The 263,924-nt window shown below is 41.1% G+C and overlaps 5 protein-coding genes and 4 long non-coding RNA genes across 16 annotated transcripts; 5 read left to right on the forward strand and 4 right to left on the reverse strand.

Moving 5' to 3' along the window:
- Positions 1 to 226: 226 nt before the first annotated feature.
- LOC104148525 (uncharacterized) lies at positions 227 to 8,311 on the reverse strand. 3 transcript variants are annotated; one of them, XR_011139511.1, is made up of 5 exons: positions 6,160 to 8,311; positions 4,723 to 5,096; positions 3,700 to 3,940; positions 1,722 to 2,692; positions 227 to 1,608 (listed from the first exon to the last, which is right to left on the reverse strand). It is a non-coding gene; the product is annotated as an uncharacterized lncRNA (long non-coding RNA). The 3 variants fall into 3 exon arrangements; XR_695136.2 differs by having other exon boundaries at positions 2,419 to 2,692; positions 6,160 to 7,748; XR_011139512.1 differs by lacking the exons at positions 4,723 to 5,096; positions 6,160 to 8,311 and adding an exon at positions 4,042 to 4,181 and having other exon boundaries at positions 233 to 1,608; positions 2,419 to 2,692.
- A 2,242-nt stretch (positions 8,312 to 10,553) lies between these two features.
- Positions 10,554 to 40,896, forward strand: LOC138066267 (uncharacterized). Of its 2 annotated transcripts, XR_011139509.1 has the most exons (8): positions 10,554 to 17,492; positions 28,812 to 28,839; positions 29,952 to 30,104; positions 31,124 to 31,337; positions 33,132 to 33,347; positions 36,601 to 36,904; positions 37,750 to 38,084; positions 40,238 to 40,896. It is a non-coding gene; the product is annotated as an uncharacterized lncRNA (long non-coding RNA). The 2 variants fall into 2 exon arrangements; XR_011139510.1 differs by lacking the exons at positions 28,812 to 28,839; positions 29,952 to 30,104; positions 40,238 to 40,896 and having other exon boundaries at positions 37,750 to 39,178.
- Positions 17,485 to 24,928, reverse strand: LOC104148530 (uncharacterized). Its single transcript, XR_695138.2, has 5 exons — positions 24,632 to 24,928; positions 21,710 to 21,843; positions 19,585 to 19,787; positions 18,115 to 18,462; positions 17,485 to 17,687 (listed from the first exon to the last, which is right to left on the reverse strand). It is a non-coding gene; the product is annotated as an uncharacterized lncRNA (long non-coding RNA).
- Positions 40,897 to 44,361: 3,465 nt separating the features above from the next.
- On the forward strand, positions 44,362 to 59,231 carry CSRNP1 (cysteine and serine rich nuclear protein 1). Of its 2 annotated transcripts, none has more exons than XM_068934171.1 (5): positions 44,362 to 44,561; positions 52,509 to 52,707; positions 55,056 to 55,315; positions 55,784 to 56,080; positions 57,179 to 59,231. In XM_068934171.1, the coding sequence occupies exons 2-5, from the start codon at positions 52,533 to 52,535 to the stop codon at positions 58,193 to 58,195; spliced, it is 1,749 nt and encodes a 582-aa protein (XP_068790272.1). In that variant the 5' UTR covers positions 44,362 to 44,561; positions 52,509 to 52,532; the 3' UTR covers positions 58,196 to 59,231. The 2 variants fall into 2 exon arrangements, with proteins under 2 accessions (XP_068790272.1, XP_068790271.1); XM_068934170.1 differs by lacking the exon at positions 44,362 to 44,561 and adding an exon at positions 48,791 to 48,886.
- A 29,723-nt stretch (positions 59,232 to 88,954) lies between these two features.
- TTC21A (tetratricopeptide repeat domain 21A) lies at positions 88,955 to 131,751 on the reverse strand. Its single transcript, XM_068934175.1, has 29 exons — positions 131,592 to 131,751; positions 130,626 to 130,755; positions 127,693 to 127,806; positions 126,453 to 126,619; positions 122,751 to 122,873; positions 122,099 to 122,256; positions 118,753 to 118,837; positions 117,711 to 117,809; positions 116,609 to 116,804; positions 114,591 to 114,688; positions 113,451 to 113,651; positions 113,054 to 113,183; positions 112,360 to 112,517; positions 111,279 to 111,494; positions 109,475 to 109,713; positions 107,973 to 108,045; positions 107,670 to 107,780; positions 104,371 to 104,509; positions 103,940 to 104,043; positions 102,125 to 102,313; positions 101,000 to 101,110; positions 100,284 to 100,365; positions 99,662 to 99,812; positions 98,475 to 98,617; positions 92,858 to 93,069; positions 91,102 to 91,326; positions 90,302 to 90,422; positions 89,164 to 89,231; positions 88,955 to 89,077 (listed from the first exon to the last, which is right to left on the reverse strand). Exons 1-29 carry the CDS (start codon positions 131,661 to 131,663, stop codon positions 89,000 to 89,002), a joined length of 3,993 nt encoding a protein of 1,330 aa, XP_068790276.1. The 5' UTR covers positions 131,664 to 131,751; the 3' UTR covers positions 88,955 to 88,999.
- A 58-nt stretch (positions 131,752 to 131,809) lies between these two features.
- On the forward strand, positions 131,810 to 143,951 carry GORASP1 (golgi reassembly stacking protein 1). 2 transcript variants are annotated; one of them, XM_068934173.1, is made up of 9 exons: positions 131,810 to 132,082; positions 135,764 to 135,844; positions 136,907 to 137,110; positions 138,254 to 138,340; positions 138,714 to 138,844; positions 139,447 to 139,591; positions 140,249 to 140,393; positions 140,780 to 140,929; positions 141,649 to 143,951. In XM_068934173.1, the coding sequence occupies exons 1-9, from the start codon at positions 132,020 to 132,022 to the stop codon at positions 141,921 to 141,923; spliced, it is 1,281 nt and encodes a 426-aa protein (XP_068790274.1). In that variant the 5' UTR covers positions 131,810 to 132,019; the 3' UTR covers positions 141,924 to 143,951. The 2 variants fall into 2 exon arrangements, with proteins under 2 accessions (XP_068790274.1, XP_068790275.1); XM_068934174.1 differs by lacking the exon at positions 131,810 to 132,082 and adding an exon at positions 132,167 to 132,519.
- A 4,325-nt stretch (positions 143,952 to 148,276) lies between these two features.
- Positions 148,277 to 175,724, reverse strand: WDR48 (WD repeat domain 48). Its single transcript, XM_068934172.1, has 19 exons — positions 175,644 to 175,724; positions 167,242 to 167,382; positions 166,124 to 166,202; positions 165,768 to 165,850; positions 165,520 to 165,649; positions 163,084 to 163,172; positions 162,038 to 162,139; positions 161,426 to 161,650; positions 159,590 to 159,664; positions 159,214 to 159,316; positions 158,798 to 158,895; positions 158,042 to 158,149; positions 157,559 to 157,655; positions 156,907 to 157,002; positions 154,680 to 154,785; positions 153,056 to 153,143; positions 152,415 to 152,491; positions 151,342 to 151,534; positions 148,277 to 150,276 (listed from the first exon to the last, which is right to left on the reverse strand). The coding sequence occupies exons 1-19, from the start codon at positions 175,689 to 175,691 to the stop codon at positions 150,181 to 150,183; spliced, it is 2,034 nt and encodes a 677-aa protein (XP_068790273.1). The 5' UTR covers positions 175,692 to 175,724; the 3' UTR covers positions 148,277 to 150,180.
- A 168-nt stretch (positions 175,725 to 175,892) lies between these two features.
- LOC138066268 (uncharacterized) lies at positions 175,893 to 191,181 on the forward strand. 3 transcript variants are annotated; one of them, XR_011139514.1, is made up of 4 exons: positions 175,893 to 176,080; positions 184,469 to 184,511; positions 185,675 to 185,753; positions 187,765 to 191,181. It is a non-coding gene; the product is annotated as an uncharacterized lncRNA (long non-coding RNA). The 3 variants fall into 3 exon arrangements; XR_011139515.1 differs by lacking the exon at positions 175,893 to 176,080 and having other exon boundaries at positions 183,756 to 184,511; positions 187,765 to 187,896; positions 189,341 to 191,181; XR_011139513.1 differs by lacking the exon at positions 175,893 to 176,080 and having other exon boundaries at positions 183,756 to 184,511.
- A 2,593-nt stretch (positions 191,182 to 193,774) lies between these two features.
- LOC104148832 (sodium channel protein type 5 subunit alpha-like) lies at positions 193,775 to 233,960 on the forward strand. The gene is made up of 24 exons (XM_068934176.1): positions 193,775 to 193,859; positions 194,961 to 195,089; positions 198,704 to 198,795; positions 200,658 to 200,864; positions 201,520 to 201,583; positions 202,232 to 202,376; positions 203,925 to 204,119; positions 205,645 to 205,836; positions 208,243 to 208,345; positions 210,226 to 210,464; positions 210,577 to 210,729; positions 212,025 to 212,378; positions 213,651 to 214,100; positions 215,586 to 215,708; positions 217,489 to 217,600; positions 218,674 to 218,828; positions 220,716 to 220,889; positions 222,322 to 222,459; positions 225,366 to 225,620; positions 226,430 to 226,483; positions 227,518 to 227,659; positions 229,545 to 229,645; positions 230,224 to 230,488; positions 231,985 to 233,960. The coding sequence occupies exons 1-24, from the start codon at positions 193,819 to 193,821 to the stop codon at positions 233,133 to 233,135; spliced, it is 5,034 nt and encodes a 1,677-aa protein (XP_068790277.1). The 5' UTR covers positions 193,775 to 193,818; the 3' UTR covers positions 233,136 to 233,960.
- The last annotated feature ends 29,964 nt before the right edge of the window (positions 233,961 to 263,924 follow it).

The following is a 263,924-nucleotide window of genomic DNA, read 5'->3' on the forward strand; positions in this document are numbered from 1 at the left end:
TCATATCTGTTAGTGGCTCTCTAACAGATATTAATTACTATTATTAGCCATTAATATCTGTTAGTTGGATGAGGAACCATCCAAGTTGGTTGTACGAAGCTGTCACAACCGTCCCGTTGGTTGTACCAAGGTGGAACAGCCGCCAGCGCAGCAGAGCTTCGTGTAGCTAGGAAATGGTGCAGGCCTGGGGTGGTAATACTAGTCCTAGGTATAACAAAATCTGAATACAGTGACAATCTCTTTATTGTTCCTAATGTCGTTTGTCTTTCTGAAACACAGAACTGGGTACAGGAAAAGCAGTTTGAGATGCCGTATCTGTAGAGCTTTTGCCTCAGTGAGTGAACAGTGATCTTTGCAGATAAGGGGCAAGGCAAACATTGCACTCTTGTGAACTGTCTCTGCAGACAAGTATTCTTAGGCTCACAAGCTGTTAATTACCAGATGTTAGAAATTATTTATTTTTTCCTGAAAAGAATTCTGAAAGTGCAGAGTCCTTAAGAAAAAAAAAATCTGCTCATTTAAAAATTCCTCTTCACTCTCCAGTTCTTTAAATGTTGTTGGATTGCTGAGCTGTGAAATACAATGTCTTTTTAAGAGTTCCAAGATTTTTGCCTAGAAGGAAGAAAACGCTGTTCAGGTTTGTCTCTTGAGGATTTAATGATCACATCATAAATTTCTCCAGAGAAATGTAATAGCAGCCAGTGGGTAATATCCCATCTAATGTTTTTTTTTTTTTCCTCTTTTCTTCCTCAAAGGCCCAACTTGCCTCTTCAAAACTCTCACATATTCTGTGAACGGGAGGATGAAGAAATGAGGGTGAGCAGGCTCTAAGATGTGTCCTTCATAAAACGGTTTGACACATTCAAATATTGTTCCTGCTCCAACTTAAATCTTCCTGCTTTATCTAAACCCCTCTGTGCCATAAAAATAACTGTTTGGTGCCACCAAAGGCAGAGCATTTGAAATACGGGAATGGTCCTACGTAATCGGTGCACGATAACGTGTGTGTGTCTACGGAAGGTGTGGTGACGCAGGGGGCTAGTGGGACTCTTTCTGCATCCCAGTGTACTTCAGAGGGTTTATGTTGGATGAAATACTGAAAGGACACTGATATTAGGGCACAAATATTTTCCATTTTCTCTTTCCTCTGTGTGAGGCAGATGAAACCAGCCTGCCTCTTCGCTCAGAGGAGCCCCCAAAGAAATCCGCAAAAGGAAGAGATGAGGGGGAAAAGGTTGTTGCTTTCTGAAAGATTAGCCAGGAGGCAAGCTGCTCAGCCTCATTACTGGAGCCAGACATAGCAATAGCAATCATTTTTTCTATGGAAAAATAACAGGATGGACAGTCCTTGTAATGGAGATGCCATGTTTCCAGAGGCATATAAGGAGCAGAAGGAGAAACAGTCTGTGGGACAGAGAGAGCTGTCACAAGGCTGAGGTCAAAATGGGAATATTGGTGGTGTCCTCCAGGCCTTCCCCACCTAATTAAACCCCTTCTGTTGGAGAGCAGAGTCTTCAGGGTTAGAGCTCCTGGTTCGGGCACCCTCTTTTCTGCGTGATGCTGTGCCATGTCTTTTAACCGCTGTGCAACCACGTTTCCTCAAGAATACTACAAGATAAGGAGGAAAGATTCATTATTTACAAAAGCATCAGTAACCCCAAGCTGAGGTCTCTCCCCACAGGTGCCGTGTAAGCATTTATGCGTTATTTCTTTTTTCTAACCTAAGGAAAATCCTCTGGTGGTTGGACCTTGAAGGCAGAGATCAAACATCTTGAAACAACTGCAAGGATTGCTGAAGCCGCTTCCACAACCAGGATTTGAGTCTGAACCCTTCAGCGTCCAGGCTGCTGAGTGTGCACAGAGATTTGGTGTGCACCACTTCCCAGCTCGGGGCAGTGCTCTGCTGAACCAGCGCAAAGCTCCCTTGATATCTGGTTTCTGCCTTACAGCCCAAATCAGCTTCAGGAGAAGCTAAGCTGTGCCCTGCCTGACCTGGCAGGCAGTGTTTTTAAGTCACATCTCACCTTGTTTGCTTGTTTTCATGCTGGCCAGGGGTTATTTCTATGTGTAAACAGGATGACTGGGCTATTCTGAGCACCTGCACAAGTGGAAATGGTAGAAACAGCACGACAGCTCTCCACACCTACCCTAGAAACCTGCACTGAGCTGGAGGTGATCGTCTCTGGTAGGTCTGTCTGGATAGCCCATGTTTGTGAGCGTGCTTTCAGCAGCAGGATGGCTGGATCTAAAGCACATGGGGATCAAAGCTTTCTGCTTCTGCCCACGCACATGCTGTGCTTCAGTTTGCAAAACAGCAGAAATGAGCCGTTTCGGTATCTTTAGGCAGATCTCATCTTTATTCTCTATATTTCGCACTGCTTTGTTAATCACAAACCCAGTTGTGCAAAGGGCACGCACAGAAGCCGTGGTGGATCCCCTCTGCAGCCTGCCCGCAGCCAGATCGGACTGAGAGCTGAGGTCAATGTAGGGCTTCCCAGGGTCGATTCCCTCTGCAGGGAGCCTGCTTTCCTTCTCCTAGCCTGGGAGGAGCCGAAGCACTCCTTCACACACCAAATCTTGTACCAGATTTCTTCAGGAACCACAAGGTGCCAGTTCTGTGTCCCGCTCCGAATCTTCTAAATCACCCATTTCCTTCAGTGGGTAAGTGCATGTTAAAGGACCTGTTGAATACCTGACAGGAGAGACACAAAGGATTGGCAAAGGATTGGATACTGGCTCTTGATTGCTGTCTCTATCTGCATCTTAATGGAGAAAAAGAAGAGAGACTTTACGGTACATTTGGAGTAGGACTCAAGCCACAAATTCAAATATGAATGAAGATAGAAGGTGTTTGGCTCCAGGTTTTGGTTCTAGTTCTTAAGTAAAGCCACTTAATTTACAGGGTGCTTGGCCCAGAGGAGTTTGTAAGATGGAATGAAAATGCTCCACCAGAAGTTACAGGTTTCATACGAAAATCAGGGGATGAGAGTCCTGCAGCCTCTATTATGAAGACATTGGGTCAAATCATCAGCACAGAGCTTTGCCATTTAAATCACTGCTACAGCATGCTTCCACTTGACATTGGCACACACTGTCTGAGCACACCTGCATAGCGGTATTATAAATAAACTTTGACCTGGCAGAATGCAATCCCAAAGAGTAAGCTAATAACAAAGCATATGTACATACAAGCAGTGTCCAGAATTACATAATAGTTTCAGACAAGAATAATCCATGTAAAGTTGGGCAAAAGTATTTTGTTCCAGATCTTATGTCACTGGACACATTCCCGTTTTATACTGCTAATGTTTGTGGGATTTAAGGTCGTATTGATGGCACATGACTCACAATAAAATGGGCAGAAGCTGCCTGACCTAGAAGAATTCCATTTAGTGCCTTGAAAATGCACTGAATTGGCAGTTTCCTCCCACCTTTGTTCAGAGAGATGTTTGCATGAAACATCCTTAAGGGTGTAGGGTGTATTCCCTGTCTCGGTCCTTTTGTTTTTTCATCTTTATGGCACGGGCATAATTCTTTTCATGATTTTGCTGCGGTTTTCACAGACAATAAGCGTCAGAGCATCCTGACAGACTGACAGAGAAGAAAGATTAGATTTCAAGGCTGCATCCAAAACCTGCTCCCTCTACTACGAGTCGGATGAGACCAAACATGTTTCAGACCAAATCAATGGTCACTCACAGCTTCAGGGGTTTCCGTCGGGGGTTCCCACTGCGAGCCCATGACATTCTCCTCCTTTCTCAGGCACTGAGCATTGCGCTGTGGCAGCAGCAGCTGAGGGGTTGAGACCAGATTAACTCACGTCACTGTAGGTGCCCCCGGGCGCTCCTGCAAGGGCCAGGCAAACACAGCACAGGAGAACCAGGAGTCCCCGTCCTTCAGAAATGTCCCAGTTTAAGCACTCAAAACCTAAAAAAATTCCCTGAAAAACAACCACTCCAATGAGGCCAGTCTCAGAAAGGTTGGCCAGAGTTTTTCAACACAAAGAGAGCAGCAGATGTTGCCTCTAAACAATAATGTTACCTTCTTCTCTTGTTTCCTCTGAATAAATGCCTGAAGTCTATCAAAGCCAGGGGCTCTCCTTTTTTGGCAACGTCTGTTTTCCTCCTTTTTGCTCCCACCCCATCTGAACGGAAAGGGCTCAAGATAGAGAAAGCAGCACATGCTGCAAATTTGGCTGTTTGGAGAGCAGAGACAGGGCGGCTGCAAAGTTCCCACAAAGCAGAGGCTCCCTTCAGCCGGGGCCGATGACAGCTTCTGCTTGGCACAGCCCCAAGTGCAAGGCCCTGTGGGTGGAAAGGCTGCAACAGCCAAAAGCGGCTTCAGTCTCCTCTGCTAGGGCAAGAGAGGAGACAGTATGAGGTCTGCAGAGACACAGGGCTTTAGTCAAGCCCTTCAGAATCAGGGAGGATCTTTCTTTGAAGTGTTTTTAGCTATTGCTAGTAGAAAAACCTCATGCTCATGTGGCCTCATCCTGTGCACATGTGCCTGACCTGCTCCATGCTGTGCCCTGTTTCTGCAGATGTCCCCAGCTGAGATGTCAGGGGCTGAAGTGACCTACTTAGGAAGCACCTGAGGAGCAGGGATATGAGATGTGGTCCCCTCAGCCTTCATATCTGACTTAATCTCTCCTCCTTCCGCAGGGCTAGCCTCCACACCTTGCTGCTGCCATGATCTCTAAATGGTCCCCATGGTCACACCAACCTGTTTCAGTCCTGGTTTTAATCAATTTTAGGATGTTCTGTGCCCATACTACTCCTGGACACAGCCATTAGCTTCAGTCAAGACAGGTGTTAGATTCCCTGCTTCTCTCCAGCACTTCAGGATGGGTCTCATTTGCAATTCCTGAACATGCCCAACAGATGGTCCGAGAAGACAGTTCATACTTGCTGGCAAGCAGTGTGTCTTAGAACCCCCTTTCAATGACTCCTGCCCCCATCTTCCACCAAGGGAAAATAGGGTACCGAATTCAGTTGTGCTTCTTGCACTTGGTTCCAGACCAGACGCTCCCAAACAGTAGCTGGGGTGAGATAAACGCCAGTTTGGACATGGCCAGTGAGGTCTGCATCTGGAATAACCTGAAAATCACCAGAAGGATACATATAGTCAGAGCTCTCTTCAGCACCGAACGAAAAAAAAAAAACCACATCTTGGCTAAAAACCAAGTCAGGGCATTGGCAGCCTGTTGCTACTGATGTCAAACGAGCCAGTTTCCTGACTGGCAAAAACTGTCTGTGTTCACATCCAGAAAGCCAAGCTAGCACCCGTGAATCAGAGCAAGGGTGCAGGCAGAGCCCCGGCAGACTAAAAGCAGCAAGGTGGGGGCTGGCCTGAAATCTCACTTGCACCATGGCAAACTCAAGCTATTTAAATCTATTTCTTCCAAGTATCTGCGAATATAATTAAAATTATAATCTGGCCTCCTGCCCTGGCCCGGACAACCAAACACGTTGTTTGGTTTCAGGGCCATGAGAATACTTTCTGCTAGCTGCTGGGTAAACCAGCCTTGCTGTGCCTATAATTCTTTTTTTTTTTTCTTTTTTTCATTGCAGCAGCACTCAAGAGAGGGAGGTAGACATAAAAGAAAAATCACAGCCGTTACCAGAAAGCCAGTTCTTTTCTGTGATTTTTATCATGAGCAGAGAGCTAGCCCATACAGCTGGGTACTCTGCACAGCCTGGGGAAGGGCTGATTTGGCCGGGGTGCCTACCTGTGCTAGTCAGCTAGGGGAGCACAGCAAGACAGTGCAGGCTCTGGCAGGGCCCTGCAAGCCATATGCAAGCAGCAGGCCCTTGAGAGCTTGCATGGTGGTTGGTAGCATGTTTCTAAGTCAAACTCCCTGTGCCAGCTGGATCAGTCCAGCCTCAGTACCCATGGGATGGAGCTATAGCATCAAGGCTGCGCAGTGGGATGTGTTATGTGTGGAACTGGACAGAATTAATGGGAGGTGTGTGTTCCTTTTCCTTGCCCTTAATGCACAGATAAGTCCATGCTAGCAGTCACTCTGTCTGTGCGCTTCTTCTGCAGCGTTGTATCGCACGGGTAGCCTGGCCTTAACCTCTCCGTGCCCTGAGCCCCATTGCAGAGGGGAGCATGTCCCCCTCTCCCTGAGCTGGAGGGCTCGGGCTCAGGCTCACATACATGTGCCGACTCCAGACATCCAGCTGGTTGCAGTTCGTCTTGCTGCGGGCTGTTTCCTCTGGTCCTCAGACTTGATGTCCCTGCTAGTGGCAAATCTCCTCTTGGCCATTGGTGCTAGGTAAATCTGCCTTTCGGCCCGGCAGCGCCTGGCTTGGGCGAGCTGTCGTGCTGCTCCAGAGCCACCTCCTCCAAAGGCTTCCTCTTGATCATTTTACTAACACACTGACTATGCACGTCAGGACAGGTTTGGTAAGTGTAGGACCATCCTCAAAGTCTGTCGAAATGCCACGGCTTGCGATGGAATCAGGATCCTCACCAGGGAAGTGAGCTCTGAGTAGAGGTGGGGTGGGGTTAGGACACTGTGAGTGCCATGCAGTGAGTCCTGTACGTGCTCAGCAGCACAGACGGTTTTCCAAAATACAAGACGACCCCATCAGCTGGTGATCAAGAGGAAATATGAGGTGCCATGGCAAAAGTAGGAGCTTGGGGTCCTTAATGTCTCCTCACAAAAAAAGCTGACCAAACAGTGACCTGTTTGCTGTTCAGTGCAGTGACAAGGTACCAATAAGAGGAGGAAAGCAGAGAAGAGTATAAGAGCAACGTGTTCCTCAACATGTCCCTCCACTTGTTGACCTCCACTCATCCATTTGATTTCCACACAGCAACCCGCAGGCTCCTGGATGCAGGCTATGTCTCTGCTGGTATAAGAGCAGCCTTGCTCCACTGAGGTGGTGAAAGCATGCCAGATCTGTCCATTGAGAATCCCAGTCTGCGTTCATATAAGGAGTTATTCGTTCCGTCACACTGCCTGCAAACCTAGAGCAAACTGTGTCCTTTGCTATAGATGTCTTCCATTTAAGACTAAGGGAAACCTCAGAAGACAAATGTGAAGAGCTGATAGAGAGAGTGCAATAAGACACTCTGCAACATACTGCTCTGAAGAGGAACATGAAATAGCCTAGGGAGATCCCATCTGTAAGTCACTCCACTAAACACTCTGCACGCTTGCTATTCCCCTGTGGCATTGCTGAGATGGGAACCCCCGGTCATTTTGCAGCAGCTACTTGACACAATTTGCAGAGCAGAGAAACAGCTGCGGAAGGCAGTTTGGGATGAATAAAAAACCTGGTTGGAAATTTCACTACCAATATCCAGGAGGCAGAGCGGAAGGCCCAACTCACACCAGGCAATTAGGATTTGGCAATAAAAATTCCTTTCAGCTCCTTCATGAGAGTGGCAAGGAACCTCATCTGGTTTCGCTCCAAAGGCGTGACTCTAGTCATCTTGAACGATACCCAGTTTCCACGTGTCTTTGCTCATGTTTGCAAACTTTTGAGAATTGCATAACTTCCCCTTTCTATGTCGCACTGAAGAGGGTGGACACTAGTATTCTTCCAGCCCCAGGGTCAGATTGCTCAGGCTTTGAAGATATTTCCTTGGAGTCCTTGATCCTGATTTTCTTGGCCTCTTTGAAGTTTTCCCTTGATGTTAGCGCATATCTGCGTGACTCAGTTCCCTCCCTCTCAAAGTGAGATCAGATCTTGTTTGCCGACTTTGTCTTACAGCCCCCTGTTTAGATAACTGTCAGACTGCCGCGTGCAGTCTCAAGCCGCTGGATCCAAGGGCTTTAAACTTCTGTGGGACTCTACTGGTCTCAGCATTGTCTCATTCTTTTTTTTTAGCGGTGCATTTCCCCGCATGGTGGTCTTTGAGACACCTCTTTTTCTGGAAGTAAAATCTTACAGCCAGGATTAATGCCAAACTCCCAGAATATCGTGCAGCTCACCTCTGTCATCTGCCCACACCTGCTTGGGACATTATGAGCCATTTTTCCTCCCCAGAAGAAGGTGACTGATGGCCCATGCGCTAGATGTAGCCCATTTTGCACAGGATTCCCAAATGCTATTTTGTTCTTTACCCGACAGCACAGGAAGAAGAACAAGCAGTGCCCGTTTCCCTGCTTCCATTTCTCCAGGACGGCTCTGCGGGTTGGGATTGTCCCCTGCAGCTTGTACACAGAGCTCAGGCTGCCCTGTCTCAGCTGGCAGCCAGGCCACCCCCCCACCCTCCAAAACAGGGTGCTGCTGCCTCTTTCTGTCCCAGATTTGCAGCAGGGGGCAGAAATTAGGCTGAAAGAGCTGAAACACCTCCCCCAGGTTCATGAGAAAAGTCCTTTCGACCTCTTTTTTCCTCCTTCAGGAATTTCCCTTGTCCAGATCTTTTCCAGAGAGCTGGGAAATAACTTTTTGCCTGAGCTGTCTCCTGCGGGCACTCATGCTTGCTGGAAACAGGGCTGTCGTGGTAACCTTCAGCAGCAGGAATCAGCTTGGAACACTTAGCGTCGCCCAAGGCTGGCCAAGATAGCCTCCTGGGCCAAGCGCTGGACTTTCACGGCTGACTCAAAGCCACTGCTAGAATGTAGCCTTACAGTAGACTTCATTGCCATGCAGGGCCAGATTCAGACACAGAAGTAGAGAGGAGCGGCGCTTATCTGCCATCCTCTAGGCCTGATTTAGGCCTTTAGTCTGAGAAGGAACAGAAAGACAGTGGATAAATCAGGATTCCTAGTTCCTCCCCATGTCCCAGCCCTGAGACTCAGGTCTCTGGGGCACACGTTTCATAAACTCAGATATTCATGTACTTCTGGCCAGGGAAACTGATTCCCCGTCTTCTCCTTGCACCTACCGACCTCTAAGACTTGGAATTCTTTGGAAAGGGTGAAAACCTAAACGCTAAAAGCTGGTGAGTAGAAATGAGAACCCACCCTTAGCTCTGCTGGCGCTGCTGTAATTAGGTGCTGCAGAGTGAGAAGGATGAGACGGGGAAACCCAAGATAAACAGACTCGTATTAGTGCTGGCATCTCAAGCCAGCAATGACTCTGCTCCGCTACAAGAATAAACCCAGTGAGCCAGTGAGCTGGGATGTTTGCTGAGTTATAACAAAGAATTTGAACGTGTTTCCTCTTGGAACAGGATGAAGTGAACTATCTGCAACCCAATCCATCAGGCAGGTTTTCAGCCCCCCTCTCTACCCCATCTAGAGGCTCTGCTTCTTGTCCGCATCCACCCTCCCCTTTGAAAGCAAAGCCTTCACTGGTGCTTCCTGCTCCAGGCTATTTCTGACCTCCTGAGCCTGCTGCCAAGCTCCCAAGGATGGGCTCGCCGAGGCTGGCCGTAAGGTAAGGCAGGGGAGCACAAAAAGAGGGCAACCATGGTGCCGAGGTTGCATCTCTTTTTTCTTTGAAAGGAGGTGGGATGTTTCTCTAGTCAGCCTGATCTGAGTGGAAGACGCTTCACTCCCCCACTTTGAGAGCCAAGCAAGACGTTGCTGTTGTCGGGCCCCCGTCTTCAGACATTCTGGTACTTCTGTGTGCGCATTTCTTCCCTCCTATTCACACGGATGTATAACTAGGCAACAACTGTAATGTAATACCAGAGTCCTGTATATAACTCTGAAAACACCACTGGAGCAGGCCTATTATCGTGAGACCAATCTGAGCAGGAAATATTATCATTACCAGGGGGCATTATTTTTTCCAATCACACTTCATATCAGTTGTCATCAAACCCTGTGTTTTATATAGTGTTACAATAGCCACAGTTGCCATGAATTGTCTCTGGATGGACTGTAAGTATTAAAAACAAAATAAGAAGCATATGTTGGAATGTCTGAAACTAGCAGACGAAACTCAAGGCTTTGACAATGTTACGGGTTTTTTGGAGGGAGCCAGATTTTAGCAATAACATTCCACTTTTGTTAGTCTACCCACCAGCATCTAACCTGTGCTATAACATCTCACTTCAGTTTACAATTTCCTTCACCTCCTGTTCCTCTCTAATATAAACTCTCTGGCTTTTCTCGAAAGTGTGGCTTGGAAAAGGAATAACGGAGGCTCTAGCCTCTCAAGTGCCAAGTGGAAATCTTCCTTTGTAGCGGACGGGCAAGAACAAATGTATGATCTAAGGAAACTGCCTGTCCATAGCTTTTTTTTCCCCCTCATGTTCAAGCTGTACCAAAATGTCAAAGGCATGATGCACACATTCCTTTGAAGCCATTCCCTTGCCTGATGATCCTTTTTGCTTATGAAAGGAATGTACATTCAGTGCTGTGATTTTTGTTGGAGGCCTAAACAGCAATGCAATAACCACAAGGAAGACTGCCAGGTTTCCCCCCTTCCCTATGCATTCCAAAACTTCCATTCAGTGAGTAATAAATAGCAAAAAAAATTAATTACCCAAAGGAAGAATTCTCTCCTGAACAAATATTGGCTTTGCAATGAGAAGGAGTTTGTGAAACGTGTGTTTGCCTACAAAAGCCCACTCAGTCTGTTTCTGATTCCTGAAGAATATAATGACCTGTGTGCCAGATTTTTTTTTTTTTTTTTTTTGCATGACCAGCAAGAAATGTGACAAACATTCAGGAAGGAAAACACTCTATTGTTGCTGTTGGTCTTTTGATGGTTTTTATGTTTTTAACTCTGCTTCACTTTGGGAGCTGCACAAAAAAAAAAAAGTTCTTTAACCTATTCACCAGTTCTCCCAGCTTTTGCCTGACTTTTTCACAACTTGAAAATATGTCCAGTAAATAAGCTTAGGATAAATCACTTTTTAAGCTTGAAGTTGTATGCCCCATGCATATGCACACCCACACTTGCATACGGATATACACACAGCTCTACACAAGCAGGAACTTGACCCTGGAGCCCCATGGGTTAATATCTGAAGGCCTCCAATCCCCTCTCCAAAGATCGTTGCGAAATTGATGGTCTCAATCCTGTGCAAGGTGCTGTGCACATGGAGGTCAATCTCTGTCTGAAGAATTTGATCTAAATGAAGGTGAATGACCAACGCTTCAGGTCCCCTGGCAAACACTGTCCACCTTCACCTCAATGACCTCCCTCCATAGCACATTGTCCCCCTATCTGCCCTCCCAGCTCCCTCCCTCCTCCACTTCCCACACTGACCAGTGTGCTGTGAAGGGCGGTGGCCAGGATGAAGGGGATTTTCGCTGTCATCTGGGCCATGGAGAACTGCCATGGACTCCATTCCCCTTTCTTAGTCAGAGAAGACAAGACATGAGGTTTGTTCCCCTTTGCAGAGCAATATTTGGTGCTTTCACTTTTTTTCATTCATCTGCATCTCTGCGTTCTCCAGCTAGGAGCTGAGCTTGGAGCTGCGCTGCTGGAGACTTGCAAGCAACAGTCACTGTGAAATGGCGTGGCTAAACTAGACCGCAGGAAACAACCAGCTAGCCTGGTATCCTAGCCTAGCAGCAACCAAACGCAGGTGCCATGGGAGGAATACAAGAAGTGGGAAAGGCCAAGATGATACTTCCTCCAAGAACTCCCCCAGTCTCCAGTCATTCGCAGCTCACGGACTTCCTGAGCTGCACATGGGTTCCTTTCCCAGGAACTTCTCCAATCTGCTCTTGAACCCATAAACTCAGAGGAGACGGCCCAGAGAAGATGTGCCTGAGGATTCCCACAAGCAACGAATCTTACATCTTGCACTATCCCTTGTCTGAGTTGCCCAATGCAGGGCGAGATCTTTTCATCGGCTGGGCACTACCCTGCTGCTGGGAGTGAGTTGCACTGCAAAAACAGTCAGCAGTTAAGAACATAGAATTATTTACCCACATAGAGACCTTTTCATGAAAAAAAAAATAGCAAATCTTTTCATTCAATAATTTTTAGACAAGAGCTATTTGTTAATACAGCATTTTTTCGTCAGCATCAGTGCAAACATCCATCCATTTAGTTTTTCATACACAGAGAACTTCTTTCTTTCTGCTACCAAAAAAGAGGGGGAGGATGAATGAAAAGCAGATTTTTGTTGTTGTTGTTTCGGCTGTATTTTGCTGGAAAAAAAATGTCAAAAGAAGTTGTTGCTCTGAGTCTTTGATTTAGGGGAAAAGCCATTTTTAACCATCCAAAATCACTTGATTCAATAAATGTTGCCTGGCTCTAGTGTCATGCTTTGCTAATCAGATTTCAGGAGACATGCAGCACAGTAGATCATGCTGCCATGTCTTATTAGCTAAACTAAATGTGGTGGTTATACCATGCAGTAATATCATAAAAAGAATACGTGGTCTTCACTGAGATCTCTGTAGGACGCTAAACACTGTTGCTGGTCCTCTGCATATCCTTAAACCCAGTTTCACCCCTGTTAGGATCAAAAAGACAGGGTGGGACTGGGAGGAGGATTGCAATGGTCAAGAGTATCTTTTGAGATGTGTAGGGGCAGAGTCCCATTGGGCCTTAGCTCCCTGTCCTTGTCTTTTCTGTGGCTGAGGCTGTCGAATGCATGAAGGATGCAGTTCTCTCTTCTGGCTTGTCGTGTTTATTCTACCCTTTTGTCTGTGAAGTTACAATTTCTGCTCATTGCTTTTTTTTTTTTTTATGCTTGTCTACTCTTTCAACAAGATTCCTTCTCCCTTGGCCAGCAGATGTGAGAATGGATTACAAAGAGATTCATCTGGAAAACCTGCCAATAAATTAAACAAATAATCTACTAAATTGTTTTCTGCAGAAAATTCCAAATTCTGATTTAAGTTTTTGAAGCTGGAATACCTCCCTGGGGACTATTTACAGTTATCTCCAGCCTCTGGGTATTCATCTTTTCTCCTAATGTGTTCCCCTGACCATCGCTTGGGTCTTAGCAGAAGATAAATCTCTTTCAGACTGATGTTATTCCCAGGGCTTTTTTGGCACTCCCGTTTAAAACTTCAGTTGTGATAAACTGCTTGAAAATTACTCCAAGTAAAGAAGTAAACTGATTTGATAAGCGCCACTCACTGCACTAAAATAAGAACAGACTTGATTTCTATCATGCAAAATCAGGTTTGGTGTCAGTATTCGAATACCAAATAACAGGGTTCCTGAGAAAGTGTGCTTGTTTGCAGCTAGCAGGATGCTTTTGAATATTTCAGGTGGAACTCATTTGATAAAAGCAGACACTTAAATTGCTCATCTGAGCAAGTTCCCCAGTCTCCCTTTGCAGTCAATGGAGATCTAATCAATAAAGTCCAGGATTCGTCTCCTCCTAGAGCAAACAGCTAAACCTGGCCTGATGACCTATGCTCTCTAATGATGATGATCACGATGATTTGTCATGTTCCCATAATTTAAGAGGTTGCACCTTAGGTAGCTCAGGCTAAGTGCAAGGCCTCATCTTTGCAAAGAGGAGTTGGTCAACATCTGACTATTCTCTGTTGAAACAGTTGCGTTGGTAGCTGGTATCTTCCGAGGTGCTGCCAGAGAGAATATCTCCCTAACTGTTTCTGGTGGCCAGCAGTGCAGGGGATTGGAGGTGGACAGGGCATGATGCCACGAGATGACTCCAGTCAATGCACCTCTCTGCTGAGCATGTTTGGGAGCTACTTGCCAGCTGCCTTGGGCACTGGTTTTGGGACAGACCTCCCAAAACTTCCACTGAAGGATTAATTCCCGTATTCCCCAGAGTGTCCCTGCTGCAAAGGGAGAAAGCTTCCGCCTGCCATCGAGGAAATGGGTCTTCTGGGCCAACGTATTCCCTTTAAAGTCTCAGGTGAGACGCACGAGGAAGAATAGGTCTAGTTTGGCTGAAGGACAAATCACAGTTTCCAACTGGCACGTAACGCTTTCAATATTCTGAACACACCTGTACGTTTCCAATTGAAAGATCTAATTTGCATCAATGCACTACCTGGAAATCCATTAAAATGTATGTATTATTTTTGCCTCGTGGTCTTGTCAGGCATTGATGACCTGTATTTGAGCTAAGCACAGACGTAAGACATGGCACATAATTTTTCCTGGAAAGAGAGCGAAAGCCTGTCTTATCCCTATGCCCTGCACCCTCTAACACAATGCAGAGTCGGTTACAAATGAGTGTGAAATTCATGTAGCATCAGACTTTCCAAAATCCAATCTTGACCTAGCCTCACATTCTGAATAGGTTAGTGGTTATTCCGGTTAAAAAAACCTTACCCAGTGAAAAATGTTAAAGGGAAATTGCAAATGTTATGCTTGTCTGAACAGGAGTCACTCTGGGAAACGCTACAGACATATTAATTTCTGAGACACCTTTTTTTTCCCTTTATCCCGTATACACTCAGATGAGGAATGCTCTGTTTTGGCTTACTCCCATTTTCTAATAGCCATGCTGCTTATCAGAGATGCACTAGTTAAGGTGGAGGAAATTAAGGCGACCTCTACTAGTTCAGCTCTTTATGCAATTTGAGATGGTCATTAGTCACATATTTTGGCATGCCGTGAATTAAACAGAGCCTCAGTCTTTCAGAATATTTTAGACCTATTATTTTATATGTCATTCTCCTTTGTAAGGCTGAACACCCAGGAAGGCCTGGTGGTTTTATTCAGCTGACTCTTGAAATTGATGAATTTATAAAATTTAAAACAATTTTGCAGGTTTTCCCTGGCTTTCTTGGCTAATACCGTGTGGAAAGTCTTTCCAGAGTCCACAGGAAAAAGTTTTCCAGCTATTAATCAAGCCATTGACCTGGGAATTTTGCTCAGGGAAAGAACTTAGCTCTCACACAGGGAAAGATCCATAAATTTGTAAAAGGAAAAACTTCTGGAGCTAAGTTACTCATCCTCTTCCTGCTTGTGTGAATAGATTTACTTGTGCAGACCAGATGCCAGAGTCAGCACCACAAGAGCAGCAGGGAAATCCCCCTTTCCCTCTCAGCCTGGAGGAACCACATATTGAACATGTTCAGAGTCAAAGAGGCAGAGGTGCAAAACACGGGAAGAAACACCCCTGGGCCTTGCACTTTGTGCTGACACGTAATCACCACTGGACAGTGTAAAGTGCTGCCATTTGGACACCCGCACCCATGCACGGGCTCAGCTTGTGCACAGAAATGCCATTGAAAGCAGTGAGATGCCACCAAACTTCCCTTCAAAATATACCTGGGTCCAGCGCAGCTTCCTAACCCCGGGCACTCGGTAGAGACAGCCAAATTCGGGGCAGAAAAAGCCCATATTGGTGGCTGCATCCCCTGAAGGTGCCTGTTTCCCTCCTGGTGCAGTGCCCACCAGTGCCCCAGGGAAGAGGTGAAAATTCAGGCCCAGGGAGCAATTTGCTTCCTGGGTTTTCCAGGCCCATCCTCAAGTGCAGACGAGAGCTGCAGGTGTTTATTTCCTGAGACAGCTTGAGCACCCCGGTGGCAAGGGGAGCTTCTTCTCAATCCGCCTTCTCCAGCTCTACCCCAGTCACTGCTTTTAACAAGGCTTTTAGCAATCCCCAAGGGAAAAAGCCTGGTGGCTGCAGACAGGGACCAGCCAGCGTTGGGGAGAAGCACCTCCCCTACGTGCCTTCATAGCCAAACAGGGCTGCACATGACTGATTTGAATAAGTTACGTCACTGTTAAACACGTCGTCCTGTTAGGGAAAACATTGCTTAAGACTGAAAGAATTGCTTTTTTAAGTTGTCTTTGTGTGCAGGCCAATGCACTTCAGCCTCTGTCCTAAATAGCGCAAACGCCCACTGACTTAGTAGAAATATCATCAATTAATGCGGTGAGCTAATGACTCAATTTCTAAGAATAATTGTGGGTCACTCTATTTATAGCTTAAGCTCACAAGTGTTGGCACCCCCCTGATCCTCCATTCCTCATCATGCTTTGATATCACACTGGAATACTCCAGAAATCAACGCTTTCCACTGTTCCTTGTTTCTGGGTAACTGCCCTTTCCAACCCAGATAGCTGGGAGCACTTGATTTCTCAGGAAGGGACATCAGCCATCAACTATTTTCAGGAAGTGTCTGGAAGTTCAGTTTAAAATAGAAGTGGAGATGCTGGAGGGCAGATGCAAACTTGTCCTTTGGTGGCGGATTCCTCACATATTCAAAAGCTCTTCGGAAGGACGACTGGTTAGCTGGACTTGTCACTGTCAGAAATGATGTGTGCGAAGGCAGTACTGTTTTGGGGCAGGGGGCAGCGAGGTAGAGGATAGAGAAGCACGGCATGGAGAGTCAGGGCAAGGAGAAGCAGACTTCCAGCTAGTTCATCCTGTGGTGACTGGAGGACCTTCAAACTTCCCCAGACCTGGATGATCAGACCTCAGACCACTTTTGTTTGCCCTTTTTAGAGGTAGCCTGGGCTCTTCAGAGGACAGATGCTCCCTGGACATCAGAAATCTGAGGCGAGAAAGTCACTCTTGGGAGTTTATGTCAAAGAAATCAGGGGTAAGATCCTGGGCAGTGTGCTCTAGGTGACCCTGCTTGAGCAGGAGTGTTGTACCAGGTGATCTCCAGAGGTCCATCCTAACCCCAACCGTCCTGTGATTCTGTGAGGGGTTTATGTCTGTAGCCAATAATGAAAATAAATAACTACGCAATTTAAAAACCCTGCAGAAAGTGTGGAAATAGCTATTGGTTACAGCAATCTGCAGGATCACTAGGTGTCCTCCTTTGGGACTGTAGTCTACCTTTTGCTTTAAGGAAAAAACATCTGAATGTTTGTGTTTACTCTTTAGGGAAGAGGAGCAATGGCATCGTGAAGGCGCTAGCCTAGGATCCGAGAGAGAGGGGCTGTATTTGCTTCTCTGCCGGGGACTTCCTCTATGGCGCTCAGCCTCGCTGCCCTGGCTCCCTGGCTGCAAAGTGGAGATAACAGCACTTCCTTGCTGCCCAGGGTGCGTGCCGATATTCGCACTTACAAAGCACGTCAATACGGTGGTGGCGGTGGTTGCTTCAGCCCCTAGGTAGGTTAGTCTCTTGTTCGGAAATTCCCTGCTAAACACCCTCTGTGTCCACCCGCGGGCTCGGCCCTCGTCACTCTCAGCCCCCGGCCGGAGAGGCAGGATGTCAGCGAGGCCAGGATGCGTGACTCATCAGCTGGGAAACTGAAAATGATGTAGCTTTCCGAAGAAAGACCGCAGGAGTAAGGATTTGGTTCGCTTTCTTTCATCTTTTCTGAGGAAACTCAGCCATGCAGGATAGCGGCGTGTGGATGCAGGTTGCGTCAGATGCCCCTTCGTGCGGCTACCGGCAAAGAGGGGCATCACGAGAGCCTCTGCATTTCCTCCCTGCACAGAGGCTGCAGAGCTCCCTGGCGTGGTGCAGGAAATATTGCTTTAACGGGTTACAAAAGCGCAATTTGGCAGTGAGCAAGGAGAAATGGTCTTAAATAAAATGCCTCTCCTAACAGCTACAGCTTACTGCTGGTAGTTGTTTCACAAAAGTTGTTGCCCTTCCTGAAATGGTGGTTTTGCACAATTTTATTTTAATCAAATATTCAGCTGTTGTAGGTATTGTAAGGAAGCTGGGATACACGTGGATCAAAACATTTGGAATGGCAGCATTTTCCTTTGCAAAACCAGAGGTATGTCTTTCTAGGAGATTTTTCTTTTCTTTTCTCTTTTCTTTTCTTTTCTTTTCTTTTCTTTTCTTTTCTTTTCTTTTCTTTTGTTTTGTTTTGTTTTGTTTTGTTTTCCCCTTCCCTTCCCTTCTCTTCTCTTCTCTTCTCTTCTCTTCTCTTTCCACCAGTTCTGTTCATTCACTGCCTCACATAGCAGCTCTGATTTTTAGGAGAGATGAAATAAGCCTTTTAGTTGCAGCACCTCCTTGCCACATGAGATGTTGCAAACCTCCCATTATTAAGAATTATTGGGCACGTAGATGCCGCAGTAACATTTACACCCACTCCTGGCTGCACTACCCTTTTCTTCAGAAATTCTCTGTTAAACAGGCTCTCCATGCCCCGGAGGTCACATGCTGGCTCATGTGCTCTCATGCTGCTGTCTTTGAGGCAGAGGCCGGATGTCGACCAGGCAAAAATGCCTCCTCCCCACCAGCAAAATCTACCTGGAAGGGAGAGAAAGTGCCTTCCCTCGCCGCTGTCACCTACCCCATGAAATGTCCTCCTCCTGCTGGCTAGCAGACACGGCTCTGGTGGTTGGTCTTTCAGCCAATGTGACACGGGTTAGCACCGATCTACTACTTACCCGGTTTGAGCTAGCTCATTTCGGCTAATGGACGGCGCAAGCGTGCAAGCCAGAAGCACCAGGGAGGGGAGGGAGATGCCTTTAAGACGATAGGTGACCCAGGGATGGCTGATGGGACCCAACATCTTCTGCTAGCACAAAGGGTCTCGGAGAGGACACGAGCTGGCAGCCTCATCTGCGGTGAGCTGGGATCTTCCTGAAGAACACACCCAAGTGGCCTGGAGCGGCACCCAGAGCTGGTCAGCAGCTTTCATGAGAGAGGTGATCCCACCAGCTGCTATTTCTGGCTGGCATGTCGATAGTTAAGGTTAATGCAGGTGTTTCTCGGCAGTAGACACTGTTAGATACCTTTGCAGCATTGATGAACATCTGGTTACTATAAAGAACGGTTTATGGAATCTCATCCTGTTTTTTGACTACTATAACATAAGTATTGAGAGCCCATAAGTTATAGCTTCATAAAAATAACAGTTTAATAATGAGAGTGACTTTCTCCTTACAGACCACTAGACATGCAGGTGTATTTTGCCCCCCTTAGGAATGTAAAATGAGACAAAGGAGACCTTGACATATCAAAAAAATAGCCTCTCTCAGGCCTTTGTTTTAGAGCAGTACATGAGTATAGCTCAAAGCTATTCACAGGGGAGCTCTGAATCCCTGCCTCCATTTTACAGAGGGGGAAACTGAGGCACCGAGCTATGAAATGGCTTGAAGAGCATCATTCAGACAGCTGGTGGTCAAAGTGTCCCAGGCTAGAGCTCTGACCACACACTGCATTGCTGTAATTAATGATACTAGAGCAGCTACGCAAGAGTTGTCCCCCTTTATCACAGCTATATTTAGGCAATGACTTTGCGCTTCAAACTCCTTTTGCATTTTCAGAAGGCAATAACCCTCTTTAGACCCAATTTCTCCCTGTTCTATAGGTTAGGAAGGTGGTATGTAAACATACGACTTGCTCCTTTGAAGAAGTGGCTGCTAGATCTGTCCCAAAATTGTTTGTTTTCTTTTACACAACCGTAAGGGTAGTGGGGGAGGGTAGGAGAGGGAGATAGGGAATGGTTTCCTGCTGTACATTTCTTTAGGACACAGGAATCTTGGAGACATGTAAAATCAATGGTTTTGAGGTTTTTCTTTGGTTTCCCATCCATCATCTCCAAAACATTCTCTAAATTTGTCCTTGCAAGAACAGCTTTTCACTCAGCTATTTGAATGAATGATTGCAACCAGTTCAGCAGCTGAATTTCAGTGGGGTGTCAGAAGAGTGTATAATGCTTCCCACTCGAAATTAAACTCTATATCTCTGCCCTGCTGCAGTCCCACACTGACATGATCTCCAGATACATGCACAGAGCTTGCAAACGCATTAAAGCCCTTTGCAATCTTTTAGGGACAATGAGATTACTCTAGAAGTAAATCAGTAGATACCTACTTTCTTAAATGTCAGGAAAAAATGACTGCTTTATTTACCTTAGTGCTGCGTGTGTGAAACGCTCTGCAACTTTGCAGGCTAATACTGCAGACAAGTACAGCGTGGAGCACGCAGGGGACACAGGAGGAAGGATGAACACATTCAATATGTTGGCCTGTGTCTTGGAAGACACACTTTTCATTTCTGCTCTTCGTATAACTTCGTATAACCACCTGCAGAAAGTCACATTGTCCCTCCGTTCCTGTAAAAGGGAGCTGCTGTGAGGGTTAACCTGCTTGAGACAGTGGGGTTGAGGGGTACCCTGGTGAGAGAAGGCACTTTGAGAGGGAGTCATCTGCCCTGATTTTAAATTTCTACATCTGAGTCAGTCACCCTTTACAGGTGACTGCACTCGGGGCCCAGCGACACCACGTCCCCAGAGAAAGGGAGCAGGCATCACAACTTCCATCATTCGTTTGCAAGCGCAAACTCCCTCTATTTTTTTTTTTTAAAGACCAGCCAGTTCATGATGTCATGAAAGAGGCTGTGGGAGCTTGGGAGAGGGACGGGGCTTCAGAGACCATTGGCTGCACGTCTGGGAGGAGGCGGGGTGGGATTATCTTTCTTCTGCCTCCAATTTGACCTCTTTGCCAGCAGATTGTTCTGATTTTCCACATGGAGGGATCTAGGGACCCTCTCGAAAGTTCAAACTCTTGGCATCTTCCCGAGCGCAGGCAGGAGAGCTCCGTGCCCTGCGAAGGGCTGTGTGCGAAGCCCTCTGCTTCATGTGCAGGTGAACCGCAGAATATCGATCATGAACCCTACTTGTGTCATGTACAAATTTGGGCATTTAAAGTTGCTCTCGTAGTGGACCATGTGTTTTTTGATAGTCAAAAATTCCCATGGAAAACTGGGAATTTGGGGTTGCATTTTCTGCTGATTTACCACCCCAGCAAAAGACGTGGGGGAAATTGCTCAGATGACTTCAAGCCAAAATGCTTCCTTTTTTTTTTTTTTTTTTTTGCAACGGGATTTTATTTCAAAATTTGTCTGCAGTTAGCAACCAAAAAAGCTTAAAAACAAAACAGAAGAAACAGGGTGGTTTCTACCAGGTTTTCATTTAGCTCCAAAAAGCAAAATATTTCCATCTTTAGTCAAACTGAATTCTTACAATTTTTTCCAACTTTCGCGTTTCGGCCAGCAAACCCGAAAGAGCAGCTATTTGCACAGCTTCATCTGGCAGCGTCACTGACTTTCGGCCGGTTGGTGCGAGAATTTGGACTTGGGTTAACCAAATATTGTCCATCAGTAAAATGCAGTGCAATATGAAACAACAGTTGAGTAGATCATGTATTGTCCATCTGCCCTTTCTGGCTCTAGGAAGCATCAGGGCATCTAAACCCAGAATTTCCCAGCCCGCGACTAGGGCACAGAGGCGCTACACTCTCCTATCTTAATAACAAGTCTTACCCAGCACAGGAGCGCTCCACGACACGCACGGTATTGCTCCATCTGCCCTGCTTGCAAACATTTATTATTCTCTTTGACACATGCTATAAAATCGCACTGAGGTAACTATGTAGCAATTTCCATTCAGATGAGCTGAAGGAATTAATGAATTTGGACGATCTCAGATCTTTGAAGATAGGGACAGGCGATGGCACGCTTTAAAATAATCACTCTCAACTGTGCACAAGCTTGCAGCCACCCAACTAATCATAGGCAATCGAAGGGCTTATCAGGGCAGAGGGAGAGCTCAAGCACCATTCAAACTCTCTAATAATGGTAAATGATTCCACAAATGCACGTGTCCAGGACTCGGACTGCTTCCAAAGCTAAGTGCTTATGAAAACTTGAAGTGCTCCACTGGTTTTAAATCACTATGCAGGGCTGACTGATTTAAACTATCGGAGCACTTTTCTTTTTCTTGCATTTTCTTCCCCCCCTCTGCCCTTTCCTTTTTTATGAACACTTCAATTTGGAAGCAAGTCAAACGCTTTAGTTTAGTGGTTCAAGACATACTGAACTGATTTAGAAATATGTCAAAAAAAGAAACAGTAAATTATGTTTTAAAACCCTTTTGTTTCAGAGCGTTTAAGCAGCAAGGATTGCTGCTAGAACTGGGATATATTAGCAAGGGCTGGAAGACAGCACTACTATGCAGGCATGAACGCTTATACCTACTGCCTGGACAGATCTGTCCATGCGCTGCTCCATACCCCATGCCTCCGATGTGCTGACATTTCCCTCTGATAGGAAGCGGCCTTTTGCTGCAACTGGAAAAAATCCCCATCCTGTAGGTGCCGTGCCAGAAATGACTTGGAATTTCAAAGTTGTGCATGGAAAGGAAAAAAAAAAAATGCAATACTGAACAGCAAGAGAAAGGATTCCTCCCCCCCCCCCCCCAACAGCCCTACCTCAGCTTTTAAATGCACTTTATTGCTATCTTGGCAGCCTCAAACACTGACCGTGTCACAAGTCGAAAGTGAAACTTTCTGGTGAATTCATGCTACTCTAGAGACGGGATAAAACTGAAGCAAACAGCATAAATAATGGAAAAATGAATTAGACTTTAAAAATTCTGTCTTGTTTAATAATTCAGAACGATTATAACATGCAGAAAGCAACTTTTTTTTTTTAATTACTTCTAGCCTGGCAATTTCCCGTTAGTGCACGCACATCTCCATCGAAAACCATCAGCTGACGGTACCTGCGTTAGCATGAGACAAGTGGCAGATTATGTCCTTTGGATGTTTACTTGCACGAAAGAGCCGCTCGGCCTCCCTGCCCCTCCGGGCTGCGCTGGGGACGGAGGAGGTGCTGCGGCCCCAGAGAGCAGCTCCTGCCCCTCGCTGCAGCTCTGCTCTGGCTTGCATAAACCATTCAAAATAAAACTCCCTCAGAGCGAGTAAATTGAAGCTTCTTGTCACCCTCGCTGGGAAATGAGCTCAGTATTAAGGAAACCAAGCTTACGGTCTCAGATAGGAGCTGAGGTTTCCCTCTCATGTAATGTGGCTAGGTTGAGGGACTGATACAGCCACAGCAAATGGGGGAAATGAGGACATCAGAGTATGCCAGGCTGAGTTATAAAGACAATATTAGCTGGATTGTTCAGCAGAGCCTAAATGATAAGTCTTGCCTTCCTAAAACAGTGGCAATCTGTGTTTAGCAACTCAGCTGTGGCAAGCTGTGCCTACTACCGATGCCCTCCCGTAAGATGCTTCAGATACAGAGATGTGTCACCTACTGCTGGCCATGAATTGCTTGGGAAGGCTAAGACTCGGTTAGGCTGTTAGCATTGCCTTCCTCTAGAGTCACATCTCCCACCTGCAGGAGCAACAGGCTTCTGCACTGGTAGTGAGGAGGCATTTCCCTGGTACTGCCTTTCATGAGATGTGCAATGAAGTGGCAAGTGGGTGAAGAGTGAAGCTCTGGAGATGTCAGAAAAGGAGACGACCAGATGGCAGAAGAGTAGTAGGTGTCTTGACTGATGGCTAAGAGCTCTGGGTAGCTGCAAGCAAGTCTAGTTGAGTCAAAAGCATCATCATACCCAGGAGTGATGAGGCTAAGATACGGACCAGGAAAAGGCGTGAGACCGTGGAGCCCCAGGTGGGTAGCTGAGAAGTGCACAGCTTGGGAGGAGCATGAGAACCTGCACAAAGGGCTCTTTTGTAGCTGTGAGGTGAGTGCAGCACCACTAACGAGACTCAAACCTGTGGTCACAGGAGCCGGGCTGTGCTCTGAGGTTGCGGCCAGACTCATTTAGCATTTTGCGGGCCATAATTTACAAGCAAATATAAATACTGGCCACCCACAGAATATGCACAACTCCCGTAGCGAAGCTTGTAGGTGGGGGGACACGGCCACCCCTCACCCACTACCTTCACTGTGCCATCTGGCTTGCTGTTGCCAAGCCTATGATGGCCATCTGCCTTGTGGCTGCTGAGGAGAAAGTTAATTATATTTTTGTGGAGACACAACGGCAGCCGGAGATGCTAGCCAAGCATAAGTGAATAAATTAGGCCCAAAGTCACATTGCCAGAACTCAAAGAAAAAGTTGTTTCTGGGTTAGCCACACTTCAACTCAGCCACACCAGAATGGACAAGACTCTCCCAGGACAGGAGCCACTACTTCATGCTCACGTGTTGTCCCGATGCCTCGTATATAATGGAAGCTCTCATCTAACAGAGGGTTCATGGTGGGGAACTCTGCTCTAAACTCTGCCTGGACTTGCTGAGGGACAGGAGGAAACACCCCTTCACCTGATCATCCCATTCCCACATCCATCAAACGAGTGCAGCAGTTCCCATTTCCTTTGCAAAACGCCTCAAGCAGGAAAAAATAGTGTCAGAACAAAGTATGAGAAAACCGTAGCTTTCTTTGGCCCTGTTAAAACTCCTGTGAGAAAATGCAGCTGTTTGTTTAGAAGTATTCAATAAATTACATTCTTTCCAAAAACCTCATATTTGTGTACCAGCTAACATTCACTAGCCACCTTCAGCTACCGCCACTCGCTAGACACTCTCACTGGTCCACCGCTCCAGTACAGCCAGGTGAGCACAGCCCTGAGCCCAAACTAAGCTCCTTTCCCTTTGGGTCCAGGCTCCAGGGGAGGCGAGGAGGGACAGGGGCAGTGCTGTACGCCTGCACTGTTGCTGGTTGACATCCCCATACGCTGCCATCCTACGCCATGTTGATGCATCTTTGTATTTTGCTCCCCCAGGGATTAAACGAGCGTCTCATCTTCCTCTTCTATGACTATCCGGACCTCAGATATATTCTGGTGGATACTCAACAATGCCAGTCTCTTTTAGGTTTGGAGGAAGCAGTTGTTTACGTGCCCTCATTCCTCACCCAAAAGAAGCACCAGGGCGTAGATTGAACCCTCCTGAAAGATGGGAGTTTTCCAAACTGCTTCGTAAAAGGAGCAGTATTTTGTGAGGAGAGAAACCTCCTTTGTTTTGGATAGCAGCTGTAATCTCTACATCAAGCACATGTTGGAATTCTTAAGTGGTCATTTAGCCATATTCTGACAGCAGAATGAACAACCTCAGAAAGGCAGCCAGGCCTATTTATAGAGAGGAGGTTTGAGGTAATATCCTTACCTTGGATGCACTGTCTCCATTTAAGAGCAAGCTTACAAGAGAAAGTGGTGCCAGATACGCAGAAAGAAAGAAAATAAAAAAACACGTCGTGGCTCACTCTGCCTGGCTTACTTTGCATAGGAGTGAATTAAGTTTTAAAGCAACAGTAGAAAGCTCTGAAAACTCATTTTCTTCCTGAATCTGATGAGAAAAGAACTGCTGGAAGACAAATAGCTGTAGAGGTTCCTCATGCCAAACTTGCACAAACATATCAAGTTAATATATCACTGCCTTCGCAGTACCAGAGCGTTAGGCAATCATGAGCTACCCAAGAGGTCAGAACTTAGTCTACAAAGTTTGCTGACCTTTTTGTTGACATTACTTTTAGAACTCAAAGGCTTAGGAGAGCTCTCGGACACTCATTGAATGTTATCATGAATCGAGGCCTTCCTCCTATATTGCGTCAAATATCGATGCTTGAGTCTGCTGGGGCCAAGGTATTTGGCAAAACTGGGGCAGTGTCTGCTTAGGTGTCCAAAATAGGCAGGCTGGGATCCAACTCTGGCTGAAATCAGAGGGTTATGGAGCTGGTTTGGGACACCTGAGAAATGTGGAGCTTCCCAAAACAAACAAGAATCAGGAAGCCATGGAAAGGATGAGAAGGGGAGAGGACGCCTTGGTCTTGGTGGTAAGACCCCTGCACATATATCAGTTAGCAGTGGTGTTTAAAGTGTTGCACTTAGAATAAGATTGGCCATGACTTGTAGAGATGATAGTCTAAGGGTAAACTGTGGCTTGGAAAAGGGCACAGAGGGATGAGATTCAGCTCACAGATAAAACATCTAAATTTAGCCCTTTCGTGTAAATGTACTGTCTACACGACATGTAGGTTGGTCAGATTGGCCAGGCACCTTAGCTGCCATAGCCATCAGCGGAGATCCAGTTAACTGGTGCCTTGAGAAGGACCTTACTGACCAAATGTGGATGTTTACCTTTGCGTAAACTGAATAGATTAGGACTTTATTAAAGAGTTGGTATGAATAGCCCCAGGCCCATGCTTTTTACCAAAAGAGCCCTTCCTTGTGCTATACAGAAGAGGGAATACGCATGACTGCTCCTGGAGGCCCAGGAGGAGAAGTAACACTGCTCAGAGCAGTTTTAACAGCAGCCGAGGGCTATGGTTCAGAGTAGGCTGTTTCATCACCTTAGCTCACAGTGGATGAAAACCACCCACTTTCCTCAGAGAGGAGCTTATACTGCTTCTGGTGCATTGGTTAGTACAACTGCCTTCATGATCTGTCTCCCAAAATCTTCCTAGGACCAAGAGCCACAAGGCTCATGTACCTCAGGGAGCAGACAAGATGGAGAGCTCCAGGAATAGGCCAACAGCAAAAGGTGACAACAGCTTTCAAGGTTTTCCGTGGCACCTTTGGAGATGGACTGGGTGTGTAGCTGGGTAATCCAGCAGCGTGGGCTTTACTAACCCATAGTCACGTCACAACACATCAGAGGTTGTGTTATACAATAGGACAATCTGACTGCTGGCCTTGGGGCTCACGCACGCATCCTAAGAGCCACATGCTGGCTACCCCAGCACTGATTCTTCTGAAGGAAGGATGCTCCCTTACATTGCGTATTGATTTTGTTTTACCTCTTGAGTGTGAGAAACCATGCCAACCCACCCAGAACCTTTAAATCTTGCCTGCAATTAACATGGCCTTCTCCTGAAGCTCCTCCTCCACCGATGTACAACGTTCATCAAGTTAGGGGACTCTGAACAAATATTTTCTTTGTGTAGTAGGAAGAAGGGCAGTTACAGGCATCTTACTTCTAACACGGAGCTGCTCTGAGAAGCTTCCCTGCAGTTCCCACCACCACGTAAGAGTGGGGAAAATACCCCTCCAAAACACGTCTAAGCCCTTCTCCCCTTCTCCGAGTAACTGTTGCTACTGTTGTTGCTGCAGGGACAGCTGAAAAAATCCTGGTGTGTGAGGGAAGGAGAACCTGGAAGGTATCCAGCAGTAGCTTCTGCCGCAGGGAGAAGAGTCCTGCTTTCAAACAGATGCTTGGCTTTTACAGCTCCCGGAGCCCTCTTCTCTTATCTTCCAAAGATATCTCTAGCTACTTCTTTACTGACCGAATAAACAGCAGCAGCAATTGAACCAGGAATACATATATTATATAATACGCACATAAAAGTCAGCAGACTAAGAAGAAAATCATAGTGTGTGTGTGTGCGTACACATATACGTGTGCATATATACGCATACTGAGTCACTTAAAACGGCCAAGTTTCCTCAGGCTGAAAACAGTTACAAGCCAAAAAAGTTGAAAGAAAGCATTTAAATAAAAAAAGGGAGTGATAATTACTAATTCAGTGGAGCACATTTTGCTCTTGGCCCAAAAACGGCTGAAACACTGGTTAAAAAGCAACCTAGCTGAGGAGAGAAAACGCACTGTCTATGGGGTATGTGCCAGGGTGTCCACACACACTCAAGCGAGACACAGAGGAAAGAGAATGCTGATAGTAACAAGCATATCTGAGAAGTCGGGAATTATAGCATATTGGCAAGGGAAGCAAAAGGACAGAGGGAAGAACCGTTCAGCAAATGTTTCTGTACTATATTGGAGCAAAAAAAAAAAAAAACCCATTAATACAGTCTTATTATGCAATGAAGAGGAAATACTTACATTCCACTAAGACTTGCAGTGATCATTAAGCAGCACATGACTAAAGCTAAACATATCACTTGAACCCCAGGATTTTCACAAAGCTGCCGAAGAGCTATTAACATTGACTTTTATTATGTCCAGGGTGGCTGTGACTTAGAATTAGAGACTGTATCAGTCCCAGGCACAATAATAAAGCACGGATAACTACATCAGTTTAAATTTGCTAGATTAATAAAGACACGAATATAACCAATACCAACCAGAACAGGTTCATGGAAAAGAGACCTTGTCAAAGTGAACTTATCTTTTCGCTGTTGATGGGGATAACAGTGCTAATGGAGTTGGCACTTTATAAAGGCATCAGTAGCATGGAGTATTTAAACTTGATTAAATCCACTTGGCATACATAAAAACTGTTAAGAACTGGACATTTGATAGATCTTAAACCCCAAATGCAATGGAGGACTGATCACTGAGCTGCCAGTGAGACTTGGGCAGAGCTCAGTTCTTGGCCTTACACTTAAACTTCTTAATGAGTATCCTGGAGAGAAACATACCGTCACTAACATTTGCAAAGGATGAGTCTGGGGAAGAGCCAAATAAAGAAGCGATCAGGGGTGCTGGGCACCCTTGACTGCTTCCTAAGCTCATTGCAGGCAAACAGTATTCATTCCACTGCAACCAAATATGCATTCATCCTTTGAGGAATTAAGACTTTCAGTGCACACTTACAGTGCAGGACCCTGCCTGAGGAAGCAGGGACTTAGGATCTTATTGCCCACTGTTTCAGAGGTATCCTGAGGGAATAAACTGAGCAGAAGTAGGGAGGCTGTGCTCTGCATTTGGCACATATCTGATTGTTGCATGTATTGACTCAGTTGTACTTCTGCAGTTAAAGAATGCTGTTAATAAATGGGAGAGAGTCACAGCACTGAAGTATACATATGCTTTATACTGAAGGGCTTGAAGGCGCCTCAATATGTCCAGCAAAGAAAAGAAAAAGCTAAGGAATAACTTCAGTCTGCTCAGGAGGTCCTCAGAGAGACAGAAGATGACAGGAGGGTATTCAGCATATGTAACATGGGTATAACAAGGTCAGACACCAGTAAATTTTAGCTGCGCAAGTTCAGGTTAGAATAAAGATGCTTGTCCTGAGCAATGAGAACTATCAGCTACAGGAACCGTTTGCTAAGGTTAGTAGCTGATTCTTCATCCATGGAAAGTTTTTAAATGGTATCCAATATCTTTTTTCAAAAATAAAAAAATATATTTGAAAGATATAAACATTAATGAATCCCTATGGGCCTCACAATGTGTACAAATCTATTAGCTTTATATTAGCCCAGGATCTGGAGATACGTAAAGGACCACGAAGCGATATACTCTGCCTCCTAGAAATGGGATAGTGGGCTAGGATCAAAGCAATCAGCTTGAAAATTCACAGCTAAATCAGTTTTTCTGCAGATCAGTCTTGATCTGCCAGGTCATGGAAATTGTCTCCACTGTGTTTTGTCATTTTGCCTTTCAGGTCCTGCCAGGAAGACTCAGATTCTGCGGTATGCCATTATCCCCAGAAGGGCTCATCAAAAAGGAGTAGTGAAAATAAAACTGGAGTAGTTCTGTAGTGTCCTCCAGTCTATTATGAATCATCAATTAACGACATTCTTAATCGCATTACTGTTTTCTTTAGTCCTGACCAAACTTGCTTACTTAACTTAACACTTAACTTTACTTTACACTTTAACATATTTTTATATTTATTTATATATAATTTTATAATCTACTTTAGCATATTATTTTAGGTGAATCAGGTATAAATGAACTTCCCATAGAGCTCAGATACTTTTATCTACTAACGCTCTAACAGTTACTCTGTCACAAGCAAGAGTAGAACTCAATTGCTGGATTTTTTAATTAGTTTGTCAAGCTTATTTTAAAAAGGAGGAACTTGAGCCTAAGTTTGCCTGTCAAGTAAAAATACTGTGGCTAGATAGATTTTCCAAAGTATGAAATTCAAGAGGAGTTAGGTTTCCTTTTGTGCATTTAATGAGCTTCATATCTAAGAGCTTTTTCTTGGCTAACATTCTCTAGGCATTTACCCACAGTCAGCCCCAAGACTTTTTACTCTGATCCTAAGAAGCACTATGATGAACAGAAAACTGAGGGCTCCCACGCTGCCACAAAGACGCTCACCAGCCCAGCAATTACAGCATGTCTAAGGTTCACTACCTTTTTTCATGTATGTAAAGATGCAGTCGCAAAAAAGCTTTTGGCTGCACACTGAAATTCAGATCACAGCCTGATGGCTCTGATGTATTTCTGCACACACGTTGCTGAACCTTGACAGATTATGGCTGTGCAGGGTGATGTGGATCTGCAGCCCATCCATCTTCAAGATGCCATGTTGGCTGGTAAAAATAGGTGCCGCTCCGTTAAAATCACTGCAGCTAAGCTAGTTTACTTCAGCTGAGGATCTGGCAGGGTATTGTTCACCTTCAAAATTCAGCTAAGGAACCACTAGGAAACAATCCAAAGGGGTATGCTGGAGTGACTGGCATACATGAGCACGATGGGGATGAACACAATGTCCTTTCAGGCTGGGCCATGATGGGAGGGGAGTTTTTTGTTCATTAAAACCAGTTTTTGTTCAGCATGTCGGTCTGCCTAGGCTCCCTTTGTGGTCAGCAGAGGGAGGGGTTCTTCCAGGATGCAATTCAGAGTGGATCAGTGCGTCTTCTTCTCCAAATCCATTGACTAGCAACGAAACCTCTGCAGCGCTTTCTGAAGAGCCTTGCAGTTCTCCAGCCTGCTGGGCTCTGAGGTACGTAGAGGACATTGAGAGGGGCCTTTCTAGACTCATCATCAGACCCCAAGGAAGCTGTGAATACAGCCCGCTGGGTCATCCATTAGGTAAGCAGGATCTGGAGGGGTTGCATGTGATGTCCACGTAAAGTGTCATACTTCGTCGTTCTCAGCATTAATTCCAACAGAGCTGCTTTGCTTTGAAACAAAAGGGAAATTCTCCACATGATTAGGCCACTGCAGGCCAAAGGAGGAAAGGGAAACCTCTTGTAATGCAAAACCAGATTCAGTGCATTTCAGCTGACTGGAAGAAAACTTCGATTTATTAGTAAGAAGAGCTTTATCAAATGAGTGACTGATTGTGGGCAAGTGATGGAAGCACATTCACATGAAAGCATTAAGTCAGACTTAAGACAGAGTCCCTTCTAAGGGACTTACTACCATCCTTCTCCTTTCTTCGTTTTAGGTTCTTCATCTTATAGTGGGGAGGACTCCGATCCGCTTTTGCAATCTCAACAAGCTTTGCCTTGTAGATGCGTCTGAAACCCTTTTATTGTCCTTCTGAGAGGACACCCCCAGCATGAACCCTCTTTATAGAGTGAATACTGAAGCATTAAAAACAGTCTGCCTACACGATGACTCCAGATTCTCATCACGTATCATGTCCTCTCTGACATGTTTCCCTTAGCCTTTTTCTCTCTTACGTCTAGTGTCCTTTGCCCTTACAGAAATTCACGTGCTGAATCAAGCCTTGTAGTGTAAGAGCCAGGTTTCGCCATCTTGCTTAAACGAAATCACTTTTCCCTCTTCAAAGAGTGCAGCCAGTTTCAGTGAAGCAATGTGAGGACCAAGATACACCAACAAGTTGGACCTTCCAGGGCAACCTCAGAACATTAAGGACTTGGGGGCACGGTTCATATGCCAAGGACTTTCTAGCCAGGACAGAGAGAGAGGAAGAAGGGAGACAAAATGCAGCAAAGGCACTTCATTCAGTGAATATTGATGTCTAATGCATATTTTATTATTCCCACTTTGCAGAACTCTCACAGGATTTCCTGGAAAAAAAAATATGTGCACATGAATATCCTGGACTTGTCAGACTGCTGCAAATGTGCTATATAGATGGGCTGCTCACACAGAACGGATGTGCCTGGAGCAGGCTGAAATCCCAGGCAAATGTCTGACATCTTAAACTCCACATAGCCGTGATCGCCACGCAGAGGCACAAGGCCTATCTAAGGAAGAAACCTGGGTAGATGCTAACGCTCTCCATTCTTGCTTTTTGGTTTTTTCCCTTACCTTGAGGTTTTATAAGGAAACAAGACTTTGCAGAAAACATTAGTTTTACGAAGGATTTTTAGGTGGGAAAGGGAGTGTGAGATGCTTAACGCTCTAGGCCTTAGGAGCCATGTCTGAACTGGTATTTGGGTAAAGATGATACTTACCATTTAACTGTCCATTTAACCATTCCCCTCTAACATGGTATTTGTCATCTAACGGTCCTCTTTGGCTCCAAAATGCTTGGCAGGCCACGTTGGCTCTGCTTATACTAGCAAGCCAAGCAAGGCCAGGTTGCTGCAGATTATTTTCTGGTCCTAAGGACGAGCACCATGACTTAGCTCCTATCCATATAATTATTCCTCCTTCCCTCCTTCCAGAAACCCCATCCAGAGTGGCCTTGCCTGCACGGCCACATACCCTCACCCATGCAATGTCCTGAACCATGTTTGGACACCCTCTGGAAGAGTGCTAGTTGCATGGGCCAAAAATCATGCCAGGGAATGCGTTAACTTCTGGGTGATCACGGACTAGCGTATGATCCTGCGCCCTGGTTCTGACTAGCTAGTACAGACACGAGTATTCAAACCACCTACTACAGAGCCTAATTCAAGTGTTGCCATCACGTCCCTCCATGGGCTTGACAGGGAACCAGGAACCACTCTGCCAGCCTGGGATATCAGACAGCCTCTTTGACGTCTGCAACTCAGATGCTGCAGTGACTATATCAGTAGGCAGCCTAAACATGACCTGAGTTCAGCTGAGATGTGACTGAGCTCTCCTAATAAGCCACATCTGAAGTAGGGAAGCATTACAGTCCTGTTTATACCTGGTGGAGATCTCACAGGCAAAGCCAATCTACACATCTCTCTGGTGCTCTACCATCTCCTCCCCCAACACTCCTTGCGTTGCACGAGATGGGCTCAGTCCTGCTTTGCAGATTAATCTGGGGTTGCATATCAGTGATTTTTTTTCCCCTGCCAAGACAATAGAAATATTCTGCTTTGGGCTCAGCCTACTATTTCTTTATAATCTAGAGAAGATATTTATTAGCACTGCCTCTATTGTATTTTGGAGTGGGGAGACGTGGCTGTTGTGTTTGAATGTTCAGTTAAACATGAAGAACCAGCATAAAAAGCTCCAAACTTCTCATCTCTGATGCCAGAGGAGCATGGAGGGCTACTTTTCAGAGCCAGCCTGGCTAAGGAGCCTTGCGAATACATGAAGCTATTTCATTCCTCAGTCAAGTAATTTTCAGATGTTAAAGAGAACTTCTTTACCAGATCTTAAACTAAATTTTCCATCTGACCTCTACTTCTAAAGAAAATTTCACCCTTTTCTTTTTAGGTTTCAAGTTCCACGTTCGTAAGGACTCTGCTCAGTGGGACATTCAATGCAGAAATAGCTTGCACAGTTTCTAACATGGCGATATTATATGAAACGTTTTAGGGGCCTTCCTTTCTTCTTTTTTTTAATGAAAAAATAGAGGCTTAATCCCAGTTGTGGAGTCTGATTGCCCACCTCTTACGTAGTTCGGGCAATTTTGGTGATTCCGGTCTTTTTTTTTTTTTTACATTTCCCAAGATCTTGGGAACTTTCTTCTTATGTTTTATTGAAGACATTTTTGCCTTTCTGGGGGTAGAGGAAAGCTCCCTAACCTAGCAGAAAGTGATCAGCAGACTCAAAAACCAGGAGGCAGAAAAAGAACTTCTAGTTGATTATTATCCTTGCAAGTCTTGTGATTCTTAAGACAATCTTTTGCTTTCAGAAGGGCCTAAAAGGCTTGGATCAGACAAAACCACAAGTGGATGCTACCTTCAGCAAAGAAGACATAAGATATAAAATAACTCTATTTGGAAGGAGAGGAAGCTGAGTTCCTGCAGAGGGGTGATCTACTCCCAACTCTCCCAGCCACACCGTGCCGAGAAAAGGGACGGGATAACTTTCAGTTCCGGCTCATTACAGACTTGATGTTATCTCCTTTGTAAGTTACTAAACCCATTTTGTTCATTTTGCAACACATCAATTTTATGGCTGAGGCTGAAGTATTTACTTGTCCTTGGGGTTTGCAATTGTTGAGATACAGGATGTAAAAGCTTGCATGTAAAATGTGGCTGAACTCTGCTATCCATTCAACAGAGAGTCAATAGTTCAGGAGTTAATTCATGAGAAGAAGGGAGTAAAAACACACCAAGGTCAGGATCTCATGACCCACAGTCTGCCTATTACTCTATCTGAAAGACCTTGTAATAGATAGGTATGTGGCTTGAAAAATACATAATATTGTGGTTAAGCAAGGCATTTCATGAGTTCTGTAACATCACACTACCAGCAAACTTTCTCTAGCACATACTATATTCAGATCAGAGTTCTTTGTGGGATGGAAAACGTTAGAGCGATGAAGGTTTTAAATCTCCTGACACACAAATTGATATGCCAAAGAATATTTACAAGCTGGTGAGCGTCCCATAAACTCCCGCCAAAGATTTTTCTCGTCAGACACCAAAGGAGATGTGCTGATTTACACCAAAGCTCAGACCCTTTACTTACCATCTCCCAACAGTCAGTGAATGCCAAGCTCAGGAAGTCCCTTTTGGTTACCTGTTTGGTATTCCTCCCTGCAGTGCCACGAGATTTGTGTAGTTTCAGGATTAACAGCCAGTTTTCCTGATTTCCTGTCAGATCATTGCATCCTGGACAAGCAGGTGTGATACACATAGGATTCAGGTGTCCAGTTGCCCAACCTCAGGGTGCAGGAGGCCTGTCTTGAAGGACAGGTGTGCCATTTCTAGGCATCTTTGCGCAGCCTCAAAGAAAAGGCTGCAGAAAGCCACCACCTTTATAGTGCAACGCAGACCTCATGAGGCATGGGAGCAAACCTGAGTTCACCAGCCCCACTCCAGGCCATCAGATGGGATCTGGAAGGGACTGGACCACGGTCTTCCCCACCAGAGGGGCCGAAGCACCTCTGAGGACCTGCCACTCTGCAGTGAGGACACTGGGGTTAGTCTCTGAAGGATCGAGCGATGGTTTCCAAGGTGGTCACGTGGCCAGATGCTCTCTCCAGTCTCTGCACCGAAGCCATTCTTCAAATAGGAACAGGGAGGTGACCAAGTTCAAAAAAGAAAAAGAAGGGAAGGGAGATGGGGTCTCCTAAATGCAGACAAGGCTCTCCAGAGCAGCAGCACCACGGGGTGCCGTGGCAGGGAGGTGGCAGGGAGTGGGGTGGGAGCCAGCACCGGGAGACGTGTTGGAGGCCACTGTCAGTCAGCATTGCCTCGTAGTCCCCTCGTGTGAAACCGTAGTCCCAGCACTGCTGGCTCACACGTGCGCAGGTGGCAAGCAGAAGCTTTTTTGGCCAAGTCATCAGCCTGGGGAAGCAAAGTCCTGCATTCAGTTCCTGAGTCTGCTGCCAGCTTCTCATGTGACCTGGGGTAAAATCACTTACTTTCCATTCCTTGTGTGCAAAATGGGACTGTTTATACTTCCCTGCAGACCTCTCTTGTTTGTTTATAGCATCGGAGGGTTGTGACGGAGCTGGGCTCCTGCCGTGTGCAGCTCCGAGCACTGCAGGCTTTACTCCGGACCTGGAGGCATTACTAGGATATTAGCTCAGAGGAATATTTGTACCTCGGCCCTCGGGGGGGCCCAGGGAGGGCCCCCTCCCTTTTCACTTCCAGGATTTTCTTGCAGTGACTTGAAAAAACGAAGGGCAGGAGGAGGGAGGGAAGGAGAGAGAAAGCATTAATGGAACAAATGCTCCAAACTCGCTTCCAAAAACATTTCTATCTTCCGTCAGCCTAGCAGCTGCAGCATGTCCAATGCTGTGTTCAGAGTAATGGTCACCAGCTGCGAGGAACTGTTTTTTTATTGACCGGAGCGTTTCCTCGGGGCTGCAATGGATACCGAACACCTCCGCTTCCAAGTTTCGCAGGTGCCCGGAGCTGGCTGCACCTCCGGTCGGCAGCCCTGCCAAGGACCTCCTGTGACCGAGTGTCCCCCAGCCTCTCCGCTCCCCGTGCTGCCCTCCAGCCTCCTACCAGCAGCACATTCGTTTGCTCTCCTTGCAGGCCTGAAGCCCAGTGCACACCAGTCCTACAGCCATGCTAATTAAAAGACAGTTAAAGGGGTCATCTCAAAGATAACGCACACAGCAGGAGTAATTAAGATATAATAAAACTACAGCTTTTATTTAAGGGAGATCTTTGGAAGAGGGGGGCTGGATATAACATTTCTGAGTGCTCTATTATAAGCCTTGAGTTATGAATAAATCCATATTTTAACATCTGGGATTCATAACGTCTTGCTGACAGTCAAATCTCATAAAAGATGTGGTGAATTCTACAGATGTGGGAAACCTCATTCAATGAGCTGCATAACAAAGGAAATCAAGGCTTTTTTCGTTATTTCTCGTCAACTTGGTGTCTCTCTGGCAACTGGCAAAAGCAGCTGGTGACAGTGGGCCTCAGGCCAGAGAAGGAGCTGAAACGCAGGGTCGCCCCTGCTGAAATGCCTCAGAAATTCCCCTCGGCGTCATTACCTTAAAAACATGGGCGAAACAAGTCATCCGCACACCATGGGTTGTCCCGGAGTATAGGGTTTCGGTCCCTCCCTGACACTCACGGCTGTACGTTCATGCAATAAAAAGCAATTCCCACCTGGGGAAGCTTAAAAAAATAGAGGGGGACAAGGAAAGCACTGCCCGGGGTAGCAAGACGAAGTGAGGTTAAGGGACGCGCCTAAGCTTTGCATAAACGCCTCTTAAATCCCAGATCTGGGTTTTAGCGTGATAAGAGAGAGGGAAGGAAGGGGGATGAAGAGAAAAGGCTGGACAGGGGCATCAGCCCGTCTCCCTGCTCTCACAAATTCTGGCGGGCCTCCACCACCCCTCCAGTGAGCACCTGCCTAACGGAGTCCCTACTAACATTTTCCAATGAGCTGTTTTACTTCTCCAAGAAAGGGAAGGAGAAGGAGACGGCAGTGAAGAATTTTCTAGCAAAAACAACAGCAACCGTATTATCTGCAAACTAGACCCAACACTTGCACTGTCACAGGCGTTGCAGCACACTGGAAGCTACTTTCATTCGGGCAAAACCAAGAAAAGCAAACAGCGCATTATGGTCGCGTTTAATTGGGGCTTATATAAAGTTGGAGCACCGAAGTCTGTGTTTAATGCGTTTGTGGTGGTTGGGATTTTTTCTCCCCAAATAGCTTGCCATTGATTTTCTTCTTAACAGGCGCTCCCGTCCTGACAGTCCATCTCACTCGCCGTGTTCAGACTAAGAGGTTGTAATCTTCCCGTTGGTGATAGCTGAATCCTTCAGCCGTGCACACAGCTACGTTTTCACTAAAAGAGGATTGTGATCTATTAATCAATACAGATGAAGTGGGCTAGCCGAGCCTTAACAAGGCCGTGGTTATCACGCGCAGCCCCACAGAAATGAGCAGGTCGGACAGGCACAAAATCAGGAAGCATCTCAAGAGCATCGTCCTCAGCGCTGGGTTTCCTGGGATTGAAAGAAACGGGTGGTGTGAAAAAAGGTAATGCAAAGAGCCACTGTTGGTATTTGAATGTTCAGTCCGCTGTTTTGTCGGGGCCAAACCTCTCGCATCAAGAAATTACAGTGTTTAGGTGAAAATGCAAATGCCAGTATAGGTAGCTGGAAGCCCGGCTCAGAAGCTCAGGAAGCTGGGCCAGTCACATTCGCACATATGGAGGGACAAGAAGAGTTGGAAAAGGTACGGTTGATCAGGGCACTAATTGCAGAAGTGTCCTGAAATCTCTTAAAATGGATTGGTTGGGGCGCACACAGAAGAAGGGAGGTGAGACACTGTCCTTCAGCTCCCTCCATCACCATGCCCCTCACCACGGAGGCCAGAATTACCTGCATTTGACAGTGGGGGAAACTGAGGCACATAAGGGAGGTGGGATTTCTTTGGGAGGCTGCAGGAAATCAGAGCCAGGGCTGGATGACAGAAAATGGGATTCCCGAGCTCAGTGAGTCCAGCCCAGCTGGCTGTGTTGCGTGACTTGCGCTCAGTGGCTGGCAGGCCTCGAGAGGAGAGCTAAAGCGCTGGAGCTCTGAATTTCCCAGCTCTCAAATATTTGGATAGTCTATAAATATAATTTTAAGCTCCTAATCCCCCTCTGTCAAACGACGTCAGTTTCTTTTTTTTTTCAGTTTCGACCTTCCCTCTTTGTAAAGGTTTTGCTAAAACAGCCTCAGCTATGACATCATCTGAGAATTTCACTTAGCAAAATGCTTTGAATCATTCGTGCCGGTTTTGACGACTCTGCCAATGGAAATATCTCCTGCAGCAAGTGCGACTTTAAACCCTGAATGTGCTTTTTTTTTGTTCTTTTTTTTTTTTTTTCCTTTCTCCAGTAGTCGCACTTGGAGCGAAATTGTCCCCTGGACTCCCGGCCAGCTGTCCCAGAGGAAAGGGCTGCTCCATGACGGCAGGAGAAGATGATCTGAAGCCCCAGGAAGAGCCCATCTGCAGAGAGGGCAGCCTCCTCCATGGCCATGCCCTAGCAGTCCCTGTGGCTGGTGAAGAGGAGGAGGAGGACGGGTTCGGGGTCTCCTGCTGCATGCCTGGGCTTTGAATGTGGTGCTGTGGCTGTATCGCAGGTCAGGAAAGCAATGGGGAAGGTCCCTCGCTGATGATGAGAGCGGATAGTGCTGCGAATGGAAGAGCAGATCACACGATATGCTCACAGGTATTTTTTTCCCTGGGAACCTGTGTTGCCTCCTGCTTGCCAGCATTGCTCTAGAAATGAATGTCCTCGTCTCCTCCACGCTCTTCTTTACGGTTACATTGAAGGAGGAACATCATCTCCTGAACCCAAACTAGGCAGAAATGGGAGAATCCTAGCCCCTGAAGTCATGTTTCATGTCCAACAGCCTTTGTGTCCCCAAAACAAGCAAACAAGTAAGGTGGCCCTCAGCTATCCCTAATGGACTACTGCCAGATGTCTTCTTCCTCATGACCTCCACACATGTGGATAGCAGCAGTTCGGTGCTCAAAGTGGCCTTGATGAAGCGGGAACGTCCTTTGCAAATACTTGACCCTCGGTGACGTGTCTCTGACCTAACCACCCCCCAAAACATGCATTAAGAGTCTCTTCCTAACAATAGGGCCCAGGGTTATGATGTTAGAGGCTACTTCAAACCAAAATGGTCCCTGACTTCTCCTTCCTGCCACAAGCCCCCCGTGAAACCACATCGAAACGCCTCTGTCCCTACAGCAAAAAGCCTCCAGAAGGGAACGCATCTGAGATTTTATGGCTCTACTGATATTATTTGAAGCAAACGTAAACACACTCAGGCTTATAATAAGAGGGTGTAAGAGATAGTAAGTGCAAATGACTCATTCACTGAGCTTTTCCAGGATTAGGCAGCAGCAGAAGGGCAACGGCTGTGTAAAACGGACTTTAAAAAATAATCTTCTAATAAGATTTTAATAAAACCTGTTAATAAATTACACTGCTTGACTTCAAGAACTATTTCTCCCCTGCAGTATTTTTCTGTAGAGTTAAAACCAGGATCCTCCTCGGGTGCGTGGCACCACCTCGACCGCACCGCAGGCAGTGCCGGGCTGGGAAGGGATCGCTCGGGTCCAGAGATGAACTGAAAATCACACCTGCGGGGAGAGGTTCAGTCCTTAAAAAAAATGTGTTTTAGGCCTCATGCAACATTTCTTTTCAGATTAAGCTCAACCACCTTTTTTTTTTTTTACACAGCTCTTGTTGCCTTTTTCTTTTTTTTGCCCTCAGTAGATTGATTTCAAAATGAAAATAAATGCCATTTTTTTGAAACCAAAGGCCTCTTCATTTCATCGCCCCTCCAAAATTTATGCAGAAATGTTGACTTACCAAAGCCTCGCTCTAATTCTAGCGTGCGGACGTGCACTAGCATACCGCCAGTGCAGGGCCACCGCCACGTTTTTGGTACTTTCCTTGGGAGCCTGTCTCCTAGCATCGAGTCATTACATGATAATCTTGTCTCTCGTTTGAAGGAGAAAAATTGATTTTTGCAGCTCCCACAGGTGAGGAGGAAAGCTTGTGCATGCAAATGTTTAGGAGCTCAAAAACCAGCATGCAAAGCAGGAGGACCTAGGTTTATTGCCCTTTTGGACACCTCTCCTTCCAGACGTTTTTGGCCCCAGTGGGGCGATGCTCATCCCCATCTCTCCCACTTTGCTTCTTGTTAAATTGGAGCCACTCTCTTCGGGGAAGGCTGTGAAGAAAGGGGCAGAAGCCTAAAAACAGCTCCTCCGTTGTATTGCTGTCCTACAAAATGAGTAGGGAAAATATCCTTCGTGCAGGGGGGAGACGCACCAAAGCCCAAGCGGCCCCAAGCGGGGCGGCGAACTCCTCGTAGGGGCAGCCACCTCCCGAACGCCCTTGTACGCCGAACGCGCTGCCACGTGCGTCAGAAGGGCTTGTCCTCCCGCACCGTTAGGCCTGTAAATTTTGGGAGGAATGCATATTTTTGATGGCAAGCGGCCCAGAACAGCAAGCTTTCGCTTTTGCAACTGCCCAGTGCTGCAACCCGGCTACTTGGCTGAGCCGCGCCGGGGTAACCAGCTTTCCGCGGGCGGCGCGGCGGCGTTCCCAGAGAAACGACCTGCTGCCTTCGCTCACCGGTGACTATCGCTGTCGGAGAAAACTCCGGAGACGTTCGCTCTCGGCCACACGGAGGAGAGCAGCGTTTTTTTGGTGTGAGCTTTGCCCTGAAGTCGTTCGGCCCGGTTAAATATAGATATACACGTAGCTGTGTAAAATATATGCATGGAATATGCGACGTATGTGATTAGATATCTGTTTATCTTAGTGTGTATTTATCTATTTTTTTTTTTTATCTATTTCAGCACTTATTTACCGATTTCATCCGTTTCACCGCTCTTTCGGTCCAGGGAAAGCGTCGCCGGCGCTGCCGACGCCGTGGGCTGGCTAAGGCCTCCTTCGGCCCGGAAGCAGAGCTTTTCGGCCAGCCTTTCTGCCCGCGACGCGAGCTGCGGCCCGGAGCCTGGCGTCGTCCTTTTCACAAGCGACGCTTTCCGACAAATAAGGCCGGCGAGGCCCGGTAACGTCTCTCACCTCGCCGTCGCTAGGGCCGCAGCGCACCTGGGGCGAGTCGGGCGTAGGGCGCAGAGCGAGGCAGGCCTTCGTCCGCCCGAGACGACAAACAACGGCGCGGCGGCGAGGTTTTTCGGCGGGGGGAACATCACCGTTTGCCAACCAGCCCGGCCGCCGAGAAGCCGGGCCGTAGCTGCCGCCGGAGAGGCGGGAGGCCCCGGCGCCGCCTTTGCCGCCCCCTGGGTGTTGGGGTCAGCGCTTCACGGGCGCCATGTTGCTGCTTCTTTGCCTTTGCTGCCGCTCACAGCTCCCTCCTCTTTTTTGGGGGGCTTTTTTGAGGTTTTGTCGTCCCCCCCCCAAACCCAGGAGCAGCACCAGAGCGCCATATATATAAAATGATATATTAAGAAAGGACTGTGCCGTCCCAGTACAGACCCATCGTTTCCCAGTTGAGGTGAACAGCCCGGAGCCCGCAGCTGAACCGAAGCCTTCGCCTTGTCGCTTTGATGTCCGCCTTTCGGGGGAGAAAACCCAACTCGGAGCCCTTTTTTCACCTCGCCTCCCGGCTGCTGCCGCCGCCGCCGCCAGGTTAAACAGAAAATTTTTGTTGTTGCTGTTGTTTTTCTCTCCGAAATCCACTGGTTGGGAGGAAGGAGGAAGGAGTCGCAACAGCAAAACCCGCGTTGAGTCAAACTGAGAACAACTTCACGCAACCTACGCAGGAAAAACGTCTTACATCGTTGGAGGGTTATTTATCCTGGGGTGTAAGCGTTTACTTCTTGGGCCGTGCCGTGCCTTTAGGCTGCTTTTTTAAAGGAAAAGCAGTGCTTCGGAAGGAAAAGCCCGAAAGTTTTGCTTCAAAATGCCTTTCTCACACTCGGACACGTCTGAGGTCAGAACCGCTCGTCCCGACTGTTGGCCCTGAGTTGCTAAAGGGTTTTTGTCTTGCCCGGGACTTAGGTCACAGCAGCTTTACTACTGTTGGAACAAATAAACGCAAAGGAGAAAACAAGGCCGGCGACGGGCCGCGCCGCTGCGACTAAAGGACGCTGCAAGCAACCCGCCGCCCTCCGCGAGCCGCCGGTGTTGCAATTTCTCTCCGCCAGCAGAGCGGGCGGCTCGGGCTCGCGTGCGGGGCGGAAGCTGCCGCCTGATGCACCTCCAGCGCACACAACAACAACAACAACAAAATAAATAAAATAAAATAAAAGAAATAAAGCCTTTTATTTCTCGTCGTTAGCCAGTAAGTCGTGAAACCCCAACACGTCCACGAGCCTGCCCGTCATTCGGCCCGACCGTGGCGGCGCGCTGGCATACCTCATCTGCCCGGCACCAGAGGTTCAACGCCGGGTTGCTTTAGCTCAGCGTTGCATAAAGGGAATATTATGGTGCGGAAAAGGGGGGGGTGGCTAAAGAAAGGCTCTGTGTGCGCCGCCAGGACACCGGGGCCCGCGGCGCTCGCGGTCGCTGCCGGGCGTCTTTTATTAAAACCGTCTTCCTTCCCCTCTCGCGCGGAGCCGCTCGCCCACTCCGCTGCCCTGCCGAGGGCGGTGGCGGGGGGGGGGGGGTGTTCGCGTTTCCTACCGTCCCCCGGATGCTGAGCCACGGCGGCTTTAGCAGTCATCGTTTTTGCACCTGATAAAGCATCTCGCGTTTTAATTTCATCCTAAAAGCCTCGCGCCCCCCCGCCCCCGCCTGTTTTCAGGGGCCATTATGGGATCCAAACCCCTTTTGGGGACCAGCTCCAGCTTATGGAGCCCAAACCCCGTTTCAGGACCCAGATATTTTTGGGGAACCCAGAGCTCTTTCGGGAGCCAAGATTTGCTTATGGGGTCCAAGCCCCTTTTGGGGACCCAGACCCCTTTTGGGCATCCAGATGCCTTTGGGGGGCCAACCTTTGCTTGTGGAGCCCAAATCTCTGTTGGGGACTCAAACCTGTTTCAGGGGTCAACATTTGCTTATGGGATCCAAATCCCGTTCTGGGGACCCAGACCCCTTCTGGGAACCCAGACCCCTTTTGGGGCTCAAAATCCCTTTTGATGACCCAGACCCCTTTTGAGGGCCAACCTCTGCTTATGGGATGTAAACCCATTTTGGGGGCTCAGACCCCTTTTGGGGACCAGTCTATGTTCATAGGATCCAGCCCCCTTTCGGGGACCCAACCCCCCTTTGGGAACCCAGACCCCTTTTGAGGACCCATCCCTTTGGGCATGGCATCCAAATCCCTTTTGGGGACCCAGACCTCTTTTGGGGACCCAAACTCCTTTTGGCAACCCACCCCCCTTTTGGGCACACAGACCCCTTTCAGGGATCCAGATCTCTTTTGGTGACCCAAGCCCCTTTTGGGGATCCAGACCTCTTTTGGGGACCTAATCCCCCTTTGGGGAACCCAGACCCCTTTTGATGACCCAAATCCCTTTTGGGCACCCAAACCCCTTTTGGTGACCTATCTCCCTTTTGGGGACCCAGACCCCCTTTTGGGGAACCCAGACCCCTTTTGGTGACCCAAAGTCCTTTTGGGGACCCAACCCCCTTTTGGGGACCCAGACCTCTTTTGGGCACCCAGACCTCTTTTGGGGACCCAACGCCCCCCTTTGGGAACCCATCTCCCTTTTGGAGAACCCAGACCCCTTTTGGGCATGCAAACCCCTTCTGGGGACCCAGACCCCTTTTGGGCACTCAGACCCCTTTTGGTGACCCAGACCTCTTTTGGGGACCCAACCCCCCCCCTTTCAGAATCCAGACCCCTTTTGGAGAACCCTGACCCCTTTTGGTGATCCCAGATCCCTTTTGGGGAACCCAGACCCCTTTTGGGCATGCAAACCCCTTCTGGGGACCTAGACCCCTTTTGAGGACCCAGACCTCTTTTGGGGACCCAACACCCCCCTTTGGGAACCCAGACCCCTTTTGGGCACGCAAACGCCTTCTGGGGACCCAGACCCCTTTTGGGAACCCAGACCCCTTTTGGAGAACCCTGACCCCTTATGGTGATCCAGATCCGGTTTGGGGAACCCAGACCCCTTTTGGGCATGCAAACCCCTTCTGGGGACCCATCCCCCTTTTGAGGACCCAGACCCCTTTTGGGGAACCCGGACCCCTTTTGGTGATCCAGATCCGGTTTGGGGAACCCAGACCCCTTTTGGGCACGCAAACCCCTTCTGGGGACCCATCCCCCTTTTGGGTACCCATCTCCCTTTTGGGGAACCCAGACCCCTTTTGGGCACGCAAACCCCTTCTGGGGACCCATCCCCCTTTTGAGGACCCAGACCCCTTTTGGTGACCCAAACCTCTTTTGGGGACCCAACACCCCCCCCTTTTGGGTACCTGGACCCCTTTTGGAGAACCCTGACCCCTTTTGGGCACGCAAACCCCTTCTGGGGCCCCATCTCCCTTTTGGGTACCTGGACCCCTTTTGAGGAACCTGGACCCCTTTTGGTGATCCAGATCCCTTTTGGGTACCCAGACCCCTTTTGGGGAACCCAGACCCCTTTTGGGCACACAAACCCCTTCTGGGTACCCAGACCCCTTTTGGGGAACCCAGACCCCTTTTGGGCACGCAAACCCCTTCTGGGGCCCCATCTCCCTTTTGGGGACCCAGACCCCCTTTTGGGGAACTCAGACCCCTTTGAAGCCCACCCCGTTGTGTGCCCCCCCCGCTCCTCCACTGGCGGCACCCAGCCCCGCCGCCGCCACCCCCGCGGGGCGACGATGTAGGGGGGCGGCGGCGGCGGGGGGGGGGGAGGCAGCAGCCCGTCGCCCGCGGCGGCTCCGCGCCCCCCGCCGGGGCGGTCGGCGCCCGGGCAGCGCCGCGGCGGCTGGAGGCTCCCGCCTGCCGGGCCGGCGTTGGGGTTGGGGTGGCGGGGAGGGGGGTGGTGGTGGAGGGACGGGGCGGGAAGGACGGGGAAGGAGCCGGGGGGGGGGGGGGCAGGAAGCCGGGCGGGCAGGCCGGGCCGCGCCGTCTCCTCGCCCTGTCACCGCCTGCGTCAGAGCCCCGGAGTTTTCCACTGACGAAAAAGGGCAGCGCAGCGCGGCGCGGCGCAGCCCCGGCAGCGGCAGCGGCAGCAGCGGGAGGCGCCGCGCCAGGCACCGCCGCCGCCGAGCCGCGCCGAGCCGCAGGTAGGGCTGCGGGTGCCCTGGGCTGGGGGGAGACGTGGAGGAGGGGGCGTCCTCGGGGATGCGGCTCCGTGCTCCGCCGTTGCGGGGTCGAGATCGGTGCCCGGAGCGGTGCCCCTCGGTCGGAGGTCCCCTACTCGGTGCCCCTCGGTCGGGGGCGCCCGCTCGATGCCCCGCGGTCGGGGGTCCCCGTCTCTGTTCCCCTCGGTCGGGGGTCCCCGTCTCTGTTCCCCTCGGTCGGGGGTCCCCTACTCGGTGCCTCTCGGTCGGGGGCGCCCGCTCGATGCCCCGCGGTCGGGGGTCCTCGGCTCGGTGCCTCTTGGTCGGGGGTCCCCTACTCGGTGCCCCTCGGTCGGGGGTCCCCTACTCGGTGCCCCTCGGTCGGGGGCGCCCGCTCGATGCCCCGTGGTCGGGGGTCCTTTGCTCGGTGCCCCTTGGTCGAGGGTCCCTATCTCGGTGCCCCTCCGTCGGGGGTCCCCGGCTCGATGCCCCTCGGTCGGGGGTGCTCGCCTCGGTGCCCCTCGGTCGGGGTGCCGGGCTCGGTTCCCTTCGGTCGAAGGTCCGCATCTCGGTGCCCCTCGGTCGAGGGTCTCTATGTCGGTGCCCCTCCGTCCGGGTGCCGGGCTCGGTTCCCCTCGGTCGAGGGTCCCCGTCTCGGTTCCCCTCGGTCGAGGGTCCGCGTCTCGGTTCCCCTCGGTCGAGGGTCTCTATGTCGGTGCCCCTCGGTCGGGTGTCCTCGGCTCGGTTCCCCTCGGTCGAGGGTCCCAGGCTCGGTGACCCTCCGTCGGGGGTCCCCGTCTCAATTCCCCTCGGTTGGGGGGGGGGTCCTCTGCTCGATGCCCCTCGGCCGGGGGCGCCCTCTCGGTTCCCCTCGGTGGGGGTCCGCGGCCCGGTGCCCCTCGGTCCGGCTCGGTGCCGGGCTCGGTGCCCGGCCGCGGGGGCCCGGACGGGAGCGCCGCGGCGGGGCCGGGGGCGGCGGGGCAGAAGCGGAGGACACGGACGGGAGGGCCCCGACGGGGGGCTCCAAACCCTGCCGCCGAGGGGGGCCCGCTGCCCCTGCCCGACGGCCGTGTCGGAGCGGCAAGGTGGAAACGCTGCGCTATATATATGTGTATACACACGCATATATATATGTATATATGTATGTATTTTTTTTTTTCCGAGTTGCACTCAATTTTCCCCTTGTCAGTTAAGTCAGGAGCCTGCTCCATCTTTAAGGCTGCGGTTCCAATTTTCTGATGTTGAAAGAACCGGCGGGGGGGGTGGGAGGGGGGGGAAGGAAAAGGGGGGGGGGAGGCGGCTTGACGGCTCTCTCTTCCCCAAATTTGCCCGGCTGGGGATGTTTTCCCGTCGCTACAGCAACACCTACCGGCGTGGCCCGGCGGCTCCGGCAGCCTCCCCGCGCCCGGCCCGCCGGCCCCGGCCTCCTTTGCTCCTCGAAATAACCAATTTGGGCTTTAGCTTGCACCTGAGAAAATATCTAGTAAAGTTTCCTCAATGTGTATTTTTTGCTTCCCCCTCCCTCCCCTCCCCGCAAGGATCTGTCACCTACGAGTTACATAATCTCGCTTTAGGAAGAGGCTGACACATGCCACAACCCTTCTCTAAAGCAGTCCCGGCTTACTAACGCGCCTAATTACAAAGCATCGGTGGGACGGGAGAGAAAACGCTCGGAGCCATTTGCAAACCTAAAAGTCAAGTCGTTTGTTACAGCAAATTATCAAGTCACCAGCAAGTGGAGGTTTTGTTGTTGTTTGTTGTTGTTGTTTTTCTGGTTTTCCACGAGAGTTTTTTTGCTAAGCGCTTTGCGGATGAGGCCCGTCAAGGTTCAGAGGTTTATTTTCGGGATAGCGCGTTTGTTCTCCGCTCGGCGAGGCTCTGCAGCTCCTGGCAAGCCTTTAATAATTTAGTGCAGGAAATGTGTGCGTCTATATAGAAGGCAAGGTAATGCACAGTGTGTACCTACAGGAGGACAAATATGGAAACCTGGCGTGAATTATTCATAAGGTGTAATCAAATAGAGGATTTTCCTAGACAAAGCGCACTTTGCTGTTTTCATATTTATTACAGTACAATCTGGGCTGAGTGTATTTGAACCTCATTTCGTTTGGGCCGTGTCAGATAACCTTTAATGCATTTGCTAATGTTTCTTATTTACCTTTCAAGTTGCCAGCAAGAAATAATGGCTTGACAGAAAATATCACAGCTGGGGGCTTGCTGAGCTTTTTTTTTATTATTATTTTTGGATTTTTCCCCGTGCTTTTGAAAATTATTCGGTCAAGTAAGCACTTCTTATATTCTTCCCGGGGAAGGTGTTTTGCTTTTTCAGTCTCTGGCATGAGAATAAACTCGTGGTACTACGAACTGATTCATGCTGCTATTCTGTGGCACCGAGTAGTTTGGGTTTTACTGTTGCATAGTAGGCAGAGTCTATTTTTAACCAGAGTAAGGTTATGAAACCTTAGACCCAGCTGAGTGAAAATAATCTGGTTGGAAGTGGAAAGCACGGCTCCCGCGCCTGGGAATACTTGCGGGGAGACGGACCAGCTCCCGCTCTCTCCCTCGGAGGGTCTCGCCGGGCTGAGCCGCCGCTTGGCGCTCGCCGAAAGCAGCCCGGGCGCTCGCCGAAATTGGGAAGCGTCAGAGCGGAGGCTGCGACAGCGGCACGAGGGAAACCGCTTAAGTAAATATGCAGAGAATTAAAATAGTTAAATGAATGAGCCATGAATCAGGGCTGATAGCAGGCTGATTATTAAGTAACCCAGAGGCGTTGCTGGAAGCACCGCCGTGGTTAGATGTCAAGTGTGTCAGAGAGCTAAAGGAAAAGCTCAGCTTCGCACCAGTTTTTAGTAATACTCACCCCAAGGTCATCTGAGCTGCCGAGAGCGGCGGCATGCGGACGAACACCCAGCGCCTCGCCGGGAAAGAGGGCAGAAATTCCCCCCCGGTGACTCCAGCGTGGCTCCCTGAGCGTATCCAGAGTCATACCTGACCGAAATACGTGGTGGGGTTTTTAAAACTAGTATGTACTCCGGCTAGACCTGCGCAGCCACTGCAGGTCTGGGGGAGGGAGCTGGATGCGATGTGACTCATGCCTCGGCAGAATGGTTCGCCCGCTTCCAGCGCCGGATCGTGATCCGTGCTGTGCCGGCGAGAGTCCGCCTCGACTTCCAGGGCTCGTTGCGCCGGTGAAGTCAGGAGATGGGCTCAAAAAGTGAAAAATAGATACCTCTAGTGCGTTGCACAGGAGAGGTTTCATCCTTAAGTTTTTGAGTTTTGTTTTTTTTTAAACCACATTGCTTTGCAGAGGAAAGTTGGCTTCAAACTATTCCTGCACAGATTTGGGATGCTTTGATGCTTTGGGATGCTCCACAGGCAGAAGACCACCAGTTGAAAGCATCCTTGCTCATAGAGGTCCTCCAGCAACCCTGGAGGAGCTGGAGTGGGGAAAACTGGGCTGCCAGCGAACACCGACGCTGCAAACGCTGGCCTGACTCGGAGAAGTTCATTTGCCTCACTTGCCTTGTTGCATCCCGCAAAGTGTGTAGAAAGCCCAAAAATAAAACTCAGAAACTTCTTATCCACATACTTGTGCACAAAACCATAATGTCTCTTTGTGCAGTTTGTTATAAATAGACCAACTGGACACTGATACGGGTTTTGGTTGCCTTCCTCTCTGCTTGGCTAAACAAATGCCAAACCTTCTTAAATCTAAATGACTCGAAATATTTACAGCTGATATGTCGTCCAAGAGTAGGATAGTTAAAACATTAATTCCTTGCATTCCAGTGTATTAGGGCTTTACCCTGCAACTTGCTGAGCGCCAGAAATAGGACTTAGCAGATTCAGTTCCCTTCCCCCCAGCTAGACAGCCACCCCCACCCACTCCCCCCACCTCAACTTTAATGCTCAAAAAAAAAAAAAAAAGGAGGGAGAGAGAGAAAAAGAAAGGAATGCACATCTGGGCTAAATATTTGTTAGAAAGTATTCCCAGGATAGTGGGAGTTCTGGTGCCAGAGAGGAATTCCTGCGGGTTTGATCCATTGCATTATGTACTTGTTCCAAAAGCTGTTTTCAGTAAAATAGATGAGTAAGAAGTCTTAGCCAAGAACAGAATGTCTTTTTTGGCAACTAAAAGGAAGATAGGATTATTTTATTTCAGGTTATGTAAAAAAAAAAAAAAAAAAAAAAGAGGAGGGGAGAGAGAGAGAGAGAGAGAAGGTGGTAAAATCCTCCTGCACTCCGTGGTGCTTGGAGAGATTTGCGACTGCAAGCACAGGAGATCTTTTTCCCTTGCATGCTGCTATGCACATTCTTGTGACTTCTATGTAAGTGTATGGCTATAAATGTGGATTTGAGGTCAAGACTTGTGGAATTACCGCAATTAAAATATCCTCACTGCGTCTGAATTGTCCTCTGGGGTTTTTTGGCTGAATGTCCAGCAGTTTCGGCGACATTGGTTTCAAGGCGCCGCTCGAGTCGCTGGCGTGAGTTCTGCTCCCAAAGGCTGGGGTCAGGAGGGGAAAGCGGTGGCTTTGCCTTGACAATGCTGTAGGATTTTTTGGGGGGGACGGGACATGGATGTATGTAGACAGTGATGGCTGCAGCCTCACTGTATCTATAGCTCATGAGACAGATCTGAAAATTTGACCTGGAAAATGTTCCAGCCTAAAATCAGGGAACTGGAAGAGTGGGAAGGCGTGATAGGAGAACATGAATGTGTTTTGGTTGGTGGGCAACAGGTTCTCCAGCAGCTTTCTCCCGTTAGTTGAGAATCATGTTTGCGTGATACTTACCTTGTGCTGACAAAACAACAGGTATTTTGAATACTACAGTATGCCAGAGTTTTTTATTTTCTGTATACTTGTCTTATTCTTATAGATGGGAGAGATGCGTGCACCTTCTTTCTTTCTTCTGTTCGACACGCCTAATCAAGGATGATCATTTTTTATGGGGGAAAAAAAAAACCTTGCACTATCCAAAACACAGCTTCCTTGGCTCTGGCTTTGTGTTTGTGTTAGTCTGGATGGTTTACTTGAGACAATACTTGGTTTTTCTGCTGCGTGGTTTGCAGGGAGGCGATGTCGCTCACGATAAGTGACGGATGCTATTGTGTTAGCAACTCGAGTCATGCAGACCAGTTAAACTATGTAAAAACGGGTGCCATCCTTTGTTCTGCTGTTCCCTTTGCCTTGGGTGTTTCTAACCCTAGTTTTTTTGGCTCGGCGTTGGAAAGGTCTTGATGCTCCTCAACGGTGGCAGCAGCCTTTCCCTCCTCCCAGCCAGATACGTCACTGGAGGCAGGACCTGGGGCCGCGCCGAGTAAGCAGGGAGACGGGTATCTGCACTTGGGGAGAGGCGATCCCTTGAGGGGAGGTTTCAGCCCTTGGATGGGCTACACTCGGGAGGTGGTTGTGGCCAGTGGCACCGCAGGTGGTCCGGGAGCAGAAATCACGAGGGTAGTAAGTCTTACGAAGCAGCCATTCGCATTGGCGTGGTGGGGGGAAGAGGGGGTCCTGCAGCGAGTGAGCTTGGCCAGTCCGACGTTATTTCCCTGGGACTTATCTTCATTTTAGCTGCGTGACCTTGACTACTCTACCAGCCTCCTGCATCTCCTGGAAAGCTTGGATGTAGTCAAAATTATACCCACGCCCATTCGTGTTTTGGTTTTTGCTACTTTTTGCAAATCCTTCTGCACAAGGGCGCTCGTCTTTGCTGTTCGCTGCCTGCTCTGCTTGCGCAGGGACTTCTCAGAGGGCTTCTTTCTCCCTCCAGTGGCTCTGAGGTGGCATCGGTGGCTGGTGACGGAGCTGCTGTTCTGGAGGCTGGGGCTTCGCAGGGAGCCGCCACCAGCCAGGAAGCCTGGAGGAGCAGAGAGGCATTGTTCTGCCACTTGCCCTTGCTTGCAAAGTTTTCGGCTGCTCCTTGTCTTCAGCTGTGGAAGTGGGAGAACCGGGCTGAGAGGTCTTCCAGCCTCTGCCGGGGCTTCTTCCAAGCACTTGCTGCCTGCAGGTAGACCGGTTTGGAGGGTTTCTGCGCTCCCGTTCATTCCTTAGAGCAAGTGGGTGCCTTACACCCCCCCCCCCCCAAAAAAAAAAAAAAAAAGAGATTTGAGGTTTCTTGTTTTGCCTTGCGTGGGCCAAGGCAGCAACGGGTTAATCCAGGTGTCAGGTAGGACACCCAGTGGCGGTGCTGATGGACACCAGCCAAATCCACCTTCTCCACCCATCTGTTTTGGATTAAGGCCAAAACACCAAGCCGTGGCCAAACCACCTGCAGCTGCAGGTCCGTGGAGAGGGACGAAGGGGGTCCGCGGGGGGCCTGTCCCGGCCCCGGGAGCGGAGCGCCGCCGCCCGGGCCCCCCTCGGCACATGCTCCAGTTAATGGTTAACTTTTTGGAACCGCAGGAACTGATTTCGTCCAGCAATTTTTAACCTTTGAGGGGCCCGCTGTCTCTCTGTTTGTAAACACGGTTAGTTAGCGCTTAGGCCGGGCTTTGGAGGCACCAAGCGCGCTTCTGTAGCGCCAGGTATTATTGTGCGGGCTGCTGAGATACTGCAAACGCCGTCGCTGGTGGGTTTTGACGTCCGGCGCGGGGCGACGTCAGGAGGGTGGGTGCTTTGGAGAGCTGCTCGCACGGGCAGGCGTGCAAAAGAGAGGGCGAGAAAGCGGGGGCGCTTCCGGTTGCGACGAGCGGATTTGGCCCCCTGGCAGAGCCGAGCGTGTTCGCAGTTTGCCTCGCGGCACTTCCAGCGGCTCGGCCCGAAGGGGTTTGCCGTACGTCTCCGAGGCGTCCCCGGCCGCAGCGCGGATTTCAGGGATGCCTCTGGTTTTTTGGGCGTTATTTCCTCTTTGCTTTACGTCGCGGCGCGGCCGGTAGCGTGCGTGCTGGCTTTGCTCCCGAGACACGTTTTGCCTTTGCTCGCCCTTGGCGGTGCTTGCGGGGCGCGGGGGGCCGCTGCTTGCCCGAGCGCCGGGCTGGCCGCAGGCTGCCGAAATCGCTCGCCGAGGAAGAGGAGCGGCGGAGGCGGTGACGCGCTGCCCGGCTGCGGCACAACCCGCCAGGGATTTCTGCAAGAAGCAGGAGCGGGGCTCTTGCCGAGCGCGTCCCACGTTGGGCGGCCTGTGGGCGCCCGGCGGCGTGCTCCGTCCGCCGTGTCGTGGGCAAAGCGCGTAGCTTTCCGGTCGATGTCAGGAGAAGAGGAACCTTTAGGGAAGCGAAGGTTAAAACACACGGCAAATTTGGAGGTTTTTTTTTTTTTTTTTTTTTTGGCTTGCTTGAGGTGAGCCACGCAAAAGCACGGAGGAGATTTAGAAATCGAGGCCAGTGCCCAACTACTTTGTTTTCAATTAGCTACGTTGTTTTGAATTGCTACTATGCTTGATACATAACCCAGCCTAAGCAGGAACAGCTTATTGAATGGGGGGGCTGGCTATGAAAGGCAGCAGGAGGAGAAGGGCCGTTCTTCGCAGCTGATATATTTGTATTTCAGTGCTGCATTTAATAAGTCTGTTTCCCCAGGGGGCTATAGCAAGTAAATCATGCCAACAGATTGTTCTCTGCAAACGGGCTTATTTTTGTAATTAGCAAGACGTTAAAGCTGTAACTGCATCGAAAGTGAGCTGGGTGAGAAGTTAACATAAAAGAATTAGTAAGCAAAACGTAATACTTACGGTTTGGTAACGTTTGCATTGATTGAATTTGCTTCCGGGCAGCTTGTTGTACGCAGCGGTTGGTTTTTCTGCGGGAAAAATGGGAAATTCGGCCGAGGTAGGCAGAGACCCTTCGTAAGGTCCGCTTATGCGGCGGTACCTGGTGGGAATTGCACCCGGGGCTGAGCCGTGCTGACTTGGTGCCTTGCCGGGGGCTGACACCATTGTGGCCCGTCACTGGGAGCTGTCATCATTTCCCTCGCTTTATTTTGCCTTTCTTTCTCCCTCGTTTTTCAGGTATATGAAAGATACGGCGCCACCATGAGCGGGGTATTGAAAAGGAAGTACGAAGAGCTGGGGGACGACAGCACCTACTGCTCCTCCTCCTCCTGCTCCCCGCTGTCCTCCTCCTCGGCTTCCTCTGGCTGGGAATCGGACGAGGAGAGCTCCCGCGGAGACATCAAGCCCGGCTCGGCCTTAACGCCCAATTTCACCCGTGAGTACCTCATATCACCACTGGCAACGAGCCTCCCAGGTGCCTGGGGTCGGGCAGGCCCCCAGCGTGTTTCTGTACCTCTTGGAGCACACCTTCATGAGTGGAAGTGTCCATGACACCTGCTTCGTGTCGTTAAGCCAAACGATTTAAGTTGTTTTTTTACATCAGCTTGCGTTTTCAGGGTGGTCTTCCTCAGCCGTTCTGCCCTTCCTCATAATATTTGTTATTGATTGTTAGCTTTTTTGCAGAAGTCCAAATTTCCAAAAATAGAAACCCTATAGGACCTGAGCCTGCTGAGCCAGACAGGTGCCTTGAAGCCAGTACTGTGGGTCCATCCCCAAATCCCTAAACTCATGGTCAAACTGTTAAAAAGACAACTATTAAGCAGACAGGGAAGGCCCATAATGTTAGTTTTAAAAAATGATTAACCAGTAGCTTCATTGCCATTTCAGAGCCCGTCTCTTCAGTGAGTTGGGTGCTCTGCCAGAGACCATGACACGTTTGACATTGCCTCCGCTGCTAGTGCAGATAAATGCAACTTTGTTTTCTCAGCAAAATCAGTTAGGAGAGCCTTTAGGAAAACACGTCGAAGACAAGATTGTAAAAATCCTTATCTGCCAGGCAAAGAATGAGAAGACAATAGGAGACCATCTTCAATGAGGAGAAATAGTCCAACCTAGTAAATTATACTGCACGCCCACTGTATATAGCAGTTAAGGTCCACTTAGCAGACATACACAAACATGCAGTGGTCTGAAAAGGCTTTAGAAGTCTTGTAATAATAAAGAATCTCATTCTTGCTTGTCTTCTTAGGTTTTGGGGCAAAACAATGAACTTTTTGTATTCCCTGGCTCAATTGGAGAAGGGTCAGGAATGGAAAGAACAGTTTTGGGGGGAGGTGAGGGAGAAGCGAATGCCAAAGTGTTACAGCTCCCTCGGTAAGTGATCGCGGTGGTTAACTCGCCTTTTGATAAAGAGCTAATGTTGTGGCAGATCGAACCGAGGCTGTGATGAAAATGTGAGGCACAGTGCAGAGATAGCATCGAAGCGAGCGCGGGGCCCAGTTTGAAACCTGGCGCCAGTTAGCAGAAGCTGCTGACACAGCTGGGTAAACGCTTTTTGCAGATGCAACTGAAATGCTATATTTTGGCGAGTGAGAGCGGCGAAACGTGGACGCACCTCGCTGCCCGGTCCCGCGCTTCCCCAGCCTGCGGGGCCGGCCGAGCCCAGCGAGCCGCCGGGGTTTTGGGTTCGATCTCTGCAGCGATGGCCCGTGGCTCCGGCTCCGCAATGAGTGTGGCTGGCTCCCGGCTCTGCCACCCCCAGGACCGCGCTGGGGCCTTACTGAGCTTTTCCGAATTTTTTTTTTCCATACCGTCCACGGTGGCAACTGAGACATCCGTGCGCCTCCTGTGAGGGATTAGCAGTGAATGGGACTGAAAACCCTCCAACGCTGAATTTGTGCTTAGCTTTTGTTGCTGCCATGCTCATATTGCAGAAAAAGCAGTTCTGTAACCCAATATTACTACGATTGGCATTCCTTTTTTTGCGGCCAGGTAGGTTCGTGGAGACTCACTGGCTCTGAGGTTGCCCCTGCCTATTAGTCCGCCTCCATCTGTTGCGTTCGCGCCAGCAAATGTGCAGAGCCAGGTATCCCTGGAGAGGCTCTGCTTTAAATGGGGTGTAGCGTGTTTCAGCAGCTTAAGATAAACCAGAGTCGTGTTTTGCCATGTTTACCCCGGGATCACCTGCATGGAGATTAACATCTTTGCAGCTGCTCTCAAATGAGCCTCTTGAGAATAAACTATAGATTCGTAGTTCCTCCCAGAGGATGGTGAAAGGAAGTACCAGAAAAACAGCCGTTTCGGCTATGTTGTGCTCGGTTACAAAAGCCCCAACTGCGTGCCGCCGCAGCGTCTGCGCTCGGGCATCCCGGGAGCGGACCTCGCCATCCCAAACGCGGGACAGGCAGGGTGCTCCGCTTTGAAGCAAGACGAGCCCGTAGGATGGTTTTTTGCTTGTTCGTTATGCGCTGCTGCACTTGAAGAATAAGCAAATGTGTGTTTCCTGGAGGAGATCATGCGGGAAGGAGAAGCAGCAGCCGTTTCTTAGGGTGAATCTGCTCAGCGATTCTGCAGCATCAGGACTTGGCTTAGCTCCTCTCCATCCATTTGCCCTCTTTGGGGAGTTAGATCCTACAGCACAAGGAGCCTTCAGCTAATCCTGTGACCTTTCCCTGCCACGTTGCTCTGGAGAGAGTAATTGCGAGTCCTGCCTTTGCGTAATACTTACAGCCCTCTGTTTCCGAGGGTGGCCCTACTGACTTCATGTGCTTTTTCCATTTTTAGCCACGTCTATCCTGAAGAAATCCAAGCGACTAAAGAAGAACAATGTGGAGTTTGACCGGGTCACTGTGTTTTACTTCCCGCGCTGCCAGGGGTTCACGAGCGTGCCTAGTCGCGGTGGCTGCACCCTGGGGATGGTGAGCAAGCACAGCGCCTCCAGGCAGTTCACTCTAGCAGAGTTCTCAAAGGAGCAGGAAAATGTCCGTCGGGAGAAACTCGAAGAGAAATTAAAAGAAGAGAAGTTGGAAGCGTTGAAATGGAAAGTGAGTAAGAGCGGGAGCGGGTGACTATTCGTAGTTAATAGTCGTTTTTTATTCGAGGCCTCTCTGGGAACTCAAGGCGGAAGTCCTTGACCTTGCTTTGATCTCCAAAAAACATAGGCTCCAACATGGGATTTTCAGCTCTATTCTCCACCCTTGGAAGGTGGCAAAAAAGATGCTGAATTCCATATGTTGGGTGTCTGCCAGGTCTTTAGGTGAGACCTTAAGGAGGGGCCTGTGCCCTCCGTGGCCTTTGGGTTCTCTGGGAAAAGTCAGGTTTGTCCTGGGGTCCGAGCCCCAGAGGTTGATCCTGGAGGCTGCCACCATTGGAGCAGCTCTTCCCTTTCTAGTTTCTCCCGACCCTGGGTGTTGGCAACCGCTGATTTGGTCCCTTTTCCACAATTTTCCCGGCTGTGCGGAGCTTGGTGGTCACAGCGGGTCCCTAACGCTCTGCCCATGCTTTGCTCCCAGCTGACCATGAACGGCACAAAGGAGTCAGAAGAGGCCAACCAGCTCACCATCGAAGACATCTCTGACGACGACATTGACGTGAGCAACGTGGACCTGGAAGACGGCTTCTTTCTCCAGCCCTACCCAGCCAAGAAGAGGCGGGCGCTGCTCAAAGCCATGGGGGTGAAGAAGATCGACAAGGAGGAGAAGCGGGAGCTGCACAACATCCGCCTGTCGCGGGAAGACTGCGGCTGCGACTGCCAGGAGTTTTGCGATCCGGAGACCTGCAGCTGCAGCTTGGCGGGCATCAAGTGTCAGGTAGGGCGCTTCGCCGCAGCTCCCAGGCAGCGTGCCATCACGCGTCCTGCCTGACGGAGAAGGAAAGGGGAGGGCACTGGATGGGGGACCCGAGCGAGAGCGAAACGTGAGACTGCACGCAGCAAGTGAGTGCACGGGCAGCAGTGCCAGAGGGAAAAGCCGAGGCTCCAGCTGGCTCATGGGTATTAAAAGCAGGCTGGTTTTGAGCAAGAAGGACAGAGCTAAGCCACCCTGTAAAACGCATTCATTCTAACCAGCGCTTAGAAGAAAGCCGGCAAGAAATGCTTCCGGAGACCTCATCCACGTTGCTGGAAACATCAGCCAAGCGTCAGCCCATAGCTAGTTGTAGAGACCACCAGCAAACCAAGCTGGTGGAGTAATTCCTATGTTTTCAGTTAGGGAATTTATTTATTTTTCCTCTGATGGCTACCTGCCCACCTGTGTTCGGGGAGGCATATTCCATATTTTGGGGGCCGCTTACACACTAGGTGCTGTGGTTAGAGGATGGGTTTGTGCGGGGAGGGTATGCACAGGCTGGTGCTCTGTACATGTGTCACAGCCCCCCTCTAGTGGCTGGTCATAATTCGCATGTGACGGTACCACAGCTGCCAGGTAGACAATTTGTTCTCCCACTCAGAAAAGGGTAAAAGCTCATGGTGTACATATATATTAAATACCATGATGCATATCTGTTAAACCTCATATTTGCCCTCTGTTCTCCACATATATTTCCTTTCTAAGGGTTAATACTTTCCATTTCTTTTTCCCTGTTAACTTTCTTTCAAGTGCACGGTCTTAAGTTGTTCAATTCATCGTTTTTTTATGACGATCCTCCAAAAGAGCAGAGTGCCTTCTTCTATTCTTCTTTTTTTTTTTTTCCTAATCTTCCTCTTAGCTATTATTTTGCGCTGCAAAGGTGGTTTCTCAGTCAGTGAGTAAAGGGCGGTTTCAGTTTTACTAAGCCGTGCTTTGCATGATTTCACGTCGTGTTTTCCTTGCTGCAGTAGCTCTTGCAGCGTCTAGGCAAAGAGAGGCCAGGGGTAGGGCACCATCAGGCATGCATTGGTCTAACCCTATGTTTGCTTGTTCCCACGACAGATGGATCACACGTCGTTCCCTTGCGGCTGCACCAAGGATGGCTGCGGAAACACTGAAGGGCGAATCGAGTTCAACCAGGCCCGCGTGCAGACCCACTTCATCCACACCATTATGAAGCTGGAGCTGGAGAAGAAGCAGCAGAGCAGCGAGAAAACGGCCGAAGGCGCCGAGTCTTCCTTCCGGGAGAGGCTCCATCAGTTCGGGTGTTCGGTAGGGAAAACAGTCTTCGAGGAGAGAGCGGTGCCCCTGACGCCGGCCTTCCAGTTCAACATGGACCTGGAGACCATCGGGGAGAACAGCTGCAGCAGCGACATGACGGACTCCTCCATCTCCTCCAACCCCAGCGAGGACCTGGAGGAGCCCTATGAGAACGGCCCCTCCGACAAGTCCCAGTCGGACGTCGACGACGACGGCCTGGCGAGGATCCTCCACTTCAACGACTCCGACGTCGAAGAAAACAGCAATAACTGCCAGGACAACTTGAGTTGCTTCCACCCTGCCGATTTCTTCAGCACCAGCATCGAAGAGCAGTGCGGCCCCGGCACGGAAAAGGCCAGCGCGGCGGGGACGGGCTCCGGGCATCTTTCCCACCTCTCCGAGTGCCTGGATGAGAACGCCAACCAGGACGCGAGCTGTTTTCTGGACGAGGCCGCCCACGCGCACTGCGATGGGCTTTCTTGCTGCGCTTCGTCCTCGGCAGAGCAGTGCTCCAAGAGCTACACGGATCTCAGCCTGTCCTCTGACTCCTTGGATTTCTTTCAGTCCTTCTCAGACTATAACTTGGGACCTCTGTATAACTCCTTAAAGGAATACGAAAACCTCGATAACTTCTCAGCGTTACAGTTTCAGTTGCCTAATTTCCCTGGCTTCCCGCAAGCTGGAGATCAGGGCTCCTGCTTCTTGGAGTCTCTCATCGGCTTGTCTGAATCTGTCCCAGAAACCCCGGCCCCTTTCACAGACAATCAGCTTTTGGAAGATGCCATTAAGTCATCGCTAATGGAAACGGTGAAAGTTTAAAAAGTGCACGTCTGGGGGGAGGGAGGGCAGGAAAGAAAGACAGCTTTGGAGCCCTGAAACTAAAACTGAAGAACAGTTGAACGGACACACTTTCACCAAGAGGACAATGTGCTACGAAGAAAGAACTTTCTAAGCAAACAAACTATTTTTGGTCTTTATAGAACATGGACGTTTTGACATACTGCAGCTACAATCAGTTCTCTTGCTGTTTGTGCAAAATTTATAAACTTTCATGGTGGGGTGGGGGTCAGGGGAGGGAAAAAGCCTTTCCAGTATGAATTTCCTTGTGTTTTGTATGAAAAGACCTGTTGAGAAATACTCCTTGTTAACATTGCCAGTCGTACACACAGCCCCTTCGAGAAACTTTTCAGTGTTGCAGAAACTTTTTAAGACAACTTTTGGAGTTGTATTTATTGTGAAAAATTGTGATTTGCATAAGAGTTAACCCAACGTGCTCTTATGTTTAAATCAGACAAGGTTTACAGAAGAGATCCGTACACTATATGCATAATCATTCTTCCTCTATTTATTGCAAATTCCAGAATTTTAAATAGCCACCGAAGCTTGAACTAGCATGAAACCTTATTTAAATTGGTAATACCTCAGATGTATTATGTGTACAATCATATTTTTTGCATAATATATCTGTATTTATTTATTTTTTACCTGTAGGACATGAATAGCACTGTGGTTTATCGATGACCTGGAAGGGCAATAAGGTCTTTAGCAGCACACATCCTAAAGACGACACTGTTTTTCGAGTCTGAAAGGTGTTGACTTTATCTGACGCCTGTCTGGTCTTCACTTAACATTTCTGAAAGAGCCTAACACGAGTGGGTGGGAGGGGAGGGAGAGGGGAAACGTTCATAACAGCATCCTTTGGTAATTAACAGTCCTTTAATAGACGTGGTAACACGAAGGTGTGTGATATCCCTAATTCTGCTATGGAAAGCAAAAGAGCAAAAACCTAAACTATTCAAGGAATACTATGAACTAGCTATATTTAAACTAAACGAAAAAAAAAAAAAGGAAACCCTCTTCATAAATTATTTTATAGCTTATTTAATTTCCTAAGGATTTGGCCATGAGATCTTTAACGGTCAGTTATGGTGCCTGAATCTGCAGAGGAACCGTGAGCAGCAGGAGGTGAAAGGACCTTCTCAGCCCGCAGGACTCCGGGAGAGCCAAGCGAGCGGCAGCGGCGCTGCGCTCTCGCTCTGGATCAAAGTCCTCCGTAGTACTCCGAAACATTCGCGATATAACAGCTCTCAGACCTAGCGGGCCAGACTGTTTATAATTGTTTTGTAGGTAAATCGAGTAGGAAAGATGGAAATGAAGGTTACGGGGTTATTTGTTATTCCAGTACGGTTTTAGAGGGAAGGAAAAAATAACACCTAAAAAGAAAGCTGAACACTTTGAAGGCTTTATTTTAAAAACAAAAAAACAAAAAAGAAATCACAGTGTTTAAGAAAGGTATTAGAGGCCTTCTTGGGCTCGTAGTATTTAAATCAGTCCAAGAACGTGACACTGTTTGGCCGTTACATCTAATCGGACATAAAATCTGCATGTCCGTGATACACTAAGTGCCTACACCAGCAGTACGGACGCGTTGGTCCGGTTGGTATATCCGGATACCGCGCCAGCAACCTGCCAGCTTTCTGTTCGGTTTTCCAAGGTGAAATAGTTTGTGCTGCATGAGCCGAGCGGCAGCCGGGGAGGGCCGAGGGACACGCGTTGCCCTCGAAAGCCCCGTGTCCCCCCCCCGCCCCGCAGCGAGACGCCCGGCACGCGGCGCCCGAAACGCCCGACCCGGGGCTGGGCGAGAAGGGACAGGAGCGTGGGGTTTGACGATCTTTGGCCGAACTCTTTATATGCCAGAGGGCAGAGACTGCGCTGTTGGGTACCGGCTAGTCGGCAGCTGATCCCTGCAGACTGGTTGGCGCGGAGACGCCCTTCGCCACCCTGCCAGCGATTTAGGAAATTTTGGCGTACGAATCTAGCAAAGACTGTTTTTTTCTTTTTCTTTTTCTTTTTTTAATTATTATTATTATTTAATTGTGCATCTTCTCTTGCGTTGAGCCGGTCCACTTTTTAAGGCGGATACGTATAGAAACGAAGCGGGGCTGCCGCGGTGGTGCCGGCGAGCGCCGACCCTCCCGGGAGCCAGCCCCTCGCTCGCCATCGCCCCGGGGGACCGACCCCGCGCGGCGGGAGGGCAGCTGTAGGAATACTACTGGCAGATGGAGGATTTCCTGGATAAATATATATATATACACACTAATATATATATATAATTTTTTTTTTTTCTCGAGACAGAAAATTCCCTTTGGTTATCTTCTAGGTGGTAGTTTCTATCCTTCAGACTGCATCAAAAATACTGACAGTTAAAAGTCTGGTACCATTCTGTATTTATTGGCACTAATATATTTTATAACATTCCTAGGTTTCTCTGCATATATATATTTATATATATAAAATATATACATATATTTTATATATATATACACACACACACACACTTTTTTTTAATGAATGATGGGGATAGACTCCTGCCTTTGTGGATTTTTTTTTTCTATAATTTATTCATTTTATTTGTGTTGGTGCCAAAAAAAAAGATTTTTTTTCTTTTTTTTTCCAAGGCACTGAATTGTAAATATATTTTTTTTTCTTCTCAGTATCTGTGTAAAAAGTTGCCTGTTAAACAGTTTAAAAACTGGGTATTTATTGACACAATCTGTAATTATCTAATGTATTGATTGAAACGCTTTGGTTTCAACATAGCTTTATTTTAGCTTTCTTTGTGTATATATTGTGATTATGTTGCTTAAAGGTACAAGTTAAAAAAAAATGCTTTATTTTTACCTTATCCATTTTCATTTGTTTAAAGAAAGCATATTTGTCTACAGCTGCTGTCTCTCATTTCATCAAAGCAATATGAAGAAATTTCCATTACACTTTCAATAAAAGAATTTTGTTTGGATACGGGACTGCCTTCGCCTCCTTCCTGGCTATTTCAGCACAGACGTTTGCTAATAGTTATTTCTCACTCTAGCTCAAAAATTTGCTGGATCATTGGCGTGGAAGCTATAATAGGTGCTGTAGGTGTTTTGAGCGAGTCCAGCTCAGGGAAGCCAGTGCTGGGCTCTGCGAGGCTGGCAGAGCGGGTGGGTGCCTTGGTGGCAGATGTGTCCCCCCTCAAGGGCCAAACTTGCATTGGTGCCTGGCAGCAGGAGCCCACCACGGTCAGTGACCCTCTGTGCTCATCCCCTCACTGACATCGACCCCCCAAGAAAGCACAGGGAAAGCCATAGGGTCCAAAAGCCCTCGGAAGTGGCATAGAAGAAGATCTTGGAGATGCCCACCAGGCATTCTGGTGTCCTCCAGGGAAGCATCTCCTAGTCGAGGGCTTACCACCACCTCGGTGAGCCCTAGCACCAGGTTGGGAGAGCGGAGGTGGAGGGCACATGGCCTTGGCCCCGTAGTAGCCCAGGGAGGGGACGCTGCACCCGCTCAGCCTGTGCAGGGCTATGGGGCGATCTGGCCCAGGAGATGGTGGCAGTAGCTTCGCGCTGCGAGGGCACGTCCTCTGAGCTGCCGCTCTGCCTGAGCCTTGCCTCCAAAAATATAAGTGCTCGGCAAAGTGTAGGGAGAGCACCTTGGCAAGGAAACAAGTTGCTGCAGCTGTATCGAAGCCCAGCAAAGTCCTGACCCAGGGGGCTGGGTTGTCTGTCCGCATTCTTCATCGCTGGCCAAAAGGTCACCAAGACCCAGCAGGAGCTGGCAAGACCCTGAAGACATTTCCTGTGCCTACAAAGCCTAGCTGGAGCCTTCTTGAAGTCCTAAGAAAAAATAGTTTAATTGCCTGTGGAAGCCAGCACCATGAAGCGGTTTTGAATGGATTTATGTGTCCCCTTGGCCTGGAGAAATATCAAAGAGGAGCCTTCAGCCTGTCCTGGTTCTGGCTTCACCTAACGAGGGAGATTTTGGGATCTCCTTCTTCCGTATTTCATGCAGACAAGAGGGCAGCTTCTTGAAAGCAGTCCAGTTGCTGTAATTAATTCTGGGTGGCCAGGCCCAGAGAACAAGCGTTCCCGCTAACAAAGCTTTTTATGTATTAACTTCCTGGCACCTTCTGACAACTCGCAGAAATGGGGCATTCAGGTCCCCCGCGGATTGATGACACGAAGCAACCCCAGGGCGGCCCATTGACGGCAGTGGGAAGGCAAGGATGCTCGTCCCCTTGCATGCTTGTCCGGAGGAGGATGCACAACGGGACTCCACCTTGCAAACCCACCACCTGTGGCACGTGTAAAATCAGCCCGTTGCCTCTGCATGTCTGCAGAAGCGCAGGGCGTGGGGTGAAATTTTGGATTGGTTGCACCCCCAGTTTGTAAGCCGGTGGTGGGTTAGCCGTGCTGGAGTTGCAGCATCCACGAGGCCGGGGCAGAGGGCGGCAGGAGGCGCCGGCCGCCGAGTTTGACAGTTGTGCTCTGCGACGCGTGACCGCCCGAGGGAAAAAGAGCGCTGCAGAAAAAAGTGAGTGAATGCTAATCAGAGAAGTTCACACAGACCGCAAGCTATTTTTCAGAAATACCAGTCTTTCACAGGTTTGACAGTGGTGTTTAAACACCTCAAAACCAAGTCCAGGTGGGAACGAAAGAAAAGGTCTGTTGCAGAGGTGTTTTCCACTACCATCAAAGTGATGCTAACGCATGAAAATAATACACGTGCCCTTGTGTTGAACAGGTACCTTTTTAGTTCAGCAGCAGCTCGGCAGTCTCGACTGACGAGGGGAAAAAAAAAAGGATTTTACTGCTTTTTAGTCCTGCAATAAGCCTTTTTGTGTAGGGGTGGATCAATCCTTTCCTTTCATGGTCAGGAGAAATGGTGGCTAAGTGTTTACAGCTGCACCTTTCCTCCAAGTCAGCCAGTTTCTCTGCCTGTGACACAGTGTCCTCAGGGCTTGTGCTGGGGAGCCACAGGTTACCCGCTGGTCCCACGCCAGGGACCAGATGGGAACGGATCCTTGGGGTGATTTGATGAATTAATTTGAGATAAAACTGTCGTGCACCTGTGGCTTGGCAGAGCAAGGACTTTGTCCTGAAGAGCATCTCCTGAAGCTGTCTGCTGGGACACCCGCAGCGCTCGCCTTTCAGCTGTGTCACTGCAGTTTTCCCAGTGCAGCTACTTGCAGTGGACCACGACAATTGTTCTTTGAAAGTTGCTTCCTGCTCCATCAGTGTCAGTCCATGCTGAGAAGAAGGAATCAAAAGGGGTATTCAGTCTCTCTTTGACCTCCTTCTGAAATAGCCTTCAGACTTAGCAGTAGCAGTGACTTTTTTTTTTTTTAGAGGAGGTAGAAATCAGTGCATCAGGACTGTGGTCTGGCTGCACTGTTTCCAGAGCCTGCCTGGCAAGACCACAATGTCCAGAGGGCTTTTCGGGTGGTGGGCGCATTGTAGAGCAGACCCTATTTCCTGGGATGACTGATCCCTGGAACTGATTTGGGCACACTGCACATTTCTAGTGGCCAGGTCTTGTATCTTATCTGGTCGAGGCTGAGCACCCCTGGGAGATCCTGCGTACTCATATTTCCCTGTGGCTTCTTTGGGAACCGATCACGAGGTTGGGTGGAGCTCCTTAATGCATAACTGGTTGTGAATGAAGCAAGCCTAGCTTGCTTTGTGGCTATTTGTGCGGACACATCAATCCTTGGGACTGCCTGCAGCAAACACACTGGCTTGCAACCATTCCCTGTCACCTAAAGGACCACTGTCTATGAGCAGTAATGCAAACAAGGCAGGCATCTCCATCTGGATGGCAACAAAGCACGTGCAACTGGATAGAGCACAGATTTACGAAGATGAACTGCTCCCCTGAGTCCTTTGACTCAAAAGGGAGCCCAGGGTGAGCAGCTCAGATGCAGTCAAACGCACTGGTGTCAAATGTACTCAAGTGCACCACTCTGATGAATCCTGTCCCCCCTGATATCTGCCCCAGGTCACACGGGATGTTTGTGGTGCAGCTCAGCATCAGCTGCATCCTGTCGCTCAGCCTTAGCCCTCTTCTGCCTCTCTCGGCTACCCACGTGGCATGGAAGTCAGCCCAAACCAACGCACCCTGCCAGGCGGATGGGTTCAGGCTGAGCTGAAACGGTGCTGGAAAACGTTTTTCAGAATCTGTTAACAATAACTGCCTGCTGGTATCTGAGGGCTTGTCTACACGGTCGACCGCCTGGAGCACTTCTTGTGTAAGAAGTTGCTCGACAACAGTTATTGCAGAACAGCCCCGGTAGAGACAGCCAGCTCTGGAATAACTGTCTCTCCTATTCCAGGATAATTAGTGTGTTTCTGACGTGGGGTTGTTGTTTTCATGGTAAGTATTACCTCAGGGAGGTATTCTGGCCAGCGTGGTCAGGGAGCCGAGGAGCCAGGTGCTTCTCAGCGCCTCGGACCTCAGCTGACCTCCAGGTCGGTGCTCACGAACAGTGGCCATCTCTCTTGATGGGCCAAAACCAAAGAGAGCGGTGGCGGCGTGCCAGGAAGCTCCTCGTCTTAGCCGGGGTTGCGAAGTGGGACGCTCCTGGACGCCGAACGGCACTTTCCGCTCTTAGGGGAACCGGGAGAGCGCAAGCACGCCGGAGAGCTGCGCACGTCGCCGAGCGCACGGCTTAACCCTTTCCTGGACGTGCTGCGTAAGCACGTCTTTGGTTTCATAACCATAGGAAGGAGCTCTATTTGCTGATAGCGTTGCCCTGGCGAAACGCTGGCCAGATCCCAGCAGCGCTCTAAGCGCACCCGGACCTTCTGTCGTAAGGATCGGTAAAGGCTTTTTGTTTCTAGTGACGTCCTGGGAAGAAAGCCACTAAACCACTAGCAGATGTGCCTTTTATCTGGCTGCTGCTCTCCAAATAGGTCCCGAGGAAGAAAAGCCGCACGCTGGAGCTCGCCTCGCCCCGCAGCAGGTTACGGGCACGTTGCAACCGCGCCAGGATCTGGGGCCTCGGTGAGAAACCGGGAGCTCCATCAGCTCATTTCTTTGGCTACTTCTCCTCTGCCATGTGTCAAGAGATTAGCATTGCTGTTAGGCTCCCCAGGTGCGTGCCGCTACTGCCAAAGGAGATCTCCACTCCCGCGGCGGAGGCGACGGTGTGATTTTAAAGCGGCTCTTGCATTGCTGCGGTCTGCAGCTGCGTGGAGCAAAGGTCCGCTCTCCAGCAGCCGGAGGTGGGCACCAGGTGGCAAAAAGATTCATTTGGGGGCTGTCGGCGGCTGCAGTTTTCTATGCGTGTCCTCCTTTCCCACGCACACACGGACGGGTCGCGGGCCGTCTCTCTGCCGCTTGGGGCATTTCAGGCAAGAAGGCTGCACAAAAATAACTTCAATATGCACATGACTGTCGGGTCCAGAAATGAGGGTTTCTGGGGACCACCTGGGTCCACCTGGCCCGCTCTGCCAGGCGATCGCAGAGGAGCCGTTAGGAGCGATCGTGGGAACCCTTATCCCTCGCGCGCCCCGGGAGCGAGGGCCACAAGCCACTCCTTGCTACCCCACAGCACACCCACGGTCTGGAAGAAAGCCACAAAAAAAGAAAAATCACAACTATAATGGGCCACGGGGACAAAGCAGAGCAAATTCCCTTGGTCCTGGCGACAGCGGGGAAATTGTGGGTGGGTGAGAGCCAGCCCTGCATTGCAAAGGAAAGCTAAATAAATCCCAGAATGAGCACAGCCCACGGTCTGGAAACGGCTTTGCCCAAAGATGCGGGAGCAGGAGGCAGCCAGCAAGCACCTGGGCCTGACTGTTGCGCAGGACTGAGCCCTTGGGCACAAAGGAAATGAAGAATTCGCGCTCAGCGAGGCAACCACTGCTTTTTCACTCTTCCCCCTGACGAGCACAAACTTCAGTCCTGCACCATCCGAATGTGCTCTTCGGCGCAGTAACCTGAACTAGGAATTGCGCACCCATCTTCATGGGTTTGCGCTGTGCAGCAGAGCCCTGAATCGTAACTGCTGGGTATTGAATTGCAAGTAAAGGAAATAAATACACCCAAGAATCCCACTGTCTCGTTTTCCAGCGGGAATCTGTTTTGAAAGATTGTGATCTGCCCCCAGAGCAGAGAAACTCAATTAATTGAATAAACTATTTGCGACAAATTATTTGCTGGGCTGTAAAAGCGGCAATAATTAAAAAAAAAAAAAAAACACGGGCCCTCTTTAACGACTATTATGTAACGCGCTGTGAAGACCGCCTGCGTTTCCCCCACACAGAAGGGTCTGTTTAGTCATCTTTCTAATTTATGGGATCTATGCATATAATTTCCTGCTATGTTAATTGTACTCCACTTGAGAGAAGAATAGACCCCATTGTATTGATTCAGCAGCCACAAGAGCCGCCAGGCCTGAGCCTCTCGTCCCAGAGGGGCCGTGCAGAAGAGGCACGAAGGAGTAGCATCCCCTCCGCTACCGGCTGCCGCGCCGGGGGCCGCCAGGGTCGGCCGGCAGCGGGCATCGGCGGCGCTGGCGCAGCCGCCTTGCCCTTCGCCTCGGCGTCTTCGCGGGCCGCTGGCAGCCGGGGAGCAAAGCAGACTTGGTAACAGCCTCTTTGTGCCAAGAGGAGTTTATGTTTGATTTGAATAGCATGCAAGAGAAACCCTGGAGGAGTTTCCCTCGGTGCTTCAGCGTGGTGCCTCTGCAAGGCTGTAACTGTAAAGCGACAGATGCTTTGCCTCCGCGGGGCAGGATTTTAGCAGGCCGCAGAGCTATTTGCTTCTAGTTCTCGTTTTTATTTTCGCTGCCCCGCAAAGGCGACACCGGTTTCGTTGCAGTCCTCCTGCTTTTTCATCCCAGCCGAAGCAGCCGGCCAGTGCTTGTCTCTCGCTGTCGATTAGGAGCTGCTGCCGACTCTGCCAAGCCGTTACTGCTGGATCTCACCTTACGTATTCGTTGGGCCAGATCCTGACGTAAGGCAGCCCGGGCTGAGCAGAGAGCAGCCACCCTGGAAATCAGGTGCACCTCTTCCTGATTTGGTTTGCTCCTTGCCAAAGGAGGGCTGAGGCCAGCTGATTTTTGGCAAACCCGGCGGCGCACACGCATGCAATTTATGCGTCATTCGACAGCAGGAGGTGGTGCTCCTTCCCGCTGCCTGGGATCGGTGGTGGGGTGTGAAACGGATGCAATTCGACCTGTCACTTGCAGAGTAGATGGTTTGCTTTGCTGGTGGCCGTTGCTCCTTCCACCTTCTGCTCCGTTCTCGGTGGTATGCTCCCTGCCTCGCTCTTCCTTGCCCAGGGCTTTCATCACCCTCTTGCTCTTCTTTTTCTTCATACGGCCATCGCGTAGGCCTTGCTGTCAGCATTCAGAGGCACGGAATTACTCATCTCCCTGTTTTGATTCATATTCTGATTGTGCCAGTGTCTAAAACAAGAGCTGAACCATGCATTTAGCCAACAGACTAGAAAGCGTTTCTCTTCTGGGTCGCAGAGCAGCGTTCAGAAAACGGGTGAGTCATTTTATGACCGACAACAAGCGGACACGGGTCGCAACGCAAAGCTTGGCGCATGGGGCATTTGCATCACCCAGCGTGGCCTGGGAACAGGAGCTGCTGTGGATGAAGCACCAGCAGCTGTGACCCACCACATCTCCCACAGCTCACGGGGGTGGTGCTGGTTCGAAGTACAGGACATGGCTCAGACCTAGGTTGGCCGGCAATGGATGTTTCTCATATGTCCCCATCCCTAGGTCTCTCTTCACTGGCTGGAGGAGCCCAGCCAGCCCCTAATCCAGCGCCAGCAATTTCTTTTGTAGCAGAGCCAAGGCATATTTTAGCTGGTAGGAAAATGCAATTGTGCTCATACAGCCCTGGAGCCACGCAGGGAATGAGACACGTTAGGACTTTTCTCTGCGGGAACAGCTATAAAATACTGCGTACGGCGGACTTTACCTTCGGCAGGGAAAAAGTAACCCAGGCAGCTGCAGAGCAAGGTCTCTGGGCGAGGGCAGGGGGGTTTACCCGGCGCTGGCAGCAGCGAGAGGGCTCTGCCAGCCGGTTGTGCAGCCAGCTGGGGAATTTCTGCCCTTGCAAACACCCAGGGAACAAGCCTGAGCAGAGGAAGGTGTGTGCAGTGCGTGACCTGAAGGGCCAGCTCCCAGCACGCGGCAGACTTATGTTTACTGTGAAGGAAGGCAGGTTTAAAAAAGTACCAAGGTGCTTTTCTCGCTGATAAAAGGAAGAGGGAGATTTACAGCACATGGCTGAGCAACGTGACGCTGGGTGGATGCAAGGAGTCGCCAGACCTGCTATGCAGGCAATAGAAAGCATCTTTTTTGGTATCTCCACTAGGATGTTACAGCTCCACCAGCTTCAAAACCTCTGTCACTGTAAGAGGCACCAGCCCTCTCTCTGTAGCCTGCTGCACCCCTTCTTCCAGGCACACGTTTTCCATTGAGCAGAACTTGTGCAGAAAAGTTTGCAGGGGCAGAGATTTAACTCAGACCCAGTGATCTGCCTGAATGTCCGATAAAAAGTGCACTGCAGAATTTGCAATTATTGACACCTTCTTGTGGAACTTTATAGTTTTACTCTCTCAACACTATGGGATGGGAAGAAAAAAAAGAAAGAAAACATTCAGCTGTTAGTTCTTCTCCTTTTGGTTACTGATGTTCAGTATTCCAGTGTCACAGAAATCGTGACCACACCAGCAAGTTCAGCAATGAGGGGATAAACCCCTATAAACACCCTCGCTGCCTAAATCAAGCAAAATTAGGAATCTAATTAAGAATAGTTTAATTTCCTTAGCATGTGTAGGGCCCTGCATAGTTCTCTGTCGCTGGAGAAGCTATGAGTCTTCAGCATTTTGGGAAATGGGTGTTGCTAAATGTAGATTTAGTGAACAAATGTAAGTATTCTGGCTTCATTGCTTTCTCTCCAGAAAATTGTGACATTTCTCGTTCTGTCAGAGCACTGGCTAAAGTGAGAATTCAGATAAGCCACTAATAAAGAGAACTAAACTTTGTCCTTCACAGCTGTGACTATGGGGAGTTTTTACTATAGATTAGCACATACCTTTTCATCAGATTATTTTGTACCTCTAAAACTCCTGCTAAGTGAATAGCAGCATTGCCACCTACCGGGCAGCAGTTCCAAGGTTCAGCTGCTTCCTTGTCCCATTTTCTCTGTCATCCAAATTGCTCTTGGGCAACAGTTGTCCTCCTCCACAGGACCAAAGAAACCCTGTTTCTTTACTGAGTTACTGTATTTAAAAGTCTACAGTATGGCTTAAATGGAGGTGAAACACCTGAACTGGCTGCCGGTGACCCTGCTCAGACCTGGATGAGGTACCATGACATCCCTCGGCTTGGCACTGGAGCCACACTTGTGTGCCTGGCCTGGTATATGGGCCCACACCTGGGAAGAACCTACACCCACAAGGTAAATGCTCAAAACCCTGCTCTGCTAATCATGGAGGCACCCCCATTTTGCCCAGAGAAGCTGGGCAAGGTACCAAAACACTTGTGGTGGGACATGCCTTGACTCCCTGTGTTTCAACAGTGCTTAGGGGACTAAGTTATCTCCAAGGCTTGCTTGCTCTGCGGGTTGTTCACCTCACCTCGGGCGCTCCGAATGGCTCACTGGAGGCCTCTTCCCCGCTCCGCTGACTATAGTTGGAATGCAGGTGCCTAATTTTAGGTACTCTGAAACACTCTGAGGTGGGATGCCTCCAGCAGCCACCTTTAAGTCAGTCCAAAAATTGCTCTACAGGCACAGCCTTGATAAACCAACAAAAGCCGCTGCGACAGGTTAGCAGCTCTGCAGGCATCCGGCTGGTAACACGGCTGCCAGCAAGGACCCAGCAGGTTCAGCATCAGCCTGGAAGCAGCCTGCATGTCTCCATATCACATCAGGAGCACACGAAACCTGCCATGTCAGAGTTGAAGGGGAAAACCTGGGACCAACAGAGCTGAAACGTTTCAGCGTGAGTGTGGAGGCCACAGAGACTTTCAAAACTACCCAGACGGTGAGGATCTGACTCATCTGCACTGCAGCCAGCTCTGGTCCCCCAGCTGGCCTGGGGACCTGATTCCCCAGGGACTTATCTGGCCGCATATTAGGAGCTAAAATGTTACAAGAGAAACCTGCCGTGATGATGAATAAAATAGGAAGGCCTCCCTCAAACATAAACCTGCTGCACCAAGATGTGCTGCACTGCAAACTATTACCTATTACACTTCCATGGAAATAAATACTTGGATACTACTTTGTAGTAAATAGAGTCAAGAACTTAATGATCCTTAAGTGCTTTTCATATTCAAAGCATCCCAAAGTGCTTTCTGGTAATTAAGACTCAATAGCTATCAGGAAACAATGGAGCCCGTTGTATTCATACCCATCATTTTTACCTGCAAGTAAGTGAGCAAGGGAACAGTTTGGTGAAGGAGTGATACAAATTTGACTAGAGATTTGGGGGCTACATCTGATAAAGGATAACAGCTTCAGAGCAGGATTTGGATGGGAAGATGTTCATAACCAAAACATTTCTATGCAGTTGTAGCATGATTGAGGGCTCTTGTTCAAGTGTATCTCTGCGTGACCTAAAAGCTCCCCAGACCACCAGAGGAGGGAGAAGGATTCTGTTGCATTTTGAGCTGGTTCAGATGCTCGAGGGTATCTGAAACATCCCCATGGGCCTGGCAGAGATGACATGGGACCTCAGGAGACTTGCACCCCTTTGAAGAAGCAGTGGGATGGGGTGGGATGTCCTCAAGTGTCCCGAGTGGCACTAGACACCTATGTTTGATCCCTGCATCTCCAGAGCTATTTCACAGCATCTACAGTATTACCTCCCCCAAATAGCTCAATGGGTGCCTAGCCAGTTCTGCACCTCAAAGGAACACCCTACACCTGGTGGGACCAGTCCCAGGAGATGATCTTCTGCAGCCATGGTTGTCTCCTTTTTCTGCTCCATGTAAGGAAACAGGGAGCATAGACTTTCCAAAATCTAGTTGGATCCCTATTTTAGCTCCATCCCCACCATCTAGCTTTGGAGAAAAGGGTGACAGCACCGTATGTGAACCTTACATTACTGTGCCCAGCAGTGTTGTCCCAATACTATTGGATATGATATTACTGTGACACCTTCACACAGTAAAACTGGAGGGGAACTTGACTGGCATTTTCCATAGGCTTCCTGAGGTGTGCTCATGGGATTTCAGCTTTGCCTGTCAATGCTGAGTAATAAGACTCTTGGATACTGAGAGGTAAATCGAGCATTTAGGAAGAACATGCACTTTGTATGCGTGCTGCCAGGCTATCACATTATCAAAGCGTTCCTCTTATTCTATGCAATAAATCACGGCTGAGCAGCACAAGCTGTTCCTGTCATAGAAACCCGGAAAGAAAAGCGCCTCTTTGTACTGGTGACATGATAATGACCCTGAATTAGAGCTTTATGTCTCCTAACACCTGATTCTCTGCTACTGATGGTACAGTGTGACATTTCTCCTTCTGGCTGTTCCAGAGACAGGTTCAGGTCTCGCTCACGTGCAGGCAGGGCTTATAGGAACAACTTCTAGCCCAGCTTGCAGAGCAGCTTGTGATAATAGGTTTCAAGCACCCACTGGCCAGGGTTGCCGCTTGGAGAACAGTGGCCGTTGTGCAGCCGCAGGAGGTTTGGCATGGGGAATCGTTCCTTCATGCTCGTGGCACTCTCATAGAAAATCATTCTCGGAAAAAAAGAAAAGTGTTCAGGGTGCACTGGTCAGACCCCCAGTTCTGACCTTCTCCATGTTCATTTGTTTCTCATGTAGGTGTCTCTCCAGGTGACCTAGACAAGCCTGGGGAGCACCCATCTGTCTAGCTTTGGATGATCTCAGCACGGGCAAGCTGCAGTCCCACTCATCATGACAGGATACCAAAGGGAGTCCTGACCCTCACACAAGTCGGACAAAGGCTACTTGCTTTCTTACTGTCTGGCCTGCATAACACAGGATGCTATTGTCACTCTTTCTGCCCTCCTACTGATGGAGGGTCCAAAATGCATTTGTAATAAAGGCTTCCCTCACTGGAAATCCTGGGGTTGTAAGAGGTCTTTTCTCGTCAAAAGGGACAAAGAAAGATAGTTACTGTGCTGGGCTTTTTTCTGCAGTTTTGGCCAGGACCTAAACAGCAGTGGTGTGGGCAAATCAGCAATCTGCTGATTTGGGTGGATTGGCCTCAACTTCTCAGTGCCTGGTTCAGCTTCAAATGCAGGGAGAACCATTCACAGCAGTCATGTCGGGGGCAGGCAGGCAGGCTGGAACCATGGGACAGCTGCGATATTTCAGGCTATGTCTTTTATAGTCATTTAAGAGCTGCCAGGTAATGTTCCTGAGCACTGGAAGTTGGTCATCTGTAGGGTTAAATTGCTAACGCGGTGCCTGAAATGTTTTTGTCCCAGCCAACACTACGCTCCAAGGCAGTTCCCGAGTCTGCTTGGCCCAGGCCAGGGACCTTTCCAGCAGGCAGTCTGCATGAAGCCAGTCTGTTTTGCAAGCTGAGCAAGTTTGAATGTGTGAATGCAGACCGCTCTGTGCAAGCTGGCCATGGTGCCCAAGAATGATCCTTGCTTCATCAATTTATCACAGTACGCACATAATATAGCTCCAAAAACTTCAGTCCAGAATACCCCTCCTAAGGCCATCTGAGATTGGTGACACCTGAGCTCCATGCTGCAGGTAAGCCCTTCTCTACAGCACTATGAGCATGGCCTGTTTGAGGCAGAGCCCTGTCCTTAGTGTTTCCTGTGATTTCCCAAGAGAGGCTGATGAGAGTTCGGGACCCCACGTGAGATCCCCAAATCTCCCCATGGCCCACTCACAGAGCATGCAGAGTTAGTCCTCACTCCAGGCATCAGGCACCTCAAAAACCAGGCACTGTAATACTTCATTTTTCAGCATCTGAGTAAATTTTGGAATTGATCTCATTCCCAAAAGCCTTTGATCTCTGTCTTTTAAATTTCTTTTAAAATTTAAAGGAAAATATTTAAATATCATCAGTGCAAGGATCTCAGATGTCAGTGTGTTTATGTCACTTGCCTCCTAAGTGGGCTTTTAAGAGATGTTACTCCATCACCAAGTGTTTTGAACAAATCTAGACTCTTCTGGGAGAAGTTAAATATTTGAACATGATACTGCAGCAGAATCATACATACTGTCTTAAAAGGAGTAAGAACTATTCAGTAATACAAAAAGTCAGGAAAGTTGAGATGTATTCTTTCTTCTTTGCCAGAAGAGGAGAAGTTGCTAAATTACTGGGTATAAATGTCACATTGTCAAGTGCAGTCCAATAAAGTAAAGAGCTAAAAATAAAGCTGGTACTTCAGGCCTCTTACAAGCCTTGTAGAAAGCTCTGCTGGTTTCGTTTTCGTTTGTGCTTGCTGTAACAAGCAGGATTTATCTGTTTGCAAATCAGACCCCTTGATAATGGTATCTAAAAGCAGCTCCCATTTGCTTATCAGTCTGTCTGAAGGCAAACATAAAGTACAGAGTGCAAGGCTGTATACCTGCCATTTTATCATTTCCAGCCCACAAAACTTCTTTAAGAGCTGGCGACAGCCACAGTGGGTATTTCCCTGGTTTACCAATGCCCTCTAGTGGCTTTTGACAAGCAGACCTGTGTGCTCCCGGGCACAGAGAGGGTTTAGTAAAAATCTTGTCATGTCGTTGGTGTGTGCCTGCAGCTGCTCTAAGACAGGTGGGAGCACAGAGACATGAATGGATTGAAATGAAAAAGAGCTAAATTAAAACCCTCCAGTCTTACATATTTATCCTCCTACACAGCAGAAGGGGTAGACGGAAGGCTGTGGGATTCCCTGTGTACTCCTGGAAGATGGTATTGTAGTTCACCAATAGATGAATATTACATTATTGTGCAAGTGCAAAAAGAAAAGCACCCTCCAGAAATGCCATGTTTTATGCATTTAGTCTTAGAAAATGAATTTAAAAAAATCCTGTGCAGAGTGAATTTAAGAATAATGTAAAAAGATTGTGCTTTCAGCTGCTTCAATTAACCAATATAGCTGAGGCAAGAGCAGTCCTTTGTATGTCTACACCTGGCCTTTTGGCCACGCAGATAGGAATTATGCCCTGTATGTGCAGCACTGCACAACACAGCTTTTGATTAGGAATAAAAAGAAAATCAAGTTGTGGAAGCAAAACATCTGCTGGCCGCTGTGCAGACTGATGTTAGTGTCACCACTTGTTTCCTCCTGTCTACCTGCAAACATACAGCCAACCTTCTTTACCGCTTACAGGGTTATCACTAAGGAACCTCTCAGGGAGAAAACCTGTCATGCTCATTTTATGCAATGCGTTTGTAGATGGTGCCAGAATGACAGCCCTGAAGAGCTGTGTTCACTGTCCGCTCAGGTGTGTGGGGACTCTGCAGCCCAGCCCCAGCAAAAGGACATGTTCATCGGCCTCTCCGCGGAAAGGTGACCTCCAGCGCCGGTGTGTAAGACCTGCAATGTACCTAAGGCGTACAAAGGCACATACAAAGCCATACATAGCTACTAACATAAGAAAGAGCCCAGAGATGCATGGAGGACTCAGTACTTGGCATCCCTTGTCCTTCGTGTCACTGTGAAGACTCATGGGCAGACAGACCTGCGTTTTGGTACGCGATGGTTGGGCAGATTACGTGGACACATGCATCTCAGTACTTCTCAGTTTCCGGTAATGAGGGTGTGAGTGAATTTAGTTTTAGGACAAAATCGCTTTCCTCTGCTATAAGGTCTCATTGAGCTTTGTTGCATTGTTGGTACAATGCTGCAACATTTCCTATGTATGTACAAAAGATACTAAAATATGTTTTCCTGCTGTGGCTGGAATGTTAGGTGCTGGATGTCCTGCTCAGCATAGACATGGCTTCCTCAGCTCACCCAGTCCTTAATCCCTCTGCAAGCAGAAGGCTCACGGGGACCACATTTGCTGAGAAATGGGCTAAGACTGAATTCAATTCAACGCACAAAGATAACACTGGATTCTCCTTTGCTGTTGACTGGATCTGAACTGGTGTTCAAAGAATCTCCCGATCTCAGGCCAGGCAGAAACATCCTGTACTTGACTCCACCTCAGCAATGGGAAACGCTCTGTGCTGCTGGTATTTTGTGTTAATCTCTTTTAAAACACACAGCAATGGGGTTGAAGTCCCTGGGTGATGTCATCGATACTTTATTATAATTTTAGCCAAACCTTGCTATTAATAACCCAAAAAGATGTAAAGAGGATGAGAGGAGACTTAATTAACAGATACACTGTGTTCTAACTCTTCTTCTTGTGCTTATGCACAAGTCCATCCTTCTCTAGTAACTCCCGTTATTCTCCATAATCTAGAAAACAAGAAGTGAATTCAGTACAGAACCAGAATAACACGTCTCCATCCTGCCTTAGTCCTCTGAAGAAGGGCCTGTTCTCACCTGGGCCAGGCTACTGCTCTACTTACTATTTCCACCCGCAAACATTCATGGACCACAGCACTTTACACATACTTGCCCTGCAGGTCAGGGGAAGCCAGATGCCAGTGGCATGCAGCTGGCTCCAGCAGCTTTAGATCAGCAAGCGGCTCTCCCTCATCAGGGATTCTCAACAGGCTTGATCCAGCAGCTGCTGCTGGACAGACTGACACCCCACAAACAAGCAGGAATGACAGTATGACTTCAACTTGCATTTCCCAGTTTGCAGCCTGAAAACCACAGGGTATTATTCCAGTTACTCAAAGGCAGACCAGGGACCACTTTGAAATTTTCCTCCTGATGAGTAAATAACTTTGAATTGTTCTGTTGAAATGTACTTCCTTCCAATTGTTTCTGTTGGACACTCAAGAGCAAAGGCTGCTTTTAATGCTTTAAAAGTCATTCCCACTGTGCCCGTTTGCAGGAGGTGAAGAACACACTGTCAGGGCAGCCATCTCACGGATTAGATAGTTCTCTCTCTCTTCCTTGCTGTGATTTAGAACACCTCTCCTTGCATTTCTTTCCATGGATGCTTAGTAGGCAGCATGTCTTAAGCAGCAGTTAAACAAAAGCACTACGCTGTGCCTGGGAATCAGATGCTGCTTGTGCCAGACTCTGCTTCTGACAGCAAAGGCCTCTTTGGTCATTCCAAAATGTGAGGCCGAGATTGCATAGTGCAGCGCTGCAGGACTTGCATTTATAGATATATTTTATATTTGGCACATCTCCCATTCAGGCTGCATCATACACAGGACAGATAATTCCTTCAGTGTTCTCCTGCAGTATGTTTTGTCTGGGTGAATGAAAATGATCATTTTCATGATCATGATTTTCCCACCACTATCACCACTAGAAATATAGTGACTTTAAGCAACTACTTCAGAGCACATTGCATCACATGACAGTTCTTCCCATGAAGGTCTACCTGCACAGCATCTCTCATGAAAATGCATTGCACTCTCCAGCTACAAGGAGCCAGATGGGAGGGAAACGCTGATCCCCTTGTACTTAGCAACAAGTATATTCTAAAGGTCTCTGGAAGTAGAGCCAATGGAAAGAGAGCAACACGAGTTAAAGTGTATGTGAAGATAAAGACTCTTGCTGTGGCTTAGAATCCAGTTAGCGACTAGGTTCTGTCATAATTAACTCACACTGAAAAATACAGTAAACATTTATGTATTTATAACTATAGATTTATACAACGTACCATTATATAATATATATTATTTCTATATGTTTATATATTATATTCATATACTTATACAAGAAATGTGTTGTATATTGTTGCTTACTTTTAAGGGCTCTGCATGGCTGCTCAGTTAACTACATAGAAAGAGCAGCTGGCGAGGAGCAGAAAGCTGAAGAGCAAGGCTAAAGTGCAGGGGTGCATGCCTCCTTCTGCTGGATGCTTTGCCTAGGTGGTGGAAGATGGCAGCAACACTGAAAGAGTGGCAGGACTTCCTACAGCCTCATCCTTTGAATAAGGGCAGAAGAGAGCGCCAAAGTCTCAACCGTAAGGTCCCCAGGACCCCAGGATCAATGGAACATGGTCCTGGAAGAAAGGGCAAATCTTCCTCCCAAAATCAGTGGGGTGAGATACATCCTGATAACTTGGAGAGTTCCTCTCTACTGGGGGGGAATGAAGAAATTTGGAGCAGTCTGATTTAGAAGATTATATTTAGATAAAAGCAGTGAAAGGGCCAGGATCTGCACCTGAAAGCTACTGCAGGATGAGCAAATGACAAAACCAGTTCCCAACTGAAGGCATAGCACGGTCAAATAGGAAAGAAGGAGAGAGAAAGGCTTAAAAATTCTCTGATAATAATGGATCTTACACTGCATCCAGCTGCCACGCCATCCCCGCCTGCACAGATCATAGTAACTTTTGCCTCAGTTCCCCACCAGTCTGCCTGGGAACAGATTGCATGGTCGACTACCGGCAGCATCACTTCTTGAAGTCTGGCAGGGGCATTGCCATCAACTAGCAGAGAAAGGATGATATTTTATTTTTTTTTAAATACCTTACCTGCGTGGCTGGTCCTGCTGAAATCAGGATGGCCACTGGCTGGGTAAAGCGTTGTTTACTGTGACCACACCAGGACAGAGGCCATTCTCATGTGTACAAAGAAATCTTAACAGGAAGATGTTTCCCTGGCAGAGGTGCCAAGATAAATTGTGGCCAGATTTCCAGAAGTCAGTCTTTGCATTTCATAAAATATTTGCTCATATCAACAGCCCTCACATGCAAAAGGTTGTATTTTGTCTGGGATCTTGGTCCATCTTTCTAGAATAAGGAACACTGCTTCTCCTCAACCCACACATACTTACCACTATTCAGCCCCCATCCAGTAATATAACAGGGATAGTTACTAGGCAAAATGTCTCCTTCAGGTGGAAGCAATCCTATTTCAACAAACCCATTGTCATAGGCAGGAGAAGAAAGGCTCAGCAAGGCAATGTCATTGCTGAAATAGGATACAGGTAGAAGAGTGTTTACTGAAAATCCTGGATTAAGCATAAACCAAATGTGACGTCCTCAATGCCACTTCCTCACTTAGACAGGTATTTAGCCTCTAAGCATGGTGAGAGCATAAACCAAATGTGACGTCCTCACTCCCACTTCCTCACTTAGACAGGTATTTAGCCTCTAAGCATGGTGAGAGCCAAGTACCTGGGAAACATGATGAGTTAATACTTGCAGCTATCCCAGGATATAGGAAAATATGAGCAATTGACAGCGAGGCCAAGATATGGACAGATAAAGGGCTAAATCCCCTGAAAGGACTGGCTGAGTTGCTGTCCAACTCTAGAGACACTTGAACTCCACTCCGCTTTTGACTTTAATATTTTGCAGGACTTGGAAGAGACCTACGTTTGGACATGTGCAGAAATGTCCACGGTTTTTGCAAGGCCTAAGCAATTCAGCACGTAGATCTCATCTCAGTCTGATCAGATCTGGAGACTAAACATTCCTCCACTGAAGCCTGTAAGAGGGTAGGTTTCTTAAAACATGCCTAAAACACTTCAGAGCCACAGTGCTCCTCCTGAAATGCAGCTGTAGCTTGTCACTTTCTCTTAAAGCCTGCAGACAATGGTTGCACCCATGCCTTTTTTTACCAATTACTGCACCCTGGGGAAGACGTGGGAGGGTTTTAGTGGAAGCTCCTACTCTTTTAGAGGCATCCAACCTCAGAGTGAATTTCAGGGAATCGTGGATACATGCCTCTAAGACGGGATTTAAAACAGTCCCTTAGCATTTCCCTGTTGGTTTCCCCTCATTAGATGCAAACTGACTGGTGTGGCTTCTGGCCCCTGAATTTGCCGAATGATGTTCTGGATCCCGCTATGAGGCCTTTCCCGATATCTGTTCTGGGAAAGGCCAAGTGCCCCAAAGTTAGACAAAACAGCAATGAGGTTATCCAAGTAGACACTGTGTAACACCTCTAAGGGAGGAGGTTATTTAGGAAATCTCTGCTGCATCATCTTCCACCGCTTCCCACAAATCCATTCCTGACCTCATTGAGAACTGGACTGAATATACATATAACAGCAGGTCTGGGTGCTAAGTACCATTCAGCTCTATGGTAATAATCAAAACAAATTACCCATTTCCAACATCCCAGGGATTCCAGTCATTGTGAATGAAGACCCTCTCCACATCAATATAATACTCAGTGCCATCCACCTCCAAGAGATTGTGTTCACCCAGAGCCGCTCGGTATTTTGCTCCTAACAGCCTGAAAATGAACCACAGGATAATTAAGGTAAAGACCAGTCCCCACTTGTAGCTTTACTCTATAATTCCTGCACCACTGAGATCTTCCACCAATATAATCATTTCTAAAGCATCTTCCACCAGAGGATTTTCAATGAGCTTCAACTAAATGATCTTACGAATTAGGAAACTACTGATTGCAGTTTGCTGGTGAAGAAACTGAAGGTGCAATATCAGCTAACCACACTGCTCAGATCATTTTTAAACAAGGATGTCCATCTTGCATCTCTGCATATGTCTAAAAGTGTGAAGGAGGAGCTTCTTACACTTCATTGTAAGTACATTCACTAAAGGCGTAAGTAATTAAAGATGAGTGTTTGCTTATTGGTGTTGCATGTATCGTTCATGTGGTGCATGTTAGACGTGCTGCAGAGCAAACTGTAGAACGCAGCCTAAGATCATCAATCAATCAGTTTGATTTTCACTTCCAGAAAAATCAACAATTAAACATAAAATCATGGTTGAAGTTATCAGAGCTTTCCAGTTCTCTAGATTAAGTGCACAGTGAGTTGGCAGATGTCCAGCTGTGCAAGAAATGGGCACAGCTGGAGAGCTCTGAGGGTGAGAATGGTTTAGCACCCATCTGCAGAGAGAATGAGGAACAGAATAAGAATTTCAACTTCTTATTCTACTCACATGCTGAGGCAATGGGCTGCAGTCATGACCCAGTTATTGGTGATAAGGGTTCCACCACAGATGTGGCTATAATATCCAGGGTGATCTTCACAGGCAATCTGAAGGGATATCTGTATCAAATGACAAAATATACTACACCTAAGCCATGCTTCTGCAGAAATTGTGTGTGTTACTTTGGTCAGCGGAATGTGTTAGTGCAAGTGCCTTACAGGACGGAGGTATTAAATAGCTCCCTTATAAGAAGACTGAAAAAGGGACAATGTAGCTTGAAACAACGGTACACAATATTCTCTGTCCAGTCATCTACTGGCCTTCTCCAAATCGAGGTGGCAAGGAATATGGTAGTCTTCAAGGACTTGCATAAATGAAGAAATAAAATTTTTTTTTCAATTCAAGTGCATGGGACATTACAACTTTCCCTGCACTTTCACGGTACCACTGAAGATTAGTGGTGGCACCTGAGTGTGAAAAAAGTTAGCCATCTCTGTACATATTTTAAATAAAAAGATGCATCTTTTTATGCATAAGCAGTGGATATCCATATTTTCTTTTGTAAAGGTTTATCCACATTACCTCAGAAGATCTTTTTTCAGCAGTGGTCGTCATCTTCTATAGTAGATAGGTTTGCTCTTTGCGGTATTAAGATACCTGTAGTTTAAGTATGCCCAGAAAGGGTTATGAATTGGCTTAACAACGGATTTCGAAACAGTGGAACATTTTTGTGTAGTCAAGGCCAGGCATGTCACATCCTTTTACTGCAAGTAAACCTGCTCACCGTTCAAGTGGAAAGGAAGGTTATTAAAGTACAGATCTGCTTTGAAAATTACTTTATAAAATTGTCATTAGGAGTTTTCTCTCTCTTTGCTTCCTGTTAGCTTGTATGTTAAATTGCTTGGTTAGTAATTATTTCTTCATGAACTCTGGGATTAATTCAAGTCAGAATCAGAAAATGAGGCAGGCATTCTTCTGATTTACAAATCCCAGTGGACACATCTGGTTACAAAAAAGAACCTAACTCTTAACTCACGTTAGTTAATACATGTCTGTACTAAGTTCTCAGAGCAAGCTGAGGTTTTAACACGCACTGGCTTGAGAAGGTAAATTGCAGAAGCGAGAGCTTTTCCTCCTCCAGCCAGCACATGTAAAACTACAGTTTACCTTTAATGGAGTAAGATTTTCACCTGCACTTGGAGCTGGGAGGTAAAAACACACCTTTCCAAGTACAGACAAAGTACAAGAGGAACAAGTAGTGCTGAAACTCAGTCACCTGTTCTGCTAACAGGACAGAAATCCAGAATAAAATCTGCTCATGATTCCATGGCACCAGATTGTTAATAGAGCTAGTAGAATCAAAACCACACATCCTTTCCCTTACCCTACAGCCCCCTCAGCCCTCCCCCTAAAGGAAAAAAAAAGAGAAAAGAGGAACAAAGAAATAAAAAAGTAGCAAAAGCATATTTCTGGAGTTAGCAGGAATGACCTCTGTGACAAATAAGAGCTATTAAAAGGCACCATTTTAAATGTAACTGTTGCATTCGTAACAATCATTCATTAACATACAAAAATCTCAGAAACTCAGCATGGTTGACATTGGAAGAGCCCTCTGGAGATCATCTAGTCCAACCCCACTGCTCAAGCAGGGTCTTTCAGAGTACATTATCCAGGAATGTGTCCAGACGGCTTCTGAATATCTTCAGGGAAGGAGACTCCACTCTACAACCTCTCTCGGCAACCTCTTCCAGTGCTCAGTCACCCTCACAGCAAAGAAGTTTTTCCTCATGTTCAGACGGAATTTCCTGTGCTTCAGTTTGTGCCTGTTGCCTCTTGTCCTGTCACTGGGCACCACGGAGAAGAGTCTGGCCCCATTCTCTTGACACCCTCCCTTCAGATATTTACACTCATTGATCAGATCCCTCCTCAGTCTTCTCTGCTCCAGGCTGAACAGGCCCAGCTCCCTCAGCCTTTCCTCACGTGAGAGATGCTCCAGTCCCCTCAGCATCTTAGCAACCCTTCACTGGACTCGATCCAGCAGCTCCATGCCTCTCTTGTGTTGCGGAGTCCAGACCTGGACACGGTACTCCAGGTGAGGCCTCACCAGGGCTGAGGAGAGGGGCACGATCACCTCCCTCGACCTGCTGGCAGTGTTCTTCCTAATGCACCCCAGGATACCATTGGCCTTCTTGGCCACAAGGATACACTTCTGGCTCATGGTCAACTTGTTGTCCACCAGCACTCCCACGTCCTTCTCCGCAGAGCTGCTCTCCAGCAGGTCAGCCCCCAGCTTATCCTGGTGCCTGGGGTTATTCCTCCCTAGGTGCAGGACCTTGCACTTGCCCTTTGTTGAACTTCAGGGGGTTCCTCTCCACCCACCTCTCCAGCCTGTCCAGGTCCCTCTGAATGGCAGCACAGCCTTCTGGTGTGTCAGCCACTCCCCCCAGTTTTGGATCATCAGCAAACTTGCTGAGGGTGCACTCTGTCCCTTCCTCCAGGTCATTGATGAATAAGTTGAACAAGATTGGAGTCAGTATTGACCTCTGGGGGACATCGCTAGATACAGGCCTCCAACTAGACTTTGTGTCACAGATCACAACACTCTGAGCTCTGCCATCCAACCAGTTCTCAATCCACCTCACTGTCCACTCATCCAGCCTGCACTTTCTCAGCTTGCCTAGGAGATATTATGGGAGACAGTGTCAAAAGCTTTGCTGAAGTCCAGGGAGACAACATCCACTGCTGCTCTCCCCTCATCTATCCAGCCAGTTGTCCCATCACAGAAGGCTATCAGGTTGGTCAAGCATGATTTCCCTTTGGTGAATCCATGCTGACTACTCCTGATCACCTTCTTGTCCTCCACATACTTAGAAATAGCCTCCAAGATGAGCTGTTCCATCACCTTTCCAGGGACTGAGGTGAGGCTGACTGGCCTGTAGTTCCTTGGGTTCTCCTTCTTGCCCTTTTTGAAGACTGGGTGACACTGGCTTTCTTCCAGTCCTCAGGCACCTCTCCTGATCTCCAGGACCTTTCAAAGACGATGGAGAGTGGCCTAGCAATGATGTCTACCAGCTCCCTCAGCACACGTGGGTGCATCCCATCAGGGCCCATGGATTTGTGGGTGTCAAGTTTGCCTAAATGATCTCTAACCTGATCCTCCTCGACCAAGGGAGAGTCATCCTTTCTTCAGACCTTCTCCTTGGTTTCCTGGGTCAAGGATTCCTGAGGGCTGGCCTTAGCAGTGAAGACTGAAGCAAAGAAGGAATTCAGTAACTCTGCCTTCTCTATATCCTTTGTTACCAGGGCACCCGCCCCATTCAGTAGTGGGCCCACATTTTCTCTAGTTTTCCTTTTGTTAATGATGTATTTGAAGAATGCCTCCTTTTGTCTTTGACATCCCTTGCCAGATTTAATTCCAAGTAGGTCTTGGCCTTCCTTGTCGCATTTCTGCATACTCTGACAATGTCCCTATATTTCTCCCAAGTGGCCTGTCCTTGCTTCCACCTCCTGTATACTTCCTGTTTCTTTGTTCATCCATGAGGCTCTCCTGCCCCCTTTGCTCGACTTATTGCTCCATTCTGGAGCCTAGAGGAAGTGATCCTTGAATATTAACCAGCTTTCTTGGACCTCTCTTCCTTCTAGGGCCTGATCCCATGGGATTCCTCCAAGTAGGTCCCTGAAGAGGCCAAAGTTAGCTCTCCTGAAGTCCAGCGTTGCAATCCTACTTATTGCTCTTCTTCCTCCTGGCAGGATCCTGAACTCCACCATCTCATGGTCACTGCAGCCAAGGCTGCCCCCAACCAGCAGCAAGGCTGCTTCACATCTCCAGCCAGTACTTCCTTGTTTGTTAGTACAAGGTCCAGCAGTGCACCTCTCCTTGTTGGCTCCTCCACTACCTGTGTCAGTTATCATCACTGCTTTCCAAGAACCTCCTGGAGTGTTTGTGCCTGGCTGTGTTGTTCCTCCAGCAGATGTCAGGGTGGTTGGAGTCCCCCATGAGAACCTGGGCCTGTGATTGTAAGGCTACTTCCAGCTCTCTGTAGAAGGCCTCATTGCCTTCCTCCTCCTGAGCAGGTGGCCTGTAGCAAACATCCACAACAGTGTCACCCTTGTTAGCCTGTCTTTCAGTCCTTACCTACAAACTCTGGATCTGCCCATAATCCACCCCGAGGCATAGCTCCATACATTCCAGGTGTTCTCTCACATAAAGGGCAACTCCACCACCTCACCTTCCTGGTCTGTCTTTCCTAAAAAGCATGTAGTCATTCATGACAACATTCCAGTCATGCAAGCTATCCCACCATGTCTCTATAACTGCAATGAGATCAAAGCTCTGCGACTGCACACAGATTTCTAACTCTTCCTGTTTACTCTTCCTGTTTAGATATACCATCGGAAACTGCATCTAAGTCCAAGCAAAGCTGAGCTTTGTTATTTACTGTTAGGTGGCACGGGTCACCTGTTTTTGTAAATTTTCAGCACTGAACCACCTCAGGCAAAGATACTTGAGTGAGAGGATACTGCTCATTTGTGAATGCTGGCTTCAGTTTCTTATTCATGTCCTGGGCTGACATCAAATTTTAGATGAAGTTGTAACTTCACATTGACTGAACACAGAACAAATTCAGCTATATCAAAAATTCTAACTTTTTAAATTTGCTGTCATTTCCTCATTGCTTTTTTCTAAGTATAAGACTTAAAACTAGCATTACCTGCCACTTCCAGCTGTTTGGCTGAGCATCATGGCCTCCAATTACTCGCCCCGATAGCACATCCTTGAGAAGAGCATAGCCTGGGGGATTCCAGAAATCGCCCCTTACCACAAAGAAAAAGGAATGCAGTTTGTCATGTGGATTGCTAATGAATGTCAGTTATCTGAGGTTTACTGTCAGTGACAAATTTGTGCTGCATGAGACAGCTAGCTAAGCAAGATCAACAAATTTTCCCCATGAGAAAAGAAGTGGTGGTTAAACGCGCTGACACAGAGAGTTCTCATCTGTTTTCCTGATAATTTTTTCCAGGTCGAAATGGAGATTGTAAAAGTTGGATGGATATCACTGCACTGTGCAGCCCTCTTTCAACCACACCTCTCTAAAACATACAAGTATGTAAACATAAACCAAAGAAAATAGCCATTTTGGAACATCTTTATAGCACATTGTGAAACTGATTGCTCTCCACACTAGCGGCTGTCTTTAAAGCTTCCATGGCTGAAAAATACTGAACTATAAACAGATATCAACATGCAAACCTCCTTATTATATAAAGTTAAATTTACTTCTATTTCCAGTAGTCCTCACAATCCTCCTGTGGTTGACAAAAGGGTAGGGCATGTTCCTATTAGCCTAAAAGGAATTTCCTTCCTTTCTCTTTAGCTATTTCAATTGATTTATGCTGAAGTACGCATTGTAAATGCATCATCTCCTTTTCTCATTCTGAAAACATGCCTGTGTGCTGAAAAATATTTCTTGTACAGCACAGGTACAAGGGATTGGTACAAAGGATACAAGGGTATCCTTGGGGTACCAAAGGGTACAAGGACCATTGTCCATCCCATCCCAACTAAAAGGATGTTAAGAAGCAAAGTACAACTCCCAATTATGGAGAAACAATAGATATGCTCTAATCTCCACCACTTATTCAGAGGTTGAGAGGTTCACCCTTTCCTAGCTCAAAGACTCTAATTACAACTTACCCAGGCAACCAAGAAGAACCAGGTATTGAAGCATTTTTAATGGAATGGTAAAAATTTTTCCATAGAGATGCTTTTTATACTAACATATCTGATAAGAGGCTCTACATTTAATATATCTATATTTAGAACTTACTAAATTGATTAGAAATGTTCTACCTACGGGAAAAAAGGAGGTGTAGTAACCTGCTAAAGATACAATCCAAGGTTGCATAAACACCTCCGCACTGCATAGTTCCCACAGTACCCTGAAGCAGAAAAAAAAAAAGATAAACACGGAGTACTGTCAGATCAAGTTTAAAACACAACAATACAAGTCCAGGTTCAATAAGTCAAACCTTCAGACTAATAGTTGTTGAAGTATATTTTGTAGTCCCTCCTTAGAAATTGCCAAGTCTACGTCTCTGCTGCTCCATGTGACATGAACTGGTCTTTGTCATCTAGGTGGTAAAAGAACCGCAATCAGGGAGAAACGTAACAGTTAAGGGTGGTCCAACCTTGGCTGGACAGGCCAAACCCTGTTTTAGGATACTGTACTGCTGATTTTTCTCCTCCCTTCTCCCTGCTGGATGCGTTTTCTTCCGGCTGCCCCAGTATGCAGGACCTCGTGGCTAGAGGGGAGGAGGTAGGGAGCTGGACTGTTGTCAGAGGGGGAAAAAAGGGAATGCTATGAATGGCAAGACATGGGCTATCTCTGAAGAACAGGACAGGTCTCATGAACAGCAGCCCAGATGTGACAGGCAGTGGTAAATACAGGAGGAAAGAGCGTTATTTCTTCAAGCAGTAGGCTTGCATATGTGACAGAGGCAAGTGAGATGAAAGCATCATCTGGCTAGATCAAGCCTGCAGGTTTCCAGCTGGACCACACAACAGCATATAGGAAAAGTCAGTAGGTAAGAAAGAGACGTATCATGCAATTATAGCCAGGGCCCAGATCCCATCTTCCATAATGGCCCTGACATAGCACCTCAGAAGAAAATCAAGAACTCTTCATAATGGAACAACCCCGTTATAGGGGAAGTATGTTGATTTGTTTGTTTTTTAAATACCCATTAACCATAATCCCCATAAGTATTTCATACTGTGGAACATGATTTATATCCCTTTAATGATTTAACCCAAGGTAAAGTGTGTTGTTGTTTTCACAGAAAAGTGTTATTTTCAGAGAAGGGAAAATCATCTGTCCAAAGTTTTTAACAAAGAGGGATTTCCCAGTTTTATTGACTGGCAGGACTACTCATATCTCATTTTATTAAATTGCATTTTTTTCTACTTCTCCTTCAGAAATTAATTAAATTTCAGAACGGCCCTCCTTATAAGATTCTAACTGAAGAAAATATCTCACAAACTTTTATTTGTGAAGAGTGAGATCTTGCAAAATCATCCAATCTCATGTTAGATATGCCTTGGAGCCACCTCAGTTACATTCAGCCAGACATTGTCCTGACATTCAGAATAAAGATAAACCACTCTAAGCAGTTGCTGGCATGTGTAAGGCACCAATCTGGGAAAAAAGCAGAAGCAAAGGGCCCTTCTTTCCACCTCCCACAAAGAAGAAAACAAGAAACCTGGATACACAGACCAAGAGCTGGCCTTGAACTTCATCAGCAGCCAGGGACTAGTTCCAAACCTTAGAAACAGCTGGCATAATTCTCTGCATGGGGCAGATCTTCATTTTCCCTCTTGGCCAACTGTACCCTACTTTCTACTGATGAGTCTCTTTGTAAAAGTAGATCCAGGGTTAACTGAGCACCTTCCTATTGAACTCAGCAGACTATGAGCTACACATAATGAAGTAAATAAGGAAAAGTTAAGAAAACAACTGTGGAGAGCAAGGCTCATCTATCTAAGTGTGCTAATGGGCTCCAGCATCCTCAGAATGGGCATCTTCTCCATATCATTCCACTAGTCCTCTTCAACAAATTCTTTTTATTTTACTAGAATCCCTAAAAAGCTTGGTGCATTATTTCAGCATGAGAGCTTCTATAAGTCATTGAACACTTTTTTCCCTTACGTCATAGAACATTTTTAGCTTTCAGTTAGTTTTGGCTACGAGGTAATAGAGTGGCCTCCTAGCCAAACAGTCTCTTCACTCATTTTCACTATATTCATCATTCGTGTTAGACCTGGCAAGCTCATAGTTTCTATTGCTAATTTGTTATTCCAAAGACTTTGTGTGTTTCCTGCATCAAATTTTATTGAAAAACATTGTCTATTTGTTCCCCTTTTGAACATGATGCCATTTAGCTTGAGTAACTGTTTGTCCATAATCTGTACTCTATAGCAACACACATAGTATCATCTCCTTTTTGCAGGTGGGTGGCTTTGATGTTGGGTTATGTTATAATCACAGAATCGTTTAGGCTGGAAGGGACCTCTGGAGATCATCTAGTCCAATAATGCCCAAAGGGGAAATAAATTACTACACAGCTGCTACTACAGCTGTCAACTACAGCTGCTTTCAGCATTCCTCCACTTTAGGCATTGTTTTACCGTAGAGCTCTTGAGGGACTGCCTATGTCTTCCTCTGTGCCGTACGTATAGGCTTTGTGAAAGAGGTGAACCTACAGGACATATGTCAATGGAGAGACAGGAGTTTGAGCACTGGGATCAGGAATCTTGTCAGGGTGAAAAACCGTGAATTTGTGAGTTATAAATTTAACTACACGGGAAATAAATTTTAAAAAAAACATGGAGACTGGTGTTAATGGTAATGAGGAGGCTGATTAACTATTAGTATTATAGCAGCACCTTGGAGATCCAATTAAGAAACTTGTCTTGAGATACCTAAGTCTACATTTGCCATCCAAAATGCCACATCTCACCTACTGCTAAATCTCAGAGGCACATAACTCACTAGGTGTGATGAATTCTGTTCCAGAACATGCATAGAACTGTCCCAGTTTGAGTATCTCAAGCCTTCTCCAACAGTGACCCAGACAGTAAGGTACTCCTCTGCCTATCTTCATAGAGGAGCTGTGGGTAGACATACTAAAAGGACACATCACATCCACTGAAAAAATCAGTCTCCTTATAAAATGGTGACTAACATTAAAAATAGCATGGATTGATAGTGCAATCGGGGGGGGGGGGGGGGGGGGACCGAAGTTTGATTAGATTTCCAGCAAGTCTAAAATGCATTATATTTATTTAACAAATGTTTTTATTTCTAGTGTTTACTGATATGACTAATGGCTAAACATTTTGTATTAAGATCTTATTTTTAGGGTCTGATTGCTGCTTGTGCCTTTTCCAAAATCTCTTCTTGAATCTTTGGATAACTTGGACAGAGCTTCAAAACCTAGTTTAAAAAAAAAAAAAAAGACAGTTAATAATTTAAATACTATTTGTCTCATGATGTAATTACCAGTTTTGTGAATGACTTACATCATGACAAACTTCTATTGCCTCCACATAACTCTTATTTTTTAGGTAGTTGAAAGCAAGTTTGAAACCTTCAAGAGATACAGAAACAATAGTGTTTTACCACCCATAATAACTTCTTAATATGAGATTAAACAGCACTTCAGACCAATAATCACAACAAATTTAGAGTTAAAATGGGATACAGCAGAAAATATTAAGGCAATGAACATGTAACCCGCGGTACAACCTTTTTCTATAGGGACATTTTAATTGGATTAACGTGTACGTTGTGTTAGCAACCTCTCAAAAATGAGAACTTTTAAAGGAAAAAAAACCTGATAGTTAATAAGGTTTTATGCACCTTGGATCCTAATCCAGTTTGCTAGTAAGGTGCTAAACAGATGATGGGATCACACTGTCACAGAAGTATGAAAAGCAGTGTAAAATCCAGATTTTAGGTCTTAGGAAATGAGAGAACACATTCTCAGCCATCGTAGTCAAGGAAAGTTTAATTGTTCTCTCGTAGTGCTTTTATGAGCCCAAATGCTGACACAGTTCACTGGGACTGCATACTACTGTTTTAGTACACGTTGTATTTTGAGGGTAAACCAATACATAATGACCAATGAACTGAAATAAGAGCAACAATGACTATTACCCACTTCTAATTTTATTCTATTCTAATTTTATTTTCAGCAGTCCGGGGCTAGTAATAGGCTTCCAAATCAAGACTCAGTTCCAAATCATTGCATTCAGCCTTTCAGTCTATAATAAACTATTTTCCCCAATTTGTCAATACTCCCTTCTCTGCCTAGGACTCTTTCAGATTCTTCATCTGTATGTAACCATTCTAGCCCTTTATAAGCATTAATTTTTCATAAAAATTATGTTTAGCTGTTAAACTCCTAGTAAATTGTAAATGTAAATTGACCATTCGGAACTAAATGCTGTCCTTTGTTACAACTTTTTTTTATCAAGATTGACTTTATCTTAGTTGCATGGCCATGACGTAAACATTTATTATAGCTTTTAGGATTGGCAAAATAAAGTTATAAGGCATTTATCTGGCTCAAATCTTTCGTACTCATGCTTTCAAGAGTAAAAAATATTTAATAATCCTCAATCTGAACTGAAGATATAGAACATTTTCTTAACTCACCAACAGCAGGATTTGCTTTGTTACTATATTTCCAAGCAAATTCATAATTTTTTGCAGCATCTATAGATGCCAGTCCTTTCTCCATGATAAAGCCCAAGTATTCATAAGCTTTTGAACAAGACTAAAAACAACAATGAATTAACATACATTAATACACCAAAATATATTAATTTCAAATGATAAGTCAATGTATAATTTACTGAATATGTATGCTTAGCCCATCTGCCATATCATACAGAATATAAATCACCTCTAGCATTGCAAATTGGAGGTCTACATTATATTTTTTATTTCAAGATAAACTAAATAATAAATAACGATAAGATCTCTTATTATTTACATTTTTTTACAGGCTACATTTTTTTGATTGTGTAGCCTGACATTTTACTTTTTAGAGCACAGGAGATACTAAAAACACATATTAAAATGTACAATGACTACTGAACATTCCTGTTTGCACATTTTAAAATGGCACAACCTTTAAAAATATAGAAGAGAAGATTACAAAGATTTTTTGTATATTTACCCCAAAAATAAGTTGAGACTCATGAAACAAAAGGTTGCAAAATCCTGGCACCAATCGTCATAACAATCAATCACAATTACTTTCTCCCACTGCCTAATTTTATCATAGTTCAGGCTTAGACATCCACTGCACCTTTAAGCTTCTGCTTTGAAGGTTTATTTTAACTGGCCAGTAATGAAAAAATTACAACATCCAAGCAGTGTTATGTTCAGATACCTAAAGGGTCATAACGGTTTTCTAATATTCAGGGATTCCCTTTACCTTTTTCTCTCACCTTATTGTATTGTAAGCAGCGTTTCAGTTGCTCAGTTGCACGATCGTATTTTCCACTTTTACAGTATACATCAGACAATAATATCCAGCTTTTTTCTAACTCCTCAGCATCTGACAAAGTCCAGTTTACTTTTGCTAATCGTTTTAGTTGAATTCTGGCCTTAGGAGTCTGTTTCAGTATCATATGGGCTTGGGCCACTGCCAAAATAACTTGAACATTTTCCTTCTGAGAAAATATAAATCACACAAATTACAGCAGTCTCCTTTCATATGTTAGTGGCTGTATCATATCTTGTACTGTCATGTTACGAAAATGAGTAATATCGCAAAAGGATAATGAAAAATTGAAAAGGGCATTATCAGATTGTGAAATAAACCTCTGTATTTCCAGTTACACTAAACACCCAGTATAGCTTAAAAAGAACACTGAATATATACCAGTACCTTTATCTATACCTATATCTTTATCTTGCAACGAGATTCATGTAGATAGGTTCTTAGGATCTCATAATATGAATGAGTTTACAGGTGAAAGCTTTATATAAGATCAAGATATTATTGACAAACAGGCAATGCATGGAATATAATGGATCAAAATTTGTTATAATTAAAACACCTTTAAAGGTCTTTACGTTTTTCTTAGCCTTGAGCACAGAAGATATGAAAGGAAAACCATTTGCTGTTTTAGAGGTCTTGAAAGCGAAGATACAATCTGAATGACAAAATCTTTTACAACTTGGTGCTGCCAATGTAGACAGCATGTTTCTTAAGTGCAGTATGAAGATTTTGCACTATTCAATTTTTAATTACTCAAAATACTGCTAACCAAACGAAGGTCAAAGGGCTCTTATAACTTTTAGGTAGCCAAACACGTTACTTGCTTTAGTAGGTTTAATGATCAATTTTAAGCGTTCCTTTCGTTCTATGAAAGCCCTTAAATGTACTGATGTACACATGGGTAAGCAAAAAAAGGCAAATATGTAAATAAATACTCTCCTGGATCAGGACCAGAGCGCTCAGCTAGTTGTAGCACCATGCCCCTGTTCCTCAGTATTGACTTGACTATAATGAAAATTCTGGGAAATGACCAAAAGTTCAGTAATTCAAATGACTTCTGCATACCACAGAACTGGAAGAGTAAGATGTGAGAAATTATTACCCTATTTATTTACCTTTTAGGGGATAGTAGCTTGATCATGTCTCCAGAATCTACAAAATATTCAATATATAATTTAACCTCTTATTTCTTTTTTTTAAATAACTGCGGTGCTAGTAAGCACAGTTCACCGAAACCCACAATTTTCTTAACTCTTAAGAGTTACGAGTGTGTTTTTCTACAAGCAGACAAACTGTGGCCTAACTGTGGTTAATCCTGCCACCACCGAAATCAATGGAAGAACACTGTGTTAACGACATCAGAATCTCACCCAGTGTGTTTACAAGAAAAGTCCACTTTGACCTTAAGTAAAGAGGAAAAAGTACAAGATAAAAGCTACATCCATAGTCTACATCCTTTCTTCTCTAGACATTTTTAACAAGGAAAAAGCAGCAAACACATTCATACAGAAGTCCTTTAATATTTTAATTTAATTTAATTTCAAATTTCATTTTAATTTAATTTCAAAGCTTTTAGTTTAAAGTTAGGGAGAAAATGCTATCTATTGTGAAAAAAATCAGCCAGAAAAACAATGCATGAGTCAATATGCATTTCATAATGGGAAGTCATGTGTATTAAAAATATCTGAAGAATTTCTTACCTCATTTTGGGCCATTTCTATAAATACATTGAGAGCTTTTTCCACATTACTTTTGTCTTTAGTAGCCATTAAACAGTAGTTCCGTAACATCTTTAGCTGATTTTGGCCCTCTTGTGAACAAGGACAAAACTCCATTAATAATTTTTCCGCTGTTCTTATGCCATGTTGCGCAGCTTCCTGCTTGTCGTCTAAATTACTGTTAATATTAAACTCTGCATGATATTTCAATACTTATCAAACAGTGACTAACATAAAGCAATATGCACCTCCATCTTTGAATTCTCATTACTCTATATGTAACACAGTGGTTATGCATTTGTTTTTCTAAATATATCATAAATCATGCTGTTGTCTGGACGAGGAACAAATCAGCTTAAACTGCCACTTTTTGTATGCCTGTTCTATAGTTCTGTCTACTCCAGGTCTTGCAAGGACGGTATTTTTCAGAAGTGCTAAATTTTCCTTTTTTTAAAAAAAGGAAATGGCAAATAATTAAAAAAAAAGGCTAGGTATAAATATTCTTTCGATATTTAGGTTATGTTGCCAATATGTATATTTACGCTGTGGACATACAAATATTCAGGCAATCAAGCCTGACAAATTTTTATCTCAGTAGTTTGCACAAAAGACACACATAAGGCTCCCCCTATATTTTCCCTCACTACTTCTCTCTCGTATCATTCATGCTGGTATAACAAGAAAGGCATATGCTCTACAATATCTGTTTCTCTCAACCACAGAATGTCTAGAAAAATATTTATGGCCTCAAAGCAAGAGTTGTAGAAGTATACATAAAAAAAAGGTATCTCAAATAATAAAATAATCAACCTCAGGAAACTTAATATAGATAGACAGTTAACTGTGCTTACATGGCCTGGTATTAGCCAAACTGATAAAAGTATAAAACATGATGCAGCTGCAAATCTTGTGCACTCAGGTGCTTAGTGGAACTCCTCTTACTAAGTATCCGAATTTCCATTCCTGAGAGTTAGCCAGCTGTGCTCTCATCCACACAGACAACCAGTACACTGCTAAATAGGGACAACAGAGACTGTGACAGTGAAAATCGGACCAGCATTAGGTACAAGAAGATCTAGAAAGAAGGGCAAGGTTCATAGACTCTGTCATGTGGCACAGGATGCTCTAAAAACAGAACTTCCTTGGCTGGACTGGGATCAGCACAATCAGTACTGGCAAATACTGCTTGTCAGAGTCCCGAGTGCACCGGTAGGTGCTGTAATCTCTTCCTCACTCCCCCCACCGATGTGTAGCTGCCTGTGTTCACGGTCAGCTCCAATACAGCACAGCTGTAACCTTGGATCAGACTTCTGTGAAAACAACCCAGTTGTGAGAAAGAGCTACGTGAGAAAGAACTGTGAGAAGCCTTATCTGGAGCCTGTCCATTGGGCCTGCTTCTCAGGCCCTTGCTCTTGCTCCTTGCCTGAACTATGTTGTAGGTATGGCTGAGCCCAGTCTTATATCCTGCTGATTCTGACCCTGCCTTGCTGATCTGACTTCCTGGCTTGATCCTGGACCTCCCTCATCACTACAGACTTGTCTGGTAACCAGTGGATTGCTGGCTGACCCTGTCACCAGATCTGCTCTGCTCCTCTTGTTCATATAGTGCATCCCTTACCAGTGAGGTCATCGCCCCTGCTTGCCTTGCTGTCACCCTCAGCTTCTGGCTTGCCTTCCCTTGAGAATAGTCCACTCTTGCCACTCCCTAACACTTCTTTACCTTTCTGATGAATTGCAAAGAGCCATTGGACAGGCATGTATCAACCTTCCTGAGTACATCAGAAACACGTCTGACAAAGATCTGGAGCAATCCATCTTATAGAGAAATTCCTTACTTTTAGTCTCTGGGATGACTTAAATGTTGGTATTAATTCTTAGGTCACAGATTCCTCCCCCTTCTTCCCACACTCCCTTTCACAGTCACCAGTTTTAAATAGCTTACGCCTTTCACTAGTACACTGGAAGCTCTGGGCAAATAAGGCAGTCACTGATAAACTTGATGCTTAATGTTGCCTGTTGGTAAAGAAGATGGGAACTTTCCAGCACCTAACTGATACCACGGCAGTAATATTGCCTGTTATTATCTATTGTTGATGAATCTTTATCATGTTGAGTTTCAGGATATTCCTAAGCACCACAAAATTTAAGCTCTCAGATCACTAGGATGAACATTCCAACTGAGCAAAGAGGCAACCATAACTATTAACTTGGGTAACAAAGACAATTTGAAAGGCATTCTGATACATCTCTTCTCCATGTTTGCCACTGACTAAAAAAATCCCAGACTTTTTACAGAAGTGACATCTTCATGTGGATCAAGTGATCAGGAGAGTATACTGACCCACTCCATGCTCTGCAGCTTCACTATCACCTAAGTACATATAGCTATATAGCCCAGAATGAGAAAGCAAACAGTCATATGAGACTTGGCGTACAGATGAAGTTGTCTTTGGGGCCCCAACATAATTTAAATCAAACTTATGAAAGGCCAGTCTAACTAGAAGCTAAAACTCCAGACGTTGAGTTGGCTCAAAGGGAACGTTTCTATGCTTATCTTGAGACCCAAAGCTCCTTCTGCACCAATGAACTAAACAGCACCAGAAACAGGGCTTGGCACTTTCCTTCTGTTGTCTATTTTGTGTACATCCTCAGCACAATTTAGAGTATAGTATGACCCCGGAAAAAGTCAAATAGGCAGTTTGGATGTACACGCTCTGTTTTAGAGAGTGAGAAAGTCTAACCATATGGATGTGAGCAGTGTTGTGCCAGTTGGACTCAGGAACATTGTATTTACTAGTACAGATGCAGTTCGAAGGCTAATAGGCTCAGAGTGGTTTTTTTGTCATCTCCAACTCTATCCAAACACCTCCTTCGTAAGCCTGCTGCTGACATAAAATTAAGCAGTTATTTTTGCCCTCAAGTACATGCTAAGTAGTATCACCTTTTTGAATACTGTGGAAGCTGCAGAGAAACTGAGCAGCAGAACTCTCTAATGGATGGACAGTGTTCTGCCCCATGGTAAACAAAGATAATGCTGATGAGATAACCTGACTGAGATGAGAAAATAGTAAGCCACCCCTCTGTTAAGGTGATAGTATTACCAATGAGAAACTTCAGTACGAGTTTCTGAAGCAATATGTTCAATTTTCTTAAATACTCAATTTCCAGCTTCCTCTATTCTTTAATACTATCAAAGAGCTAGTATGAAGCTTGCCCTTGAAATATTTTCAAATCAGTTCTGTAACTTCCAGGTAAGTTGTTCACCTCTAGCAGAAGTAGGTTCTAATTGAAATCTCCCTCCTGCCCTGAGAAACTCAAAAAAATGGACTGCAGGACAACAGAGGCTGGACTGCAGGACAACAGAGGTTCAAACTGAATGAGGTAACTTCAGGATATGATGCTAAGTATCATCTTGTCTAGAGTAGCAATGCTCACATAGCATGAACATGTGTCGATGCACAATGATGGAAACAGAAAGGAAAGAGAAAACGGCTTTCACGTCTGGAAAAAGATCTCAAAATGCTTGTTCTGGTGCTAAGGCCTACGGCAAAGTCCTGACTCAAGCACAAAGCACGGTGCTAGCGTCAGTACTGCCATCCTCTAACAGATTCCTGATGCACCTGAAGAACTTGGGATGTTTAAAGGCAATAGAGCATCATGAGCTTTAAAGTTGCTGAGACAATGGTGGTACAGCGTTCTCCCTCTGGTGAATAACGGGTAACTCTCTGAAAGCCTGTGACGGTGCACCCCATCCCCCACCCCAATGTGCTGCTTTTCCTCCTCAGCCTAAACATTACCTTGAGATGGTGCTCTCCTTCCCCCTCAGCCTAAACATCGTCTCCTCGTAAACAGCACCTGGACAAGGGCTAACTGAGCATACACCAACTAAAACCCATCTAGTATGCAAATGCACCCTGACAGGGGCTAATGGAGCACCGTCTAGTATGCTAATATGACTATGAGTCAATCGTCTTACCCCCATAAATAGGGGGCAGTCCAGAGCCCATTGAGCTTTCCCGCATGGTAGCAGGCTGCACTGCAGAATCTCCTCTTGAGCAGGGATGCCTCTCAAGGTTACTCCTCAAGGTCAAGAGATTCCCCAGTGACAAATCCTTGGTAAGTGACACTGACAGCACGCTAAAACTTTGTAACCTTGTTAAGTTACCTCTCTGACTGATCGTGCACACAAACCTTAGACATAATCCATAGGCACAAACCTTAGGCTAAGTCTGGGACTCCCTGACATCTGCTTTGCAAGCTTTGCTAGGTTACATCTCTGAGTGATTGTGTGACTGTGTATATAATCCTTGACTGTGTATATAATCCTTAGACATAAACCGTTGACCAAGCCTGGGACTAGGATGGGATCCCCTGGGTCCATTCTGAACCTTGTGACTCAGTGGGAGGGCTTCCTTGACACTTTCACCTGACTCTGTCCTCCATGCAGTAAGTAACCTGGGTGAACTATGCCATTTGACCCTTGTTAAGTTGCTGACCCTTGTCATTCATGACTGCACTCTGTTAAATCAATAAAACATATTGCTGCTTTTTTCTACTGAGTGAAGCGTATCACTCCTCCTCACTGCATCCATGACAAAGTGGTGAATCATGTAAGTCTTTTGCAGAGTGTAGGACTTGGTTTAGGACTAGGACCCTACAAAAGGATACTGAACTTACCAATTAAATGAAAATGTACAGGAAAACCTGAAGACAGAAGCCAACAGCAACTTGTAGACACTCCCTCAGTATTCAGCAAAGCTTAGAGAATTATGTAAAAAATAGCTGACCCTCTTTCAATAGTGCATCAAAATCCTGACAAAAGTTGTGCAGTACTGCTTCACAAACTTTACTAGTTTATCTGCTGGAAGTTGGAAGAGATGACCTCCTGAGTTCCCTTCCAGCCTGAATTATCCTATGAATGATTTTGACTGAGTATTCATAAACATAATGCTGTCATTTTCTACAGGTAGAAGTATAGGATTTGAAACCAAGAAAGCATTGCTCAGTAGTATATTTTTAACCCAAACAGGAATGGCTAAGTCCCTCAGAGTAGAAAAATTGTTTCCATGGGTTACAGTCTGTCAGATAAGTTGCGGTCACATGGCACATAAAGAGCCTAAGTCCAAGAAGAGGACTGCACAATTTTAGAATGTGAACCGCTATTCTTCTGCTAGGTAGAGACCAGATGATGCAGTTCAAAAACCAAACGAAGAACAGATAGGTTCAATTCACTTGCCAGTTAAGAAGATGAACACAGAGCACGTACCATTGCCTTTATACCAGCACAACAGCATGCAGAGTCTCGTGCTGTGTACGCTACATTGCACAGCTTGCTAAGGCAAAAATAATGCAGTCTCAGGTATCTGGGTAGAAGGGCAACACTGAGTATTTGTACTGCTTGTTGACAGATAAGAATTTAACTGTATTTTCTGTTAGTCCTAACATCATGCCTAATCTTGCTTTAGGTGGAGAGGAAAAATGCCTAGACCTTAACATTAATACTCAACATATTAAATTGATTTTTATAAAGCTAACTCGTGACTTTTCTCTTTTACTAACTGCTAACAAAAGTGCTTTTACCTTTCTTCTTCATCAAGACTTTCAAACACTTCTCCTCCTATTACCTCGTTATCAGGATTTAGGCAAATCTGAATCATATTGGTGATTGCTCTCTGGCCCCAGTCACTGTCTTTTCTAGCTTTGTTAAAGTATTTCAGAGCTTGATTGGACTGTCCCATGTGCCTATTTGAACAGAATAGAGGGTAATCAATCTTATCAAGTTCCCCTATTTGCCTGTATAAAGCACTAAGGGAAAGAAAAATTTTCAGCAAAAGACAATTTTGAAATATTTGCAGTAAGTATACATCTGTACACAAGATAAGTTTACACAGGAAGTGCATGAACTTCTTTAGATAGATGTTAACTTATTTCGTAACATATTGATGCATGTACAGCTGTTCTCACACACATGACGGCCTTTCAGTCACAGCTTCAGTTTTTAGTTTTACAGGTCATATGTTTGCCCATTCTGATGCATATATCAATGCAAAAATCAAACGGTTAAAGAGGAGAAATTCAGGCTCCAACCATGTTGACCCTGTTAAGGAAGGAGTAAGTTGTCCTCAGAGGTGAATGAGTTTGGCTGTTTACCCTTCTAGTACCACAAGTCTTGCATTGAATCACGACTCCTTAAGTACCTAGCTTCTGCTTATGTGCTCAAAGAGAGCTTCTTCACCTAATCTAAGTACTTTTGCTTAAGTGCTGATTGAATTTAAACACCACCAAGGTTATGTGCGGCTGGAAACCTGTCACTTCAAATCCCTCTCTGGAACACAGGTGCTTACATTTCTCCAAACTTCTATCTTAAATATCAAAGCTGATGAGGCCGGGCCAGGATTTCTCTCCTAATTTTTTGAGATGGAGGACTATTTCCAATCCAATCTCAAGGCTCTTGTACTATGCATTTGAATCGCATACTCGAATCAACAAACTTCTCTTCCATTTGGAGCCCCATACTTCACTATATTCATATGGCTTTCCCCATCTTCATGCTCCAGTATTTTCCTGTCCTTCCAAAAAAAGTCTCAAACATATTAATAAGTTTGTTTGTACCAGCTCTAACTTACAAGCAAATCTGAAAACACTAGTCTTGTTTTTGTGCACATGAAGCAATAACCTGCATCAGTTAACAGATTGAACCTTAAAGCCATCACGTGAACTACACAGAGGTTCTGCAGCACTGTTCTGAAAATCTAACATTCACAAATATTACTTGGCATGCTTTACCAGCAGTAGAGTCCTTTGCAGTAGTTATACCCAGGTTCCAAAAATAATCGAGTGGACTGTTTCTTCACCATTTTAAAGAAAAATGTAGTTTTATCAAGGTTACCAGTTCTTCTTAGCAAATCAACTAATCTTTCCAGGACCAAAAAGTTATCTAAAAATTACAAAGTAATAAAGTACATTTAATCTCTATATTACAATCATTCAGATTCCTTCAAATCTTGTTAAACTTAAATATTGATTGAAACTGTGGAGAATTTTTTGTTATTGTTTTGGAGGCTGTAATTAGTGAAATACAGCAATACTGCTTCATTGACTGGGAAGAGGCTAAGGGTTTTAAAAGAAAAAATGGCAGAGCCAGAGAGACAAAAGAGAATTTAGACGTTACTGTTTTCAGCTTCCTGGAGTAGAAAGCTCTTTTAGAAAGCTTCAGAACTATCCATATTTTTACATATGGCATTAGGGAAAATCATGAGAATATAGATTTTACTCAGAAGGGGACTCATAAATATTGTAGATGAAATTAATAAAATAGAGCTTTTGGATTTTCATGAACTAGCTTTTAAAAATTAGAGTGGAAATTTGAACAAACAGACAAATCCCAAGCTTAATTAATGTTATATACCTGGTGATTTTTCCAAAACATTCTGGTAAAGACTTACTGCTTGTTCATACTTCTGTTTTCTGAACCAGATATCTGCCATCATCTAACAAAGAAGAAAAATATTGCAGAAAAGGCATCTAGTTAAATTTCTAATTATAGAAACAGAAATGCAAAACTATTTTACCTTTCTGTAAAACAGAAAAGCCTAAAACATGTAAAAATAAAAGGCAGATGCACTAATAAGAACCCCTACATACGAACTGGCATTAAAGAATATTCCAAATGTATTTATTCTAAACATTATCAGAAAACATAATAAAAGAAGTAACAATTACTATGTAGAAAAGTAAATGGAACACTTCCGCTTTTTAGGCAGAGAGAGGTCGAAATCCATCGTTAGGTGTCATACTCTAATGAATGGATCGGCATCATCACTTTGGCATACAATTACCAACAAAAGGCAAACATTTCTTCACCACTTACAAGTATATACAAAGTTAATACATTTTTCTGTCCTACCTACACTATATTTTGGGGATACAGACCTCTAATTTTCACCATTCAATCACCTCCCTCCTTTTCTATGACTTCTTCTGGAAAAAATTTAGTGAAGCCAACCTATCACGCCAGCAATTTCATTATTATTACTTTTACATAAAAGTAATATGCTCATGTGTAGACTGAGAAAACAGTTACTGGATCTTGACCATCAATTATTAAATAATATCAGTTCATACCATTGTTGTAACTTCATTGCTCTTGTCATCTTGAAGAAGTAGGGCACACTGATACTCACATGAATCAAGATCTTCTTCTTCCAAATAAAGATGAGCCAATTTCAGTATTATCTGAGAAAGTCAGAATTAAAAAGTGAAGTATTTTGGTAACAATTTTAATGAGTATCAAGAGCCTCTTACTTTCCTTTATTGAGTTCTATTGTAATAAATAAATACAGCGTAGATCAAGTATTTCTAAGGCAACTCCAATCTAACTTTATAGTTACTTCAAGGATAGATTCCTCCATTAGAATATTTATCTTAGGATCCGAGTAATTATGAATATTCAGTAAAAGAGACTTTTTATTGATTTTTCTTGCATAGCATTAATTATCTGAAGTGATAGGGCTAACATTATTTCTATTAGGAAAAAACAAGTAGAGGAAATGTGGAAGAAATCAAATACAAACAAGCAGAAGATGGCCACTCTTTGAAAATAAGTGTAATTCAGGAAATCATTAATAGCATTGTTATTTAAATGAAGTTGCATGTGTCTGCCAGACTTTAAAGCTTGTAACATGTTGCATATCATTAGTTCCCAGGAAAAGCACAGGTGGAATTCATATCTAACTCAATGCTATTTCTTGCTATTTAATTGACCTGAGAATCAAGCATTCCAAAATGTAAACGGGAGTTCTTCCAAACCAATATTCTATGCGCTTTATAATCTAGCTTTTACTGCCAGCAGGAAAACATTCTTCAGGATTTTCTTTCGTTTTAAGTGTGACCCGGTGTCTACATTTGTAATACGAGACTCTCTTCTGAAAATTTATTACATTACGTATGTATTTTTAAACATTTTTCAATTCTATATATTCTACTGGGTGATTAAATAAGTAGAAAAATGGCTAACATGAATGTATTTCCTTTTTGCTTTCATGTTTCTTTTGGGCTGTTTTTTCATTCAAATGTCAGAAATATGATTTAATAGTTCACCTATGGCAAATCTTTGTTTTTGAAAGATCAGTAAATATTTCCTTTTTACATTTTTTAAGGACACTACACTAATATAACAATTTTTCTTACTTAATGTGTATAAAAAATACTATTAATTAGATGTTGATACGCATTTAAAATATTGTTTACTTTACTGTCTCCTGGAGTATAGGTTAATGCATTTTTATAGCTTTTAGCAGCTTGCACGTAGTCCTTCTGACTCAGGTAGTGCTCAGCAAACTGGACGTTAATCAGTGCTGCCAGCTGCTTCTGAGAAGGGACTGATTCAGGCTGTTCCAGAGGGATACGTTTCAATATTCTCTGTTGCACTTCAAAAGCCTGTAGAAATGAAGAACAGAGTAAGAACGATTCATGAAAAGAAAATAATAAAAACTTTCAAAACATTTTGATAGTTTTTCAGAGCAGCTCTATGTGTGTTCAGACAGTTGTGTTCGTGTATGGTTTGGACATCCACATGAAGAGTGGACATCTGCCTTTAAATTGCCCTTTCTTGTTCTGAAACAGAGAATTGAAATTTAACTTTCCTACCACCAGATTAACACCAGACTACTGGTATTACAGGATAAATCTCTTTCAGTCACTCTCCACCGAAACTGTTCCACTTTGCATAAATATCAACTAGAGTAGAGATACAAATCTGACTTGTGCTTTGTGGGGAGTGCATGATCACTGGACTACAGTGTTAATCTCTCTTTTTTTGTCTTCTAAGCATGTTTCATATTTACATAAAAGTGCACATAAAAGGCTAGCCCTTTCTCCCTGTGGTCTTCCACGAGAAAGAGATGATCTGGCTTATAAGCCTAATTTCAAACAAGGGCACATGACTTAGAATCACAGTTAGAGAGAGATGCCTAACTACCACTGAAATATCATGGCTTTTCCTAGTAGATAGTTTAGATCACTCTCCCTATCTCCTTGCATGACTCTCTCCTCTTAGGTGCACTTCAACAAACTCTTCTGTCAGAATGCTTAACTTCCAATCCAATATGCGGGGAGACTTATAGGGGCAAATGTGGCTGTGAATTCCACCACTGCAGCAAATAAGTACTGATTTTAGCCCTGCTTTTCAGTTACCGAGGGATAATTCTCAATATATAGAACTTATCCCTTTTCAGTATGGCACCTCAAGGCTTATGGACCTTAAATGGTGTCTAGGATGGTAATGTCCCTGTAGGTAGGTGAACACAGATTCACAAATATCTTTCTGATATGAAATGAAGTAAATAATCTTTAAAGAAAATTACTGCAAAAATTCTCCTTAGAGACCCAGCTCCTCAAAGCAACAGACACTCAAGGCACTCGCTGTCAAATAGTTCACAACTTTTTAAAAATAATAAATGTACCTGAGCATCCTAAGAAAATTTATAAAGGGATCCATACGAAGAAATAACATTTATAAATATGGATAAATAAATAAAAAATTATACATTCATATAAATGTATATAACTGGAGGAAAACATTGGGACAAATTCTTTGCTTGTGTTACTTCAAGTTGAAGTAATAATCAGTCGAATTTTTTTTTCTATTACCCAATTTTTTAAAAGTAAAGAGAGTCAAAAAGAATGAGTTTTACTTGCTGGCACCTACGATATCAATGTTAGAGTTGTTTGTCTATCTCAGAAGAAAGAGAGAATTCCTCAGCATAAATTAGTACATGAAACAAGGCTGAAAAAAGAAGCCATAAACGTGCCCCAAATTTACAATGTTCTATATTCACTGAGGTGCACTGTAAATTTTTGGAGCTACAAAACAATGGCTTAATTTTCAAAATCAGATACCTACAATCCGGTTAAACTAACAGAAGTTGAAGACGCCAAGAACTCTGGAAAAAATAAGTTGCAACTTAGAAGCTATTGACACTGAAATTATTGGGTAATATATTCAAGGCCATATAGTTAAAGATATCCAAAACCATACAGATCATATGCCACCTTAGCAATTACCTTATTCAAAGTTGTAATAACTTCTTCTTTTTTAATGTTCTCATAAACCTTCGCAAGTAAAATCAGGCTCCTGACATCCTTTATCATAGAAGTCAAGTCATTAACTGCAAGATTAAAACTGGCAGTGTAATATAATTTCTATCTCTATATCATATTTACCAACCACCAGTAAAAAGTACTGATATTTGAGGATAATGAAATATTTTTATTATTCCACTCCCTTGTGAAAAAAGGTAATGATGGACTTTGTAGAGACCATCCTGCAAATAATGCAAATATTTACTGAAATACTGTGAATGCATATAGCCTATAGTAATGATTTGTGAAGAAATTAACATATTGCATTCTAAATGGTTCAAGACTTATTGTACATCATTCAAGACTTTAATATTACACATAGCAAACTTTGCAGAAATGATGAACAGTAGTACCAAAGTCATGGTCGAGAGCTTGATTCAGAACTCTTTCTGCCTTTTTAAACTTCTTAAGTTTGAGGAGGAGTTCAGCAAGGTCATGGCACAAGAAATCTTGTTCATTCATCTTTAGAGCTACTTCATAATAATTAATAGCCTATAAAATGAAAAAGTTTCAAAAGATGGAATTCTCCTGGGTCATAATGTAACACTAATGAAACGTTAGGTTGTGATTTCTGCCATCAAAAAAGTTACTAACCATTAATCAGAATACTTCAAAATATTTTGTATACATGTCCAGTCATATTGTACTTAGCCATTTAATGCTAAATAAAATTCTATCCCAGGGATGTCCAAGGAGGCACTCCCTACTACGATTTTCATTCTGCTTTTCCGTGTTTTCTTACGGTAAAAATTACCTGACACCATTCTCCGTTCTCTTCCAATTGCAGAATCATGATGTATATGATCAGTAAATTTCACATGTCAAGGACCGTTCTCTGACATTGAAATCAGGAAAGGCAGGGAGAAGCCTGTCTCCACAATATTAAACACTCTTACCCTCAAACACAGGTGTGCCAAGAACCTTCAGGGACTGGTCTTTGGTCTCCTATCATGCCTGGAAATTGTATAGTAGACTGCCACTTTGTGTGGGGCCATGGACCCCTGTAACAATTTCATAGGATAGATAACAGAATTCCAGTGCTGAGGCCTAGCACTGGTTCATTTATTAGCATAATTTTTCAAAGACAGGAAAAGTAGGGCTGGAAATTAATGTGCACAAAACAACAAATCTCAAAGATCTCCATTTACTACTAATCTTCTGATCTTTGAACTAGTTGCACGTTCACACTTCGGGAGACCTTAAGAAGTAAACTCCCAAACATTCACCACGAAACATATTTTGATGATCTATATCTATCTATATCTGTATTGTGAATTGGAGCATAAATAAGGCCCCGCAATTCTGTCCTTGTTGTGTCAGAAAAAGGGTCAGTCCTGGGTTCTTCTGTGATGAACAAGGAAGTTCCTTAAACCTAAACTGCTAAGGCCACAACAAACAAAAAAACTTGCATGTCCTCTTTTATTTTGAGCTAAATTGTTAAAATCAAGACTAACTAGAAGACAAGTCATCAGTTTTCTGGTCTGTGGAAACAGGAATGAGTACCAGTAAAAAAGTACAATATTTTCTGTTTGCATCTGAGGCAGAGATTTCCCTTATAACATCCTCAGACTGTAAAAATCTCCCTCAGGACACTACACTGAATTTTCTGCCACCATGAAGACCTTTGTAGGAACAAATCTTTGAAAGACGAGATGGAGGTTTGCAAGGAAGTACTAACACGAATTTGATGAAATAATCTCTCTGGGTTAACTTCCAAGACCCAAGGCCAATGTGATTTGTAACCATGCTCATGATACTGAGTATGACTAGAAAGACAGAGAGCAGCAAAGGATGTTGCAGGGACTAAAGAAGTAATACTTGACTTTCCAGTTACAATGAGGGCACTGACACAAGTCAGAATCCTGAACTAGTAGACATCCTATGGCAGCAGAAGACGCATCTTTTCTTGTGCTGTTCGGGCTGGTCCTGAGACTGAACTGACACGCAGGTTGATACCTCTGCAGAAAAAAAGGAACAGAACTATCTTTTCCTCTTGGTGAATGACAGAAGTGGTCCTGAAATGATTTTCAGGAGGAATATCCCTCCACTCCAGTGTAAAATACAGAAAAAAAAGTAACAGCCAAGAATTTGCAAGAGGCACATTCATTGAAATATGGTCTGCCAAAAGGAACTGATAACCAGTGCAGTTACCTGGCAGTGAGCTGTGACAGATAAATGGCAATAAGTTCCCAGTCACACTCCTTATGACAATCAGAGACAGAAAATGGTCAGGATATCTAGAACCAGCACCAGGTGCACAGGTCACCAAGTACTGCATTCTAATGCAGTTAATAGGGGAACTGCCAGTTCCCACACATCCTCCTCAGTAGCGAACACAGAAATGGTACAAACTGCTGTGCTGGTATCAAGGGATCACTTAGCATCGAGGATAGAGAAGGTGGACAAATCTAGGCCAGTGTCAGCGGAGTGAACAAACTCAACTAAAAACCCAGTGGCTATACTTAAACTTTAAGCTAGCTAGTTCCAGGGTACAGGCTCAGGCCCGGTCCTACAAACTGTTAGTACAGTTTCTGGAACAGTTTTGGCCCATGCAAACAGACGCTCTCCTAAGTAATTCCTGGGCATGGTTTGGGGGTTAGCACAGACTAAAGACCATTCGCAACAGGCAGTTGGGAAGCAGCCTCCCTGTTTCTGAGGATAAGAAGAGGAGATTAGACTTGTGGATCTGAACTGGCATGTTGTGTTAGTAAACCACAAGGTCTAAATGGGCTCTAGCCTAAATTATTCACTAATGCAGAGGCAGGCAGAGATGTTAGAAAAGACTGAAAATTTTTGTACTATTTTTCGTTGAATCTCCTACGACTATTGCTGGGAAAGTCTGCTTAATTCACTCTCAAGCCTCCATAGTACCTATAATAGGCTAGGAGATCTTGGCACAGCTGTTACAGAAAAAAGTGAGGATTAAAAGCATCTTCTGGTACTTGATTTTCTAAGGAGGTGTGCCCTATGGTTGGATCTAAAGCGTTTTTTCTCTGGCCCAAAGTTAGGGCAGTGCATTCTGAATAAGACAGGCCAACTCCTGATGTCCACAATAAATAGGATCTGAAGATGATATCATTACCTTAGGATTGGGATTCCCTCATCATACTGGTATGAAATGAAAATGAGTACTTCCCTAGTATATGCTTCTTTTTCATATAATACAAGCACACTAAGTGAGAACAGATTTACAGCATTTGCTTTTCTTAGGTAGTATGCCGTCAAGGCTTCTCTTTTCAGAGAAGCTTTTTGGAGAAAGTCCTAACATATGGAGGCCAGGAATACAGTAACACTGGGACAAATTAAACTTCAAAAGACTGAAGAAAATTAAGACCATGCAGGCATAAATTTACCTCACAGGGAAAGGGTCTCTGACTATAAAGCAATATATCTTCCAAGAAACTTTAGAAGAAATAAGGTGACTGCAGGCACGCTCGTCCTAATGCATAAAGCAAGAGGAGGCAGGTAGAACATGAATGTATCTTGTAGAGATTACACTGGTGAAACATTCACTGGTCACAACGGCAAGGATATACCTTGGGTGAATTCCTTCAAAGATGTAATTCATTATTGCACTTTTTTTGCACTTATGATAAATTAAGGCACTCAAGAAATATCAGAAAAACAAAACAGAAATCTTGATGTCTAAGACCTTGCTGTACTGATGCGTTTTCACATATGCATGTACAATTTTTCTGACCAGTACTGAGTCCAAAGAATTCTTCCTCTGGGCTTCTTCATATATTTTCACAGCTTCCTCTGGCTAAGAGTAAATGACAGAAATGAGAGTTATTCCTATGATTAATCTTGGAATTTAAATAGATTTTAACACCGATTGCTACATTTTTTTCAGATTATAAAACGGCTAGATTTTACTACAATTTTCACTTAATCCAGATCAGCTGTGAAATGCTAGTTTAAATACAGTATAATTACTGAATAAATTTGAACTAACCTGTTGAATATTCATGAAAGCATCCCCCAAGAGGAGACTAGTATGAGGACCTGGAAACTGTTCACATATTTCACTAAAAAAGAATTAAGAAAAACACTTAGAATCATGAAAGAAATTTAAAAGTTACAATCAAAAATATGAAAAGTATTTTTAGAACTTAATGTACTCTCTTGGAAATCAAGTAATGTCTGTCAATAAAATAAAGAGTAAGAATTTCAGCAGATATAAATCCAGGTAGCTCCACCGACTCCAGTTCACTCCAATCCATAACATTTAAAAGTCTGAATACGCTCATGTTGCAATATAAGGGCATGTCTTACACCCGGGGTAGGAAGCTGGACATACTAGCATAATTGTAGAATATGCCTATCGGTCAGAAGAACAGAAGGAACAGATTTTTAACTAACGCTTGCATTTTAACCATTCCTGGGGACAATTAGGCCACTGCTGTTCAAGATACTCTACAAATACATAGCAAGTGGCAGCTCTTTGCTGAAAGAACTGATAGTCCAAGAGGCAGACGTACCAAAGGAATGAAAAAATCTAAACAGATCAGGAGATGACCAGAGGTAAAATAAGACAAGTAGCAGGGTGTAGACAGTTTTTGACTGATCAGAAATAATGATCAATGTTTCTCAATTGCTTACCTATATAAGTAACAGGAAGATGTGAGGCAGTGGAAAATACAGGAGAGAAATAAAACAAAAGGTTTTAAGCCAGAAAACCTTGATGGTACCTTATCCGAGGAAAAGCTAATTACAGAATAATTTATATAACTGTATTTATTGGTGTGAAATCAGAAACCAAATGCCAATTTTTAGTTCCAAATACACAGGAAAAATAATATTCGTAATGTTAGTTAGGGTATTACTCACACTTAGAACTTATGTGGATAATTATTTCATTAAAACTGCATCTGCCTGTCTAATTTATCATTCATTTTATTGTTGGTGTGGAATACTGAGATAATCTATCTGTTTCTAAAGAACGTTACCAAATTGCTGAAACACATTTCTATTTATTTTATTTAACGTAGAAATGCTTTTATATTATACAAAAAGGCCAGATAGGCTTGAACGAAAACCAGGATTGTGAACCAAGAAATCTTCGCTTTGTTTAAATCTCTGCAAACTTTTCTGTGAGCACATCACTTATTTTAGAATCATTTATGATAATCACTAATATTTTATTTAAATAAAACTTCTAAATATTGTATCTTCCCTTCTTATCCTGAGTACTGCTAACTTTATCGGTAACACTACTGAAAGCAAAAGGACTATTTATAGGGTAAGTTCTCTCTTTTAAATAAGAATATTAGCACTTTTTTTTTCCAGTCTCAAGGAGAAAAAAAAAATAACACATTAATAAATCATTGAAGTTGATGTTGCTTATAAAATAGATGTATCTAACATTTTAGAACTGTGTTAGAGAGGAAAAATATTCCTCTGACCAGTAGCTGAAAATTAAAACAGTTCAGTTGCATTGATTTTAAACAATTTTACCAATAACATGCAATGTATAGTTTCTTATCCTTTCGCATATGAAGGTATATCTGAGCCATCTTTTCTTTAGCTTCAATATAATATGGTTGGGTTGGTTTGACATGTCTCAGCATGCTGAGCGCTGTTTCCACTTCTCCTTTATGGACAGCCAAATCTGCATTACCAATAGTGATGCGGATTTCCTCTGAAGTTCCACTAAATTGATTAGTAGCATCCTGCATGATCTTAGTGGCTTCATGCTCAAATAGTACAGAAAGAAAAAAAAAGTACATTAAAAATCATTTTAATGAAACAAATTTGGTGGAAAGTATAGCTGCAATTTTAAGTAAATAGGCTTCATTAAATATTTTCAGATAACATGAAATTGCATGTTAAACTAAAGCCTTAACAAACTAAATAAGGTGTGTGATCTTGCTTCTCACTCACATCTGTGTTTTTGCTAGCTATTTATTTATCTACTATCGTATCTACTTATTCTGTTTATCTCTTGACTTTTTTAAGCTAAAAGCTCCTTGAGATATGTTCTAACTTTTGGGTTTTGTTTCTACTTAAGAGCAAGGGGGCTCAGTCCCTATGCATCAGCCCAAACAACTGCATTTCAGGCAGGCTTGTGTCTGGAGTTACAACCCCTTCTTTGGAAATTACTATTCGGCAGCTTGACAACAGGCAGTATAATCTCTGGCAATTGGAAGAAGTTAGCATTTGAAGATGTGCACTTCATTAGTGAAATAAAAAAGAATCATTATAAAATGTAGATTTTATTTCAGCAATTTTCTAACAATATAATTGTGATTTAATCTATTGTTAATCGTATATAAGGAACATTTTATCCTATACATCCATGATACACTTTTCAGAACTTTTCTGCTACCTACTCTGAACAACATTATTTAGTCATTTCAATATTTTAATTTGAACTAAGTGACTTTGATAAATCATTTAGTCAATGGAAAATACAGCTTTAAGGCAGTCAAGTCATTTGAAAATTTCATAATTCATTTCAATTAGCAAAAATAATTTTGAGTTTTATTACTGACATCTGGAAAAGGTAAGAAATTCTACTATTCTTGTGCACTAAAAACTAAAGAAAAAAATTATAAGAGGAGAAAAATGGACATGAAAAACAAGTGAAATATATTAAACAGAATGAGGAAAGTTAAATTGGACCAAGATATGAAAAGATATGTCCAAAAAAAAAAAAAAAAAAAAGGCACTTCTGGCAGGGACTCAAGTAGAATTGCATAAGGAGACAGAAAAATAACCACTGCAGATTGTCGATATAATGATTGAAGAAAACAGATAACAACAAATCATTAATATTTCTCCAGTGATTATATTTCTGACTAAAAAGGTTTGGAAAATATACTTCTATTAGGATTGATCATAACTACCACATAAACTTATTTTTTTCCCCACTGATCTCTAGTTTTAACATACATAATTCAATGATTATCACATCACAAAATGGAAATACGAATACTACTAAAGGAGTTTTGGAATCATTTTCATTGTATTGCTAAGAGGACCACTGTCATTGATGGATGAGAAGTTGCTAGGGGTGAACTGTCAAAAACTTTCAAATCAGGAGTACTATCTCTGATGTAGGAATTTCACAATACCCTAATAATCTGGAAAGGGTTTATATAGTAAAAATCATTCTTGTTATTTTTCATCAATTTTTATTTCAGTTTTTCTTAGTTAATTTAGTCACTGGAGACGTCTCTAACCAATTTGTCTCTCAATTTTAATTAAAGTTTTTTAATCAGGAAAAAAAAAATAACTAGCTGCATATTCAACTTCTCACCAGTTCTCCGTTTAGTTGAAGAGCTTCTGCAAGTTCTAAGTATATGGATGCCCATTCACTGGTTGTTGATCTGGTGCCACAGACTCTTTTAATATCACCTTTCTTCACATGTGGTGAACTGACAGTCTCCCTCAAAATTTTTATGGCTTCTGGATAGTCTCCTGCCTTACTCATCACTCTAGCCTTGATGTAGTGATACAGTGGATAATCACGAACCTAGTGAAAGTGGTAAACGTACACTGGATGGTAATGATAGAAATGCAGTTACTGTAATACCAAAACATCATTCATGAATTTACTCAAAGTCTCCTCTCAGCATATACACAGAATTTACTATGGAATCACTGAAGTTCACAGAAACTCCTTGGACATGAAAGCCTAAAGAGACATAGATGAACTTATTTTTATTCATGAATATTCATCTGAAAACGAAACTAAAAGAAGTGTCCCAGTACCTTAATTGTTGGAAACTTACTATTAGAGTGGCTTCAGTTTCCAAAAAAAAAAAAAAAAAACAACCCAGAACATGAAACTGGCATCCCTACTTAATTCTGGAATGGCATTCATCTCATCTAAAGATGGCTGTCTAAAAAGCAGATTTCTAGTGTGGCCCAAGCTCTGTGTAAACTGAGTGGAGAATGACAAAAACTTACAGGGTACCTAAAGCACCTACACCTAAACCAATGCCTAAAACAAGTGGGATAGATCTTGCCCAGACAGTGCTTACCTCTCTTCACTGATTAATGAGAAAACCTAAACTACACATTTAAACTAGACATATTTTAGTGACTTAAATTAGGCAAGATGAATCTCACCTCTGTTGCTGTGACGTTGCACTCCCACAAAAAATATCGCTTCTTCAGATACATTCAGAAGTAAACAAATGGGTATACAGACCTATTAATACTAAAACTAGTACCAGCTCATCTGTATTTTTTTACTCTGATACACGCAAGTTATTTGAGGACAGTGTCCTGTACAGTGTTCTGGTACAATGTACAACAGATTAAAGTATGAAAAACACTACATATTGAATCATGAACAAATATTTTCAGCATTAAGATTCTGTAATCACTCTCACCTGAAAATGATGACTAACCCCCAGCTCCAGTGAATGGGAACATTCTTTTAAGTTTCCTTGAGACAGATAGATCTGGGCCAATAAAAGGTGGACATCGGCTGATGTAGGGTCCAACTCTATGCAGTGCTGCAATATACCTTGCGCATTTTCTAATTCGCCTGAAAAGGAACTGACTGTTAATTCAGTCATAGGCTGCTTCCCTTCATAGAGCAAACTAAGCATTTGTGTAATGTAATCTCAAATACGTGTTGTGCTACTGTGCCTGATATGTGAATGGCTTAACTAAAAAAGTATAAAATCATCCTAAGAATAATTAAAATATATTAACAGAACAGAACACCTTCCAACTTCAATCTCATCAAGTTATTTATTTATGGTAATAATGTTTAGTGACTAAGAGAGAAGCATGGATGATTTTTACTGTGATGTCTTGACATTCTTGAAATCTGTTTTATTTCACCTTGCTGTCATTGTACTTATTTTAAAATATTTATCATTTAATTATTACGGGCATTGGTTACATACATTTAGAAATTAACTAAATCAACAGAGAAAGAATACAGAGAATACAAGGCTTTTTTAACAAAACCATGAAGTCAGTCTCAAAGATTATTAATTTAATTGAAAATTTTAGAGAGCAGTTAATCCTGAAAGTTTTTTCCTCTTTGGATGTGAAAATATGATCTTGACTTACCTGATAAATATTTCAGCTGTGCCACTAAATAAAGCGGTTCCAACATCCCAGGAGCAGCTTTAACTATTGGATACAAAACTAGGGCTACTTGTTTAAAAAGAGGGGAAATGAGCTGGCCAGGTGACACAGGCTGTGAAAAATTAAAATAAGATTTTTTTCATTACATTACCACACATTTTCCACAACTGTACTGCACGACATACACTTTCAAAAGCAATAGCTACTTCAAGCGGTAATTAATTTTCCTTCTTCGCATACAGTTTTTATTAGTACAGACAAAATTTATGCAAATATCGGAGGTGATAAACTAGTTCTAGACTGTCTCGTTCTGACAACTTGAATATATACAAAATGGTAACAAATTTATATTTAATATTTCATTTAAAATATTCCTCACCAGTCTGGGACAGAAGACTAAATATTCTTTCACAACATTGATCAGGAACACAGGATTTAGTTTTTCATAATATTCCATGCTCAGAGGTAGGCCCTTCAAAGCAAGAGAATGAAGTTCTACCGCTTCGTTCAATAGGGTGGTGATAATCTTTTCATTTTTTCTTTTTCTTGAAGCAATAACTGCCTGAAGATAGATTAGAATCTATAAGAGAAAATAAATCCGTGTTTACCTTAATGAACAAATAAATATTCTGCTTCAGAAAAACAGCAAATGGCTTTAATAGATTTCAAAGCAAATACGCATCACATGAAGACAGCATCTTAACAATTCTATTTTGTTTACACAAGAGCTCTCACCCCTCATCTATCTGTTGTGCATTTATTGCACATTTTATTGTACAAATCTTAAGACTACCCTTCATATTGTTATTTGCTCTTATTTAAGTAATTATAATGAAAATATAAGACAACTAAATCAGGAGTTAAGCATCTGCTTAAGTGCTTAGATAGAACAATGCCTTGAACACTCAATATTTTGACTGTCAACATGATTCCACTTAAAATCATTCGGAACCCGCTTCAAGAAACTGCAGTGCTCTTGCCAAACACTATTTTTTCATGTCATAACATGTGTTTCTGTTTCATGAGCTACACTCGCTGGCAGCTGATTTTCCATTGAAGATAGATACTTATTTTGACTAAGAGAGGCCAACATTGTGACTGTTTTTTTTGCCTAGGACTCTGTGCAAAGTACAAGACAATAACCGCCGGTTCAAAAGGGAGAGAATAATATTTTCACTACAAAATCTCTAATCTGGAGCATCTATTTTATATTCAATTCCAGAATCTAAATCTGGCAATTTTGAGAATATCCTGAGCGATTCAACAACTCTTTCCTTCAGGGAGACAAACTAACTACACGGAGAAAAAGAAGGAGGAGAACACTGAGAAGTTTTATTCTGTAGATTAGACTTTAGTGTATTTTATGTTTTAGGTACACAGACTGCCATTTAAAGTTTTCAGTTTTTGCTCAGTTTGCACAAACGGACCAAAATTTGCCGGCACATTTTGAATGTGTGTAGTACACCTATTGCAGGTATAGAAAAGAGAATAAAAAAGAGCTTATGTTTGCATATCTCACTGGAGATTTTCCACTAGACTGATGAACTTCTTTGAAGAATTCCAGTTGGTGCTCTGCTTCTTCTAGCTTCCCTTCCAGCACCTGGCACCAGATAATGCCTACGATAAAAAGAAACCATCACAAGTAGCGCATGTCAAGTGCTCAGAACTACAGCAGAAAGTGCATTTAATCGATTAATATTTATTTTGCACAATTGATGATCCTTTAGTATGGTTCCTTTACATGGATCATGTTCTGGGCATAGCCTGCTCTCTGAAAGAAAACCAAGGAATGTGTCTGCTGGAACAACACACATACTCCACAGGTCTTTAAATCCCTCAGTTCTCAGCCTCAAAACAGAGAAACCTCACTCCCCACTTATTTCTTTCCCCACTACAGACTCACAATCGTACACAACATTGCCTTTGTGAAAGAAGACTGGTCATGCAATTTGCACAGATCAAACATCTTAAGTAAACATGACTCTTCAAGATAACCAGTTAATTTATCCAATTCAAAATAAATCTTAATATAATCTGATACTCATTTTGAAATTGTTTATGTTTAAACAGATTGGTCTCCATCACTTTCAGTAAGAAACATAAACCATATTGCTCGTTGTGAAGTATGTCTATCTTAGAGATTTCTGCAAATACACAAAAAACAGAGACCACTCGTGGAAAAGATGGAAGTTTTGTAGAAAAAGAACATTGGTAAACATCGCCATAATGTTTACTAACGTTCTCTGCAAGTTGTCTCCTGGGAAGTCTAAAACCTCTTTGGACAGAAATATGGCATTAAGATGAAAAATAATTTTATCGTTATGAAAAGTGACATTTTCAGCAATAGCTAGATTGTACAGATTCTGCAAAAAATAAGTGAAGGCTGCCAAGAAGGCCATCAGAAAGTAAAATATAAGACAATAAAAGTTCAAACAGAAGTTCCATCAAAAAAACTGAAGAACTACATTGAAGTACAAGAAGAGGAAGTACCTTGACAAATGCAAACGCTTGTACTAGTCCTGTTTTTAAAAAGTTACTCTAAGATGGAAGAGGAGGAAAAGAAAATGGTTAACCATGTGCAAGAAGTTAAAAGGAATTCTAAGTTAAAAGGCGCTCTAAGTGTTGCAAAGAAAACAAACTGCCCATCTAGAGATATACATTTTTTACAACTGAAGTTCCCAAACTATTTACTCAAGCATCACTAAAGAAAGAACTACACTGTGCAAAATAATACTGACAGCAGCAGCAGGAGCAACTGCTACCAGCTCTGGTACAGGTGTGCATATGCTACAAAGCCAACACTCTTCCAGCTCTTCGTTTCCTTCTCATGTAATGGTGAAAGTGACAGTGATAGCAGGTCTCACTTCTGTGATGAAGCAGGCATTGTCTCAGGAGAAGGTTTTCAGCTGGTCAGAAGAGACACATTCTTACTGCTTCTGGGAAAAATGGCAATTTTCTTTTTTTTTGTATAGCACTTGAAAGTAGTTTGAATACCAACAATAGAACATGTGTAAACATTCTAGAACTCTTTCATAGACAAAAATAATAAGCAGCTCATACCTAAGAAATGCTTTATTTTTGTATACATGTAAACTTGCTGATTGCTTTACTGTACTGTAGGGCAGAGGTTCCAAAAATGTGACTTACGTGCCATTTAGTAGAAATAAGTAGTTTCCAATTCTATTGTCAACATGATATTAGGCTCCCTAGTCACTTTTTCAGGGCACCTAGAAACCCCTTCTGTGGCATTCAAGGAGTATAAAAGGGTTTTGAGTCCAGGCCAAGCATTTAACAAAGGATGCATGTGAAAATACAAATGCTAATATAAAAAAAAGAAAGATTAAGATTACTGTCTAAACCTAAATGTACTCATCTAGTAATGGCTTTAAGTATGAACTGGTGGAGAAGCCTGTGTATTAGAATGCTATATGTTTTCAGCAGCATCCACGATATATTAGCGCTTTGCAAACAAAGAGAGAGCTTCAGTTCTAACGAGCTTAAAATAACCACAGTTTGGGGGGGGAGCGGGCAGACTACCTGTCATTGCATCAATGCTACTTTCATCTATCTCCATGGCTCTTCTATACCATATAGAAGCATCTTTCCACTTCTCCTGAAGAATTAGTTGATATCCCAGCTCATTAGCAAAACATGCATCTGGTGATGCCATCTCAGCGTATGAATACTCAATAAATCCATATATTTGCTGCAAGATTTGCTGATTCTTTCCACACTAAAAACAAAGTTCATAATACAATGTCTACTGAAAAGTGGATGGAAAAAATCAAGTAATATACAATAATGAAATTTCTCAGAAAATGCTTGTCACGGGAGGCCTGGGAGGAGCAGCTGAGCCAACCACAGAGCATCTGTTTGCAGACAGCTGTGTACACTCGCCTTCCTTCTGGAATATTCTGCCTGACTGATTGGCATGGGCTTCTAGGTTACATATTAGCCCTCCACTAATGATCTTAGATTGTGGCAGTGGGAGATTTCTGCAGGCTAACTGGGGTTACAAAAAGGATACAGTGATTGCCACCTTTGCTCCGTAAAACCCATTTTCTTAACTTTTCCCCTAAACCAAACCTCTCCATGACAATGCTAAATTTAAAACAAAGAATGTAAACACACATGTAAACATACTCAAATTAGAATTTGTTAAGAATTTCAACATCAAGTAAAAACATAACACATTTAAAATTAGTGGGAATGTTACTACTGACTTCAACAGTGCCATCACTTTTTTCTTGAAAATCCACAATGAATAGCCAAACACATCAGTCAACCTGTCTAGGCATTTATTCCAATACAAAGGGTAAAATCAACTTAAGTCATAAAATCTAGGGTAATCAAACTCTAGCTATTGGTAAGAGATAAATAAAAATGCTCTTCTACTGCTGTACGAATGACAAATTATTTTATGACTGAAAATGGTACAGACTAGAGATACCTGTTGTTTAATACTAATTATACTTTGTCTTAGAGGCTGGTATTTTCGACACAGAAGACTGACATTTCTTTGCCAATACATATGTACCTAGCACCATTTGAGATGTCTTGGTGTAATGCCTCTGCCTCTGTTTAGGCAGACGAATCACACCCAAAACTATTAACAGTTTTCAAACAAAAATATACTTACCAATCTACTAACTACCCGTGCTTTTTTAAGATGAATTTCTGCATTTCGAGGTTCCTTGGTCTTCAGAGAATGAATAAAATCTCTAATTTGAAGTGAAGCCTGAAGAATAAATTTTAACATGATACTTGCATCAGAGTATACTCTGATAATACTTCAGATAATATTGCTACACAATTTTCTGTTGATACCCCTTCTATTTGACACATAGAGTTCAATTTTTGATTACTGAAATAAATTGAACAGTTTTGTGCTGGCAATTATGTAGGCAAAGGCAAGATGTTCCATCAGCCAGTTACAAGACAAGGTGTACAAGCCTTTATAGTTTTTGTTGAGCAGCTCAGGACTTCATAGTAATAAATAAGCTATGTGAGTAGGAACGTTCACAGTAACATTCACAAGTCTCTTCAAGGTTCATCACAATTTCGACACCATCATAGTTTAACCAAGTTATGTTATATGGTATGCAAACTCTGTATATATTATCTAGAATAAAACGCTGAAAGTTTACAATACTTAAATATTTGATCACAAACTGCTGATAGCTGCAGGGATCATTTCTTCAAGGAAAATAGTATCGTGACTGACAGTATACACTGGTCCTTGTTTAGGACACTAACTTGTACTATAAGAGGAGTAGTACTAATAATAATGCATTTGACACAAAAGATAAAATATACTTCATTTTATTGACATTAAAATGATGGCATCTCTTGCACTAGAACAGACCTTTAGATGGCCACCTAAGCTTTTCCTTGCATTTTAGTAATCAAAAGGAAAAGTGAAGCTGAAGCTGAAACAGGTGAACTTTATTCTCAGGCTTTATTCCAGTGCAAATTATTAAAACAGAATGACCCTGACACTGTAGAATACAAGTATACACACATACTTTTGAAATTTCATGACATTTTAGATGCTATCTGTGGTTAGATGCATTTAATACTGCTTTGTAAAAAGAAAATATGTTGAAAATTTTAACAAACATAAAAACTTAGTGTCTCAGCTTCTTATTTCATATACTGGCAAAATGTTCAGTCACACTTACAGAATCCAACTTGCCAAGCCTTGAAAGGTAATTCACAGTAAGTGTTTGATGTCCATCTATATTGGCCCCATCTTTACCTAAGATTCTAAGAAAACAGTTATATGTTAGTGACAAGTTTTGTATAGCCAGAATACAGTGCCTGTAAATTTTGTATAGTTCTATGGTTTTTTTAAGCTTTAACTTGTTTCTAAGTTTTCCTCTTTGAGAAACAAAGGATGGCCACATTTGGGTCCCTAAAGCAGCAGACAGTTTGAATTATCAGAGACAAATGCTAAGCACCACTGACCCACTGCCATGAAAGTAGGCTTAAATGTCAAGAAAAAGATTAGTTTTGACATACTATCTGAGAAAATTACTTATGATAAGTTAAGGTGCTCTAAAGTAATGAGATTGAAAAAATAGTAATCTATAAAGGGCAAAAGGAGTCCAGGACAGCTGCTTGATCTTCAAGCTGGTTGCTTCTTCAAAGCACAAGAACAGTCCATTCCAACAAGCAGAAATTTGAGCAAGTCTGCCAGAGGGCCAGCATGGATGTGCAGGGAATTCCTGACTGAGCTCAAAAACAAAAACAAGGAAGCACATAGAAGATAAAAGCAGAGATGGCTACTCAGGAGAAATTCTAGTGGTATTGCTTGGGCATGTAAGGAGGGAGTTGCGAAAGCCAAAGCTCAGCTGTAGTTGAAACTAAAGGGATATGAAGAGCAATAAGACGGGCTATTATAAGTACATTGGCAGCAAAGGGAGGAAAGGCTAAGAAAAACGTGGGCCCACTGGGGGAGAGGATCTAGTGACAAAGGACACACAAAAGGCTGAGGTACTCACTGCTGCTTCTGCCTCAGACTAGTAAGGTCTGAGCTCTTGCTTCCTAGTTCCCTGAGCCTACTAACAGAGTCTGTGGGAATGTTCACTATCTACTGTAGAAGAAGATACACTTGGGGAGTACTTAGGCCAATTGGACATAAGTTCCTAGGACCAGAGAAGATGTGTGCAGGGATGAGGAGGGAGCCAGCCAATGTCATTTCAAGGTTGCTCTCTGTAAGGGTTGCAGGCAAATGACTACGCTGTTGACTAGGCCCTGGCCTGCGGTTAAGCTTGTTAGAGGCAGCCAAATCTGGTAGCCCAAAAGAGGTGAAGCTGCTGCAGCTCCACGCCCCCAGGTCCTGCCAATAGCAAGGCTGAGTGTGTATTCCCGACAGGCACACAAACACACATATACAATACACACATACACCCAGCTGGCCACACAGATCAACACAGGCAGAAACCACAGCACTCATGCCAACACAAACAGTACCGATGGCCTTATCTTGTTCCCCTCTCTGAAGAGTGTTAGTGTGAAACATGTGCATATGTACAATATAGAACCCTCCAGAACCTGGACTTAGACACACAGCCCATCCAGTAAACGGCCCTGGATCCTCAGTCTCTCCAGCTGCTGGCACCTGGACAAATGAACTCCTAAGACCACAGCTGGTGGTACAGACCCCTCCTTCACACACACACATACACCCCTAACCACAGGCACACCATGGATATCTCTAGAAACCAGCCTTAAGCACAGTCTATCCAGTAACTGATGCTGAATCCTTGATCCCCTCAGCTGCTGGCAGCTGGGTACGCAAGTCCCCGAGGCCCACAGCCTCACTCCAGCTGCTAGTACAGACCTCCCATATACACACCAACACACACACAAACACACACTATGGGTCCCTACAGGGACCCGTAACTGGCCTTACTCACTCAGTTCGGCCAGGAACTGAACTTTGGCTCATCTTGTCTCCGGTTGCTTCTCACATACAGACACATGCAAATACAAACTGGTCTCTCAGTTGATCCCACAGTCTCTCCAGCAGCTGGCCTAGACCTCTTGGTCCCTCCAGTAGCCAGCTCCTCCAGTTCTCTCACTCAGACACACACACTTAAACCTGGGTCTTACGTTACTTATCCTACTCACCAACTAGTCTGGCTGCTAGAAAACACACACTGATACATGTGCCATCACTAGTTCCTGGCACTATGGATACAGAAGCCCTTATGACCCACGGTCCCCACTCCAGTTGCTGGTGCTTAAGATCCTCGTTCGCTCCAGTTGCTGGCAGCACAGACACGTGGGCCCCATGACCTGTGATCCCACTCCTGTTGCTGGCGCTTAGGTCTCCATACACACACATGCACACAGCATAGAGAGCCCCCTCACACAGGAAAATAGTTTGAGAAGGAGTTCATAAGAAGACATGATAGACTGCGCTGATCAGGCACGTGGCATGGCCAGACAAGCATACTGATTAGTAACCTGTTTACACAAGACTGGACACTTTTGCTTCCTTATCTGTCTACTTTCCCACATTTGTTCCTCCCTAATCCGCCTTGATCTCTCCCTGCCCTGACTTTGGTTCCTCCTTTAAACATCCCACAATAAATCCTGTACAGACCCCAAATACTTTTCTCCTGCATCCTACAGGCTGTGCCATAGCCCCTAGGCAGTTATCCCCTCAGTGTGAAAGAGGTACCAGAGAGCATTTCTCACTGACTTAACGATGATGGTGCCAACACTAGCCTATGGGGCTGATGGCTCTCCTGTGAATGTCCTGGGAGCAGGCAGGGTGTCCCTTTTTCTGACCGAGTTACTGGGGTTCCCCCACCTGCCACTGTGCCTCTGTGCTCCTTTTTGTTTACGAGATGAGCCTTCTATTGGTTGATTGTTCTGCTACGATGGCCCTTGGGTGAGGGCCAATTCCCCAGATCAGGGTATTATTCGGGTTCCCCCACCTACCATTGTTTCGTTTCTCTGTGCTGCTTTGTGTGTGTAAAGACAAACTTTTTATCACATAACCTAACATGGCTAACTGAACGGGACAGGGAAGACTCCTGGACACGATACAAAAATTTAACAGATATGATCTGGAACAGTGCGAGATGCTGACAGAAAATTCAAATGATGCCATTTCAAAAGGAGTTCATGAGGAGTTATGTGAGAAACTGCTGAACGTCACAAACAATTGGAGAGAACTGTGGAGTAGAATCTTGCAAGGCCAACAGAACTGAGGTAACTACATCGACAAATACACACAAGGCTGAGATTATGTAGGTAATGACATCAGAAATGCCAAATTAGGTTACAGATATAGCAAGACTAGCACCAGGGAAAACAGGGGAAAAAGTAACCTGCTCTAGGTGGATGTGCTTTGAGCAGAAGGTTGGACTGGATGATGTTCGGAGGTCCCTTCCAACCTACATAACTCTAAAAATAAGAGTAGAATACATCTCTAGAAATAAAAGTAACAGTTCAACACAATTATGCAACATGTTTAAAAGAAAGTGATATTTCTGTTAAGTCATCTCCTACCTTTCAGCAGTTTCTAAAGTTTGTTCCCAGTCTTGCTGAGCCAAGAACAGCCTCATTTTGAGAATGAGTGCTGGTATGAAATCAGTGAAAGTGACTATTATTTGATTAACAGCTTCTAGAGCAGCTGAATAATTTTGTTGCATCATAAAATATCTTGCCTGTAGAAGAAACAGATAACATCCCATTAAACTCCAAAATTAGTAATTTTAATCAAGGCATCAAAAAAGAACTACTAAACTGCTAGCTCATTATCATCTGCTTTGTTATTTGAACTGGCAAATAATTGGCGAGGAATAACGTTAAACGCTAGGCTTTTGAACTTTCCGCAAAGACTATTATAATGACTGAAGCTCAGGTAGATGACAGAGGCTCTTGTAGCTTATGCCATCTGTCCACTTTCATGGTTGAGGCAAGGAAAGGAGAAATTTGTAATTAATAGAATTTCATCCCGCTTATTAGGCGTTTACTTTGTTTTTATATTTTTAAAACATTATTACAAATCTAGTCTTACACCCCTAAAGAAAAGAACTCTACAGTGCTATGAATTGTCATCTGAGGAGGAATATTCTCTGCTCCGCCAGTCACACATGAAATGCCACAACTATGAATTAAAAAATAGAAAAAAAATGAAGTCACACAAAAACAGCTCTACCTTTCCCATAATCCCAAATATGTCGCTAGTATCTTGTATCCCTTCATCAAGGTATTTTATAGATTTCTTAATAGCATTCTGTTTGTTGGATGTAAAATATATCCATCCTTTAAGCACAAGACCCTAGAATGGAAAAAAAGATCAGATGAATTGGATTAACAGGCCTCACAATATATGCTAAAATACTTGGCCTCAAATACTTTTTGAAGTGCCACTTAAACTGATGAAATAGTCCTCTGGTATGTCACCTGGATTCTAAGAAAAGACTAAAACATTTCCAAATAACATTATAGCAAATATTTGAAGGAAGCTATCACTGCATTCAAACTCTGTTGTTTGTAGAGTCAATATAAGACAGAATGTTAAAAGCATAAAACTTTGTACAATGACAGAAGTACATATCCTACCTACAGTGTGTAGTACAATGTCATACTTAGCTAATGGCATGAAGAATAACTATTGCAGACACTGAAGTTCTAGTGCACAGACTATCATTTAAAACTGAAAAGATTTATCAACTGTATTAACTAAAAATAATGAACAACTTCTGAAAGTTCCTACGGATATTTTAAACTTCAGATGTTTACTTTTAAAACAATTTAGTGCACTGGCTTATGCCATTTTTTAGTATCTTGTATTATAAAACAAATATAAACCCGTTGGTTATTATACTAATTGTTTATTAATAATTATAAAATATTAAGCAAGGTCTTGTCTCCCCTTTCCCTTGGGAGCTGCTTTTAAACTGAGCCTTTACCACTGGTCCCCATCATAGCTCTCTAGCAGCTTTGTCTGGGCCCAGTCTCGAACCTCCTTGATTCTGATCTGGACCTGTCAGCATGTGTTGCTGGCTTGACCTTGAACCTGCCTTGTCACTACAGACTTGCTGCTTGATCAGACTGTGTCTGACCTTGACCGCTGTCTTTGGACCCAGTCCTGGCCCGGACTTGCCACTCCACATCATACGGCGTCCTTGCTGGTGAGGTCACTGCTCCCACCTGCACTGTTATTGTCCTCTGCTTCTGGCTCACTTTGGCTTGCAGTAGCAGCCTGCCGTTGCTGCTCCCTGACTGTTGGAGGGGCAGGCCCAAGCTTCTAGCTTCTTCAAAACAGTTCTTAACAGCAAAGGAGCTGACCTTCGACTCAGCCAGGTAAACTCCTGGAAGCAGAATGCACTCAGGCCCTGATACCGTGCTAGTGGCTGACACTAGCGTATCACAACAGTTGCCCAGTTCAGACAGCTGAACCAAGTTCTAGCCAATTCAGTCAGTCAACAATGCTACTCATCTGACTAAATGTAGGTCAATTTCTAGATCTAGAACATTCTAGATCTCCATCGACTGTAATAGCAGCTTTGACACGTAAGGCTCAAGCTGTTTACCAAAACATAGCTGTCTACCATTGCAAATACCATGTAGCATACCAGCTAGCTTGCAGATACTACTTCGAAAGAGCACTAGCACCCTGTCATTCTTGTGTAACAACCAAAAGCCTTCTTCAGATTTCTCAGATACCATAAGGCATCTCAGCTGGCACTGAAAACCTGTATTTAGGCAAATGAATGCAGATCCTAGGCATTACATAGAGACTTTAATCTTGAATTGACTACCACTCTAATAAGCACTATTCCACCAAGGACAATAATACTGGCGTCAAGTCATTTCCAATTCAATGTCAAAAGTTCACATTTTTCCAAAATAGATCAAGTAATATAATTTATCTTTTGAAGTAAGCTCGGCATCTTTAAGAGATGGATGATAACACTCTTTTTGAGGACAATACAGGTCCTGTAAATCACCTGCACTATTTTGACAAGAAATTAATCTCCTTGAGAAAACACAGCTTAACACTTAGACGATCTTCATCTTATTTTTGAATAATGAACAATTCATTTCTATAATTTGTCCTTGATAATGATTAGCTTCCATTCCTAAACATTTAGACCAAAACATTATTGCATTGCCCACAGAAGGGTCCACTTCTGCGATCATCTTAAAAGTTATTATACAAATATTTTGTACTGAGAACGACCAAAGAATTAACCTTCCACAAATATTTTTCATCATTCTTCATTTTCTAATTCTCTTTCACAGCATTTCCTCTGAACAGTAAGCTTGCTTGTGAAGCTTACTGAGTTCAGATGGTAAACATTTGAAAACATCTAGTCCTTTGAAATGTTACTTTCAGAATTTCTGATGAGTTCTACAGTCTACAGTTCTGAAATAAGTCAAAGACCTTCATTCACACTGCATAATTTTTCTGACATACTGAACAATTACTTGTACAATGAGGGTGAGAAATCCTTAACTATAAGAACTATACGCTAGAAGTGTCTGTTTTTCTTCACGGACTAAAAAAAGGAACCTAGCGTGATTAACTCAGCTGCAGCTGTGTATATTTTATCTACATATCCGAACATTTTTAGAACAGTTGGCACTCATTTCACCTATCAATTTTCCTATACATTGAAATCTGTAAAAAAGATTGATATTGCAAGCAAGTTGCAACTGCTAAGCATACAAAGAGCTTTGAAAAACAAACATCTAAATTTTACGCTGCTGTGTAAAATTTACTATTATCATAATTATCATAATATTCTGTTTTAGTTCCGTTACCATGAACAATAAATGATATTTGTTTCAAAACTCAATTTCTGCAAAAGCGAAGACCTCACATAGATATTATTGTGTGAAAATTATGTAAAACTGCATTGTTTCAAATGGCTTAACACCTTATAACAATTAGAATATATTTCTAATGATGTATATTTCTAATGATCTGCTAATTGGACATGTTTTTAACCTATTATCATCAATTAGCTGCTTTTTATCACATACCCATGTTATTATAAGCGGAAAATCCTCTTTTGACAAAGTATTCTGGAGAAAACCAAAAATATAACTCTTGGCCATTTACTGACAATAATATTATTTTCAGTGTATTCCACACAACTAGAAAAATTAGAAAAAAAAAGTAAGATTTCAAAAAGTAGCAACTTGGAAACTTTTCAAAGATTTTCATCTACCAGTTATGGCGTAGCAAACTGGACTACATCAATGTGCAGGTAGACAACCATTGTATAATGTCACAGACGTGACCAGACAGTCCATTCCAGTATTTGCAGGAACTCTTTTAAATGCAGACTGTTTCCTATATAACACAATCCATGAGGGAAGATGAATCATGGAAAGATTCATGGAAAGAAAAGTCTTGCAGCTTCTTAACACTCCCCACACTTTTCTCTCATTAGATCAGGCTTTGCCTCTCGGTGGAGTAGTCTGTAAAACCTGTTCAGAAAGCTTTTTAATTCTAAATTTCTTGCATACAGTTATATCAAAGAGACTCCAACATTACAACTAAATGTAAGCAGATTTGATGAAACAGTTTTACCACCTGACTACTATTGTTGCATTTGCTTTTTACAGAAAATATATCAGTCACTTTTTTTTTCTAAGATAAAAAAATTAAACATTCTTCCTCATCAAACCATTGGTGAGGAAAGACTAATATCCATTAAAAAGAAATCAATTGATTTTCCCAGATTTTATAGTAAACAAGACATATAATCTAGGTAGAGTATACATTATAAATTTGCATATTTATATTTTACTGTATTTGACTAAAAGTCAGATGATCTCATTTTACTTGTTAAATTGTGAGAAATCCTGTTTTCTTATGGGTAAAATACCTTGTATACACTACCTCTCTAGATCCAGAAGATATTTTCAGCATTCTGTCAATGTATTCAAGTGCTTTATCATTTTTACTTATTAACCACAAAAACATTCCTGCGTAATATAATTCATTAGTTCTTCCATTCTTCTTTGCTTCCTTTAATTTGTTTTTCAACTCTAAAACAGCTTCAAGATCTAAAAACAAATATTCAAACAACAAAGGTGTTAAATGTGTTAAATATTAAAAAAGAATGATAAAAACAGTCAAATTAAACAAAAATCCTAATCCTTGGAACACCCACACATATAGGTAACGTTGCAGATTGTTAGCATTACTGAAATCAAAATTGTTCAACGCTATTGGCATTTGCCAAATTGGAAAGTAAATTAGTAAGCTTTTCTCCTTTAGAAGTTGTATCTTTAAAAATTGAATTATTTTTGCAGAAACGTACATTGAAAAATAACACACGATTCTCCATTGATATAGAATGCAAATCTCCTATTATCTTGTATGCAACTTCAGCTCAGTCTTAACTGCCGCTGATTTGCGGTCACTCTAGTTTGAGCTGTAACTGCTCTGTCTTTCAGGATTTTTCCGTACCTAAAATTTATTACCTCTAATACAAGAAAACAGTTACTGCTACTAGTTAGCTTTCTTCTAGTGTCTGGATATTCTGCAAACACCCATATAGCTGGTCGAAACAAATCTTTAGCATAGTGCAAAGTCTATCTCAGGTACCGACACGAAAAAAATTTTTATTTCTCTTCGTGATTTCTCTTCATGAGAATTTCATAATGGGATCACTATGAATTATCTTATGTAATGCCTGTTCTTTAGTAATGTATTAGTGTCTTAGTTCCTTAAAATCCTTAAATATAAGTCTCTTAGTTCCTTAAAAGCTGGCAAATTGAACATGTAAGCATTGCATTAAGTGTTCAACAAACATGAACTAAGTTATTTTCTAAAGAAAAAAAATATGCGGCAGAAGAGTGGTCCAGGGCAGACTATTTTTTTTCGGCAATTTTACAGACAACAATACTATTTTTGGTGCTATTCTATTGAGCAAATCAGGTAACTTAGTCACAATTGTTAAACAGTACTTACAACATACCCATATTTATAAAATTAACTCTATATTTCTTTCGTTCTACAAGTCTTAATTTAACCTGGATAAACGGATGAAATACTGGACTAATCCATTGCCAGGTTCCTGACTGTTGAAGCCTGTGACAGGTAATGCCTAAAAGTGTGGAAAAAAAACCCTTACCTATATTTTTACACCTCTTGTGTGCATAAATGAGCGCCAAAAGACAGCACAATGACACATCAGAATGGCTCTTTCTAACATTTTCTAACTGCAGGATAGCATCTTGTATTTGACCTGCAAAGACATCGCAGATGTTTCGTTGATTCAGATGTTATTAGCAATTCCTTAAAAAAAGAATTAGTTGTATAGATGAGCTCTGAGGCACAGCCTAACCAGGCAGTTTATTTCACTTGTACACTGTAAGGGAATAAGCTATTATTGTATCAGTACATGCATGTTTGCATGAGAGCTTGGTAAACTACAGGGAGCTGTGAATGATATGAAGTACTCAAGGAGTAATAAGCTATGAGCACTGAAATAAGAGCCACTGTGCTGGGTCAGACCAAAGATTCACCTAGCTCACCTTGCCTGCAACACCAGCTCTGAGCAAGTGCTTTGTGAAGGCTAAGACGGAGAGAAAGTACAAATGATACTTCCCTCAAATACTCCCCCGGCCTTCAGCTAGTTTCAGCCCAGAAAATTTCTTCTTAGTGTCTATGTGTTTAGTGACCCACCCTAAATTCTTCTTCAACTAACTTTTCAAATCTCTTCTTGGGTCAACACTAACTCTTAGCATCACAGCTTCTTGTGCCAGGGAGCTGCAGAGCACAATTACTTGTTATATGAAGAATTATCTCCTCTTGCTTATTTTGAACCTGTATCCTTGCAGTTTTATCCAATGCTCCCCTGCTCTTAAATTGAAAGAGAGCAAACACTCAATTCCTGACTACCCTCTCCATGCCGCTAATGGTTTTATAGCACATCGTCTCTTCAATTGTTTTTTTTTTCCAAATGAGAAAATAAACTTGTTTACTTAATCATTCTATATATAGTAACTAATGACATGATACCTTCATTCATTCTTGCTGCCCTTTTGCAGTCTTTCTGATTTCTACTATTTATTTTTTTGAAATGGGAGGACAAGATTTGGAAAAACTACAAGTTTATAGAGTAATTTAATGAAGCCCTCTCCATGTATTGGTCTCCATTCTTTTCCTGACAGTTCTTAACACTGGCTTTGCTTTTTTGGTAATTAACGATTTCTGAACTGACACTTTCTAAATCCAACATCTCATTGCAGACTGTTGATGAACAGAGCCCAACATTCCATATGTGGAATTGGTTAGGATTTTTCCCCATATGTGTTATTTTATGTTTATTTGCACTTAATTTCATCTGTGGTTTTATTGTCCACTTAATTGTCTAAGAGCCTTCTGCAATTCTTCAGTTGTTCCTTATTTTTTACTATTTGGAATAAGTGCATATCGTCAGGACATGTTGTCATCTCACTGCTCATCTCTTTTACACGTTGTTTAGAATATGATGAAGAGCAGAGTCTAACCATATTCTTGCAGAAGACCATGGATGAGCTCTTTCCAAAAACTGGTAATTTATTTCTGTTTCTTATCTTTTAACCACTTACCTAAATAAAAACCGTCCTTTTCTCATTCTATGGCTGCTTAGTTTCTTCAAAATCCTTTGATGAAGGGCTTTTGGAAATCTAAGCAACCAGGATCACTCCTTTCTGTATGTTTGTTAAATCCTTTAGGAATTCCAAAAGATCTGTGACACGGGACATCCCTTTATAAAAACCATGTTGATTCTTCCCAAGAATAAAAATACTTACTCTAGTATCTGCTAAAAGTATAATTTATTGCAGTTTCTATTACTTTGTTGACAGAGGCTTGAAGGCCTCCCCTTCCAGACCTCCAGTACAATCCTTTTTAATAAATAAGATCATATTTGCTACTTTCTAGTTCCCTGGGGCCTACGTACTTTTAAGAAAGAAGCTAAATATAACTGTTAGTAGGTGTGCTATCTCATTCCTGAGTTCCTTTAAAACGATTGGGTAAATACCATCTAACTATTTGCATCCTTAACATCATTATTTACCATCTAATTTATTTTTCTTATTTTTCATCTTGTCTATTCCACAGTCCCTTTGACCTTCACCTCAGTTTAAGACCGGCCCTCTGATGAGCCCCCTACAAAGAAAAGACTGGGCATGTGAACCTCCTCACTACCTTCCACATTGACCATAAATGCATATAATTCCTATAGCCTTTTTTGCTACGGTCTTACATTTCCTAGGTACTTCTTTTAAACTGTGATCAGACTCTCTTCTCTGGCATCTACTTTTGTTATGGTTGAAGAAAGATTTACTATTTCTGTTATTTACATAACAATGAACACTACTGTTCTTCATTGATCCACCTGTTATAAAAGATGCTCTGAAGAATCTCCAAGGAATTTAAGAAAAGCTGTAATTATGCGATCAGGTCCCCAAATATATGTAACAGGAAACACAAAAAAAATTTAACAATATATTTTCTGAACCCTTTGATGCCCTTCTACCATACACTCAATGAAAATGAGGCACAGATGTGTAATCTCATCTTAGAGATAACACTGAAAAACGTTATTTAAAAAGGCTCTTGAGATTCTCATATTTCTTTGGAGAAAGATCAGCCAGCGCGTATGGTTTTCAGGCACAGATAACTCTTGAAACAGCAGGGAATTTAAGAGTTTCACTTGGAAGCAATGGCACAGGACAGAGAAAGCACCTTTTTGCCCTCTTTTGTCTTTATTCATCACCCTTGAACCACAGAAATTACGTGGACAAAACCATATTTTTTCCTCCTTTGAAAAAAATCACAGGTCAGACGCTAAAGCAGTAACTACCAATTAGTTTTACTAAAATGGACGTTTTGTCTCTTTAACTATGTTACTATAATACTTCAAAGTATTATTGCTATTCCAAAAACTGATAGAACTTTTCCCACTAAGAATAAAAGGCAGAGACAGAAGAATTCATCTCAAGGAAAAGAAAACAAAGGGTGGAAAACAAATGAAATCTGAGGTGAATGTAAATATCACTGCTTCTTAATAATTACCTAAACACAAGGTTCCATATGCCTTGAAAAACAGCAACACCGGATCACTGGTTTGTTTCTTGAGCTCTAAATCTGCAAATTGTCTCAGCTGGTGGAAATATTTTTCTTGAGCATAATATACAATATATGCCTAGATGGAGGAACAGAGGAGAAACGCTTTCTAAAATGTGCTAAATATATATGGTTAAAAAGAATAACCTCATCCTATAATACATTAAAGGCTGTTAGAAAGACAACAGGAGCCAACTATTTTTTTCAGAGATTTGGTGAGAGCATACATTGAAGAAATCGATTTGATTTACAAAAAAAAAAGGTTTTTTTTTCCTGCCAAAAAGAAAAAATGATCTAAGACTCTAAAAACATAGTGCGATTCAGCTGTACCTTTACTAAGGATAAAGCATCCTGACTTTGAAACGCAAGCAGTTTTGGGCTTTTCAAGCGATAATACCTGAGAAAGCAGGTCCCTAGCGCTCCCCCTTGAAAACCTCCCCAGGATTCAGAAACTAGAAAAAGTAGTAGCCCAAGTACAGTGGGGCGGAGGCTGGCGAAGGACGACTGTGCTAGTACAGACACTTCAAGACCCCACTTTACCCACCCGACTAGGATCACGGCTCCCACACAAAGGACGTTCAGAGCTGCTTCCCTGAAGATCAGGGGGAACGCGAGGGACCACCGCACTGCCTCCCAAAACGCAGGGGCAGCCCTGCGAAGCAGATATCAGAGCTCAGGAAGCCCCCCGCTCCGTATTTGAGCCTTCCTTCCTTCCCGGGCCACTCGGGGTTGGGTCACCGCGGAGTGAGGCGAGAGCTGGCCTCTTCCCCGCTCCGAGGAGCAAAGGGGAGCCCCAGCCCTCCTCAAGCCTTTCACAGCCCCTCTACGGCTCAACCAAGTCCTGACAAGACTCAAGAGGCGCCCGCCTGCCTCTCCCCGGAAACAGCGTCTGTCAGTCCCTTCCTCTCCGCTCACCATGACCCTCCCCGCAGCCGCTCGGCCGTTTCCCGCTGTGCGTCCCAGCGGCTGGGAGGCGGGGGCGGCCATGGCGGCAGCGCCTCACGGCCCGCGACTCTCCCGCGCCCCCCTGCCGACCGTTGGGCGCCCCAACGGCTTCCGCGCGCGCGTCCCGAGCAACGGCTCGCCCCCGCCCCCGTCGCTAAGGGCGTCACGCGCCCGCATAGGCTGGTAGCCGCAGCCAGGCAGCCAAGCGGCACATCCACCTCTCCGCTCCGTGCGCCGAGGCGGGCGCGTCGCTCGGTGCTCGCTTGCTTAGGCCTGCGGCAGCGGAGGGATCCGGGTTGGGGGTGGGGGGTGCTCGTTGCCGCCTGACCCGTCGCGGGGACCGGTCGGGTCGGGTCGGGTCGGGTCCGGCCGGGCCTCCCGGCGCCGCGCTGCTGGGCATGGGGCTGGGCTCGAGCTCCGAGGTCCCCGACGGCGGCGCCGAGGGCTTCCACGTCCACGGGGTGAGGCGGCTGCCGGCGGATCTGGGGGGGGGGGGACTTCACCGGGCCCCGGGCGGCTTGGGGGCGGGCGGCGGTGAGGGGAGGGAGGGAGGGAGGTGGCGGCGGCGGCTTCGCGAGGCCGCGCGGGCGGGTCGGGTCCCTCTTTCCTTCGGGGCCCGCGGTGGCTCGGGCAGGCCGAGCCCCTCGCCCGGGACGAGGCAGGACGCCCGGCTCGGGGCCGCCGGGCCTGCCCGCCCCGGCCGCCCTCGCGGCTCGCACCTGCTCGTTGCCTGCAGCCGGCTGCCACGATGGCAGGGGAGGAGCGGCCGGGCTGCCCGAGGCCGGCAGGCAGCCGCGTACCGCCGCCGGCTGCGTTCACCGGGCTGCGGTGTCTTGGCTCTCGGACAGCCAACAGGAGCTTTTGTGCCCCTTTTTGAAAGTCTTCAAGTAGTTCAAAGGTATCCTTACCCTTCTTTTTCCTCCCCCTGCCCCCCTCCCCCCCACCAAATTCCTTGGACTTGAAGCTTTGACTTATTTTTCTCTGGAAAATATGCTGGCTGGGGATTAATTCCTGCTCCAGCCAGTGTTTTCCTGAGAGGCTTCTTTTCACAGTTGTTGCATGGAGATGCAAACTTGGCATATCTCATCTCTCTGTACACGTGTTGGTTTAAACATGTGTCTTGTAGCTTAGAAGATAAGTAGAGGTATTGCTGATAAGTTACAGTTATTACATAAATCACCTTGTCGTTTATTTGGTTGTTTTCTTCTCTGAAACGCGAATGGGAATGTTGCCATATGCTGCTTTCTGATTCATCAGCAGTTCATATTTCTCAACATCACAAAATCACAAAATAGCTGGGGTTGGAAGGGACCTCCGGAGATCAGCTGGTCTGACCCCCATTCCTCGAGAAGGCTACCTAAGACCACGTCCAGGCAGGTTTTGAATGTCTCTGAGGATGGAGACTTCACAACCTCTTTGTGCAAACCGTTCCCCAGTTCAACCCCCCTTTCACAGTGAAAACGTGTATTCTTATGTGGAATATTCGGTATTTCAATTTGTGTGTATTGCTCCCTGTCATTGTGGGCATCACTGCAAAGAGTCTCGCTCCATCTTCTTCATACCTTCTCATAAGATACTTATAAGCACTGATAAGATGCCCCCAAGCCTTTTCTTCTCCAGGCGAAACAGTCCCAGCTCTCTCAGCTTCTCCTTGTAAGACAGATGCTCCAGTCCCTTAATGATCTTTGGGGCCCTTTACTGGGCTCGCTCCAGTATATACACATCTTTCTTGTACTGCGGAGCCCAGCACTGGACTCCGCAGCCCAGCACTGGCCACTCTAGGTGTGGCCTTGCCAATGCTGAGTAGAGGGGAAGGATCACACCCTTTGACCTGCCGGCACTGCTTTTCCTAATGCAGCCCTGGATATCGCTGATGGCCTTTGCCACAAGGGCACGTTGCTGGCTCGTGGTCAACTTGTCCAATAGGACTCCCAGGTCCTTCTCTGCAAAGCTACTCTACTACAGGTCAGCCCACAGTCTGTGCTGGTGCATGGGGTTGTTCCTTCCCTGTGCTGAACTTCAAGAGGTTCCTCTCTGTCCATCTCTGTGCAGGTCCCTTTGAATGGCAGCATAAGCATCTGGTGTGTCAGCCACTACTCTCAGTTTTGTATCATCAGCAAACCTGCTAAGGGTGCACTCATCTCATCACCCAAGTTATGAATGGAGAGGCTGAACAGTATTGACCCCTGGGGGGCACCACTAGTGACTGGCCTCCTGCTGGGCTTTGTGCCCCTGATCACAGCCCTTTGAGCCTAGCAGGTTAGCTAGTTTTCAGTCCAGCTCATTCACTGCTTATCCAGCCCACACTTCCTCGGCTTGCCTACAAGGATGTTACGGGAGACAGGGTCAAAAAGCTTACTAACCTCAGCAACATCCACTGCTTTCCCCTGATTCAGTCAGATGTGTTAAGGCTACTCTCAAGCCAGTAGTATTTAGGGTACCAGTATTCTTATGTAGTCTGCTTCATCTGTCCCCTCAACCGAGTTATTCAATCAGGAGAATCCATAGGTCATGAAACACTTCCTTCTTTTATGCTAAGTGTAACATACTGCTTAGCTGTCTGTACTGGAAGGTGATTGAAGATTTTTGTGACCTACGGTATACAGGAAATAAAGTCAGTTTTTTCTCCAGGGAACGCATGCAACAAAACTTTTAATATGGTGTCATTCTGACACTGAATACTGCAGTTCTTTGCTGCTGGCAACTTCATGTGGAAACATAGGCATTTATATACTTCCCGAATAAATCTCCTGAACTGTATAAACTATTGCCCACAGTAATTTTTATTCATTTCTTTTTGTGTATGTTTTAATCCTTGAGTTTGTGTTCCATGACAGTTTCATTGCAAGGCTTCTTGCACTTGATTTAGAACTGGAACAGTTCTTTATACTTAAAATATTTTAGCTTTAGGTTGATTCAGCATAAACTGGCTGCTTGCCATTGCTGCAGTTTAGGGCTGTCGTGAAAGTTACTCGTTCCTGTTCAAATTGTGGCAAACAGTCGTATGTCTTGACTATTTAATAATAAAGCATGGATTTCTGCTTCATAAACTTCTGCTAATACTTTAGGCAGGTTTTTTTTTTTTTTTTTAACTCACACAGGCAGTTTTGCCGCAAAAGCTCTAATATAGGTGCAGCTTTACTTAAAAAAGAAAGGATTATAATGATATTTTACTTTGTTACCAGACTGCTATAAGGTATGTATAACTCTCAGGGAATGGTGGCCTTTGCTAGCCATGAACTTCTTAGTTTAGATGATCTCTACATTGCAGCTTAGTGTTCAAGGTATGGAATAGCTTTCAGGCCTCAAGTATGTTACAGGTTGTGGGCTGTACTGTTGAATTTGCAGTAAAGTCGTAGTAAAGTCACAACCAATGCAAATTGTTAGCATGTTTGCAATGGTTCTGTTAATATTATGTTGCTTTGTTAGCATACTTCTAAGTGGATACACTCTCATATACACTGTATATATCCAGTTCTACCTAATTTTTATATTATTATTTTTTTCTCAGTGTGAACTAGATTTTAATAGGTATTCTCTGTATTTGTATTGCATCCGCTTTGTGATAACTTCTTTGTTTTGAAATTGAGACACTGTGACTCTTATGGGAGGCTTTTCTTACAAAACTTCTCTAAGTTAGGCAATCTCATCTTTTTGACCAGTACTTGTAGATAGCCATGCATTTGTAGCATACTCACTTTGGGTTTTCCTGCTCTACTGGGCCGTGCATTATAGGAATGTGTGCTTATGGAAAATTGAATGGCTGTGGTGTAATCAGGGACTTTTAATGTGCTCAAGCAATTAGTGGCATGTAAGAAAATCCTGAACCAACTCTTTGCAAACTAAGCTCTTCTCCCTGGTGCTCAGTATTTAATAATTCCATGCTGTGCACTCTGCATCACAATACTTGTTTCTTGTACAGTAGTTCAGAAACTGTCTTATGCAGCTAAATTTGGACACCTGTTCTTAGTACCACTATAAAAATGAAATCACAAAGCTGGACCGCTTGCCAAGATCTCTTATTTGATATCTCACTCTAGTTCAACTCAAAAGTAACTGCTGAATCAAGTGTAAAGATTAATACTGTTGCTTAATGTAACCACAGATTAATGTTCAATCAAACTAAAATGTACACTTTGCAGGTTCAAGAAAACTCCCCAGCCCAACAAGGAGGATTGGAACCTTTCTTTGATTTCATTATTGCGATAGGACACACTAGGCTTGTAAGTCTCAAATAATTTTTTTTCCTGAATAAAGTACAGTACTGTACTGATGAAAGGTGGAAGATAAAGCTGTTGCAGTAGAGAAAGCTTATCATATTGTATGTTGCATGTGGTGTTAAAAATAATATAAAATTTACTGATGTTTAAAATCCTCTCTGATTGTCTGGATTCACATCTGAGCAAAAGATTTATCTGTCTGTAGTCACCCTAACTTTCTAGCAGACAGACTTAGCATTCATAATATTATTCATTCATGCATACTTCCTGCCACAAGGTGAATATTCAAATGATGAGTCAGTTGTAAGAGTTCAAAATTTGTTTAAACACTTGTTTCAACACTTGATAAAACAAAAAAAAAATCATTAACAAGGGGAAGGGTGCCACGTGGTATTGCTTGCTTATACTTCAAGGCGAGGAACATAGTTCCTGCATGGTGAGTTATGAAAGAAGAGAGTTGAGTAAATTTTAACACACTTTTTGTTTAAAAGGTTCACAACTTTGACTGTATGCCTCATCCTACTTATATACAAGCTGACTTCATTAGTTTTGCCTTGCTTTTATTAGTGTGCATGCCTGTCTGCAAACGATCATTATAATGGTAGATTCCAGTGGAGGATTAGTCAATCTAGGCTAATACCTTGCAGAAATAATGATAGTTCTCTAAAGTGCTCCCAAATATTTAGTCTTTTCACAGTCAAATTGCAGTGACTCTAAGTGATTGAGTAAGGAAAAGGATCAGAGGCGTGAAATGAAATGTTGTTGCTTATTGTTACTACTAGTTAGTTGAGATCTAATATTGCTAATTTGACAGTAATTATAAAGAATGGCAGAATATGTGATGAAAGTGAACAACAGAGATTCCTAACACAAAAGGACATGGGCTGACACTGTGGGCTTTTTTTAACTCAAAGTTGAACTGTTGGGACTGTAGAAGGCAGAACCTAAACTTTTGACTGTTATTGGTTCTTAGTTCAGCCTCTTTGACACTTGAAATCTTTGTGTTACAGCTGCAAGTGCAACTGGAAATTATGTTAACGATATACCTCTTTCTGTGCTCTGTAGAATAAAGAAAACAATATGCTGAAAGATCTGCTGAAGGCAAATGCTGAAAAACCAGTGAAGCTGGAGGTTTATAACATCAAAACGATGAAAATAAGAGAAGTGGAGGTGATCCCCAGTAACATGTGGGGAGGGCAAGGTCTTCTTGGTGCCAGCGTGAGGTTCTGCAGTTTCCAGGGAGCCAATGAACATGTGTGGCATGTTTTGGTGAGACGTAATTCTTTGCTTGTCCAGCAAGTTGCCGAGCTAGGAACAGAATGTAAATTATTATATCAGGACTTCTCCAAGATGTTAACATATGTTTTAAATTGTTAGGGTCTATCCTGGGAGGAGAGTAAATGTCAAAAAGGTCTTTTAGTACTCAAAACTGAACCTTTTTCTTTCTTTCTTTTTTTTTTTTTTAAAACAATTACTATATCTTTTCTTCCTTTTCCAACAGATGAAATGTGCCACTTAGCACTCCAAGGATGTGTTAATTCATAATTTGAGATATTCTAGGAATGTTTTCATAAGGATCTGTGGATAAAAGTCTGGGATTCTCTCACTATATTTAGCAAAAAATGTTTAAAACAATTTTCTTTGGAAGAAAAAACCACGAAGATGGTGAACTCTCGGTGGCTGGTTTGTGTTGATACGCTATGGTTTTAAAATGTAATGTTTTGGGAATAACTTATGTAAAAGTATATGCTACTGAAATCACATACAAGAAGAAACACTCTTTCTTGAAAGTTTGTCTAAACCATTTGAATAGGGACAAGTAGCGGGTGACTGTTAGTGCTGCTCTGTAAGTGGATGCTTGCAGCTTATTTATCCCTGTTTGTGCACGGCAGGAAGAGGTGTGGGTTTTTTGTTTGTTCGTTTGTTTGTTTTTTGTCTTTTCTTATACTGAAGAATCAATGGCAAATGCGAAAAGCCTTCTGGCTCAATTGGTGTCTGTACGTTTTCTAAACTTCATCAAAGTAATGTTAATATAAAAGATTTCTTTCAAATGTAATTTGAATGTTCTTGTGGAGGGAGAGCTGAAAGACTGTAACAGCCTAGGAAAGGCTGACATAGCGTAATCTTTTGTTCTATTTTTGGTTGTTTAAATAAATGCAGCTTCCTGAGGTCTTCAGAAGTATCTTTGAATTGGTAGTGTCTTGATCAGATTTTTATTTTTTATTATTATTCATGTTTCTTGTAAGATGTTACCCCTACATATACACTGTTCAGAGGTTTCTTTTTTTTTTTTTTTAATCCCATAAGCAAAACGGTCTTTCCTTCTATAATTTTTGAAGTTAATGTTCCTTTTTGATCTTTGTGTATCTTATTGAGCAGTGACTTCAGATGACATATGTCATTCTTTCACAGGATGTTGAACCTGCATCTCCTGCAGCCTTAGCTGGTTTGCAGCCATACACTGACTACATAGTTGGATCTGATCAGATTCTTCAGGAGGTAGGGCACGTGTTCCTTTAAGTAGCAATGTTCTTCATGCCTGCGAAGTGTACGTCGTTGTTGTTGTTGTTTTTTAACCTAATGGTGTGCACAACAGATGTATGTGGATAGTCTTTTGGGAGGTTGATGTTTATGGTGGACACTTCAGGACAGAGGTAAATATTACTTTTTTTTTTTTTTAATCTGTCCGTAAAATAAGTTGCCCTTAAAGATGAAAATACACTAGTGATTTTTGGTCCTTCTTTGGATTTTTAACATTGATCGCTTAATCTCATTTTGAAGTAAATAACTGCCTAAAATGTTAATTTAGTTCCAACCCTTTGTCTTACAGATTTGAGTTGAATAACTCTATTTTTTTTTTTTTTTTACTTAGTCAGAGGATTTCTTTTCATTGATTGAATCCCATGAGGGGAAGCCACTGAAGCTGATGGTTTATAACACTGAAGCAGACTCCATTCGAGAGGTAGTTGTGACTCCCAATGGAGCTTGGGGTGGAGAAGGAAGGTACTGATCTGCAGTCAGTCGCTGACTGATGACAGGTTATACACTCACTGTAAATGAACTCCTATTAAGAGTACTATTTATAGCTATTTATATGTAGAGTATTAATTATAGCTTTTTATTTTCAAGTTAAGCCTTGTTTTCTGATACTTATCACATAAAACTGCTCTTCTTTCAATTAAAAAAAAAGTAGCTGAGCATTATGAAGGTATGGTCTGGATCTAATCCTGTTTGAGTTGAAACCAATGGCAAAACTTGTGTTGACTTTCCTGGTTGACTGGTAGCAGATTTACTAGCTATATTCTCACAGTCAAGCATTCAGTAAAGCGAGAAACAAATCCAGATCAAGTCAGAGTGTAGACGTGTATATATTTTTTAAGACTATTGGAAATGAGTCAACTGAAAGCTGAGCTATGCATACCCAAGTGTCAACTGTAGTGTTGCTCGAGTATCATAACTGAAATGATTCTTGCAGATAGGTTTTTCTTGTTATAGATTAAGTACTCTAAAATTCTATTAGCTTTTTTTTTAAAGAGTCAAAATTTAAAACACTTAACTAGCTTTGATAAAAACACCTTTTTCAAGTCTTGTTCTACTTGGTGCAGTTTAGGATGTGGTATTGGATATGGCTATTTGCACAGAATTCCAACACAGTCTATAATATCGAAGAAAAAGCCAGAAAGCAAACCACCTTCACCCTTATCATCAGAAGCCAGAACTCCTGTAGCACCTACTAACGGTTACACAGAGGTATGTAAGAAAAATTTCTTTCTGATGAGTCCTCTGGAGTTTTATCAAAATTTTATCCTTGTTAGAACATTCACAAAACAGTATGTTTGAGTACAGCATGCAATTTTGCTCGAATGAAATTGAGTTAGGTGAAGGGCAAGTGAGAACTGATCTTGCTGAGCAGATGACAGCAAGGATAGCATGAGAAAGAGAGAGATTCCTTTTTGCTGAGCTGTGCCCTTTATTTTTTCAAACTTGCAAGTTGGATTCTTCCATGTTCTTCATTGTATTTGGGTGCAATTAGAGATATTCCAATTACTTTTTCATCTGGGTGGGCTGAAATAAATTTTTTTCCAAATACTTGTTCTAAAGACTTACATACTACAGCTGTATCAATAAATGAGAACCACATTAGAAGAATCCCCATGTTACTAGGGAAAAAAAATACATGTACAAGAATTTAGTATGGACTTTTCTTCTAAGAACATACAGGCTTGAAAGGGTACATTGGAGCCTGTCCTAATCAGTGACTTGATTATCGGTTTCAGCATCACAGATTATCTCTAAACTGGTACACTTGGAGACTGAAGTGGAATGCTTTCATAGGAAGATCTTCTCCAGATGAAATTTTTACTATAAACAAAAAAACTGCTTTTCTTCTTTATTGTGTTCCTCCAGACTCCATTATTGGCACCTGCTTCTCAGATTGATAGCTCTGAAACAGTTACGAGCTTTGATCAGTCCACAGATCAAGAGATGAGTGGCTATTCACCAGAAAGCTCACTTTCTCCTCCTCCCCCTGTCCAGAGAGTTATGGATCCAGGTATGTGTGCGCGTGGTGTTGTTCTTTTGTTGTTGTTTGTTCCTCCTCTCCCCCCTGCAACTTCTGAGAGGACATCTAAGTAAGTAAAGTCTTAAACAAGTTTGAGACTTAAACACAGAACTGTGAGCCTTGATGTTTCTGTTGTAATTTTTGACTACGCTGGATTTCAGAGCTATAGAATTTTGATGCTGTGGGCCTGACTAAGGTTAATGAAATCTGTGGAAATCTTTCCACTGACTTCAGCAGATTTTTTTAGGTTATAATTTTATTTGCATTTTGTGGGGAGGGGACTTCACTGGCTTTTGTCTGGATATAACACATCTTGTTGAATCTATCATTTTCTACTGTACCTAAAGCAGTATTGCAGTGTTTGCTTTTTCCTTCAGGATTTCTAGACATGTCTGGTATTTCATTTCCTGAACTCACTGATTTAGCAAAAGTGTCTGACATGTCTGCCTCCTTCAACATGCCAGCAGCAGACACTTTAGGAGGCACTGAAAAGCTAATGTCTAACAGCGAAGCTACTGCTTATTTTGGTAAGTGTATTCAAGATTGCCACACCTCTGACCTAATCTCTAGAATGGTATCAGTTCATGCCCAATGAACAGTGTCATGCTTTTTGGAAATAAGCCAATTCAAAGAAACTTTCCTTTTAGCTGAAGAGTCAGGAAGGGGATTTGGCTAAAATGAGATGGGAGAAATAGATGAATTTAGTTGTAGAAACAGGCAAAAAATGAATAGGCATGTTTATATGGCTGTGGTATGTAGCTTATATTCTTTAACTGAAAATATTGATGATCCAAATTAAACCGAGTACATATTGCTACAATCAATGGCAATTTTTGTACTACAGGCTTGTTTTCACGTTTGAAAAAGTGAAAACAGAATTACAGTCTTACAGCAACTTTCCTATTTAGAAAGTAAAATCCTTCACCTAATGGATTGTTTCCTTTGAGAACGGGGGCCAGAGGGCTAAGAATTGTAACACTAAAGAAAACATCTGCAGCATAAGAATGAGGTAGACTGAATGGTTCATGATCTCTTAAAATTTACTGCACCTTCAGAGATTCTGCCTTTTAGGAGAAGGGAGGAAACGCAGCTTATGTATTTCATCAGGCAATGATGAGAGTTGTGGATTTGTGTTACGTGTCAAAGAGGTATTTCATTCAAGCTGAGGTTCTAGAAATATGGAAGCCAAAGCACTGTCTATCAGCGTGACAGGTTTTAATTTTTACAAACTATTTCCGTTTTGCAGAGAATCCTACAGCTTTGGACCCTGAAGAGTTAACCACATATCCTGAAGGCTCAGTTAAGCAGCCTGGGTTGGACCAGCTAATACCTTCAATTTCATCTTTGCCTTCTCTTGCTCTTCCTAATGAAATTTCTTCCAAAACACTAGGAACTGATCCAAATAACCAAGAAACAAAACTACTCCTAAACAGTATTGAGAGCTTATTATCCACTACTCCACTGAAACCTGATAATGAAAAAGCATGTGAACAGAAAGAGGAAGCTGCACATGATGAGTGAAAAGGACGTTTCTTCTGTTGCCAGACTGCCAGTATGCTGTAATGCTACAGCTTGGAATATTTTTCTGACCTCGTGAGAGAATTACAGCCATTTATTTTGTTAGTGTAGACAATATTATAAAAATATGCCAATTCATATGAAATACCTATCCTATTATCTTTTCCCAACATGGTTTGATGGTTTGATTTGTGTTCAGACTTCATTTGAATACTGTTCAAAATCAACAAATTATTCAGTTCTCTTAAGAGGAGAAATTAATGCAAAAACTGTTTGGGCACTAGTAAAGTTTCAACTTCTTAGATTAAAGTTGGGCTTACAATTGCTCTTCAATATATTTTCTGAAGGCATTCTGCCTGAACAGTGACATTTAATGATGACTGACTTTCCCAGTATTTGAAAAGAAAGTTATTTACAACTTTGATTTGCTGGAAAAATTTGCTAATGGTTCACCTCAGTTTGACCAGTCTTGTGACTTAAGGCCCTCCCCACCCCAAGATACCGTTATTCATACTTGCTACTCTGCAGACTGTTATTTTTCTTGCTTTAGTGTTTCTTTAACAGTTATTAACATCTTCTCTAAAACTATTTTTGCAAGAAAAGTAGTAGCTTACATTTTGAAATTGCAACATATAGATAGGACAAAATGGAGTGGGTGTGTTCTGTTACTCACTTTAGCTCTTCAATAGATTGTATGGTGGTCTCACAGTTTAAAAAAATCGAGGGAAGAATGCTGGTGGTTATCTGAAATTAAGTTTATTAAAGTAAAGATGATTCAAATCAATTCCATGTGAATTTAGGGTGATTAACCTTATAAATGGAGTTGAGCATGTCTTGGTTTCTTTTGTAAGAGAGGAATAGCTTTTATGGTTATGCTTTTCTATTTCCCAAATTAGTATTTTTATAAAAATCATTAAGGCACTGGAATAGAACACTGTGCAAGATATCTATTGCTTCTTACAGCTTTATTTTTTGTTTGCATTTGTCTTGAAATAGTTTCCACCCTTTGAACTCTGTGTTACGTGATTAGTAAGTAACATGTAACAATTTAAGAAACCTGAAGGTTTTTATACCCCTCAGGGCAGCAGTTTATCATGGAATTTTAAACTGGTTGGGAGTAACTTCACTATAGCTGATACAGCTACTCTGATGAAAACCCTCTGCAAACTAAGAGAATCAGGTGCAATGTTAGACGTGTTTTAAGCTATAACTTTGTATGTTTATTTGGCACAATACAGTGTCAAATTCCCCCCTCCTCTTCTCTCACCCCTGATGCTTCTCTGCATCATGCCCAATGGAGATTAGCGAACAGAATGACTGACTAGGCTAAAAATCTTGTAACAGCATGGGATGGGGAGCCTAGGTCACAAAGACTTGCCTGTGACAGCTCACCTTCAGCAAAATGGTGCAGATGAAGCCATAAAACAAGGGACAAGTCTTCAGATGATACACTGTGGAATAAAAACTTTTTTTTAAGATTTCTTAATCACTGCATTAGTCTTAAAGAGTGTTTTGACATAGCACACAGTAGCTTAGAACAGAATGGCCAAAATATTTTCTTCCTCCTTAAAAGAATGCAGTAAGCACTAAATACAGGTGTTAATTATTCAGGAATTAAGAGATTTGAAGTCTAGTCTGCCAAATGGTCTGTAATAGTTAACTTTTTGTTTTTTTTCCTCCCCTACACTGCTAGAATATATTTCCTCTTCTTCCCTTCCTCTAATGGACAGCTACATGTGTGAATAGCCAAAAATTAAGAAAAAGAATATGTAATTTAAGCTATCAGTAAGTTTTTGTTCAGTCTTGGAGCCTGCTGACTGAAGAGAACTAGGTGTTCTATGCTGGGGTTTTCTGTTTGCCTAGGACAGTTCTCTAGTACTACGCTTTTGTCAACGCTATGTTTTCAAGCTTGTGGCAGCTTACTTAACTGATGGCGTACCCAAGGAACCCTTTAGAAATTTCAAAGCAGAAAATGTCCAAACTCCGTAAATTTCAAATGTCACAGTAATAAACAGCTTAACATTTATGGTACTGTTGTCTAGCTTACTTCATGTTAATTGGATCTTGTTGGGGGGGGAAAAAATCAGTATATATTTATGAAGCCTTGATTACTTCTCACAATGTCCAAAGAAAAATTTAGCATGCAGATTTAGAGAACTGTATAGACCTTTAACCTCTAGCAGTAGAATGTTGTATTCATGTAATGTATGGCTGTACCACTTAAATGCTAAAAGAGGTTAAGGTGTAACATCAAGTTCCTTATCTCTAACAAGTTAGAGAGTACCTTCTGTGGTGGCTGAAGCTATGTTTGTTTTTTAGCACCTCCTTAGAGCTTTAAGAGCTAAACTGAAACAAGGTGGAGGAGAAGGGGAAAGCGTTCCTTTACTGGTGGGTACAGAGGTGACAGAACTGCTTATAAATTCTTCAGTTTCAGAATATAACCTAAAATAAGATTGCCAGAAGCTCCTGTGAGTGGAAGGTACCAAGTCTTATATTACAGAAAGGTGGATCCACTTGTCCTGTCGGCATGCCTGCTGCATTTCCTTCCTCCCGCTGCTACAAATGCAGACACCAGGAGTGTCACCCTGTCAGATGGAGACTGCATTTGTGATTATTTATTTCATTACTGCTGCTGCCTTAATTTGAGGAAATTCAGGAAGGGAATGAACAGAGGGAAGCCTGATACCAGATGATACAGCTGAAAGAAGAGAAACATACTGTCTAAGGCCTGTGAGGACAGGCCAGTTTTGGTGGGGCAGGGGGAGAGCAGCATTTTATGTTGATCAGAGATGAGCAGAATGACCTTGGAAGACAGCCATCTTTGAATGAGATGGCTTAAATTGTCTGCTTGTGTGTTGCAATATATTGCTTAAAAACCAAACAGCTACTGCTTCCAAATATCTAGGAGGGGGTTGAGTAGCATCCTGTTTGCTTATGTAAACTTTGGGAGCATCTATTAAACCTGACAGTGATCTTTCTTTTGCAAACCCTGGAAGAATTTTCTCAGCAGCACCAGAGCGATGGCAAAAAAGACAAAGTGACAATGTAGCCTGTGAATGTCCTACACTAATTTTACAGCTTGGATGCAGCACATGAGGAGTTAGATGCATTGCCTTGCATCTCAGTATGGCCAGACAGTATGATAACATCAATGGCCAAGCCTAGGGCAGCTCCTAGGAGCTGAAGCTACACTCAGACAAACCTCATGTCTTCATTTCCACTGAAACATGTCTTTGGTAAGCCTAATGAGCCAGAGCAGGTGGGTGGTAGGTGATGGGGTGCTCAGAGAGGCTGTAGAGCCTCCATCCTCAGAACTCTACTGGACATACATAGGTCTGAGCAACTTGATCCAACTTTGCTCCAAGCAGGGCTAATGTCAGAGGGCTAGACCAAACCCTCCCTCCCTTCCAAAGCTAATTACTCAATTCTAATACATAGAGAACTTGGTGTAGGAGTACAGTGTTCCACTGACCGATGGTCAGGGCTGACATAAAAAGCAACTGCCCCATCTCAGAGGGGTAGCATAACCCTGTACTAGGAACAGGGTTCCTAGTTGCCCTCAAAACATGATTTGGAAATAAGCATCCTGGAGATAAACGTGCAAACCTTTTATAACCAACGGTATCTGATGTTAAGGTAATTCCGTGGTGAATGAGGATGGTTAGTTTCTTTAAGGTGAACAGCTACTGGAAAGAGCTGTTGAAATACCAAATTCAGACAGGTGACTTTTCTCTTCCTCTTGAACTTCCCCAGCAGGCTTGCACAATTACTAAAATCTGCATCCATCTGCTGACAGACTAGACTACTCTATGTTTAGAAGCTGCTAATCCAAGGTGCCATACTTGACTGAACGTCTCTTTGGTGTAAGTGCTACAGTGGGAGAGGCTGCAACAGTGTGCACAGATCAAGACACTCAAGTGTGTACTGATGGGTTTGAATTATGCATTTCGAGCTACTTGGTGTTCAGAACTTAATCTTTTTTAGTAAGAAAGATTTCATACCTTTAAAAGCATGACTCTCATAGCACTAAGGACTACAGCACTAACACAGGAAGTATGAGACCTTGGCCAGGCAAGCACCCTCTGGGCTCCTGCCCTCTGGCCTCATGGAATTCAATAGAAACGGAGAGCGTCCCAGGGACAAGTCTTTAATACAGAATTCCTCTCACAACTCTCACCCCTCTCAACCTCCCCACTCCTGGGCAAGTTCTTCTCCTCCAGGCAAGAGCTCAAAAAGAGAGACCTAGCCACCACTGCTTGTGGCTGCTCTTAAGTGAAAGCAGCTATTAATTACTCATTGCATTTAATCTGACTGTGCTAATCTGGTATTTCCTGTGTATTGCCACTCATTCCTATACACACTCCCTCTTTGCTTTTGCCTTAAGCAAGTACTAATTTGCCTTGCTTCTGCAGCAAGGGAAATTTCAAAGCAGCTGTTTGGGTTAGGTTACATTTCTAAACTAAGTCAAGTAATTGAGCATATATACTCCGACAACATAGATGGCTGGAACAGCATCAAAATATCCCTGGAGACAGATTGGGCATGCCCAGGTCCAGACACTCGTAAGTACCTCTGATATTTGTATGAGGTCTGCACGATGTCTCTACAAAGTGACTTAGATCCTTTTAGACACAGACTGAAGAAACTACTTAGAGGAAAGACCTGACTACATAGCGAAGAAAACTATTTTAGTCAATCACTTTCTTAATATTTAAGTTTGCATATGCTGTTAACAGTTCTGTTATCTATTAGCTACCTGGATGGTAACTCCATCTGGCTCTGTTCATGAACCATCAGCACACCTACAGTTATAGATCCTGTGCTTAACTATTGATTTTGAAGTTCAAGAAACTCTTGGGGAGAAAGTCTGAATCAACTGGAACTTCTAGGAAAGAAAAATTAGTACCTAGGCATAGTGTTGAACTAGCTGAAGAGCAGTGTAACCAGACTCACGACATGAGGGCAGGTTTATGCCTTCACCTTTGGTTAACACATCCTCTCTCCTTTCCAGGCATCTCCAACTCACTTTGGCAAACTGACCTCTACAGCTTCCCTCTCTCCCTTGAGTTAGCAACTGTCAGAGCAACGTGTTGAATAGACTATCACACTTCAGCTTTCTGATTTGAAACATGTGAAGGTTCTTCTCTGAGCAGTTTTCCACACTACTTTTCTTAAGATTGGCTGAAGAGTTTAATGTCAGTGCCCCCAATACCCATCCCACAGAATATGAACAATCAAACTAATAAATCCCAAGTCACTTTATTGCCAGTTCTGGCAGTGACATAGAACCACATTATTCTCTTGCCCATGGCTTGTTTTGAGTAACTATTAGAAGCGTTAAGAAAGTAATTGCTAAACCCTTCAAGTACTTCTTCCCTTCCTAAAGGGATACTAGCACTTCCGCTGTAACTACTGAACCCAGCTCTTCTGTTTTAGGTATTACCCCTAAGAGAAACTCATCTGTCATTGGTAAATTAAATGTTTTTCTGGTTACAGAGTATGACACTAAATAAAAGATTTACAGGTCCTTTCCAACATGAAGTTGTAAATTAAGGAAACCTCTATAAATCAATGGCCTTTCCTCCAAATCTGACAAACAGGAACTCCACCTTCATTAATAAGGCTCCAATGAGCCGTGACTCCCTAGCTAACTCCCGAACAGTTGTGCTGAGACCTCATGAGTTCTTGCCTTCAAGACTCTTACAGAAAACAGAATTCCAGAGAAGATGACCCAAATTAAAAAGGAGCGGCAAAAAAAAATCCTTTTACTTGACATTCAGTCTAAGATGGATGCTGGCAGTATCTGGAAACACATCTGGTCACTGAATCACAGCACAAAACCGCTTCCTCTTCAGAGGAAACCCTGCTGAGTACCCAAAGAAAAGGCTTTGGGTGCTCTGCTCTGGCATTTTCAGCATCATGTAACCCAATCTTGGTTTCCCATTTTGTCTCTGACAGCGCTAAACTTTCACATTCAGAAAACTCGGTGTCAGCATGGGTTGAGTCACCAATTACTTATAGTAGGAGAGTCCTTTCTGATATTGTTGGTACGTTGGCAACGGCACAAAGTATTTTTGTAGTACAGAAGGAAGCACTGCCTAGGCAAACAGCTTTACTTGAGTACGTTCTCCCCTCAACAGGACCCCAAAGCTTGCAACTGAGGACCTGCATGCCTGCCAAATTATTACATTCAACCATATTACAAGATCTTCAGGGGAACTTTAAGGCACTGCAATTACTTGAGCCATTCCATTATTTGAGCCACTTTTGAAGTCCTTTGTAATACAACCATTAAGTGGAAATGGTCCAATCTCTAAATTTGCATAAGTGATCTAATAGACAAAACAACTTTAAAATATTTTAACTAAAGCCTTTTATTCTATACAACTGTGAAACAGATCATTTACCCTTCTGGCATTGCAGACTCTTCTGTCAGTCTTTCCTGAAACTGCATTTCTGGGATGGTTAGAAAAAAGAAAAGTTAAGACCTTGGCCGATTTCAGACAAAATAACTGGGAGCAATTACAATGTATACAAAGGGATAGCAAGACATCTAGGAAAAAAAAAAAAGCAGTGTCTATTAGAACAAAGCATAGACCCTTGCTATTAATAAATACAAGTCAGGACAATTTATCAATAAAAGTTACAGTTCTTTTTAACCATTTAATTCACAAATATCACTAAAAATGTGCCATTATAGCACAATTGTGTCAAACTGGGTATACACAGAAATGGGGTTTAAAAACTGAAACTGACTCTTTCAAAAGACGTGAAAAAGACATGCTAGCTTAATTCTGAATCATATTTTCTTGTTTAAGCAATGAGTTTGTCTTCCTAGGTTAAGAGTGCAGAAGGTAATGATTTGAATATTTTTCAAATAAAATACAATGAAAAATATTTTACTTTTTGTCCGACCAATACAATCCCAGTAATATAATCTATTGGGACTTTCTTTAGGCCTCAACCTAAATCTTGATAGCAAGATACAGGAAGGGCAAGAACATATGTCTCCTGAAGAAACTCGAATAATATACTGCCCTTTGAAGGCACTTGTGCTTCTGCTTCAGACTAGAGTCATTTTTACACAATTTCTTTATGAGGATTTGTAATTTTTTTCTGGCTACAAATGGTTTTCTGGGACAGTCCCACATTTTCCCACCAAAAGTTGAAATGCCTTTACCCCCTCCCCCCCAATAAGTTAAACTGTATAAAAGACTACTCTGAGTCTCTGACAGCCATAGATTTTTAGAAATAACAGTGAAAAGAAGATCTGCATACATCTATAACAAAAAAACCCCTGCATATAAAACTTTGGAAAAAAAAGAGTAAGTATTTTTATATCATGGATATGAAATCTGCTGTGGAGTTTCTAAAGTTCAACATTAAACATATGAAATTATTTTCAGAATGGTCTGAAGTTTTAACAAAATGTCACATAAGTTTAGAGCACAGTTACCAGAAATTCTGACTAGCGTGTCTTTAGAACAACTAGGACACAGCGCCGGAAGTAGTTACATATATTTTTAAAAAAATTTTTAAGTTGCTGTTAAGCATGTTTACTCTATTATGATGCACAGCATCACTGGACTGACCCTGCTACAATATTTAATCTAGTGTTCCTATTCTGCATGTCAATTGCTCTCAAGGCAACATTCGAGTTGCAGTACTAAAACAAGTTTATTGTTAACCCTCCACTTACAATTAAATGGGCCAGTCCTTTCAAGTATGCAATAGCTTTTTCTGTTGTGTTTTTTCCAAATTTCTTTAAGTGGCAGAAATGTTTGAGTAACCTGTGAAAAGTCACTGTCGGTACTTTATGAATGGAATGTACTAAAAATACCTTGTGTGCAGTTCTGAATTATGTTGTGAATACGACGACTAATATGGCCAAAACTGTTTCATATCAAGCATGAGCAGATGAGGATATAATGTTCTGGAAAAACAAAAGCAAAAAGGACAAAGCAAAAGTCTGCACTGGATTATCATCCATTCTCTGTACACCTCACACAACACGAACCACTCGGGGACTTCCCATCTCATTGGCTGAGACTAGGACAGACTTTAGTTTAAGTCACATAGATTTTTTTCCTCTATATTACAGATCTATTAGTCACTTCAATTAAATGTATACTTTCCGTCCGTACTGAGTCATTAGAAGTCTCATCTACCTTAGGGGTTCAGTGGGCTTCTATAGTACTACTCTTGGAACCAGCACAGTATGGTCAAGGTAATGAGCAACCACTCGAGTCCACCACTCCCTTCACGTTGATTTCTGGCGATAATGAAGCGTCAGATCACCACCACTCTTCCAAATGAAGTGCTTAACAGTTCGAAGGTCCATATTCGGATCCAAAACCTGAAGAGTAAGAATTCATCTTTTATTCTACAAGTCTGCTGTATTGTCAGAAATTCAAAGATAAAACACCCCAGCTGGGCAAGACGCTTCTATAGTGAACTGTCATCCAAGATAAACCATACAAAGGCTCAGATTTTTCACTGAGCAAGTAAATCTGTAGGTAAATAACATTACTGAAAGGTCTTATTTATGTAACAACCACTTCCTTGATATTTAACCTTCACACAGGAACTGCCATACTGAGAGGAATACTTCTAAACAAACCACAAATCTTTTTTATTCAGCTCTATGTGTCTCAGTGCTCACCATGCCTCACATGCTTCCAGGAACGTACGCCACAAACAACTCTTCAAAAATCAGTGGTGTAGCTTCTGTTAGAATCATGATCAGCAAGAAAATGTTGTAAATCTGTTCCAGAAGCAGCTAAGTTTGGGGTAACTTAGTGCAATAACAAACTCAAGACATGCACTTGCACATACTACACAATCCCTGTTCCAGCTTTGCTGCAAATGTAGAATTAGAAACATTTAAAGATGCTGGAAGTGTTCTAAAAATAAACAATTTGCTCTGTGAATCTCATTTGTACTGCAGAGAAGTAGGATGATGGCTCATTACATGAGTATTCTGATCGAGAAAAAGGTTTAGAAGACATACAAGAGCCCAAATAGGAGGGCCCATTTGTTCAGTATAAAATTTGAAGTGTTATTCTAAAAATACTCCACCGAACGTAATTAGAGAACTGTAATATCAGACTAAGAGCTACCTAATACAATTCCACAGAAGTTGTTAAGTCCATCTGTTGTGTCAGTATGAGTAAGGAATCCTAGAAAGACTACTTCTCAGAACCAAGTGAAATAGGCAAACTATATAAATTCACTGATCCAGCTATCTACAAGTGCGTGAACTTATGTCAGCAATCAGATAATACGAGGTCAAAACACTTACTCGGTTTCAAAGGTTAAAGTTTATCTATAGCATATTTCCAGATCAGTATTCAGAAATGCACGACTGATTCATCACTAAACATCGTTTTTGTTCAGAGGCTAACGTGCTTGAGAATCTCACCTGGTCCTGGCACAGAAGTTCAATCTTCTCTTCTGCTAACACAGCAATGTCCTCCTCTTTTTCTTGTTCTCCTGCTTTTTCATTATTGGAAGAGCTAGTTGTCTGAGACTCGTTATCCAAGTTTATGATTTTCTCATAAACATGTTCCATCACTTTTCTGACCTGAAGCATATCACTTGCTGACAGTCGATCTCTGTATAAAGTAAGCAAAGGTTGCCAGAAAAAAAAAAAAAAAAAAAAAACACAGAGCAGCCAGATTTCTTATCTTCACAACACCCCATACATAGCAAACCATGTAAGAATAAAAGATAAGCTCTTTATATTATAAGTTTAATAGCAAGTTATCAGGATCACCCAAAATAGTGCACGACATAGCTACTGATCTGAAAATTTACACAGAGAAAGGGGACTCAAAAAGCGATAAAATATTCAAAAATCTAACTTTAGATGACGAGTACTGTACACAATCCTCATTCTTTCACTAGAAAAGGGATTACCAAGAGCTAGACATTTATGAAAAATACCCAGAACTGTGGCATATAAAAGGTAGGCATATTGTCCACGACACTGACTTCAGTATCTGAGGACTTGCCTTGTTTTCTAACCTTCACAGCCCACAGTTACAACTAAGGTGCATTCCCTATCTTGCATTCCCTACTGTGAGGTTTCACACCATTTCCTTTGAAAACGCTATTATTGATCACTGTTAGAAACAGAAAACATGACCCAGTATAAAACTGTGCGTCCGAACAGTTTAAGAACCCATCTGTTCTTTTGTTTACTGATTAAATACCATAAGCGTCACAGAAGATATCAAGTCCAACTTCAATATTTTGCTCTTGGAGAAGACTTCTTAGTATAAATGTAAGCAACTGCCTATTGAAACCAAAATGCTCTTACAGTTCTTCCAAATATTCCGATATTAACCCCATATCTCAGAGCGTCGCTGCTTAATACCTTGAAACTTTGTTCTGTGAATTCATCAAGCACAATACGATTCTCTATGGCAAGCTCTTTTTCTGAGGATGCTATTCTCTTATTGCAAATTTGAGAGTCAAATATGCTTTACTTACTTTTTTAGAGTTTTTGCCCCTGAAGATGAATGAGGTTGGAGGTAGAAGGGAATCTTATTGAATTTGGGCATATTTTTCTAGAAGGAAATAAATTTAAAAAGAAAGAAATTTAGGGTGAACTGTTATCACTGCCTGTTTTCACCAGCTGTGTGAAACACATTCAGTTCCTAACTACCAAAACCAAGAGAGATTTTCATTCAACAGAACTCCCATAAACAACTTCCAAGTTAGTCATACTCCTGAGATGCTCCAATCTGGAACACGCACATACTATATCTAGTCTTCATTTATAAATGATAGTTCTTTCCAAAGGAAGTTAGATGGTATCAGAAGACTGCAGCAATATGAAGAGTATTCTCTGCTCGCTGGCTCCACACTTTAAAAGCGTGCAGACCTTTCACAGTACTTTGAATTCCTTTTCTAGTAAAAAAAAGTGAATAAAAAGCTTAACTGGACATACTAAAAATAATGAGAAGCTCAAAGGATCTGAAACACAGCCCTTAAGAGCAATTATTTTAAAGTACAATATATGAAGGTATAGAGTAAAGATTTAAAGCATCATTTCAGATTGAGTATAGTTATTTATTTGTAGTTCACCTAAAAAAAAAAAAAAGAAAGTAAAACCTATACACATGACTTACATCCACAGTGATGTCAATTACCCATTGTGGCACAGTTTCATTAAGAAGCATAGATTCAGTTTCACCACCTGAATCCCGACATAATAACCTAAGACACACAGAAATAAGTTTTGTGAATGAAAGAGCTCAGCACTAGGCAAACAGTAATTGTTATGTGTAATAAAGAAAAAAAAAAATCAGGAGGGGATCTGCTCTTTTAACAGACAGGGAGCTTGAACTTGATTAGCTGACCCTTCACAAGGTCAAACTTATTAGGGAAATGATTAGGTATTTCCTACAAAGACAAGAAAAAGTAGTTGCAGAAAGAAGGCAGATCCCTAAAGCAAAAAGGAAGAGAAGTATCTCTGCTGACTAGAAGCTATGGTACAGAGAGAGGAAAAACTACTTTGCTCATGGTTTGCATAAGTTGTGTGATGAAATAAAAAGCTGCTGGGAGAACAGGAAAGGCATCTGGCATAAGGCAGTTCTTTTTTGCTTAAGAAAAAAATCAGCTTTGCATGTAAAGCATCTGCTAACATCTCATCAAATGAAAATAAGAAGAAAAAACTAGTTGTAAGAAACGCGCACATAAAATGGTGAACACAGCCACATGCGTGTGCTTCAGGATTCCATATTAAATTGCTTTTAAATCCAAGCTCATTTTGGTTTTAGAAAAGCTAATCAAGTATTTTACTGGAGACTTTTGCAAGCCAATTTTAAAGTTCAATAGGAGTGGGTGGCTGCCTCAGTGTCTTATGCAGCTTGATCTTAAGAAAATGCTGAAGAGGCCTAAGGCCCACCATCACAGAAAGGATGCAGAGATTAAGCCCCAGCTACAACGTAAATATATTGATAACTGCAGAGAAAGTTACTTTCTTTCAGCTTTGAAAACTGAAGTTTACTCTACTGATCAACTCCTGGATTGAAAGACACACAAATTTTGGAGCCTACGCAGCCCAGGAAACAAAAACACAAACCAAACTGGAATCCCCACACAAGTTTAAAAGCCACCATGTTAATAAATATGAAATAAATATGAAATGCTTCATAGTATCTGAAAACTCGGTATTTGTTTTGCAGTGCTATTAAACTTTCTATGATATATCATAAACCACAGTCATGCTTCTCAAAAGTTTAAAAAAAAAAAAAAAAGATAATCAGTATTTACACATGACAGTATTGAACCTCCGCTCCTACTTGCTAGAGTAGATGGTGACCCATTGGTCACCAAATATAATTCCGGGAGCAGAAACCAACTGCCTAGAGAGCAGGATCCCCTTTGTCCAAGTCATTAACGCTCAAAGACCAGCACAACAGAAAGTCCTATCAGAACTGGAAGTGTTACAATTTCATTCTGAAACAATGTTCAATTAAACGGTTTGCAGAAAGAAAGCAACCAAGAAAGGCTGGGAGCTAAAACGCCATGTAACAAAGCACTATTGCACAACTCTTAACCTGTAAAGCTCCACACCTTGTTGATGTTCAAACTCACACACTTAGTTAGACAATGGAAGAATATCATTAACAGCTGCCAATTCTGTCTGCCAAGGGTGTGTCTTAATACTTTGACAACATTTGTTTCCACTCGCACAAAAAAAGTGATCGTCTGGCCATTTAATTTATACTCTCATATAAGTTTCTATACCTGAACAAAGTTCGTCCTCCAGCCTCACCAAAAATAACTGGTGTATGCGGTGGCACTTGAAAGTATCCATTTCCTTTTTGTACTCTGTTCTCCTGCTCACCATTCACTGTTGAAAAAATATACACAACAGTAAGACTGCACTAGGCCTTAAAATTCAGTGTATGTAACGACTAAAAAGTGTCTCTGCCACCTAGGGCTAGTGAATTGAATAAATGAAACAAAATTATTAGCTTAGTATAAACAAGAAACTCCACATTTCCAACGCAGAGCAAAAGGAACAGGAGGGAATGAGTTTAATACAGCTTTCTGGGAGGCCTATTTCAAAGTCTTTAAGAAAAGGGAAGTAGAGACCATGAGCCAGAAACTGATTACTAGTTTTCTCCAGTTTCTTAACAGAGTTATGAAAATTTGTGAAACTGAATAACACATGTATTGGGAATCAACTGAAAAGATTCTGCAATTTCCTCCCCACCTCCCCCTTCTACGCTGATAGTTCAGACCTCTGAAGGGCACTGCACAAAGCGTCAGCTTTGCCCTTCTGCCAGGATTTGCCAGATGTCAAAACAGTACGCTAGTAAACCTCAGCCTTACACTTCCTTGAGGTTATTGCATTTTTAATCCAATTTATTTGCAGCTAGTTCTAGCACCATGGTCTTTAAGCACTGAATAATCCAATTTAACATCCGATGCAAAAGATATGATTAAAAAAATAAATAAAAGCATTATTTATACATCTGTTGAAGAGCACTGGACTTCTAGCCAGTCAGATATTTTGAAATGCAAGACAGATGCATTTAGGTGCCTTCCTTCCACTCAGCAAAGACCACCTCAGTTACCTTCCATCATCCAGTTACTGAATTTGAACATTATGTTGAATTCAGGTAACACAAATTTAAATGGCATGGGCTCATGAGACGTATAATTCCTTAGCTTTCTAACTAGCAACAGATATAGTGAAAGAAAGGTCAAAAAAAGGAAAAGTCTAGTCCATATCAGAAGGGGCAAATATGAAACTGAAAACAGAGCAAGGGCAAATCCTATGGCTTGAAAAATTTCCTCACAACAGCTCATTGAAACAAACAAACAAGTGGTATTAACTTCCCATCTCTTTTCACAAAGTTCAATGTCCAAGAAGTGTACTTTACCTTCTTAAGCCACTGTCCAATATCAGTTTTTAAACCTTGCATTTTAAAAGCAAAATGAAGATTCCGATTGTTATTCACGTTCTAAACATTCCCCTAATCCATGACTAGTCAGACAAATCAGTAGCGTAGCATCAGTGCTCCAATAATAACAATAATAATAAAAAAAACCTGTCAGTTAACACTTTTCATATTGTTTGGCTCTCAAGCTTTAGTCTTCTAATATCCCTAAGTATGAGAATCAGCAAATTTGTCCAGAGAAGCCCACAAAGTGCCATAATCCTATCTGCAGATCACTTTTGAAAGAAGAAAGGACCTGACTCCTGGCACAATCCTTGTCATAAAATGCCACAGTATTGTTGAACTTACAGTTCTGTTAATTGCATTATTTGTAGAAAGTAGCAATTGCCATTCAAAGACAAGAATTTTCAGCAGCTCTGACCTGGGCTGAATTCATTTCAAAATAATTCAAGCTTCTGAGCTGTCAAATTCAGCCATCATCTTGCATTTTACACAACCGTACTCTTTACCTCACGCCTGTTCAGACTTAGCATTATTACCTTAGAACACCACTATTTAAGACGGTTCTGTATAGACCCACTCCATATACTATTTTAACATGCATTGAAAATAATTATTTCCAATAAATCTTTGTTTTATTTTGCATTGGTCATAATGCCTACAAGCACATCGGAACTACGTCAAAAGAGTACTGACCAGTGTTGAATAAATGAATTATTGCTCTTTGCTGTCATAACCTAGACTGTCTCTTTTCAAAGTCAAGCTTTAGTTTGGCCAGAAATTGTTTTTCATCAAGGCACAGAATTTCTGAACTTCAGAATCATTATTCACCTATTTTCTTACAGAATAGGGTTCTTAATATTTTTGTTGGCACTTTTAGAAGGAGAAAGCAACTCAGCACATTTTGGTGCAAAGCAAGCTTAAAAAATATTACAAAACATTAAAAGCTATAGTACACACAGAGACAGTTATAAGAAAGCAAGTCCAGCTAGCTCTGTTAGAGAAGAAACAAATATGAAAATATATGAACAAATCCTAAAACAGGAAAATACAAAAACACTAACCATGATTTATTTCGTTTTCCTCTTCATCCATTGGATTGATGTGTGTTCTAGGCCAATACTCTAGAAGCGCTTGTAGCAGAAGCCCTCCAAGGTTTACTATGAAGACATTGTTAGCAAAACTTTAGTTACATGAAAATTATTGAGATCACAATATTCCACATCTCAATTCACAGCTAAAAACTTTCCATAAAGTCTGCGTAGTTCCATTCCCATAACAAACTGTTTATGGGCACAGACATCTGTGTATCACAAAGTCTAAACTGCACGCTACATTCTTTCAGCAAAAGCTAACTTTTCAAAAAGACTAAACTAAATTTTCAAAAAATCACTTCTCTTGAATCACTCATGAGCTATAACATTCTTTATGTTAGGTAGCACTTCCAAGTCTAGGAATATTACTTTTTCCTTTTCACTTCTTGAAGGTCTAAGTCAAATTAAACAGAAAACTTGAATACAACTGAAATGCTTCAGAAAAGAAATGGCTTGACTGGAGAATTCTCTGCAGAAGCTAGTCCTGAGAAAATAATCCTCAAAGCCCAAGCAACTACTGACATATCTAACAATGGAATATTCTATATCATAAATACTGGAATTTAGTCTGTTTTTTTTTTTTTTTGGTCTCAATGAAACATTAATATTATTTAAAACCCACATTTTGGATCAGAACCGTCCGGACTGCTAAATCCAGCATCCTTTGCTGAAACCCAAGCTGCAAAGCAGTCACTTTCATCCAAAGTAATTGTCAGCATCTGTTGGAAAAAGACCACCAGCAAGAAGAATGAAACATTTGTTTTGTATTAAACAAGTCTATAAATTTACTTTGTGTACACAGAAGAAACACTAACCTAGGAACACAAAACTAAGTTTCTACATTAATGATATTGTGCTTCATTTGCCAAATTACAATAATTCATAATTGGTATTGGTGGATTTAAACCGACAGTACCACAACAAAAAACATTCTGCAATAAGCGTTCAGATTATTAAGAACGGAGAATTCACTGACTTGCTGATCAAAAGGACTCGTATGATTCAGGTAAACTATAACTGTTCTTTTAAACTTACAATACATTAAGACCTTTGTGAACAAACAGTGTATGCAATTAGAACAACAGATTTAGGAGCTGCGTCTCACCCCAGTTTTTAAGTCTACCGAGAACCAGTTTGGCACATACACCATTTTAAATCTCTTCTTAATTTCCTCTTCAAAATCTACTTTCCCAAGGTCTTCAACTTTACATGCCTGTACATCAAGAGAAACACAGAAGTTTTTCAGTCCTGGGTAAAGTAAGATGAAGAAAAACTGCAACAATCCGGGGGGGACCAGACAACAAGTCTCTCCCTTCCCACGTGAGCAAGTAATTTTGCTAGCTTGCTTTCTGGTCTTGCATTCCTACCTGCCACCTAGCCAACTAACAGGAGAAGTGGTAAGTTTCACCTCCCAACATACTCCATAGACTACTACTCATAACACACTTTCGGGATATGTGGACTCCTCAACAGACTTAGGGCCTAGAATATAGGCTTCCCTTTTGCAGGCGAAGCTTTTGATGCTACTATACTTAGCATCGGACAGAGGCGGCCAATGCCCTCTACCAACCCTCTTCAGAATAAAGCTGGATCATAACAAACAGCACTAAGGTAGGTAGGTGCCTATTTACAAGGGAGGATTCAAGGATCTAAATTTCAGGTGAATGAAGATGTTAACATGCAGCGCAGACGGTCCCGAGATGCATAAAAGCACAGAAATACTGCTTCCCTTTAAGAAAACAAGGACAGCAAGATGACTTACTTTCTACTGTAGGAATCTTTAAGAAATATCAAAAGACAGAAGTACAAAATATTATTAATCATCCAAGAGTAGACGTTTAATCCAAAATTATATACTTACCTTCAAGACATCCCAGTATGCCACATTATTATTTGTGTCTTTGGTTAATATATGTCTTTTGTCGTTAAGAATGTGACACTGAATAATACTAGCACCCCCTAGCAAACAAACAAAAATTAAGGTCACTAGAGTGATTATTTCTAACTTTACATTAAACGAAATGATATAATACTACACATGTGTAATTACTCTTTGGTTTCACTATTTTCTATAACATTTTACACAATATTTAAATCACAAGGATTTAGATATTATTTTTATTATAACACACGCTAGATAAATGATAATCTCATCATCTTTCTTTCCTGTTGAAATCAGAGTATGAAGTTTCAACAGACCTGAGTCAGCCTTAAAAATCTACCATTTCTGCTAACGATAACAGAGTTTATGAAGTGCTCTGAAAAGTAGCTGTTTACCTTTTATAACTTGGTCAGGCTGTGTACATAGGGGTGGTATAGGATTGGTACAATCATTATCATAGTCCCCAGATGCTCTAAAATTATGAATTCCCTTCAAAGTCTAAAGAAAGAAAAAAAAAAAATTTTTACATGTTCATACTAATCTATAAACTTTGCTTTTATAATAGTAAGACTTGCCAGTTCCTGCTGCTAATCAGATGTTTAAATGCCCAGTACTGGATAAGATCGTCCTAATATTTTTAAATAAAGCTTATATAGACCATGGCAAGTCGGAGTCCAATTGCAAGCAACAGCCCAAGAGTTCCCAAACCAAGACAGCAAATATCTCATGACTACTTAACTGAATTCACAGAGCGTAAAACGTGTCACTTACCCATTTATTCACAGAGGATTTAGTTGTTGCAACCCAAAGTGCCGGAGGAGGATCAGCTGATCTATCAAGTTCCATCTAAACAATTAAGATATACATGCTTAGCTTAATTTTGCTCTGTCCAATTAATATTTGTTCTGGGTAGCCCTGCTGCCATACTTGATGTACTCCAGAAACAACATTACATTCAGTTTACTGAAGAAATATAAAATTTAAATGAAAAACACAGCTAGAGTTGCAATTCTCCAAAAAGAAAAAAAGGAAAAAAGCTAAGTTGCAATTCTCCCTCCCCCTAAAAAAAAAAAAACCCAACCAAACAAAAAAAACCCAGCTAAGTTGCAACTCTCCAAAGTTTAAAGTATTCAAGAAAAACTGTTGGAATGAGCAAAAAGTAGGTGCAGCATTTATAACTATCAAGTATTTACTTGTTCTTATCATGACGTAATCGTGTATAATGGACAATTTAGGAAGTATAATATTTTATAAAATACCTTGCAGTTAAATACTTCAAATGTTTAAGCAGAGAATGAAGAAAGTTCAGGATTTAATAAAAAGTATAACTTTATACATCTGGCTCCGCTCTTAAGTTTTTTCGGCAATGAACCACTGTAACTAAGAGTCGCTTTGATTTTTCATTTTTAGGCTGAAATTTCCCAGATTTTGAATTCTTCAAGAATTTGACTTTTTCATATATCCAGGATTCTTTTTGAACATGTTAAGCAAATAGAATTCACTCAAAGAAAGCCAAATTGCTCATGCAGTGGTGTGTTTGCACTGCAGACTCTTAAGACACCTACAGGTTCCAATGGCATGTCATCTGAAGTTACAGACAGGGGAAAAAAAAATCAGCAGTCTCTTCAAAAAAAACTCAGATTTGTGCATAGTTTTCTCCGTTAAGAAAATGATTAGGTGTTCAAAAAAAAAAACAACCCATCATCAATGTTACTGCTGGTTCTCATGACTATGCAGCATATTTTAACAGTCATATGACTACCTACTACTTCCGAGATGCATTTTTGTTTTCTAAAGCTTTGGCACCGATGGTTTACTTTCTTTAAAGTGTACGCAGGTCTGAAAACAACTTTTCACGTTTGAAGTATATTACATTTCTGTAATATTTTAATTTTGCTATTTTAGGTAGCAGCCAGGCATTTATGTTCCTCAGACTGTTAAGTTCCACCTGCGACTTAGGAGATAAAGCCAATATATTGGAGATGTGTCTTAGTGAGCATGTTATTTATACACATTCTTATATCGTCTTATACTTGAAGCTACTATTTCGCTAGACAACATGCAATATAATTACATGTTTTACTAAATTTATTGTCCATACTAGTTTTAAAGACTTTTTAGCATAGAAAATTACAAGGTATTACTCACATGTATATTTTATATATTCTTTCAAATACAGCCTGAAAGTAATCCTTTCAAACTTTCGGAAAAACAACGAAGCCAGCACGTGCATCAGAAGAAACAGCTAAGGTTATATACCAAGCCTTATATTTAATAATTTAATTCTAAATTTTTTACCACACGTTTTCATCAAAACGTTTTCTTTAGAGAAACTTGTTGGCTTTATAAAAAAGAACAATGCTAGGAACATTTAAAAATCTATAGGTTTTTAAATGAAATCTGGAATTCCAACATCATCTTCTGATTCTACCAACAAGGAGAAATTGTTACATGTTCTGGAGAACCTGTAACGCTGCAAAGGATTTCCAGTTCAGATGACTGGTCTTATAAAATCTAGTCATTTTAATCAGTCTTGTATTTTAACAGTTACTACAAAGTTTTATGAGTGATCAAACTTGCAGCAATCATTTCAGCAAAATCAACTACCTTAAGAACTGGTGCCTTCTCTTCACAGATAAGCACACGGATATCAGGATTTCGTAAATCTGTACAATAAATCTTCCTGTCTCTTCCTCCTGAATAAACATGAGTGAAGGCTTCATTGACCTGCAGAGCCCAAACACCTTCATCATGGACTCGATATGTGGCTATACATCTCTGTTGCCCAAGAGACCACAGGCGGATAGTCCCATCAGAACTGCCTGAAAGACACTGAGCAACAACCATTCTTTTTAAAATCAAGCAAGTATTTAAATATTTTAAAATCAGTTTTTGATAAAGAGCTTCCATAACTGTTATGGTAACATTTTTCCATTCACACTATGCTAAGCTAAGAATGGCAGTTAACAACTTGAGTCACAATTTCCAGACATTTTATGCCAACCTCCCCGCTCCTTCCTTCTACCCCTCCAAATGTCACCTTACCTAGATGTACTTTATTAAATCAGAGTTTTCACTCACTGACCTCTATAAAAATCTATAAAATTCTTGATAAGCTACTTTCTGCTATTACGACATTAAGTACCTATTATATCAAAGACAACTAATGACATTTGAGTTCTGTAAAATGCCTTTATCTCAAATAAAAAAAACACATACCTGTGTGCCATCTCTGTTCAACAACAAAGCTTTTACATTGTCCGTATGCCCTTTGAGTTTCATCAGTTTTGCACAAGTTCTTGGATCCCACACCCTCAGAACCTATGTAAGCAAATATTGGATGACTGCATTAACGTCACTCTTTCCACAGATGGATGCATTGCCTCTACAGAAAAATAAGCCTTTCCAGGTAGAGCAACCCTTACTCCCAACACCAGCCCCTCCCAAAAAAACATATTTCATTAGAACACAATAGATATGACTAGATCTTACTTATCTCTAGAAAATCAGATGGGATTTTCTCCCCTTGATTGTCATTTCATTTAACTTGTAAGAATAAGATAGAAAAAGTCAAAGCAGAGAATGGAAGTGACTGGCAACATGATGGAATAATGTGGGGAAAAATAATAAAAAAAAAAAGATTCTGAAAATCCTCTCAAATGCTTGGCTAGTATATCTTGTTTCCATTTCTATATTGACTTGGAGATGAAAATAAAATATTCTGAAAGTGAGATTAGGGGAAAAAAAAGAAAGAGAGAAAGAAAATCTCTCAGAAGTCTTTCACCTGCCTGTACAACAAAAAGCATGGGCTATCTCTTGGGAACATTTGAACTTTTTTAGGTCACTTTTTTCCCACCACTGCAGGGGCCTCATGAATTGCTGGCATGAATTGCTGGCAGGGGCCTCATGAATTTTCCTTTTGTACCTGTGGCACCAGGCTCAGTTGTTATAATCAGCTGAATAATCTGCCCCCAGAATCAGAGATCTTATTACGAAACACGATGACCTCTGATGGAGAGAGGGATACACTCGATGACCAGATTATGTCTCCTGAGTATTAAAGCTGTATGGATAATTTATGTACTTTTATATTTGTAACAACCCTTCTACCTTCCCTTTAAGAAAACCCAAACTAAAACCACCATAATGTATATTCTCATTATTTAAAATAAAACAGCTGCTGCAGACCTGAAATTAAAATTGTTTCTCTTCTTTACATCAAATTTTGAACTCAGGTGGAATGAGCCTTACCATATTTTCCTTACCTTTTCAGTGGACCCTGACACAATTACTGTTCCCATTTGATTCATTGCAAGGCTGTAGATAGAGTCTTTGTTCCCACTCAGGGAAGAAGCTGTTTCAAAAAACAAAATTAACATTTTTCATTTTTAATGCTACCATTCGATAACATTTATTTATTCACTTGAAAACGCTACCTTTTCAGGCCAAAGTTCAGAGTTTAATACCCTACGACAATTATACATGAAAAGATCCCTTACCCAGTACATAGATTTCTTTTTAAAAAACATGGACTATTTGTAGCATATTGCTACGAAGATCCCATTTCGATTCTTCCTCTAGAGCTCTAAAACAGAAAGTAACTTCTCAGACTTATGCTCATTACAATCACAGTGCCATTTGGCCATCAGAATTCAACGCCAGGACCATCAAGGTACTCTTGCTCTTCTCAACCACTTCATCTGAGAATGGTATTTGTAAGTGGAACTATAATACACAAGATTTGTGTTTAAGTGCCCAGAATTTCCCAAATTAAGCAACTGTAAAATTGTAAATTATCTGTTAAAGACTGTTCTCTTAGTTCAGTGGAGACATGGTAGTAAAGCTGCACTACAGTGTTGCAACATATGTTACTTGGGCAGAGATGCCACCTTTGCATTTCGAAAAAACAAATGGCAACTGCTTAGCATCACAATTACCAGTAAAGGACCAAAACAATCATCACAGAATTCAGGAATTTTGTTATCATCTAACTTAATTTTGGATAGATTAAAGTACCAATCCCTCAGCTGGGAAAAGCATCATCTTAGCAGATGAACATCATCTATTCAGAAAGCATCATCGCAGACTGCAAGCCTCAAAGATTCAAAGCCACAGCACAGGTATCACGAAAAGGGTGAGAACAGCACCCAAATACAGCGCCAGCAAAAGCGCACAACATATTTCCATGCTACAAATAAATCATTACATTAAGCTTCTAACATGGTACTACCAACTCAATACCATAAACATTTCATCAAAGTGAAAGAATTACTTATCTTAACCTCAGGGTCCTCCTAATCACTGGCTGCAGTTATCCAAATGTAACCTTTCCAATAAAACGTATTATTTATAGCCAAAATACAGTGATAGGCTTCCACGGGCCCAGAAAGATTAGTTGAAGCTAAAAAGCAGTACTGAAAACCTTTGAAGGTTAGCGCACGCTGCTCAACAACGATAATTTGTAGAAAGGTTTTCACTTCTGCCTGTACAGCATCATCCCAGGCCAGATACCAGGAACGAAAGAGAACCATCATGTCCTTTTGCTCTGAAGTGCTCAGAACTGAAACGCATTACAGAATAAATCCTCCCCTTCTCGAAAGGACTACTCCTCAAAAGAAAGTCTCTCCATCTAATTCAAACTATGGCTGAACAGATTGCCACATACCCTTTAAAAACAGGCTTCCTTATAACGTTGGCTTGTGTGCATCACTTCCCTATAATCAGAGAAGAAATCACACAACCATCTTCATTTGCACTCTGAGGAAAGGAACAATATTCGAAAGGATTGAGGTAATGTCTGTACTTCCTTTTGATCTTGGGCTCGAAACAAGCAGTAGCTCCCCAGTTCTCCCAGCCTCACAATTATGATTCATTTGAATCATTTCGGTACTATAGCACCACTGCAGCATTTAAGAAATCAGTATTATCCATAGCCTTGTTCTTCTACAATAAACAGACAATAAATTCCTTCTTCAAACACAAGATAGCATAACTTCTAGTTATCACGGAAAAGTTTGGTAAAGTATTCTCATTTTCTATGACAGCAAACTCTTCAGAAGGCTGCACAGACATGTCAGCATGAGGCTATGCCTGAATTTAAAGGTCCTGCAGACAGAACATATGCAAAACTGACCATTCTGCCCATACAGATGCACCTCTGATTTTAAAAACTATAAAACCCAGAAAACTAACACTCCTTTCCGAAGCAGACAAAACTAATTCCAGAAAAAGTGCCAAGACAATGATACGCCTGAGTATTTCCTACAGAACTACATATTCCTGAAATCTCTTGATATCATCTGTTGTGCTATTTCCATTCCAAAAAGAGAGATTTCAAAACAAAGCCCAACAAATCCATTAAGGAGTCATGAGCAGCAAGATGATTTAACGCAAAACTCATAATTCCATCGCATTTTAGTTTGGCGATTTTTCTGGAGTCATTCATAACCTATGAATGAGGATGCAGGTAGTCTTATAATACCTTTAGAGAATTTAAGCGAGTGTGGCAGCACAGTATGGTCTTTCTCAATTCATACAGCTGAGACATTGCTACTGTTCAGACATTTACCAAACGTTTACAGAATTCTTGTGTGTTTTGTTAGGTAGATACAGAAACCCGTATCTCTAATCTTAAACAGATCTCATGGATTATGCTACTAAATAAAATAAATTGCATTTGCTTCCCGTCCCTAGGTACCTACTTGTGACGGTGTTATTTGAGGCAGTCAGTGCTGTTAGAGTATTTACATCCCAGAGGAAAATCTGTCTGTCCAGCCCGGCAGATGCTACCAGTTCTTTATCTTTTGCATATGCTAAGGCTTTCACATAATCCTGTAATAAAGTAAATATAATAACATGAACCAATAATATTATCCATTTGAAGTCTACAGACTGATTTTTAAAAGACTGTCCATGATAAAATATTGAATTTACAGAAAATGTTTTTCACCTTATGCGTCCTTAGTGTTGACATGCAAAATCCCTTATGTGCATTCCAGACTTTAACAGTAGTATCTGAAGATGCAGATATCACTAAATTGGAAAGAATAAAGAGTAAACTTTAATGGATCATGCATTACTTCAGAGTACGCTCTTTTTTTTTTTCCAAATAGATTAATTAAAATATTCAATTTTCATTAAAATATTTGCTTACATTATTTACCATATTTAAAATACGCATCACATAAATGAATTTTACACACTAAGAACAGATGGAAAAAGGTATTCAAATTGTTAAAGCAGTACATAATATACTTTTATACCTAATTTCTGAACGCTTTAATTTTCCAACGTTTAAGTACTTACACGTTTTACCATTGCAGCAGAGCACAATATCATTTACCCAATCTGTGTGATGTTCCATAGATGCTATATAAGGGTCTTGCTGGAAATGAAGGAGAAAGTTTATAAGTTCTCTTCATAAACAGAAAAAATTAATATGATTATCAGATCTGCTTGTAACACTTTCTTCAACCTTCAGATGGATCAAAAGTTGCCTAGCACAGAGCTGCTTGAAGTCATTATTCCAGCATGCGTTTGTGAAATAACTATACAGAGAGATCACAAATTAGTTTTCAGTGGAACTCCTATTATTTTAAACTTACAGCGTCCATTTCATATATAATTTCACCATAAAATGTTTGGTGTTGTGTCACGGAAAAACTTGTATCTAAAAAAGAGATTGCCAAGCTAACGTTATTCTGCGCTTACAGGATCAGACTGTGCTCTACTGAAGAGGAACAGAACAATCAAAATGTATACAGGGATCTCTCCAGGTCATGAACTTTATGAAGCCTTATCTCCTTCCATCCCTATCTTCCCCAGGTACATCCTAGTGTCCAGGAACGTGGCCGAGTTTATACCACTAGCATTTTGTTCAGTTCAGTGGGGCTACTAATTTAGTTCTTTCTCTCCTCAACATGACAAAGGGCTTTAATAAGCTGTCTTTAGTTAAAAAATTAAACATGATGGTGAAAATAAGTGGGACCAGCAGAGAATCTGATCAGTGTTTCCTTATTTCCTTCAAAGTAAAGGTGGCAATAAAGGAGAGGATTTAATATCCTTTAAGACACCAGAACGTACAAAAAACTTTGACCAAAATTAAAAATCCATCAAAATGTACATAACTAATACAATATATATGGTCCTAGTGACTGGTATTTATGTCTCACTGGAGACCACAATATTTTATATTTAACTTTATTTTCCCTCTGCTGTGACTACTTCTTTGGAACATAGGCCCAAATGCAAGTCTGTAATCCCATACATTTTTGTTACAACATGAACAATATCAAAATGATTTTCCTATTGCTAATTATTGGCAATTGCTAAATAACTTTATGTCAGGTATATAATCTGTAAACAGCTTACTAGCATAACAACTTGAAAAAAAGTTAAGACTGAGGAATCACCTCTTAGCTTACCTTGTGCTGATTGACACTCCATATCCTTATGATGGAGTCTCGGCCTGCGGTGAAGAGTCTGTTTAACGCTGGATCCAGCTGAAGTGCGTTTACCCCATTTCGGTTATATTTCTCCACCTCATCTCTAATCACATAGGAGACCTAAAATACATTTACGCAAATCTGATTATGGTATTAAGATATTGACTTGGCCATAAGATGTTACGATGTAATTTCTTTTTTTGAGGTTCTCAGGTAGAAAATACTGAGCTCTACAAACATTAAATTAGTCTATCAGTTTGAGAGTTCCCATCAACCTCAGTAGTTTTTTTTTTTTCCCTGAAAAATGAAGAAGAGTCATTGAGATGTTAATGTCAGTCGCGCTAGAAAGAGAGCTCAAAGGATTATTCAATCATTAAAACTCAAGCCCAGACATAGGAAGTCCCTAACTCTATTCCCTGCTCCACACAGATATTCTGGGTGATCCCAGACAACCCACAGAGTTTGCGTCTCCGTTCCTAAATTCTTTTCTTAGTTACTAAAACTGGGGTGACTATTTTCCAGCCTCACAGGGGAGAGGATAAACCACTAAGGATTACCAAGCGGTGAGTGACTGCAGATATCTGAAATAGTAATAGTGATGCACCTTCTAACTCTATCACAATACTTTAAGAGCAATATTTTGAACCATTTCTCAAAATCACTTTCTAATATAACAAGGAGCACAAATATTTACTGCTTTTTCAGATACAGAAATTATTCTTTATTTACTTCTGTATTTGACAGGACTGCGTGCGTAATTCGTTTAATTGTTTTGTTCATAAATACTACATGGAGATTTAATGGGAGGAGGAGACGTTTTACCTGGGCTACAGAACTCCGCGTTGGTACCGTCCAGTAAACACAACTGAAATGCACCGCAGTCTTCAGAGCTACCCCATTCATACTGAGCTGCATCTCCCCGATCACTTACACTGTGTTTATTGCATTACTATGAGGAAATCCCTCAAGCTTAAAGAAAAGGAAGGAAACTGACAGCTAAGCTCTTTCCCAGATACTCTAAAATATAAGCAGAACAACCAGGTAAAACCTTAGGCTTGACATAATCCAATCTGACAACAGCAGGAACCATTTGGATACAAAAGTAGCAGCGTTTTCAAAACTCTTTCAAGGACTGGCTTTGGGCCAGAGATCAGAAAGTAATTTTTCAACCCACTAATGGCACTATAGCAGTACCAAGAAAATGTTTTCCCGTTTCAGAACGGAAAACCTAACAAATTAAACTAAATTTCCTGTGGTCCTTATCACTGAAGAGGCATTTACGGAATCCTTGATTCCGCACCACAAGAACCGACAGGTCCTTTTAGTGAACGCGGGGAACACCTCACTGAATTATCTCATCCCTCTGCAGCGCAGTAAGAGAAGGGATTCTTCGAGAAACCACATCTCCAGTCCTAGTCTCTCTGTTTTAAAAACTGCAGCAACAGCTAGAGCAACACTGCAGGATCAAAATTAGAGGCAGCTGAACCTTTCTGCCCTAGCACGCCCTATTACCATTCCACAGCTCCATTGATTACAATTTCCAGCGATACCTCTGTCACAATGCCTTTATAGCCCTTCTTGCTCATATATAGCCTGGGGTAGCCACTCATTATCCTTGCAGAGCCTCAGCTCTTCCTCTCAGTTTCAGACTGTGTCCTAATTTCCAGTACTCTCAGAACCTCTCACTCACTCCAGGTTCATCCATCGTATTCTTGCTATCCCTGCTCAAGTCTCCACCTACACAAAGCTTTAGAGAAGTTATGAGAAGATATTGTCAGACATGCATAATACTGTCTTAATGTCAAAATTTAAATGAATCAAGCCTTACGGTTTCTGATAAATAAATGGAGATGGAGGGAAACACAAGATCCGCCTATACTTGAATAAACTGGTTTTTGTAACGTGGACAGCAAGATTTGTGCGCAGCTTCTCATACGGGCTTGATCAAATTGCGTCTGCCTTTAGAAGACCCAGAGAAACTGCTTCAGTGGAAGAATGTTAATTAAGTAAAGACAAGATCTAACACAACGATACAAAATGCAAGTCAAAGGATGTGGCTTTAAAATTCATACTGCTTTCACATTATTTGAATAAAGCCAAGATAAATATTCAAAATGTGAGTAGACACAAATTAATGTTAGCTGCAAGGAATCCAGAACCTAAAGATCAGTAGGTCAAATTTAATGTTAGTTACTAGGGTGAATAATCTCTCTCAGAAACATAGCATCAGAGTCAAGATCAGCAGGGGTCCTTCAGCAGTTGCTCCCCTAAACTGCTAGCAGGATTTTTTTTTTGGCAAGTCTCTGACTTACAGATTTGCTCCTTCTCTTTTCCATCAATCATCCCCCAGATCTGTTACACTTTCAGGCATAACAGAGCTCTCTCTTCACCCCACTCAAAGACGACTGTCAAACTATGCTGGCCACCTAAGCATTTAAAGGAGGTGTTTTCTGCTCATGATAATGGTAATTTTGAATTTACAGAAGTTCAAACCCAAAACGGCCATAGAATTTTTAAAAATGTAAACAGATGATGGCCCACTCTGGTAATAAAGGTGCTTTCATACACAATCAATACTCTCATAGGACCAGGGAAATTGAGACTCAGATATTTCTATGTTAATCTTGATAGAATTAAAATCAAGTTTCACAATTTCTTAAAATGCAACAGATGAAATAATTCCTTGCTAAACTGCAAGTTCTTATTTAACACAGATAAGCTGATAGTGAAAAAAACTCATACAGATTAGATGTCGTGAAACAAAGATTTTCACTCCTAACCGTAACAGAGTTGGCATAATTATTAAATTGCCATCTAGAAGACCTTGAAATGGTGGCTGTTGACTCAACCAGGTGCTGTTTCCAATGTTCAAAACCATGCCATTAGGGGAAAAATGAAAACTGATAACCATTTTCCGCTCTTAACAGCACTGAAATATCCAATGGAATAAGAATCTAGATTTTCGTAGAAAACAGCTTCATCGTGGGACTTGATTAAAGATGGCTGGCTTTTTAATCACAACATCTGGAAATCACTAATTTCATTTTTATAAGAATTAGCCTAAAGCAAGATACAATACGACTGACTCACGTTTTGTAACAGCATTTCCTGAAAACTGACAGTAGAAAGTTTGAATAAGCAAAGCAAAATAACAGTGACCAGCAATAAAGCTACAGGAGATGTCAAAAAATGGTATTTAAGTCAGGTCTCCACCTGACTTCTATCACAGTTACTGTATTTGCAGATCATTTTAACTTAGCTACGGACTAAACCGAAAAACTCTGCCAATATGATTTTGATTCTCCATGTGAAATAAGACGGTATCAATAAAAACTTTTTCATATAACAATAATTATATGCATAGCAGTCTTTAGGCCAGGAGAGAAATTACAGGATAAAATATACACTCTAAACTGATGTTATTAAACCAGGAAATGCAGATTTGACCTAGGTTCCTTTTAATAACATCCACATGTGGACTTGGTCAAACATCTTTTGGAAAGTATTATTTATATTTTCAGAGACTAAATTGAGCCAATCAGAGCAACTATTTTGTTTCAGGGCTAATGAGTTTGTGGCAGACCTAAGATCTAAACATATAACTTGCTACCAGTTCAGGATAAAATATAGTATCCTCCTTCTTCCCTATGAGAAATTTGACAGAAGAACTCTGCAACGACTAGTGAACTTAAGAGATTACAAGGTTAGTTCTTATTGTTCAGTTTTTTGTGTAAACACCCAACAGCTTTGACAGAAAAAATGAAGGCAAGAAAACAAGAAAAGCTTGACTCTCGCAAAATTACCAAGCAGTCACTGCTACTGTTCACAAAATTCAACCAGTTATTCTGGTCTCTCCTAAAGCTTACAATTCTATATACTTTAAAAGCTTTATTTTCCCTTCACAGAAGGAATTGTATACCTTTTCTGATACACTCTTTCACGTTTAAGATATAGGAGTAAGAAGAAAAACAATTCCCTACTGTATAAAGGACGGTAACAACAGTTTTCTGCATCTCACAGGAAGAAACGGTGACAACCAGTTTTCTATGACGAAAAAATGATACTAAGGCAAATTAGGTAAATGTTCCATTTAATTCTTTATTTCTAATATTAAATAATTATCTTCACTAAAGGTCCTTGAAAGCACAAGAGGGGAGAAAATTAAGATGACAGGCAATGGTTTTGCATTCAGTAAGTTTACTGGATGCCATATCATCCTTTCAGATGAACACTGCTTCTATTTTTAGGGCAGTCAGATAAGGAAAAGAGTTCTCAGCATGATGAATCACTTCTCATGAACACAATGTGAGCGGAAAATGGTAACTATGGCACAAATATTGACTTTCCAACTCCCACTGGAGCCTAATGACATCCTACTAGGTGTCAGCTACCTCCATGGAAAATAGAATACATTTCTTTTTTCATCCAAAACATAAAGTGTTAAATGGTCCACATTTGCAAACCATAAAGTCATTCAATTGGGAAAAAAAAAAAAAAAATCAACTTTTAGAAACAGAGGTGCAATGCCAGACGCATCCAGGCTTGTATTCAAATACAGTAATTATATATTAACATGCCATAGAGGAACAAAATAAGGCTTGTGTGAAATCTGCTGAAATGATGCTTGAAATGCCCATCTTAACACAGAGAACCTCAAATAGATCAGTAAGAAAAACGGCATCCTTGATTTAAAGGCCTGACGGTTGTGTAAGATGGGGGGGACAGCAGGCAAGCTGACAAAAACGAAAAGGTCACTAAGATGAACAGAGGAAAGTTGCTGATAATCCACACGTGATTCTCTATCATACCATTATGGGGGAGGGGGGAGGGGGCTGAAAGTTGCTTAAAAATGAGTGATATTGAGTACATTAACATTTCCTTAGTCATTATATTTACTATACAAATTTTAAAAAAAGCATATAAAAGTGTATTAGTATACACACATACACATGTTTGAATACATACATACTTTATATGCTTACATATGCAATTGTGTATGCTATTTATTATGCATAACATATATATGCATTTACATATATAGTGTATGTACATATGCTTATATAAAACACACACATATGTGTGTGTAAATAACATAAATGAAATAGGTTTTCAGCTGAGGACAAACTGCGCAATAAACTTCAACTCTAACCCATGTCATACACACTTCTATCACTCCAGATGAGGTACTGTAATATATGTAGAGAGGACTATGAAGGTCAGCAGGAAGTTGTATCTGTAAGCACCCCCTGACAAACACTGCAAATAGGGGAGCCTAAGTGCACATTATTACTTTGTTCATTGGGTCGGTTCACAATCAGTTTTAAACCACAGAGACGATAATGACTATGATAAAGATCTAGTGGTGTAATTGCCACAATGGTCTGAGCGGGGCAAGGTTTGTGGGAGATGAAACATTTTCATAATGACCAAGGCCTTCTACTTTTATACTGCAGTAGCTTTTACAAAATCCCCTAATGAATAAGAATGTTTCACTACAGTAGATGCTGCACAAACATTACAAAGTGATGGCCTTCATTATAAAGATTTTATGGAGTTCAGTACCCTAAACGGTTCAAGACTAATCATTTTAATGACTATTTTGGAGCGCCAAGAGCTAAATCTACAGTCAACAGAAATTTCAGCGTACCAAGTCAAATGAAGTTCTTGAAGGACCTATGATGTTTCTCCTTTATGGACAACAAGTATATCAGCTAATCTGAAATTTTGCTACCCATGTGAGATTACATCTCTTACAACAGACACTATCCTAACTGATGGGCAGAATCTCCATGTCTCGAATCTGCTTTAAAAATATCAGCACACCATCACGGTGGAGGATAAGGTGAACAGCCAAAATCTGACAGTGTGCATTTCTTCTTCCTAAGCAGAGAAAATTTTCATAGACACAAGTGCTACCATAGATAATTGTAAAAAAATGGTATTTTTCAAAATTACTGGAAGGATTCCACAACATTTGGCATCAATTTCATTAAAAAAAAAGAGAGAAGAAGAAATCAAGAAAAAGCAAGCTATTTCTTTAGCATCTTTGTAGAGCAGATGATACACCTTAGAATAAGTTGTTAACTAAGGAGAGGTCTGTATTTGAATTATCAGGAGTTCCAGACCCTAGAATAAAAGTAATAGAAGCTATTGTGAATAAGATGAATTTTTCAGTGAGTCAATTGACTTCCTATTCTTTTGATTAGGTATTACAAAAACAAAAAAACTAATATATTATGGCATTTAATATATTTAAATTCTAGCATGCTTTTAATACAGGCTACTATTCAAGAAAATTAGTAGCTGAAATATTTTCTAAATGTAAGGGAGCTTTTTTGTTTCACTAGTTTCCAGTTGCTGTCATGATACAGTACTGGTGCAGAAACATGATAGAAACTCAGTGCAAAAGTGTTTTCTTATTATGTACAGCATATTTTAGTGCATGATAAAAAGTACTTAAAATTGATTCAGTAAATTCGTAATCAAGATACTGATCGAAATCACTTATGGTGAAATTCACCCTTTGGGCCAAAGGGATTTGAGGGTGGAGGGCGTCATACAGACCAGGCAGCAGGTTTGGGAGAACAGTTACAATGCAGTCACTCAAAAAAAGCTACTTTAAGCCATCTGCTGAAAAGTGGATTCATCTTGACTTAATCCACAGTAATACATCTGAAAGTCATAGCACATGGCCAGCCCTTTCTCACCAGATAGCTCCTGCTACTCCCACACCACTATATCCCCATTCCTTCCCCAGCTCAGGCAGCCTTACTATTGCAGCCTTCATATATGCATAGTTAAGCTTAAGAAATGCAAACAGCATTCCAGTCGACATTTTAAGTGCCTGATCTACATTTAAATTTCTTACCTTTATTTATGTACAGAATCTATTTTGAGGCTTAAAATGTCTACTCTGATTTAGCCCTCAAACACATACAGTTAGATACACAGAAGTGCCTTAAACCGACTGTTTTGGTTGCTTACCAGTAAAATGGATGCATCTAAGATAATAGTTCAGATTTCAGTAAACTTTAACCAGCTCTCATGTCAGGTTATGAATGAAGTTCCTCTATGCCCAAAAGGCACTCTTCTGAAAGTCTTTTCCCCTATCCTTAAAGGTTCTGGAGAAAATTCTCCTTTTTTAAAATAAGAATTCCTAAAGAAATAGGATTACACCAAAAAAAAACCACCTAGTTATCATAAATATCTTCTCCTTATGAGAAAAACCTGCAAGAACTTGCATATGACACAGGTAATGAAGTCAATAAAGGGATATTATATTTCCGATTCTTTGCCTTTTAGACATTGCCAGAGGGTTTTTTTGGAAGAGTAAGAGAATTCCTTATCTAATACAGTACAGGCCAAGTGCTTACCTTAACTGCGGAAAACCACTAAAGGCTCTAGAAAATATTACATTTCCTCTCCGCAGCAAAATACAAAAGATGCATTCAAAAACCGAACCCACCTTTGGAAGGATCCGGATACTATTTCAGAATTAATCACTATTTCTTTTGGTCATAGTGGCTAGACAGAGTTGAGACTTGAACTTGCCACTAGAGGTAGGCAGCTTTACACAGTGATAAAACATTAAATCTTTACCGCATTTAAAACTGCAAAAATATTTAAGGAGCTGGTAGTACGGAGAAAAAAAAAAAAAAGTTAAGGATCATAATAAAACCGTTTTAACCACTTCAACGTTAAAGAGAATCTTTACTTTCTGTAGGTATTTCAGCACTCCCAAACTCCAGCAAGGTTACTCGGAATACTCGTACCTACATAGACACCTGCCCTACGAGCCACACTGCAAAGCCTGATCACGTCTCAGGTGCATTAAGAAAGTTTCCATCCACTGGACTGACTTGCCCACGGTCTTCCTTTAGGGAAGGCTTAGTGGGAGCCGGAAAGGGGAGAGGGGTGGGATGCTTCAGCCCCGCCTGACCCAGCTCAGCCGCAAGCCGCGCTCCAGCCCGCCCCTGCGCGGGCGTTAGCGACCGCGGGGCGCTCCAAGGGCCGCGGCGGTGCCAGGCGGCCCGCACCGCCGGCGGGAGAGGGCGGGGGGCCTCGGGGGTGTTGGGAAAGAGAAAAAGGCGGCTGCGTTGCCATGGAAACCGCCCTATTCCCTCTCCCCCCGCCCCCGATGGCAGTCAGGGCCCAGCCCCGCGGGCCGGCGGCGGCGGCGCCTCCCCCCCCCCCACCTCGGGGCGGGCCCGCGCCCTCCGGCCTCTCCCTGACCCCCCCCCGCCGCCGCCGCCGCCGCCCGCTGGCCCTCCCCGCTCCGCTCTGCTCCGCCCTACCCCGCCCCACCCCCCCGGGCCGGGCCGCAGCCGCGCCGCCTCTACCCCCGCCCGCAGCCCCCCGGCCCGGCCGGGCCGCGCCCTCACCTGCACTTTCCGCCGCCCCGCCGTGTTCTGCCGATGATGCGCCGCCATCTTGCATGTTGACACTCTGATGTCATTTCCGAGGAGGGTGAGCCGCGCCGGAAGTCCCGCCCCTTTCCCTCCCTGTAGCCGCGTAGCGGGATGGGGAGGTGTGGCTGGCCGCGGCGTTGCTAGGGGAGCTGCCCGAGGGGGCGGGGCCTGAGGGGCGGGGCCTGAGGGGGGCGGGGCGAGGCGCGGGATGGAGGCGCGGGATGGAGGCTCCGCCATGTCGTGCGCGGGCCGAGGGCTGCGGGTTGCGACGGCGACCGCCTGCCGCGCGGGGCAAACGCTGCAAGGGAGATGCAGCCCGAGCCCTTGTGTGAGGCTGTCCTGTCACGGCCGCCTCACGTGTTACAAAAAGAGGATAGCGCTGATAGCGAGCCGCCTCGGGAGCAGAGCGGGTGCGCGTTGTTTTGTCAGACGGACGGCCATCCCCCCTCACGTCCCCTCGGGCCGCATCCTTCCCTCCTCCGTGAGGCCAGCAGGTGCTGGGCCACACCGCGCCCTGTGAGAGAAGGCAGCTCGGGGGGGACCGGGCCGGCCTCATGCTTCGGGGTGGACGTCCCGCCCCGACACCTGAGGAGCTCTCATCTTGTGGGCGATAGCTATGTGAAGTGGTGTGTGGCGGACTGCCTTGGTGGAAGACATCTTTACGGTGCTGGTTCTTACAGCAGAACTGCAAAGCAGTGAAGGTGGTTAGAAGAGGAGATGGGTGGGATGAGCAGATAATTAGTGAAAAAGAAGGATTTTTACTGGCAGAGCAAATAATCAGTAAAGGGGTAAGGAAGAAAGGGTGTTGGTTCATGTTCTTGATCAATACTGGTTGCAGCCATATGTGGAAGACTCAGTAGCTGCTTCAGTTCTGCTACAGAGATAAACTTTGTGTATTTTGATACAGATCGTGTCTTCTAGCATTGCTGAGTGCAGCAGGATCTCATCACAGCTGCAGGTGGAGGGTATGATTCTTGAAGGAGATCTTCCTTGACCAAAGCTTTCTTAACTCTAGCATTTCTACTATTTTGTCCTTATTATGGTCGTGGGAAGCATATGATTTGAGGCACCTCATAAGTCAAGTATGAAACTGTGTTTAATTTATTTCATTTTTTCTAAGATAAAATTAAACCTTTTTCTGAGAAGAGCTCAGTTGTGTATTGGCTTCTGGCCAGCAGTAATTATCAAAGAGTCTCAGATGCTGTCATGCATAGAATATGTTATCTTATCATATTCTGGGCTGGAGAAAAATGTGGCAGTGTGAAGTCTTCTGCTTAAGTAAATATTGAGCAAAGTGCCTCGCTACATTTCAGTATGTGTTAGTCCATTAAAACGCTGAAGATTTCTTCTAATTGCACAAGTTTTGTGCATACCTCAAAGTCATCTCTTACTGTCTTTGAAAGATAGTGAAATGTTTGTGTTTATGATTTTTGTGATATTCCTTGATAAACTGGAGTAATAATTTCATTCATAAATCCTAGTCATCGTTTCATAATCCATAATCACTAATGAGTTATTCATTTGATAAAATTCATCTCATCATGTTGCGTCTGCAAGGGTAGTGTTCATTTTTTGTATGTTTGGTTTAAAGTTGAATTTACTTATGGACTGAGGACCTTTTATTTCTTTACGTTATTATGGGATTTTTTAAATTTTTTGCATGTTTAAGAGCTGGCTATTCATGGATAGTCATTGCTGTTTATATATATATAATACAGTGCTTCTTAATTCTTTCAGATCATCAATTCATTAAGTTGAAGTAGAAAAAGATCTAGTGATCTCTTTATATCAGACAGTCATTGAGGTTGCAAGGGACCTCTGAAGATCGTCTAGGCCAAGGACTGTCATATTTGCCTCTTTTTTACTGAAGGCTGCTGAAGATATGAATTATGATAAGGTTCTATGCTTTATGAGAGTATGTTTAGCAAGCCTAAACTAACCCAGAGTCATTAAGTTATAAGGGTAAGATTATGCAAAAAATACGGTAAGTAAGATTTTCTTTGTTAAGCAGTAAAACTTTCAGCATTTCATCACGTTTGTCTCATTTTAGGAAAGTGATAAGATGATCTAATTTGTTAGGTTAGCTCTTTGCTTTTTGTTGTGAGACCCTCTGTTCACTTGTTTAACTGTGACAAAATTGACTCTTCCACATGCAAGCTTCCATTTTGGGTTCCTCCTTTGGGTATTGAGTGAGGTTTTTGATATTAGGGAAACTATGTTTTGATATATGAGTCCAGAGGTGACTTTTCAATTTCCATGAAAATCATCTCTGGCTAAATTGTGAGCTTCTGAAAACACCAGTGTGAGCAAAAGAAGGTTGAGCCAAAATGGAAGCAGGGAGAATTGAATAGGGTCAAGGGGTTAAGCCAGGAGGTTGACACCAGGAGAAAAGTAGGATGAAAGTGCAAGGAATAGAAATGCTTATTGGGTGAATAATCATTGTAATAGGTAAGAATATAAAGATAATATTTCCTCTGTACTGGTAGACTCAAGAGTCCGATAGCATTTCCCTGCTTCTTCTGTCTTCTGTTCCAGTCCTGCTTTGTAAGGTTTGACTTTCACAGGCTTCCAAAAAATGTTAAAAGGATTCAGAAATATGCGATAAGAATGATTTGAGGCCTGAAAAGTATGAATGACGATGAAAAATCCAGATGGATTTTTTCTACAGAAGAAGAGAGGAAACATGATAGCTATTTTCAAATAAATAAAAAGAAAAATGGAATAAACTCCTTCGTGTCCATGATGAATGAGACAAGAAGTAATGGGCTGAAATTACAGTTCAGGAAATTCAAATGAGGCACTAGAAAAACCTTTCTGGCAGTCAGGATGGTGAAGCACTGGAACACGTTCCGTATGGAGGTTTTGGAATCACCATCTGCTGTATCGAATATCTCTAGGAATTATATCAGTGTAGCTGATGCTGCCTTGGGCTATAGCAAGGACTAGATGCTTTTAGGAGATCCCTTCCAACTTTGTTTTTTCGTATAATTATGCAACTACAAGTGGAAAAGGGTGTTCGTAAAGGAAAACCTCTTTAATCCATCAAGAAAAGCCATAATAGGTTCCCTAGCTGGGAGATGAGCTAGATGAATTCGAGGCAGGAAGAAGATGCGTGTTTTAAGACCAGCTAATCACTGAAAACAAATCCCCAATGGACATGATAGATTCTACGTAGCCTGAAGCCAAAAGTATTGTAGCCAATATATAATTTATGGATATGACTCTGATGTGACTGAAATTACTGTATTTAGTCCGTATTTTATGGGATGTGAAACTTGGTGATCTTAAGTCCTATTTAATTTTTTTTGCATGGCTGAATTTTTCTGGGATTTTATATTCTGCACTTCTCCATATACAAGACAATTATTTAAGTAATATAACCCACTGTTTTTTTTTTTTAAACCTTCGTGTCAAAAATCTGCTATAAAAGTCACAAAATTATGCTTACACAGCCTGTACAATAGTCACAGATACTACTGTGGTTCTCTGTAAGTAGTGGGTTTAAAACTGCACTTCTTTCTGTTAGGTTAAGTTCTGGAAAGTTGCAGAATATCATCTGAAATAAAGTTGTAGTTGTAGAAAACGGTCGAGCAAATATCCAAGTTTTCTGTAGTACGTACGCGTGTTAAGGTTTAGAATGAGTGAGTATTTGTAGAAGTTTAATGAAAAATACTGCAAATCAGTTTACACGCCATTTTTGCTTACTGGATCAGGAGTTAGTTTCTTCAGTAGCGTGGAAGAGTGAGAGGGAGTTAAATTTGAGTCACTAAGGCAGTTGGTGGGTCTGGGCTTGTATCGCAACTAGACCGTGTATGAGCAAAAGGCTCTGCGGATATACTAGCAAAACAGTGACTGCTCATTAATTTTTAATTACTACCGCTTGATGTTGAGTAGAAACTGTAGAACTAGGATAATGGAAAGAAAACAAATTTTGAGTCATTTTGATAAATAAGATGCCCCAGCTAGCTAGACAGGAGGGATGGACAGAATTTAAACAAGAGAACTTTGGAGAATAATTATCTCAGCATGAAAGTTGATTTAAGTTTAGTTTTTTCACAGTAATCTGAGAACTACTAAGTACTGTATTATAGTTCATTCACATGTACGGCTTGTTTGTTTCTCTTTAATTTGCAAAGCTGCTTGGTATTGCAAAAAATTTACCAGTTGCATCCTTGACAAAAAGGTGAAGTTTAAACTTCAATCTTACAGGGAACTGCAGTAAGAAATAGGTTTGAAACCAAATGACCCAGTCTTTGTGAGAGCTGTGGTACTTGCCGTTTCATAATCATGCCTGGAGCCATACAATAAAAGGTGACATTTCATGAAGAAACTGTATGAAAAACAGTGCATCAGAAAGATTGGAAATCTCTCATAGATGATAATAGTAATGTTTTGCATTCTTACAACATCTTACTTTTGAGGAATACAAAATACTTCAAAGATACTAATAGTATATTTTTCAGAATGCCAAGAAGAAATAGATGGAATAACTGTCTTTAGGCACTGAGCTGATTTTCAGTCTTATTCAGTGCACATTAGATCATTATGCAGAAAGCTACTTTGTGTAACAATGCCTTTAATGTGTACTTACCATAAAAGCCATTTCCTGTTATTCTGTAAAACCAATTAGCTATTTAAAAGATAGGAAATTTCATGTCAGTGTACTTTCTTACTCTGCTGTGCTGTATGAACAATGGGAAATGGGAATCATATAAATTACTATCTTGATAAATACATTAGCTACTTTACGCTATTACATTCTTTTCTAAAAGGGATTGGGGCACACCTTTAGTTTAGCTCAGAAATGTTTCTTAGTCTCCGCCCTGCAGTTCCTCCTTAGGGTAAAATCTGTTGAGAGACAAACGCAGATCTTTATGTATTTTCTATAATATAATTCCATTTCTGTGTTTGTGTGTGTGTATTCTTTTGTGTTGTGTTTTATACATAACATTGTGCATTCCAACAATAGCAAAGAAGGCAAATCCCCCCTCTACCTTTCTTTTTGCCTGCTACTCTATGTCACTCTTGTTCCGTGGATTTGATATTTTACAAGAGACGTTCCTGGCATCTCTTGATTACTTGGGTCTTGAGCCTAAGGGGGTTCCTGAATCTCCTGGCCAGCATTTGAATTTATTCAGCCCATAATGGATGCATTTGAGTTTACATTGTAATAAGCTTGTATGCATTATTCAGAGATAGCACTGAATTTTATATGTCAGCTGTTTTATGGTATTCCCCAAATTGTAGGCACACGTCTCCCTATCTGCAGGTGTAAGTCCCAGAGGGAAGGGAGGATCACAAAGTCTCTGAAGCTGCAACTACAGCGAACAGAAATCCCCTTGTGCTAGTAATTACAGTTGCAAATAATATTTCTATTGCAAGCGTATCCAGTGCAAAGATGTCTGCTCGTATTACCAAAGAGTCTGAAATTTTATTGCTGAGCAATGAACTGCCGCCATTACATAAGCACATATATACACAAATATCATCTATGAGCTGTAAGCATCAGAATTAATAATTATTATACTGCTCCAAATAAGTGTAATAAATGAGAAATATGGTACTATGAAAATCTACCATCAGTTCTTAAACTGTGTTTGTATGTTTATAGGGCTTGGGGGCGGGGAATAGAGAATGAAGAACTAATCTGATAAAAACGCTGACACTTTTGCTTGTTTGAGAAGAGAAGGCCACAAGTATTCACAACTTATTTCAATGCTTAATTGTCTTTACTGTTATATGTGGCTTCCTTATTTTTGGTCCACGTTTGACTTTGTTCAACTTCCCACTTTTGCTTTTATTCATTGAAGAGCCCTCCATTATTAAAGCTCTCATTCTTCTGTAGGTTCATATGATCTGATCAAGTCGGCTCTCGACTTCTTATTTGAATGATTGAATGGCAGATGTGGAAACTATTGCTCTATTTGGTGACTGTTTTATCTAGAACACTTTTACAAAGGTACTCATCTGAAATACGTAACCAAGACGGTTTGGGATTAGCTTGTCTGTCTTTGGCGCACACAAGCTTTTCCCCATAAAGACTTTCTATATTCTATATATAGAATGGGAAGTGTACTTTTTTTTTTTTTTTGGTTATATTTGGCATAAGTGCCTTAACAAATAGTCATCAAGAGGACCATGTTTGTGTAGATATCTTGGTGTCTTCTGTTGCTGTGATGTGGCTGGCTTAGATGATGGGCACCTGAAGAACAGCTTTCCCTGGCTGTATTCAGTGATAATTCTGTTACAAGAGTCAAGGAAGTCCTGTGCTTCTCAAGCTGAAAATTGGTACTGAGCACTCTTGCTCCAGGGCAGTGTTCAGCTTTGAGGTCTTAAGAGAAAATCAGGTTCCTACCTAGAGAAACTAGTATTTTCTATATAGAATTTTTTTTTTTTGTCTGTCATGATATCCCTTATGCAGATTTGCCAAATTTTAGAAAGTTTTGCATTATAGAAGAGAAGCTATTTATTAACTGTGAAATAACTTGAAAACTTTTGTCCTTGCATGTGGTAGGGAGGCAGAAATAACTCATTTCTGTTAATATCAGCGTCATGATATGATTGTGATTTGTTTTGTTCTGCCAAGAGAGACATCCCTCCATGTGCTTACCCCTGGGATGTTGGTTTTCTTAAAGAAACTAAAATTAGACCATACCTCTGCTCCATCTGACATGATTTCCATTCCCTGCTCTCCAGAGGTTGAGATCTTGACTTTGGGAGAACTCAATGAGGATGTCTAGGATGATACATAGACTAGGATGTCTGTGTTCATATGTGTTTGCTGTTATGTGCATAGTTGAGTTTCCTGTAGGTTTTGTGGGTTTTCCTCTGTGGCAGAGTGCGTGGTGTTTGCTGATTCTTAGAGAGGATTATGGGCATCACTATATTGACTCAGAGTCAATGTTCTCTAATGGACAGAGAGCAGAACCAAAAGGTGCAAGAAGCTCCATAGTTAGTAGCCGTGATTTGTCTCTGTGAAGATCTTAAACTAAACGGAACTAATCAACAGATATTTTATATCAGATTCAATAGACTTCTTCACCAATGAATGCCACAATCTAGTTAGGTATGGTATAAATGTGTTTTGCAGGATCCGTTTCTTGAAAGAAATGGAATGTCTTTCTCATGGTGGAGCAATTTTCCTTCTGTCTGTTATGAAGTTAATAGACGTTTTTAGCCTTTAAGTAAAGTAATGCTGATTTTGATTTGAGTTTTTGTTGAGATTAATGTTTTTCTCACTATCTTAATAAGAAAAATCTTTATTTTACAAACTTCCTATGTAGGGATATTGTGTGAAAAATAAATAAGGAGTCTGTTGAATAGGTCACTATATACGTTTCAGAATTAGATTTTCAGATATGTCAAAAGATTATAATGAACCTTACCTGTTTGAAATTTAAGTTCCATTTCCACTCATAGATCCCCGTTTCCTACGGCAAGATCAAATGTGTTTCTCTCTGTGCTACGAAAGTTTATGTCACTCCCTTCTCATGATTTATAGTGACTAGACAACTTACCAATTAATAAGCGAAAATAGAATCTTGAAAACCTTTGCAACAAAAGCAGCTTTTATTAAAATAGAGCTTTATTTGAGATGTCTAGGTTTGCATTTTGTTCACGTTCTCAAAAAGATCATAAATCACAAAATGTCACTAATGGATTATCCAGCTCTCTGATCTTTAGCTGCTTAGTTGCAATGACATACTTTTTAGCCAACTACAGACGGAGTGCAATGTAACCTATCTTAAAGGGGGATGGAGCGAGAAGGAATAGGTTCTGAAACGTCTCACATGTAATTGTGGATCAGTTAGTTTTTGAGGAGAAGTCCCAGTCTGATAGGAACAGAAGGAAAAAAATCATGTTAGAAACTTAAATAAGAGAATATTAACCTTATAAAAGGGGGATGGAAGGGAGAGGGGAAGAAAAACCTTGTATAAACCTTTCTCACTCTAAAACAGAGACAAGCAATGCCTGTCTGTTATCTCCTTGAATATAAGATAGTGTGGGGAAACGGATATCTAGGATTGCCCCACAGAATATTTCTTGTAGGTAGAAACTGGCAGATGAGGAGGCTGAAGATAACTGGAGGATCAGTGGGTATAATAAGGAGAGGTCATGCAATGTGGATGAAGTCTCAGATTCCTTGAGATTTTTAAGTAGCACAATTCTTCTCAGAAGTAATTTAAAGTAGAATCTAGTGCTTAGAGTTGTGGCACAGTCGCAAGATACATTTAATTGTACAAAACTGTTTTTTCAGCTCATGACATCTGCATACTCATTAGACTAATGGTACTGCGCTAATGCTAACAAGAAAAAATGTTTTTCCTATGCTCTGGCATTTAAAAAGAAAAAGAAGAACGCTACACTTCACGGTTAATAGAATAGGCGGATTTATGTCGAGTACATGATGACTGAATGAACAGACATTTAGTTATTTCTATACTGAACATTATCTTTTTATTGTTAAAACCTCAACTTATTTTTTTCTCTTCCTATATTGAGGAATAATGCAAGAAACTGAGAAGAAACCCAAATGCTAGTTTTTGCCTCCCCCCCACTTAATAAACTGCCTTCCTAATAGCTGAAACTAAATTCCGAATAGTAACACAAGAACAGTTACTATCTAAATGTTTTGCTTTAAACTGCAAATCCTAAGGCTTTCTTTTACTGGCTATGGATAAAAAACCTATTTTCCATGCTCTCCTCTCTTCAGCTTTAAGATGTTACAGTCTGGAAAGGCAGGAGTATACCTCTCTGCCTGAGTTTTCTTTTTATTCCACGTGTCCTCTTTTTTACAGAGTCAGAATGTTGAAGACGAAACAGCAGAGAATCCATGTTCAGGTAAGGATCTCTTTTGTAATTAGTGATATGAGCTGATGTAGCATTATAAATGGGGCTGATTTTGACAGTAGTTGCTTTGGTGCCATTGTAGAGTGATTGTTTACTGATATTTACAGTTCTGTTCTCTTAATTGCACTTATCTTGAGAATATACTATTGCTTTCTGGAAAAATAATTTACGCTTGAAGATAAAGTGGCTTATTGTTGCTTGCATCACAAAACACTTAGCATCTTTATTTCTTTAAAACCATCTTTGTTTTTTTTCCTTTGGCGATGATATCTATCAAACAAAGTGTTTCATCGCAATTGTTTTTCTGTTTGCATGCATTAAGGCTGACTGGCTTTTAACATGCTTCCTTCAGTTCAATTCTTCCAGCGAAACCCATGGTATGTAACTCTCTTATCTGTCAGGAAAGATCCAGAGTCTGCCCAATAAAAGAGTAACATAATTTTTGGATAATAATAAATATTGTTGCAATAACTGTAAGGGAAGTAACACTTTGTAGCAATAAGGTTTTATCAGTGCTTTCTACCTGTTAATATCACACGTGTGTTTTTAGCAGGTTTTATACGTAACTTCCATTTTCAAAACCATATCAAGTTTCAAAGATGAGGAAAACCATGGCTTTTATCTTGCTGAGACAAGGCTTACATGTTGTAATAGAAGTTATGACAACAGGTGATATTGAATGTATTTTTGGGCTCAGATCTTTTATGTGTTAGTGTATTTGACTTTTTTTTAGTTTTTTTGTGTGTAAAGTACAATGGGCATACATGGTCTGGGAATAATAAGAAATAGAAGTTAAGGAAGGAAAACAGTAATAATGTGATTGCAACTTCTAACCAAATGCTTTTAATGAAGGGCAAAGTTTGTGCCAATATTTAATGTATTTTGGAAGATTAGCTGGTTAAAACCTCAGACTAAAATGTTAAGGACAGCTTTTGCTTTCATGTTTCCACATATATATTTCTGACTGAACAAAACTCACCCTTTTTAGCGGTACAGTTTCAGTAGAAGTAAAACAATTGAGTGATGTTTAAGTGATTATTCTTCAAATGTATTACCCTCCCACTTTTTTCTTGCAATATGAGATTTCCGAATTATATATATTCCTCTGTCAGGAGAAGAAGAACCAAACTCCTCCCTTTTGATCCCTCCCCCAGGCATTCCAGTACAAAAGAAAACTTTCTGAGTGGGAGCTAGATAGGTAAAATGGATGTTCTTCAGAACGTAATTGTGAAGGTGAGAAAAAATTTTTTCTATCTCCTAGAAGATATGAGAGAGCAGAAATTAGGTTATGAAATCAGTTTGAAATCAGTTTCTATTTAGAAGGGGATGTTGTATTTCGTTCTTGCTAAATACTTTTATACTGTAAGGAATATCCATTACTGAATTTGTTTATTTAAATCTGCATATATTTGTTCAAAATATTCAGGGGTAGTTGTATGTGTATTTATAAAACGTATGCGCATGTGCTTATAGGTCTTAGATGTGGTTTTATTTTAGGTATAGTTAGAAGGTATATAAGATTTTTTTTCAATGTAGAATTGCTATATTCCTGTAAATATGCAGCTATTCATTTTATATATTGCAGAATAATCTTTTTCTAAAGATTAGTATTTCTCCTATTAATTTCTAACTGCTATTTGTTTCGTTCATTTGGTATATGAAGCTTATTGGCTGATACAGTCCTCAAATTGGCTTTAATGATATCTAGTCTGAGCTGTAATTATCTTCGGGCGGTAGAATTTGATTACCTGCACAGGTTGGGAGTGTTTATCTCTCAGAAATGTTGGTGAGTGATTTTTTTGTCAGAACATTTAAGTACTGCATACTATAGCCTCTTGCATCCATTTCCAAACTTGGACCTAATATGCCCATAGATTTTCTAATAATATAATGATGTTCTGATTAGCTTTTTATTTTATGTTTGAGTAGCTTTTTATTTTATGTCTCAGAAAAATAAAGGGATGGGTATTTATCCATACACAAAGTTTTCATGGGGACAGGGGTGGGAGAGAGTGGGGGGAAAAGGTGTTAAGTGGAAAGGACCATGTATTTTAGAAATAGCGGTACTACGAATGTGATGTAATTTCCAAATTGCTTCTAGAAAGGACTAAAATCAATCAGTTTATTCTGTTGGTAATTACTGGAAGTCGTAGAAATCAGTGACCATAGAGCAAAATTTTTTTCTCTTTATTGAAATTGGGTGGAAAGCTTCTTTTCTGCAAGCTATTGTACACAAAAAGGAAGAGTTCTTAGCCTCTTTTATGAAGTGGGCTGTTTTCTCATTTTTCACTTTTTTACTTGAAGCTTGCCTATTTCAAAAGTATTTTAAGCTAAATATAACATGGTATTTTGATTTTTTCTTTTAATTCATCTCTTTTATGGAATGTAAGTTTTGTTTTTTTGGTTTTCTTTTTAATAATGGAAATTCATTACATTATATAGGCCTAGCACATCCAAGTCACAATCAGCTAATGCTGAATTCGGAGATGTTTGTAACATTCAGATCAGAGTTTTCTGGCCAGCGTTTCCTGTTGTGTATGGTGAATTGATTAAATGTAAAGTTTGAAATCTGAAATGACTAATGCAAATAGTTTATTTTGCTGACATCCAGTTCTGCCCTTTTGTGTCATACGGGAAGGTGAATCTGGACTGTTAGAGATATCTGCTTAACAGAAAGGGAAGTTTTGACAGCTATGGAATGATTCAGTGCAAGACTGGCATCTATATTTAGGTGCCTAAATGCAGCTGCCTGTGCATGATCTAGGTGTTTAATCTCCCGTTAAGGTCAAATGTGATTTAGTTAGTATTTTCAGAGGAGTTTTGTCTAAAGTATCTATCTAACTTTGGTCATCTGAAATAGCTACACAGCCTTGAATGCCTGTATTTACCACTAGATATCCACTGACTATATCAGGAGTTAAAATGCCTTGCTCACATGTAGAACCTCACTTTAGGTGTCTTTATGTACAGACTGAATCTGTGGATGTAACATCCTGTGTTTCTGCATATCGTGTCAAGATATTTCATTAAGGTACTAAAAACACTACTGATTTTGTTCATAGAGCTAGAAGGGCCCTTTTGTTATGTGAACTAAAATGGTAAGTGATGTGTGCAGTTGAGTTTGGTTAAGTACTCTTTGATGAACTACTTGAAATATTTGAGTTTGGATATTTTGTTCATATGCTTGTATGAATGGTGTAGAATATTTACTAAAATTTGATTTTACACTTTTTCCCTTAAAAAGAGTTTGGAAAAATACGCAGAGTGGTCAGAACAAGCTTTCTGAGAGTACTGAGGATGAGTACTGAAAAATGAACAGGGCTGTAGCTAGAGCACAGATTTTAATTATTCCAGTTCTGTAGTACTGGCTTTCAGGGTAAGTATTGCTACAGGTTTGCTCATTTTTTTATTTAATCATTTTAAGGTGCTTCTTGACCTATATTTATGCATATTATTATTTGATTTTGTGCTTTCTAACAAAATCCTACCACAGGGAGACATTTTATTCTGTGTTCCGTATGAAATGATTTACTAAATATGTATTAAAAGCAAGCTAAATACATAATTGCAGTTTACACTTTATTTCCTCAAATCCACATGCTCAGAAGAGAGATTGAATGATTGAAGAGAAATGATTTGAGACTCAGAATTAAATATTATATGTGATAGAACTAAATTGAAATGCAAAATAAGGGCGTTTTTCCATTTATATTCCTGCCGGTTTTCCTGTTATATCCTTGGGGGACTCCTTCCCATCAAAAAACACCGCTTGCTGACTTTGAACGTGTTTTGCTGAGCAGTTCTATTAATTTAAACTCCTCTCTTTTGAATAGTTCCATGTTACTGGTCAACAGTTTGATTGCTAATACATTACCACATATAAAAGGAACTTTTAATACCTTTAGGGAGTTGAAACGAGTTTTAAATTTCACATAAATGAACCCAAATTAAGGAGGTGCATGCAAAGCTTGAATTTGTATTTTGTTTTTCATTCTAAATGTCTAAATTGGTAAGTTGTTCTCTCTAGTGATTAGTCATCATCTAAATGAGCATTTTGTAATTTGTATCTGTGAAACATTGTATTAATGGACTCCTTTTTTGGCAGTGCTTTACTATGATGGAGAAAATTGTCCTGCTTTTTTCTTAAGAATTTTTTTACAGATAATTGTACTGTAATTGCTAAGACCTGTGTTTTCTGCCTGTGTGTCTGTTTGATTTAATGACTTCCTGTTATCTCTTTCTACTACTCTGCAGATCATTTGTCAGGGGATTTGCATCAGTATATCTGGAACTCTTTGTTTTTTGACATAAAAGGATGCTCAATGTTTTTACAGTAACCAAAGTCACCCTTAAGCCAGTTAGATGAACATGTAACCATGACTGGCTATATACATTGAATTAAGTTCTTGCTAAGATGAGAAAAATAAGTAATATCTACTTAGAAAAAAATGTAAATTCAGTGACAGGTTTTTGTATCTTTGGTCCTACAGAGAGTGGTTCTTTAGTAACTGGGACCCCCACGAGTGCATTTATGTCAGTTACTGCTGGACCATTCTCTATAGGACCAGGAGTATCAAAAACTTGTCATATGATTTCCATTTTTTAATTAAAGTGGGAATTACTTATTCATCCTGCATTAGGAATTAACAGATCTGCACAATAGCCTGTATTTACCTTCAGCAGCATATTTTAGGAAGTGCACTATTAGAATTTCCCCACCCTAACTTTAATTTGCACGTCAAATTTTGTTCTCTCAGGTTCTTGAAAAAGTGCCATTAAGTAGTGCTTTGTCACTACATCTGAGAACATATGTTTTGTAGCTTCCCTCCAGAAATCGTTTACCATGTGAGAAGGTGAAGCGTCATACCTGCCAGGCTGGCAAGGGGAGGACAGAACTCTGCTTTCAATCACACCGCCACCTGTCAGCATGAATAAACATGTCAAAGACCTGATCAAAATCAGAGTAGTTAACACCAATGCAATTTATTTCCCTAATGCGTGGAAAAGAACAGTTACCAAGCAAATTAAAATAACGAGGACCTCTAGAAACACAAGACACTACTGCAGACCCTCGAAGCACTAAGTCACCTGTGAAATTCTAGGAGAGACTCATCTTCATGTTGACATGCATTTATGAGGAGGGTAATACCGAACTAACTTGGTTGTTGGATTTGCTATAATCTTTTTAATTTGGTTGTTGGATTTGCTATAGTCTTTTTATGGTGTCATTGCATTATTTGAACTCTGCATAACAGTCAGTGGGTAAGGAACTTCACGAGTGCCGATCAGTGGTTAAATCATCTGCTAGTGTGAAGTTGTTTTGAGGAAAGACAGGTTCCTGGCTTTTCTAAGCACACAGGGAAGGGGAGAACATAGGTAGAATTAAGCATAGCAGCTATCTCGGTTGTACCTCTGGTGTTATTTTAATTTTTTGAGAACTGCGTACTAAAGGACTCTTAGTCAAGTCTTAGTGTAAAAGTGTGCAGGTCTTGTTGTCAGTGAAGTAGTATCAAGGAACACACTATGCTTTCTAGTGTAATGCATCTTAGCTTTCGTACGCTTGTGATAAGTCATGTCAAGTTAAATGAATTTTAACAAATCTTCAAGAAATCTGGGGGCATGTTTGAAGCTCAGATTTTTTTTCCCCACTCTGCATCTAGTTCTTTTTGACCTTACAAATTTGCAAGTGTTTGTGATACAGTTTATTTTTAATGTAAAAATATGAATAACGAATTTTAATGAATAAAAAGCAATGCAAATATTTTTTCATGAAACTAGATGTGATATAGCCTTCTTAGTTGTGGGCATGTTCTCAGTCCGCTACTCGACAAAGTTATAAAAAAGCCTCTTGAGCAGAGTATTTTTCAGCCATGAGTGTAAATGACCAAGGGAAAGGGTTAAAAGTGTAGTCTGAAAAACAGCAAGGGCAAAGCATACATATGACCGACAAAACAGGACAATCTGAGGAGAGCAAAGCGCAAGACTAGTAAGGTAAAGACCTGGCATTCATTGTGTTTTTTACTTTGGGCCATGAATATCTCCTTGGAGGTGTTCAGAACTCTCCTGGACAAGGCCCTGAGCAACGTGACCTAACTTCAAAGTTGGCCTTGCTTTGAGCGGGGGAGTTGGATCAAATGGCCTTTCAGGAACCCTTGCAATTAAACTATTCTGTTATCCCATGTGAGAAAGAGAGGTGGTAGATACGGAACTAACTTTTGCTTGCAAAAACAGCAGTAACTAAGCTGCAAGACTGCTAATACTGTAAGTTGTTACAGAGAGAAACAATTAAGTGATTGTCAGGTTTCTGATACAGATGCATCTTCCTGGTGGAAGAAAGAAGGAAAAAAGTATCTCTTCTGCAGCCTGCCTTGTACAAGAGGAATCAAGAATCAATTGTAGTTAATTTTTGTGAGTGTTGTTCTAGATTACCCTTTCCCCTAAATAAATGGGGTTCTAGCTGATTTTACTTTATACGAGGTTCGACAGAAGGTAGAAATAATTTATCTAATGCGTGTTAGTCTTCGTCATGTATTATTTCTGTTACCTTTTAGTTATTGATAACTTTCTCTTGTAAGTTATTTCTAGCACTGAAATTGAACGTGTAGAAGGAAAAATGGATCCTTTGCTTTGGCCGTCAGAAACTAACAGCTTTCGACGTTTCACTCCTGAGTCCCTGACAGCAATTGAGAAAAGAATTGCTGAGAAAAAAAATAGACAAACCAAAGATAAGGAGGAGAGTCAACAAGTTGAAGAAGATCAACTTAATCCGCAACTGGATCTGAAAGCATGCAAAAAACTACCGTCTCTCTATGGGGATCTTCCTGAGGAGTATATTGGGGAACCCCTGGAAGATTTTGATCCATACTACAGTGACCATAAGGTTAAAACCTTCAGAAGTGTTTTTTCTTTAATTTTTTATGCTAAAGTCTTGATAAAAATGGCTGTATGCAGAGAATTCTGTTTTTTATTCTTCTGTAGACAGATCTTAGAACATTACTAGCATTTGCTGAGTGAGGAGTATTAAGGTATACTCCACATTATATAATGAGAAGGTATTTTACATCCCACTCTACAAAGAGTTTTAATTATGAACACTCTACAAAGAGTTTTAATTATGAAAATATGATACACTTTTATGGAAAACATATTCTGACATAACTGACGTTTTGTTATTTGGGGCAGCTTTCTCTCTATGAAGTCTGTGGAGCTGAACTCACTTTTGTAAAAACGGTGCCTGTCAAACAGTAGATCAAACTACTAAATTTCAAACATTGAAATTGCTGGCAGAGTGCTGATACTTTTACTGAATTACAAATTAGGAGACACATATTGGAAATATTTCCAGTGCTCCGTGTAATAAAAAGATAAAATTTCCTTAGGAAAAGTACATTAATTTTATATTATTTGATAATGTCTCATCAGCTTCGCTTATTGTACTTTATTTGTATGGTTTATATCCCATGCTATTGCAAAGTGTTTTGTGTTATGTTGTCTATGGGAGTGTGTAAAGTAAGTGCTTTAGGAATCATTTCAGAATTTAACTTCTATTGTAGAACTGCTTACTACTGAAGGGGACTTGAGCTGAAGAGTGAAAGGTTCCATCCGGTCTGGTTTTTATATGACAGCAAAAGTTAATGGAATATAATCATTTTCTTTTCACGTTGTTAGGATGGTGGTCTTGATAAGAGAAACTGAGGCTGATTCAGTTGAAGGCGTTTTCATAAATGTTAGTGAACACTGTTTTTAATTTAAGAGATTACATTTTTACTTCATCTGGCAACAGTCCTGGACAGTAATGGACCTTAAGATAGTTTACTTGGAATTTACAGAGCTACTTGATAATTTAGAGATGTTTCAAAATGAAAATTCCTACTTTGAGCTGACTGGATTCTGGCAGTATTAACTTTTTAAGTAAACCTTTTGTAGCCTATGAAATGATCCAAGAGTAAGGTACCTCTAAGTAAGATTGACACCAGTATGACAGTCCCAAAATAGTATCCTTTAATTACTTTGACCAAGTGAATGTGAGCGTTTGGCCAGTACTCACCTCCTGTTCCTACTTCCTCCTCACAGAAAATATAAACTTACATGTAGCTAATGTGTTTCGTTCAATATGTAATATCATTAGGTCTCAGCTGCAAGTAAGGATACAAGAAAGCTGTACTCGTAAACACAATTAGATACAGTTCTAGGTGAAGATTTCGAAAAGTTACTATTTAATTTTGGGGGAAATTTTTGTTTCACGACAATGTTTCATATACTATGAATCTTTTGTTCATAGACTTTCATGGTGCTAAATAAAAGGAGGACTATCTTTCGGTTTACTGCTATGCCTGCTTTGTTTATACTTGGTCCTTTTAATCCAGTGAGAAAAGCAGCAATTAAAATTCTGATCCATTCATATCCTTTATTGGTTTCCATTATTTAAATTTTAAAATATACTCTACTATTTTCTGTTGTTTTGTTCCTCTGTTCCTGCTAAGCTAAAGGTAAGCTCCTGTGGCTATGATATTGAGACTTTTTAAAAGATATATTGAATCTTGTTTTATAACAGCAAGGATATTTACATGTGATTGCTACAAGTAAAAATGTTAAAATGCTCATATTTGAACAGTCAGATTTGCTGATATTGTTATGAAACAACATTTAGCAGCTTCTGTATGTTATTTTAGCCCTTTTCCAGAACTTTTTCTAAATCTCTATTGTGGTGAGCAATTTAAATTTTCAGTTAAAAAAAAGGAATCTCTAGGTATTAAAAACATTAGGGAATGTAAATGACAACAATGCTTTACTGAAAGTTTCTGGTGTTAGGCTAAGAAAGTTATTTCAAACTCAAATTCGAACAGCTCTGAAGGCTCCCTTTTTTATATTTTTGCAGAAATATCAGCATAGATTTAAAGAATGTAAAAATGCAAGAGTTAGTTTTGTGGGTGCAAAACTGTATGCTTTGTGGTTTCTGCTCTTTCTGCCAAATATCTGCTTTCATTGGGGTTTATTAATTTGTAGAGATAGATCCAGTTATGAGGGAAGGAATTAGAAGGAGATTCTGGCGGACTTTAAATGCATATTTGTGCTGTTAGAAATTGCAAAATTTGCTATTTAATTCAAAATTAGTCCTAAAATTAAGGCCATTACTAGAAAAGTAGTTATTCAAATATCTGGCGTTTTTGTGTGTGTGTGTGTAAATTAACAAGTTTTCTGAACTTTATTCTTTTAAAATAGAGCACGTTTTCCTTAACTTATATTCACATTCTTTGTTGGGTTTATTACATGTACTGTGGTACTCAATTGTGCTTCTATGACTGCATCTACCCTTCCAGTAGGGCTCAACTGGACTGAGTAAGTATCTCAATTGCTGTTGGTTCACTCTTCCTTCAAGGAGACTAACATGCTGTACTGAAAGGTTAAATAATTTGACCATCTAATTCTGAGGTTTGAAAAAAATCAAAAAGACCTCTGAGGAAATATTGAGGATTATGGTTATATAACCCAGTCTTCCTGTGGAACTTCATTGTCTTTTCTTAGAGGAGTACACCATATTCCCTTTTCTCTGAGTTGATTGACTTTACCATCTGGAGTAACATAGAAGGTGGTGTATTTTTCCTTTTAGGGATTAAGCTTTTTGGAGAGGCTGTGAAGCAGGATTCTTAATTTTTAAAATCTCTCATACTGAGGGAGTAACCTGCATATCTGTTATGGCCAGCTCGTGCAAAAAGTTTAAAGAGGCAAATATTCGCTGTATCCCTTCTTGCTGTTTTCTGGGGACAGTCCCAATTCTGTTCTTTGCACTAGGAAACCATCTATTTAAAATGCCATATTACCTTCTGTCATGGTGCACTTTGTCCTGTATAACTTGGGTTAATGTTCTGGAATTAAATGTTGAAAATTTGCCTGTGGCATCAGAGGTGTCATAATTTTATTTCTCATATTTTGGGGTAAGTACAGGGGTAATGATAGCTTGGTTATGTAGGATTTCTTCTGGTTATACAGTGCTTGTTAGACTAAATATATAAAATGTGCAATGCTTTCAGGCGATGCACGAAAAAAAAAAGCTATGCTGTTGTTATTCTGCCATAATGTTGAAGCTTTGAAAAATTTCAGTGTGCTTTAGAACATAAAGACAATCTTTCAAAACTTTTCATAAAGAAATATGAGCTGTTCTTCATCCAGATGTGGTATACTCATGTGAACATCCTACTAAAATTGTACATGGAAATCCTACTAAAATTCAGGAAGGCATCCTTTTACACCCATGATGCTTCTGAAAGTTTTATATAAAACTATATATATTTATACATATATATCCTATCCAATTGTACTTTGCATTTTCTACCTTCATCTCCATTCAGTGAGTAAATAATATAAAAGGTAGAAGGTGCCTGAACTCAATCACATTCATATTTTTATTTCTATCACTTTCACATATACTTTCCTTCTCAGACATCTTTTTACTGGGATTTATACTGGTGAAATACTGATAAAAGTATTAGCAAGAGGATTTGTTTGGGATGAATTTACATTTCTTCGAGACCCGTGGAACTGCTTGGATTTTTTTGTCATTATTGTAACGTAAGTAAAACTCGGTTGTTCTTTTTTCCCTCCTCAAGGGAAAAACATGCAAATAAAATACTGTTTGATACTGCTAAAGTTTTTTTACAGTGGTTGATATACCACCTGCTTAAGAGTTACTGCATTTGAATCACTGTACCCTTGCATATCTGCTGTCTGAAGAGACAAAAATAGTGATAGACCTTAAAACAAGACCTAAATGCAAAGGCCATCTCTTTGAGTTAGCTTTCATTTGCTGAATTTCTTCATGTGTGGATTATTACAGTTGATACAGCTGTGTGGTTGTTCTCAATTTACTATGTGTTTAATTTTTGCTAAGAGGTGCCTGCACAGGCAGCCAAAACCAAGCATGCCTCTCTATGTTGTTGTAGCTGTTGCGCTGTGGGTCAATTGAAACGCGTTTGGGAGGGATCCAAAGAGGACTGCAAGGTGCTGAGTGGTGTGGTGATAAATAGCTGATTCCAAGAATGTAAAGTGCTTATACTCGAGGAAGAACAGACAAAGTTTTACGTACATAGTTATGGGCTCTAAAATAGCTATTACCTGTTGGGAAAAATATTTTGGAGTTAAAATAGATAATCTTGTGAAAACACCAGCTCAGTGTGCAATAATGGTCAGAGATGCAAATAGAAAATTAGGAACCTATGGATAATAATTAAAGAAGAAAGAAGAACGCATGGTTATTTCACTGTAGAAATCTGGTTTGTCTTTTTCTTCGGGACTGTATGTAGTTTTGTTCCTCTAGAAACAAAAAGAGTGACAAGACATGTAAACATACATCTTGTATTCCATGTGATGTGAAACTAAATAAGGAGGACTCTCTCATAAGGAAACAGAACAGGAAAATGGTAAAAGTGTGTAGCACAGAGACAAAAAGAATAAGTCTTTTTTTTTTCCTTAGATCTAAAGGCACCAAATGAAGTTGTCAAATAACAGAGTCAAAACAAAGAAAAGGGTGTAGTTTTTCACACTATATGAGAATTGCCCTAGGAGAATCCTGTTGTGGATGCAAACAGCATATTTTCATTCAGAAGGTTTCTGAACAAAAATCATGGATGAAAATGCATTAAGGGGTATTTTTAACATGAAGACACTGCATCATATTCAGAAAGTCCTTGAGGTGTAAATTTGCTGGAAGGATATATGGGCCTTGGTAACGATATGATTGCCTTGATTTTAAACTCTTCTGTAAGTATCTGTTATGGGCCATTCTTGAAGACAGGACAATAGGCCAGATGGATCATTGCTCTGTGACTCACTTTGGTCGTTTTTAAGTTCGTATGAGAGTAATGAGGAGCTAGCTCCTTCTTTTAAATACCTGAGAGGTAGACAAGTAAGGAAGAAAGTCAGAATTTGCATCCTCAACACAGAATGAGAATCTTCAAAGCAACATAGCCTTGCTTGCAGCAGCAAACATTCACTCAAAACAAATCTCTGCCATGTGACATTGCTGAATATTCTCCATTTGAAGAATTGCGTTGTTCTAATTTGTTAGAGTTAGAGTAATTTAGGTTGAAAGGGACCTCTGGAGATCATGTGATCCAACTCAAGGCAGGGTCAATTTAAATTAGGTTGCTCAGGGTCTTGTCCAGTCAGGTTCAGAATATCTCCATTGATGAAGATTCAACAGCTTCTCTGGGCGACCCGTTCCAGTATTTATCCACCCTCACTGTGATTTCCCCCAGCAGTATCTAATTGGAATATCTGTTTTTGCAACTTAACTTGTATCTACTGCCTCTTATCCTTTCATTGTGGGCTTCCAAGAACAGTCTGGCTCCATCGTCTCTAAATTCTTACATTAATCAGCTGAAGACAGCGGTACGTTTCTTAGCCTTCTCTTCTTCAGACTAACCAAACCCAGTTCCTCAGCTTAGCCATTTTATTATCTCATTGTCTTACTTGGCCCCCTTACATCCCCAGCTAGACTTTCTTCAGTATGTTAGTGTCTGTCCTTGATTTGGGAGGCCAAAGCTGGACACAGTACTCCAGATTAAATCTCACAAGTGGTAAACAGAAGGAAAGAATCACTTTCCTCAATGTACAGGGCGGACTCACGATAAAACAGCCCAGTATGTGGCAGGCCGCCTTTGTTGGAAGGATGCTCGGTGTAATCATGTTCAGCTTGTCGACCCTGACCCCCAGGTCCTTTTCCGCAAAGCGGATTCCCATGGGATCCTGCCAAGAAGATCCCTGAACTCACTGAAATCTGCTGTCCTGAAACCCAGGATTTTAATGATACTATTTATTTTGCTCACTTCCCTCAGGGTCCTAAACTCCACTATCTCATGCCCTCTATAACAAAATTGCCATCAGCTGCTATATCCCCAACTGGTTCTTCCTTATTTATGAGTAACAGGCCCAGCAGAGTGCTTACTCTGTCAGATTGTCAATCTTCTATGTCAAAAACTGATTTTACAAGATGCTTTAGAGTTTGGAAGCCTTCAGATGTCTTTTGGTGCTTATGCTTTAAGAAATCATTGTGCGAATCGGTTTCAGTACTGTTATATACTCAGATCCAATACATACATACATATGTATGTGAACAAAGTATTCTTATGGGTAATCTGTAATCCACTAAGGAATTTACATTGAAGAAATGAACACATTGTTAATCATCGGTAACTCTCAAGTAGTCCAACAGCAATATAAACAACTTCATTTTGCCTTCTTGCTTCCCTACCCATACTTGTAATTCATTTTTCATTTGTTTTCAAGGCAGGCATAAGTGCTTTGCAATGCAGTATCTGCTTCTGTTTTTTGGGTCCTATCATGCTACAAATAAAAGTATTTGGAAGTTAATTCAACAGAACAGTTTTCTCTTTAAGTAATTTATGATTATTTAATCTTACAAGCTAGACAAAGCCATAGTGGTGTGATCTAATGCTGATGAAAGTCACACTTTGAGTGGGAAGTTGCCCAGATGACCTCCAGAGAGAGTTTCCTTCCAATCAACATTTCTGTGATTCTGTTATTGAGACTTCTTATTGAGACTTCTTATTTTAAGGAATTCTGTTACCATTTATGACCTTATTATAAAAGAAGTCACAATTAATGTCCATTCTCAGAGGTAGGAAGTCTTATAAAACTGGGGGTAACCAGTTATAGGTAATGTTTTCTATGGAATTTGCAGCCTTTAAAATCTTCATTTTCTGAAACGCCACGTGGTCCAGAATTAACATATTGTAAACCAGTTTTACTCAACTCCCTACCCCTAAACTATATATTCTACAATTGTAGAAGACACTTACAATATACACTTTCATGTTGTGTTTTGAATTCCATCATCTTGGGGTTGAAAGGACATGGTTATGACGTTGAAGGTTTTGTATCAAGATGACATTTTGATGGATAAACACTTTCAAATGTTTCAACATCCAAATACACACTGAGTAAAACCTCCTTTTTTTTCTTTTCAGAAGCACTGTTCAAAGGTCCCCGTATTTTATATCATTTCCTAGAAATGGACTTAGATTCCGAACTTTAGATATCTCCCACTGGATGAAAGTTTGACCTATTTCTCTTTTGTAACTGGTCTACTACCATATCCTCTATATGCATACGCTCTGAAAAGTTCAATCTTTGTCATTCAGTTATATGGTGATTTAATTTTATAGGTATATTAGTATCTGTACACCATTGGGCAATGTTTCAGCTCTTCGGACTTTCAGAGTACTGAGGACTTTGAAAGCTATTTCAGTAATACCAGGTAAGAAGAAACATGCTTTATGAATTTTCTCTCAACTTCAGCAGTACGCTCTCCAATATTTTTTCTGTTCCTTTGTTCAAGTGTCTTCTCACTTTTTGTGGCTGCAACAGGATCCTAAGTTATCACCGTGTTTTGTGGTCTGTAATTACTTTCAGCAGCATCCTAACAGAATCTTTTTTACCATCCTTCATCAAAATTATTTTGACCTAAGCACATCTTTATATTTTTTGCTTTTTCTATCCCGTTACTAGTGTTCAATGTTATTTACCGCAGTGCCCTTGGTCTTTTGCTTTCTGTCTTTCCTGAGCAGTGCACACTATCCAAAACCTAGTCTTCCCATCATGATTGATATTCTAGTATGTTTCTGATTTTACATTTCATGTTGTTCACTTCAGCTTCTATGGTTTATGTCCCAAACTCATGGCTTCACAATATTTCAGAGTGTTGTTTATTTACTGACTGCAGCCACTAGCTATATTAAGCATAATTGTTTCGTCAACAGTATTTCACATATTGAAGTGTTTGGGTATGCTGTCCAGATTTTTGGTGTTCTTCTAAGCCATGCCGTTAATTTAGATACCAAAATATGGATTTTAGAATCTAACTTTAGAAACTCATTTGAAAACCTAAAAACAAGACTGTATATCGCATAGCCATAATTAATATAGTATTAACTGTCTGTGTCACTTCCCTGTTACTACAAATACATTTTTGATTTTGCTTTGGAATTTTAACAGGAGTGCTTAGTTTTTAATATCAAAATCATCTGTCTACAGTTTTTCTTTCATATTCGCCATGGAGAACAGAGATTAATTTTATTTTTCACCGTGTGAAGACAGATATTTAGGCAGTAAAGTTCCTACACCCAGTAAAAGCAACCTTTTGTGCTTGAACATCAAATGATAAAATAAATGATAAGAAACAAATTATTACGGTTTTGTTTTTACAAATCCTCACTACACTTTTCATTAGTTTTACTGACAACGAGACTGTTCTGCATTGATTTAATGTAATATATCCATATAGTGTTGTATTTAAGGGTGGATCTGCTTTACTGTCAGAATTGCAACAAATGCGCTCATCTGATAGCTTCTCCTTCCATTTGCCTGGATGGAGAGAATAAAAAATAAATAAAATTGAATCCAAAATATAATGAATGGATATATATGCACTCAATCACAAACATCTCAAAAGCTTTGTATAATAAATAGTATTTTGCTATTGTCTGTTACAAATAATAAAGAGGTTTTTGAACTGTACAGGTAGCCCTTATTCTCAGTGTACACACAGAACCCCTAAAAAGCATCTGTTAGAAGGATTCCGGGTAGCCCTACCTATGTCATATGTCAGATTCAGTTTTTCTGCCTGAGTGTTGGTCTCTGGCTTATATATCACCCCTTTTACCATCCCTATGTCAAAAAAGTTCTTTTCTTTTTAAACTAGTGACCCTGTAAGGTATAATCTTCTAAGATAGAATGCCCTGAGGTTGGCACAAGGTATCCTTTATTGTAATGTCTGTTCAACAAAATGTGAAGTACTTGCTTAATGTTAGCCATGCACAAAAATCTGTCCATGTTCTTCAAAACTCTTAAGAGTTTGCTTAGATGGCATCTTAAACTAGAATTTTCAAGTATGCAAGATCAGTGGTAGAAGGAAGTAAAAGTCAAATAAATTATCACTAGGAAATTAAAGTAAAATTACTTTACTCCTAGGTTTCGTGTTACCTTGTTTAATATTGTGAAGTTGCAAAACTATTTACGCTGATTGTTCTTGACATACTTGCAACTGTGGTACATTGTCTTATGGGAATACTACTGCATTCCTCTTCTGAATCTGGATATTCTTGGATCTTATTTTTCTAGGTCTGAAGGTCATCGTAAATTCGCTTGTTGAATCTGTTAAGAAACTTACTGATGTGTTGATCCTGACTATTTTTTGCTTGAGTATATTTGCTTTAATAGGCCTTCAGCTTTTTATGGGCAATTTAAAATACAAATGTGTCCTCAATAATTCCACATATAATGATACACTGTGTAAGGATGCTAAGATCTATGTCCCAAGTAATGAAGGTAAATTTTATTTTGTCCCTTTACATAAATTGTGTAACTTTCTGTATATGTCTTGATTTTCACAGACAGATGACAAAGTATATTTACGTAAATCTCTGATAGTAAGGTATGTCCTTGCATTTGGCCAAGTAATAATGTGAAGTCTTTGGGGCAATTGCATATGTGATTAATGAATCTGGGACTTTGGGAAAGGTTAGAGGTTTATGAGATAAAAAGAACTGGGTTTTCTGCAAGGCATTTCCTTCTTTACCTGGACAAATTGCCCTGGGATCCAAATGTTAGAGGTCATGCACACAGAATGGCTTTTTCCGTGACATAAGCTGTATCTTGTAGAGATATTGCCTATTTCTGGCAGACGTTCCTATTTTCACCTGAGATCAGATAAGGTCTTACATTATGAATTATGCCATTAATAATGAATTTTCAAAACGGGGACAGATCTTTTGGTGAGAAATGGAGCCCTATATACCCTTTGTTGTAAAAGTAATCTTTCACAGAGATTTAGTGTGTCAGACTGGTTTTTAGAGTGCTGTAATGTATGGCTTACTCCCTCTATGCAGTAGGAACTTGAGTATGTGAACAGTAACTGGTAACCTGGAAAAGTTAAGGATGACAACTTGTGATTTTATGATCCCTTGTTTTTTTTTTTGAATAGATATCTGCTACAGAATGAATAAATCTTCTGAAATATTGCTCTGTGGGTTCAGTTCGAATCCTCAGTAAGTGAATAATACATTTTTTTTTTATTTTTTTTTTCCACAAAATTTACTTTGGTTTTATTTTTGCACTGCTGAAGGAATGCTGTTGATTTTTCAGGAGGGTGGAATGTGCTTGCTTTTTAACAAATAAAAAATAGATATTTTACTTCAGGGAAGGAATGAAGTAAAATACTGGGATGCGGATGTGTACGTGCCTTGCTGCTGAACGTTAGTAGTTTAATGATAACATAAAATGATATAAAGGTGAAGGGGAAGAGATCAGTGGAGAGCTGTGGGATATTAATAAACTCCTTTCCTCTCTGTCAGTTTTTGAAAAGTAAACGTTTGATCACTCCTTCCACAAACATATTCAAATTCTATACACATTTCCGTTATTTTCCTCTGTGTATTTGTTTGCGTATACCCCACATTAGTGGAGAGTTTCTTTGTAATCAGACTATATCATGAATCTTGGACTCGTCAAATGACTTTATGGGATATCTGATATAAATCTGCCCTTGTGGCAGAATTAGATTGGAAAAGAAAGAAGTGGACTTTCAGATGAACTAACCAAATCTATATTGAGATTGTGTAGTGGACCCTTTCAGATACTGTTTGATAATGCAAAGGTAAATTATATACATTGCTTAACATTTCTTCTACGCTTAGCGAAGAGTGCCCAGAAAACTATAGCTGCTTGAAGATTGGGAAGAATCCTGACTTTGGGTACACAAGTTTTGATCATTTTGGCTGGGCCTTCCTCTCCTTATTCCGTCTGATGACACAAGATTACTGGGAGCGTCTCTACAGACAAGTAGGTACTTTTAATACCTGCTAGAATGACCTTAGACATGCATTCTACACCTTTATGTCCACCACAAGAATCTACATCTTTTAAATATTACTGATACTAAATTTGTTTTAAAAACAATATAAATATTATGGAAGTTTCAGGTGGCTAAATCAGAACAACCTCTGCAAATGACATTGTGTGAGAGCAGTATTACCATGAATCACAGGGTGGAACAGATGCTGTAGGCAGTGAAAAGTCCTCATATTGCTCTCCATCTTTAGTCGCATCTGATCAGTGTTCCAACTGATGAGTGTTTCCATGCAATATAAGATCACAAAGATGGGCAGATGGCATGACAAATTTTGACTGTTGTCATCTGTGGTCCCAGAAGATTAAGAATCTTTTTCTCATGTTAATGGGCTGAATAACCTGCTTACATGATCAGAAAAGTTTATAGATTAAGGAGCTAAAAGGTTTTATTGAACAACACTCTTTGGTCAATAATTAGTAGTTAAATATTTTAATCAAGTAATTACCAAAGGGTATGGTTAAATAGCAGGTCCATTTAGTCAACTCACTGCTGCTGCAGGGCCTATGAATCCTTATGTACTGTGTTTCTCACCTTTTCGATCCTAACTCCTCACCAAAGTTTTTGGCTCGGAACATAGACGCTTCCGTTTCAGACCATTTTTTGACAAGTGAGACTAAACAAGTGAAGCACTTTTTTTGTTCTGGTTCAGGAAGTTGAATGCAACTTTCAAATTCTGACTTTTGACAAAAGTTATACAAAAATTGTATGTAGCAAACTCTCTGGAGCTCTTATCTCATTGCAATGCTTATGCTAGAAAGGAATTATCCTCTACCTTATTCTGGAGCTTTCATAGAGTCCACTTTAAGTTTTTTTTCTGTGACCTTCTGAGATTTTTTTTTTTAATGGATACATCATCTTTCTGCTATTTTGAGGTCAAGTAGCTTTTGTTTTTCAATGTCTTACAGCTTAATTTTGAGCGGTCTATTCTATTGTCTTGTAAAAAAATTGTTAATTCTTATTCACTAATTATAGTGTCTTTCAGGATTATTTAAATAATTCTAGCTCTCCTCCATTTAAGGAGTTTTGTTACTTTCTTCCATAGTCACATGAATATCTCTTTACAGCTAAAGTTATCTTCTCATAACTTGAACTCTGATGATTACTTTCCTGATTTGCTGAGAAATGCTTCATTTAATTTTAAGAGTGGTTTTTGTTCGTTCTTCTGAATTGCACCTGGCATCATTATGAATGGTAGGTGGTCTGATACCTAAGGAGAAAAATACTGTATGAACACAAAGAAATTCTTAAGATCTGAAATTTGTTTACTTGAAGGCCAAAGGAAACCCTGACTAGATGTATTTCCAGACCTCCTGTATAACCTAGACCAGAGGTATGTCCTGTGGTTTAAAGAAAACAGTGCAGTATGTTGACCTTTTGCATCACATAGGGAAAGATATTGTTTAAAATTAGTTTCAGATTCTATTGTAAAACTTTAGGTTTTTTAAGAATCTCTTGCAACCTTTACTCTTTCTTCACAGACTATCCGTACATCTGGAAAGAACTACATTTTATTTTTTCTGGGGGTCATCTTTTTATGTTCCTTTTATCTCTTCAATCTGATCTTGGCTGTAGTAACTATGGCATATGAAGAGCAAAGTAGAGCCACCCTTGCCGAAACAGAGGCAAAGGAAAAATTACTTCAGGATGCCCAACAAATTCTAGAGAAAGAAAAGGTTTGTAAACTCTTACATGTAATACATAATATGCAGTTCCTGTTGTTCTCTTCTGTCTGTGATTTAAGGAGATAAGGTTCTTGACTAAATACGTACTTTTTACAGTACTTCTCATATTTCACTTCCCTCTCTATACATATATGCGTGTATACATATGTGTGTGTATACACCTATATATGTAATTTACATATAAATATTTCTGCAGTACAAACAAATAGCATCAATTAAATAATGTTAACTTTTAGGTTTTGCAGATCTAACATTGTACAGTGAAACAACAATGGCTTGCAGGCAACTATGTAGCTTTTCTGATATTCACAGGCTCCCACACTCTGTGGGTTGCCCCATGCTTGTATAGTTTGACTATTGCTATGTGCAAGAATTCCTTTCCTTGGGTATAATTATCTCTTTGATATTTCTTCCTAGTCTGATGAGGAAAATATGAGTGGAGAAGTTTACATCCGTAAGAAGAGTTGATATTTCTTCCGTTCTTCCACATCAGAATTTCTAATGTTGATAGATTTCAGGACTGATTAAAGATACAAGCTTTCTGAGAGCCACTGTGCTTAACTATTCAGTGGGCCTCTTTATAAGTAATGAAACTGCATGTGGAAGATGTACCCACTGACAGATGCAGGAATAGTCTTTGTTTAGGCTAATGCCATTGGTTCCATATTAATGTAGAAGGACATCCATAGATTGCATTAATTTCTCTGCTGTTGGCTTAGAAAACTAATCACCTGAGATTTCTGCAGTGTTTCTACTTCTTCTTGTCACAGTACTGCATAGGTCCATTCATTCCTTGTCCTATAAGGAAGCAAGGATCACCTTGTTGCTTTTATTTTGTTCCTGAGATATGGAGACAAGAGCTGAGGTAACAATGTAGATTGATATTTGTTGGTAAGAAATCATTTAGCTTCTTATTCTTTGTAAAAGATACCTCTGGGTTGCTGCTAATGGTCAGAAAAGTCAGTCTTGCAAGAGCACATATGAATACTTTATAGCAAATACGCAATTTCATCATCAAGATGAAAGGCATCATTAGTTAACCAGGTCCTTCCAATGTGACTGTGGGCAGGCCTATGTTTCTCCATCTGAATTCCAGCTTGCTGAACTTTACTTAGGCTTTTCTTCCTTCTATTTTCATTTCTGTGTGATTAGTAGATAAGAAAGCTTTTATATCAGATTATTTTGGAATTTAATTTGAGCTCTTAGTCCTCTGTTTTCTTTGGTTCTCAAGGTCCTTTCCAAAGTAAGGAAAGAGGAGTAGAAGGATATACCTTACTATTCTGAGACTCAAATGCAAAGTGAACTTTAATTATAAAAGCTGATAAGTAATCCTTCTTTATCTTTTAGTATAGTGAGTAGCATTTTGTACTCTGTCTTTTAAGTAGTTTAATATTTGGAAACTGAAAATTGTTAATGCAAAGCAATCAAGCAGCATAATAATTAAATTGTATGTGATCCTAATCCATTCTCTGGTGTTAGCCTTGTACTAACAGAATTTTTGCTGTTTGTTTTACAGATGATGGCTGGTGGAGAAAGTGATAACACTTTACATGTCAGATCTGAAATGTCAGTTGCTGACTTGAAAATGTTAAAAGAAAAAGAGAATAAGGAAGAAAATCCTATTTCAAGACAAAGCTTAATTTTGAGTGATCAAAGGAAAGAGGAAAATATATTTCACTCTCAGCCTGATCATTGCCAAAAAAAGCTTGTAAGTATTTGAAATATAAGATGTATTCATTTGTTTTAACATATGTTATGACAGTTTGGTAACCAGGAAAGTCTTCCTTATTTGCAAAATGTTTCCCTCTGCCTTCTTGCATGCATTGAATTGACCTCTTTTTTTAAAATCAATTAGATGTTAGAACCAGAGAGAGACAGCGCTATATAGACTTAGAGGGAAAGGGAAATTAGAAGTGGATGTCATTAGCATTCTTACGACATATTACAGACCTGTACGCTTAAAATCGTGTTAAGATTTGCCAGCATCTCTGTTGTCCTGCATAAAAAACATGGTACAAGAAACTGTTAGTGAAACAGTTCTCTGGAGTTCTCTGGAGTATATTCTGCAAAGCTTAAACTACATTTCTGTTCTCCCTAGTGAATGCCTCTACATTCTTTTCATGAAGATTTCCAATTCCAGCTCCAAGTGATTGTTCTGGCTGTAGTGTTACTCAATGTGAATGTACTTACAGATTATCATTTGAAGACAGAAGGATCTATTTATCAATTGCAAGGCTTCTTCAAGATGTCCACCTGTACGTTCACTTCCCCTCACTCCCCTGCATCACAGTTCTCACTTTGTTCTATGGATTTTTGTATTTCATATTTAAAAAAGAAGATACAGAGCATAAAGCAGTATGAGGTGCTCTGATGTAAAATTCTACCATTAGACAAATGTAACATGCAACACAGAGATAGTGGACGTTTGTTTCATGTTATGGCAACTGCTGGCAGTGCACGCTCTGTGACTCTTCAGACAATGTATTCTGTACTTTAATCGCAAAAAGATGTTAGAGGTACCAAGTCACAGAACAAAAAGCATATCAGATCCAAAGCTTTTGATAGGGCATCATCAGTTCCATGATTACTTGAGTGAATTGATTTCTCTAGTGTGTTGATATTTCTGTTTTAACTCCCAATTTGTCAGATGACTTCTCATTGACCCTTTAAATTCAGATAAAGAAAGATGAGCAGTAGTCACCAGTTCAGCGTTGACAGATGCTCTTAACCTTTCCAAAAGCACCACCCATTTTTCAATTCTGAAGGCTTCTGTGCATTTCAACAAGACTTTGAAGACCTTAGACTGGTGGACAACTTTTTACAAGTTTTTTCTCCTCTAAGAGACCAAAGATTGTAGAAAGGAATGAGAGGACAAGTTGCGCTGCTAACTGGCATATGATTAGAATAGTCTACTTGGGTCTTTCAGAGTCTGAAAAAAATAAAGGTAGAAAACCAGACATGTTAGCATTGTATTATAAATTCACTTTATATGTCTATTCTATGCCTATGTCTGTTTTATTCACTTAGCTAGGTTTCGCTTAGCTTTTGAAGTCATTAAAATACCAGAGAGACAATAAGAAGTTAATATCATCCACCTAAGGCCAATTATATCAGTTCCATTCCCTGAATAACAGTTTCATAGAGAATGTTCATAAAGATCATGTTATGGTAAAAGTTTGAAGTAGTGATATGGCCTGTCTTTGATTATGTACTCTCTCCACAAAAACAAAATGAAACAAATTATGCTGTTTAGACTGGATGCTTTAAGTGGATACTAATATGCTCTGCATTATGATGTGGCCAATCAGTAACTCCCGGCCAACTGGTGGCTTTAGTAATATCCTCTCTGAAACTTAAGTCTTTGTTCTGTCTGTTCTTCTCTACCTCCGAGTCTCACCTTTTCTTTGCGGTCTGTGTTTTACAAAAAAATTTAAAATGTGTGTTGGGAGGGAGAGTTTAATACGTCCATGAGCTGAATCTTGAATAATAATATAGTGTATTCTATAAGACGCAAGTTTTGACCTGTCTGTTTCTCAGCGCACATCAGGAGCACTGAATGATGTTTAGCAATCTGAAAATTCTTATCAAAAACATAGGTAATCCCATTCTTAGTTTAAAGCTGTTTGCGGTCAGTATAGGCTTAAAAGGGCTCGGCAAACCAATAATTATGATTCAGTAAATAGCTATTGTTAATGTTGACTATTACTTATTATATATTAAATAACAATAGTTAAGTAATCAATAACTGATTCAAACCGATCTTCAGTGTTCATTTCATGTGTTCCTTTTATCAGTCACTGAAAAGATGTAATGATTTTTTTTTTCCTTTGCTCTCCTGTTAATGATTTATATACTTCTTATATAATGGAATAATTATTGTTGTTAAATATTTACAGAAGGAAAAATATTCTTGAAGAATATTATTATTTTTTAGTGACGTGTCCGTTGCCTTCATGTGATATTTTTGTGTTGCTTTGTTTTACACTAAGGTAAAGCTTTGTTACAATATATATAAGGAGGTCCATTTATATTATGCTGCGTGTAATTTTTATATTAACAAACATTTATCCATATTTGCTTGTTATATTATTTTCTATTGTTTTTATAACCGAAGAGGCAAGTATTACTGTCCTATGAATTGTCAGTGGACTCCATTAATGATCCTTATCGAAGACAGAGGTTAATGAGTGCAGCCACTGTTATTACAGATAATTTAGGTAAGTCACAATTTAGGTTAGTGTTTTTCCTACAGTGATTGTGTAACTTGACCTAAGAGATCAAAATGTCACAATCAGCATTATTTTAAAAGTCACTAGAGGAAATCATGCTGCAAACAAATGAAAATTCTGCTAACAAATAGTCTTCTATCTCACATAACTGCAGTTTTCACTTGATTTTACCGAGGGTAAATCATGCCTAACCAACGTGATTGTTCTGTACAATAAAGTAACTAGTTTTGTGCATGAGGGGCGAGCAGTAGGTGTCATTTCCCTTTACTTTCTTAAGGCTTTCAACACTGTCTCCCACAATATTTTTGTATCCAAGTTAGGATGTTAAGGTCTGGATAGGTGGACAACCAGATGGGCAAAAAAGTAGTTTGACAGTTGGGCTCAGCGAGTCTTGTTAATGGGTCATATTTTACCTGGAGGTCAGTAACAAGTGGAGTACTCCACGGATATATCCTGGGACCTGTCATGTGCTAACATCTTTATCAATGACCTGGAGAAGGCGAGGGAGTGCTTGTTCATGAAGTTTGCAGGTGGCACCAGATTGGGAGGACCACTCAGTACACTTGAGGGCAGAGCTGCCATCCAGAGGGACGTAGACAGCCTATAGGAATGGACTAGCAGGAACATTATGAAATTCAACAAGAACAGTGCAGGTTCTTGCCTCTGGGAAGGATGAAGCCCTTGCAACAATACAGACTAGGGATTACCTAGCTGGGAAGCAGCTCTGTGGAAAATGCTCTGGGGTCCTTGTGGGCAGCAAGCTGAGGATGACGCAGAAGTGTGCCCTGGCAGCAGCAATGGCTAACAGCGCCCTGGACCATATTAAAAGGAACATAGCCAGGTGATTGAGGGAAGGGATTATGGCCCTTTACTCAGCACTTTGTTAGACCACATCTAGAATGCTTCCTCCAATTTTGTCTCCCCCCCGCCACTCCAGTACAAGAAATACATTAATAAACTAGAGCGAGTTCAGTAGATGGCTGCTCAGATGGTTGGGGGCTGGGGCACTTGCTCTGTGAGAAGAGGCAAAGAGAGCTGGACTGGTTCAGCCTGGAGAAGAGAATGTTTTGGAGGGGACATAATAGTAGCCTTCCAGTATGTAGGAGGAGATTATCAAAAAAATGGAGCCAGGCTCTTCTCAGTGGTGTGTGGTGGGAAGATGAGAGGAAATAGGCATAAATTGAAAGAAGAGAATTTCAAACTATATATAAGAACAAGATTTAGCATGAGGACAGACAGTGGAACAAATCTTGCAGTCTCTGACCTCATGGCTGACTCTGCTTTGAACAGAGGGTTAGAGTAGAGACTTCTTGAGGTCCCTTCCAACTTGAATTATCCTACGATCCTGTCCTCAACTATACGACATCAAAATATGGGGAACACAGAAATTATTTGTTTAGAAGTTACTAAAGTTACTTCTTCCATTGGTATAAGAAATTTATCATATAACCTATCTTACTTCAGATGTCTGAGGATCGATATTAATGGTTAGCCACAAGCGTGAAAGAACACCCCCCTCTGTTTTAGCTAGGAATTCTTTTAAAGTCATTCCATATCTGTGACTGCACATATGCAGCTTAGAGAGAGCAGGTTGTCTCTTTTCCTGGAGGCAACTAAGTTCTTTCTCCTTAGTGCAGGTATTTTATTATCCTTAAAACATAAAAAGAGGTGGGTGATAGCAGCTCTCTTTGTAATTATGAGATTTGTTGATGATGACCTTTAAATAGCCTGTGACTAGTTTGTGTAGAACGAATGAAACATAGCTTTATCAATGATATTATTCTGCTCACATGTGTACGTAATTCTTCTTCTTGCTATGAGATTCCACATAAGATAACTTGTATGTCGCTTTGCCCCTTGTCATTTAGAATTGCAGGAGTCAAAACTGAAATGCCCATCATTTCTGAGACGTTTCACTCAAAGGTATCTGATTTGGAGATGTTGCCCATTCTGGCTAGTAGTCAAAGAGAAGGTGAAATTGGTAATACTGGATCCATTTGTTGATCTCTTAATCACGATTTGTATTATGGTGAATACTTTATTCATGGCCCTGGAGTACCCTGGGATGCCACCAGCTTATGCGCGTATGATTTGTATAAGTGACAAGGTAAGTTAGGTCTACTTTAGAGTCAGCATGGAGTTATAACCCCATATTTATAGTGGGATAGTCCCAATGGTAGACATACTCCTTCAGTGACTTCTTTTTTTCCTCTTTCCAGGTCTTCACTTTCATTTTTACAGCAGAAATGGTCTTGAAAATCATCGCTCTAGATCCCTACCACTATTTTCAGCAAAAATGGAATATTTTTGATAGTGTAGTTGTTATGATTGGCCTAATAAGCTTTGAAGAAAATTTGTCTTTTTTCAGGCTGGTAATGATTTCTTTAGTCTTTTTAAGAGAATAGTACATGCTTTTTATATATTTGTAAAAAAAAAATCAGTGAAATACTTTCCCTCAAATTATTTTACTGATGAATCTGTTAAATCAGTACTGTGTGTTGGTGTATAATAAGCCAAAATGAATGTTAAATTAGAATGAATGTTAAATGAATGCTAAAGAATGCATTTGCTATGTTTATCATATTGTGTACACTGGATACTACAAATCCTCTGGCATGGTGCTCCCCCTTGGAGATCTGACCTAGCAGGGAGTTCTCTAGCTCTCTGCTAGCTCTATGCACGAGTGGATATCAACTCCAACATTTCAGATCTTCAATTTGGAAAAGATAATATCTGGGTGCTTTCATGAGTTTAAGCGTACCAAAGGCTCGTTCACAACATGACCTTTCCTTTTGGATTGAGATTTGAAAAATAGCGAAGCTTTCCTCAAGACTTTCTCCTTGTTAGGTAAAAAGAGAAGTAGCTCTGAAATGTCTATGTGTAATGTCAGTTTTTTGCTTCTGCCTTTACTGTGCAATCAAAATTATATATGCTAAATGTACTGATTATTTTAACATTCTTCCTAGCTTTTCAGAGTCAACACACTTAAAAATTCAGATGAATTCTATTTGTTCTTGTAAATTGTAACTGAGATTGTTGACCATCCGTTATGCATATGCAAACCCCTCTGAAGACAGTGGGATGAAGGCTAATTTGACTTTAAAAATCCTTTTTATTCACAAGGATGCATCCCATCTTGCTTTTCAGATCCTTATTTGAGTCTATTGGGTGAGAAGTAGAAAACATTCCTTTTTCATTCATGATCTCACTACATTTGATTTAGTCTAAAACATAGTCATTTGATGAGCTTCTTCTACCTGTAAGCCACCTGATTAATTTTTTTTTTATTTACAAATGAACTTATGCATGCTTATATCTAACTGAGCATGTGGAGTTTGACAGCTTCCTCTGGCAGGGCTGTGTTCTCAGTAACATTTACCTTCTGAGTTTGAGTAAGGCACTTCTGGATTACAACTAGCTGGCATGCAGTGCAGGCAGAACAAGCACAGGCATATCAAAATTCGTATTGTAGTCTGATAATCCCAGGGTGTTCATTGCAGACCTGTTAATATCCAGTATTTGAGGCCAAGTTGTGAAGGCGTATTTAAGTGTGGCCTTTTCAGAAGTAAAGGCAGTCTCGTAAATATGGGATCTGTTTTTTACTGTGTGCTGTGCTATATACACCGTGTTCTGCCACTCACGTTGTTCTCTTGTGTTTTGTTTACAGATCAGAATCTTCAAATTGGCAAAGTCCTGGCCAGCCTTAAACACTCTGATGAAAATAATTTTAAATTCAGTTGGTGCTCTGGGTAACCTCACTCTAGTTTTGATTATCACTATATTTATTTTTGCTGTAGTAGGAAAGCAGGTTTTAGGCAAATGCTATGAGGAAAACTACCACAGAATAAACATTGACAAGAATTTACGCTGGCATATGAAGGATTTTTTTCATTCATTCCTGATTATATTCCGAATTTTATGTGGTGAATGGATTGAAATGATGTGGGAATGTATGCAAGTGGCTGGAGAAGGGCTGTGTCTTCCCATTTTCTTGCTAGTCCTGATGATAGGAAACCTAGTGGTGAGTCTCAACTATTCTTCTTGTTCTACTGGATGCATCCAGTTACAGTGGCATCTTTTTCTCCTGGGGCAAACATCATTATTTAAAGAGTATTCACACAATTCTTGTTTCTGGGTGTCAGTTTATATTTTTTCTTTTTTTTTCTTTCTTTCTGTCCCTCCCTTTTGCACACAAGAGGTAACCACTAGTTAAAATATTCAAAATGATTCCTTCTAGCCGAAGCATAGAAGTGCAGTGCCTTTGTTAATTAGGTGTCTGCTTTTTTATTTTCTTTTGCTGAGAACAAATAACCAAACTGCTCAGTGCTTGTAATGATTACTGACTTATCCTTATAGTATCAACAGTTTACAGTGCTCAGGTTTTTTGACCTGCACGATTTATACTACTTATACTGGATGATATGAGCTGTTTTCTTCTTGTCCATGTCCATGTTCTTTCTTTCTCAACTTGCCACAGTCTTTTGCCCTTAAGAAGCATTGCTGCGTTGTGTTTTTAAAGGTTCTAACTATATCAACCCTTTCTGTAGAGAATCTGTTAGAAAATATAGTACAAATTCATAAAAGACAAGAATAAGTTCCCAAGAAACTATCTAGTCTGTTTCTGTCTCCCGAGATAGGATCAGTTATGCCTTTGTCAGTTCTATTTTTAAAAGTCTCCCTATACAATCTTTTTGTTACTCTTCCCCCTAGAAAGTTTTTCCATAAAACACAGCCTAAATCTGCCTTAATGTGTTTAAATTCATTACATTTTTTTTCTGTCCCCAGTAGCCATGTCTTTTTTTCCCTTTCTTCCCAAGAATCTCAAACTTTCTAGGCAATTTCAAAATCTTGATATACCTTTCTTTTCAAGGAGGTACTTTGGTAAAAATACCATGAGCATTCTTTCTCATCCATTACTTTCTGGAAGAAGATGTTTTTTCCTTTGCTTGGTTTCTTGATCTGTAGCAAATAATTGTTTGGTGGTGATGTTACTAAATTTTTTTTTTCCCCACTGCTTTTCAACAGATCTACCTCCCTCTTACATTATAGATATCAGAGCAAGTGAAAATATCTTTGATATACCCCAAACCACGCTTCATGCATTCATTTTTCTTCTGCCTTTCCTTCCTGAAGGAGCTGTACCATACTGTGTTAATATTCCAATATGACATAAAATACTTTTATTATAGTGATTGAAAAAAGTGTTTGAGATTTTTTAACTAAGGAAGGTTTTTTGAAATGTTATTTCTGTTAGAAGCAGTAGTGCCTCCAACTTGATTTGAATTGTTTTTAGGTGCTCAACCTATTCATCGCGTTGCTGCTGAGTTCATTCAGTACTGACTCTTCGATGGGACAAGAGGAAACTGCAAAAGAGACCAAATGTCAGATTGCCATTGCTCAGATTCACGAGGGCCTGCAGTCTCTGAAGCACAAAATTTTGGATCATTGTGGCAAAATAATGAAACGAAGTCTCAAAACAACAACCAAAAGGAAGACTGTGGTGAAAATTTCTGCCAAAGACCTAGAGGAAAATAACCATGCCATGGCAGATATCACAAAGGATGTAGAAAACTATTGCTTTGACATTGGGTGTTACAATAATAAGGAGAATTCCTCAATGACAAAGAAATATGAAGAATTTTTAATGAACCGTACCTCTGTTCCCATTGCAGTAGCAGATGATTACAGTGATGAAGATGATAGTGAGCAGAGTGGATGCACAGCAGTGGAATACAGAAAATGGGTAAGAAATATTAATATTTTAAAAATTTTGTGTAGCTTGCATCTGCGAATATAATTTCCAAGACTCAGCAGTAAACTTCATCCCTTCTATTTTTCCATTTCTAGTGTTTTGTTTGCTTTGTTCTTCTAGTAGCTTCAAAATGCAGGAGCTGTCAAATAGTCTCAATTATTCAGTAAGATGTTGACTATGCTCACTTTCACCATTCAGCTCCCTGATAGCAATGTTCTGTCTATTTTGTTTCCATTTATTCCTGTCAATTGCTAAATGAACTTTGGTCAAGATAGACATTTATTTTTTTAAATGTCTTTTGCCTTACATATGGAATCTATATTTCTTAGTGTTGTAAAATCCCTTGTTTTCTGTGATATTTTGCATTCCCCGTTTTATCTCTTGATGTTATTGCTTTGGGCAGAATTACTGTCAGGATTTAGACACTTAAATATGGATATCTGTATACAGATTTCTGTATGTGAGTAAGGCATTTAATTTGATAGTCAATGGTAGTAAATAAAGGGGCAGTTCATTTGCCTTAACACAGACACTCAGAGACATTTAAGATGCTTCAGGTATCTGTCAAATCCACATGGGACCGACAAATATGACACAGAAGCTATAGCAGCTCTTTCTGGCATCTGGAAGCCAGGGGTATGTAGAGACAGTTCAGATGGCACTAGATATCAGCCACAATTAGTAAATTACTCAATTTAGGTATATTAATCTCAAAATGAATCCCATCCTTTGTGCTTGAGACAGCTACCCAGACATAGATGCCTAGTGTCATTTAGGATGCCCAGGAGTATCCCATATGGCTTACTACTGCAGCTCCAAAAAGGCACCAGTCTTCTATAGGTCCTTTGATATATTCAACTATACCATGTGTATGTCTTAGATACCCTCAGGTATCCCAAAAGACACCAAGCATTTCTGGATGAGTGACTGAATGAACACCTTTGCGCTCTCACTGCGTTCAGTGTCCCTTGCTGCATGTCTGTATTGCTTGTATGTCTCCTGCTTTTGCACTTCATGCTTTCTCCCTTCTTGTCTTCTTAATTATTTTTTCTTTACCCTATTTTTGTTCCTTTTATTACTTCTAATGTGAAGTACTTTTAATAAAATGGAATTTTACCTGATTACCTTCCTTTGAGAAGGGTAGTGTTTCTTAATGAACAGTAACCTAGGATTATATGATAGCAGAAATGTCAAAAGCAGATGCTATTTTGGGTTGAATTTTCATATAGCCAGTGTGTAGTGGACTACTGGGATTCATTTCCTATGTTTTTCATCACAAGGGGACTGTAGTATTTGAAATTGAGGAAAAAATCATTCTTTTCCAGCTTTTTTAGGGATAGTCATTTCATTTTCTATGAAAATAAAAATATTCTGAACTTTTTTTGAATGCTTTGGATTCTGTTAAGGAAATTTGACTGTAAGAATGACCCTCAGAAAAGAAGATGTGGAAAATAAGTTTATTTGTATTATTTCAAGCAGGGAGACCAATTAAGACATAGAGCACGGTGCGAAACCTCAAGTGATTGCAGTCAATTGCCTGAGACTTTTGAAATCGTGAGTGACTTTTCAGAAATGCAAGAAATTAAAGAGCAGAAAGAGGTAAGCATGGTTTCTGTCATCTTTATGAATATGCTAGACCTGAAAATTGTTCCAGTAGTTCTCTCTTTCAGCAACAACAGGACAAATGGGGGGTTTCTAAACAGTAGCAACTATAATCAATGTGGAAGACAGTGTATCTCTCTAAAGTAAATAATACTTTAGAATGTGGAAGTTTGTGTCTCAAACATCCATGGCTACCAGCGTAACTTAATATATGATTTTGTACAAAGTGAGTCAAAAAGAATTAATCAAGAAGCACTCTTTCTTGAAGTGCATCTAGTATGTGCTATTTGTTTTTATGGCTAACTTCTTTTGCTGCTAACCTTGGATGTAAAACTTTGTTCTGCTGAAATGGTTCCCAAAACAACCATATATTTTCTGATCTAGAAACTTAGTTTATTCTAATACAATACATTTCCACATAAGAAAAGGTGAAGAATTATGGTTCACCTCCAAGTGACCCAGAAAATTAAATGGAAGTTCAATGACTGTCTGGATTACTACCTCCAAGAAGCAAACAACTTTAATATTCAACTCTTTTTAGTACAGTTGCCTAAACTTTTATTTAGTCTAAATTACGGCACTTTGTTATATTAGGTATAAGTTTAAAAATATTAAAATATCCATAAATTTAGACCATTACATTTTCTATGTGTTGAAGGTTTCCTGCAGAATTAAGTTAGCATAAACCAACATGATAATCAAAAAAGGCAGTCCTCTCTTACCCTGGCTTTTCATTCCTATCCTCATGCCATCCCTTTCCATGTCACACAGGGCACTTACACTTTTTAGCTGAAAGATTACTTTCTTTTTTTTTTTTTCTTTCCATTTTAGTTTTATAGGTGTGTAGGTTATTTACCAGTGACTACAGTTATTCGAAATCTGCATTTCTTTCCTGCCAGCCTTTCCCCTCTTAAAACCTTTCCAGATATGGTCTGTATCTTTGCAAAAGAAAAGGGAATTGGAATGGCATGAGGCAGAGTGAAGCCTCCCACTGTAGAGATTACAAAAGGAAAAGTTAAAATTTCTAGACTCAAGTGAGGGAGTGCATATGCACCCATAGCATGAATGCATCTGTATGAAGGTACATGATTACTCATGTACATAATTTTGATTCTAAATAAGCAGCTTCTCTTTTTTAAGATGTGTTGTATATGCACATAAACATGTTTAAGGATTTTTATAACCTGCCCTTCTGTCTTTCTTGTAAGAAATGTGAGTAGAGCTCTACATATCAGTGCAGTCTGCATTTTGCAGCCTGTACACTTGATACTAACCAGATTAAAGAACTCAGCCCTAAGGACACCCACTTTTCCACTACTGAGATGCCTGAGCACAAACAACGTGGAGAACTATGTCCTTAAGGGACATGGAAGCAATGGAAGCAACACATTTCAGCAAAAGATTATAAAAATTCTTTTCAGAAGAAATCGAGTGCAGATAAACCTAAGTATATTTATAGCCTAATTAAATCTCTTCTAAACCTTTTCTCCCACTGCCTAGAAGTCCAGTGTAGAAACCTAGAAGAAATCAAAAAAAAAAAAAAAAAAAAGGAACTTACCAAATCATAGCTGTGGAATCAAAGAATAGGGAACAGCTCTGGTTTTTGTAACCTTATTTTAGCAATTCAGCACCACTGAGATGATTTATGCCCTACAGATCATTTTTTCTCTTTTTTTTTTCTTTTTTTTTTCTATATATAAATTCCATTTATTTTGAATCTGGTAGCCTTATTAAGGAAAAATGAATAAATTCTCTTCTTTGTTCTTGTCCTATGCAGAAACTTGATGTTGGTAGTTATTCTGAAGCCAGCACTGTGGATCCAGTTATTCCTATGGAGATATTTTCCCAGGCTAAAAAGCCACAGATACCTAAGGACTGTCTTGGAGAAAGTAAGAATCTATAATTCATCACAATGACAGTAAATAAGCCACTATAACATTTCTAAATTGGCAGAGACTGTTTACCTGAGGCACTTGTTTATACACATAAAAACTCAGGCAAATATATATGAAGCCAGTGTACAACTGGAGTAAGATTCTGAGATTTGAACACAGGCACTTAGTCCCCTATGAGATGCCTTCGAATACCCAAGACAACTGCATGGAGCTAGCAGAAATGACTGAGGAGCTGTAGGATATCACAGAGAGCCTGAAATAACTCTAAATATGTATTTAGGATGCTAAATCTCATCCTTGGAACGTGATTCAGTCATATATTAAGACGTGAGAATGACGGTGTTGATATATGAGCTGGAGCACTTACTCAGAGCACTTCTGAAGGACCAGCTGGAGGTCAGTCAGGAAAAGTATTGGGACACCTAATATTTAAATGACACTTGAGTCCTATGTTTAGACAACTGAATATGTCTGAGCTCCCAGTGTAGTGAACAAATATCCAGTCAATACAGCTAAGGGCAGTCAAAGGACTATACAGTTCATCCTAAAACAGACATGTACATTTCATCACTTGAATGGATCCTTAGACTCCATTGACTTTAATGGTTCAATCCTATTGCCTTTACAAGAAAAGAAGTGTGTAAATACAGAGAATTTAGTAGTAATGTCTCTGCTGTGCTAACAAGTGATGTAATCAGTAACAATAATACTTCATAAAAGCACTAGAAAGCGAATATTTCTTTTCAAAAAAAAAAGAATAAATGCAGAGAATAAAACCAGCAAGCTTTGTAAACAGAAGTAATAGCTTTTTAGATGAAATCCCTGCAGAAGGGCATGTGTACACAAAAGCTTCTTTGTTTTTTCCAAGTATGAATTGGTCTGTTGCCTGCAAATTTTATCTTTTCTATCTCCTTAGAATATTTTATCCACAGCAACACTACCACTTGGGTAAAACAGCACATTCTCCATATACTCCACAGAAGCTCATTTTATGATGTCTTGTGCTTTTAAACTTGCCTGGCTCCACGTTTTCTATGGAACCTATATACTGTTCTCTTTCTTTTCAGGTTGTGTCCAACATTTTCCGTGTTGTGTAGTGGATATCACTACATTTCCAGGAAGTGCTTGGTGGAAATTTAGAAAAACCTGCTACAGAATTGTTAAACACAGCTGGTTTGAAAATTTTATCATTTTTGTGATAATATTGAGCAGTGCAGCACTGGTAAATTTAATTTATTCTCTCAGACTTTGAACTAAGGGGCATAAGCAAAGGAAAAGAATCATGTTATTCTATTGCATTTATTTCGTCTCTTCCTCTTTCACATTCCTTTCCTCAAGGATAGATAAAAGTATAATAAACTTACCCTTACAAGTTGTAAGGCTTTCCCCAGTTGGAGAAGTAGCAGAATATTTAAATGTATAGAATTATTGCCTTCTTGATAGTTCTTCATGGAATTACTTTGTGTGCTTAATTAAGAGACTAAGCCAGAGTCTGAAATTACTTAGGAAAGCTTTAAAAAAAAGATGTACCTCCGAATTTATAAAACAGATTAACTACTCGATAAAAACAGATTTAAAATCATACAAGACTATGAGAATCTAAAACTGAAAATGTCTATAACTGGCAGGGTGACTTTATCTTTAATTACAGCTCTAATTACATCTATTTTTACTGAAGAATAAGGGAATTTTTTTGATGTGCAAGCATACTAAGTCTAATAAAAGTAATTTGTTTAATAAAAATTACATAGTTTAGAAAAAACATAACCAATCAGTTTGAAACCGGACCTATATAGTAGATATGAGAATTTTCCAAATAAAATCTGTTCTGTGTGCATGAGTTTTAAGTTGAACAATGAACCATAAAATCGAACTTTCTGCTCTAAACTTTCCATGGCAAAAAGCTCCATGGGAAGTCCCTGGGACTGCAGTGAGTGCTCCTCTATACCCATGTGCAACCACAGTGAAATGAGGAAGGAATTTCAGTCATTTTTTACTGTACTGTAGGACCTAGCCAATTTGAATACGAAAATAGTCGCTTTACACATACAAAATAACAAAATAATAATGATTTCTGTTCATCAAAGACTTATTGTGGCATTAAGAACTTTCACATTACTAAGATGCTGTTGTCATCTAGCAAAAATATTCTATTTTCTGTTTATTTATGAGATTTTTTGATGATAGGAAGTTTCCTGTAAATTAAATGAAAGGATATTCTGAGAAAGAATGCATAGAAAAGTGTATGGTGAGTACTCAGAGCAAGAGAAGAGTTTAGTAATTAGAAGTCTGAAAGAGCATCCCTGCTAATGAATGGGTGAGTTGATTAATGGATGTAGATCAAGGTAACAAGATTCTTAGGTTGCCAAGGTTAAGCAGAGAAAGAGACAATGCTAATTGTCAAGCTTTCTGAGAAAAAAATTAGGAAACGGGAAATAGGATTTTGTATGCGAATGCAGTGGTGTGCCTCCTATAGTTCAATTAGCAATTCTGTGGATACAGTGACAGCTTTGTTCTGTAGACATTTATCTTACCTGTAGCACAACTGAATGGCCACTGCTTCAAAGATCACATAGTTCCAGAAATGGTATTACTGCTTTCTTACAGCGCAAAGCAGGAGTGCGTAGGTTCTGCCAGACTGGTGGTAACTACACATAGGAGTGTCTCTGCTCCCTGTTTTGTCAGTAGGAACATAAAACAGGAACATAACAGTGATTTTATGTGATTTTATTAATTCAGATCTCACTGGATCCAAACCCTGCTTATGCTCCTACTCCCCTTTATCAGTGACCTATTACATTGGGCTTAGCATGTCATAGTTTCAGGAGAACAAATCAGGTCTGTTATAATGCCTGAATAAACATCTTCTCCCAAAGCACTGGGGACACGCCACAGCAACCCAAAGTATGTGCTTTTTGACCAATCTAAAAATGAGACTAGTTATTTCACAGTTTAGTTTTTAACTTCTAAACATAAAAACTAAGTGGAAATTTCCTGTAATTTATTGTGAGATTGTTATAATAAACCAAACTGTACCTTCTTATACCATTTGAAAATAATTTACCCAAAAACTACTGAAAGGCTTAATTACTGAATTCTAAAATTCCAGGCATTTGAAGATATTTACCTTGAGAAAAGAAAAAAAGTTAAAATGCTCCTAGAATATGCAGATAAAATATTTACTTACATCTTTTTTATGGAGATGCTTCTGAAATGGGTGGCTTATGGCTTCCAAACTTATTTCACAAATGCCTGGTGTTGGCTTGACTTCATCATTGTATGTGTAAGTATTATATTGAACTTGCCTTATGTCTTAAATTTTGAGATTTACTGTATAGAGAACTCCATGCATAATCAGGTTACGAATGAAAGCAAGCGTAAAAGTTTCCAAAAGCTGAAAACAACTGCAGTCAAAACAGACTGAACAAAAAATGTAAATGGCAGTTACGTGTAACAGGTTACTTAAGAAAATTTTACTGAATACCGCTATCATTGAGGACCATGTTGGTTATAAAAACCTTTTCCAGTATAGAGAATGCAATTAGCAATCAAAAATGAAACTAAGATACATCAATTAACATAGGAAAATGTGAAGCTGCTGGCAGCTTCAGCAGTTAGTAGTAGAAAAAACTAGAGCTGCTTGCTTGAAGAAGAAGAAATTTAGATGGTAAAGGGAATATAAAAGTATTGTTGGAAAAAGCATTTGCCAGAGAGTTGAAGAGGTAAGAATGTATGTTTCGCTCTGCAACAGAAGCAATCCTAACGTAAAGAGAAATGGTGAAATCATCAACAGAGAGATAGATGTGATACAGTGTTCAATATATATTTATTCTGGGTTCAGAAAAAGTTAAATAATATAATCTTGTCAGATAATAATGTAATGTTTTTTTATTTGTCAACAATGCACTTGGAATATACGGAAAAGAATCTACTGCTAAATATTTTAAAATAAGCATATCCAAATACCTGGTTTCCAGGAATGAGAAGGTAGCTATTCCCTAAGCAGTCTGAATTGTTTAGCATTGAGAGTTTTGAAGTACTCAGTGCTTCAACAGAAAAATGTAATACTAAGACAATTTAAAAAGAATGAATAGCATGACTCTAGCAATTATAGTTCTGTAAGTTTAATAGCATCCCTGATTAAAACAGGGGAAGAGCATGAAACTATGCAATGGCTAGGCAATGAGACAACAAATTCAAATCGGAAAGAGGATGAAAATTATGAACAATGAAAAAAGCTAATTATTCGAACCATTTACTAATATTTGTTGTTCATTTTCTGTTGTGAAGATTTAAAATCATGATTGGATGTTTTTTCCAACACCAACAAGGTGGTGTATTTCCACCTTAGCATCTTAAGTTATAGTCATGATAAGGAGTTACTGGAAACCCTTCTGAGACCAGTTATACAGACAATGAGACTAATTTAAGAGAATAATTCTTTCTGGCCTTGTAGTCTTTGAAATTACCATCGTTACTAATTTGATTGTTTTACTAACGTTTTAAGATATATAAACTGATTGTGAAAAAAATGGAATGAAAGAATTCCATTATTCAAAAAACATCAGAACAGAATAAATTAGAGGTATGTTACAATTAATTTGAATTAGTGGTCAAAAATAATGTAACATTTAGCCTGTGATTGTCTACTGTCACAAACAAAATGAACTTTTATATGCCATTTAATAATCTTAATTTCAATTCAATCAACACAGCTTTCATTTGTTTCCTGGGGGCTAAAATCTGTTTCCCAAGACACATCACTTTGTTCCCGTGGCAGTGCCTTGAAATCTCTCCGAACACTCAGAGCCTTGAGGCCTCTACGAGCTTTATCTAGATTTGAAGGGATAAAGGTAAGGATGTGTGTGTGTGTGTGTGTGTATTTCATAATAGCTGCATTTGAAGTTCTTATTATGAAACGCACAATTTGAGTCTCTTGTTTGGGATGTGAAATAGCATTGAAATGATTCAGATTTCCTACTTACATTGTGTAGTTGTTAGTTTCAAAACATTTTCACAAGAGATTTACAGATACAAATAAAATAAGGAAATTATAGTGTAATGTCAACATTGTAATGTCAACATTCTTCCATATTTCTACAGTTTCAATAAGAAGTGTAGAACAAATTAAAACAGATTTCTGTATAGGATTGTACTTTTCTGAAACCTAGCCTTTGTTTTAACTTAGGCATGGAAAATTCTTCTGCAAAAAATAAATATAATTGAAAAAATAGGATCAATTTTTAATGATTTATCAATAAAGTAGAAGCTATATGTGTATTTCCTACATGAAACAAACTCGCACAAAAGAGTTTTAATATGAGGAGGAAACCCATATTGTGAAAGTTATTCAGGACACCAATACTCATGGCATAAGAAGTCTAGTGACTACAGTCTTTTCTTAATTTTTTCTCATTGCCTGAGGCAGAAAGCTGGGAATGAGAAAAATTGATTCAGTAGTTCTTTGCTTCAACTGAACCTACTCAATTTTTTTGTAACTCCTTTTCAAAACTCCCAGTCTTTGGACTACTGTGATTTTATCTACTCCTCTCGACAATTTTCTCTAGTCAGACTCCCTACTCAAAAGCCAAATTTCAAATTCTCCTGGGTGGATTTAAAAGATAACAAACTCCAAGTCATATCAGTCCTTTGCATCCTTAAAAAATCCTTTGCATCCTTAAAAAGGATGAGATTTTCTTAATAGGAGTGAGGATTATCTAACCTACCATTAACAACTGCAGGCATCTTGCTCTGAACAGGTTATTGCGAATCTTTAAATTCGACGTGGAGAAGCAGGAAGTGCTATAATGCAATTCATCTGACCTGTTGTAGATCATGGAGTGTGATGAGATGCTAACCTTAGGTTCCAGAAAGGATATGGAGGCCATGGCTTCCTGGAAGCCATGAAGGACAAGAAACTGATTAGGAACAACCAGCATGGATTTTTGAAGGGCAATATTTGCCTCACAAATCTGATTGTCTTCTGTGAAGAGATGACTGACTCTGTGCATGAGGGAAGAGCTAGTTGTGGTCTCGTATTGGTTGGGCATGGTTTGAATTGGTGGACTATAAGGTAGATGGAAAACTGGCTGAACTGCCGATTCAAAGTACAGAGATAACAGGATGAAGTCCAACTGGCCGCTGGTTACTAGTGGCATCCCATAGGAGTGAGTACTGGGGCCAGTACTGTTTAACAACTTTGTTAACAACCAGAACAGTGAGGTAGAATTCACCCGCAGCAAGTTCACAGATGATGCCAAATTGTGGGGCAACAGTCAATACACTATGGGGCAAGGCTGCTCTGCAAAGAGAGCTTGACAGATTGAAGATATAGACTGCAGAAACCTCATGAAGTTCAGCAAAAACAAAGTCCTGCATGTGAACCAGAACCACCACATGTGACTGTATGGACTGAGGGCTCATTGTCTAATGAGCAGCTTTGCAGAAGAGGATCTGGGATGGACAGCAAGTTGAACGTGAGTCAGCAGACCGCCGTTGCAACAAAGGCAGTTTGCCACATACTGGGCTGTATGAGCGGAAGTCTAATCAGCACATCAAAGCAATTGACTCTTTTCTCTTTGGCACTAGTGAGACTGAATCTGCAGTGCTGAGTCTAGTTTTGGGTTTCTCAGTATAAGAAAGATACTAACTTACTGCAGAAAGTCGAACGGAGGACCACCAAGATGATCAGGGGGCTGGAGAGGAGAGACTAAGAAATTTGCACTTGTTCTGCCTGCAGAAGAGAGGATCTGATTGTTGTCTTTAACTACTTATCTCCTCTGTAGCCTCCTGCTAAAACTAGATTTTTCTCATAAGCCTACAGTGATAAAGTCAGAGGCAACAGACATGAGTTGGCAATAAGGGATGTTCTGATTAGATATTGGAGAAAAAAAATGACAGCGAGTGTGGATAAAATTGGAGTGGGTTGACCAGAGAGGCTGTTGAATCTCCATGCTTGGAGAAATTCAAAATTATTTTAAACAAGGCCCTAAGCAACATATCAAGGGTGGCCCTGTTTTGAGCAGGGAATTGGAACAGAAGAACTTCAGATGTGCCTTCCAATATGTATTATTCCGTGTTTCTAGTATACGTATATTATCCAAGCCCAAGATAAGAAGCTCAGAATCTTTTCAGAATGAAACATCTCTAGAGAGACATTCACCATGCCCCAGAGAGTGATGAAAATACCAGAGAGTGATGAAAAGAACCTCAAAAAACCCCATAAATTAAGGAAATGTGCTGACCAAAATGACTCAGTCTTCCTTGGAAACCAGACTTCTCTACTTCTTCTGCTGTGTGCAGTCAACTGCAGACAATTACCAGGTTAGGTTCACTTTCTTATCGAGGGCAAGTTGTGGCTCTTTCTCGCAAAACTCCTCTAAGATAAAATCTTGGATTATTTGTGGCATTGTAGTAAATGTAGGTCATGTTACTCATTCTTCTATACCCACTTTTTAGAGTCCTAATCTACTACAAACTCATTTTTTATATATATTTCCTCAGTCCAGGGAGTATTCTAGTTGCCATCTGCTTTACTTCCTTCCACAAAATGGCAAGGTAGATTCCATACAATTACAGGATAAGCTTGAGGTTAAGCTGAAGGCTGTCTTTAAATTGGTCATTTACTATTTTCTATGTGTGAGAATCTGCTATAGACACAGAAGAAGAAAAAACATATTTTTAAAGTCGTTTTCTAGGAAGGTGTTCTATTGAATGTTTATAATTCATGCAGCCTTTCCATTCATTTCATTTATTTAAGGTTGTTGTGAATGCACTCTTGGGAGCTATCCCCTCAATCTTGAACGTTTTGCTCGTCTGTGTTGTCTTCTGGCTCCTATTTAACATCGTAGGAGTACAGCTACTTGGAAAAAAATTTTGGAAATGCACGCTCAAGGCTGGAAATATCAGTCTGATTAATAACAGAAGTGATTGTAATGCCTATGGTGGAACCTGGGAGAATGGTCCTGTAAACTTTGATCATGTTGGAATGGGATACTTGGCTCTTCTCGAAGTGGTAAGTTCTATAAAAACACGCTAAGTTTTGTTTTCTTCAAGAACATGTATTGAGCAGTCCTGCAATAGGACACCACTGTTGCTTGTATTTATCTTACTAAAAATGGAGATTTTTTTAGTTTACATAAATATTTTTATACATATAAACTGCTCAGTTCCTCCTAAAGAACACTTTAGTACCTGCGACTTTGTGTTAAAATAAAGCACTTTGTTTTATGCCTTTTCAGTTTTCTTTTTCTTTTGATAAGCTTGCTAAGCCTGAAATAGTCTGCATGTTACTAAATTTAAAATTCTCGTTTTCTTTAGAGTAAAAATCAGTTCCAAACTGGATGAGAGAGAAAATACCTACTGCAGTTTATTTATAATTCTGTGTTTTCTTATTATCTAAGTCATGAAATATTTGGATGCTAAGGTATTGATCTTCCTGATACCATTATAAGGGGGGAAGTCACTTTTTATGGTGCCTGCTCTCCCTCTGTCCTATCTAGTTGTAATTTTTTGCTCTATAGCCTCCAAAATATTATAGAATCCTGCAGAGTTGTTAACAACTGCAGGCAGAATCATTTTCTATTTGCCTTAGAATTTATTTTCTTTTTTTAGAATATATTTACTAATTAAACTGAAACTTTTCCTGTTGTTTATTAACCTCTAGTGAGCCATACTTCCAAACAGATCTTCAAAAGTGATGCACGTTTTTAATAGCACATTGCTCGCTTTTGCAGAACTCTTAACACATTTATATTTGCTCTACATAATCTTAATTTTAAACTTTTAAAGTTTTGTTTCAATGAGAATGCAATTTTTTTCCAGGCAACCTTTAAAGGTTGGATGGACATTATGTATGCAGCAGTGGATTCACGTCAGGTACATCATTAAAATGAAATGATCTTCTTTTACCTTTTTTTTTTTTTTTTTTTTACCCTTTCTTCTTTCCTTATTTTTCTTTTTAATCCGTACAGTTCCTTTTTCAGTTTCTTCTGCAATATCAGGTCAGAAACATTAGCAAATGAGTTAGTGAACCAATAGCCCTTGGAACAGTAAATATCTGGAAGTTAGACTAAGGAAAACATAATTAAAATAGACTATTCCATACAGAAACCTACTATATGAAAAATACTAAAGGCAAGATTCTGCAATTTTTTTACAAGTCTGTATTAGGAATAGAGTTCAGAGAAAGGTCTTGGAGAGATTGTCCTTCTGAAGTAAATTTCCTTCTTTTTTAAATGCATACAGTAACAATAAAACTGCATGTATGTTTAGCAGTTATTTCTGCAGGTTTTCATCCCAAGTATTTGGTATACCTACTTTTTCTTCCCCGTTTCCATGTACTGCTTCTCACCCTCTTACTAAATAAAGTTCTATATGTTTTAATTTTTGTATGTTTGGTTTAATCACAGTCTTCTCTGATTCTCATTCATTTGCCTTTTCCGTATTCATTCAAGCACTATATGCTTTGAATATAGTGGCTAACAATTAAAAATGAGATTGTTCCTTGTACAGTTGATCACAGTGAGCTGGCTTTTTAAAATTGCCTCTTGTCTGGGTTATTGTTCGTGTGTATGGTAGTTCACCAAAATAGTTTAGCCTAAGCTAATTTTCTAATCTAGGCCTTCACAGCATTGCTTCTAATTAGAACCGATTTATATACTACTTAAGCTTAAGAATTTACTAGACCTTCATTTAGCTATATATCTTCATTTATAACTGTCTTTATAAATAATAATACAGTAGAAGGCAGTTGTTCTACTTGCACATGTAACTAAAGGTTTAAGCGTGTTTAACTAATCTGGCCCTCCTGATAATAAAAAGATCTATTATTATAAATTGGAAATGCCACAGCTGGTATTATCCTATTCTTACCAACATTGTTTTCTTGTTTTGTTTTTTGTTTTTAACAGAAAGATGAACAGCCAACGTTTGAACACTTCTTAAGCATGTATATTTATTTTGTGATTTTCATCATCTTTGGATCTTTTTTCATGCTGAACCTCTTCATAGGAGTGGTTATTAGCAATTTTAACCAACAAAGGAAAAAGATAAGTACTGCATGAACTAATTCAGGGTCTCTTGTAATACCATTTTTATTAAGTATATGCTAGTTTGACATCTAGATGTCTAACATTTTTAGATAAACTTTTAATCTAAATATTATTTTAAATTCCTCCAGTGAAAATGTTATGTAAAAGTTTTAAAGAGATAGAATAGAAATCTCTTAGCCAGCACATTCTTAGCCAGTGTTCACTATTTTTCTTCTGATCTTTTAGTAATTCACCTGCAAATCCTGTTTTCATGTCAAGCCCTTAATTCTTCCTGAGAAAGAGGACGGGGAGAAGGGAGAGGGCAGTTTTAGGGAAGAGAAGCCAAAAAAGTTTGTTATGTAGATTTTACTAAAGGAGAGTGAAATTCTTTTCTTTTTTGAAGATCCACATTGGAGAACAGAGCCCTTTTAGCTGAGAATAAACACCTAGCAAACATGTTAAGAATAATCAAAAACCATGACTGCTAACGACAGAGGTAGCCACTGCTTTCCTGGCAGAGAAACCTGAAAAGATTTGGCTAATGGAAACATCTTGTAAAACTGGCTTAACTTTAAAATTCCAGTCTCCGATAAAGCGCTCTTTACAGGTTAACTTGCTGGGGTTTATATAAATTTCTGCTATGAGATCCAAGCCCAAGATAAGGCCATCTAAAAATTAAAGGCTTCTTTAAGCACGTGAAGCACTGACTGCTTCCACTTTCCTCCTTATAATTAATTATTAAGTTCCCAGTGCTTTTTATTCAATAAGAAATTGAAGACAAAATCTTGGAATGGAAGACATAGTGAAAGCAAAGCCTTCACTAATATACTTCAGCTTCCTCATACCAGAAGATAATGCAAAGCGTCAAAAGACCTTATTTATTATCAAGCTTATTTTTTGATTGAATTCTCTCACTGATTCATTTAGGGACTTAAAACGGCCAGAATATCATAGGGAAGTGAGTCAATCAAACCGCTTGATTGGAATCCACTTGTAAATGAACAAGTTGCCTGTTGAAAAAATACTCACAAAAACTTAACAACAGGAGGTTTCCAATTTCAAGGTTCCAGTTTCAATTCTGCAAGACAGAATTGCTGTAGGAACAATTTAGTTATTTCCACAGCCTGAATTACACACCAAGTGTTAAAGAGCTACCGTCTGTCTTAGAAATAGATAGCAATAAAGCACACAAGAAATTCTTCTGCTCTCTGCATTTAAACAGAAAAAGAATGTGTAGGGGTGGAGGAACAACAGTCCAATTATAGTGAGATTAAATTAAAATTTCAGAGGTCTTGCTAGAGACATTCAAAGCGCAGATGCCCTACTGAACATGTTTATGTTACAAAATGCTGATCATTTAATGTTTTTATGACCAATGAAAGAGGCTGCTCATGAATACTTGGTTCTAAGTGATTGCTGAATAATACAGATGGAGTAGATGGTAGTAGAATGAGGACTAGAAATTCATTGTAAAGCAACTCCCATAGAACCTGGTCCCAAAGTGCTTATTCATAATCCTCTGTTTACTTGTTAGTCCAACCATATATTCCACCTTTCCCCAAAACATAAATTAAAAGTACTTACTTGTTGCTGAGACCATAAAGTCATTTTAAAAATATGAAATGGATTTATAAAAACTTTAGAAAGGCTCTCACAGTTGAGGAGACTGACTAAGGGACATTCACAAGACTTCACATACATGATCAAATCCTGATCAGCTCTTTGGAATGCTTCTTTTCAAAGAACAAGGGAAAAAGGAGAAATTCTGAGAGAACATTTTGTGTCTATGCTATCTTAGGTTATACTTATGACAGCTGTAAGTTACTTTTTTAAACGCATATGCTGATATTTCTTTAGTTGACTGCTTAAATTTAAAGTGAACAACAGTATTCTTTCTCTGTACTTAGGTGGAAAAGATTTATTTTTGACTGAGGAACAGAAAAAGTACTATAATGCACTAAAAAAGCTTGGATCCAAGAAACCTCAAAAACCCATCCCAAGACCATTGGTGAGACCATCCTAAAGCAAGTATGGTAGAAGACTTATAGATGGTGATCATATTTAAATCAAGCAGTCAGTCATCTGGATATGCACATAAAAGTTAAATACACAAAGAACTCATGATCTTGCTTATTACATACAGTACTCTTTACAGCTTACTCTCTTTTTCTTAATTCCATTTAATGCAGTCTTTATTTTGGGTATTAATTAAAAACAATTTACAACCTATTTAAGCCTATTCAAATTTGCAGCCTGTTCAATATTTATAAAAAGTTTTTATTGAGTATTTGCTATTCATATGATGATCTTGGTTACTTAAGCTGCATGATATTGCTTCTGCAACTAGATTGGATTATTGCAGGAGAGAATGAATAGTGATTAGTGCATGTCTAGTGGCTGTTACTCAGCAGAGTTTTGAGTGTTTCCTTTGAATGTCTAAAAGAATCACCTAAAAACACTTTTGGTCATTTATTGTTAATGTTATATTCTCTTCAGTTCCCCTGCTAGACACAAATTATTAATTAATATTTGAACCTAGACTGGATCTTAGAAGTAGCATTAATCAGTTGTTATCTCTCTCAACAGAATGTGTTCCAAGGATTTCTTTTTGATATTGTATCACACAAAGCATTTGACATTACTGTTGTGATTCTTATCTGTCTCAATATGGTTGTTATGATGACAGAAAATGAGAATAAAGACATCAGGAAAGTTCTTAATAATATCAACCGCTTTTTTGTGGCCATATTTACTGGGGAATGTGTCATAAAAATACTGGCCCTAAGACATTATTTCTTCACCAGTGGCTGGAACATATTTGACTTAGCTGTCGTGATCCTTTCACTAATTAGTAAGTATAAATTGTTATTAGAGCAGAGACTGTGTATTACCAATACTAAGTCAAAAGTCAATATGAAATAACCATTTATATATATTGAATAGACAAATTCTACATCCATTGCACTTTTCCAAACCATATTGTAAACCATATTTCCAAACCATTTTCTCCCTTATATATTGTGTTCCCTTCTGTTTTTGCACATAACCAAAAGATAAATGGATAGTTTTCAATTTTTTCATAGAAAAGTGAGACTTTTTACTGAGTAAGTAACAGAATAGCAATGTAATTTAATGTAGTAACATCATCTTTTCTAAGTCATTGTACTGTAGTCTTAATGATTTTATACCTTCAATTTACATGTGATCAGATTAACTGTAGTTTTCACAGTACAAGTAAATTCAGGTAAAAAATACATTTATTTGAAAAAATTGGAAACATTTATTGCATTTCCATTCCATTTAATAAGTCAGATTCTCAGGGCTGAGCTGGAAAGTTCAGGAAAAATTTAGTTGTCTTCCATCTTTTTAAATCTGGGCCCCTATTTGTGAATGTTGAAAGTGTTATTGAAACCAGCTTGTTTTTATTTTTCAAATTAGACTAGGTGTTTATCTATCAGTTTCTCCAAAAAGAGTCATATATGGTTTTAGTTTCTCGTACGGTGTTTTTGATTTGTGCTTCCTGTTCAGGCTTAGCATGTATCATAGGATAAAGAGGAGGACTGAGAAGAACAGCTAATCTGAGTTCTCTGCTTCCTCCTTAAACATGGTACCCCTGTGCTATCCCATGAAACTCAGAAGAATGCTGACTTCTTCTTAAGTCTTGTTTGTAGTCATTTACATTACTACTGTAGTGGTGAATGTACTATTTATTTTCTGATAGCAGGTTCATGGAATGAGGTGTGATGGAGAACTAATAGCAAAAGACAGTTTTCCTTTATTTTCTTCTTGCTGTTTTCTGGTATCATTCAAATACTAAGCATTGATGAAAGTCTCACGTTTATCACGTGGCTTGGGCCTGTAGAAGCAGCAGCAATCAGAAAGCAGCTAGGAGACAATATTAAGATTGATGCGCAAGCCACATAGCTTCCCGCACAGGAGTTGAATGGATTATAAAGGAGTTTTTAAAATAGTTGAGCAGTGAGTAGTTTTATACCCCAAATTACAGAAATTTGAGAACATGGAAGAGCATGTTCTTCCTTTCGGACAGGAGATTTTACAAAAGGATGCTGCTTTGTAAGACCTTTGTGTCATGAAAAATTTCAGAGTAGTTCTGTGCGTAATCTTGGTATTTCTTTAATTTTTAAAGGTATTCCATTTTATTTTTCTTTTTCTAAGCTCTTTTGTAAGCATTTGTAGTGTTGATGATAATGGTTTTTGCTGACAGCAGTATAATGTGATCAGTATTACTTTTAACACCTGAAGCATAGTATATAACAAAATACACATACATATGGAATTTTCATGAATATGATTTCACAAAATTTTGTTTTCTTTTTTGCTTCAAAGGTATTGGACTCTCTGAAGTCTTAGAATCTTTCTTCTCTCCTACACTTCTGAGAATTTTTCGTTTGGTGCGAATTGGCCGAATCCTGAGGTTAATTCGAAAAGCTAGAGGAATTCGAACTCTCCTTTTTGCATTACTGATGTCTCTTCCTGCTCTGTTCAACATTGGTCTTCTACTCTTTCTGGTTATGTTCATTTATGCTATTGTGGGCATGGCAAACTTTGCTTGTGTTAACTGGAAAGGTGGTATTGATAACCTTTTCAACTTTCAAACCTTTGATAGTAGCATGCTGTGTCTCTTCCAAATTACAACATCAGCTGGCTGGGATGGTCTTTTGAGCCCTCTGTTAAGCAGTCCTGATTCATGTGCTCCCAACTTAAATTTAACAAATAGAAAAGATATTAGCTGTGTAAGTCAGACAGTTGGCATTATATTTTTTGTAAGCTATATCGTTATATCATTTCTCATTGTTGTAAATATGTACATAGCCGTCATTTTAGAGAACTTCAGTGTTGCCACTGAAGAAAGCACTGACCCTCTCTGTGAGGATGACTTTGATATGTTTTATGAAGTCTGGGGAAATTTTGATCCTCAGGCAACACAGTTTATTGAATATTCCGCTCTTTCAGACTTTGCAGATGCTCTGGCAGAACCCTTACGCATTCCAAAGCCAAATACGATTCAGCTCATATCAATGGACCTCCCTATAGTTAGTGGAGATAAGATCCACTGCTTGGATATCTTGCTTGCTTTCACTAAAAGGGTGTTAGGAGAATCTGGGAACGTGGATGGTCTTGAATTACACATGGAGGAAAAATTTATGGCTGCGAATCCATCTAAAGTTTCCTACAAGCCAATCACTACCACGCTTAAAAGAAAACAAGAGGAGGTATCGGCTCTTATTATTCAAAGGGCCTTCAGGAGATATCTGATGCATCGTTCTTTGAAACATGCGTCTTTCTTATACCGCCTTAAACATTGTAACAGTGCTGTCTTTGAAGAAGCAATACATGAGAAGGAAGGTCTTAGTGCATTAATGCTTAATGAAAATTATGGTAGGAATCTAGATAAATCACAGACTACATCTTCCATATCTCTGCCTTTATTTTATGATGGTATTGCTGAAACAGACAGTGATAACGTGGAGACATAAAATTGCCCCCACCTGCAGCATTTTTGATTAAACTACTATCAGTTATTTTCAGTTTGAGAAAATCTTTTGATCCTAGAACATAATATTCTAAATTTACAATAATTATGGTAGACTTTAAGTATTGTTCAGTTTTGGAAACGCTCCTCAAAACAAGTAAGATTTAAAAAACTTTCTCGTAAACACGAAAGGAAAATCAAACCATGGGATTTTTTTCCTCAGCTACTGGAGTGGTGAGTTAATTTTACACTTGCCAATTTTTATATTACTTGATATTTCTGTGTTTATACAAAAACTCTATGCAAGATCAATTATAACTATAATATCATTAATAAACACACAAGGCTGTAGAACAATATATATCTCTTTAGAGATAAAGCCTGTCTTGTACAAATTAATTGAAAGTTTTAATGTAACGTACTTATTTATAGCAATGCATTGCCTTATGTTTGGTTTGAAAAATATTCTATTATTGTAGCAAAATGAAATAATTACTGCAATGGCTGTAAAGGAAATTACTCAAGACGACAGTTAAATATAATCAGACCCTAATTTTTAAGTTGTCTTCCTCCTGGAGCTTTTGGCAGGATTTATTCATGCTTAGGAATTTTTGAGCTGTCTTTACTCATGCTCCTAAATGGATTTAGCAAATCATACTTAGGTACCTGTGCCTGAAAGTTGTATATAACTTGTTTTCTTTATCATTCAGTGTATGAAAGCCATGGTGGTAATGATTATTAAAATAAAAGGAAATAGTGCAGGAGGTATGGTTTCCAGAAAATCTTGGAAATCAGTGTACATAAAATTTAATCATTATACTTCATCCAAATGTCATATAAAGTATTACTCAGTAATCTGCTTTAGATTTTGTAATAAATAATTCAACTACTTACGTATTGTTGTCTGCTTTGTGAGAGGCATCTTAGTCTTATCCTTCACTTTCTTTTAAGACATAATCTATTATTAGAGAGGTAGAACCGCAATAACATAATTTTTCAAAAATAGCTACCTGTTAGTACAAGAAAACTGAAAATGCCTTACTCGTAAAGGGTTCTAAAAATTAGAACCTTCAGGCTAAAAATAACAGGAACAGTAAGGTAATTACTTATTTTTTTAGTGTCATTTCTCTTATTAAATAATATTAAAATATGACCTCTACAGATATAGTTAAATGTAAGCTATTTGTAGGGCAAATAAGGGCATGTCAAAACTGACTCAAAGCAGAGTTAATGAGTTTAGATACAGGACTGTGCGAACTGGCTTTATTACTTCTGGAAACAGCTTGTTTTCAGAAAAAGAGTAAGGCCTGCAGATTTTTTTAGGTAACTCAGAAAGTTGTACTCAGCATGAGCAGCACTGGTCAGTGCACTGCAGAGAGGCTTGGTTGGCCTGCTTAGGAATGGCTCATGTCCAGCACTGTTTACTTTTGTACAAGTGATGCATAGTGATGCTTTTGAGGTGAAGCTATTTATTCTATTTGGTGTTAGCTGGAATGAGCAGTCATCTGTTCAGCAGTCGTGGACCATTAGGTGGCAGCATTTACTATGTTTTAAAATATGGCCAGTCTTAAGAGAAACAGATGTCAAATTTGTACACTTCACATCATATTAAATTAATTGTAAATAATGTAGGAAGTAATGACGTAGCTCACTTTTTTTCTGTCGCAGGCTCTAAGTTAGCCAGGGTTGTCTGTTGGTGTTTGATCCCTCAGTGTGTTCTATTCTTCACATATGACAGACTGACAGACCTTAATGCTTCATTTTGAAGTACTGCCTCCTGTTAACATCTGTCTTCTTACTCAAGCAAATCTTCCAGGAGGTAGTTTCAAGCATATTTCTATAGTAGCAGGAAATGTTTATTAGGAAAGATATACAAGCTTTGTCTTTGCGTACTGGAAAAGATGGAAAGACTGGAAGAGTGATATGAGAGAATTAAACTAATAATATTGATAAAATACTAGTATTTTTCTTAAAGCTAATCTGATCTTTACAATGTAAAATGATGTTACTCGGGTACCACAGCAAATGCTACATCCTAGTGCAGATTTAGAAAAACTTCAAAGATGAATGCCTTATTTCTTTTGTAGGGGCTATTAGGCAGAAACTTTGGACAAAACTGCACATGGCATAAACTTATTCATAGTAATTCTTTAATCTTAGAAACATGCAAAAGCACAGAAAATCGCCACAGTGCATGTTACAAATTCTGACCCAATCCTTTACAATTGTTTAAGCATTAAAGTAGCCGTGGCGCGCTATTGCAAGGTTGAAAGGAGAATGATGATATCCAGCCATTGTAGCTTCTTCATACTTGAACTACCCAAAAGCCAAGTCAGCTGCTGTGGCAACTTTGAATTTCTTTAAGGAGATCATATACTGAATAGCTAATTACAATGAACAGGTGAGAGTTTCTGAAAAATCTTGTATCTAGACACCATGAGTTCCTCCAGGTAAAATTGCCTGGACATAGGTGAACTTCTCATGGTGGTCATCCATGGTTGGAACACAGTGGAATAACATTCCTCTCCACTTGTGAGATTTGCGTCTTGAATCAGGGAACAGCACAAATAAAAGAATATTAAATCCCTCCACCATGCATGTGAAGCTACCAATGAACAAACAAGGACTAGCACCAGTGTAATATGTGTCAACATTGCCTCTTAATGATGGTACAGAACACTTCTATTTTAATTTATCAGTTGACCTAAGTAGAAATATTTAGCAACTGACCACTGGTAATTAAGGCTTTTCTCCTACTTTTATGATACCCCTGCATCCATGAAGAAAGGCTTTCTGGAAACTGGTCATTTCCTTTCTGCAGTTTTTTAGTCACTGCTAGCCTTGCAAGGTCTGTACCGTTCATTGTGTTTCTTCATGACTCAGAGAAGTACTGCGTATAGTTAAGTTATTCCAAAAGAAAGGTGCCAGAAACAGCATCTCATTGTTGTATCCTTTCCCTGAGCCTGCCAAAGGTTGCTGTTCCTGACAGGTATGTCATCTGCAACTTCAGTTTCCGGAGCCATCACCAAAGTGGAAATTCTGTGGCTTAACTTGAGAAATCTCTGCAGTTCATGTTATGCAGAAGACTAATAACAAGCTAATAACAAGACTGACTTAAACTTTAGTAAGCAGACTTTACAGGCTTACCTTTCAAAGTGGTCTCTCTGTCTTGCCCATCAAGAAAAGGTTCCACCAATTGTTTCGGAGAGATGGACAATAAAATGAGCCTAGTTCATGCAGAGGTACTCATCTTTTTTGTTCCGCAGAACATGGACTATCTTTGACATGAACACCTTAGCTCCCTACTCCCAGAGAATCTGTGATCAGTAACATCTACTCCAGCTATTAGTTCCATTGTGGAATGATGCTTTGAGGAGCTGACTACATGTGTTGTGGTTACTGAAACCGAGACCTGATTCTCCGAGCATATTGCTATCCTTGCATACATGATCACCAAGTTTTGAGCAGGTTTCACTCCAGTGGCTGCCTTTGTGGTTTCCCAGTCTTCTTTTTACTGTTTAGCATAAGCTTAATGTACTGTCTACTAATTCCGTGTGATGGAAGCCCTTGGAAGCACTGCCTACTGCAAGCCAAAACTTATGCGAATGTTAGCTATCTTGATTTTTATGGGGAGATAGTCATGTGGAAGGCAGAACTATTTGCCTTACTTTTTTCATCTCTCCCTCTGCCTTTCTTCTCATATCTGCACAAAGGAGATGGTTTCTTCAGGTCATTTATAGGTTTGGATTTTTGTTATTGTTTTTTTATGGTTATAATGTCTTATCAGTTACTGAATTCACAAATTCATAGTTATTAATATTTCTTAGTAGCATTATAAAACATCATTGCCCACCTTGCTTTTCATTCACACCAAGAATGATAGAGAGACCTAACAGGAAATTAATTAAAAAGTGGAGTATAAGTAATCCCATGAACCAAGTCACTTATCACAGTATCTAATCACAGATGTAAGATAAAGGTAAGAAAATGCCACAGATTCTGATGACTAATGGAACAACAGCATAATGATCCTTCCCTTTTGTTATTCCCTTTTGTTATTTATATTGTTACTTCTAGGCAAAGGAGGATAGACTGAAAATAAGAGATTAGAAGAACAAAAAGTGAAACAGCCAAAAGGTCAGACTGATTGTTCAGAAGTAGCTTGCACAAAAACCTTGAGCAGGAAATCACAGAAGAGTAAAGAGAAGAAATAGTAGTTAAGGCAAAGAGAATGCAAATGGATGGGGAAAAGGACAGGAAAGGACTATCTAGTGTGTTGGATACCCACTTCAGGAATTGCTGGCAATTACATATTGCATGCTAAGTCTTACCAGATCGTCTGGAACATCCATTACACTTTCCTTGCCCAAAACAAGCACCACATCACAAACAGAAGGTTTTAGTTCCAGAGGCGAAAACTGTATCATAAGATGAAAGCTATCACAAGAAAAGCAAATGAGACCAAAGACCGCCAGTATCTTAGAGGTCTATTTTCGTAGGAAGTACACAAGCAGTTCCCAGCAAACTGCTTATGATTCATGCTCCACTGGAAGGCAAAAAGTCCAATATCTGTTTCTTTGAAATGAAGAAAAAATCCTTCCTGATCCTCAATCTGACAACTGTTCTAAGTTTTGCTTTAAACAGGCATTGCTTTGGAAGAGTATGCACATGGTCTTCCAGTTTATCTCAGATTTTACTAGTTCAACCGCGGGATTCCAGTGCTATACTACCAAGTAGTAGTCATAAATGACTGAGAATCAAATTCCATATCCATTTCAAATTAACACATCTGGACTACTGAGTCCAGTTTTGGGATTCCCAACACAAGAAAGACACTGACATGCAGAAGCAAGTCCAGTGGAGGGCCACCAGGATGGTGGAGCACATGACATATAAGGAAAAGCTGAATGATGGGTTTGTTCTGTCTTAAGAAGAAGGGATTAGAGGGCAGATCTTACTTTTGACTTCAACTACTTAATGGGTGGTTACGGAGAAGCTAGGGCCAGGCTCTTCTCAGAGGTGCACAGTGATGGGGCTAAGCATCATCAGGCACAAGCTGCAAGAAGGGAAATTCTGATTAGACTTTAGGAAAAAAATTCAGAGGATGGATAAATGTTGGAACAGGTTACCCACAGATGTTGTGGAATCTCCATCCTTGGAGAAATTTAAAACCTGACTGGCCAAAACACTGAGGAACCTGATCTAACTTCAAAGTTGGATCTACTTTTGAAGATGGAGCTGTCTTGAGTTGGGTTAGGTGGCATTCAGAAGTCCCTTCCAAAATAAATTACTCCATGATTCTATAGCAATAGCCATACATGTTTTAAACAGAAATATTATGGCCAAACAGGTCTTCAGCTGCTGTTTGTATTATCTAGGAGTCTGAGTCTGTGCCAAGTGATGTCAGGGATGCAGTTCTATTCTCTCTGAGTGATAGGGTGACAATTTAGAGTGTGCAAATTAACAAGGGATTTCCTATCTATCCACCCCTGGGAACCTAAAGGTCCTCTGTCAACTTCTATGACATCGTGTCAGATTTCTTTCTGAGAATTTCTTCAGTACCACCATCCATTACAAGTATTTGGCTAAAGATAGTGGTTAAAGTGGATAAAGTGGTTGTAGAGCTGAATGTGGTGGCACATGTTTAGGCTCTTTGTTCTGCCAATTCCAGAGAAAATGTGTGAAGGCACCTACTTAGTAAGTGGTTTTATTGATCTACAGAGGCTTTTGAAAGTACTAGAAAGGTGTTTTGGCAACCCCTCAGGAAAAATATAGCTGCTTGGGCAAGTCTGTTGCAATCATCTGCTTCATGGTTCCATGAGGTTAAGACAAGACAGGCCAAGCTGATTTTGATAATAGTCATTACCTTAATGCAGAGCAGCCAGAGTCGTGGGCAGACTGAGGGCAACGCAATTTCCTATTCTCTCCAGAATCCAGGGAGGATGGGCATACACAGAAGGGTTTAAAGGTTAAAGGATTCCCTGGTTAGAATTGCTACAACAGCCCAGCCTTCCTTGCTGCACAAACACTTTTTAGAATTTGTCCCTAAAGATGAATTAAAATACTCACTTATAAAGATTAGCTCCTGTTTGAATTTTCTAAATATTAATAGCCTTCTTGAAATGAAGAACGTAGAACTGGACATAGTGTTTTCGTACTGATCTTACTATGCTATCAGTCTTAGTGTTCTACATAATATTATCAGCAAAGATTTTATACCACTACTATTTATTTTTTGTGGCTATGTCTGGAAGAATCAGTTGTTGTAATAACATAGACATAATGAGGCAAATATAATAGAAAGTAATCTCTTTGTTCTTCATTTGATATCTTCCTTGCTGCTGCTATTAGTGAAGCTTGTAATTGTTGCAGTCAGGAATCTGTATTTGTGTACGAAGACAGATTCTTCAACACCTATGCAACACACAAATTCACCAAAACACTTCCAGCTGCTGCTTCCCCCCTCTTTTTTCTGAGCAGCATCTCCCCCATTTTAATGGAACCACTAAATTTTAATACCAATAGCAGCCTGAACAAGCTGTTCCCTGAGCAGCAGAAGACAGCCTAATTTCCTACAAAATGATCGCCTATACGTCCTATCCTCCTCTCACTGCCGCTACTCCAAGTGTCCTACGTGTCCAATATGAACCCAACTTCAGTTCCTTCCTACATATATGTAGGGACCATAGCTAATTTCTGGGGCTCTCTGACATCCCATTCAATAAAAAACTTGCTCTTGTGTCCACCCCTACTCATAATATCTTCAACTTCCTCCTATAATTTATTTTGTCTGCCAGCTGTGCGAAAAAATAGTCTCTGGCTGTGAAGACATCAAATATAATGGATAAAGGTTGAGCTCTCCTACTTTTTCCTCAGTAGAGGGCTCATCCCTTAACAAATATCCAAAAATCCAGGCGGGAAAGAGAATATCAGTCAGTGTACAAGCATGGGTAAAGCCAGTGCAAACTAATGCTTTCTTATACAGCCAGGAATCCACCTACAAGATACAAAATCATAGGAAAAAATAAGATTTGTTAGCTCTACTGCTCATATGACTAGATAGTATTTATTTAAGAATGCAGTATCTAAAGGTATGTTTGCATTATGTGTCCTGATCAGTTCACAGCCTGGACTTCCTGCCTTGAAACAGGCTTGTGTTTAAATGTTTCAACCAATATTCTACTTCAGCTGAATGCCATTTCAAATAAACTAGATATTATTTTTAAAATCAAAACTTATCTCCGTGTTATTTTGTTTAATTATGTCGTATTATTTGATTATGAGCATAGATACGTAAGTGGATATACCTGGCTGCCAAAAAAGAATGTTATGGCTGCTTAAACTGAGGAAACCCGTTCCGTTCCATTTTCTCCATTTATCCCACTTTCAGTCCCAGGGCAAAGCTAATTTCTTCCTAACATACCTGTTCTTCTTTCTGCAATTATCCTAAGTCAAGAATATAAACAAGGAAACATTTAGAGCAAAGTTTTTCTATTTGTTAAAGATGAGGAAATGGTAATAGAACAAATTATGGTTTTAGACCCTATTCACTCACCTCAGTGATTACCCAGACAGTGACAACAGCCAATATTTGCAAGTTTCCAGATGATAAAAAGCCGGGAGGATTGGTTGATACACCAGAAGGCTGTGTTGTCATTCAGAAGGATCTTGACAGGCTGGAGAGATGAGCAAAGGGGAACCTCCTGAAGCTCAATAAAGGCAGGTGCAGGGTCCTGCACCTAGGGAGGAGTAACCCCAGGCACCAGGATAAGCTGGGGGCTGACCTGCTGGAGAGCAGCTCTGCGGAGAAGGACCTGGTGGACAACAAGTTGACCATGAGCCAGCAATGTGCTCTTGTGGCCAAGAAGGCCAACAGTACTCTGGGGTGCATTAGGAAGAACATTGCCAGCAGGTCGAGGGAGGTGATCGTGCCCCTCTCCTCAGCCCTGGTGAGGCCTCACCTGGAGTACCGTGTCCAGGTCTGGACTCCGCAACACAAGAGAGGCATGGAGCTGCTGGATCGAGTCCAGTGAAGGGTTGCTAAGATGCTGAGGGGACTGGAGCATCTCTCACGTGAGGAAAGGCTGAGGGAGCTGGGCCTGTTCAGCCTGGAGCAGAGAAGACTGAGGAGGGATCTGATCAATGAGTGTAAATATCTGAAGGGAGGGTGTCAAGAGAATGGGGCCAGACTCTTCTCCGTGGTGCCCAGTGACAGGACAAGAGGCAACAGGCACAAACTGAAGCACAGGAAGTTCCGTCCGAACATGAGGAAAAACTTCTTTGCTGTGAGGGTGACTGAGCACTGGAAGAGGTTGCTGAGAGAGGCTGTGGAGTCTCCTTCCCTGGAGATATTCAGAAGCCGTCTGGACAGCATCCTGTGCAACATGCTCTAGGTGACCCTGCTTGAGCAGGAGGGTTGGACTAGATTAGGTCCCTTCCAACCTCAACCATTCTGTGATTCCATGCTTAGTGGTGAAAATGCAGAATACAAAAACACTTCCCATCACGTTCCCATCAAGCCCAAGAGTTTTAAGCTTTTGGAATCGAATCTGGCTATTAGCACTATACTTGAGCTTTTACTTGACTCTTAAGCCAAAATGTGCAAGTGGACCAAATAGCTCACAAAAGAATGCCTTTAACATTCCAAAGTAATTGCTGCTGTAAAGCTTTTTTGAGTGGAAAATGTCAGATTTTGCTACCTGACAGATTTTGGTTGTAAAAGAAAAAAACTTCTATGTCACATGTCAACCTCCCTCACTAAAAAAAGAAATAGAGTCCAGTTTCACTCATTAACGGAATGAGATGCTGTATGAAATTTGTAGATAAATATAATTACTTCCCTCATTTTCCCGCTATCCATTTTTGTTCCGACCTTTTTCCTTTTGACTTTAATTTCTTTAAATTGCATGTGTTGGAAGAAACTACATGAAGGAAATGTGGCTAAAATATGAGTATTAGATAGTGTTTAAATTTTTTTTACTGTATGTGTTTTATGTCTGGTACCAAGAAAAAGTTTTTATTTTTTGAAGTAAAAAGAATGAAAATGCTTATTCAAGTTAAGTAAAATTCAAAGTGTGGTCCCAGTTACAGGACAATTGATTTACTTGGAAAAATAAAACTAAATGTATGTGTTTATATGTGCAACTATGCTTCTGGGTTTATAACACAGATGTTTACAATAGGTGCCAGCTCCAGTAGATAGTTAGCTTGAACTGTCCCTTTTGAATGATAATGAAGCTCACATGTCACCAGAAATACTAGGAAAACTAACGCAGGTGAGACATGAATATTTCTTTAAATTATTGCTACCTCCAGCCTTTATATGATTCTGACACAAAAATAGTTGTGGCTGATGAAGTGCAGATGTTTATACGATTAAGAACATAACACATTTCAATAGCAGGAAAAGATCCTTTTGACTTTGCAGTCACATGCTCCTATTTCCACAGATTTAAATCTCTTCTGTTAGCTTTAAAAACAAGGGTGGGATGAACAATGAAACAAATATTAGATATTTTCCATTGTTTGTTGAGTCTGACAAACTGTTAAAGCATGTATTCCAAGCAGCAATTTCAGACACTCCTCTTAGCAGAGTCCAATTATGCGTTGGCTTCAGCTCACTGTATCTATCAAAGTGTCACAGATGCTTTCATGTAAGCAATATAATGCTCTGTCAGACCCAAGAGAGGGGAAAATTCAGGCACCCCAGAGTCTTCTCCTTAAGTAGGTGTTGAGCAAATTAGCCCCATTACAATTCAGCATGCATTAGTCCATTAAAGAGCTGGAGGAAGATTCCTTTGTGTAAGTGACCAAATGGTTTCACTGTATATTTGTATTAGTCATTTCCTGTTATTCTTTAAAGAAAGTTCCTGATACCTGATATTTAAAAGATCTTAATTTTCACAGGAGTGTAGCTTTAAAAAACTAATTTAATGAAGGAAAGCATTGCCAGACATTTTAAAAGGTAATTAATTCTTTTTGGATATCATCAAGTTAAATTAATTTTTGGCTCAAAGAGCACAACATTCTCTCAATTCTCAAACACCTGTATAGTATTTCTGATTAACATAGATCCTTGTCTACAGATCCTCTCTTCCTTCCCCAAATGATTTCTACTCCTGTTCCTAGATTTAATGTTAGACCATTGAGAAGGCAAAAGATGGGATAAAGGAGTAACTTAATTTCCCCGCTTTGCTTTTCTCTGTTTTCGTTTGCTGGTGGATGGAGGAACGTTCTTCTTTACTGTCTTTCTTGCTTATTATCGTTCATTCTGGGAGTGCAAATGTGGCAGAGAACAGTGGAAAGTCCACTTAAACTATCATCACTACTGCTACTGCATCAATTCGCCTTTTAAAAGAGAAATTCAGAGATAGACTGTTCCCTGAAAGAAAGTAAATTAGATTTGTAACGTTATTTTGTATGGCCTAAGTTCTGAAATTTTAAATTCCTTTTTCACCCATTAAGTCTAGCTAGCCTTTTAACAAGCACGCTGCAAACTATTACGCTCCTTTCGCATGCAGTTGTGTCAGTGGAAGTGGGATCTGGCAAATATACGAAGGAGAGCCGCGTGGGTAGAAAAGATCTGCTGTCTCCAAACAAACATGTCCTCTCTGCCCTTCTCCTGGAACGCTCCATGCGCCTATTGCAAACCAAGGACTTTCTGCAGTAAAGTGTCTGGGGTCCTTCCTAAACACAGCCCGAGTAAACAAAAACATATGTGCAAAAGAACGGCTGTTTAGGCCCCCGCGGTCACAGGACTTAGACAACCAATCTGGAATGAGTACGCTCAGCTCCAGTCAACAGGACTGAGCTCCACAGAAAATATAGCTATATTTCAGGCAGAAGATGAACTAGCAGTAGATTCATCGAGCAGGGAGGAGAAGAGATCTGTTTCATGGATGGTTAACAAAATAAATGAAAAGTAATTTATCACTCTAACTTAAATAGTATTCCTTTTTCTAGTAGGAAATAGCCAGAAGGCATCCGTCTCTTCTCCTTCATATGACTTTGTTACTGCTTTTCCTTACCTGTGTTAGAGACCTTTTATATAAGCGCTCATTCACCAATTAAGATTTATTACTCTTTCTTTTGTCAGCATAAAGTAAGGTTATCTCTGTTTCTTTTACTAGAGCTGTACTGCTGAAATCAAGTCCACTATTTTGGTAGGCTGGTTGTAAATTCCGTCCTACCAGACAGGGTATCGAATCAGGAGGAGACGCAGATCACAACCAATGTTTCCTAGAACACCTTTTATTCCCCAAGCTGCTATAACTAATAGCAGATCACTATTCCCACCCCATGTGGACTAACTCCCTCCTACAGCTCGCTCACATCCAACCCACACTCACTCCAGCTTTCCCAGTCGGAGTAGCACACAGGAGCTGCACGTGGGTTTTGGTAAAGTCTTGGGGTCCCTTGTTTTGTCGCGTGAACATAAAACCCCGTACCCTTTGCGTAGAGCAGCCATCGCCTTCCTGGATGGCATCCGAGCTGAACAACCTGCCGCTGATGCTCAGTGCCTTGCACAGATTCGCGCCAATCTATTTGCACAAACTCACACAGGAGGGGCTTTTGTGACAGTTTACAAGTCATCTTTTTCCATGAAAATGAGAGAGCAAACAAACTGTCCATTTTATAAATAAGGAACTTAATTAATTAGTTTTATTTCGGGTTCATGCTGGTTCCACTTAAGTTGCAACGCTGGGAACACATTCATTTAACAAAATAAAGAAGTGGTTTTCAACATTTTTCATTCACTAACAGCATTTCCTGGAAGTCTTTTCCTACATTGCGCCATTTTGTCTTCAGAATAGATTTACTTTCCTAAAGGCGTGAAATGCCACATGCTCAGCAGCTCATGATCACAAATAGCTTCAAGATGGCCCTGTCTGTGAGATCATGCCACCTTTTTCTTTTTCTTTTTCTTTTCCTTTTTCTTTTCCTTTTCCTTTTCCTTTTCCTTTTTCTTTTCCTTTTCCTTTTCCTTTTCCTTTTTCTTTTTCTTTTCCTTTTCCTTTTCCTTTTCCTTTTCCTTTTCCTTTTCCTTTTCCTTTTTCTTTTTCTTTTTCTTTTTCTTTTTCTTTTCCTTTTTCTTTTTCTTTTTCTTTTCCTTTTCCTTTTCCTTTTTCTTTTTCTTTTTCTTTTTCTTTTCCTTTTCCTTTTCCTTTTTCTTTTTCTTTTTCTTCTTCTTTTTCTTTTTCTTTTTTCTTTTTCTTTTTCTTATTACTTTCTTTAAAAAGAATCAAGAAAGAGATTCCTGCTTGAATCCATGTTTCATTCCACAGTTATGGATAGCTCAAGTATTTGCTCTTCTCCTTTAGCTGTTGGGTTGGTCCTACTGCTAATATGGTACTACAGAACTGATCACCCTTCTTGCTCCCAGGAGGAGCTGACATTTCAACTCTCACAAAAGTTCCTGTTTCCCTGTTTTCATCACCATCAAACCTCAACTTAGTTTCAGGGTTTGAGGTAAAAGAAAGAAGGGAAAAAAATCACAGCTATTTTTTTTTCTTTCTGGATAAACCTGGAGCTGAAACTTGATGAAAAACCATGGCAAGACTTAGATTTTATCATGTAAAACTGTAATGTTCCTTCCTTTCTGAGTAAATTATTCTGGGAAAATATCATGGACATAGGGAATTTGGTTAAACTATTCTTCATTTCCAAGGTGCCAGGAAAGCTCAGCTAGATAGCAGACCGACTCTGCATTTTGTGAATGCAGCACAAAAAAGAGGTAGCTGAATGGCCAATTTTCTGCCTGTTGTACATTCACTTCTGCAGTTGCTGGCCTTAAGTTGTCCTCGCAGCTGTCGCGCTGCTTTGGTTGTGCAGCCACCTAACGAATTGTATCAGGGGACAGATCTAGTTTAAAACTATCCTGCAAAATAAATAAGACTTTTAACTCCAATGAGTTCACTGTTCTGGTTCATTGTGCAACCAGACCATACAGAGTTAAGAGCAGATGGTAGAGAACAGAGCGCGGTTAGCCGAGCTGCTAAAATAAAAGTTAAAGCTGAAAACATCACCTGAAGTTATGCATCCACAAGGCCTCATTGTGCAGGATAACCTCACTTCATCCTGTGGGTTAAGGAAGTAACTTGGGCTTGGGACCATCAGTGGAGCTATGCACATGCTCTGGGTCAAGCAGTGACAACAATGAAGATGGATGGATTTCTTCTCTGTCGTGGTTCACTAGGAAACAGCATGCCCATTCACAGACCCCCCCCTCCCCAGGATTTAGACTTTTCAGCCCTAATTCAGCAGTCTGGAGACACTAGGTTGGAAAGCATGGCAGCAGTGAACTGAAGTCTTGGCTATGGCATTTGCCTCTTCTCACACTTCTCCTGTTCCATAAGAAGCTTAAAGGCCAACCAAAAATTTTTGAAAAGTGGACGTAAAAATTTGTATGCCCAGTTCTCTTCTGTCACATCTATAATGGCCCAGGGAGGCAATCATTAGACAGGAATCCTCAAAGTAGGAGGCAGAAACGCTAAAGAAAGACCTCACAGAAAAATATAGTGGTTGCAGAATTAGGAGTTATCAAAAGAACAAAAGAAAAAGTGAAAATTCCTGCAGAAGGGTGTTGAAGACAGCAGACAATGATAAATTCCTCTGTTCCAGACGGAGGTGGAAAGAGCAGAGGATATAGTTGAAAGTGTGAAGTATATATAAAGAAATGGTGTTCACTTACAACTGTTATGCACAGCTGCAAAGGATCACAGAAGCAGACCTCATATATTTTACACAGTATTTGACACTCATTTTTCCAGTTTGGTCGATAATACAATCTCTAAATCAGCATACTATGCCAAACAAAAGCTTTAGTCAGTTATCTGATTGTGAATTAAATAGCTCAGCCCCTTGTACTCCGTGTATAGATGCTTACAACTGATTGGTCCTGAAGGTTGTAGTTTATTCTTACCAGACTGGACCTTCATTCCAGGGCACAATATCTGGCATTAATTAAAGTTGCTCCTGATTTACATCAAATAATCAAGCTCCTTTTTTTATTATCCATTAAAATTTGAAATATAATGGATTAAAAGGTTTCTCAAAGACTAAATATCCAGTGTCTGACACAGCTAGGGAAATCCTAGATATACTTACTGCTCTTTGATGAAATAGTATTAGGAATATTTATTTTCTAACATGACTTATTTTACTACCGTCATTCTCTTAGTATTATTTTGACAGATCACTGAGGAGAGAGAAAAGAGCAATCCATAGTTTTCCATTTCGGTGGACGATAAGCAAATTTTCCTGATTGAAATGTGCATTGGACCATTTAGAAAGCCGAAGATTACTGTATGTAACAGAATGATTTTAATACATGCTTACAAAGAAAGCAATTTCCTGTTATTCTGTAATACCAATTATCCATTCAAAAGAATTTTACATCACTATGATTTTTTTTAATTTCATTCTCTGATAAAAGGAAATGAGATTCCTTTATACTATGTTTTTATTTGACAAAGATGCCAATTAACTACTTTATACCATTTAGACTTCACTATTATGTGGATCAGAAAATGGCTGCAGCTATTCTTTGAAAATAAAGCAGCAATGTAATATATTATAAAAGGTATTCTAATCTGTGCAGTAAAAAGCCTCCGTAAATCACTAACAGCTCTCTGCTGCATCATTTCCTCATTTTCAAAACTGGGCTAGAAATCCCGCATATGATAATACTTGCCTCATAAAGAGCAATTTATGAGGGTTTCCCTTCTTGACCAGAAGCCCTTAGTGGAGACTGGGTATAGGCGTCATAAAAAAACACTGAAAAGGTTCCAGTTTTGTGAAGTCGTGGGACCGCTGTACAGAGGAACGCGTTACTGAAACAGCGATGCATTTTGGAGGCCAGTGTCCATACCATCATTACACTGAGAGAACAAAATCAGCAACACAAACAAAAAAATGGAAATTTTATGATACAAATCTCACCACGGTCATTTCTTGATAGGAAAAAGAAAACATAAGGTAGTTAATTTGGTCCTTAATTTATTGTTTTAAAACAATATTAGTTAAACACTTCTAAAATAGCTGAAAATATTATACTGAACTGGCACATTCACGGGAGCTTGCAATCAAGAAGCTATTTTTTTTTTTTCATTTTAATTGTAGATACACCACTCAGAATATTTAAGGTTTCTGTCAATTAAGGACTATATATAATCCTATGCTGAAAACCTGAAATCTATTAAAAAACTTTAACTTGAGCTATTTTTATTAGCAATGAAGAAAAAAATATCCCAACACTGAAATTTTTCCTCTCCCAGATGAAGAGTTCAGATCTATTTTGCACATCAATTAGCAAAACTTGTTATTTGGGCTTCATCTGGTTTCTCTTTAGTTTATCTTTACTAAATTTGGTGGTGCTGTGAGATTTCCGAAACACGTGCAAAAATGTTTGCACTTGTGCAACTCATCTATCTGCTTTCCTCCAATTAAACCTGCCACTGTATTCGCTGTTGTGTCGCTGTTACTATAGTGATGAAAGCTGTGTAAAAACCTAGACAGTTACTCACTGATTGCTGCACCTGATATATAATTTTTCACAATCTACCTTGCATTCATTATTTCCTAAATGGCTATGAAATAGCATAATTTATCATAACAGATACATTTGTACGCAGGTGCCAATTACAGTATCGTCAGAAAGAATAAAGAAATAAGTTGCTGATTATTTTAAAGACAACTAAGAGAAGAAATTGTGTTGTATTTAAAATTAAAAAAAAAATTAAATAAAATAAAATTTAATAAAAATTAAATTTTTAAGTAACCGTTCCTTACCCCAAAGTTACTGCTACATTGTAGAAGGTAAAACAAGGGAATTCTGAATCCCGCTTTAAAATTGAATGTTCAGCTTTATTATAGATTACACTACATTTAATGACAGTTCTTCTTTACTAATAGTAAGTACGCATCACATGAAAATGTTTCTCTTGTCTTTTAAGTATTAATTTTTCTCAAGTTTGAATATCCATTAACATCAATCAAATATTTGTGCGTTTACATTAAGCCATTCCTATGTCATATGCAGCCTCAGATATTATTCAGCCTTTTAAATACCTCTATACATTTTCCTCTCAGCAGACTTTATTCTTTGTAAACTGTTTCCAAACGCTTCCTTCATAAATGGGGAATGGTTTTCGGCTCCTCTTCATTTAGCAAAGTTGAGATTTTTATCACAGTAACATTTACACTTCTTCCTCTTCCAATTTCTTTCAGCTTGCGGTTTGTTTCCCTCCAGCCTTTCTCACTGGCCGGGATTTGCTGAGGTTGGAGGTGCTTCGCTTTTCACGTTGGGAAAAAGGGGTGAAAGTCGAGCACAGGAAGGAGGGGAACCCACCTGTTTTCACGGCATTGCTGTGGGGGCAGTAGGTGAAACGGGCGATTTAACTTCGGGTGGGGAAGGAGAAGTCACTGCCGAAGGTGCCTCACCCTTTCCTATCCGAGTGGGAGCTGCACTCAGAGGGAACCTCTATTTTCTCACCATGCCTTTTAAAAGGAGGTGGGACGTCAGTGTGGAGGGCACAAGCGCAGGAGGAGGACTCAGCTCACGGACCAGAGCATCCACAAGTAGGTGCCTGCATAGAGGTATCTGCAAGTTGGCTTGGCATCTGAGCTTGTGCTTAGACTCACTGGAGATCTAGTCAGCGTGGTTTGCTTTCCTTTGTAGGCTCCAAAGGGCAGTCATGACCCAAAGCTATTTTACAGCACAGACGATGTGAGACACCTGCTTTCCGAAGCAATCATTTTTTGGTAAAACTTGTTGAATGCTTTGTAGAACTTGCTGAATGTTAGAACTGGTTTAGTTGTTTCTTCATCTTAAGTGGTTAATGGATTTAGCTAACTCAAGAATATATATTGAATGCAGCCTGTAAAAGAACGTGCTCTTTGGAAATGCCCTGGAACATTTTTAGCTGTTAAGAGCTAAGCTTATCTCTGACTTAGTCCTAAGCTGAGCCAGCTGACAAGTAACTTTCCTGTGTCAAGATTAGCACAGGGACCTGGGAAAGTCCTAGAAAAAAACAAGATGCCATTCTGCTTTCTTTATGTAGAGATGGGAATAACTGCTTCCTGCCTCTATAAACTGCAAGTTACCTGTCCCCCAAAGCAGAGGAGAATCGGCAGTAGGCAGGAAGCCAAGTTTACCTGCTTCAAGTCTGCTTTTCACCTATAACATCGGGTGAAATTAAGGCAAATAAGTACAGGAGACGTATTTGACAGCTATATCAGCATCTGAAGTTAGAGATTCTTTACAGTTGCACGCTTAAAAGTGCTTAGAAACTTAACTCACGTTGATTTCAATGGCATTCAGATACGGAAAATCTCACTGGGCACCCCTCCAGCTCTTTAGGGAGCATAAATATTTTTAAAAATCTATCCTCATAATCTCTCTATTCCTTCCCTATGAATGCAAGGTGTAGTTAGTTTTACAGAGACATCTGCTTCACCCGCTACATGCATATCTGAACCAAATTTCAAATAAGCTCACACTTCATAAAATTCATGTCAGATGATTTTAAAGCTTTATAAGACAGCTTGAAAGGAATGAAAGATAATATAAATTGATTTTGTGTTGTGAAGTCTGACATTCATTTCATCTGAACATGGTACTTTATGCATGTGATGTTACTTAAAAGTGTGATACTGATGACAACTGTGAAACCAGATGGGTCAGTAATCTTTTACCTGTTTCAGTCTACTGTGATATTTCCCAACTTCATTTGTGGACTGTTAGTGAGTGATAGTTACAAACATGCTTCTTGCCATGAAATGAAATATTCTGCGCAGCCTCCTCTCCAGAGAGTCCAAGGCAGAGCTTGACTTCCTACAGCAACGCTTGCACTAAATTTGCAGAAAAACAAACCAGTGATTTTGCCAATGTTCCTCCAAAACATCAAAGTCATGGATCTGGTGCAGCATCATGAACTCTTTCCCCCATTTCTCACAACCCTGCGTGCTTCAGCAGAAGGTCACTTTAAAAGTAGGAGATCAGCAAACCAGGCCAGACTTCAATAGAAAATAAAATAAAATCTGTCTGGTTATATTGGAAAGCTGTGTTCCTTGAAAGTTTATTTTCCACCTCAACAACAGCTGCCAAGTACAAAATAAAAAACTATGTTATTGATCCTTATTGTATTTAGTATAGGGAAGACTCTGGCACTCAGAGTCTTTGGAAAGCCCTCTCACACTGCACACGGTCATCTCTTATTCCATTCTGTGGTCAATTTGCTTTCCTTCCTTCAGTTCAGCCCATTTTAACCAGAGGAAGTTTTTTCTTGTACAATCGATCAGTGCTTAGAGCAAAGAAAAGGTCTTCCTTCTGCCTTAAAAAGTTCAGCAGTCTGGCTAATTCGGAAATAAGACACTCACTCAGAGTCTGATGTGTAAGAAAATTTAGTTTTATGGACAGAAGTTAGACCTTGCTGTTTAGCTTCAGGGCCAGAGAACAAGCCCTGTCTCATTTTTGTAGTCGTACAGACGTATCTACAAAGGGGAAGTTGCTCTTCTGACTTATTCAACAGTGGCTTCAGCCCCTGGAGAAGTTACAGGTTTCAGGCACGAGTGACCTCTTCTAGGTTCCCCACCTCCTCCTAGACCACCTCCCCAGCCCACAGCCTTCACTTGCGGGACTGATTTTATCATTCCATGTTGCTTAACTCATTTCAGTTTGGACATTTATTCTGGATTTCCACAGACTTCTCCTTTAAAAAGGAATTTTTGCAGTGATTTGGGAGTAGAAAGTAAGTGTCAAGAATATATAAATGAACAATGACTGGCTTTTTCCACTGATGTTAACATTACATGTATAATCTTAATCATATATATGCATTGACATTTTATTTATATGTATGTATGTACACACACGTATGCATACACGAACACACACACACACGTACGCAGACATACAGCGAGGGAATGGTCATTAGTTTTCCTGCCCTCTACCCAGCTTTACTTATAATCTTTCAGTATAATTTATAGATTCTGCACCATAAACCTTTTGAATTACTTTACTAAAGGAAAGAGCTGAAATCTAAACATTCAAACAAAATGCTAATGCCTTTATGAAAACCCACGGTAGGACAGAGTGCTCACGCTGGGAGCCTGAAGAACACACTTGCCCCCCCGTCCCCCGTGTTGTCCAGCTTCACTGCCGACGACCTGCTGCTTTTCTCTGAAAGAAATCCAGGGATGGAGTAATAGCCCAAAGAAACGCTCAGCCTGGAGCCTCCCCAGCCTTGCTTGCTAAGGTTACAGCCTCTCCCGTGAGACCTTGCATGAGCCCATTAGTTACTTTGACGGATAAATAGACACAGACGCCTCCAACCCATCCTTCTTCCCCTCCCACGTACAAATAACACCCTCCCCGAGGGCGAGCATCACCAGAGTGGTGAGAAGTTGCTGAAAGGGGAAATAGAGATGACAAGGCAGTGAGGAGGTTTTTCTAAGTCTTTCCTGGGAGATACCTGGGCTGAGACATGTTTCTCTTGCATAGGAAGAAGTGACTCCTGGAGCCTTCGTTTAGAAAAGAGCGTAAGTCCTGGGGGCTTGCTGCACCCTCTCTCTTCTTGGAAGCAAGGCGGTTTAGGTACGGGTCAGTGACTTTTTATTCGCCTAAAAACCATTACAGAACCTGAGCAGAAACTTTACTGTAGGTGAGTGGTATGTAAAGGAAATTGCAAGCGGGAGGGCGTTAAAGAAAATGTGAGTATTTATTCCTTCTGGTGTGATGTGTTTGCATAGGAGTTTTCCCTCTGTTTTAGACCTTTGATTTTGCTGAAATTAGTACTCTGGTGCCAAAAATAACATGCAGAAGAGTGAATAAATATACAAGGCAGCTTTTCTTCTATGTGTACGAATGCAGAGGCATAACTTTTTATACAGATATAAAGTTAACATTCTTTAGTTTCATTACTTTTTTTGAAGTAAAGACAGAAAAAAATCAATAAATAACGTTTTATAACATTACTTTTTCCTACCTAGGTTTGTCCTGTTTAGTAATAGCGTTCTAACAATTATTTTTTGAGAATTGAGAAGAAAGGATCTTTTTAAAAGTTTTTTTTTAATTAAAGGCTTAATTAAATCTCTTTTATTTGTAGAACGTGTTGGACTGTGTTTGGTGAATGCTTTTCTCAATGTAAACTATGGGGCAGATGCACTAATATGAGACTATTGCTGAGGAAGTAAAAGAACGGTGCAACCACGAGGAGAACATAAATTTGGCTGTTTGCAGGTGAATTGGCAGTAGAAGGAAACCTTTTGAAACTCGCAGAAATGTCAGAAACTGATCTTTTTGCTCTGATCAAGCAGAAGAGATTAGAAGTTTCACGTTTGCGTTTGAAGCAGCTGAAATGGCTTTCATCTTCTAGGAGCAGCATATGCGTGTTCAGTTCACCCCAGAGACAGCAGGTGAATCTCTAGAGAAATGATTTCAACTGGAAGAGAAGCTGCATGTTACAGAAAGAGGTTTTATTAGTCTCGACAGGAAGAGTGGTAAACTGGGGAGGTAACCAGTTCACAGACCAGTTTAGAAACCTAACAGAACCAGTTGTTCTGCAGGGTCTTGCCATGGCTCTAGTGTTGGTACTGATTCTTTAGCACGTTTCATAGCTTTTTGAAGCATTAAATTCTGAGTATTTTTAAAAATCATTTGACTTGGCCTGAGATTGTTTTCCATTTAGAAGGAGAAAAGTTCTTTGAAATTTTGGATTTCTTTCTGTAGGGCGAGAAGTGCAGAAGAAGAAGAAAAAAGCTAGGGATTTTCTCTACGATGCTTGTTACATGACATACCCCAAGCAAATGGGAACTTTGAATGCAACTTCTGTTTAGATGCATTTCGATTTATTAAGAAAAGTGATTCTTGGTAGAAAAATGTGGCACCTGAAAGATTAAGTAATTCAGAGAATTTCTCACAAGTTGTGATTTCTGACCATCAGAATTAAAATTTAGATTGCATACTCCAGATAAGTTTTTTGAACCCTTACATGTTAAATGGTTCCTCACTATGCTTTATCAACAATTCTCTCTTTTTTCAGATTTTATTTTGTGGAATATTTGACTTATCTTTAAAATCATTAATTTTATTATGATCTTGGGGAAAACATTTCTCTTATCCTGCATCTGAAATTTTCCTCCAAACCTTATATTTCTTTGCCAAGAGATCTTTCCATGTCGAAAAGTATATGATGAAACCAGTCTTGAGAACTGCAAAACTACAATGTTGTGATACTTTTAGTGCATTTAGGACTTATGTTATTCATAATAATCCAAAATCTTATATATATATTTCACTGAGCTTGTATAGCTTTTACATGTTGCATTAAGTCTGATTAATATGATCTAAAAGTTTATATAACTGCTAACCGTGTTAACTAAGTTTAAAACATTGTCTATATTGGCAACAACAACAAAATATGACTTAATTGTCATTTTTAAAGCACTGCGTAGGATAATCGTTTACTTAAGGGATAAAACCATCTTTCAGAAACAATCTTAAGAATAAGTTGTGATGCCCTAATTAACAAGAAGCAATTTAAATTCTAGTGCAGCAGTATCACGTTTCTGCTTGAATTGATACTAAATTAATCTAAGTTAACAAAAAGGTTTATGCAGATTTGACGTAAGTAAGGCTTCTGACATATTGGCAGCCTTGCCTTTAGGGCTCTAGATCTTGTAATCCAGTTTCTCACAATTTATGATTCCAAGTGCTTTGTACCCTTTGAAGAAATGATGGTCAGTGACAGAAAAGATGTTTATTTTTTAAATTCAACCAGATAACAGCTCTGAGAGATGCTTGATGGTCTAAGTGATGGATGTCTTCCTAACACTAAAAGTAAAGAAATCAACACTGAACTTTCAAGGATGCTATCTCAGCTTGCTCATGTGCCTCACCTCTGTGCTTGCCACTGCTTTGAGGGTAATTCTGCTCAATGCTCTCTCCGCTAAAACTGCTCATGGTGATACACATTACAATGGTGACATCCTTTTAAGAGATCGTTTGAGTTGCATTAAACCACTGTGTGGACACATTCAATATTAAAAGTGGCCTTAGTTTAATTAACTTACTTTACTTCCAAAGTCAGGTCATTTAAATCAATTTAAAGCCACTTTTGCTGCCTGAGAGCTCCAACGCAAAAAAAAAGTTACTGTTTAGTAGTGACACCTGAATACATTTGCAGCTACTCTTGTGTGTGTCCTGAGCCTGTTGCAAACTTGAGGTAGTGAGGATTTGTTTAGTTCTCATTCTTTAAGGGTGAAGGTAATTCAGATTTCTTCTGTTTGCTACAAACCTGAAATATACATGAAATCTGCAGATGATTTGGTCCAGCACTGTAAAAAAATCTGCTATCAAAAATCACCTCTTGCCCTTCTCCTGGCTGCTAACAGTAACTTGCAGTATGTGATCCTTCTCTTGTCCCTTTTTTAGGACTCAGCCTGTCCAAACTTGATGAAATGAATAAATTTCCCTTCCTCCTCTCCTTCTTTCTTCTCTTCCTCCCCTTCCCTATTTGGGCAGAGAAGTCAGAAGCTCCCACTCTCCTTGGCCACAGTCCTTGAATCTGCCCCTGGATCAGCTGATATATCTTCCTATGGTGCTTCTAATGAAGATATGTTCCATAGCTTGTTCAGGTGCCTAAGCACACTAGTATCCAAAAGAGATTAAATGTCTATTAACTAATAGGAACCTGTGAGCATCCATGTTGGGTCAAAGCAAATGTCCATCCAACCTCATATCCTGTCTCCAGCAGCAACCAAACAGCAAATGTATAGGGAAGAACATAAAAACAAGGCAAACTGATCATTATCAGTTACGCTCTCACTTTCTAGGCATCCAAATCTAAGGTAGCAGCTGGGCCATATTTAACAGCCTTGAAGGATTTTCTTCTGTGGATTCCTGAAATCAAATATCTTGTGGCAGAGAATTCTATAGTTTGGCTGCCTATTAAAAAACAAACAAACAAGAAGTACTTCACAATCAGCCACCTGAGAATTTTACTTGTTAGCTCCTGGTTCTTGTAATACAAAAAGAGGTCAGTAATCATCATCTAGTCATCTTCTTCACTTCTTTTGTAGCTCTGTGGATTCCCATAATATTCCCCTCTCAATAACACTATTTTCCCAGGCTAAAAATCCTGTCTAGCCTTTCTTTGTATGGAAAATAGATCCTAATGTTGACCATCTTAGCTGCTCACTTTTGTTTCTTTTTCCGATATTGCTTATGTTGCTCTTGAAATAGAACTAAAATGCAAATGGTGTTCCAGATGTGGACAAACAATGCATTTATTTTCACCCATTTCAAAGTCACACTTCTGTTAATTCAGATTTCTTTTCCTGAGTGTCAGTATTCACTTGAACTGTAATTAAACTGTTTTGCCAGTCAGAAGGATTCCAAGGTCCATTATAAACCTTTTGTTTCCTTCAGAGTCAAATAATAGAAATATCTGAGATGTTACAATATCACTGCAACCAGGAACGTGGGAAAGAGAGAGGGACTGTTTGCACTGAATGGCAAAGCTCAGAGGGTTGTGACCAGTGGTACAAAGTCTAGCTGGAGGCATGTAGCTAGTTGGGTCCTGTGGGGTCAGTACTGGGTCCAGTATTACTCAGCTTCTTCATTAGTGACCTGGATGAAGGGACAGAGTGCACTCTCATCAAGTGTGCCGAAGAAACAAAACTGGGAGGAGTGCCTGAGACACCAGTGGACTATGTTACCATTCAGAAGGACCTCGACAAGCTGGAGAAGTGGGCAGAGAGGAACCTCCCGAAGTTCAACAAAGGGCAAGTGCAGGGTCCTGCACCTAGGGAGGAATAACCCCAGGCACCAGGATAAGCTGAGGGCTGACCTGCTGGAAAGCAGCTCTGCGGAGAAGGACCTGGTGGACAGCAAGTTGACCATGAGCCAGCAATGTGCTCTTGTGGCCAAGAAGGCCAACAGTACTCTGGGGTGCATTAGGAAGAACATTGCCAGCAGGTCGAGGGAGGTGATCGTGCCCCTCTCCTCAGCCCTGGTGAGGCCTCACCTGGAGTACCGTGTCCAGGTCTGGACTCCGCAACACAAGAGAGGCATGGAGCTGCTGGATCGAGTCCAGTGAAGGGTTGCTAAGATGCTGAGGGGACTGGAGCATCTCTCACGTGAGGAAAGGCTGAGGGAGCTGGGCCTGTTCAGCCTGGAGCAGAGAAGACTGAGGAGGGATCTGATCAATGAGTGTAAATATCTGAAGGGAGGGTGTCAAGAGAATGGGGCCAGACTCTTCTCCGTGGTGCCCAGTGACAGGACAAGAGGCAACGGGCGCAAACTGAAGCACAGGAACATGAGGAAAAACTTCTTTGCTGTGAGGGTGACTGAGCACTGGAAGAGGTTGCTGAGAGAGGCTGTAGAGTCTCCTTCCCTGAAGATATTCAGAAGCCGTCTGGACACATTCCTGGATAATGTACTCTAAAAGACCCTGCTTGAGCAGTGGGGTTGGACTAGATGATCTCCAGAGGGCTCTTCCAACCTCAACCATGCTGTGATTCTGTGGATGTTAAGGTCCTATCAGAACCAGCCAGTTTTCTTGGTAACATCACAGGAAATGGATTCCTACCTCCAGCCTATGTGCAATCGTTGCCATTCAAGACCAAATGACAATGTGGAGGCTTAATGGACTCAGATACCAAAACATTTTAATCACAGATATATGCAGCTGTACGAGTTACAAGGCTTCCCTTTGCCACAGGAGGGATGGCGTGGTCAAGGAGGGAAGTCGGGCAGGTTAGCATAGCAGATCCAGCTGTGCCTTGTGCAGGCCTGGGGCAGGGTCGTGGGGTCCCATGGGGTCCTCTTCCCTCCCAGACCTCCCTGGAGGTTGGAGAGATGGTTCTGAATCCTGGTGCAAGGTCATGGGGTTCCCCACCAGAATCTTCCTCCGCTCCCTGCTTACCCTCAATATCCTTAGTTATCGGATTGTGTAGGGAATATCTCACTGATGATTAATCTGTTCACATTGCTGTCATTTTCTGAATTGCCATCACTGTTGTTGGTGCTCACAATCTTGTTCTAACCACTTCTGAACACTTTTACACTTCCTAATGCCCAACACATTCTTTTCATAGTTGGCTATCTATTTCCTTGTGCATGCCAAGACTCTTCAAGATTCATTCTGTTATTTGGGATAGCGTTGGTCATATTTCATCTACTACAGCACAGTTAGTTAAAATTCATGGGCTTATGCTAACAGCTATGCTAACTAGACCTAGCTCATGCTTACTGCTACAGCAGTGGACTAGCCTATGGCTATTAAAGGCTTCCCTGCTCCCGTTCCCCTATTCCTGTGGCTGCCACAGAGTTTCCTAACTTCCTCTGTAGTTGCAACTATCCAGCTGACAACTTGTCAATTGACTGCTCAAGCACTTTAAAAAAAAAGTGATCTCTCTACAGATTTAAATTACTTGTGATAGAAAAGTAGCTGAAAATTAGTCCCTCCTTACTATGCAAAAGAAAATGTGACTTAACACTTCACTGAGTGCTAAGAAGGCTGGTCTTGTGCATAGTCATTAAAGAAGTAAAGTAATATAATGTAATCTTACAATTTTTATGTGTTTGCAGCCTGCTGGTGACTCGAATGATGTTTTCCCAATCCCTACCATTGACTACAGAATTACTAACCTTTGTAAATTTAGCAAACTTAGCTAAACTTTTATCAATTGAGGCTGTCAATAGACTTTTATCAATTTAAGAAAAGTAGGCTTAACAGATGCGAAAAGATTAGTCTCACCTAACCTGAGACATGAGAGGTAGCTTGAGACAGTCAGTCACATCTGAGCTAGTCATCAGGACTCAGTTTATTGTCAATGGAGAAACAATGGCTCTTTGAGGATTCAGGATTGATCTCATCCTGAAATAAATGCCAAACGATGTCTCCAGGCAGCTGGAGAGGCAGTGGAGATGGAGCTGTCCAGCTCTGAGATATCTGCAGTGAGATGAGATGAATCCCACCCGAAGTGGCTTTCTGGTTGAACACTGACAGCCTTTACCCGGTCTTTATAAATAATTTTGAGCACCTCCACATTGTGCTTGCTACATTCTTTCCCCAGTGCTGAGAGCTGTTGTCTGTAAGCTCTAGATTGAAAGAACGGGCCTTTTCTAACTCTAAGTCTTCTTTAGTAGGCAACGAAGAAAGACGAGAGCATTTTTCAGCACCAGTCATCTGACTTAATCTATATATTTATTTATGATGAGTTGAATTGTGCCCTAAGTGTTATTGACTCCAGAGGAGGCATGGAGTAGCTAGTTCAGCTGTAGACACCACCTTTCAGTAAGATGCTATGCCAGGAGATGCATCAGACTAGACCTCCCAGCCAGATTGTATTAGGAGCATAAACAAACGTTGGAAGTTGAACCTGAGATATTCAAAGGCAGATACTACAGCTTAGTTCAGGTAAGGTATGATGATGTAAAGATGGGTTAAGCTACTGAGCCAACATGCTATTCATCATTTACCTTGCCAAACCCAGTGGAGCTACGCTGGATAGTGTTATTCAGATCAGAGTGAAATTTTTTTGGTCGGCTGCTATAAGTAGACAAAATAGGATGCAATAGAGATAGCATTATTTTATTCATTTTTGTCTTTCAGTTTTCAAATTAAAACAATATTTTTCTTGTTATCAGTGGTGCATGGTGGTAGGACAAGAGGCAAGGATATAAGGAAAGCCTTTTCCCCATTAGAACAGTGAAGCATTGGGATAGGTTACCCAAAGGGGTTGTGTAGTCTCTGTCTTTGGAGATTTACCTGGATAAAGCCCTGAGCAACCTGGTCTGAACTCAGAGCTGAGTCAGCTTCGAGCGGTAGGTTAGACTAGAGACCTCCTGGAGTCACTTCCAACCTGAATTATCTCTATGAGAGATTAAACATAATAATATATAAAAGCTATTTCAATATATGCTTTAAAGATCATTAATACAATGTCAGTTTAGTTTGATTAAACCACCTACCTCATAAAAGATAGCAACATTTTTGAGGAAAGAGTGGAACAGTTCTGCAGAAGCTTTGAACTGCTCTGTTAGTTCATATCATTATTCAGTTCTGGAAAGATTTATCTTACCTATACAAAATTCAGACCCAGAAACATGCTCCACAGCCCAAGGCCGCTTTAGTAACTTTCTTGCAAGCAGTGCAGTAGAGACGTCATGCAAAGTCTCATACTGATATTCTTGGCTCCTGACATAACTACTGGGGGTACAAGCATCTGGTACGCCTTCATGCATTGGATATCACCACTGGATAAAAGCAGAGTGCAAAATTCTAATTACACTGAAGACAATAACAGCTTTCCAGTTGATTGACTGGGACAAAGCTTTTAACATATGATCTGCAAACAAACCTTATTCCAGTTACTTAAATTCTGTGTGTGCAATAGAAACCATTTTAAATCAAAGGTATGGCTTTAACAGACAAGAATTGCAATCATCCAAGATAAAGAAAAGTAATGTAATAAGGTAATTCTGGCTGTTCTGTTCATACCAATTACCTTGCTCATGCTGTTCGTAGGAATTGTCACTATATTTTCACCCCATTCCATAATATCGCATGAATCCAGTAAATCTATTAATTGGGAATAACTCTTATTGATTAACTGTCAATTGAATTTGGATCATTGTAATCACAAGAAAAGGGGGGAAAATATCTTTGACATTAATCTTGTTTCCTAGTCTGCCAAAACGGATATTCTTAAAAAGGAATATACATTTGGAACAAAGCTATCTAACCTCAAAAAACTATTGAACTACATATTTTGATATTTGAGAAATAATTCATAGAAAATATGCTTGGAAGCTAAAATCACAAATCATCGATGCTTTTCTTGGTTTTCTTATTACTCTTAAACCATGTTGATTTCATTCAGTATGTGCTGGTCTGGAATCTGCCAAAGGGTAAGAAAACTTTTCATTTTGACAAGATATTAAAGTTCACATCATTCTGTAGGTATTTTGTGCTTTGAGAAAAGGCCCAAAATGTACATTGTTACTTCTGTAACATCAAGAGAAAAAAAGGCTGTGCATTTACACTTTGTATATATATCTATTGGCCAAATTGCTAAATCTAGCCCTGGTCGTATAAAAAAAAAAATAATAATCACAACTGTACTTTGTCTGTTATTCTCCCTGAGACTACTAACAACAGAAATGATTTGGGGGATATTTTTAAAGAAGCTTGAATGAACCGGGAACATATTTTCAGGATTACTCGGTGTTTAATAATGATTAGCTTCTATTCAGCCATAGATTGAGTATCCCAGAATTGCCCATGAATGAAGAGCGTAATTTAGCCTTCTGCTCCTCTGCTTTTGCTGCCTATCAATGGACATTTTGCTATTGACGTGTGTGACAGCAAGCACAAGCTTTTATTTCCTTTTCGTAATGGTTGTTCACATATGGAGCAATTTATAAAACCACCTGTATTAGGAAAGACTCTCCATGCCTGATTTCCAGCGATGGCCAAGGACATGCAGACTGTCCTTGCACTCATGCTTCGTCCCAGGCCCTGTCCTAGGCTTTATCCAGCAGCAGCTTTACTTCCTAGATTTGCCTGCTAATAGTCCTGGGGGAGAACAGCGAGACAGTCAAAGTTTATTTTCAGGGATTTGAAAGATGGTTTCAGGAAAGAAAGGAAAGAAAATATTAAAGAAATATGCTACAAAACCAGAATTGCAACAGTGAACTTCTAAGATCAGGTAAACTTTCATGGAAGTGCTGTGTGGAGGGACGGATATCTGGATGCTTTGGCACAAAGCGCGGTAGAGCAATTATTGTACTCCCTCTGTGCATTGCACAGAAATTGTGTCATTTCATGCATCATTCACAACTTTCATTACTGATACCACAACATCTAAATTATTCTGAGCATGAACAAAGCAGATATCACTTTGGCTAGTTGTAGACTAGAAACCTTGGGAGTGGATGACAGCGTTTTCATTTTATTATAATATCAAGAGATGCATAGCTTCCGAACTTAAGGCTTGATTTTAAAAATCTTGAAGAACTTGTATTCTGTCTTGAATGTCCTTCTTCCCCTCCAGAAATGTTACTATTCTGTGCTGAAAGAAGGGGTTACTTTTTATATTTATCATTCAGTATGCTTCTTTAATAAGAGAGGTGGGCAACTGAAAAAATTAAGAGATTTCACCGCAGTTAGTTTGTCATTAGGCTTAGGTTTGTCGTTACAAGGGTACAACAGCAGGTCATCCAACAGTTGTCCAACAAGGACAGTTTGAACTTTTGAAGATGAGGAGTGACTGCTGGTTATGGGGCCACCTTTGAAGGCCATGTGAAAGCAGTGCTGACAGCTCCTGGTTGGAAAGACCTGGCTGTGTGCCTCCAGTGTGATCTTCTTCCATGCAGGCACATCAGTGACTCATCCTGAACCTGGCAGTGGAGCAGGCAGGATCATTTCACAGTTTGCCGGGGTGACTGCCATGGTTCAGCAGCCCCATGGCTTTGTACTGGATCAATAATGACTTCCTACAGATCATAAACTCCAGGAATTTTAGAGAATTCTCCTTCTAGAACTTTTGACTGAGTTTTAGCACAAGGCTGCAGGACCGGATCATCTTTCTGTGTGTACTCTTTTCAGTTTTTTGAAGGACAGTGACACATACATTCCACTATAAACATATATGCAGCTCATGAGTTAGTTTTGGGGCTTTTCTCAGCATTAGGGCAGGAGATACATGTCCTCAAGCTCTCATTGATGCCAAGAAGAGCTAAACCACCTTCTAGTCTCCTTTCGTAGCTAAAGAAGGGAAATAGATGCTCACAGGATGGTTTTCATACGGCCTATTTTAGACACCTACTTTTCAATTGCATGAATTTTATCTTTTTCTATTCCAAAAAGATCTCCACTTACTATGAAGGAAACCTAAGGTGACTAACTTAGGTATAGATTTCTACACAGCAGAGACTAAACTGAGATAACATTAGCCACACTCTTGAAACTCTAAGTTTGGATTTACTGTATGGAGTCATGTAGCATCCTATCCTGTACCTAATCAAAAGGCACTATTACAGGATGCAAAGTATTCATCTAATATAAGCTCACTTTGCTTGTTCTGACAGGCATTCATAAAACGCAGACTTTGTGCTCAGTACTTGTCAGCTCAAGCACTATTGTCCACAATACCCTCAGTTAATACTGATAGTGCTAGTCACTCTACTGGCCACAAGATAAATCAGTTCTCATTTGTCCTTCAGTGGCAGTCCTGAAGGCAGCATGCACCTCTGCCCTTTAGCTAGCTCAGCAGAAATGTGATCAATTCTTCTACCTGAAGGAGATAAAGTTTACTGTGCTACACCTCCTAAAACAGGCCACAATCCTTCCTAAAAATCTATGGAAGCTAAAATATGTCTTTAGGTTCAACACCTTCAGTTGGAGAAAAAACAAAACAGACGTCATCTTCCCTGTTCTCCCGGTCATCCTCAAAAGCAGTGGAAAGTAGTAGCTTTGAAGAAGTTGATGTCAAGAAGATCTCTTTGTAGCCTCAAAATGACATTTCTCTATACAGCACCGTATATCATCCAGCACTGAATGGGATTACAGCAAAAAAGATCTTCCAGAGAAAGTTGCGGTGGTATTATCATCTCCAGCACCATTTTGTTCACAGCAGCTCTTTCTCCTGGCATCTGGAAACTGCTCATTCCTGTACTCACTTCCACGGCACCACCAGGACTGGTTTTCGATCAAGTATCATTTACTCGATGTTATTGCAGCTGGGTGGGTTTTACTGTTCCAAATACTGGACTAAACTGGCACCG

The sequence above is a fragment of the Struthio camelus genome, chromosome 2 (assembly GCF_040807025.1).
Source record: "Struthio camelus isolate bStrCam1 chromosome 2, bStrCam1.hap1, whole genome shotgun sequence".
Taxonomy (NCBI): domain Eukaryota; kingdom Metazoa; phylum Chordata; class Aves; order Struthioniformes; family Struthionidae; genus Struthio; species Struthio camelus.

Excerpts from the sequence above, each read along its gene's own strand:
- GORASP1 (XM_068934173.1), top strand. The coding sequence starts at position 132,020 with ATGGGGCTGGGCTCGAGCTCCGAGGTCCCCGACGGCGGCGCCGAGGGC. Across the intron at positions 135,845-136,906 it reads CGATAGGACACACTAGGCTT|AATAAAGAAAACAATATGCT; the intron begins GTAAGTCTCAAA and ends TGTGCTCTGTAG. Across the intron at positions 138,341-138,713 it reads CTGATCAGATTCTTCAGGAG|TCAGAGGATTTCTTTTCATT; the intron begins GTAGGGCACGTG and ends TTTTTTACTTAG.
- TTC21A (XM_068934175.1), bottom strand. The coding sequence starts at position 131,663 with ATGGCCGCCCCCGCCTCCCAGCCGCTGGGACGCACAGCGGGAAACGGC. Across the intron at positions 109,714-111,278 it reads TTCAACTAAACGGAGAACTG|CATGAAGCCACTAAGATCAT; the intron begins GTGAGAAGTTGA and ends GTACTATTTGAG. Across the intron at positions 104,510-107,669 it reads AAACGCATCAGTACAGCAAG|GCTATTAATTATTATGAAGT; the intron begins GTCTTAGACATC and ends TTCATTTTATAG.
- CSRNP1 (XM_068934171.1), top strand. The coding sequence starts at position 52,533 with ATGAGCGGGGTATTGAAAAGGAAGTACGAAGAGCTGGGGGACGACAGC. Across the intron at positions 52,708-55,055 it reads CTTAACGCCCAATTTCACCC|CCACGTCTATCCTGAAGAAA; the intron begins GTGAGTACCTCA and ends TTCCATTTTTAG. Across the intron at positions 55,316-55,783 it reads TGGAAGCGTTGAAATGGAAA|CTGACCATGAACGGCACAAA; the intron begins GTGAGTAAGAGC and ends CTTTGCTCCCAG.
- WDR48 (XM_068934172.1), bottom strand. The coding sequence starts at position 175,691 with ATGGCGGCGCATCATCGGCAGAACACGGCGGGGCGGCGGAAAGTGCAG. Across the intron at positions 162,140-163,083 it reads TGTCAGGGTCCACTGAAAAG|GTTCTGAGGGTGTGGGATCC; the intron begins GTAAGGAAAATA and ends TTGCTTACATAG. Across the intron at positions 159,665-161,425 it reads AGAAGGCACCAGTTCTTAAG|ATGGAACTTGATAGATCAGC; the intron begins GTAGTTGATTTT and ends TTAATTGTTTAG.
- LOC104148832 (XM_068934176.1), top strand. The coding sequence starts at position 193,819 with ATGACTGCATCTACCCTTCCAGTAGGGCTCAACTGGACTGA. Across the intron at positions 195,090-198,703 it reads TTTTTTGTCATTATTGTAAC|GTATATTAGTATCTGTACAC; the intron begins GTAAGTAAAACT and ends TTAATTTTATAG. Across the intron at positions 215,709-217,488 it reads AAATTAAAGAGCAGAAAGAG|AAACTTGATGTTGGTAGTTA; the intron begins GTAAGCATGGTT and ends TGTCCTATGCAG.